At 43.3% G+C, this 288,358-nt stretch overlaps 4 protein-coding genes and 3 non-coding genes across 9 annotated transcripts in view; 6 read left to right on the plus strand and 1 right to left on the minus strand.

The window, feature by feature from the left end:
• The first annotated feature begins 25,159 nt into the window (after positions 1-25,159).
• Positions 25,160-194,233, plus strand: LOC144509159 (myosin-9-like). Of its 2 annotated transcripts, XM_078237578.1 has the most exons (42): positions 25,160-25,361; positions 67,532-67,882; positions 84,732-84,888; positions 107,659-107,686; positions 111,359-111,452; positions 111,781-111,801; positions 115,277-115,369; positions 116,007-116,070; positions 117,296-117,394; positions 120,172-120,315; positions 124,203-124,298; positions 129,581-129,699; positions 132,307-132,459; positions 135,773-135,946; positions 136,030-136,203; positions 136,461-136,575; positions 145,699-145,892; positions 148,727-148,848; positions 151,792-151,861; positions 153,521-153,681; positions 157,215-157,323; positions 160,157-160,288; positions 161,366-161,572; positions 164,022-164,159; positions 164,306-164,429; positions 166,560-166,731; positions 167,069-167,281; positions 170,945-171,089; positions 173,195-173,401; positions 175,104-175,208; positions 176,072-176,224; positions 178,768-179,016; positions 179,690-179,902; positions 180,929-181,141; positions 181,486-181,647; positions 182,261-182,389; positions 182,892-182,980; positions 184,625-184,748; positions 186,796-187,004; positions 188,253-188,361; positions 190,321-190,493; positions 191,948-194,233. In XM_078237578.1, the coding sequence occupies exons 2-42, from the start codon at positions 67,550-67,552 to the stop codon at positions 192,060-192,062; spliced, it is 5,901 nt and encodes a 1,966-aa protein (XP_078093704.1). In that variant the 5' UTR covers positions 25,160-25,361; positions 67,532-67,549; the 3' UTR covers positions 192,063-194,233. The 2 variants fall into 2 exon arrangements, with proteins under 2 accessions (XP_078093704.1, XP_078093705.1); XM_078237579.1 differs by lacking the exon at positions 111,781-111,801 and having other exon boundaries at positions 25,198-25,361.
• A 7,833-nt stretch (positions 194,234-202,066) lies between these two features.
• On the plus strand, positions 202,067-230,172 carry slc25a38b (solute carrier family 25 member 38b). Of its 2 annotated transcripts, XM_078237566.1 has the most exons (10): positions 202,067-202,938; positions 204,083-204,144; positions 211,521-211,708; positions 214,730-214,851; positions 216,174-216,258; positions 217,341-217,414; positions 221,334-221,439; positions 223,442-223,610; positions 224,673-224,839; positions 228,201-229,369. In XM_078237566.1, the coding sequence occupies exons 3-10, from the start codon at positions 211,706-211,708 to the stop codon at positions 228,321-228,323; spliced, it is 849 nt and encodes a 282-aa protein (XP_078093692.1). In that variant the 5' UTR covers positions 202,067-202,938; positions 204,083-204,144; positions 211,521-211,705; the 3' UTR covers positions 228,324-229,369. The 2 variants fall into 2 exon arrangements, with proteins under 2 accessions (XP_078093692.1, XP_078093691.1); XM_078237565.1 differs by lacking the exon at positions 211,521-211,708 and having other exon boundaries at positions 202,075-202,938; positions 228,201-230,172.
• Positions 230,173-254,040: 23,868 nt separating this feature from the next.
• On the plus strand, positions 254,041-266,672 carry rpsa (ribosomal protein SA). Its single transcript, XM_078237568.1, has 7 exons — positions 254,041-254,154; positions 257,413-257,581; positions 259,967-260,085; positions 260,937-261,182; positions 264,098-264,226; positions 264,783-265,026; positions 266,491-266,672. The coding sequence occupies exons 2-7, from the start codon at positions 257,449-257,451 to the stop codon at positions 266,583-266,585; spliced, it is 966 nt and encodes a 321-aa protein (XP_078093694.1). The 5' UTR covers positions 254,041-254,154; positions 257,413-257,448; the 3' UTR covers positions 266,586-266,672.
• Positions 259,330-259,485, plus strand: LOC144509557 (small nucleolar RNA SNORA62/SNORA6 family). Its single transcript, XR_013500483.1, has one exon. It is a non-coding gene; the product is annotated as a small nucleolar RNA SNORA62/SNORA6 family (small nucleolar RNA).
• On the plus strand, positions 260,179-260,339 carry LOC144509558 (small nucleolar RNA SNORA62/SNORA6 family). Its single transcript, XR_013500484.1, has one exon. It is a non-coding gene; the product is annotated as a small nucleolar RNA SNORA62/SNORA6 family (small nucleolar RNA).
• On the plus strand, positions 262,475-262,626 carry LOC144509559 (small nucleolar RNA SNORA62/SNORA6 family). The gene has a single exon (XR_013500485.1). It is a non-coding gene; the product is annotated as a small nucleolar RNA SNORA62/SNORA6 family (small nucleolar RNA).
• A 14,266-nt stretch (positions 266,673-280,938) lies between the features above and the next one.
• LOC144509517 (ubinuclein-2-like) overlaps positions 280,939-288,358 on the minus strand; it is a 56,883-nt gene continuing 49,463 nt past the window's right edge. Inside the window, exons 12-13 of the mRNA XM_078238424.1 lie at positions 288,304-288,358; positions 280,939-283,647 (exon numbers count right to left, since the gene is read on the minus strand). The exon at positions 288,304-288,358 is cut by the window's right edge and continues 26 nt beyond it. Of these exons, the coding sequence (XP_078094550.1) occupies positions 283,598-283,647; positions 288,304-288,358 (105 nt within the window). The 3' untranslated portion in view covers positions 280,939-283,597. The remainder of the gene's footprint in view (positions 283,648-288,303) is intronic.

Genomic DNA, 288,358 nt, shown 5'->3' on the forward strand with positions numbered 1-288,358 from the left:
CTCCACAGGTGAGGCCTACATGTGACTCCATACCCACAGCAATGTGGTCTGAAATGGTCCAGTAAGCCACTCAGTTCAAGGCAATTAGGGATGGGCAACAAATGCTGGCCCAGCCAGCGATGCCACGTCCTATGAATGAATTTTTAAAACGTTACAGCCCAAAAGGAACAAAAAAGACGCAGATTTGTTGCTGACATACAGTAGGTTGTAGAAGATAAATGTAATGTGATTCCAGCAAAACCCTACATATTCAATGCACAATCTCCAAGCCTGCCCATGTTTATGTGGCAAAAGCAGGAGACAAATCAAATAATGCTTTCACTCAAATAGCTGGTAAATTTTCTCAGGCTTCCGACACACTCTCATGAGGGATTCATATCCATTGCTGTCAGGTTCCCACCAAAAGTTAATATTGGCTCTCGTAGATCAAGCTGCTGCTACCACATGTTATTTAATTCAGACAGATGATGTGGGAGGGCTCCCTTGTAAGTTAGTAACCAGATAGGTACACAAGGGAGCAAGGAATAGAAGGATGAGCAGTTAGGGTTAGATAAAGTAGGGAGGGTGGACTTGTGTGAACCATAAGCCCCAGGGCCCAAAAGGTCTATTTATTTTTCCAAAATATACTTCATTCATAAAATTTGTAAAAGTACATTATAGTTGGACTTGAAAATCAAAATCAGGACGGCACTGCTGCCTCACAGTGCCAGGGACCCGGGTTTGATTCCTGGCTGGGTCACTGTCTGTGCGGAGTCTGCACATTCTCGCCCGTGTCTGTGTGGGTTTCCTCCAGGTGCTCCAGTTTCTTCCCACAGTCCGAAAGACGAGCTGGTTAGGTGCATTAGCCATGCTAAATTCTCCCTCAGTGTACCCGAACAGGCGCCAGAATGTGGTGACCAGGGGATTTTCACAGTAACTTCATTGCAGTGTTAATGTAAGCCTACTTGTGACACTAATAAATAAACTTTAAAAAACTTTATAAAAATTACAGGAAGTGTAATAAAATTCAACTTGTCTCCATACAATGTGTTCCAATCTGAGATGCCTCAATATAATTGTAATATTCTTGATATTTACCAAATTCATTCCATGTCGGGCATACAACCTCATTTCAGATTGAATTTACAGAAAGTGCAATAGAATTCAGCTTGTGGTCTTAAACGCAGCTCAACTAAATGGATGCTGGTCTGAACATTTCCGAGATATGGACTTTAGCAAGGCCTTTGATAAGGTACCGCATGGTAGGTTGTTGCACAAGGTTAAATCTCACGGGATCCAGGGTGAGGTAACTAAATGGATACAAAATTGGCTTGATCACAGAAGCAATCAGAAGTGGTTGTAGAAGGTTGTTTTTCAAACTGGAGACCTGTGACTAGCGATGTGCCTCAGGGATCGGTGCTGGGTCCACTGTTATTTGTCATTTATATTAATGAATTGGATGAGAATATTGGTGGCATGGTTAGCAAGTTTGCAGATGAAACCAAGATTGGTGGCATAGTGGATAGTGAATAAGGTTATCTCTGATTGCAACAGGATCTTGATCAATTGGGCCAGTGGGCTGACGAATGGCAGATGGAGTTTAATTTAGATAAATGCGAGGTGATGCATTTTGGTAGATTGAACCAGGGCAAGACTTACTCAGTTAATGGTAGGACATTGGGGACAGTTACAGAACAAAGAGATCTAGGGGTACATGTTCATAGATTCTTGAAAGTGGAGTCACAGGTGGACAGAGTAGTGAAGACAGCATTCGGCATGCTTGGTTTCATTGGTCAGAACATTGAATACAGGAGTTGAGATGTCTTGTTGAAGTTGTACAAAACATTGGTAAGGCCGCACTTGGAACACTGTGTACAGTTCAGCTTACCCTATTATAGAAAGAATATTATTAAACTAGAAAGAGTGCAGAAGAGATTTACTAGGATGCTACCAGGACTTGATGGTTTGAGTTATAAGGAGAGGCTGGATAAACTGGGACTTTTTTCCCTGGAGCGTAGAAGACTGAGGAGTGATCTTATATAGGTCTATTAAATAATGAGGGGCATAGATCAGCTAGAAAGTCAATATCTTTTCCCAAAGGTAGGGGAGTCTAAAACTAGAGGGCATAGGTTTAAGGTGAGAGGGGAGAGATACAAAAGGATCCAGAGGGGCAGTTTTTTCACACAGAGGGTGGTGTCTGGAACAAGCTGCCACAGGCAGTAGTAGAGGCGGGTACAATTTTGTCTTTTAAAAAGCGTTTAGACAGTTACATGGGTAAGATGATTGTAGAGGGATCTGGGCCAAATGCGGGCAATTGGGACTAGCTTAGGGGTTTAAAAAAGGGCAGCATGGACAGGTTGGGCCGAAGGGCCTGTTTCCATGCTGTAAACCTCTATGACTCTATATTTCCTGGATTAGTGGCCCTATCCCAATTTGGTTCATCCAGTGGATGCACTGTTTAAACAGCAATGCGTCTACTCAACCACAGGGTCCAGGAAGGGCCTATTTTTACTGAGCTAGCAGATCTCCAGTGGAAATTGGCTGGGGAACAATCTTGTTCACCTTCAGCCTCGAAAGAGGAAACAAGATGGCGCCCAATCCTGATTTCTATCCTGTGATCCTGGCTGCAAAAGTATTTCAATATCAGGTGATAACAAGTAAAAGTAAAGTAAAGTTTATTTATTAGTCACAAGTAGGCTTACATTAATACTGCAATGAAGTTACTGTGAAAATCCCCTATTTGCCACACTCTGGCACCTGTTCGGGTATACTGAGGAAGAATTTAGCACGGCCAATGCACCTAACCAGCACGTCTTTCGGACTGTGGGAGGAAACCGGAACACCCGAAGGGCACCCACGCAGACACGGGGAGAACATGCAGACTCCACACAGACAGTGACCAGAGCCAGGAATCAAACCTGGATCCCTGGTGCTGTGAGGCAGCAGTGCTAACCACTGTGCCACAGTGTGTGTACAGGATGCAGCTCAGGTAGTCCCCTTTTTCCTTCCAACATATGCAGAATATAGAATCATAGAATCCCTTCAGCCTGCATCGAGCCTGCACCGACAACAATCCAAACCAGGCCCGATCTCCGTAACCACACATATTTACCCTGCTAATCCCCCTGACACTAAGGGGCAATTTGGCATGGCCAATCAACCTAACCCGCACATCTTTGGAGTGTGGGAGGAAACGGAATCTCCTGGAGGAAACCCATGCAGACACAGGGAAAACATGCAAACTCCGCACAGACAGCTACCCAAGGCCAGAATTGAAACCGGGTCCCTGGCATCGTGAGGCAGCAGTGCTAACCACTGTGCCGCCATGTCACCCACTAATGTTGCATGAGAAGGATGCCAGGGCTCGTGACTCCATCTCCAGCGGGGCTAGGAAACAATTTGAGATGAGGGAAAAATAATTTGAAGAAGGTTTGAATACTATGGCAGTGGAATGTGAATAACGGACAGCTGCAGTCTCTGTGTCTCTTCCTGTAAACCAAGCCACAAAAACAGTTTCCAAATCATTAGATTCACGTATGAGTCACTCAGTGGAATTTACAATTTATCCTCCCAGGGCAAAGTGGGGGTAATTTACAATTGAGTTTAGTTTTCATTAGTGAGAGTGCTGCGGTAAAACGATAGGAGCGCCTGACAGGAAGGCAATATTGGTGCTTCTGTTTATATAGGCCAATCCTTGTTGGGATTAGGTGAATTCCATCAGTACAACTATAAGCATTAATTCAAGGAAAAATATAGTCTTTCCAAACTAAATATAGTATCGGGTAATTCAAAAGTCACCAAAGTAGATCAATAATTGGTTAATCCGTGCAGTATTGTTGTCAAGGGAAGCGTAAGGAGGGAGTTCTCTGAAAAGGCTGCTTCACTGGGCCAAAGTGTTAGTTTTATTTGTGAAAATCTGTTGCGAACACTGAGTCTGGGCAGACAGAACTAATAAGAAGCATCACGCATGTATTTTCCAGTCCTTACTCCTCTCTTGAACGTGCTGCCTCTTGTCAGGGAATGATTCCACAGGACATTTCAGAGTGTTCGCTCTTCTAGTATGAGTCTCAACTTAGAGGCCATTGAAGACGGAAAGTATCCCAGCTAACTCCTACCCTGTCCTTGACCAAAGCTCACACCTGCTTACCCTGTAGTGGAGGGCACGAGATGGTGATCAGGAATGGAAGAGTGGGAACCGAGCCTGATTTTTCTCTCTTTAGTTCAGAGTCCCTGAGGTTAATTGTAGTATTTTTGCTGCTCTTCTTGGTTCAGATTAGCAAAGCCGCTAGAGGCCTAAGGCCAAACCTTTAAAGTTAATTTATTAGTCACAGGTAAGGCTTACATTAACACTGCAATGAAGTTACTGTGAAATTCCCCTCGTCACCACAGTCCGGCGCCCGTTTGGGTCAATGCACCCTAACCAGCACGTCTTTCAGAATGTGGGAGGAAACCGGAGCCTCGGAGGAAACCCACACAGACACAGGGAGAACATACAGACTTCACACAGACAGTGACCCAAGGCTGGAATCAAACCCGGGTCCCTGGCACTGTGAGACAGCCGTGCTAATCACTGTGCTACCGTGCCACCCCAGGGAAACCTGGGAATTTCCCTGACCGTATGGGCTAGATTTTCATGTTGTGCTCAGGAAGCACAAGTTGGGCAATCTCCCAACTTTGGAAACTTGAGCCTCTGCCCGTACCCACCATATTTTAATCTGGAGACATGGCCAGACAGAGTTTGGCTTTTCTGACTCCCAAAGCAGTATCAAAGGAGTGAGGGTGCTGAGGCAGGCTGTTTGGAAGGCCCACTTCAGTTCACTGGGACAATGGCCATGCTCGCCAACATAATTCTTATGCCCCCTCATAACTCCATGCCCACCTCAGATTCCCCATGATCCCATACCCCATATAGCTACTCACCCAGCATCCTCTATGTACAGTCCTGAGGAGCCATGAAATAGCAATGGGAATCCTTTGAAATGGACATTACAAAATACACTTCTGGCAACCTAATAGCGATGCCACTGAAAAATGCAATCATTCGTATTGTTTAAAAGACTTTGACCCAATTTAAAAAAAAACAGTAATCCCCTCAAGTGTTATAGAGTCATAGAGGTTTACAGCATGGAAACAGGCCCTTCGGCCCAACTTGTCCATGCCGCCAATGTTCATTCCATAGTAAGAAAATAGAAACCTGTATTAAATAACCACTGCAAAGGCAGATAATTGATTAATAACCTCTTAAAATTGTCAAACTCTGAACACAACCTAATTTTGATATGTGATGGTAATGCTTCTGAAACACAGCCGGACGTTCATAATAGGTTCAGCTGCCAAAACAAACCTTTACAAATAATGAAGTCTACTGGAGCTACAAAAGCAGATGGCCCTAGTTTTTCTCTAAATTACACCTGTCAGTCAAGTGGTTTTTATTTCTCAAAGTGAAAGCTTCAGAATCTTTTTTTTCACATTTAAAGCACTGTGGACATTTACATTATTTTAGATCATGACACCTGAGTCATAAGCTCTGTTTTCTTCAGATTTGAATGCATAATAGTACTTTCCCCAATGGGAAAAGGACTTTAATGCATCTCAACACTTACACAATGATGGGCAATGAAATGGTAAACTTACCTTTGCAGGACAGAGCCCTATAATCAATCACTGCAGTAAAACACATCTAGCTTATAAGACAGCATCTAAAAATGACATTTGAAACTGTCAAATCATTTAGCATTTAGCTGTCAGAATGTTCCCAACTCATCAACAGGCTTCCCCCAAGTTTCATGAATTGTCAAACAAGGCAGGATTTCAGAAGCTTTCCAAAACCTGCTCAACCCTGATGAAAATACTGGGGGACAGGAAATACAAATTGGTCCTAGGGCTGTCAATGGCAACCCAGACGTCAAAGAATGTGCATGTGAGGTCACAACCCAAAGGAGTGCATCACCCACTTTTTAAAGTTTATTTATTTATTAGTGTCACCAGTAAGCTTACATTAACCCTGCAATGAAGTTACTGTGAAAATCCTCGAGTCACAACACTCCGGCGCCAGTTTGGGTACACTGAGGGAGAATTTAGCATGGCCAATGCAGCATGTCTTTCAGAGTATGGGAGGAAACCAGAGAACCCAGAGGAAACCCACGCAGACACGAGGAGAATGTGCAGACTCCATACAGACAGTGACCCAAGCCGAATCGAACCCGGGTCCCTGGCGCTGTGGGCCAGCAGTGCTATCCACTGTGCCACAATGCCGCACTATTTCCAACAGGAAATTCAAAATTGCAATTTTTCATACTTGTTTTTGTCAAACCCGCAACCATTCCTGACTTTTTTGGGACATGAAACTTCAACCATATGTCTCAGTACCTCTGTCATTAGGAGATCCTTTCAGTGGTCCTTAATAAAAGAAAGTCTCATAATTCGGGTTCTTTATCTAAAATTAAATAGTGAAAAATGAATTTGGATGTTCATTTCAGTTTTTTTTCAAATTATTGACAATGAGTTGTGAATTGTGGGGGTGGGTAGCTTTGTGATCTGGGTTTGGGAGCGAATGTAGGAGCAGGGTTGGGAATGCATAAACACCATTATCAGTAATCAGCAATGAAAAGCTGTCTGAGGCTTCCATCCCATCTGTCTGGGCTGCATTCCCAGAGTCTGGGGCTGAAAAAGCAAAATCCTCAAAACCACTTAGTACAAAATTCTGCTGAGATCTACTGACCAGACAGGGGCGGCACGATGGCACAGTGGTTAGCACTGTTGCCTCACAGTGGCAGGGACCCAGGTTCAATTCCGGCCTCGGGTCACTGTCTGCGTGGAGTTTGCACGTTCTCATCGTGAATGTGTAGGTTTCCTCCGGGTGCTCCGGTTTCCTCCCACAGTCCAAAGATGTGCAGGTTAGGTGGATTGGCCATGCTGAATTGCCCCTTAGTGTCAGGGGGACGAGCTAGGGTAAATAAGTGGGGTTATGGGGATAGGGCCTAGGTGGGATTGTGGTCGGTGCAGACCCAATGGGCCAAATGGCCTCCTTATGCACTGTAGGGATTCTATGATCTCAAATAAGATGTAAATTGTCAGGACACCTTGATGTAAATACAGCCTAATCAACGTTCAGTTTCACAGTAGCTGTGACACTGGGCTGGATTTTTTGGCAGACATCAGAACCCTGACATTGAGCCGATATGAGGATACTGAGCCCTCCCAACTAAGCAATGAACCCACAGGCTGTGCAACCCTCCAGGAGGCTGCCTCTTATTAAGGAGAGTAAGGAGTCTAACAACACCAGGTTAAAGTCCAACAGGTTTATTTGGTAGCAAATGCCACTAGCTTTCGGAGCACTGCTCCTTCGTCAGGTGAGTGGGAGTTCTGTTCACAAACAGGGCATATAAAGACACAAACTCAATTTACAGAATAATGAATGGAATGCGAGTCTTTACAGCTAATCAAGTCTTAAAGGTACAGACAATGTGAGTGGAGAGAGCATTAGCACAGGTTAAAGAGATGTGTATTGTCTCCAGACAGGACAGCCACTGAGACTTTGCAAGTCCAGGCAAGTTGTGGGAGTTACAGATAGTGTGACATGAACCCAAGATCCCGGTTGAGGCCGTCCCCATGTGTGCGGAACCTGGCTATCAGTCTCTGCTCAGCGACTCTGCGCTGTCGTGTGTTGTGAAGGCCGCCTTGGAGAATGCTTATCCAAATATCAGAGGCCGAATGCCCGTGACCGCTGAAGTGCTCCCCAACAGGAAGAGAACAGTCTTGCCTGGTGATTGTCGAGCGGTGTTCATTCATCCGTTGTGGTAGCGTCTGCATGGTTTCCCCAATGTACCATGCCTCGGGACATCCTTTCCTGCAGCGTATCAGGTAGACAATGTTGGCCGAGTTGCAAGAGTATGTACCGTGTACCTGGTGGATGGAGTTCTCACGTGAGATGATGGCATCCGTGTCGATGATCCGGCACGTCTTGCAGCGGTTGCTGTGGCAAGGTTGTGTGGTGTCGTGGTCACTGTTCTCCTGAAGGCTGGGTAGTTTGATCTTATTAAGGAGAGCAGGCCCACCCCAGAGGCTGCAGACCCAACCAGAAGGCTCATAGCAATGTCAGACCAGCAGCGCCACCATGAGATGTGGGTGATACCGAAGCAGAGAGATCAGCATCAGGCATCTCAACATGGAGGCATGAAATAAAGAGTCCCAAGGCTGGAAGGGACACCCCTTCACGGGTCTAGTCATAGATAGCGTGTGGCCTTTCATCCCTGTGGCCCTTTAACTTGGATGTGGAGTCTCCAGCTTCCTCTGGCCTGCCACTAAGAAGCTGTGTAGGCAGCTTTTTCTTTCATTCATTCGTGGGACTTGGATGTCGCTGGCTGGCCAGCATTTATTGCCCATCCCTAATCGCCCTTGAACTGAGTGGCTTGCTGGGTCATTTCAGAGAGCAGTTGAGAGTCAACCACATTCATAGAATCATAGAAACCCTACAGTGCAGGAAGAGGCCATTGGGCCCATCGAGCCTGCACCGACCACAATCCCACCCAGGCCCTACCCCCATATCCCTACATATTTACCCACTAATCCCTCCAAACTATGCACCTCAGGACACTAAGGGGCAATTTTACCATGGCCAATCAACCTAACCCACACATCTTTGGAATGTGGGAGGAAACCAGAGCACCCAGAGGAAACCCACGCAGACACGAGGAGAATGTGCAAACTCCACACAGACAGTGACCCAAGCTGGGAATTGAACCTAGGTCCCCGTGCAGTCACATGTAGGTCAGACCAGGTAAGGATGGCAGATTTCCTTCCCTGAAGGACATTAGTGAACCAGATGGGTTTTTCCAACAATTGACAATGGTCATCAGTAGATTCTTAATTCCAGATATTTTTTATTGAATTCAAATTCCATCATCTGCCGTGGCGGGATTTAAACCCGGGTCCCCAGAACATTAGCTGGGTTTCTGGATCAATAATCTAGTGATGATACCACTGGCCATCAGCTCTTGCCCTCTGCACAGAGCAGGGAACCTCACTGATGTCAATAAAATATTGAGGCTGGTGCAAAATGCAAAATTACGTGCCCAGTTCTGTGCAATGGATAGCAGACCCTGTTCCCAACCTACCCTGAGGAAGTCCCTCAGAGATGGGAATGTGTCAGGGGGTCATCCTGACAAGGCTTCCTGCTATTTTTTTGGCTCCCCCTGTTTCCTCAAAGACAGTCCCCACAGAGACAGGAAAATCCAGCCCAATGTGTCCATCAGTAACTATGGTTTGTTTTTCTCACTTTTTTCCCCTCTTTCTCTGAAGCTGCAGCTTTTCGCTGGAATGTCATTCCGCAGGGGAGAGCAGCATTCCGGTACCTCAGCCAACTGGCCAATTCTTCATAAGCAGGTCTGGACATTGTGTGGAGGACATCACCTGTCAGTGCAATGTTGTCCTCATGGAAGTGTACTTTCTAATATATGCCACAATCTGGAATGGCAAAACTGGCTGAATTTCCTCTCCTGGGTCAGGTGTTCTGAGGAAATTTGTAATGTCCCTACCAGGGGAGGCGATGGCCTAATAGTATTATCGTTAGACAATTAATCCAGAAACTCAACTAATGTTCTGGAGACCCAGGTTTGAATCCTGCCACAGCAGATGACAGAATTTGAATTCAATATTTTAAAAATCTGGAATTAAGAATCTACTGATGACCATGAAACCATTGTCGATTGTCGGAAAAACCCACGGTTCACTTTGGGCAAGGAAATCTTCCGTCCTCATCTGGTCTGGCCTACATGTAACTGCAGGACCACAGCAATGTGATTGACTTTCAACTGATCTCTGAAATGGCCCAGCAAGCCACTCAGTTCAAGGGCGACTAGGGATGGGCAATAAATGTTGGCCCAGCCAGCAACACCCGTGTCCCATGAATGAATGTAAAAAAAATACACCAACCTGATTGACATCAGCTAATTCATACAATCAAGAAATCAAACCTGGGACTCCTCTGGTCTCTGTGACTCAGTTACATCTTGGTTTGCCAACTGAGCCATCAAGGGACCTCGGTATTATTTTCTCTCATTTTCTGGTTGGTGTTCAGAGAGATTTTTGGGTGTCCTCATGCAAGAAACATAGAAAGGTAGCATGTGGGAACAGTAAGAAATTAGGCAAATGGCATGTTGGCTTTTATTGCAAGGGCATGGAGTACAAGAATAAAGAAGTCTTGCTGCAATTATACTGTAGGTGAGATCACACCTACAGTACTATGCACAGCTTTGGTCTCCATATCTAAAAACGAATATACTTGCCTGGATGCAGCAAAGGTTCACATAGACTGAATTCCTGGGATGAGAGGTTGTCATGTGGGGAGAGCAGAATGGACAGTATTCTCTGGCATTTAGAAGAATGAAAGGTGATCTCACTGAAACGTATAAAAGTCTAAGAGGGCTTGACAGGGTGGATGCTGAGCCTGTTTCCCCTGGCTGAAAAGACGAGAAGTAGAACACATAGTTTTGGCATTAGGGGCTGATAACCTAAGACTGAGATGAATGAATTTCTTCACTCAGAGTGTTGTGAATCTTTGAAATGATCTGCCAGACGACAGTAGCTGCATGATCATTGAGTATATTCAAGGCTGAGAATTAAGGGATTAGGGATCAGGTGAAAAGGGAAAATGAGATAAAAGTTCGGCATGATCTTACCAAATGGAGCAGGCTTGAGGGACCATATGGTCTATCCCTGTTCTCAGTACTCCCAGTTAGAATTGCACTTGTGTGTCAGCCTTGATTGTGTGCTAAAGTCTCAGCGGTAGGGTTGGAATCCAAATATGACTGGCTCAGAGATAAAAGTGCTACCAATGAAACCTGATTAGGAGCAAGAACACTAGCTGTTTTACCCTACTCTATATCCAGCAGAGACGCTGAACTGCTGCTCAGCTGAGAGCAGCTAAGACCATAGATTGAGGATCAGTGCTATTATAGGTGATCTGTTTACCCTACAAGCCCTTGCACAAGCTAATTTCAATGGTCATATAACAAGCAGGCTTTGAATTTTAAAAACATACAACATGTGAAAAGACCCAATAAAGAACTATATCTGTAATGTGAGTCACTTATCTGACCTACTGTTGTGCTACTGAGTACTAACATGCAACACCAAAGAGGAAGTTAATCCCTCAATCAGCAGTAACCAATCTGAAATGTGCTGGACGAGGAGGTGTGAGGAAGAAACTGCAATATCTTCCCTAGCAGCACAGAAAATAAAACAGCAATGTCCAATAACTGAACAGTGCCTCGTGTCAACTAGTAGTTAGACGAAGGAGACAGTGAATAGATCTGGGAGCAGACAGGGGTGGCACGGTGACATACTGACTGCCTCACAATGGCAGGGACCGGGTTCAATTCTGACCTTGAGTGACTATCTGTGTGGAGTTTGCACGTTCTCCTGTTTGCGTGGGTTTCCACTGGGGGCTCCAGTTTCCTCCCACAGTCCAAAGATGTGCAGATTAGGTTGTTTGGCCGTGCTAAATTGCTCCTTAGTATCCAAAGCTGTGTAGGTTGGGGGGATTAGCCATGGTAAATGCACAGTGTTACAGGTATAGAGTGGGGTGTGGTGGGGTGGGGATAGGTGTGGGTCTGCGTAAGATGCTCTTTTGGAGAACTGATGAAGGCCCAATAGATGAATGGCCTCCTTCTGCATTGTACGGATTCTATTGTTCTATCTGTTCACCAAGTTTTCAGAAGCAGAGATTTGTTCATCCAGGGCACGTAGCCAAGTCCATTATATTCATAGCTAATTTTAGCACATGTACACTTTCCAGTATTGATGGATGCACAATGCTTAGGAGCTGAAACACAGACTGTTTTTTTCCTTTTGCTGCCTCCCTGGCTAAGAATAGCTAACTTGACACTGATAAGAAATCAAACTATTCACCTGCTCTGTATGACTCAACTTTGCATTTGGGGAATTCCAGTGTACCAATTTAAATGAAAAGCTACTGGATGATCAGACATTTGTGCAATGTTCAATACTCGATTAACCCAGCTGAACTGAATATATCTCTTAAACGCCTTCTTGTGAAGTGGAACTGTCAAATTCTAGTACCAAAGTTCTAATGAACCAGTTGGAACAGACTACTCTGAATTGTCAAGGACAATGTCAGGGCAAACAATCCAAGAATCCAGGCATAAAGTGAGGCTGTGCATAAACCTGTGCAAAATGAATGGATTACCACTCCTGTTTAAATTCTGAACAAAGGAATTTCATACAACTAAAGCAATGTAATCAACAAGATGATGACAGCAGGGTAATTCTAAGGCTGTGACATTTACCAACATGAATTACACAGCTCACCCATGCGCTCTCTGGCCTACATTGGATTCTAGTCTAGCAATGTCTCGACCTTCAAATTCACATTTTTCTTTGCAGATCCATAAGAACATAAGAACATAAGAAATAGGAGCAGGAGTAGGCCATCTAGCCCCTCGAGCCTGCCCCGCCATTCAATAAGATCATGGCTGATCTGACGTGGATCAGTACCACTTACCCGCCTGATCCCCATAACCCTTAATTCCCTTACCGATCAGGAATCCATCCATCCGCGCTTTAAACATATTCAGCGAGGTAGCCTCCACCACCTCAGTGGGCAGAGAATTCCAGAGATTCACCACCCTCTGGGAGAAGAAGTTCCTCCTCAACTCTGTCTTAAACCGACCCCCCTTTATTTTGAGGCTGTGTCCTCTAGTTTTAACTTCCTTACTAAGTGGAAAGAATCTCTCCGCCTCCACCCTATCCAGCCCCCGCATTATCTTATAAGTCTCCATAAGATCCCCCCTCATCCTTCTAAACTCCAACGAGTACAAACCCAATCTCCTCAGCCTCTCCTCATAATCCAAACCCCTCATCTCCGGTATCAACCTGGTGAACCTTCTCTGCACTCCCTCCAATGCCAATATATCCTTCCTCATATAAGGGGACCAATACTGCACACAGTATTCCAGCTGCGGCCTCACCAATGCCCTGTACAGGTGCATCAAGACATCCCTGCTTTTATATTCTATCCCCCTCGCGATATAGGCCAACATCCCATTTGCCTTCTTGATCACCTGTTGTACCTGCAGACTGGGCTTTTGCGTCTCGTGCACAAGGACCCCCAGGTCCCTTTGCACGGTAGCATGTTTAAATTTGTTTCCATTGAGATAGTAATCCCATTTGTTATTATTTCCTCCAAAGTGTATAACCTCGCATTTATCAACGTTATACTCCATTTGCCATATCCTCGCCCACTCACTCAGCCTGTCCAAATCTCTCTGCAGATCTTCTCCGTCCTCCACACGATTCACTTTTCCACTTATCTTTGTGTCGTCTGCAAACTTCGTTACCCTACACTCCGTCCCCTCCTCCAGATCATCTATATAAATGGTAAATAGTTGCGGCCCGAGTACCGATCCCTGCGGCACGCCACTAGTTACCTTCCTCCAACCGGAAAAACACCCATTTATTCCGACTCTTTGCTTCCTGTCGGATAGCCAGTCCCCAATCCACTTTAACACACTACCCCCAACTCCGTGTGCCCTAATCTTCTTCAGCAGCCTTTTATGGGGCACCTTATCAAACGCCTTTTGGAAATCCAAAAACACCGCATCCACCGGTTCTCCTCCATCAACCGCCCTAGTCACATCTTCATAAAAATCCAACATGTTCGTCAAGCACGACTTTCCCCTCATGAATCCATGCTGCGTCTGATTGATCGAACCATTTCTATCCAGATGCCCTGCTATCTCCTCTTTAATAATGGATTCCAGCATTTTCCCTACTACAGACGTTAAGCTGACCGGCCTATAGTTACCCGCCTTTTGTCTCCTTCCTTTTTTAAACAGCGGCGTAACATTAGCCGTTTTCCAATCAACCGGCACTACCCCAGAATGCAACGAGTTTTGATAAATAATCACTAACGCATCCACTATTTCCTCTGACATTTCTTTCAATACCCTGGGATGCATTCCATCCGGACCCGGGGACTTGTCCACCTTCAGTCCCATTAGTCTACCCAGCACTGCCTCTCTGGTAACATTAATTGTATTAAGTATTTCTCCTGCTGCCAACCCTCTATTGTTAATATTTGGCAAACTATTTGTGTCCTCCACCGTGAAGACCGACACAAAAAACTTATTTAAAGACTCAGCCATATCCTCATTTCCCACTATTAACTCCCCCCTCTCGTCCTCCAAGGGTCCAACATTCACTCTAGCCACTCTATTCCTTTTTATATATTTATAAAAACTTTTACTATCATTTTTTATATTAATTGCTAGCCTAGCTTCATAGTCTATCCTTCCTTTCTTTATCGCTTTCTTAGTCTCTCTTTGTTGTTTCTTAAATTTTTCCCAATCACTTGTTTCTCCACTATTTTTGGCCACTCTGTACGCATCTGTTTTTATTTTAATACTCTCCTTTATTTCCTTCGTTATCCACGGCTGGTTCTCTCTTTTCTTACAATCCTTGTTTTTTGCTGGAATATATTTTTGCTGAGAACTGAAAAGGATCTCCTTAAAAATCCTCCACTGTTCCTCAGCTATCCTACCTGCCAGCCTGCTCTCCCAGTCTACCTTAGCCAATTCATCCCTCATCCTATCATATTTCCCTCTGTTCAAACAGAGGACACTGGTTTGGGACCAAACTTTCTCCTCCTCCATCTGAATCAGAAATTCGACCATATTGTGGTCACTAGACCCAAGAGGGTCCTTCACAATAAGATCCTTAATTCTACCTACCTCGTTACACAATACCAGATCCAAAATAGCTCGTTCCCTCGTCGGTTCCGTAACATGCTGTTCAAGGAAACTATCCCGACAGCATTCTAAGAACTCTTCCTCCATTCCACCCTTACCGACTTGAGTCTGCCAGTCAATGTGCATGTTGAAGTCCCCCATGATTATTGCCATTCCGTTTTTACACGCATCCCTTATCTGCTTGTTTATAGCCCTCCCTACCTCAACATTATTATTTGGGGGCCTATATACCACACCTACTAGTGTCTTTCTCCCTCTACTATTCCTCATCTCTACCCATAATGATTCCACGTTTTGTTCCTCAGAGCCAATGTCATCCCTCAGTACTACCCTGATATTATCTCTTATTAATAGCGCGACCCCACCACCTTTTCCTTCCTGTCTATTCTTCCTAAACGCCTGATACCCCTGGATATTCATCTCCCAGTCCTGGTCACCTTTCAGCCACGTTTCTGTAATGGCCCCTAGATCGTACCCACTTGTGCTGATTTGCACCATCAACTCATTTACCTTGTTCCGAATGCTTCGTGCGTTCAGGCAAAGTGTCCTTATTCCAGCTTTTATCTGGACCCGCTTTGATGAGTCGCGAACACCCTCTCCCTCTACTCCCTTATCTAAATTACCGCCTTCATTCACTTGCACCCTCTCCTCTACCATTAATTTTGTAATTCCCCTTACCCCTGCATCCTCCCCCCCATCAATTAGTTCCTTGATCCTAGTCAACTCTTCTAGCTCCCTCTTCTAGATCCCTTTGATAGCCTCTCCCATCCCCATCTCTCTACTCTCTTCCAGTCTGATAATCCTCCACTCCTCCAGTTGTGGCCTCTTGAGCATCTCTGATTTTAATCGCTCCACCTTTGGCAGCCCTGCTTTCAGCTTGTCCATGTATTTATCTCTGGAAAACTCTCCACCTTTCTACCCTCTCTCTCCGTTTAGACATTCCTTAAAACCTCTTTGACCTAGCTTTTGCACACATATTTGAATACTGCATTTCTTTTGATAACTTTCTTAGTTTAGTTTATTTATTAGTGTTACAAGTAGGCTTACATTAACACTGCAATGAAGTTACTGTGAAAATCCCCTAGTTGCCACACTCTGGCACCTGTTCGAGTACACTGAGGGAGATTTTAGCACGGCCAATGCACCTAACCAGCAGGCCGTCAATGTAGCCCAATCCATCACGCAAACCAGTCTCCCATCCATTGACTCTGTCTACATTTCCCGCTGCCTCGGAAAAACAGCCAGCATAATTGAGAACCTCATGCATCCCAGACATTCTCTCTTCCACCTTCTTCCGTCAGGAAAAAGATACAAAAGTCTGAGGTCGTACCAACTGACTCAAGAACAGCTTCTTCCCTGCTGCCATCAGACTTTAGAATGGACCTACCTTGCATTAAGTTGATCTTTCTCTACACCCTATCTATGACTGTAACACTACATTTTGCACTCTCTCGTTTCCTTCTCTATGAACGGTATGCTTTGTCTGTATAGCACGCAAGAAATAATACTTCTCACTGTATACTAAGACATGTGACAATAATAAATCAAATGTCTTTTGGGAGGAAACTGGAGCACCTGAAGGAAACCCACACAGACACGGGGGGAACATGCAGACTCCGCACAGACTCAAGCTGGGAATCGAACCCGCATCCCTGGCGCAGTGAGGCAGCAGTGCTAACCACTGTGTTCCGGGCTGCCAAATGGGCACATGGACAAAGTACTAAATGACAGAGATGCTCCATCAACACTTTTAATGTTGTATAATATCCAGATTTTGCAAGAGTGAAATTGAACAAAATTTGATACTGAGCTACAACTGTCATAACACTCCATTTTTGTCTGTCTGGACAGTTTTGATTGGTCAATTTAAGGGATGTTGGTGAGTTTATTTGGTGGGTAATGCTTGACACACATGGAGGTACATGAGGCACATGATGACTGGAACACATGACACGTGTGGTTGAGGTGGCGGCAGCAAGCTGGAAGGGGGGGCGGTGGTGGGGTGAAGAGTTTAGGTGGATAATATAAATGGACGCACAACTTCTTGTCCGCCCCACCATGAACCTTGATGTAAAATGCATAATTAATGAGGAGGGCAGTGCATGATTTGACATGCTCTCCTGCTCCGCTCTACAGAGGAAGTCACTCTGACTTCCCGCTCCCGCCATGGAACGTAGGCTCAGAGCGGAAGATTCTGCCCAGTGTGTTTATTTGTTTAATAATATTGAGCCTATCAAATGTAAACCTGCCTTTTCAACTCAGGAAGCAACAGTTTCCAATTAGATTTTCATATTCTTGCACTATAAACAAGTCACAAGGTCAGACTCTTGACAAAAGAAGCCTACTTTCACACATGGACAGCAAGGGTCACTCAGCTCCTGACCTCGTTACAGCATTAGTTTAAATATAGACAAAACAGCTGATTTCTAGGTGAGCTGAGAGCGACTGTCTTTGATATCAGGGCAGCATTTGACCGAGTGTGGCATCAAAGAATCCTTGCCAAACTGAAGAATAAGGGGAAAACTCTCTGCTGGTTGGAATCATGTCTAGCACAAAGGAAGGTTGTTGTGGTTGTTGGAAATCAGTCAGGTCAGTTCCAGAACATCACTGCAGGAGTTCCTCAGGGAAGTGTCCTAGGTCCAACCATCTTCAGCTGTCAATGACCTTCCTTCTATCATAAGGTCAGAAATGGGGATGTTCGCCAATGATTGCATAATGTTCAGCACCATTCGCAACTCCTCAGATGCTGAAGCAGTCCATGTTCAAATGCAGCAAGACCTGGACAATATCCAGGTTTGGGCTGACAAGTGGCAAGTAACATTCACACCACACAAGTGTCCGCAATGACCAGCTCCAACAAGAGAGAATCTAACCGTTGTCCCTTGACATTTAATGGTATTATCATCACTGAAACCCCCACTATCAACATCCTGGGGGTTACTATGGCCCAGAAACTGAACTAGACCAGCCATATAAATACCTACCAGAATAGGTCAAAGACTAGGAATACTGTGGCAAGTAATTCACCTTCTGGCTCCTCAAAACCTGTCAACCATCTACAAGGGACAAGTCAGGAGTGTGAGGGAATACTTTCCACTTGCCTGGATGAATGCAGCTCCAACAAAGCTCAAGAAGCTTGACACCATATAGGACAAAGCTGCCGCTTGATTGGCACCCCATCCAATCAAACATTCACTCCCTTCACCATCGATGCACAGTGGCAGCAATGTGTGCCATTGACAAGATGCACTGCAGGAACTCACCAAGGCTCCTTCGACTGCACCTTCCAAACCCACTACCATCTAGGAGGACAATGGCAACAGAAATGTGGGGATGCTACTACCTGGAATTCCCCTCCAAATCACTCACCATCCTGAATTGGAAATATATCACCATTCCTTCACTGCCGCTGGGTCAAAATCCTGAAACTCTCTCCCTAACAGCACTGTGCGTGTACCTACACCACATGGACTGCAGTGGTTCAAGAAGGCAGCTCACCACCACCTTCTCAAGGGTAATAAGGGATGGGCAATTAATGCTGGCCTAGCCAGCGATGACCAACAACCTTTCCATGTCCCCCCATGCTGACACTGCAGTTAAGAAAGCCCACCAATGCCTCTACTTTCTCAGAAGACTGAGGAAATATCAGCTACGACTCTCATCAACTTTTACAGATGCACAATAGAAAGCATTCTTTTTGGTTGTATCACAGCTTGGTATGGCTCCTGCTCTGCCCAAGACCGCAAGAAACTACAAAGGGTCGTGAATGAAGCCCAGTCCATCACTCAAACCAGCTTCCCACCCATTGACACTGTCTACACTTTCCGCTGCCTCAGAAAAGCAGCCAGCATAATTAAGGACCCCAAGCACCCTGGACACACTCTCTTCCACCTTCTTCCGTCGGGAAAAAGATACAAAAGTCAGAGGACATGTATCAACAGTCTCAAGAACAGCTTCTTCCTTGCTGCCATCAGACTTTTGAATGGACCTATCTCGCATTAAGTTGATCTTTCTCTACACCCTAGCTCTGACTGTAACTCTACATTCTGCACTCTCTCCTTTCCTTCTCTGCTTTGTCTGTATAGTGCGCAAGAAACAATACTTTTCACTGTATACTAATACATGTGACAATAATAAATCAAACCAAATCACGTCCCATGAATTAAAAAAAGCTCAATGTGCATAGCTTTTTTCAGAATGAGACATTTAAGTCTTTGGTGAAAAAATAACTAGAACTCCTGTAATAAATATTCTAATTTGATCGCAAATGTTTTGCTGGTCTCTGTAATAAGGATATATTGGGACAGGTGATGAAAAACCTGGTCAAAGAGGAAGGTTTTAAAAAGTACTTGAAAGAAAGAAAGGAAGAGTTGAAAAGATTTAGGGAGGTAGGCTTGGACAGATGGTCCCTCACCAATGTGAATTTAATCATTCAGGAGTCTCCAGGGGAAATTAAACAGGTCTACAATGAAGCATTGAAGGGTTATTATTGTTTTTTCCCTCTGGATTAAACTGCTCCTTCATAACCACACAAAATGTAAACATCCTTTATGCTGTTTCTGAGGTCTGTGTTCCCCAGAAGGGACTAAAGTTTTCAAACTGTAATTCTCAGGAGGGCTGCTTTTATATTTGCAGTAGTATGATATCATACTCCCAAAGCACCATCATAAGCCAAAGTAGCACATCAGTTTGCAAAGATTCTGATCCACAAAGCAAACTCTGCTGACCCTAGCTTTGATATAACTTAGGCATTTCAAAATGAAAATGAGGAATGCAGCAAGGAAGAAGAAATATACAGTTAAAGAAAATGGATGTGTGAATTTCTCTAATGAGTACAACTTATTTTGTCTGTGGCTGATCTGATCTTGTCTAACGCGATCCCTTGTAGTGCCTCACCTTACCCGAGGTCAGGTAATTCACCAGATAAGGATCAAACCAGCACACAGCTCCTGCAATGGCTCTATTGCTGAATGTGGAGATGCCGGCGTTGGACTGGGGTAAACACAGTAAGAAGTTTAACAACACCAGGTTAAAGTCCAACAGGTTTATTTGGTAGCAAATTAGGTTTGCTACCAAATAAACCTGTTGGACTTTAACCTGGTGTTGTTAGACTTTCTTACTCTGTTGCTGAAGGCAGTAAATAAGTGAGTCAAACAGACAAGCAAGGTCCCAGATATGTGTTGAATTTGCTGATCTCAGCTCAATGAGTTAGAGGCATAAATAGAGGTAAATGATTTAGATCTAATTGTCATTACAGAAGCATGGTTACAAGGTGATCAACGTTGGGAAATAAATATTCCACGGCGCACAATATTTCAGAAAGACATACGGAAGGCAAAGAAGGTAGGGTTGCCCTTATGACATAAGGATATTAGTGGGAAAGGATCTGACCTCTGAAGATCAGGAAGTAGATTCAGTATGGGTGGAAAATAGGAATAGCAAGAGTCAGAAAATACTGGTGGGAGTTGTTTATAGGCCCGTTAACAGTAATTATACTGTTGGGCAGAGCATTAAACAAGAAATCTTTGTAGCCTTTAACAAAGGAATTATAATAATTGTGGGACTTCAATCTTCATATGGACTGGGGCAATCAAATTGGCAAGAATGGTATAGAATATCAGTTAGTAGAGTGTTTTTGTCACAGTTTTTTTGAGCAGAACGTAATGGAACTGATTAGGAATAAAGCAGTCTTATATCTAGTTATGTGTAATGAAACACGCTTAATATATCTACTGGGAAATAGTGACTATTATACCATTCAATTCCACATTAAGTTTGAAAGTAACATATTCCAATTGCACACAAAAATCTTAAATTTAAACAAAGCCAAGTATATAGGTTTGAGGGGAGAATTAGCTAAGGCTAATTGGGTAACTGGATTAAAGGTGTGGATGTTAACAGTGGGAAACATTTAAAGAATCAATTCAAAATGTTCAAAATACATTCCATTGAAGAACAAAAGCTCTGTGAGAAAGACGTATCTGTGGCTCAGTTAGGTGTTAGATGAAAAGAAGGGGCTCACAATGTTGCAGAAAACACCAGCAAGAGGACTGGGAGTGTTTTAGAAACCAGCAAAGGGCTCCCAAAAAGTTGATTAAAAAGGGAAAAATAGAATGAGCGTAAACCAGCCAGGAATATAAAAACAGATTGTAAGAGCTTTTATAAATATATAAAAAGAGAATAGCTAAAGTAAACGTTGGCCCCATAGGAGCAGAGAACGAATAAATTATCATGGGAAACAAGGAAATGACAGAGGCAGCGAACAAATATTTTGAGTCTGTCTTCAAAGTAGAAAATACAAGTCCATGCCAGAAATAGACGATAACCTAGGGGCTAAAAAGAGTCAGGAAATTAGAGAATTCAATATCCACAGAGATAAAGTATTGGAGAAACCTAAAGGACTAAAATCTGACAAATCCCCAGGACCTGATGACCCACACCCTAGAGTTCTAAAAGATCAGCCATGGTGGAACAGGTTTGAAGGGCTCCTGCTCCTATTTCTTATGTTCATTTGAATGGCAGCAGGAGTTATTCTATTGGCCTCAGAGCCAATTTCCACTGGAGTAACTCATGCTGGAAGGTGCAAATTTAGGAATTTTGGTCTGTCCCAGCTGTGATGTTCTTCTCATTGGAGAACCCGCTGACATTGACTATCCCATTCGCGCATGAAGAAAGGTTAGTTAGTTGGATGATGTACTGGGAGATATCTCCCCAGTCGGAGTCTTCCCCTTCATGGTAAGAAGAGAGAAAATTGACAGGCAAAGGAGGAAAGGGAAGCAATTATTGTGCCGTCTTCTTTGAATGTTTCGGTACAGCAGCGGGGGTGAGCCATTAAGATACCTTATTGTCACACTTCTCCAGATAGATCTCAAGCCAGTCAGAATAAGTGATGGATCCCAGGTATCTCTATTGTGGTAAATAGTAAAGTGTAAATAATCACAATAAGAACAAGGGTTCCTTTTCCTTGATGTCAGTTGGCAGGATTTACATCTTTAAGTCTGATTTTTCAAGTTCAAGGCCTATTCCAGGGCTTGGGCATGCAATCTAGACTGACACTTCACACAGAACTGAGAGATTGCATTGGAGATATGACATCAGATCATGGAGATTGCATTGGAGATATGGGATCAGATGTTAAACAAAGGCCAGACTTAATTTTGAGATGTGTGGAAAAGATTCTACAGCATTATTTGAAGAAGCTTAAAGAGGCTGACCTTACAATCAACACCACCAGAAACAGTTTAATTGGTCAGCCAATTTGTTTGTAGTTTTTAGGGTCTTGCAGTGTGCAAATTCAGAATCACAGAATTGTTATGGTGTAGTAGATCATTTGGCCCATTATGTCTGCACCAGCTCTCCAAATGAACATCATGATTTAGTGTCAATCACCTGCCTTTTCCCCGTACTCCTGCACAATGTTTCTATTCAAGTGATCATCTAATGCCCTCTTGAATGCCTCATTGAACTTGCCTCCACCACATTTCCAGGGTGTATTCCAGACTTGAACCACTAGTTGTGTGAAAAAGTTTTTTCTTATATCACATTTGCTTCTTTTGTAAATCACTTTAAATCCGTGTCCTCTCGTTCTTGATCCTTTCACAAGTGTGAACAGTTTCTCCCTATCTACTCTGTCCAGTGGCAACATGATTTTGAACATCTCTATCAAATCTCCTCTTAGCCTTCTTCTCTCTAGGGAGAACAGCCCCAACTTCTCCAATCTATCCTCATAACTGAAGTTTCTCATCTCTGGAACCATTCTTGTAAACCTCTTTTGTACTCTCTCCAATGTGGTCACATCCTTCCTTTAGTGTGCCACCCAGAACTGTATTCCAGCTGAGGTCTAACTAGTGTCTTGTATAGGTTCAGCATAAAAGTCACTTGTGATAAAGCATTCCATGTAAATGTAAACAAATCTTCCTTCTATGTTCTTCTAATGATAATCCAGAGTTTGGGCTCCTCTTGTTGGTTCCCTTGGTAATGAAGATAATTTTGCTAATTACTCTCCAAATATTTCATCATTTCAAAATGCACTATTATATATCACTTTAATTTTCTCTATTCATAGAATCGCTTCAGTGCAGAAGGAAACCATTTGCCCCATTGAGTCTGCACCTATCACGCATTTACCATGGCTAATCCCCCTAACCTACACATTTTGGGACACTAAGGAGCAATTTAGCATGGCCAATCCACCTAGCCTGCACATCTTTGCACTATTCCAGTGAAAAGGTTCCCCTTCAAATGTTCTGGCGACTTTGGTGTACTCTTTTCACAGCTTGAATGCCTTTGTTACCATTGGATGCCCAGAGTTAGTTGCTGAGAACAGCAGGGAAAAGGTTAATGTAGAAAAAATAATTTTAATTAAATTGCAAAAGGAGGGCAAGAACTACAGGTTCGAACAAACAAAAGGCAAATTTAGGACTGTTAGCAAGAAGTATTTTTTCACAAAGAATGATCAATATGTCGAACAAACTCTTGGGTGGAGCAGATTCATTTCAGAATCAATGGGATTCTGCAATGGGAGGGGGAGGGGAAACCTTCGGATCATTCTCAGAAGGCCCAAATACCCTTTTGTTTCAGTATTATTTCTGTGATCCTGTGAAGAGTGACGTAACCAACTGGAACACTTGAGGGCAGAAATTCATCTTGGGCAGTGGCACATTGCTATCTGCTTATTATACAAGCAACACCTAATATGTAATTCCATTTACTGCTCTGGAACTGGAAAATCAGGCGATATTGCCTGTTCTGCGCCACACTGCCCAAGATGAATTTCTACCAGGTCTTTGAAATATTGAGTTCCCCAGAATTTCTTTGTTTTTTTTTCAATGTCCTCTTCCATTCAGTCTCATCTGTAAAGATCAGTTTATATGCCCTCCCAGATCTCTCTTGCCTCACTTTTAAGAAGAATCATACTATTCAAAATATATTTCTTTCTACTGTTATTTTTCCCCCAAAAACGCACTACTTCACATTTCTTTGCATCTATAACCAACCAATCTGTTGGCTCCACTAACTTTCGTCCTACAATCTACCTCATAGTTTTGACATGCCCCTTCATTTGCTATTAGCAAACTTTTTTTATTCATTTGTGGGACGTGGGCGTCACTGGCTGGCCAGCGTTTATTGCCCATCCCTAGTTGCCCGAAGCCAGTTGAGAGTCAACCATGTGGCTCTGGAGTCACAAGTAGGCCAGATCTGGTAAGGACAGGTTTCCTTCCCTAAATGATATTAGTGAACCAGGTGGGTTTTTCCAACAATCGACAATGTTTTAAAGTTTATTTATTAGTGTCACAAGTAGGCTTACATTAACACTGCAATGAAGTTATTGTGAAAATCCCCAAGTTGCCACACACTGGTGCCTGTTTGTACATTGAGGCAGAATTTAGCATAGCCAATGCACCTAACCAGTCTTTCGGACTGTGGGAGGAAACCCACGCAGACATGGGGAACGTGCAGACTCCACACAGACAGTGACCCAAGCCAGGGATCGAACCAGGGTCCTGGCGCTGTGACTCAGCAGTGCTAACCACTGTGTCGCCCACATTTTATGGTCATCAGTCGATTTTTAATTCCAGATATTTTTTATCAAATTCAAATTCCACCAGCTGCCATGGCGGGATTCAAACCTGGGTCCCCAGAACATTAGCTGAGTTTCTGGATTAATACTCAATAAGCGGCCCGAAGGCACAATGGTGAGCACAGCTGCCTCATGGTGCCAGGGACCCTGGCTTGGGTAACTGTTTGTCGCTGTTCTCACCAACTAACTCTGGGCATCCAATGGTAACAAAGGCATTCAAGCTGTGAAAAGAGTACACCAATTCCTGGCTTGGGTAACTGTTTGTGTTGCGTTTGCACCTTCTCCCCATGTCTGTGTGGGTTTCCTCCCACAGTCCAAAGATTTGCAGGTTAGGTGGATTGGCTATGGTAAATTGCCCCTTAGTTTCCCAAGATGGGGTCCAGGGGGATTCACAGGGTAAATACGTGGGGGAGGAGGGGGTGGAAGATGCTCTATCGCAGGCTCGATGGGCCAAATGGCCTCCTTCTGCACTGTAGGAATTCCATGGTTCTATGATAATACCATTACCTCCCCACATCTAAGGGGGGAACGGGTCTTGAGATCTTTCAATCCTTGGATCCTTCATTGCGAATTTAAATCTAATTCCTAGCAAAGCAAGTCAGGAGCTGCCAATCCCTTCATTTCGCTCGACATGGGCTGGACCAAGTTGCCCTTCGATCCGACTCAACGTCGACATGACTGCGGCATCACCCCCTATCCCAGCCCGCCTCGACCGGTGAGAGCGGCATCCTCCCGGATCGAGGCGGGTCCCTCGTGTCTATTGGCCGCGGCCGCTGCCACTCAACGACGCGCTGTGATCCTATTGGCCGTGCGTAGCGGCGTGCTGACGTCAGGGGGCGGGAGTTGGGAAGCTGCTCAAACGGCTGGTGCGCGAGCTGCAGTTCGGACGAGCTCGAGCGAGGCGGACAATCTGAAGGACGGAGCTGCTTTTAATTCCAATTATTAACCAAAAATATAGGTTCAAAATTTACTTATTTTCCACACATTCCAATCTCGAAAGGCGAGAGCGTTCGTAAAATACCTGAATCGCCGAGGTAAGAGGCAAAAAAAAATGGACTTAAATTTTTGGTCAATTTACTGGTGAAGCGGAAAAGGGAGAGAAACCAGGAAGAGAGTCAGACACCGGGCTGGGCCGCCGCCACAGGCATATTCTCATTCCAACCTCATCTAAGTGTGTTTCTCCTTTTAAAACGCAGAGGTTCCGAGAGTAGCCTAGTCGTCCTACTGAGGAAAAATTGATTTTATTCTTGATTTGATTGTGCCTTATCTGCAGACGAATTTAGTTCCCCCCCCCCTCCCAACTTGTGTGTCCAACATTGTCAATGCACATAATGCAAATATCTTCTATAATTTTTTAAACTTGTGAAAGTTGGCCGACAGATAACATTGAAACCGCCTTTTGCTGTTATAGCCCACACAGAAATGGGCTTGGCTTCCGCTTCTTCGGCTGCCCTGAGCTTCCTGCCTTATTTTCAAAAGAGATTCAAATGTGATTTCTTCCTCCACCAGTGTAAAATTTCCCTCTCCCCAAAATATCAACTTGGTACGATTGCAAATCTTCAAGTCTGATTGCATCCCTGGAATTTGGAGTGTTGCTCAAAAGGGCACCTACTTTCCATTGATGTAAAGCAAATTAATCCTTACTCAGGGCTGTCCTGTCAATTTTGGTGTCGTTTAACAATTGTGTTCTGTTCCAGTTCAGTGGTGAAAAGCTACTTTGGTGAAATAAAAAAACTTGAATTCTCCTCATTCTTTCTATTCAACCTTCTCTTCTCCTCCTCTCCCCCCCCCCCCCCCCCCCCGACACACACACACACACACTCATTTAAAAATGTTTAGTGTCCTAAAGATAGCTATTGAGTTCCTTAGCTAAATGAAAATTATGGCATAAAATGTTATGATATCTAGTATAGCTCATTCCTAAAGTAAATGCACTAGGAAGTTATGAAGGGGTACGTTATATAATTCCTGTTTTGGCAAATGACAAAGACTCCAGACTGGTGTAACTACAGCCTGGAAAGTGTGTACCATTTTTCGTGAGAACTAATATAATTTCCTTTAAACCTGTTAGATTTTTCTCTCAACTGTTCATTGTATATTTTCTGCAAGGATTTGAAAAAGAGGAAGCTTAAATAACATGCAACTTATTTTATTTAAAGTACTGCAGGTGTTTTTTTTTTACATTGCTTTGTTAAAGTTGTGTGATGGCTGCTTGCTGTGCTTTACCTTTTTGAAGATTCTTGTGGGCTTTACCGAATGCCCCACCCAGTTCGAAGTGTAAGACAGTGTAATGTAAGTAGAGAATGATTCATAGAGAAGTGTGCTGATAACTTACAAAAGCCTTCCTGTTAGCTGGCCAGTAAATGTTTCTGGAATTTGTAAACGTTACTGCTTAACATTTCTGGTAGCAGCTTACACTGTCTCCTGGTGATAAAATGCACTTTTACAGAGGCTTGGGATATCAAAAATAGTTTGACTGTTTCTAAAAGCATTACTATTTTATCTTGTACTGTGAAAAATACAGTAGGTAAATGCTTGTTAAAGATCAGTTGCTTCTTGCTTTATCATTTTTAAAGTGTGCTTATGGTATTGAAATGGAATAAAATACATCCATGAAAATGAACTTGTCCAAAATTCTGCTGCTCGTATCCTGTGCTTGTTGAACTACAATGGCTCCTGGTCTGGCAATGCTTTTATTTTTAAATTCTCCTCTTTATTTTCAAATTCCTCTGTGGCTGCAGCCCCTCTTCCAATCTCTTTTATCTCCTCCAGCCTCTCAATCCTCAGATTTCTGTACTGTTCCAATTCTGGCCTCCTCTGCATCGCTGATTTTACAACACTCTGCTATTGACAGCCATGCTTTCTGCTCCCTGAACTCTAACTCTGGAATTCCCTCCCTAAATCTCTGCTGAACTTTATCTCATCCTCCCCTTTCCTTTAATTGCTAATTAAAACCCTCTGTCTCATCTGTTTAATATCTTGCCTGGCTTGATGTTACATTGTCTGTAATATTCTTGTGAAGTACCTTGGAAATTTTCATCTGCATAATTTGTTAGACTGAGAATCATTGGCAGTGCATGTTGTCTTTCAAAATATTATGTGAAACTTCAAATATTGCTACTGGGGTGATTACCATGTTACACATTTGAGAATAGGCAATTTTAACCAGCTTGAATGCTGTATTTTTTTAAAAAAAGACTTGTTTTTTCAAATTTAGGAAGGAATATTTGACTTTTTGTTTGCCCTGTCAAAATACTGAAGTCATATATCTTGCAGTTTGGGCATTTTATTATTGTTGAGGTGCTGACGCAATGTTCTGTATTAATTGGCTCTCCATGAAATTATTTGGGAATAAATAAATTAACTATCCCATGTGAAATTCATAAGCGATTAAATTATTATTTAAACTGAAATAGCTTTTGCACAAGCTATAACTTTTTCCTGAACATATTGTATACTTGGAAGATAAACTTGGTAGTCAAAATATAATCAGTAAAATACTGTGTAAAAATAAAAACTGCACATCTTGCATGGAACAAGTTAGGGCTACAGTTAACAATATTGCCGTATTACATCAATATTCAAGTAATCCAAACTCCTTTTTTGATGTCTTATGTGACTTCCAAGTTCCTAAGGGCTTAAGGTGTGGCAGGGTGCTCAGGAATGTAGGGCAGTGTTTTGACTTGTTCTTGATACACATTCCATATCACGTGTGCTGTCTTGCTTTGTCTTTCATTCTGGAAAGCCATTTTTAAAGGGAGTAGAAGAAGATGGAGGGAAAATATAAGACTAGAGTTGGAAAGAATTTTAGTCTTATTGATTTGTATTGGATGGAGTATTCTGCTAAAGTTTGATGTCGGTGCGGTGCAACATTTTTGATAGTACTTTGAATTATAGCTCTGTTGAACCCAAGATGTTTAAAGTGGAATCTGTGTACAAGGGACTTGACTACAGAAACTTATATTAGAATAAATGAATAGAATGCAAATAGCTAATGGGGTAACATTTAAGTGAGCTGTTATCTTTTGGGAAAAAAAGCAAGGTGAACTAATTAAATTTTGTTCCCTCACTAAATGAAAGTGGCAAATTATGCTGGTGTGGTTCTTTGGTTGTTGAATATCCTGTTGGTACCTTCCTCCAAATGTCAAATGTTCCTGTAAGCCTAGATACGAGTTGTACTGACATTAGTGAGGATCTGGACATAAGTAACTAAATTTTAAGAAAAAGAGTTGTGCCGTTTGTATTCTTGAGATTGCTAACTGAGCTGCATGCTAATTGACACGGGGTTGGAGAGATCAGGAAAGTGAATGTGTAGCTAAAGAGTGGTGTAGAAAGGAGCGGTTCTATTAATGTGGCACTAGGACAAGCTGCAACTGAATTGCAATGGTACCAAGGAAGGAAGGATAGGGCTGTACATAAGACTTTAAACTAGCAAGATGTAGGCTGGGAGAGAGTCATCTGGTGAAAATAGCCTGAAGATAAAAGAAATGGTCAGGGAACAGATGAAAATTATACTGCAGAAGTATAATAAAACATGATGTTGAGTGAGTTAAAGTTTATTTATTAGTCACAAGTAGGCTTACATTAACACGGCAATGAAGTTACTGTGAAAACCCTTAATTGCCACACTCCGGCGCCTATTTGGGTACACCTGAGGGAGAATTTAGCATACCAATGCACCTAACCAGCATGTCTTTGGACTGTGGGAGGAAGCCCACGTGGGGACACGGGGAGAACGTGCAAACTCCACACAGTGATCCAAGCTGGGAATTGGACCTGGGTCCCTGGCGCTGAGGCAGCAGTGTTAACCACTGTGCCTTAATAGAAACAATTAAATAGTCTATGCAGCAATGTACACAGCATCTGAAACTAGATGCGGGATTGTGGGAAATAGTTGTTAGCGAGGAACTGGATGTAGTCGGAACAACTGGGACGGGTAGGCAAGAAGAACCATGTAGATTGAATGAATAGTAGGAAAGGAATAGAGTAGTTGTAGTAATTAGCAAAACAATGGCAGCAGAAAAAAGAACATAGCTATATAATGGAAGAAGTAGAAGAAATAATGTGGGAAAATCTATCAAATGAATAAAAAGGCCTTTTCATCCAGAGGGTGGTGGGAATCTGGAACTCACTGCCTAAGAGGGTGGTGGAGATGGGTACCCTCACAACATTTAATAAGTAATTAGGTGAGCATTTGAAATGCTGTAGCATTCAAGGCTTTGGGCCTAGTGCTGGAAAATGTGATAAGAATAGATAGGTACTTGATGGCCGGCATGGACACACTGGGCCGAAGGGCCTCTTTCTGTGCTGTAAAACTGTATGACTCTAAAAGACATTGAAGAATAATCATAAGAGATTTCAAGTAAACTAAATAAACTAATGGACCAAGCCAATAAGAAAAATAAACATAGAGGAGCATCAAAGTAATAGTGATCTAAGCATAAATTTTTAAAACATGTAAACAAACCCCAAAGTAATATATTGAAAAAGAAAATTTGAGGGATGATGTAACGGTGCTGAATTAGAAAATATTGATGATAATTAAAAGGGAAATATTTTAAGTGATCAGTAAAGTTTATTTATTCGTCACAAGTAAGGCTTGCATTAACACTGCAATGAAGTTACTATGAAATTCCCCTGTGATCAGAATTCAGGAGAAATATATTCCAGTTTTAAAAAAACACAAATTGCCCACTAATGGGCTACTGTGGATAAATAGAGAGAGAGATATACCATGAGGTGGAGCAAAATTGAACCTAAAGTGTACATGAAGTACTTGGAAAAAGGAGAGGATGGAAAAATATATATAGGTGTTTGGAAAGAAGTCAAAAAACAATTATGAATGGTTACTTATAAAATGAAATTATCAAAAATAAAGTGAAGGGTTATACAGTTAGATCAATAGCCAAAGGAACACTAAGATGGGATATTGCCATTAAGTGATAAGTCAAGTGGCAGAAATATTTAACCTTCCCTCAGCTTTATCAAGATGGATATGATGAGACGTTAGTGAACACTACATATTTTTCCATCTCTTTAAATAAAGGAGTAAATCCATGGAACTGTAGACCATTTGGCATAATGTTTGTGGTAAGTGTTGGAATATTGGGTGTAATAGAAAAGCATGTAGAATCTGAAAATATAAATAATCAAGAAAAATTTCACAATGGAAGGCCATACTTGACAAACCTTATTGAATTCTTTGGCAAAGTAACAAGGAATTGACAAGGGGTAATGTAACAGATGTAATGTAGTCGGACTTTCAAAAACCTGTGATAAAGTACTAAGTAGACTCGTGACTAAATTCAGAGTATATGGAGTCCTCATTGATCCACTGGAGCAAGCTGAGAGGGGTGATTGAAGGCAGCAGTGCTGGTGAGAGATTAATTGGATTAATTGAATTGTTTATTTATTTAATTAGTCAGCTAGTGTGTGTATTTTTTTGGCCTTTACTTTAACAGCAGTTTTTCAAGTTTAAAGTGAAAACTAGAAGTGGGCAGCAAAGGAGTCTGGGAAGGGTTTTTTAAGCGCGTGAAGTATAAAAGGTAGGCTGCAGTATACAGCGGGCAGCGTCGGGAGCGGGCAGCATAGTGTATGGGAAGCAGAGTGTGAGCTATAAGACTTTGGCTCACAGGGCTTAGGCTGAAAGGGTGAGCAGGGGTGAGTTGAATTCATTTTTGCACTTTCTACCTGGTACTGGCAAGGTATCTAGAGGGGATGGGTGTGCAGGCAGTGCAATGTTCCTCTTGCACTATGTTTGAGGTGAGGGACGACGACAGTGTCCCTACTGATTACACCTGTGGGAAGTGCACCCATCTGCAGCTCCTCCAAAACCGTGTTAGGGAACTGGAGCTGGAGTTGGATGAACTTAGGATCATCAGGGACGCAGAGATGGCCATAGACACAAGCTTTAGGAATACAGTTACTCCGAGGATTGAAAACAGATGGGTGACGGTGAGAGGGGCTGGGAGGAAGCAGTCCGTGCAGGGATCCCCGGTGGTCATTCCCCTTAGCAACAAGTATTCCGCTTTGGATACGGTTGAGGGGGATGACATACCAGTGGGGAGCCGCAGTGAGAGGATCTCCAGCACTGTGTCCGTCTCTGTGGCTCGGGAGGGAGAGAACAAAGAACAATACAGCACAGGAACAGGCCCTTCGGCCCTCCAAGCCCGCGCCGCTCCCCGGTCCAGGATTGAATCCAGAATCCAGGATCCCCGCCCAATTTTCCAGCCTATCTACATACCAATATCCTATCCACCGAGCTGTCCCTCACAGCTACGATGCTTTGTTCATTACAACCTATTAACTTACCCCCACCCCCCCATTCCAGACCATGTGATCTCCAGGGAGAGGCGAAAACCCAGAGTGAAAACCCCCAGGGCCAATATGGGGAAAAAAAATCTGGGAAATTCCTCTCCGACCCCCTGAGGCGATCGAAACGAGTCCAGGAGATCACAATGGCCCCGATCGGAAAATGCTTCCCAACCCTAGTCATTTCCACTTCCACGAACACCATATGAATTCCCTGCCCCCGAGACAGGTTCCCAACTATCCGCAGTCTCACTCTGTACTGGCACCAGCAAGATGATCATAGAATGAAGCCTTGAAACGAGAAACCAGGAACAATTAGCCCGCGCCGCTCCCTGGTCCAAACTAGACCACTCTTTTGTATCCCTCCATTCCCACTCCGTTCATATAGCTGTCGAGATAAGTCTTAAACGTTCCCAGTGTGTCCGCCTCCACCACCTTGCCCGGCAACACATTCCAGGCCCCCACGACCCTCTGTGTGAAATATGTCCTTCTGATATCTGTGTTAAACCTCCCCCCCTTCACCTTGAACCTATGACCCCCTGTGAACGTCACCACCGACCCGGGGAAAAGCTTCCCACCGTTCACCCTATCTATGCCTTTCATAATTTTATACACCTCTATTAAGTCTCCCCTCATCCTCCGTCTTTCCAAGGAGAACAACCCCAGTTTCCCCAATCTCTCCTCATAACCAAGCCCCTCCATACCAGGCAACATCCTGGTAAACCTCCTCTGTACTCTCTCCAAAGCCTCCACGTCCTTCTGGTAGTGTGGCGACCAGAACTGGACGCAGTATTCCAAATGCGGCCGAACCAACGTTCTATACATCTGCAACATCAGACCCCAACTTTTATACTCTATGCCCCGTCCTATAAAGGCAAGCATGCCATATGCCTTCTTCACCACCTTCTCCACCTGTGACGTCACCTTCAAAGATCTGTGGACTTGCACACCCAGGTCCCTCTGTGTCTCTACACCCTTTATGGTTCTTCCATTTATCGTGTAGCTCCTCCCTACATTATTCCCACCAAAATGCATCACTTCGCATTTATCAGGATTGAACTCCATCTGCCATTTCCTTGCCCAAATTTCCAGCCTATCTATATCCTTCTGTAGCCTCTGACAATGTTCCTCACTATCTGCAAGTCCTGCCAGTTTTGTGTCGTCCGCAAACTTACTGATCACCCCAGTTACTCCTTCTTCCAGATCATTTATATAAATCACAAACAGCAGAGGTCCCAATACAGAGCCCTGCGGTACACCACTAGTCACAGGCCTCCAGCCGGAAAAAGACCCTTCCACTACCACCCTCTGTCTTCTATGACCAAGCCAATTCTCCACCCATCTAGCCACCTCCCCCTTTATCCCATGGGATCCAACCTTTTTCACTAGCCTACCATGAGGGACTTTGTCAAATGCTTTACTAAAGTCCATATAGACAACATCCACGGCCCTTCCTTCGTCAACCATTTTGGTCACTTCTTCAAAAAACACCACCAGGTTCGTGAGGCATGACCTCCCTCTCACAAAACCATGTTGACTATCGTTAATGAGTTTATTCCTTTCTAAATGCGCATACATCCTATCTTTAAGAATCTTCTCCAACAACTTCCCCACCACGGACGTCAAGCTCACCGGCCTATAATTACCCGGGTTATCCTTCCTACCCTTCTTAAATAACGGGACCACATTGGCTATCCTCCAATCCTCTGGGACCTCACCTGTGTCCAGTGACGAGACAAAGATTTGCGTCAGAGGCCCAACGATTTCACCTCTCGTCTCCCTGAGCAGCCTTGGATAGATTCCATCAGGCCCTGGGGATTTGTCAGTCTTTATATTCTCTAACAAACCTAACACTTCCTCCTTTGTAATGGAGATTTTCTCCAACGGTTCAACACTCCCCTCCGAGACACTCCCAGTCAACACATCCCTCTCCTTAGTGAATACCGACGCAAAGTATTCATTTAGGATCTCCCCTACCTCTTTGGGCTCCAAGCATAAGTCCCCACTTTTGTCCCTGAGAGGTCCGATTTTTTTTCCCTAACAACCCTTTTGTTCCTAACGTATGAATAAAATGCCTTGGGATTCTCCTTAATCCTGTCTGCCAAGAACATTTCGTGACCCCTTTTTGCTCTTCTAATTCCCCGTTTGAGTATTTTCCTACTTTCATTATACTCCTCCAGAGCTCCCTCCGTTTTTAGCTGCTTGGACCTAACATACGCCTCTCTTTTCCTTTTGACCAGTCCCTCAATTTCCCTGGTTATCCACGGTTCTCTAATCCTACCCTTCCTATCCTTTTTTACAGGCACATGCTTGTCCTGTAGCCCTAACAACCGTTCCTTAAAAGACTGCCACATACCAGATGTGGATTTACCCTCAAACAGCCTCTCCCAATCAAGAGCTGCCAATTTCTGCCTGATCCCAATAAAGTTAGCCTTCCCCCAATCCAACACCTTACCCTTGGGACACCACTCATCCTTTTCCATCACTAGCCTAAAGCTAACAGAATTGTGGTCACTATTTGCCACATGTTCCCCAACCAAAACTTTGAAGACCTGACCGGGCTCATTCCCCAGCACCAGGTCCAGTATAGCCCCCTCTCTAGTTGGGCTGTCCACATATTGTTCCAACGAACCCTCCTGTACACATTTTACAAATGCCTCACCATCCAGAGTCCCTGCCCTCAGCGATTTCCAGTCTATACCAGGGAAATTGAAGTCTCCCACTACAACAACCCTATATTTCCTGCACCTATCCAGTATCTCCTGACATATCCATTCTTCCACTTCCCTTGGGCTGTTGGGGGGCCTGTAGTACACCCCCAACATAGTGACTGCGCCTTTCCTGTTTCTAAGCTCCACCCAGAGTGACTCGCTACACGACTCCTCCGAATTGTCCTCCCTCTGCACCGCTGTAATATGCTCTCCAACCAATACCGCTACTCCCCCACCTCTTTTGGCCCCTCCTCTGTCTCGCCTAAAACACTTGTACCCTGGAATATTCAGCTGCCAGTCCTGTCCCTCTTTCAACCAAGTCTCTGTCACCGCAACCACATCCAAATTCCTCGTGCGCATTAAGGCCCCAAGTTCGTCTGTTTTACCTGCTACGCTCCTTGCATTGAAGTATAAGCACTCCAGACCCCCAGGCTCAGTGAGGTCGTCCTCCCCCAGAGTGCTCTTCTTCTTTGCCAGCCTTGTCCCAGCCCCAAGCTCGTCCCCAGCCACCACACTTATAGACCTAATAGTTTGATCCCCACCCCCCTGCCATACTAGTTTAAACCCCCCCGAACTGCATTAGCAAAGCTCCCAGCCAGGATATTTGTGCCCTTCCAACTTAGTTGTGACCCCTCCCTCTTGTACAGGTGCCATCCTCTCCTGAAAACCTCCCATTGGTCTATGAAAATAAAGCCCTCCCTCCTGGACCAGTCCTTTAGCCAGGCATTCATTTGAACCAACTCCCTACTCTTATCCTCACTGGCACGAGGCATTGGGAGCAGCCCAGAGGTGGCCACCCTAGTGACCCTACTTTTTAACCTATTTCCCAACTCCCTGAATTGCTCTCTTAGGACTCCCCTACTCTTCCTATCTACGTCATTTCCACCAATGTGTATAATGACATCCGTTTCTTTATCTTCCCCTTTTAAAATGCCTCCTATCCGCTCGGAGACATCCGTGACCCCAGCACCAGGTAGGCAGACTACCATCCTGGAGTCCCGTTCGCCCCCACAGAATCGCCTGTCTGTCCCTCTAACTGACGCATCCCCCACCACTATCGCTCTCCTAACCCCTCTCTTCCCTTTCCGGGCCACAGAGCCTGACTGTGTGCCAGTGACCTGGTCACTGTGTCTTACCCCTGGAGAGGCACACTCCTCCACACTATCTAAAACAATGTACCTGTTTTGGAGTGGGACAACCACAGGTGACCCTTCTTCTAACTGTCCACTCCCCTCCCCTCTCACACCTGTCACCAAGCCCTTCCTATTTTGAGACACCTCTGGAGACCTCCCTTGTACTTTACCCTTCTGCCCTTTACTCCTCCTAACTGTGACCCACGTGTCATTCTCCCGATGCCCCGGTGTAACTAGTTGCCTATAACTGCTGTCAATTTTTCTCCCATTTTCCCTGACTAGGCTAAGGTCAGCGATCTGCAGCTCCAGTTCCCTAACACGGTCCCTCAAGAGCTGCAGTTCCACGCACCTGGCACATATGTGAACCTCTGGGAAGCTCGGTGTTTGCAGGAACTCCCACATCCCACATCGGAAGCACTGAACTGGCCGATCACTCATACCTGCCCTTATCCTTTATAGGGTTGGGTAAAAAATAACTAGCCTTGCCTTGCCCTTTTAGCCCAAAGGGGGAGAGCGGGAGGGCGATAGTTATTGGGGACTCGTTAGTTAGAGGGATAGATAGGAGGTTCTGTGGCAGCAAAAGAGACTCACGGATGGTATGTTGCCTACCGGATGCCAAGGTCCGTGATGTCTCAGACCGTGTTTTCCAGATTCTGAAGGGGGAGGGGAAACAGTCACAAGTCGTGGTGCAGATTGGTACCAATGACATAGGTAAGAGAAGGGACGGGGATTTAAAGCAGGAATTTCTGGAGCTGGGCTGGAAGCTGAGAGCCAAGACGAAACATGTGGTCATCTCTGGTACGTTGCCGGTACCACGTGATAGCGAGTTGAGGAACAGGGAGAGAGTGCAGTTAAATATGTGGTTGCAGGGATGGTGTAGGAGGGAGGGTTTCAGATACGTGGATAATTGGAACACGTTCTGGGGAAGGTGGGACCTGTACAGACAGGACGGGGTGCACCTGAACCAGAGGGGCACCAATATCCTCGGAGGGAAATTTGATACGGCTCTTCAGGGGGGTTTAAACTAATTTGTCAGGGGAGTGGGAAAGGGAGTTGTAGTCCAGAAGTCAGTGAGGGTGGTGAGGTATTGGGGAAGGTATCAGGGTCAAGGGTGGGTACTGGTAGACAGGAAGGTGGGTTGAAGTGTGTCTACTTCAATGCAAGGAGCATCCGAAACAAGGTAGATGAACTTGGGGCGTGGATTGGTACTTGGGACTACGATGTTGTGGCCATTACGGAGACGTGGGTAGAACAAGGATAGGAATGGTTGTTGGACGTTCCGGGGTATAGATGTTTCACTAAGTGTAGGGAAGCTGGTAAAAGAGGTGGAGGAGTGGCATTGTTAATCAAGGATAGTTTAACGGCTGCGGAAAGGCACTTCGTGGGGGATCTGCACACTGAGGTAATATGGGCTGAAGTTAGAAATAGGAAAGGAGCGGTCACGTTGCTAGGAGTTTACTATAGGCCCCCAAATAGTAATAGAGATGTGGAGGAAGAAATTGCTAAGCAGATTATGGATATGTGTGGGGGTCACAGGGTAGTTGTCATGGGGGACTTTAACTTTCCAAATATTGATTGGAACCTTTGTAGGTCAAATAGTTTGGATGGGGCAGTTTTTGTGCAGTGTGTGCGGGAGGGTTTCCTGACACAATATGTGGATGGGCCGACTAGAGGTGAGGCCACATTGGATTTGGTAGTGGGAAATGAACCGGGCCAAGTGTTAGATTTGGTTGTGGGAGAGCAATTTGGAGATAGTGACCACAATTCGGTGTCTTTTGTAATTGCAATGGAGAGGGATAGGGCCGTACGGCAGGGCAAGGTTTACAATTGGGGGAGGGGTAATTATGATGCGATTAGGCAAGAATTAGGGGGCATAAGTTGGGAACAGAAACTGTCAGAGAAAGGAACTAATGAAAAGTGGAACTTTTTCAAGGAACAAATACTGGATGTCCTTGATAGGTATGTTCCTGTCAGGCAGGGAGGAAATGGCCGAGTGAGGGAACCATGGTTCACAAAAGAGGTGGAATGTCTTGTGAAAAGGAAGAGGGAAGCTTATGTAGGGATGAGGAAACAAGGTTCAGATGGCTCGATTGAGGGTTACAAGTTAGCAAGGAATGAGCTGAAAAAGGGGCTTAGGAGAGCTAGGAGGGGACATGAGAAGTCCTTGGCGGGTCGGATCAAGGAAAACCCCAAGGCTTTTTACTCTTACGTGAGGAATAAAAGAATGACCAGGGTGAGGTTAGGGCCGGTCAAGGACAGTAGTGGGAACTTGTGTATGGAGTCAGTAGAGATAGGCGAGGTGATGAATGAATACTTTTCTTCAGTGTTCACCAAGGAGAGGGGCCATGTTTTTGAGGAAGAGAAGGTGTTACACGCTAATAGGCTGGAGGAAATAGATGTTCGGAGGGAGGATGTCTTGGCAGTTTTGAATAAACTGAAGGTCGATAAGTCCCCTGGGCCTGATGAAATGTATCCTAGGATTCTGTGGGAGGCAAGGGATGAGATTGCAGAGCCTTTGGCGTTGATCTTTGGGTCCTCGCTGTCCACGGGGATGGTGCCAGAGGACTGGAGAATGGCGAATGTTGTTCCTCTGTTTAAGAAAGGGAATAGAAATGACCCTGGTAATTATAGACCGGTTAGTCTTACTTCGGTGGTTGGTAAATTGATGGAAAGGGTCCTTAGGGATGGGATTTACGACCATTTAGAAAGATGCGGATTAATCCGAGATAGTCAGCACGGATTCGTGAAGGGCAAGTCGTGCCTCACAAATTTGATAGAATTTTTTGAGGAGGTAACTAAGTGTGTTGATGAAGGTAGGGCAGTTGATGTCATATACATGGATTTTAGTAAGGCGTTTGATAAGGTCCCCCATGGTCGGCTTATGATGAAAGTGAGGAGGTGTGGGATAGAGGGAAAGTTGGCCGATTGGATAGGTAACTGGCTGTCTGACCGAAGACAGAGGGTGGTGGTCGATGGAAAATTTTCGGATTGGAGGCAGGTTGCTAGCGGTGTGCCGCAGGGATCAGTGCTTGGTCCTCTGCTCTTTGTGATTTTTATTAATGACTTAGAGGAGGGGGCTGAAGGGTGGATCAGTAAATTTGCTGATGACACCAAGATTGGTGGAGTAGTGGATGAGGTGGAGGGCTGTTGTTGGCTGCAAAGAGACATAGATAGGATGCAAAGCTGGGCTGAAAAATGGCAAATGGAGTTTAACCCTGATAAATGTGAGGTGATTCATTTTGGTAGGACAAATTTAAATGTGGATTACAGGGTCAAAGGTAGGGTTCTGAAGACTGTGGAGGAACAGAGAGATCTTGGGGTCCATATCCACAGATCTCTAAAGGTTGCCAGTCAAGTGGATAGAGCTGTGAAGAAGGCCTATAGTGTGTTAGCTTTTATTAACAGGGGGTTGGAGTTTAAGAGCCGTGGGGTTATGCTGCAACTGTACAGGACCTTGGTGAGACCACATTTGGAATATTGTGTGCAGTTCTGGTCACCTCACTATAAGAAGGATGTGGAAGCGCTGGAAAGAGTGCAGAGGAGATTTACCAGGATGCTGCCTGGTTTGGAGGGTAGGTCATATGAGGAAAGGTTGAGGGAGCTAGGGCTGTTCTCTCTGGAGCGGAGGAGGCTGAGGGGAGACTTAATAGAGGTGTATAAAATGATGAAGGGGATAGATAGTGAACGTTCAAAGACTATTTCCTCGGGTGGATGGAGCTATTACAAGGGGGCATAACTATAGGGTTCGTGGTGGGAGATACAGGACGGATATCAGAGGTAGGTTCTTTACGCAGAGTGTGGTTGGGGTGTGGAATGGACTGCCTGCAGTGATAGTGGAGTCAGACACTTTAGAAACATTTAAGCGGTTATTGGATAGGCACATGGAGCACACCAGGATGATAGGGAGTGGGATAGCTTGATCTTGGTTTCAGATAAAGCTCGGCACAACATCGTGGGCCGAAGGGCCTGTTCTGTGCTGTACTGTTCTATGTTCTATGTTCTAAGAAACAAGTAGGAGACTACAGAATAAACTGGTTGCAAAACAGAAAACAGTGGAGGTTTATAGTACTCAGATTGGGACAGTGTTCCATAGGGACAGGTGCTGGATCACTGCCTATTTGCATAAATGATTTGGATTCTGAAATTGGAAGTACAAAATAAACATAGGTGATGCAAGATTGTAGGATGCTTAGATTAATTGAAATGATGAAGGAGGCATTCAGCCCATTTTGTCCATGCACAAAATATAAGATGTTAAACTTCCAGAATGCCTGTGTAAATGGCAAATCAATTTCAATATAAGTTAGAGAGAGATGTTGATGGGATGGATAAGAGGCTAGCTGCTTGAAAAATAAGCTGAACATGGTAGAGGTATAATGGAAACTCAAAGAACAGATTCCCAAATCTTTATTAGTAGTATTGCAGGTTATCAAAGGCATAAAAAGTACAAAGTCATTGGATTTGTTTCTTAAAACAGTATGTGAGAATTTATGCTAAACTTGTATACAGGCTGCACCTGGAGTACTGTGTACAGTCCTGCCCCTCCATATTACAAAATTAATATAGAAGCAACAGAGAAAGTGTAAAAAAATTTAAAGAAGGAAGAGGGTACAACTACCATGAATCACTGAACATAATGGGGCTCTCATTTCTGAGAAGGCAAGACGGTCACTAAGGAATTCAGAAGAAGCTTCTTTAGAATGATAGAATAGTTACAGCACAAAAGGAGACTATTAGTTCTGTCACGTGCGTGCTGGTTGCCTACAAAGGCAAATTAGCTGGTCCCACTCCCCAAGATAAGTATGTGGACGAGAAAGAAATGGAAAGATATAGAGCGAGGTAAGAGGCTTGTATGGAACATGAATGCTAATATAGTTGATTGGCTGAATAACCTATTTCTATGCTGCGAAATATAATCTATTTATCCATAAATGGTCATGACAACTTGTCTTAAAATCTATTGATGAACTAGAACAAAGTGGCTTTCCATTATCTCGATGCGAATTTGTTTCCTCTGAGTTAGCTCAATTGGTGGAGATAGTGTGTGATATATTTGTTTGAAAATAGGATTTGTGTACAGGGGCAGAGTTGTACTATTCCTGATCAGTACTTATTTTCAAAGTGACAGGTGCTTGCTTCACACAAATTTTGTCTTGAGTGGTATATTTGATAAATTAATCATATGATTTTAAAAGCCAGTACCTTGAGTTTTGTTGTAATATTGACATCAAGGCAGCATCTGAGTGTGGCATCAAGAAATACTAGCAAAATGTTGGTTAGTGGCGGAACATGGGGAAAACCCTTCAGTGACCCTGTACCAATGGAGAATGATTGTCATGGTTGTCAAAGAATGGTTCATAGCCACAGGATATCCCCATTGAGTGACCATTCCTCTGCCTTAAGGTTAGGAATTGGGCTGAGAGAGACCGTTGTACAGTTCACTGCACACCTCTTGAAGTAACGAGGTAGGCCATCTCAGTCTATAACAGAAGCTAGATAACATCCAGGTTTGAGTTGTCTATTTTTAATATCCTTTCATGGGCTATGAGCATCGCAGGCAAGGTCAGCATTTGTTGTCATAGAATCATAGAATCCCTACAGTGCAGAAGGAGGCCATTCGGCCCATCGAGTCTGCACCGACCACAATCCCACCCAGGCCCTACCCCCACATATTTACCTGCTAATCCCTCTAACCTACGCATCCCAGGACTCTAAGGGTCAATTTTTAACCTGGCCAATCAACCTAACCCGCACATTTTTGGACATTGTTGTCTTTCCTAACTGCTCTCAAAGGTGTTGGTGAACTACCTTCCGAACTGTAAGTCCATCTGAAGCACCCATACTGCTGTTAAGGAAGTTTCAGAATTTTAACCTAGTGACTGAGAACAAATGGCAATATGGTTCCACACAAGGATGATGTGTGGCTTGGGAGAGAACTTGCAGGTGGTGGTGTTCACAAGTATTATTCCCCTGTCCTAGGTGATTGAGGTCATGGGTTTGAAAGGTGCTGTCAAAGGATGCTTGGCATGTAACATTCGCAGCCAAATTGTGAACAACTTGAATAAAAGAGTGCCCATCCCACCACATCTTGGTCTTTAGCACCATCACTAAGTCACCAATCACCAACATCTTTCATGGATCTTTTGCAATTAATCAGCAGCTTAACTGGATCAGCCACATCAACACTGATATAGGACAAACTGTGCGCACTGATGAGTGGCTATACCTGACCCTTCTGAGCCAATCCAGCATGTGTAAAACAAAAATCAGGACTGTGATGGAATATCCATTCAAATGGCTGGGTGCAGCAGCAAAAATGTTCAGGAAGTTAAACACAGCAGGGGCAAAGTAGTTTGCTTGGTTGGTTCTCCAGCTCAGGATTCATTATTCACACTCTTAATTTGTGCATGTGGTTGTAGTACATATGATGTAGTGGGTGCAACAAGGGGATTCATGAAGGTTACTTCAACAACCCGACAGCTTCTATTACCTGGAGCAATTACCTCTTGGAAATGTCACAGCTCCAAATCAGGCACCACCTTGACTTGATGTGATGCTGTTCCTTCCACATCTGGTTCTGAAATTCCCCACCCAACAGCACCGTCTCTGCATGAAACAAGTAGAAGCTGGTCCTCCACTACCAGCACATCAAGACAACTAGAGATGGGCAGAAAATGTGGCCACATTATGATAGGAAATGTCATAATTATTTGTGACATAAAAGCAGATGCTAGAAATTAAACACAAACATAGCGTGCTTGCATCTGGAGAGAGAAGCAGTCAGTGTTTCAATTCTGTGACCTGTCAGGTTATTGAAGATTCATAATTCCTCATTCTATTACTGTAGTCTTGATCTTCATTACTCGTTTCCCCCACTGAAACAATAACAGAAGGATGTGAATGTTCTTGGGTCCATGGATAATCAAATGCTAACATGGCTACCTTGCACTTCATAGTTATGAAATGATGGTGCTGTTTCCTTGAATACTGGAGTCCAATGAAAGGTCACAGACTAGACATGTTAACTGTTTCTTTGTCCACAGATGCTGCCAAAACTTGCTGAGTATATCCAGCATTTTTTTGTTTTTATTTCAGATTTGCAGCATTTGCAATACTTTGGTTTTCCATTGTGTTTAATTTGCTACCACTTCTCTTCCATCAATGCCCACCTTGAAGTTCTGTTCTTCTCTCTGGGATTTCGGTTTGTTTCTTCTGCCGTGATCACATTCATTGCTTTCTATATCACTTGATCAGAAATCTAGGAAAACTCAATTTCACAGCCACAATTGCAAATGTCTCCTAATTATTTTTTGATCTGCCATTTGATTCTGACAGAGACCTTATACATCTGCTCAGGTGGATGCAAAAGTGCCAGGGCGTTACTTTAGGGAGTTCTCTAAGGGCTATTGTGACTTTTATTTTCATTGTGGATTTTTTCCTAGCTTAGAATGGAACAGAGGAGAGCGTGAACGAATTCTAGTTATTTTTCTTTTGATTGAATATACCACTTGCAGGCTACAGCCATCTTTATTAAAAAAAGAGTAACTTTCTTCTAGAAAAATCAATTTGGAAATGTTATAGTCAGTGCCAAATTTTAAAGGAGCATTCATGCTGTACTTGCTAATTGTTGAAGATTCATGCTTCCTAGTTTCCAGTCTTGACATTCATTACTCCCCCCTCCTGCTACACAGCAAAGGAATGTGAACACTTTGAAGGTCAACACTTTGAAGGTTAAGGTGAGATGATTAGATTCTGTCAGTGCAGAAGTCTTGCACCTAATTTATAATTATGTTGGTTAAAATTGGTGGAGTCCTAGTTTCTGCTGATGGTAGTGTTCTGTTGAATACTGAAGGCTACCATCTTGGGTCAGTGAAGAGTAAGTGAAGTACATCAAGATGCAATCGCAAAGTCGTCCATGCACAGCTCCTGCTGTCCCCTCACAATGCGCTTGAGACACTCAACTGTTTTATCTGCTGTTCTGATTGGAAGGCAAGTAGGTCATGAATGTTAGTGAAAAAAACATACAAATGATGATAACAAACATGACAGGCTTAGCCTGAAACTACTCTGTAGGCAATTATTAAACCTAAATAACATTAGTTCCCATGGAACAGATTTTGCTGGAGTGGAATGTTTTGCAATGTGCCATTTTAGTTACACTTAGAATTGCAAACTTGCGTCTTAAGTGTTGGATGCATGAGCTGATGTTCACGCTGTGTGTGGAAAAAGAACCTGGATGAAAAATAGGAAGACAGTGCAACTCAAGTAATTAGGTTAGAGGATTGAGGAATAGAGGTAGAACAGAGAAGGGTGAATTGGGGAATTCAATGTCAAATTAAGTACTGAGAAATAGACAAAAGTTAGATTTAAATGGTGACATTTTAAATGATTCACAATCTGCAGGAACGAGACTACTTATAATTAATTTTCTGGACAAGAATTATTTAACATTATTACATTAAAGATGTACTGATGCGGTTAGCTATTAAAAACGGTCTGTTTTAGCAGGTAAGTAATGAGTAAATGTGACATTTGTTCATAGAAACTTACAGTGCAAATGGTGGCCATTTGGCCCATGTTCACACTCTGACTCTTACCTCATTTTCCATCGCTTGTTCCATAGTCCTGGAGGTTATGGCAGTGGAAGTGAATATCTAAACACTTGGTAAATGTTAGAAGAGTTTCTGACTCAACCACCCTTTCACGAGTGTTCCAGACTCTCACTACCTTCTGGGTGAAAAAACTTCTCCCCAACTACCCTCTTAGCCTTCTACTTACCTTGAGTCTCTGCCCCCTGGCTGTTGACCCCTCGGTTAATGGAAAAAGTACCTTCCTACCTTGGGGCGGCATGCTGGCACAGTGGTTAGCACTGCTGCCTCACAGTGCCAGAGACCCAGGTTCAATTCTGGGTTTGGCTGACTGTCTACGTGGGTTTCCTCCGGGTACTCCTGTTTCTTCCCACAGTCCAAAGATGTGTGGGTTAGGTTGATTGGCTGTGGTAAATTGCCCCTTAGTGTCAAGGTCATTAGCAGGGTAACTACATTGGGTTAAGGAGGTAGGGCCTGGGTGAGAGACTGTTGTCGGTGCAGGCTCAATGGGCTGAATGGCCTCCTTTGCACTGTAGGGTTTCTATGATTCTATCCACCCTACTATCTTCCACCCTGCTATCTATGCCCCTCTCAATTGTTACGCGTCTCTTATCAGGTCCCCTCTCAATCTTGACTGTTCCAAGGAAAATAGCTCCGGCCTATCCAATCTTTCCTCATAGCTCAGACCCTCCAGCCCAGGTAGCATCCTGGTAAATCTTCTCTGCACCCCCTCCAGTGCAATCACATCCTTCCAATAATATGGTGACCAGAACTGCATGCAGTGCTCCACTTGTGACCCAACCAGCACTTTATATAGTTCCAACATGACCCTCTTGCACTTGCATTCTATGCCTCAGCTAATAAAGGCAAGTATCCTGTATGCTTTCTTAACTTCTTTACCTGCCCTGCCACCTTGAGGGATCTGTGGATATGTATTATTGAAGTCCCTCTGAACTTCAGTATTTTTCAGGGTCCTACCATTCATAGTGTAATTCTTTCTCTTGTTAGACACCATCACCCCTTCCCCAAGTGCATTACCTCTCTCTTTTCTGGGTTTAATTCCATTTGCAACTAGTCTGCCCACACAACCAGTGCATTGATTTCCTCCTGCAGTCTATAGTTATCCTCACTACTTACCACCCTACCAATTTGTCATCCGTGAACTTCTTGATCATTGTTCCACTGGAGCAAGCAGAGAGGGAGTGATTTTGAGGCAGGAGTACTGGTGAGAGATTGATTGAATTATTTATTTATTTAGTCAGTTGGTGTGGGTTTTTTTGGCCTTTACTTTTGTAGTAGTATTTTTCTTAAGTTTAAAGTGAAAACCGGAAGTGGGCTGCTAAGGAGTCTGGGAAGGGTTTTTTAAGCGCGCGAAGTATAAAAGGTAGGCTGCAGTATACAGCGGGCAGCATCGGGAGCGGGCAGTGGAGTGTGTGGGAAGCAGAGTGTGAGCTATAAGGGCTTTGGCTCACAGGGCTTAGGCAGAAAGGGCGAGCAGGGGTGAGTTTAATTCATTTTTGCTGTTTCTACCTGGTACTGGCAAGGTATCTAGAGGGGATGGGTGTGCAGGCAGTGCAATGTTCCTCTTGCACTATGTTTGAGGTGAGGGACTCCGTCAGTGTTCCTGCTGATTACACCTGTGGGAAGTGCACCCATCTGCAGCTCCTCCAAAACCGTGTTAGGGAACTGGAGTTAGAAATCATAGAAATCATAGAAATCATAGAACCCTACAGTACAGAAAGAGGCCATTCGGCCCATCGAGTCTGCACCGACCACAATCCCACCCAGGCCCTACCCCCATATATTTTACCCGCTAATCCCTCTAATCTACGCATCCCAGGACACTAAGGGGCAATTTTAACATGGCCAATCAACCTAACCCGCACATCTTTGGACTGTGGGAGGAAACCGGAGCACCCGGAGGAAACCCACGCAGACACGAGGAGAATGTGCAAACTCCACACAGACAGTGACCCAACCGGGAATCGAACCCAGGTCTCTGGAGCTGTGAAGCAGCAGTGCTAACCACTGTGCTACCGTGCCGCCCTAGTTGGATGAACTTGGGATCATTAGGGACACAGAGGTGGCCATAGACAGAAGCTTTAGGGATACAGTTACTCCGAGGAATGAAAATAGATGGGTGACGGTGAGAGGGACTGGGAGGAAGCAGTCCGTGCAGGGATCCCCTGTGGTCCTTCCCCTTAGCAACAAGTATTCCGCTTTGGATACGGTTGAGGGGGACGACATAACAGTGGTGAGCCGCAGTGAGAGGATCTCCAGCACTGTGTCTGTCTCTGTGGCTCGGGAGGGTAAGGGGGAGAGCGGAAGGGCAATAGTTATTGGGGACTCGTTAGTTAGAGGGATAGATAGGAGGTTCTGTGGCAGCAAAAGAGACTCGAGGATGGTATGTTGCCTACCAGATGCCAGGGTCCGTGACGTCTCGGACCGTGTTTTCCGGATTCTTAAGGGGGAGGGGAAACAGTCACAAGTCGTGGTACACATTGGTACCAACGACATAGGTAAGAGAAGGGACGGGGATTTAAAACAGGAATTTCGGGAGCTGGGCTGGAAGCTGAGAGTCAAGACAAAACATGTGGTCATCTCAGGTACGTTTCCGGTGCCACGTGATAGCGAGTTGAGGGAGAGAGTGCAGTTAAACATGTGGTTGCAGGGATGGTGTAGGAGGGAGGGTTTCAGATATGTGGATAATTGGAACACATTCTGGGGAAGGTGGGACCTGTACAAACAGGACGGGGTGCACCTGAACCAGAGGGGCACCAATATCCTGGGAGGGAAATTTGATACGGCTCTTCAGGGGGGTTTAAACTAATTTGTCAGGGGAGTAGGAAAAGGAGTTGTAGTCCAGAAGTCAGTGTTGAGGGTGGTGAGGTATTGGGAAGGTGTCAAGGGTGGGTACCGGTAGACAGGAAGGTGGGTTGAAGTGTGTCTACTTCAATGCAAGGAGCATCCGGAACAAGGTAGATGAACTTGGGGTGTGGATTGGTACTTGGGACTACGATGTTGTGGCCATTACGGAGACGTGGGTAGAATAAGGACAGGAATGGTTGTTGGACGTTCCGGGGTATAGATGTTTCAGTAAGTGTAGGGAAGCTGGTAAAAGAGGTGGAGTAGTAGCATTGTTAATCAAGGATAGTTTAATGGCTGCGGAAAGGCACTTCGAGGGGGATCTGCACACTGAGGTAATATGGGCTGAGGTTAGAAATAGGAAAGGAGCGGTCACGTTGTTAGGAGTTTACTATAGGCCCCCAAATAGTAATAGAGATGTGGAGGAAGAAATTGCTAAGCAGATTATGGATAGGTGTGGGGGTCACAGGGTAGTTGTCATGGGGGACTTTAACTTTCCAAATATTGATTGGAACCTTTGTAGGTCAAATAGTTCGGATGGGGCAGTTTTTGTGCAGTGTGTGCAGGAGGGTTTCCTGACACTATGTGGATAGGCCGACAAGAGGTGGGGCCACATTGGATTTGGTAGTGGGAAATGAACCGGGCCAAGTGTTAGATTTGGTTGTGGGAGAGCACTTTGGAGATAGTGACCACAATTCGATGTCTTTTGTTATTGCAATGGAGAGGGATAGAGCCGTACGGCAGGGCAAGGTTTACAATTGGGGGAGAGGTAATTATGATGCGATTAGGCAAGAATTAGGGGGCATAAGATGGGAACAGAAACTGTCAGGGAAAGGCACTAATGAAAAGTGGAACTTTTTCAAGGAACAAATACTGGGTGTCCTTGATAGATATGTCCCTGTCAGGCAGGGAGGAAATGGCCGAGTGTGGGAACCATGGTTCACGAAAGAGGTGGAATGTCTTGTGAAAAGGAAGAGGGAAGCTTATGTAGGGATGAGGAAACAAGGTTCAGATGGCTCGATTGAGGGTTACAAGTTAGCAAGGAATGAGCTGAAAAAGGGGCTTAGGAGAGCTAGGAGGGGACATGAGAAGTCCTTGGCGGGTCGGATCAAGGAAAACCCCAAGGCTTTTTACTCTTACGTGAGGAATAAAAGAATGACCAGGGTGAGGTTAGGGCCGGTCAAGGACAGTAGTGGGAACTTGTGTATGGAGTCAGTAGAGATAGGCGAGGTGATGAATGAATACTTTTCTTCAGTGTTCACCAAGGAGAGGGGCCATGTTTTTGAGGAAGAGAAGGTGTTACAGGCTAATAGGCTGGAGGAAATAGATGTTCGGAGGGAGGATGTCCTGGCAGTTTTTAATAAACTGAAGGTCGATAAGTCCCCTGGGCCTGATGAAATATATCCTAGGATTCTTTGGGAGGCAAGGGATGAGATTGCAGAGCCTTTGGCTTTGATCTTTGGGTCCTCACTGTCCACTGGGATAGTGCCAGAGGACTGGAGAGTGGCGAATGTTGTTCCTCTGTTTAAGAAAGGGAATAGAAATGACCCTGGTAATTATAGACCGGTTAGTCTTTCTTCGGTGGTTGGTAAATTGATGGAAAAGGTCCTTGGTGATGGGATTTACGACCATTTGGAAAGGTGCGGATTAATCCGGGATAGTCAGCACGGATTCGTGAAGGGCAAGTCGTGCCTCACAAATTTGATTGAATTTTTTGAGGAGGTAACTAAGTGTGTTGATGAAGGTAGGGCAGTTGATGTCATATACATGGATTTTAGTAAGGCGTTTGATAACGTCCCCCGTGGTCGGCTTATGATACTGAGGAGGTGTGGGATAGAGGGAAAGTTGGCCGATTGGATAGGTAGCTGGCTATCTGATCGAAGACAGAGGGTGGTGGTGGATGGAAAATTTTCGGACTGGAGGCAGGTTGCTAGCGGAGTGCCACAGGGATCAGTGCTTGGTCCTCGGCTCTTTGTGATTTTTATTAATGACTTGGAAGAGGGGGCTGAAGGGTGGATCAGTAAATTTGCTGATGACACCAAGATTGGTGGAGTAGTGGATGAGGTGGAGGGCTGTTGTAGGCTGCAAAGAGACATAGATAGGATGCAAAGCTGGGCTGAAAAATGGCAAATGGAGTTTAACCCTGATAAATGTGAGGTGATTCATTTTGGTAGGACAAATTTAAATGTGGATTACAGGGTCAAAGGTAGGGTTCTGAAGACTGTGGAGGAACAGAGAGATCTTGGGGTCCATATCCACAGATCTCTAAAGGTTGCCACTCAAGTGGATAGAGCTGTGAAGAAGGCCTATAGTGTTAGCTTTTATTAACAGGGGGTTGGAGTTTAAGAGCCGTGAGGTTATGCTGCAACTGTACAGGACCTTGGTGAGACCACATTTGGAATATTGTGTGCAGTTCTGGTCACCTCACATAAGAAGGATGTGGAAGCGTTGGAAAGAGTGCAGAGGAAATTTACCAGGATGCTGCCTGGTTTGGAGGGTAGGTCTTATGAGGAAAGGTTGAGGGAGCTAGGGCTGTTCTCTCTGGAGCGGAGGAGGTTGAGGGGAGACTTAATAGAGGTTTATAAAATGATGAAGGGGATAGATCGAGTGAACGTTCAAAGACTATTTCCTCGGGTGAATGGAGTGGTAACTAGGGGGCATAACTATAGGGTTCATGGTGGGAGATATAGGAAGGATATCAGAGGTAGGTTCTTTATGCAGAGAGTGGTTGGGGTGTGGAATGGACTGCCTGCAGTGATAGTGGAGTCAGACACTTTAGGAACATTTAAGCGGTTATTGGATAGGCACATGGAGCACACCAGGATGGTAGGGAGTGGGATAGCTTGATCTTGGTTTTGGATAAAGCTCGGCACAACATCGTGGGCTGAAGGGCCTGTTCTGTGCTGTACTGTTCTATGTTCTATTCCTTACATTTAAGTCCAAATCATTAATGTACACAACAAATAGCAAAGGCCCCAGCACTGAACCCTGCGGAATCCCACTGGAAGCAGACTTCCAGTCACAGGAACGTGCCTCTACCTCTGTTTCCTACCTCAGCCAACTTTGGATCCAATGTGCCATTTTGCCCTGGGTACAATGGACTCTTACTTTCTTGACCAGTCTGTCATGAGGGACCTCAATTTGTGCCACACATTGAGCAGTAACTTCTGTTTCTCAGTTCAAGGGTACCTTTCCCTTGCTGCACAATTCCTTTAGCCAGTTTGTGCATTAATAATGGCATATGTCATTCCTTGCCTTGAACAAAATCTAAAATCATAAATTTGAGCGTGCGTTGTCTTAGGGTAGGAGCAATGAACGGTAAGCAGAAAAATTTTCAACAGTTCATACATGGTACTTTGTTGAGTCTGTTTGATCTTTTGGAATAGGGAGGCAAATTTCCCCATTGTTGTGCAGACAGGGTTGTAATACTTATCTGTTCAAATATTTTTGTTTAAGGGGGAAAATTTCAGAGTTTACAGGATAATGGCGGACATTAGAATAATTGAGTAAGAAATGGTAGTCAATGGTTTGAAGTGGAGCATATAAAATATTTGTGAGCTATGTCACTTTTACATGTGGACTGTATCAACCTCTGGAATTTTGTTTTGTAGCAGCCAGAGCAGTTGAGCAGCACTTTGAGTTTAATACTTACAGAAATGGTTTTCTATTTGAACAAAAATGTTGCTGCTATATGAATGGGAAAACTACTGATCTTTTTTTCTGCTTTCCAGTTTACCAATGGCACTATATAGTACCCTTATCCTCTCTCAGATTAACTCACCAAGCATAAATTAGCAAATAGTTCAGGAAAATCCCAGATTAAAATCTTAGGCTGTGCAGATAAAAACAAATTATTGCAGATGCTGGAATCTGAAACCAAAAGAGAAAATGCTGGAAAATCTCAGCAGGTCTGGCAGTATCTGTAAGGAGAGGCGGCACGGTAGCACAGTGGTTAGCACAGCTGCTTCACAGTTCCAGGGACCTGGGTTCGATTCCTGGCTTGGGTCACTGTCTGTGTGGAGTTTGCACATTCTCCTCGTGTCTGCGTGGGTTTCCTCTGGGTGCTCCGGTTTCCTCCCACAGTCCAAAGATGTGCGGGTTAGGTTGATTGGCCAGGCTAAAATTGCCCCTTAGTGTCCTGAGATGCGTAGGTTAGAGGGATTAGTGGGTAGATATGTAGGGATATGGGGGTAGGGCCTGGGTTGGATTGTGGTCAGTGCAGACTCGATGGGCCGAATGGCCCCTCTCTGTGCTGTAGGGATTCTATGATAGAAAAGAGCTGACGTTTAGAGTCCAGATGACCCTTTGGGGGGTCATCATTGAGATTTTCTCTTTTGATTTTAAGCTGTGCATAGTTCAATGTCTGCCAGGGTAACGATAATACATTAAACCTGGAAAGTACGCTTACTCTGAGATTATCATCATTCCCAACAAGAATGAGCCTGTGTCCATCTCCATGATATTCTATGGGATTACTATCATTGAAAACCTGCAACCCCTCCAATAAACTTTGTAGGGGTAACCATTGACCAGAAACTTAGCTGAACCAGCCATGCAGTACTATAAGATATAGGAGCAGAATTAGGCCATTCAGCCCATCAAGTCTGCTCTGCAAGTGTGAAATGAGTGACTCGCCTCCTGATGCCTCAAAGCCATTTGATCACCTACAAGGACAAGTCAAGAATATGATAGAATACTCTCCATCTGGATGGGTGTATTCCCAAACAACATGAATCTTGACTCCATTCAGGACAAAAGAACATAAGAACATAAGAAATAGGAGCAGGAGTAGGCCATCTGGCCCTTCAAGCCTGCCCCGCCATTCAACAAGATCATGGCTGATCTGAAGTGAATCAGTTCCACTTACCCGCCTGCTCCCCATATCCCCTAATTCCCTTATCGATCAGAAAACCGCTTTCTTGATCTTAAACATTCACTCTGTCCAGCATTGGTGCAACTCGACTACAGTATGTACCATCTGTGCAAGATAACTGTATCCAAGGCTTCTTTGGCAGCACTTCCTAATCGCGGAACAGCTACTGCCTGAAAGGGCAAGTGCAGCAGTTACATGGGAATACCACCTGCAAGTCGTATATCATCCTGGTTGGAAATATGTCACTGTACCTTCACCATTAAGGTATCAAGAACCTCTTGCCTAGCAGTATTATAAGAGTACATTCATCACATGGACTGCAACAGTTCAAGAAGATGGCTAACCACCGTGTGGGCATTTAGAGGTGGGAGTAAATGCTGGCTTTACCAGTGGTACCCATATTCCCTGACTGAAGGAATAAAAAAAATCAGCGCAACCAAGGAACTGATACTTGGTAAAATATGATTCACTGCCATTGTTCCAATGTTTTTTTTGGAAGTGTTGTTGCAAATACCTTTTTAGCTTTTCTGGGCTAAAATGAAGGGAAAAAGATCAGTCCTCCTTGCCCTTCATGACTGAGTAGCAGTGCTTTTGTGTAATTCAAATGAGGATAGAATTTGATTTGTAGACCTCTGCTTACAATACATAGTTGAATATAGGCGCCTATGGGTTATTTTTAACTGCTACATTGCTAGACTGCAAATGCTTTATTTTGCAAAAAAACTTTGGAAATTTATTCTGACTCGTACTCTGGGAAATGTTTAATGAATGCAGATGTCAGCTGTAATTGCAGTCTGTAGATTGAGGAGCTCTAATTTCAATCCAGAATCTCCAGATTTTTCATCTCATTGGGTAGCTTAGTTCTGATGTGGAGATGCCGGCGTTGGACTGGGGTAAACACAGTAAGAAGTTTAACAACACCAGGTTAAAGTCCAACAGGTTTATTTGGTAGCAAAAGCCACACAAGCTTTCGGAGCTCTAAGCCCCTTCAGGTGAGTGGGAATTCTGTTCACAAACAGAGCTTATAAAGACACAGACTCAATTTACATGAATAATGGTTGGAATGCGAATACTTACAACTAATCAAGTCTTTAAGAAACAAAACAATGTGAGTGGAGAGAGCATCAAGTCAGGCTAAAAAGATGTGTATTGTCTCCAGACAAGACAGCCAGTGAAACTCTGCAGGTCCACGCAACTGTGGGAGTTACAAATAGTGGGACATGAACCCAATATCCCGGTTGAGGCCGTCCTCGTGTGTGCGGAACTTGGCTATCAGTTTCTGCTCAGCGACTCTGCGCTGTCGTGTGTCGCGAAGGCCGCCTTGGAGAACGCTTACCCGAATATCATTCGGCCTCTGATATTCGGGTAAGCGTTCTCCAAGGCGGCCTTCGTGACACACGACAGCGCAGAGTCGCTGAGCAGAAACTGATAGCCAAGTTCCGCGCACACGAGGACGGCCTCAACCGGGATATTGGGTTCATGTCACACTATTTGTAACTTCCACAGTTGCGTGGACTTGCAGAGTTTCACTGGCTGTCTTGTCTGGAGACAATACACATCTTTTTAGCCTGTCTTGATGCTCTCTCCACTCACATTGTTTTGTTTCTTAAAGACTTGATTAGTTGTAAGTATTCGCATTCCAACCATTATTCATGTAAATTGAGTTTGTGTCTTTATATGCTCTGTTTGTGAACAGAATTCCCACTCACCTGAAGAAGGGGCTTAGAGCTCCGAAAGCTTGTGTGGCTTTTGCTACCAAATAAACCTGTTGGACTTTAACCTGTGTTGTTAAACTTCTTACTAGCTTAGTTCGCCAGAGGATCTACTCTTTTATACAACTGCTTTGAAGATATTTGAGAACAAGAACATTTCAGTAACATTTTGGCATGTAATCTTGTACGAAGCTGCAATATGGTGGGCCTAATGTGGCATTCACACCGGCAAGGCGCTGTCTCTTCCCATCATGCTCCCTTTCAGCCATTTGGAAAGCTGATTTTTTTTTTTGTGTTTGTCTTGCTCTCACCTTTTAATCATCAGTGATTTAATTATTGACCAACGTGAATTGAAAACAATGCATCCATCTTTCACTCTACTAGAAATGCAATGCGTCACATTTGAAATCTCTTTTTTTAAGCAGTTCATGGGAGTCAGCAAAACAGATTTATTGAGGACAGGTGACTTCAATTATCCATGCATGCTCCAACTGTCTCTTTTGAGGTAGTGCGTAGCTGAATTGGTGTAGTCCAGGCAGTTAATAGATTTTTATCCTAATTTATGTTGATTTAACTCTGCTGCAGTGGTGCTAGGAGTGCAACAATCCCCTAATCATTCCCAGGCTAGAATTGAGAAAATTGACCAGTTCTCTCATTTTTGCATTTGTTGCTTGGATTAAAAGCACTTGCTTTTGGAATCCGTCGACTAGTTTTTGAGGACCCAAATGGATAGAATGAATCATTTGTAGGTCTTGTCAAATAAATTGAGCTGGTATTTATGGAAAAAACAAGACCATTGTGAAATCAAGATTTTTATATGTAACACAACCTGGCTGTCAAAGAACTTCTCCATACTATGATTGAAAGATTATTGATCAATGGAAAAGTTAGATTTTGCTTAAGCAAGCAAATGAATAAACTTCATGATCAAAGTAATTGGACTAGCAGTATATTAAATTTACTGTTTGAGATTGTAGTTATTAGTGGAATACGGCTACCAGTATTTGGTCTAAAAGAGGATTCTCCTGCCATTCACCGGAATCATGCTGCATTTGTATTGTAATCCAAGTATTTGCAATATTGCTTACAGATAATATTGCTGTACAATGCCTAAGTACAGCTGTTGTTTTGACCAGAGAAATGTTGTGCATTTCATTTTTGTAGAGCCCCCACCCCGGGGGCGTTAAGTATTTAGTGTAGCAAAAAGGAGGACTGAAAATTGGAAACTAGTCTTACTATATGAATATCTTCGAGTGCAGAAATTTGTATCTGAGATCCACCATTCTTTTCACTGTACTAAGAGAGTGAGTACATGGAAAGATTCCTAAGCTATGTCAAGTCAAATTTCCTAATACACAATGGCCATAACAGATTAATAGAGTAATTTAAAAACATTTAGAAACAACTGTTTCAAATTTATTCCTAGCTGAAATATGCATTTGAGCAAAAACTAGTTATTAGACTAGACTTGTGTAATCTTGTGATCAATTCACAGTAAGCTTAAAGTGGCAAATGAATGAGAGTAATCTAAATTTCTGTTGCTTTGCGTAATTGTTTGCTGCGCACCAGGTAAAATGTACTTTTGGCTGCACTGGTCACGCTTGCATGTTTATTAATATTGGAGAAAAAACACATTCATTTCAGGGCAAACAAAATCATGTTGCAACTTGAACCTAATTTTGATATTTACATTCAGTTTAAAGTTTTCGGGATATTTAGAGATCAGGATATTAATGTATTTTAAATGTGAAAGCTTTTGTTATAAGATTGTTGGTGAGTGTACATTAACCGAGATCACATTTCCATTTATAGTACTTAAAACTTTCTATTATGAGATTTTAAAGATCAGAACCGAAAATACATGTTGGCTGATAACGTTGAATTTATTTTGGTCTGTCAAGGCCATGGAAGCCATGATGTGGAGATGCCAGCGTTGGACTGGGGTAAACACAGTAAGAAGTCTCACAACACCAGGTTAAAGTCCAACAGGTTTATTTGGTAGCACAAGCCTAGCTTTTGGAACGCTGCCCCTTCAGGTAAATGGTAGTTCTGTTCACAAACAGGGCATATAAAGACACAAACTCAATTTCCAAAATAATGGTTGGAATGCGAGTCTTTACAGGTAATCAAGTCTTAAAGGTACAGACAATGAGTGGAGAGAGGGTTATGCACAGGTTAAAGAGATGTGTATTGTCTCCAGCCAGGATAATTAGTGAGATTTAAATCTCTCAAACACACCTCACAAATCACACAAACACAAGGGGTCACAAGTTCAAGGTAAGGGGGGCAAGGTTCAATACAGATATGTGGGGGACGTATTTTACAGAGGGTGATGGGAGCCTGGAATGCACTACCAAGCAAGGTGGTTGAGGCAGACACGATAGGATCATTTAAGACTTATCTAGATAGCCACATGAACAGACTGGGAATAGAGGGATACAAACGGATGGTCTAGTTAGGAACACATGATTGGTGTAGGCTTGGAGGGCTGAAGGGCCTGTTCCTGTGATGTATTCTTTATTCTTTGTTTGTTCTTTGTTAACTCTCTCCACTCACATTGTCTGTACCTTTAAGACTTGATTACCTGTAAAGACTCGCATTCCAACCATTATTTTGTAAATTGAGTTTGTCTTTATATGCCCTGTTTGTGAACAGAACTCCCACTCACTTGATGAAGGGGCAGCGCTTCGAAAACTAGTGGCTTGTGCTGCCAAATAAACCTGTTGGACTTTAACCTGGTGTTGTGGGACTTCTTACAAGGTCATGGAACCCATTGGAGTTTGAATCTCCCAAGTTATTGAAAGGAATGAATGTGGAGTTTCTGTTTGAGGATTGGGCACTTGATTTTACAATTAACTTGGTTCAGTTCTAGCTTCTGTTAGGTGGTGTGCTTGAGTTCACTCTAGGACTTGAGCACATAATCCAGACTTGAATCAGTTATGCCAGTTATGTCAATAGTTTATGGTTGCCCTGTAATAGACCTCCATTTTACCCACCTTTGTTGATCTATCCCCTGCAATACTCAAGTCTTAAAAAAAAAAGTGCCTGTCTCTTTTTAAATTTTTCAATTGACCAAGTGAGGGAGTGTTCCAGATTGCCATTACCCTTTGTCTCAGATTGTCATTGCCACTGATACCCACCTGAACTGCCTTGCTCAAATTGAATTACCCCTTGATTTGGACTCTCATTTGAAGGAAATAGTTTAGAATCATTAAAGAATTATAGCATTAAAAAGAACCCATTCAGCCCATCATCTTTACCAGCTGAGAAAAAGCCATCCAGCCTAATGCCATTTTCCAGCTCTTGTTCCATAGCCTTGTTATGGTTTCAAGTTCATATCCATAAATGTGATGAGAACTTCTGCCGCCACCATTTTTTTTTTCAAGCAGTGAGTTCCAGATCTCCATCTGGATGAAAACTTTCTCCTCAACTGCCCCCTAATTCCTCTCCCAACTCCTAGATTAAGGGAATTGTGTTCTTATTCACTAGCTAGGTCCCTCAGTTTTATATACAAATTAAAATTTTCACTCCGTCTTGACTACAAAAGTCAGTCCTGGTCTATCCAATCATTCCTCATAGCTAAAGTTCTCCATTCCTGGCAACATCCTTGTAAGTCTCTTGTGTACCCACCAGTGTGGTCATATCCTTCTCTTGATGTGACCAGAATATATGTAGTACGCTTGGCTGTGGCCTAACTGGTGTTTTATGTGGTTCCAACAAAAAACTCCCAGCTGTTATATTCTATGCTGTTTTAATCGCCCTAACTATCTGTCCTGCTACCTTCAGGGATTTATGGGCATGCACTCTATAAAATTCCTCTGCACTTCTCAATATCCTAGCAATTATTTCCCACTGCAAATGCGTTATTGTGCCCTCTTCTTGATTGAATTTCCGGTCTATAGATAACTTCCTGCAGTCAACAGCTCTTCTCATAGTTAATCATGCAACCAATTTTTGTATCATCTTCAAAGCTCTTGATCATGGCCCCTTTATTTTAAGTCTAAATAATTGATAAAATACCACACACAATATGGGACCCAGAATAAACCCTGCAGGAACTCCAATATAAACAGCTGTCCAGTCACAAAAGCATTTGACAGCTATTACCTTTTGTTTTCTACTCTTGACTCCATTTTGGATCCAACTTGTCACTTTGGATCCTCTGGGCTTTTACTGTTGTGACTCGTGTCATGTCGGACCATGTCCAAAGTCTTGGTAAAATCCAAAAAGACTACATGAAAGTGCAGTTGTTTAAGGAGATATTCAATTTCTCTCAACTAAAAAATATTCCAGAGAGGAAGAAAGATTGTAAGAGGGGACAAAACATCCATGGCTAAGCAAGGAAGTTAAAGACAACATAAAGACAAAAACTAAAGCAAAGAATATTGCAAAGGCCAGTGGCAGACTGGAAGATTGGAAGCTTTTAAAGATCATCAAAGGGTCGCTAAAGTAATAAAAAGATCAAAGGTAAATTGTGAAATAAAACTAGCACAAAATCTAAGAGTTTAAGTTTAATGTCACAAGTGGGCTTGCATTAATACTGCAATGAAGTTACTGGAAAATCCCAAGTCACCACATTCCGGTACCTGTTTGGGTACACCGAGGAAGAATTTATCATGGCCAGTGCACCTAATCAGCCCATCTTTCTGACTGGGAGAAAACTGGAGCACCCGGAGGAAACCCATGCGAACACGGGGAGAACGTGCAGACTGCGCACAGCCATTGACCCAAGCCAGCAATCGAGCCCGGGCCCCTGGCGCTGAGACAGCAGGGCTAACCACTGTCAGTGTGCTGCCCGAAGGACAGCAAAAGCTTCTAAAGTCTATAAAAGGGAAAAGAGTAGCTAAAGTGAATGTTGGTCCCTTGGAGGATGAAACTGGGAGTTGATAGTGGGGAACACAGAAATGGAGGTGATAAATCAATATTTTGCCTCAGTTTTCACAGTGGAGGACGCTAGTATCATCCCAATAGTAACAATAATAGAGGAAATAGAAAGGGAAGAACTTGGAGCAATCATCATCAATAGGGAAATAGCACTCAAAGTATTGGGACTGAAGGCAGACCTGATGGCCCACATCCTAGCATATTAAAGGAAATGGCAACAGAGATAGTGGATCCATCGGTTAAAGTATTCCCAAATTCCTTGGATGCACGAATGGTTCTAGTGGATTGGCAAAATGCTAATGTAACACCCTTATTCAAAAAGGGAGGGAGGTAGAAAGTAGGAAACTAAAGACTAGTTAGTTTAACATTTGTTGGGAAACTGTTAGAATCCATTATTAAGAAAGTAATAACAGGACACTTGGAAAGTCAAAATGCAATCCATCGGAGTCGTCATGGTTTTATGAAGGATAAATCATGTTTGACTAATTTGTCAGAGTTCTTAGAAGATGTAACCAGCCAAGTGGATAATGGGGTTTCGGTAGATGTAGTATATCTGGACTTCAGGGAGGTGTTTGATAAGGTGCTGCACAGCAAGTTAATACACAAGGTACGATCACATGGGATTAGGGGTAATTTATTAGATTGTCAGTTAGCCAGTCTTCTATCCAATGTGGAGATGCTGGCATTGGACTGGGGTAAACACAGTAAGAGTTTTAACAACAGGCTAAAGTCCAACAGATTTATTTGGTATCAAATGCCATTAGCTTTCGGAGCGCTGCTCCTTCGTCAGATGGAGTGGAAATCTGCTCTCGAACAGGGCACAGAGACACAAAATCAAGTTACAGAATACTGATTAGAATGCGAATCTCTACAACCAACCAGGTCTTAAAGATACAGACAATGTGAGTGGAGGGGGCATTAAGCACAGGTTAAAGAGATGTGTATTGTCTCCAGACAGGACAGCCATTGGCTATGCCCTGTTTGAGAACAGATTTCCACTCCATCTGACGAAGGAGTAACTGACAGAAGGCAGAGTGTCAGGATAAATGCATTTTTTTCTGGTTGGCAAGATGTAACTGGTGGGATGCCACAAGGTTTGATCCTTGGGGCCCCAACTATTAACAATCTAGATTCATGACTTGGATGCAGGGATAGAAGGTATTTTAGCCAATTTGAGATATATAAGATGATAAAAGGTATTGACAAAGTAGACGTAGAGTGGATACTTTCTCTTGTGGGGTAATCTAGAACAAGGAGTCATAGTTTCAGGATAAGGGGCAGTAGATCTAAAACAGAAATGAGGAGAAATTACTTCTCAAAGGGTCATGAATCTGTGAAATTCACTACCCCAGAGTGTGGTGGACGCCGGGACATTGAGTAAATTTGAGGAGATAAAACAGATGTTTAATTAGTAATGGGTTAAAGGGATATGGAGAACAGACAGGAAAGTGAACACAACAGCACAGGAACAGGCCCTTCGACCCACCAAGCCTGTGCCGATCACATGGTCCTATCTTGACCAACCGCCTGTATCCGACTATTTCCCACCTGTTCTTGTGTCTATCCAGATAAGTCTTAAATGTTGCTAACATGTTTGCCTCAACCACCTCACTTAGCAATACATTCCAGGCCCCCACCATCCTCTGTGTATAAAAAAAAAACCTTGCCCTGTACATCTCTACTGAACCTTTCCCTCCCTTACCTTGAACTCGTGCCCTTTGTAATTGTCATTTCTGCCCTGGGAAAAAGTGGAGTTGAAACCGAGACAAGATCAGCCATGATTCTATTGAATGGCGACGGAGCAGACCTGAGGGGCTGAATTGCTTACTCCTACTCCTAGTTCTTATGTTCTCATGATACCCTCATTGTTCCTGCTCGTCACCTGCTCATTACCTTTGCAAACATGTCTTCATAAAGTCTTGGTGTTTGATTAATGTGTGCTTTCCTAAGTGACAATTAATGCAGGCCTTCAAATTGTTTTCAATAATTTTACCCACCAACATGTTTAGCCTCACTTACCTGTATTTACATGGTCCGTTGGTTTCTGCCTTTTTTCTTTTCACTGATTAAATCTTATAAATCATCTTACACCAAGTAGGAACCTCTTATTTTTTTCATAAACTACATGGGATACAAGCCTAGATTATGCAACCCTTCCAGTATATCCTTCCTCTGATCCAGTGCCCAAAACTGAATTGTAGCTAACCAGAGCTTTACACAGTTGTATCATAACTTCCATCCCGATGTATTCCCACCCCTTGAAATAAAGGCTAAATTTCCACTAGCCCTATTCGTTATGTTATGTCTCCTAGGTATTTTTCTGTACATGGACCCTAAACCTCTGCTCTGCAGTTCCTAACTTGCCATTCAGAAAATACTCTCTAATTTAGATCAAACTGGATGGCCCCTCACTTTCCCAGATAGAACTTCACCGAGCACCGTTTTGTCTACTCAATCAAGCAGTGTCCTTTTGGGGAGATGGAGACATTGTGGTAATGTCACTGCTCTAATAATCCAAAGGCCCAAGCCGATGATCTGGAGCCATTGGTTCAAATTCACCATGGCAGGCTGGTGGAGTTTAAATTCAATTAATAAAATTGAAAGCTAGTCTCGGTAATGGTGACCATGAAACTATCATTGGTTCATTAATGTCCTTCAGGGAAGGAAATCTGCGATCCTTGCCTTTTTGGCTTACATCTCCTGTACATCTCAAGATGACACCAGAGCGAGGCAACTTCTTGCAAGCTGTGCCAGCATACCTTCTAATTCTATCTTTTACTCTTGTTCTATGCTTCTAAAACTTTATTCTAACACTCTCAAGCTCTGTCGCAATGCTCTAATTCAATCTCTTTCTTTCTCTACATCCTAGCTATGACTAATACTTTCCTTCCCTATGTACGGTATGCTTTGTATAACGCACAAAAAAACAATACTTTTCACTATTTCAATACATGTGACAATAATCAAATTGAACATGTGACCCTCAGTAATGTAGTTGACTCTTAACTGCCCTCTAAAATGGCCTAACCTGCCACTCAGTTCAAAGGCAATTGGAGATGGGCAATAACTGCTGATCTTGCCAGGAATATCCACATTTCATCAAAGAATGAAAGAATTCTTGTACTGCCATCTGCAAAAGTGACTGAACACTTGATGTTGTTTGGAAACTTGGATATATATGGTACGCCAATCCTTCATCAAAGTGATCAACAAAATGCAAAGCTCAGCCCCTAATACAGATCCTTGAGGGTCACTGTTAGATACATCCTACCCATTATCATTATTGTCTGTTCCCTACTACATAATCAATGTTAAAAGTGTTGCCTTAAATTTCATATGCTTTCAGTTTTGCTAAGTCACTTGTGTGAAAGCTTGGATGTCTTTTGGAAGTCAATATAAATGTCATTCTTAGAAACTCCTTTATATAGCACAATAGCGAAGATGTAAAAATAATACTATGTTGATTAGACATGTTAGACAAATTAGACATTTGTCCTTTACAAATCCATGCTGGCTGTCATTCATGTTTGTGCAAATGTTCAGTTGCTACCCAGTAATTTCTAGTAGGATCTTTATTTTCTTTCTTGCACCTGATGTAACTAAATTCAAAGTGCTTCAGTGCACTTGGCCTCAAACCAGATTTGGGAACTATTAAAGTATGCTGGAAGTTAAGTACCTGAAATTGTACAGCCTACCAGCAGAGTCCTGGTGAACTTATTGTTGCTTGTCTAGCTGGGACCATTTCCCCAGTGATTGCATTGGTTTATAAGGATATCTGGAGCAAATGAGAAGAACCCTGGTTCATAAATTGACTAAAACCTCAGTATAGTACTGAGGGAGTGCTGCATTAGTGGAGGTACCATGTTACTTCAGCCCGGAAAAGTTGACATGGCCTAGAATATAAACTAATGCTATGTGAAAACAGATGCAACAGGTGTTAGTTTGTAATTTGAGCTCTAAGCAAACAAAACATTGCTTTATTACTGGGGGAAATTAGCCATAAATAAACAAAGCTGGAAAGGAGATAATAAATGTTGAAGTGCTCCCTTAAAATATATAGAACATAGAACAGTACAGCACAGAACAGGCCCTTCAGCCCACTATGTTGTGCCGAGCTTTATCTGAAACCAAGATCAAGCTATCCCACTCCCTATCATCCTGGTGTGCTCCATGTGCCTATCCAATAACCGCTTAAATGTTCCTAAAGTGTCTGACTCCACTATCACTGCAGGCAGTCCATTCCACACCCCAACCACTCTCTGCATAAAGAACCTACCTCTGATATCCTTCCTATATCTCCCACCATGAACCCTATAGTTATGCCCCCTAGTTACCACTCCATTCACCCGAGGAAATAGTCTTTGAACGTTCACTCGATCTATCCCCTTCATCATTTTATAAACCTCTATTAAGTCTCCCCTCAACCTCCTCCGCTCCAGAGAGAACAGCCCTAGCTCCCTCAACCTTTCCTCATAAGACCTACCCTCCAAACCAGGCAGCATCCTGGTAAATCTCCTCTGCACTCTCTCCAATGCTTCCACATCCTTCTTATAGTGAGGTGACCAGAACTGCACACAATATTCCAAATGTGGTCTCACCAAGGTCCTGTACAGTTGCAGCATAACCCCACGGCTCTTAAACTCCAACCCCCTGTTAATAAAAGCTAACACACTATAGGCTTTCTTCACTGCTCTATCCACTTGAGTGGCAACCTTCAGAGATCTGTGGATATGAACCCCAAGATCTCTCTGTTCCTCCACATTCCTCAGAACCCTACCTTTGACCCTGTAATCCACATTTAAATTAGTCCTACCAAAATGAATCACCTCACATTTATCAGGGTTAAACTCCATCTGCCATTTTTCAGCCCAGCTTTGCATCCTATCTGTCTCTTTGCAGTCTACAACAGCCCTTCACCTCATCCACTACTCCACCAATCTTGGTGTCATCAGCAAATTTACTGATCCACCCTTCAGCCCCCTCCTCTAAGTCATTAATAAAAATCACAAATAGCAATATATTTGGTGCTTTTTGCAAATATCCTAACTATAAGCTTGCAAAGTTCTCCTTCTCAGACCTCTAAGAAAGTTGAGGGAGAAGCTAGGGAATTATAAATCTTTTGGCTTAATATCTGTGTTGGGAAATTGCTGGAGTTCATACTTAAAGATAGGGTGATTAAACATGTTTAAAAATTTCAGCTGAGAGAGAACCAGTGTGGACTTATCAAGGGTTAGGTCATGCCTGCCGAATCTGAATGTTTTTGAAGAGGTGATTAAAGTAGTGGACAGCAAAATGTATTGGATGGACTTCCAGAAAACATTTAAGAAAATCCCTCAAACAGCTAGCTAAATTTGAAGCTCATTGGATTGAAATGAGATTATTGACCTGCTTAGGGAACTGGTTGAGTGGAAGGAGATAATGAGCAGGTACTGTGATTAGCAGGATGTTAACAAGTGGTGTCCCACAAGGATTGGTGTTTAGGCCTCAACAATTTAGTATATTTATTAACAACTTAAATGTCAACCACATCCAAATTTGTCTAATACAAAGATGGGTGGTGGAAGCAGATTAGATGGGAAAGTAAAATTACAAAGTGATACTAATAAATTAAGTGAATGTTTAAAACTGTGGTAAATGAATTTCAATGGAGACCAATGCGAGGTTATTATGTTGGAGATAGGATAGAACGGGGTATTTTCTAAACGGTGAGAAGCAATGTACAGTATAGGTCCAATGAGACATGGTGCTTCAGGAATGCAGATCATTAAAATATTTTTAGAGGGTCAGAAATCAACCTTCACCTCTTTAGACCTCATTACAGCATTTGACCAAGTGTGGCATTAAATTCAAGTCAGTGGGAATTAAGGACTCCATTGGTTGAAGACATGCTTAGCACAAAGAAAAATGATTTTAGTAGTTGAAGGCCAATTATCTCGGCTCCAGGATGTTGCTGCAGGAGTCCCTCGAGGCACTGTCTTGGGCCCAACCACCTTCTACAACTTTTTCAATGACCTCCCCTCCACCTTGGGGTCAGAAGTGGGAATGCTGCTGATTGTTCAATGTTCAGTTCCATTCCCAAGTCCTCAGATAACCAAGTACTCTTGTCTGTATGCAGCAAGTCAGGAACAGCATTCAGGTCAGGTTGATAGGTGGCGAGCAATAATTGTGCCATGCAAGTACCAGGCAATGACTCTACCATGAGTGAATCTAATCTTGACGTTTAATAGCATCACCATTGCTAATTTCTCCCACCATTTAATAATCTGGGAGTTACCACTCACCAGAAACCTAATTGGACCAGTCTCTCTCTCTCTGGCTACAAGAGCAGATCATAGGCTGGGAATTTTGTGACAAATGATTCACCTGACTCCACAACCATTCTACCGTCTAGTACAAATCAGGAGTGCGATGGAATAATTCCCATTTGTCTGGATGAGTGCAATTTGAGATGTTTGACACCTTCTAGACACAGTGGATTGTTTGATTAACATTTGGTTGAGGCCTAAACACCAATCCTTGTGGGACACCACTAGTTACATCCTGCTTATTACAGTACCTGCTCATTATCTCCTTCCACTCAACCAATTCCCTAAGGTCAATAATCTCATTTCAATCCAATGAGCTTCAACTTTAGCTAGTGGTTTCTGAGGAGGGATTTTCTCAAATGTTTTCTGGAAGTCCATCCAAATACATTTCGTTGTCCACTACTTTAATCGCCTCTTAAAAACATTCAGATTCAGCAGGCATGACCCAACTCTTGACAAATCCATACTGATTCTCTCTCAGCTGAAAATTCTGAACATGTTTAATCACCCTATCTTTAAGGATGAACTCTAGCAATTTCCCAACACAAATATTAGGCCAAAGGATTTATAATTCCCTAGTTTCCCCCTCAACTTTCTTAAATAGAGGTGTGATAAGGAGAACTTTAAAAGCTTATTGTTAGTATATTTGCAAAGAAAAGCACCAAATATTTTACGGGTGCAGAAACCCAAATTTATTCCCTCTGCCACCTCACAGTAACAATTTATACCATTTACAAGAAATGCTGTAGTCGAGACTGTTTTGACAACACTTCCCAAACATGCAATCTCTGCTGCCTAGAGGGTTGGAGTGGCAGGTGATCATGAACTTCATACCAGTTATGCACCATCCTTGCTTGGAAATATCACCATTTCTTCATTGTCACCATATCAAAATCCTGCAACACTCTCCCTATGAGCACTCAAAATGCATTTACCACATTATAAACCCCATAGACACTGATAACTTTTAAAAGTCATGAATTTCTCAGTGACCTGTTGTGTGATCTTCTGAACAAGATTGTGTTTTAAGGCTTTCACCAAACACACTAAAATTAGTAGAGACCAAACGTTACTTGGGTAACTAATACCCTAACCTACAGATAAGGTATCTGTACTGACGCAACTGAAAACTCCACAACATGTTTATACGTTACGGCACATTCTCAGCAAATACATCGTCCTATTCTTAAAGTCCCAAATTGGGACACAATTTTTAAAAAAAAGTTAAGATGGAGGAGAAATGTCACAGTTTAAAGTTGTTGAACTCAGTGAGTCTTGAGGGCTATAAGGTTTCTAATCGGAAGATGAGGTGCTGCCCCTCCAGTTTTCTGGAGCATTGCAGCAGGCATGTGGACATGAGTGCAAGATGCTGAGTTGGAATAGCGAGCAACAAGAAGGTTGGGGTCATGCTTAAGGGATGGGTGAAGATGTTCCGCAAAGTGATTAACCAGTCTGCATTCAGTCTCCCCAAGGAGACCCCCTTGGGATCTTCTATGTTTCAATAAGATCACCCCTCATTTGTCTCAACTTCAATCGCATAGGCCCAACCTGTTCGACCTTTCTTTATAAACCCCTCATCCCAGGAATGAGTTGCATGAACCTTCTCTGAACTGCTAGTGCAATTATATCCTTTTTTGAATAAAGAGACCAAATCTTACACAGTATTCCACATTGTGATTCATGTACCAGGACACCCAGATCCCTCTGTACAATCAGGCACTGCAGTCTCTCCAAGTAAATAGTATACTGATTCTTCCTGCCAAAAGTTCACATTTTCCCACTTTATACTTCATCTACCAATTTTTTTGCCCACACACACAAAACTATCTAAATCCCTTTGCAGGCACTCTAATTCCTCTTGACAACATTGATAATTTTAACTACCAGACATTTGGTCCCTTCATCCAAGTCATTGATGTACATTGTAAATAGTTAAGGCCCTAACATTAATCCTAATGGCATTCCATGAATTACAACTTGCCAATGTGAAAAGACCCTTCTAACCCTACTTGCTGCTTCCTGTTAGCTAACCAATTCTTTATTGTGCTAATATGTTACCCCCTACACCGCATGCTCTTATCTTATGAAGTGATCTTTAATGTGGTACCTATCAAATGCCTTTTAGAAATCCAAGTACACCACATCTCTAGGTTCCCCTTTATCGGCTTTGCTTATTACTTCCTCAATCAATTAATAAATTAGTTCAACATGATTTCTCTTTTGCACAATCATATTTGCTCTGCTTGATTATGATTTTCTAAGTATCTTGCTATAGCCTCCTTAATCACAATTTCAGATGTTAGGCTAACTGGCCTATAGTTTCCTACTCCCTGTCTCCATAGAGCACCTACAGTTCAAAGAGGCCATCAGGCCCATCGAGTCTGCACTGACTCTCCAAAAGTGCATCTTGCCAGGCCCAATCCCAGTAACCCCACGCATTTGCCATGGCTAATCCACCTAACCTGCACATCTTTTGTGCGTGCGTCCGCGTGCGTCCGTCCGTCCAAGTACCTGGAGGGAAACCACGGAGAACTCCACACAGTCACCCAAGGCTGGAATCGAACCTGGGTCCCTGGTGCTGAGTTAGCAGTTCTAGCCACTGTGCCACCCTTTTTTGAAGAAAGATGCTACATTTGCTATTTTCTAATTTGCTTGGACACTTTCGTAATTGAAAGGAATTTTGCAAGATTATAACAATGCCTCAACTATCTCTTTAGCTCCTTTTTAGTCAGTTCAAGAAATTTTCATTTTTTGTCTTCCCATTAGCACACATTTGTCTCGTATTCTTCCATGAATAACCTGACCTTTTTTTAAAATTGCAGGTCTCTAGTTCAGTCATAATGGCTCAACGGGATGCAGAGCGATATCTCTATGTGGACAAAAATCTCATCAATAACCCATTGACACAGGCTGACTGGGCAGCAAAAAAACTGGTGTGGGTACCCTCAGATCGTCATGGGTTTGAGGCTGCCAGTCTCAAAGAGGAAATTGGCGATGAGGCAGTACTTGAGTTGGTGGAAAATGGCAAAAAAGTCAAAGTCAACAAGGATGACATCCAGAAGATGAACCCACCCAAGTTCTCCAAGGTGGAAGACATGGCAGAGCTGACTTGTTTGAATGAGGCTTCTGTACTGCACAATTTGAAAGAACGTTACTACTCAGGGCTAATCTATGTAAGTATTTTTACTGTAATATTAATTTTGTCAATTCTTATGACTTTTTGTTCATTGTGATTAACTTTGTCATCTGTATTTATTTTTCATTCTGTATTCTAAATGTATCTGATTTATGAGCATACAAGAAAGGAAAAAAGAACATTGATGTCAAGCTTATTTTATTCTCAGTGAAACAGTCGCCATCAAAGGACAAGGGAATTGGAACTCTTATGCTGAAAAATGTAAATTGAATGCCCATTTCTTCAAGTGATAAGATTCTGTCCAAATGGACTGCTTATTTGAGTTAGATTGGTAGATCATTGGTAGGTCATCAGTACAAGATTAGGGGGAAAAAACAGCCCAGTTTAGAAAAAAAACTTGGCTAATTTCTTTCCAACCCCCGAAAGCAATTAAGCAAGCTGCATGGTGATTGGTATCACGAGTCTCAGTTAACCCAGCTACCTTCTGTAACACAAGATGTCTTCCACTATCAGCAACTTGTTAAGCTCCCTTTTAAAGGAACACAGCAAATCCACATTTGCTCCACAAGCTAGCAACCCATTTGCAGGGTATTACAGATAGCAGTACTTCCCGGCACCTAATCCACCTCTGCTTTTATAACTTGTAAGAGCAGATGTAGACCATTCAACCCTTTGAGCTTGCTCCCCCAACCAATAAGACCATGGCTGATCTTTCACCTCAACTCCACCTTCTGGCACTGTGCCCATGCCCCTTCATTCCTGTTGATCTCTGCCTGGAATATACTCAGTAAGAAGTTTAACAACACCAGGTTAAAGTCCAACAGGTTTGTTTGGTAGCAAAAGCCACACAAGCTTTCGGAGCTGCAAGCCCCTTCAGGTGAGTGGGAATTCTGTTCACAAACAGAGCATATAAAGACACAAACTCAATTTACATGAATAATGGTTGGAATGCGAATACTTACAACTAATCAAGTCTTTAAGAAACAAAACAACATGAGTGGAGAGAGCATCAAGACAGGCTAAAAAGATGTGTATTGTCTCCAGACAAGACAGCCAGTGAAACTCTGTGGGGGTTACAAATAGTGGGACATGAACCCAATATCCTGGTTGAGGCCGTCCTCGTGTGTGCGGAACTTGGCTATCAGTTTCTGCTCAGCGACTCTGCGCCGTCGTGTGTCGCGAAGGCTGCCTTGGAGAACGGTCACGGGCATTCGGCCTCTGATATTCGGGTAAGCGTTCTCCAAGGCGGCCTTCGCGACACACGACGGCGCAGAGTCGCTGAGCAGAAACTGATAGCCAAGTTCCGCACACACGAGGACGGCCTCAACCAGGATATTGGGTTCATGTCCCACTATTTGTAACCCCCACAGAGTTTCACTGGCTGTCTTGTCTGGAGCCAATACACATCTTTTTAGCCTGTCTTGATGCTCTCTCCACTCATGTTGTTTTGTTTCTTAAAGACTTGATTAGTTGTAAGTATTCGCATTCCAACCATTATTCATGTAAATTGAGTTTGTGTCTTTATATGCTCTGTTTGTGAACAGAATTCCCACTCACCTGAAGAAGGGGCTTGCAGCTCCGAAAGCTTGTGTGGCTTTTGCTACCAAATAAACCTGTTGGACTTTAACCTGGTGTTGTTAAACCTCTTACTGTGCTTACCCCAGTCCAACGCCGGCATCTCCACATCTGGAATATACTCGACAACTGAGCATCCTCAGCATGCTCGGTAGAGAATTCCAAAGACACTCAATCCTTTAAGTGAAAAAAAATTCTCCTTGGTTCTAAATGGCTCACTGTTCTGAAACTGACCCCTAGTTCCAAACTTCCTGGCCAAGGAAATGTCCTTCCCCAACATCCTTCTTGTCAAGCCCCTTCGCAATTTCATATGTTTTGATGAAAAACTCTTCTCATTCTTAACTAATCTTGTACTGATGACCCTGGTCATCCTCTATCAATCTAAATCAAATAAGCTCTCCATTTGGGCTGCATCTTATTATTTTAAAGAAATTGGTTACAATCTTCAATCTACATTTTTGTTTTGGTGTAAACAACCCCAATTCCCTTGTCCTTTCATGATAAATGAGGGTTCCCAAACTGGGTATCGATCAAGTAGCTCTTCCTGTGTTTTGATATCCTTTGCCGTATAAGGGCGCCAAAACTTACTTTGTGTGGGTGAACCAAAGCCTTTTGAAAGATGTATTTAACTGTCCCATCAATAAACCCCAACAAAGATCATAAGAAATAGGGACTGAAGTAGGCCATTCAGCACATCAAGCCTGCCCTGCTGTTCAACAAGATGGCTGATTTGATTGTACCCGTACCCAGTTACTTGCCTGTCCCCATAACTCATAACTTCCTTGTCAATTAAAAATTTGTCTAACTTAGTCTTGAGTATATTCAATAACCCAATCTCCGCTGCTCTTTGGAAGAGAATTCTAAAAAGATGAACAACACTCGAGCGAAGAAATTGCTCTTCATCTGTCTTAAATTCGAGATCATTTTGTTAGTGTCCCCAGTTCTAGATTCCCCCACGAATCAGAACCGCCCTCCCCCAGCATACAGCCTTTCAAGCCTCTCAGAATCTTTTATGTTTCAATGAGATCACTTCGCATTCTTTTAAAACTCCAATGAATATAAGCCTATACTGCTCAGCCTTGCCTCATATAACAATCCCTTTACCCCAGGGATCAGCTTAGAGAACCTTCTCTAAATTGCTTCCAATGCAAGTATGTCTTTCCTTGGTTAAGGAGACCAAATTGTGTAGAGGCACTCTGGATGTGGCCTTACCAATGTCCTGTACATGCATAGCAAGATTTCCCTACTTTTATACTCCACCCCCTTTGCAATAAAAACAAGCATTCTATTTGCTGCCTTAATTACTTGCTGTACCTGCATGGTTTTTTTTGTGATGCATGCACAAGGGCATCAAGATCCCCCTCTACTGCAGCATTCTGCAATCTCTCCATTTTAAATGTTCTAGTTTTCTATTCTTGCCAAAAGTGAACAACCTCACGTTTTCCTACATTATACTTCCATCTGTGTACTACTTCTGTCAATTTCTGCCCACTTACTTAACCTATCAATATCCCTTTGCAGACTTATTGTATCCTCCTCACAACTTGCTTTCCTACCTATCATTTGTATCATCATCAAATCTGGCTGTACTAGCCTGTCCCTTCCAAGTCATTGGGGAGGTGGTGATGTAGTAGTATTGTCACTGGACTAGTTATTCAGAGACCCAAGGTAATGCTCCGGGGACCCGTGTTCAAATCCCAACGGGGCAGATGGTAAAAGTCTAATGAAACCATTGTTGATTGTCATTAAAAACCCATTTGGTTCACTTGAGGGAAGAAAATATACCATCCTTACATACCTAGTATGGCCTGTATGTGATTCCAGATCCATAGCAATATGGTTGACGCTTAAACATCCTCTGAAATGGCCTAGCAAGCCACCCTGATCAAGGGCAATTAGGGATGGGCAACAAATGCTGGCCCAGCAAGTGACTCCTACATTCCATGAATGAATTTTAAAACAAAAACACATTGTCAATTGTTGAGGCCTCAGCGTTGATCCTCATGATGTCCACTGGTTGGTTTGCCAGTCTGAAAATCCCAACTCTCACCCCGACATAATTTACATAGCAGCATTTAAGTAACCTTATGGAGCAATTTATCGAATACCTTTTGGAAATCTAAAATAGCCTGTTCCCTAGTAGTTTTCGATGTATTGTTTTAAGAAACAATCCTGATTGCATTCTATGAGCTCATCCTCCAGACTACTTTTATCAATTTGGTCCATCCAACCGTTATGAAAATTAAATTATTGCAGTACCTTTCTTACAAGCCGCCATTATTTCTTGATTCACACTCTATCGTGTAGCTATTGTTGGGTCCTATAAACGACCTCCCCCCAGTCACTTTGTTCATTTGCATTTTCTTATCTTTACCCAAACTGATTCTACTTTTAAGCCTCTGAACCAAGATAATTTCTCTCCACTGTAGATATCATCCTTTATTAACAGAACCAACACAGCTCCTTTCCCTTTCTTCCTGTCCTTCTGAAACGATACATGCCCTTGAATGTCAGGGTCCCAATCTTGGTCACTTTGCTATCATGTCTCTGTATTGGCTACCATATGATATTTATTTTTTGTGCTATCAATTCATTCATCTTGTTGTGAATGTTGTGTGCACTTGGATAAAGAGCCCTTAATTCTGTTGTTTTACCATTTTTCCCTACTTTGACCCTAACTGCTGGTGCACTCTGGTATTTGTACACTCTGTCCCTTCCTGTTACACTGGTTATCATTACCCACATTGCTGCACTGCTCTATTGCCTTGTTCTTTAACTCTAGATCTTCCCTCATGTGAAGCCTTCGACCCACTATTTACTTTTAAACCCTCTCTATAGTCCTAGTTATATGATTCACCAGTGTGTTGGTCCCAGTGCCGTTCAGGAGAATGCCGATCAATGGTGTGGCTCTCTTTCCCCAGTACTGGTGCCAGTGCCCAATGAATCAGAACCCATTTCTCCCACACCAATCTTTGAGCCATGCATTCAACTCTAATCTTGTTTACTTTATGTCAATTTGCTCATGGCTCAGATAATCTTGCATAGTATTCATTTTCACTACAACTTTGCAAGATGGTCATGGATCTTCATTATTTTGTAAACTGCAAGTAAAAGTCTGTCTCCCACTCAGCTTCTAGTGGGTAACCCTACTTGCTGTATGCATGCCTGGAATTATTTTGGCCCAAGTACAGCTTTTATCAGTCAAAAGATGCGCCTGGCGGTATACTTGGTGCATCAACTTGGGTGACAGACCTGATCACTCCAGACTCTAGAGTGGGACTTGAATCCACAACACAAAGTGCTACCCACTGCATCCAGCTCAAATATCAAGAAATTGACAGCTAGCACCCATTGGTGAAATACTACAGCCCTCCAAGATCGCAATGTGCCTCCAATTCTGGTCCCTTGCACAATCTCCTGATTTCCAGCACTCCTCCATTGGTGGCTGTGCCTTCAGTTGTCTGGGCATTAAGCTCTGGAATTCTCTCCCTAAACCTCTCTCTCTTTTCCTTTTAAGCCATTGCTTAAAGTTCCATAGCCTGTTCAGTCCCTCTGCTCCCATGCGCAGATTACCCCTCCATTCTCTACAACACCCTAGTTCTTTTCAAATCCAGTTGACCCCATGGCACTAGCTTTTTAAATCATGTGAGCAATCTCCATCCAGTCGTGTGTGTCCCCTCCCCCCAACTATCCCTTCTGGTGCAAAACCTTTCATATCGCTGCATCTGAATTTTTTTTTATTCCTCCACCACCTCCCCCACTGTTTGGTGAGGGTGTAAAAGGTATGGAACCATATTGATGGGTTGATGGATTTGAGATACAAGTCAGCCATGATTTGATTGAAAGGGAAAGGTCGAGGGGCTGAATGGCCTCCTGTTCCTGTGGAATCATTTTCGGTACAGCCAGTGGTGAAAATGTGATTGAAGCAAAGGGAATAAGATGTGTTTGTGAAGAAACTAGACAAACATCGGGGGATGATAGATTTAGATCAGGAAAGATGGGATGCAGCTAAGTGGAACATAAACACTGGCCTGGACTGGTTGGGGTGAATGTTCTGTTCCTGTGCTGCATATTCTGTGCAATCCTATGAAAGGCATTTGCGACACATGGGCCCATTCGCTAGCATGCCAAGGACTAACTAGCATTATATGGCAGTCAATGCTATATCAACAGTGCATCTTCAGTCTACTAATTTTCATTAATTATGAGTCAAGCAGATGTTCAGAATACGATGATTAAAAGATTTCAGATATGCAGTACAGTACACAGATGAACAGGTGTAGATCATTCAGTCCTTCAAACATGTTTTGCCATTTATTGAGGCCATGGTCGATCTGTATTCTGACTCCATCCATCCACCTTAGCTCCATATACATTAATACTCTTGGCTAACAAATTTCTCAATCACAGCTTTAAAATTATAAATTGAGATAGCATCTGTTGCTTTTTGGGGAGACAAGGTTCCACTTTATACCATTGTTTTGTGTGAAGAAGCTATTCTGACCTTTCTTGAATGACCTCCCTAACTTGAAGGTTATGTCCCCTAATCCTCCACCAGCAAAAAAGGTTTCTCTCTTTTCCTTATTTTCAAAATCCTAAAAATTTCAAGCAAATCGCCCGTTTCTTTCTATATTCCAGGGCATACAACTCCTTACTTTCTCATAGTTTAACCCCTGGAGCTCTGGTAATGCTCTGTTGAATCTGTGCTGCACTTTTTCCGTGGCCTATCTATTTCTTGGGTGTGGTGCCTAGACATGTAAACAGTACACCAGCTGTAGTCTAAACGCTACCCAAAGCTGTAATGTAACTTCCTCCTTTCTGTTTTGGCTCTTGAAAGATACTGATTTTTGTTTTGTACGCGATTGCTGCATTTTAATCTTTTGTGTATGTAGATCCCTTTGGATTGCCACTGTACTTGGCTTTTCATCTTTACACACTTGCTGAAATATCCTTTATTGGACCAAAATTGACCTCAAACTTGCACTTAGCTGATCTATCCTGAAATTTGATTATTGTATGATCCTATGCCTGAACAGGAAAGAAAAATCCATGATGATTACCTATTAAACCTTCAGACACTTCTGTAAAACTCTTAGGTTTTTGCATGGGCACTGTTGAAACATTTGCATTGCACTCAAGACTGAATGGTTTAACAGTAAGTTTCACATCTCATTTTCAGATTAGTTAGAATCATAGTTAGGACCACTCTGGCTGTGAGCAGGAGTTAATTGCTTATCCCTAGTTTATCAGATTCTGGATGATGGGTGCTCTGTTAATTTAAAAAATATGAACAGGAAGATGTGTGTTAGTAGGGAATAATAAACTGTTGGGCGGCTGTAAAGAAATAAGGAAAAAACATTTCATAAACATACTGATTGCAGAACAGCTCAGCTTGCATCCTGTTGACTCCAGCTGCTGGGGTACATTCTGGGGATCAAATAGTTTGTTGAACAAAATTGAGGGATAACTGCATTATGGATTTAGTTGAGTGGTTGCCAGAATTGCCAAGTGGTAAATTAAATGTCTTGCCATAGATGTTTACTGCTGCAGTAAGCACTTTGCAATTTCTTTTGTTATAAAGGCTACATTATTTTGAAATTTGAGGGAAGGAAATTTAGATGTCTTCTCTAGGCATCCATAGCAATTTTGAGACCTGGGACCAAGTCCTGTCTCCCATATTTCCTTTTGAATAATTCTGTGCCTTTCTGAAAACAGCAACTCGTGCGTGGTTTGCACAAGTAGCATAAACCTCATTCTCTAAGAGGAGAGACAAATGCATCAATTAAGCTATGCTTCCTGTTCTCGTCTGATGTCCAAAGTTTGGATTTTTGGACAAGGTTCAATGACTATTAATCAGGAGTTGAAAGTTTAGTGTTTTCCTGTTCAATGTTCTCAAATAGAGTTTAGTAAAAGTGTACCAAATTATCTGCCCTGTGTTTAGTCAAGTTAAATAGCAAATCTCAGAAAATTAATGGTGGTTTTAATTTTGAATTGATGAAAAGCTGAGTAAAATATTCTCCATTTGAAGATTTTAATCATTAAGTTTAATCTAAATGAGTCGCTGTGGATGGAGCTCAAACAGGAAACGTCCAATCACTGTGCTGGGGGTGTACTACAGGCCACCCAACAGCCCACGGGAAGTGGAGGAACAGATATGTCAGGAAATTCTGGATATGTGCAGAAAAAATAGGATTGTTGTAGTGGGAGACTTCAATTTCCCTGGTATAGACTGGAAGGTGCTTGGGGCTGGGGGTCTGGACAGGGAGGAATTTGTAAAATGTGTACTGGAAGGTTCTTTGGAACAGTATGTAGATAGCCCAACTAGAGAGGGGGCTATACTGGATCTAGTTCTGGGAAATGAGCCCGGTCAGGTCGTCAGAGTTTCGGTCGGGGAACATGTGGAAAATAGTGACCACAACTCTGTTAACTTTAGGATAGTAATGGACAAGGACGAGTGTTGTCCTAAGGGTAGGGTGCTAGAGTGGGGGAAGGTTAACTATAGCCGGATTAGGCAGGAATTGGTGGCCGTTGATTGGGAGAGGCTGTTCGGGGGGGTAAATCCACGTCTGGCATGTGGGAGTCTTTTAAGGAACAGTTGATAAGGCTGCAGGATAAGCATGTGCCTGTGAAAAGGAAGGATAGGAAAGGTAGGATTCGAGAGCCGTGGATAACCAGGGAAATTGAGGATCTGATCAAAAAGAAAAGAGGCGTACGTTAGGTCCAGAAAACAGATGGAGCTCTGGAGGAATACAGAGAGAGTAGGAAAGAACTCAAACGGGGAGTTAGAAGGGCAAAAAGAGGTCACGAAATGTTCTTGGCAGATAGGATTAAGGAGAATCCTAAGGCATTTTATTCATATGTTAGGAACAAAAGAGTTGTCAGGGAAAAAGTCGGACCTCTCGGGGACAATGGAGGGGAATTATGCTTGGAACCCAAGGGAATAGGGGAGATCCTAAATGAATACTTTGCATCGGTATTCATAAAGGAGAGGGACTTGTTGACTGGGAGTGTCTCGGAGGAAGGTGTTGACCCGTTAGAGAGAATCTCCATTGCAAGGAAGGAAGTGTTAGGTTTTTTAGGTAACATTAAAACTGACAAATCCCCAGGGCCTGATGGCATTTATCCTAGACTGCTCCGGGAGACAAGAGATGTAATTGCTGGGCCTCTGACGGAAATCTTTGTCTCTTCATTGGACACAGGTGAGGTCCCTGAGGATTGGAGGATAGCAAATGTGGTACTGTTATTTAAGAAGGGTAGCAGGGATAACCCGGGTAATTATAGGTCAGTGAGCTTGACGTCCGTGGTAGGGAAGTTGTTGGAGAGGATTCTTAGCGGCAGGATGTACGCGCATTTAGAACGGAACATTCTCATTAGTGACAGACAGCATGGTTTTGTAAGAGGGAGGTCGTGCCTTACAAATTTGGTGGAGTTTTTTGAGGAAGTGACAAAAACGGTTGATGAAGGAAGGGCCGTGGATGTCGTCTATATGGATTTCAGTAAGGCATTTGACAAAGTCCCTCATGGCAGGTTGGTTAAGAAGGTTAAGGCTCATGGGATACAAGGAGAGGTGGCTAGATGGGTAGAAAACTGGCTTGGCCACAGGAGACAGAGGGTAACAGTCGAAGGGTCTTTTTCCGGCTGGAGGTCTGTGAACAGTGGTGTTCCGCAGGGCTCTGTACTGGGACCTCTGCTATTTGTGATATATATAAATGGTTTGGAAGAAGGTGTAACTGGTGTTATCAGCAAGTTTGCGGATGACACTAAGATGGCTGGACTTGCGGATAGCGATGAACATTGTCGGACAATACAGCAGGATATAGATAGGCTGGAAAATTGGGCGGAGAAACGGCAGATGGAATTTAATCCAGATAAATGTGAAGTGATGCATTTTGGAAGAATAGTGTAGGGGGAAGTTAAACAATAAATGGCAGAGCCATCAAGAGTATAGAAACACAGGGACCTAGGTGTGCAAGTCCACAAATCCTTGAAGGTGGCAGCACAGGTGGTGAAGAAGGCATATGGTATGCTTGCCTTTATAGGATGGGGTATAGAGTATAAAAGCTGGAGTCTGATGTTGCAGCTGTATGGAACGCTGGTTAGGCCACATTTGGAGTACTACGTCCAGTTCTGGTCGCCGCATTACCAGAAGGACGTGGAGGCTTTAGAGAGAGAGTGCAGAGAAGGTTTACCAGGATGTTACCTGGTATGGAGGGTCTTAGCTATGAGGGGAGATTGGGTAAACTGGGTTTGTTCTCCCTGGAAAGACGGAGAATGAGGGGAGACCTAATAGAGGTGTACAAAATTATGAAGGGTATAGATAGGGTGAACAGTGGGAAGCTTTTTCCCAGGTCGGAGGTGACGATCATGAGGGGTCACGGGCTCAAGGTGAGAGGGGCGAGGTATAACTCAGATATCAGAGGGACGCTTTTTACACAGTGGTGGGGGCCTGGAATGCGTTGCCAAGTAGGGTGGTGGAGGCAGACACGCTGGCATCGTTTAAGACTTAACTGGATCGTCACATGAGCAGTCTGGGAATGGGAGGATACAAATGAATGGTCTAGTTGGACCAGTGAGCGGCACAGGCTTGGAGGGGCGAAGGGCCTGTTTCCTGTGCTGTACTGTTCTTTGTTCGAGAAATTGCTGATTTATGACTTGCCTGGAAGCTGAATCGATTAATCCAGAATTGTTATCACAATCTATATCCCCTCTTGCTGCCTCAGTGAACATTGAGACAGGTCAGAGTAATGTGGTTGCTGGCAAGTCTGTTAACAGAGGAGGGTTCAAAGCTATAACCTTCTGGGTCAACATGGCTTGCCCGTATGCTATGCTTGGCATTGAATCCTAGGGTAGTGTTTACTGTACTCTGGGTCAGAATAGAGTTATATCTGAAATGTAGACACTTGGTTTAAACTGGCAACTTTGTGTGCAAGCTCACTTTCCCATGTTAAGCATAAAAACAAATGTTGTAGTTTCCTTGCTATTTACTTATTATTTGCTTCAGTATTGTCTATTATTCATAGTGGAATTTGCATGAACTTGAAATAAATACAAATTGCTAGAAATGAAAGGCAATCCTTTTCACATAAAAAAAAAGTGACTGGGGGTGGGTCTTCACCCAAAATGTCACCTTTTTGCCAGATGGTATGTATTCCCAATTTTAAACATTTGCTTAGTTGCAGAAACATTCTGATCCCATTTGTTTGGAAAAACTGTGCCAAGTTCAGGACATTTGAAATTAATTTTGGACCATTGTTGTGCAATCCTTTTTTCAGATTATACCAAAACTACTCCTGGTGTTGGAAGAATGGTAAAACAAAAGCTTCAGCTTTTCAGTTTAGTTAGAAGCATTATTTGCTAAAAGATGGATAGCCCAGAGCCGCTACAAAGGAATGTGATAAAGTTGATGGGAAAGCTTGCTGTTGACTTTAAGAGATTTAATTTTGTTCCCTTCCATACAAGCAGGAGCAAAGACCAGCAATGGATAATTTATTTCATTGTGACATCAAGATTAGCAGAGATCTACACTGCATCTCTGGCTTACTTTTTCATTTTAATGGTTAGTTGAGAATTCCAGTTGATAATTGTTAAATCATCTAAGCAAAAGAAAAATATTCACTTTAATGTTCACCAAGGAGAGGGGCCATGTTTTTGAGAATGAGTGTGATACAGGCGGGAGGAGGTAGATGTTCTGAGGGAAGATGCATTGGCGAATGTTGTTCCTCTGTTCAAGAAAGGAAATAGGAATGACCCTGGTAATTATAGGCCGGTTAGTCTTTCTTCGGTGGTCGGTAAGTTAATGGAAAAGGTCCTGAGGGATAGGATTTACGACCATTTGGAAAGATGCAGCTTAATCTGGGATCGTCAACACTGATTCGTGAAGGGTAAGTCTTGCATCACAAATTTGATTGAATATTTTGAGGAGGTAACTAAGTGTGTCGATGAAGGTAGAGCAATGGATGTCATCTACATGGATTTTAGTAAGGCGTTTGATAAGGTCCCCCATGGTCGGCTCATGAAGAAAGTAAGGAGGTGTGGGATAGAGGGAAATTTGGCCGATTGGATAAGTAACTGGCTATCTCATAGAAAGGAGTGTGACAACACCAGGTTAAAGTCCAACAGGTTTATTTGGTAGCAAACGCCACTAGCTTTCGGAGCGCTGCTCCTTCGTCAGATGGAGTGGAAATCTGCTCTCAAACAGGGCACAGAGACACAAAATCAAGTTACAGAATACAGGTTAGAATGCGAATCTCTACAGCCAACCAGGTCTTAAAGATACAGACAATGCTGAGCAGAAACTGATAGCCAAGTTCCGCACACATGAGGATGGCCTAAACCGGGATGTTGGGTTTATGTCACACTATCAGTAACCCCCACAGCTTGCCTGCTGGACTTGCAGAATCTCACTGGCTTTCCTGTCCGGAGACAATACACATCTCTTTAACCTGTGCTTAATGCTCCCTCCACTCACATTGTCTGTATCTTTAAGACCTGGTTGGCTGTAGAGATTCGCATTCTAATCAGTATTCTGTAACTTGATTTTGTATCTCTGTGCCCTGTTTGAGAGCACATGTCCACTCCATCTGACGAAGGAGCAGCGCTCCGAAAGCTAGTGGCGTTTGCTACCAAATAAACCTGTTGGACTTTAACCTGGTGTTGTTACACTCCTTACTGTGTTTACCCCAGTCCAACGCCGGCATTTCCACATCATATCTCATAGAAGACAGAGGGTGGTGGTGGATGGAAAATTTTCAGACTGGAGACCAGTTACCAGTGCTGTACCACAAGGATCAGTGCTGGATCCTCTGCTATTTGTGATTTTTATAAATAAGTTGGAGGAGGGGCTGAGGGGTGGATCAGTAAATTTGCAGATGACGCCAAGATTGGTGGAGTAGTGGATGAGGTGGAGGGCTGTTGTAGGCTGCAAAGAGACATTGATAGGATGCAGAGCTGGGCCAAAAAATGACAGATGGAGTTTAACCCTGATAAGTGCGAGGTGATTCATTTTGGTAGGACAAATTTGAATGCGGATTACAGGGTCAAAGATCAGGTTCTGAGGAATGTGTAGGAACAGAGATCTTGGGGTTCATATCCACAGATCTCTGAAGGTTGCCACTCAAGTGGATAGAGCCGTGAAGAAGGCCTATAGTGTGTTAGCGTTTATTAACAGGAGGTTGGAGTTTGAGCCGTGGGGTTATGCTGCAACTGTACAGGACCTTGGTGAGACCACATTTGGAATATTGTGTGCAGTTCTGGTCACCTCACTATAACATGGATGTGGAAGCATTGGAGAGAGTGCAGAGGAGATTTACCGGGATGTTGCCTGGTTTGGAGCGTAGGTCTTATGAGGAAAGGTTGAGGGAGCTCGGGCTTTTCTCTTTAGAGCGGAGGAGGATGAGAGACGACTTAATAGAGGTTTATAAGATGATGAGGGGGATAGATAGAGTGGACATTCAGAGACTATTTCCGCGGGTGGATGTAGCTGTTACTAGGGGGCATAACTATAAGGTTCATGGTGGGAGATAGGTTCTTTACTCAGAGTGGTTGGGGTGTGGAATGGACTGCCTGCTGTGATAGTGGAGTTGGACACTTTAGGAACTTTCAAGCGGTTATTGGATAGGCACATGGAGCACACTAGAATGATAGGGAGTGGGATAGCTTGATCTCGGTTTTGAAAAGGTTCGGCACAACATCGTGGGCCGAAGGGCCTGTACTGTGCTGTACTGTTCTGTTGTAGGGAAAAATCCCTTGTACCAGTGCATTCAAGGAGGTCGAGTTGCAAGGCAAGATTCAAAGCGTTTTTCTTTATTGTACAATTACTGGGATCCCAGGGAGAACCGCGTAGCCAGCTCAGAAACAGTGGCTTGGCCACGTTGATCTCAATAGTTACACATTTGCTCTGGATATTTCTAGGAATCCAAATTCGAGCGGGAACATTTGCTCATACATTTTTACAATACCTAAAAAGTGGCCTGTCTGGTCAGGAAGTTCCCTGGGAGACTTGTCAATTTGCATCTGTATGGTGTGTGTCCGTGTTAATGGGACTGCCTGTTCTTGCCCCGGTGTTTTAATATGGTTCCCATTATCCTCTCGATGTGTCCCCTTATCTAAATCGACCTCTGATGTTTTGTGTCTGTATTCTATGCTTGCGAGATTAGGTGTTAATGTCATTTTGTCCTGTGTAGGGGGATTTAATCTAATCTTTTATTCTTTTTATCCTGGTTTATTAAGTTTCTTTGCCTGCCTTGGCCATTTTATTCCCGTAATATTTTATTGACAGTACGGTTATGCCATATATCCCACTGCCGGGTCTTGACTCGCAGATATCCCGATCTTCTGGCCAAGGGCCGGTTTAAAATGCAGCTTCGTGCTGTTGCTGGGCAGAATAAGGATCTTTTGTCAGCTGTGAAATTAAAGGTGTCTCAGCTGTGCAGAGGGGGATTTAAACAAATGTCCATTCGGGTGTTCCCCTCTGCATTGTGGGCACGTTATGAATGGTGCCAATCAGTCCAATAAATGAATATGTTTAATGAGGTGAATATTGATGAGATAATAAAAATATGGCTTTTGGAAAATGGCCTACTTCAGTTCTATGTTCTATGTTCTAATGTTGAGATCAACTGGATGAATACCTGTGACAAGAAACTATAGTTTACAAAGATCCACTCAGACATCTGATTAAACTTGCCATGAGCAGTGGGCTGAATTTGAAATAGTCTTTCCCTATTATTCCTCTGGTAGTGATCTTGCGAGTGTATATGTACATAATAAATTCCAAACTAATGATTTGGGAAAAGGATGCAATAATTGTGATTTCCTTGTTTTCATGTCATCTGACCTTGCATTACTGCGTCTTTATTATGTCCCTACAATAGAATGAAGATTATGACTACCTTTTTCATTCGCAGGAAGTTACACAAAACTGAGCACTAACACTGTATACTTTTTCCCCTCACCCTTTCTGCAGTCACTCATTCTTGCTTGGGAGTGTTCCTACTGATACAACCACTACTTCATCAAAATAACAATTTTCACTTGTAATCGAAGACAAATGCACATTACACCATGGGTCACTGGATTCTGATGAGGAAAAGGAAATGAGGGTTGTACCTTTTTCACTAACAAGCACTGATCAATTATATCATCTACTGCTTTACTTAATACCTGGAACACTGCTATTTGGGTGGCTCAGTAAATCTATTTTTGACTGAACCTTGGGGAACCAAGTAATGCTAATTTTACTTTTACATTTTTTCCACCATATGATGGCTTTAAAGTCATAGATCATGGTCTCCTAAATTTTCAACTCGGGTATTTGACTTGATATTCCATTCAAAATGACAAATCTTGGCTGCATTGCCAAATAAACTATAAATGCTTTGTAAGCTTCAACGTTTTGCTAGTTTTAGGACCATGTGTATTTGTCTATAAAATACCTCTAACTTGAGTAAAATTATTTTTGTAGTTTCCCTTCAGGGGGCTTAAAGGATAAACATGCTTTCAAGCATTGTTTTACAGTTCCTCAGATGCTGGGTATTCTCTAGTACCTGCCTTTAAGATAAAGTTGTGCATGTAGGAGTCTTGGTGTAATAATGGAATATTGAATGGGTTTATCATAGCCACACTCGCGTATGGCACTGGCTGTGGATCATGAAGAACTTGGTTTTTAACATCAGTGTCCTTCCTCTAGAGCGAACCAAAGTCTTCAATTAATTTCATTAGAGATTGTATTGTAGGAGAATTGAAAACAGCTGGTCTGGCGTTTGGATAATTGTTTTGAAACCAAACTTGGTTACTTTGAAATATTTTGGGCATGAAACCTTACCTGGTGAGTTTTGCAATGGGATGCAATTCTGTTGCACAGGATTGTTTACATTGTTTACCACAGTCCTGAAGGCATTTAAGTACATGTTGAGTCTTGACCACGTGATGTAGTGAAATGTTAACCTTGAGAGTGAGCAGGTATCTGAACTGGCTGAAGGCACTTATCCTAATAAAAGAAACAAGAACAAACTTGCATCTATGCAGCATCCTTTACAACCTAAGAATGTTCCAAAGTACTTTTGAAGTGTAGTTCTGTTTGTATTGTAGAATCACAAGTCTGGTTTCTTTAATTCAATGATAGACTCTAAACACAGCAGCCATGAATTCCCTTTCAACATTTGAGTGACTAAGCAAAGCTACAGATCAGTGTGAAAAGTTACAGAAGCAAATTACTATGGGTGCTGAAAATTCAGAATTGAGCAGAAATTGTTGGAACTACTCAGGTTCTGCAACATCTGCAGAGAGAGAAATGTTTCAGGTTAATGGTTAAACAGATTTTGGGTCCCAAGGGGGAAAAAAAAACTTCCTACCTCCATGGATCTTGTACAAAGTCCAAATTTGGAGGCAGTACAGGCCAGTTCCAACCATTGGCTGACCATAAGGGCCATGTTGGATTCTGAATTCCTGCTCATGTGAAATTGATCCATTTCCATTGCCTATTTAAAACAATTGTGAGCAGCATTATTAAAGTTTCAGACTGTTTTTACATGTAAATTGATTGAATTTAGGTCTGCATTTTACATTTTCTGTTGAACTTAGTTTGTCTGCATCCTTCTAGGCATTGAATTCTTGCTTAAGATACATGGGAACCAGTTTTTCTCCAATTACCATGTCCAAATAATCGTAAACAATGTATTATCATCACTGATGAATTTTAGTGAACTATACATTTGCAGGGATTGTTGCAATTGAGCCTAACCCTGCTTTACAGGAACAGAGGGGAAGCTGAAAAAATCCAGGTCTGCCAACATCTATCAGGAGAGAAACTAGCATTTACAGATGTAAACTTCTGGCGATGGTTGTTATATTTGGTGATAAGGAACAACAGCCCTTGTGATGACTACTGCAGTTGAGATTAATTTAACAAGAGGTTGAATGTGGGACATTTGTGGTTCAGGTGCTCATTGGATAAACCTAGAGACATTAAAAGAGACACGGATTTAACCTTATTCTCCAAGTTTAGCAGTTGCCTTTTAAGTACCTCTTTAAATTTAAAATATGCAAGTATGGTATAAGACTATAAGGTGTGGGAGCAGAAGGAGACAATTTGGCCCATTGAATCTCCTCTGTCATTCAATGAGATCATGACTGATCTGATATGATGATCCTCAACACTTTGCCACCTTATCGCCATAACCCTTGATTCCCTTACTGATTAATCTGTCTACTTCAACCTTGAATATACTTAACTACCCAGCCTCTACAGCCCTCATTATAAATAATATACAGTAATGGTAAAAGGTGTTTAACTTTGTCTTTATTGTTTTTAGACTTACTCAGGTCTTTTCTGTGTGGTGATCAATCCATACAAAAATCTGCCTATCTACACGGAGGAGATTGTTGAGATGTACAAGGGAAAAAAGCGACATGAGTTGCCACCTCACATTTATGCCATTACAGACACTGCCTACAGGAGCATGTTGCAAGGTGAGGATATTGCTGAAGTACTTTGGTAGCAAACAGTTAATTTATTATAGCTATGATTGCAGAGCATTCCTCTTGGTTCTGTTTGTGACAGTAATCTGTACTAATTTAGCACTATTTTTTGGTTTAATATTTTCTGGTTACGTTTTCTCTTAATTTCCGTTGAAAATGTATGATTCCATGCTAATGCAGGGTTCCAGGAAACCAGTCATCTGGTATTGGTTCCAGATGTTGCCAATTTATACACAAGTATCAACAATCAATGTCAGTAGGCTATTTGTCTCAAAACAAGTATTTTTGTCTTTATTGGTTCACCATTACTCTCATTGTGTCCATGCGTACACACTTCCAGTAGGAGTTGCCATTAGCAATCTGGAATGGACCCTGATCACTTTTTTCTGCTTTCAGTTTTTCAAATGTTAAAACTACAAAATGTGTGGAGAGACTGTGAAACTGGGTTTGTTCTCGAGCAGAGACGGTTAAGGGGAGGTTCTGTAGAGTTTTTCAAAATTAAGGGGTTTTGATCGAGTAGATGGGGAATAGTTGTTTGCAGCAGTGGGAAAGCCAGTAGCCAGAGGACCCAGATTTTAGCTAATTCACAAGAATCAGAGAGAGATATCTTTTAACACGAGATGCAGTGTACCCAAAAAGGTAACGGGAGCAGATTCAGTAGTACCTTTCGAAGGGGAATTTGATATATACTGACAAAGAAAATGTAGGGGTCTGGGGTAAGCGCAAGGGAGTGGTATCAATTGTTGATAACGTTCAATGAGTTGAGACAGGCATATTGATTCCGAGACGAGACAAAGTAGCTATCTGAATTTTGAGATTGAGTTGCTGCCTGCAGTTTAAAAAAAATCTCAGACAATGCTGCCACCATTTTAAAATCCATAGTTGGATGATATCTCAAAGCTGCTTATTCTGTGAGGTTCTACAGTAAATTTATTTTTATATTCACTATTCATATAACAATGGTTTGGAACCTAAAGTCAATTAGGCATTGAAGATATTTTATAAAATGTTGGAAACCGAGCAATTGAGGAAGTATTTGAGGAACCAATAGACAAGTGGAAGTTTCAGGTGTGGACCATTCTGTTGATGGCTCCACATCAGAAACAAACTCTATTTTCTTCACAGCATCTGACCTGAGTGTCTTTGGTATAATGTGTTTGTTACAGGTTTTGAAAGTCTGCAGGATATTCCATTTTGCACAGCGCATTGGAACACTGACAATGGTTAGGATGATCTCATCCCTTGTGTTTAGGCTTTTATTGGGTGTGGCAATGCAGCTTCCCTATTTGTGCCTTGAAGCGGCATAATGGATAATTAGAAGGAAGGGCAAACTTTTAAATCTAGAATGACTTTGTAGTAGTTAGTACTCTTAAAGGAGTGGCCAAAGTCAGTTCTCATTAGAAATAAAGCCAACCATAAAATTGTAGATTTACCTTTTGCAGTTTGTCATGATGGCTTTCAAAACAGATTTATCCTGTAATTAAGATAATTCAACCTGCTGGTACCTGAATGCACTTTTTTAGATTGTCTAGCATTTGTTACCAGGGACACTTGTATGTTTTAATTTTTCTGTCCTATATTTCACTTTGCAGAATTGAAATTTTAAGTGGTTATTGCCCCTGTCTTAATATCCTCCTCTAAAGAATCTCCTTTTAAACACCCTTCACACACCAGTAGATAGACTGACCAGAGGTCAGTATATAGTCAGGAAGTAATGTCCCTGAGAATTCTTAACATTGACTCTGGACCCCATGAAGCTTCAGAGCATCAGGTCAAACATGGGCAATGAAAATTCCTGCTGATAATCTCCTTCAGCAAATGAATCAGCATTTTTCCATAATGAACACTGCTTTGAAGAAACAGTGAGGATAGCAATAGCACAATGTACTCTGGGTGAGGACTTTAAAATATATCACTAAAAATGACTCGGTAGCACCACTGCTAATGGCCTGGTGGAGTACTGGAGGATATAGATGTCATACTAAGGTTGCAACAGGTGGTGAGAGAACCAACACAAGGGGAAAACCTACTTGACCACCTCCTCCTCAAATTTTCCAGCAGCAGGTGCACCTTCCCATGATGCCCTATTGGTAGAAGTGACCACTGCACTGTCCTTGTGGCGATAGTCACATCTTCACACTGAAAATGCACTCGCATTGTGTTGTGCCACAAACTCCTCCATGCTAAATGGGATATATTCAGAACAAACTTAACAGATCAAACTAAGCATCCATGAGGTGTAGTGATCATCGTTAACAACAAAATTGTATTCCACTGTGTAACCTCATGGCTTGGCATATCCCTCATTCTAGCCTTGCATTAAGCCAGGGGCCAACCTTAGTCCAGTGAGGAGTCTAGTAATACATGTAAGAATCCCAGCACTGAATGTAAATTAAAATGAGGTTTTAAGTTGATGAAGCTTCCACGTGGGATTTCATGCATGCTAAACAATGGAAGCAGCATTTAGAGACAGCAGTAGATCAAATTAGTAGGGTCTAGTACTGCTACATAAGTTTTGAAGGAGGACAATGATACAAGCAACAGAAGAAGATGGCTTCCCGAGCGTACCCATCCTCAGCAATAGGGGAGTCCAGCACAAGAAGGCAAAAATCAAGGCTGAAGCGTCTGCAGTCATTTTCAACCAGAGTGGGTGATCCATCTTGGCCTCTTCCTGAGGTCTCCCAATCATAGATGCCAGTCTTCAGCCAGTTCAGTTCATTCTAGGTGATGGCAAGAAACAGTTGTGTGCACTGAACACAGCCAAGGCCACAAGTCTTCACAGCATCCTTAAAAACATGCTCCAAAACTTGCACATCTAGTCAGCTGTTCCAGTACAATTGCAACAATGGGATATATTCAATAAAGTAGAAACTGCCTAGAATGCATTTTGCACTGAAAAATTCATTCTGGTTTTTATTGCCCCATTATCCTTTTCTCAATCAAGCATGGGCAAGGAAATGTCCCACTGATTGCTGTGTTCTGACCTTCCCCAGCTCACTCCTGAATCAGTTCTCCATGTTGAACACCATTGTGGATAACAAATGCACAGAGTGAATATCAGTTAGATTCAGTCCCATCAGACTATTCTCTGCAGCTACATTTCACAGTGCAGTGTGCAGTGCCATCAAGATAGATGTACTACAGCAACTTACCATGCCTTCAAAGCACTTTCCAAACCTCCAACCTTTACTACACATAAGGACAAGGGCAACAGGCACATGGAAACGACATCACATCCAAACTCTCCTCCAATTAGCGCACACCATGTTACTAGGCCTAAACCCTGGTATTTGCTCACCTACCAGCAGTGTTGCACTTTCACCACAGGCTGCAATAATTCAAGAATGCAATTCATCACCACCACCCCGGAACAATTAAGTGTGGACAATAAATGTAGACCCAACCAGTGATGAGCACATCTCGTGAATAAAATATTTTAGAGAGGTTTGCACAAGAGGCATTTTATGTATAATTTTGATTACTTTGGGCTGTTTATTTGCATTTACTGATGCAGTTGGCTGATAGTCATACTGATGTTTGCTTAGTAAGTGATGGGGAGCAAGACATATAGAGATAATCTCCCTTCGAACTAGTGTAATCCATGTTCATCGTTGCTCCCAGGCAGTGGCAAAGGTATACCTGAGCTACTGGACACTGGCTTCTTCTCTTCACTTCTCATGATAGAAGCATCATATAATTGTTCCAACATCATGCGTTGCTTCACACAACCTTTTGCTCAGTTGTTTTATTCAACAACACTGCTTGTTTTGTTTTAACTTCAATGTTTTTCATCAATGTTAAACTAATTCTATCATTGACTTGTGGCATGTGAATTCGCTTCAAGAGGGAAGAGGTGAAAGTTTGTAAGATGGGGATGACAGCTGGGGAGCTAAAGTGAAAAATGGAACATTGTTTGGAACCCATGTTAAGTGTCTTCAGTAGAGAAATTGTAGGATTCTGCTGCTTTGGGTTTTCATGCAGGCACATGTGGGAGTTAGCAGTTTGTCATGGGGTCTTGTTGAGGCATGAGAGTTGATCACAAAACATGCAGAATTTGATTGTATTTAAAATTGCAGGAATATCACTTTGCAATGCAAGAAATATAGCAGCTTGTTGTGACAAGTTGTCTTTTAACCCCAAAATAGTTGCTGCAGGATATTGAATTTGGGGTTGTACGAGCAGGCTGATGACTCAAGCATGCTGTTGTGTTTTTTCCTTATATGGTGAAGCTTGACAAATGCATCACATGCAAATATAGGTGAAGGATAAGGTTGGCAGTTGCGTGCAGGATGTGGTGAATCATGTGGGGGTGGGGTTGGGGAAGGCTGTCATGTAACTAAAATTGTACTGCCTTCAGCGTATATTGTGAAAATAATTTTGAGTATCTTAGCATTATTCTTTAACTTTCTGACCGACATAGAACTGAAACAGTCCTAACCAGTTGAAAATAACATTTTGCATGTAACTAGTGTACTTTTTTCTGATCTATCTTGATCTCATCTGCATCTTTGACAGAGTATCACCCCATCATCCTCCAGTGACCCGTCCCCACTGATTGATTGAAAAACAGAAATGTTGGAAATACTTTGCAGTTTGGGCAACATTTGTGGAGAGAAAAACAATTCGCGTTTTAGATTGTACTTCAAATTCTATAACATCTCAATAAAATTGGCCACTGCCAAAATTAATTTGCAATTTCCTCCAAATAAACATTAGAAATGTTAAATGCTTTATTTGGCTTTGTTGAAGTTTCTGTACCCATGTCCACTTGTTTTTAACCAGAAATTTAAAAATTCAACTGCAAGTATAGGATTATAGAATCCCTACAGTATAGAAGGAGGCCATTTGGCCCTTTGGATTTGCACCAACCACAATCCCACCAAGGCCCTATCCCTGTAACCCCACATATTCACCCTGTTAATTCCCCCGACACTAAGGGACAATTGAACATGGCCAATTCACCTAACTTACACATCTTTGGACTGTGGGAGGAAACTGGAGCTCCCAGAGGAAACTTATGCAGACATGGGGAGAACGTGCAAACTCCACACAGTGACCCAAACCTGGGTCCCTGGTGCTGTGAGGTAGCAATGCTAACCACTGTGCCAAGCAGGTCTAGCAGTAAGAAGGATGCTTCAATAATCTGTAACCCCTTTATTTAATTTGCCATTGGAGTGTATTAAATTGTAAGCACGCACTATCCTAAATGTTTTTTTAGCTACTGAGTGTTGGGTCAGATATTTGAGGTTTTTGAATAATTGGGAAAGATTTTGGAGAGCAAGAGCTTAACAAAAAATAATTTTGGTGGTGGCTGATTTTATTGAGATGTTGTAGAATTTGAAATGCAATCTTTTTGTAGATTCACGTGGATAAAATTTAACCTCTGGATAAAAACAGAAAATATTGGAAATACTCAGGTCTGGCAGTGTCTGTGAAGAAAGAAACATTTCCGGTCAATGATCTAATCTAGAGAGCTGGGTAAGAAATTCGGAATTGAAAATGATTAGACCAATCTTGACTTCCAAAATGGATCTGTGGTTAAACTATTGTCATGTGACAAATTCTGCAGTATTTTCCTGCAGTCAAATCTTTCGATATGCAGATTTGAAATTAGGTCACTTTGACCAGGCAACACTGAGGGAGTGTTACACTGTTGGAAATGCCATCTTTCAAATCACATCTTTCAAATCACATTATACACCGTCTCCCCTGTCAGATGTACTTAAAAGATCTCTTAGCTCTATTTGAAGAAGTGTAGAGGTGTTCTTTGTCCTGGCCAATATTAATTCTTTGAATCAACATCACAAATATATTATCTGTTCATGTATTTTGATGCTGTATGCGTGACCTTGCTTGTGTATTAAATGACAGCCATTAAAACAGTGACTGGACTTCAAAAATATTTCCTTGGCTATCAAGTGCTTTGAGACATCTTGAGGTCATAAAAGGCGTTACTTAAATACCAATTCTTTCCTTTATCTTTGTTTTTCCTCAAAAATGGCAAAGGTTAGTAATTAACTGCCCAAGACAATTCCCAAAAAACTCTCCTAATACAGTTCTTAAGTGTCCTTTTTGCTGTTGTCACTTATGGAGAAACAGCTAATGCTTGTAAATTGCAACTTTATAGATCTATCTTTTGTGCAAATGTATCTATTACAACTGAGATATTTGCTTTGCTCAGCTTGTAATTGGCCTTTTATTGGCAGTTTCCTTAAGTGGCTGTTGAAAAGTAAGTGACTTATGTGAGCATACACTTTGTTTTGTAAAGTCTGAGTAGCTACTTTGAGAAGGAAAGGCATTGGCATATGAATTAAAAAGAGAGAAGGAAATTACAAAATCTAGTAATGGAGCTAGCAGGTGAAAGACTATGCTCAAACCATGTGCACATCTTTTACATTGCAATGCTGCCAGAGTTTTGTCTAAAGTAATCCGTTTCATTCACATTGGCAACCAGTAAAAGCTGTTTTTTTTTTTTACTGGACTTCTGGATTTGTGGCACTTGTAAATCTGTGTTTATTTTGGAGTTGTCCCTCCCTGGACTAAAATTCTGTGCAGGAGATGATAACACAAGGGCATTAGAATATATTTTCAGATGCCAGTTAATCTGTAGTGCACTCCTAACACACTTTGTACTTACTCCAGATTCCTAAAATATTAGCCCAGCAGTGGAGGCAAAATCCTGAAATCATTCAGTACTTGAATGCATTAATACAGGCAAATGGTGGACTTGGATTGGAAGAGAGGGCTAAAAGTTTTTTGGCTGAATGAACTGACCTGGGCCTCTCGTGTTCCTATCTAATTTATCCCTTGTATTTGAAGTACTGACAATGTGATTATTTTGGGTTTGGGAAAAACCAAGACACTTCCTTTTGACCTCATGTTCACTATCTAACAGTGGCTCCCATGCCCCACTATTTCCAAACTGCCAATCATGCTCTTGAGATGCCCTTCAAGAGGGAAATGATTGATGCTAATTTGGTTATAAGGGTTCAGTGGAAGCTAGACTTCACTATATGGAAATTACAAGCAATACTTTATGTATTGCTAGTCTGCTGTTTGATAATTGTCTCTTTTTGTTGGTGCTGTCCCTTTTTTTTTTAGTTTGGGAGTGGGGGATACTACATAATGGATCACTGCATATACAGCTTGTTTTGTTTCCCATAATTATAAAAGCTTCTGATGGACAGTGCTGAATTGAAGAATATTAAAGCTCGATGCATTCAGTTAATGAAAGCATGATGCTTCATCTGTTCTTATTAAAGTTGGTAATGGAAGTCTGTCTGCAATGTTATAAAGAAAAGTCTTAGTTTCAGAAATCTTGTTCGCCATTGAAGCCCGGATCACTGGTGTTCCAATCTAGAATGGTGGAATGTAACTTTGGTAAGAAAGATATGAGGGAGCAGGCAAATCTTACACTGTTAAATAGCATGGTGTAGAGTTACCGACCACATTGTTTAACTGATTTGACTCCTTGAATAAGTTTGTTAATGTCCTGACAAGATCAATGAAGTAAGAAGTTTAATAACGCCAGGTTAAAGTCCAACAGGTTTATTTGGTAGTGAAAGCCACAAGCTTTCGGAGCCTTAAGCCCCTTCTTCAGGTGACTCGCCGGCATCTCCACATCAAGATCAATGAAACCATACTGTTATCAATAGCACAACAAACTGACCTGCCGCAACCAGTGGACCTACTTCTTCCCTGCTGCCGTCAGACTTTTGAATGGATTTACCTTGCATTAAGCTGATCTTTCTCTATACCCTAGCTATGACTGTAACACTACATTCTGCACTCTCTCCTTTCCTTCTCTATGAACGGTATGCTTTGTCTGTATAGCGCGCAAGAAACAATGCTTTCACTATGTCAATACATGTGACAATCAGATCATCCACATCAAGATGGTGGGAATTGGGTGAAGAGATGAAAATATTGACAATTGTTCAAAGGAATATTGTTGGACTAAATAACAGACTGCTTTCGAGTTACTAGTAAATCACTTGCGCAGAGCAAAAATATCTGGGTGGAATGGCCTGTCCGTCCCCCTGTTCTTAAAACCCTTACAGGCAGTTGGGAAGTGAGATTCTTAAAGCTTGAAACATACAGGAAAAAAGTACAAGAAATTCAGCAGAAACTTTACATGACAGTAATCATGGTAATGAAAGACATTTGGGGAATATGGCAAAATGAAAGTGTAAAAGATTATAATGAGTTGCTTAGTCACAATGTTTCAAGTTGGGTTCCTAGAAGCGGCTCAGGAGGATCAAAATGTGTGGTGGTTTGATCATGTAAAAACCATAAGAGGATAGATGATTGGCTAGCCTTTTGTGTAACTTTATGTATTTTGAGGTCCTAACAGGTCAATTTGCAGTCTGACTGCTGCCAATCAGCCAGAGGGAGATTTATCAAACCGGAGATGCATCTACAATCCTTGGTTCCAAGAGTTTCTGCACAGAACAATAAATGATGGGATAATACCTGAAATCTCATTCTCCAGTGCTGCAGTTGTAACAGAATGAGGCAGTGAATGAATATTTCATATCTTATTCCACAGTTTGGATAAATCAGAAACTAAAGCCAGCTGTAAGACATAACACTACAAAGTGCAAGGGATGTTGCAATATTCTTGTATTGCATCATAGTAAATGAATGATCTACTGAAAAATTACAATGCTGAGAACTTGGCTTAGTGGTAGCACCTTCACTTTGGAGGTTATGGATTCAAACTCTGTTTAAGCACATAATCTAAACACTTCACTGAATTGTGGAAGTATGCTGCATTTTTGGATGAGATGTTAAGCTGAGGCCCAGCCTACCTGTTCAGAGAGACAAGATTCTGTGGCACTATTTTGAAGATCATGGCAGTTCCACTGGTGTTTTGGCCAACATTCCTCCCTCAACCAATATTACCAAAGCAGACTAGGTGTTATAAACTCGTTTGTAGTTTGTCAAGTGATGCTGTGTGCAAATTGGCTGGTGGCTTTGCCTTCAGAAGAACTTCAGATCAATTTTAGTTTGTTGGCTGTGCAGCACTTTGGGGTGTCCTGATGACACGAAAGGTACAATTTTTAAAAACTGGGCATGCGCTAAGTGATACCACATTTAGTGTTGCTACAATCCTTTCATTGTGCCTTTTGTAAGGGGACCGATATCAATGTATGGGTAAACTGAACGCAATGAAATTCCAATATTCATGACATTTTTAGGTGTAAGCATTGTTATCATGGGTTCGAAGCCTTGAGTGGAGTCTGTCAGGATTGACTATATCAAGGCATCCATCAGCAATGGTTTTAGTGTCCATTAACTTGAGCATTGTGGCTGACTTTCTATTGGGATATTTGTGTTGGCAAATACATCAAGTTTTGAGACAATGCATGTCCTCATCCCAAGTTGAGATCTGATGGCACACAACTTGTATGCCACACTCATACTTTGGTAAAGTCTTGTTCTATTTCTGACAGAGAATTCTAGAAACATCAATTGCTGTACAGATGCCAAGTTTGCCAGCAGTAATCGGAGAGCCATGGTCAGGAAAGACGAGTTGGATTTTGACATAGATACTTAATTTCACTTAATTAAACAGCAGTAAACTGACTCCTTTCTATACACATTCTTTCTTCCATTCCCTCAAGTAAACCCTAGCAAAAATATTTATCTTGGGTATATCCAGGTGAACAGATTGGACAGGCTTAGGATTTGCACTTGACTTCATTTCCCAAGATTCAGTATTTAAGCAAGCCTCCAACCTGTTTTTGCATGCTTATGTATTCACACACTTGTTAGTGTAGGTAATGAAAACCCAGGCTTGGAGTTTCCCTTCAGTTGTACTGTGGATTTTTTGACACAAGTCCCTCTATATTGGAGTAATCAGAGCAAAAAAATTGAAAAATTTTGAGATATAGCTGTGTTTGCAACTTGCGTTTCCATCATCTTTTATGTTGGTTTTAAAGATACTGCGTTAGATACAAGCTCGCATCCACAAAACTGGCCACACGCACCCATGGTGAATTAATCACTATTGTGAACTTTTAGACGCTTGTAGACTTCAAAGAAACTATAAAATTAAGCTGGAGCTTTTTGATGCAAGGATACAAATAGGCTTGCTTTGAAGGGTTTTTAATGATTTTAAAAAATCACTAAGGAGCTTACTACTGCAATCTAACTAGAAAATAGTTCTGTATATTTAAATCATTTTCAGTAATTTAAAATTGGATTACTCACAGATGGTGGATTGACAGTAATTTACCGTTTTTGTGGTAACCTGATTTTCAGCTTTATTTTTGTTTTACCAAGTTACCCTCTTGCATAGATTGAGGGAATTTTGTTTTCGGAAATAATCATTTCAAAATGTTCCCTGATTCAGCTGGTTCATATCAGATTTTGCCCTTTTAAATACAGATAATTTTGAGAAGCTTGTATGAGCATGTACACATCGCTCAAAGTGTGCCAGGAAGACTTAATTACTCCATAGTAAGAGTAATGGAATCCTCCATGTACATGAATCGCATTCACGTGCATACTTTGCAGACTAGTTTATAAACCGATTTGGCCGTGCAGAAGATGCCATGATGGTTATATCTATTACTACAATGATTTATGTTACTTATTTACATAAACCCTAAGGTTTTTTTCCTGCACTTTATTCAATTTAGTTGACTTATACTTTTAGAAACTAGATTGGAGCGAAGTCTGAAGCTGATCTGATCTCCAAATAGAATAAAATTATACTGAAGTAACTTGGCAGAATTACTACTTTATTTCTGACTGAGTCACGTGAAGGTGAAAGTTTTAGGATAGTATGTTGTGCTATTCTTGGGCAAGTTGTCTGGACTTTGCAAGGCTGTGGGTATCCTTTATGAGAACTGAGGATGAAGTTCCTAAAGGCAGCTTACATAAACCAGATGGAAACTACTGGTTACTAAGTGAATATTTCTTACTGGAAAATTATCATTATTCTGTGAATTGCTTTAAACCCCACATTCAAATGGCACTAGTGCAGTTTTGCATCCTGTCAGTATAAATGGTTGGTATCTTTGAGCTAGTCACTGGTAAAGCAATACTTTTTGAATGGACATTCTATACATTGTTGTCAAATTTAAACCATTGCTGGAACAATTGAATTCTGTAACCACAACGGTTTATTTCAGTTCATAAACCTCTACATAAAAAAATGTCAATCTGGAATATTGATGCATGTATTAACTTTTATCTTTGGGCACACTCAGTTTTACCATTCCAGCAGCTCTTTTTATTATTGTTTCATGGGATATGGGCATCACAGGCTAGGCCAGCATTTATTGCCCATCCACAATTAACCTCGAAGGTGGTGGTGAGCTGCCACCCTGAACCACTGCACTCCATGTCACTTGTAAGACCAGCATTTATTGCTCATCTCTATTTTCCCTTGAACTGAGTGGCTTGCTGGGCCATTTCGGAGGGCAGCTGTAAGAATCATCCACATGGCTGTGGGCCTGGAATCACACGTAGGTCAGACCAGGTAATGGCAGATTTTGTTCCTTAAAGAGCAATAGTTTTAACAACAGTTGATTTTATCTTCCGTCATCAATACTGGGATAGTATTGTAACAGTTGTGCTTTTCAAAATGGATTTATTATATTTATAAAAACAAAAAAAGCAAAGGAAAAAGATTAATTCAGTGGTTTTCAAATACAGTCCAATGTTCAAGTACTGTGCTGTAGGATGAGACTTTGGTATTTAAGAATTGTGGTGCAGTGTAGGCAAGGGTACTTGTTACACTCCATGTTAAACAAAGTGTAAAGCATGCAAAATTGGCAGCTATAATTCAACACATTCTATACAGTTTGGCACTTGTCTAAATGCTAAAACTTGTTGACGTGTGACAGTGCTGAACTATTTATTTGAATGATTCCTCAGTTGCCAGCAAAAAAGCTTCATATCTACTTTTGAAATACCTCCTGTACAGAATGGCAGATGTCAGTTGGTTTGTGACCTTAATATTCTCCTCATAATCCAAAACCAAAATCTGTTAGTGGAAAGTTATTCATCCATTGACAGTTGGTCTCCAGGATTGTCACAACTGGCTCTATTTATCTACTCAGGGTATGATTATCTCTCGAATATATCTAAAGCAGATTTGGCATTGCTATTTGGAACATCTGAGAGACTTTTGGCTTGGAAGCTTGAGCACTCTTGCCCTGTGCACAGAGTGCTCCCAATCTCAAATGCTGTAGTGGTACATCATGACGTTATGCCAATATGTGATTGCTAGGTTTATCTGTAGTTGATCTTTGCGTTCAGTTTGGAGGAGTACGATTAAAGCAAGGACACATTTAAAGCAATGGCAAAGACAACGATCAACCTGCTTTGTTAGTCTAAGTTCATTTTGCTCAGAAACCCAGTAACTGCAGTGTTGTGAACCGAAAAAGTCATAAATGTAAGGTACACCCTTCTGTCAACTTTGTTTTATAAACTGCTTTCTTGATGTAGAAGTAAGTTTAACTTTGTTTTGATTATACTGACAGGCTAGTGATGTTTCAAAGACAAATGAGCCCTTTTCCATGGCTGCTGCAGTATGTTTTAAAAGCTGTCTTTAAGCTCAGACCTCTTTACATGAGTTTGTTTCAATCGTTTTTTCTTAAATTGTGATGGTGCTCAGTCTTGTTTTGGAACTTGCCTGGGTTTGATATTTTACTTTGCAGACATGCTGCTCTGTGCATTTGGGCCCACCTGGCCCAAATGTTGACCAGGCTGGGATTCCATGTTATTGTTCGTTCTTTTTGGAGAAATTTAATATCCCTTGAGTAAGTCTTTAGCAGGTTTCTAGGGAAAGGGATGAATTGTTTTTTGATAGTAGACTAACCATAGCTTTGACTCTACCTCCAGTGTGTGTGGTTATGGAATTAAAGGAATCTGGAACCTGTTTCTGCAAGTTTTGTTGCCACCTGTTGTCTTCGAATATCTCTACCAGTTGCTTTTTTCTACCCATTCCTGCACTTTTACCTCTGGAGTTACTAAGCTGGGTTCAATTCTGGCCTTGGGTGACTGTGTAGAGTTTGCACATTCTCCCCATGCCAGCATGGGTTTCCTCCATGTGCTATGGTTTCCTCCCACACTCTAAAGATGTGCGGGGTAGATTGGTAATAACTTGCTTTGTGTCAGGAGGATTAGTGGCGTAAATAAGTGGGTTTATGGGGATATGGCCTGGTGGAATTGTTGTTGGTGCAGGCTTGAAGGGCCAAATGGCCACCTCGTGCACTATAGGGATTCTATAATATAACTGAACGGGGAAATCCCAGAATGGAACCCTGGCTGAAAATATCAAACTTCTACTTTTTTAGGAAATGTGAAAGAACAGAGTCACAAGACTGCTAATTAGTTTTAGCAACAAGAAAAAACATGTATTAAACATGAAAAGTTTCATTATAATACAATGCTCCCTTACTCCTCCCTTAGCTTCACAAATGTCTACAGTTTTCAAAGATGACCCTCCACTCTGAAACCAGATGACCAGTGCCACTCAACTAATCTTTCAAAGTTTTCTTTTCTCAATCCCACTAGATGATCACAGTTTCCAAACCCCATTTTCAAAAAAAATCATGCTTTAAATCTTATTTCAAACAATGCTTTCCATCAGCTGTTTACACTAAGAAATCCATTCCAGGTCTTCCAACTTTACAAACAAAGCCACTTTTAACAAGAAACCCAGCTCTGTTTTCCACCCCTCCTTTCAGGTTTCTTTTGTCTTGAATGTTTTTACACAAACTCAGGTACTTGAATACTATTGCTTCAAACACTGAAAATAAGGACACCAAACCATACGATTGCTTCAGAAATGTGACTATCCTGTAGCCAACCTCCTCAGCTCTTCTCTTCCCAGGTCTGACTTTAACTCCCATAAACAATATCTGTTCCCAAAGGCAGTTCCTGTTTGTTCTTTTAACTTCAGACTTCGTGGAAACTTCTCTTCATTTCTCTAGTTTCCTTAACTAGCTGTTCTATAAGTTTCCTGCACTTGTTTTCGTGGCCATTATTCCATGGTATGGTGTTCCTTCTAGCAAAGCTGAGAGAGATGTTTCCTCTCTTGCCTTCTAAAGCCAACTGCCAAGCAATCAGCTAAAACCCCATTCAAAACTCTTCAGTCCTAAAGATGCCCCTGGTTACTATGCAGTGCCCATATATTTATCCCAGCTTGTTTACTTTTCACGTTGTAACCCCCTCTAATCGCAATAGGAACACAGTTTGCACTGAAACCAAAAAACTTCAGATGCAAACACTTTTGTCCAACATGAATCTACACAGCCACACACAATTAAACCCATTTAAAGCGATACCTGATTTCTAATATTTAACGATACAAATATAGCTAATCTAAAACCACCTCTGCTTTCCTGATCTTGTTTTGTTCATCATCTTGTCGGCTAACTGAAAAGCATACCAGCTTGAAATTCTTAATCCAATTTCTCGGACTCCTAACCAAATGTACTCTGTGATTAAATATTGTAGGAGTTAACTTGAGATTGTGTATAAGTGAAGTATGTTTCATCTCGCAATGAGATGTAATATTTGCTGCCTAGATATTAGAGCAAGAGTCAGATTATGGATCTTGCTTAATGACATTTATTTTCCGTTATTTTTTAAATTAATGATCAATGTTGCAAACTGCCAAACGTCTTCCAAACCTTACTAAACTGGCAGAACCTTACGATTAAGGTAGAATTTAAAAGAATGGAAATGTCTGCGCTAGGGAGCCTAATACATGTGTTAAAACCTGTCTACTCTACATTAAGAAGAATATGCTTGTCTGTGTGTCAGGTATTGTATTAAGTGAGCTTTGTTTACTAATGCAGGATCATTTTACAAGCTAATAACAAGCTTCTCTTGACTACTTGAGGATCATTTAAGTAATGTTTGTGTCCGAAGAGTGCAGCTAACAACAAACACGCGTTTCACCCTCTGGCTTCATTTTTCAGTGTTAATGTCCCAACTTATAGAGAACCAATGACATTCAAAATTTTGGATTTGTAAAGCTACCACTGGAGTTACGCCCCCCCGCCAAAAAAATGAACTGTATTGAAGTGTTCCGTTGTATAATTTAATAAGTTAACAATTTAAATGTACACATCTAAAATAATTGCATGGCCCTCAAATTGTAGAGTCTTTTTAATCTTGACCCACTCTACAAACAGTATTCCAGAATAGTCCAATCCAACTGAAGCCTACTTCTAACCCTTGCCTTGAAATGCCAGACTTTTTTGAAGGTTGGTAAACCTGTTAGAAAATCAATGTAAATGATTTGGGTTTTGTTAAATGTTTTATTTTAATGCTTTACAATGGGTGAAATTAAGTTGCAGCAAATGAGTTTTAGCCAACTAGTATGGGCGGCACGCTGGCACAGTGGTTAGCACTGCTGCCTCACAGCTCCAGGGACCCAGGTTCGATTCCTGACTTGGGTGACTGTCTGTGTGGAGTTTGCACATTCTCCCCGTGTCTGCGTGGGTTTCCTCCAGGTGCTCTGGTTTCCTCCCGCAGTCCAAAGATGTGCAGATTAGATGGATTGGCCATGTTAAATTGCCCCTTAGTGTCAGGAGGACTAGCTAGGGTAAAGGCATTGGGTTATGGGGATAGGACCTAGGTGGGATTGTGGTTGGTGCAGACTCGATGGGCCGAATGGCCTCCTCCTGAATGTAGGATTCTATGATTCCACCTGCCTTATGGATCAATCTGATTGCAACACTTTATTCTCTAAAGAGAAAGTAACTGCATCTTCATGGCAAGTGGCCAAGTTTTGGAATTTTACACATCCACAATGAAAGCTAACATTTTTAATTAGTAAAATGCTATGTCATTCATGCTTCCCTTTTGAAAGTAAGACGACAACTGTCCAATGCACTGATTCTATTGCTGCAGTGGAGAGAACTTTCTATAAAACTTGAGTAGAACTTTGAGCTCTTGATTTATGTTGTAGACAGGTGAAAAGTGATTTTTGTTGAACATGTTGACTGGTCACTCAGCTCTGGAAACAATTCCAAATCCGTGTTTGGAAAGAAGCAGCTGGCAACGTTGAGGTGGTTGGAGCTTGTGGGTTGGGTGAAAGAATAGTTGAGTTTGTTTTTGCTTGAAAATAGCTTCCTGGATGTGTCCTGTGGATTATTGACTCTTGGTTCAAGCAACTTTTATACTGGGCTTAACGCACTTAAATTCATTCTAACTAGCTGACTGCCACTGGGCAATAAGCCAAGAAGATATCTGTTTTCTACCAAATCTTCTTGATGATCTGTATTGGTGGATCCAGGAAGTTTACTTTGGATTTGGCGCTGACTGTGCATGGTATATTGAGAACTGTTACTCACTCCATTATAAAATTAAAGTTTTCATTTTATTAGTGCCACAAGTAGGCTTGCATTAATATTGCAATGAAGTTACTGTCTTGCACAAAGCTCAAGGATACTTCAACAAACCCTGATAATGCTGTGGTGAATTTGATCTAAAGTTGTCACTAACTCTTCGACTTACCTAAAATGACAAACAGGAAAATTTACAGGTTTGATTAGGGTTGGTTTAATCTGTATTTTACTTTCTTTGTGGCGCCAGAAAATCAAATGTTGTTGTTCCCTGAGTGCGTGAGTTTCTTGTTATAAAATGCAGAATGTGAATGGTGCCTGTTTTGAGCTGTGGTGTATGGCAGTGTAGTTAACAAAAAGGACACGTATTTGGATAAGAGTATTGGGGGAAATTAAGCAAAAACTATTTAAATTGAGTTGAAGTAGAGAATAACCATGATCTAATTGACTGATGGAATATACTTAAGGGTCTGAATAGATAACTTATGATCTTCGTTCCCTTTGGTGAGGTGGTCAGATTAAAATACTGCTATGCATATTCTGTATAAAGTGAAACCGTCTGCAGCTTGGTTAATTATAATGGATGTTTAGCATTTAAATTAACATTGATCAATTGAACTTGAATCTGAATGAGTCAGTCATCCCTGACTTAGCTTGCTTTTGGTATTTTTTCAAGTGATGTCACTAGTTTTCCACAGAAGTGATTTAATTACTATCGTCCCCCTTTTTAAGGAAATAAAAAGATGGACTTTGAGTTTTCTTTTGTTCTATAGTAAAACCAGATTAAATATTATTTTCCTATGCCCTTCATGATTGCTTTAGACTTACTAAAACTGCAGCACCTCTTCGCCTAAATCTTGGATCAGTTTCACTATTTTTCATACTGCTGTTAGTGGACAGCTTGATAACATTGTTTCAAGCAATGACTTTTTCTTATCGTAATTGATTTGGCGGGACACATCATTTTTTTGTTCCACTGTAACCCAGCCTAGTGAAAGTGCTTTTTTTTGCTAGCCTCAAGAAGTCTATGGCATTTTGTTTGCTATTCCTCTTCAATTCTTTGCCGTTTATTTTCCCAGGTACCCTTGGACGCATCAAACTTCTTGAAGAACTTGTCTTAGGGCATGTTTCTTTGCAGAGTACTCGCAATTGATATTTTGCCAACTGGTCATAATTTACCTGAAAGCATGTTGGCTGACTAATTTACCTGGTGCCAAACCAATCCTGTGTGCACTTGTAGCAAGGATTTTCAAGTAGCAATTGGAAGTAGGAACTTTGGCTTAGGTCAATTGTTATTGCCCTTCATCTTTCAGTTTTATAGACGCTTTCCCCCCTCAGCCTTCGATTTGCCTTTGAAATTGATTAAGCTCCTGATTCAAGCAAATGGCTGCTTTTAATTTTTGGTTACTTTTTTTGAACTCCAGATGGGTTGGGAAGACAATGCTCCACTTTAATACCTCTGACCCTGATAGAAAGCTTTGACTTGTGTTCAAGTTCAGGATTAGCAATCAAAGTTGAATATGCACTAGCAAAAGATTTGTCAGCTGAGCAGCAGGTATATTTGAAGTGGGCATACTGAAGCTGCATGTGCTGAAATATTCCCTTCTGGAGGTGAACAAAAGGAAAATGTTTTTTGCACTTGAAAATACTTCTTTCCTTCAGTGACTGGAAGTTTCCTATCAACGCATTTATTATTTTGATCCCCTGTTAAGCAGGCTACCTTCCTTGTTTCCATTACTGCTATTTATGACTTTGAAACAAGCTATTCTAATTGAAGATGATAAAAACAAAGTGCTATAAAAATGAGGTGCTGGAAAAACGCAGCAGATCTGGTAGCATCTGTAAAGAGAGAAACGTATCAAGTCCGATCTGACTCTGACTTTTGCTTTGATTTGGGGATGATCGTGGATGACTTCAGTTCTTTGTATTTCACATGGCCAGATTTGTGTTCTCCACCTAGCAACACATGAGTCCATCTAATATGATGTGATGTGGCTTTTATGCCATTGTTTTGTCTTTTGTCATGTGATTTGCACTGGCAACATTACAATTTTATCTAACTGTTTTAATATTGGGGAAGATGCAATCAAAATGAATTATCAGAGCCTAAATACAGATGTGCAGATTGCTTCAGAAATGCTGATAATTTGTCTTAACTGTGGTAATCATAGAGAATTCTAAATTTATTTCTGAGGTATTGAAAAAAGGTTCCGATGCTCTGACTGAATAGGATGTATTGAATAAAAATGAAACACAACTAGTTTGCAAACAAGCTTTGACCTATTAGGATGTTTAAAATTTATCAGTACTTCTAGCTAATTGCAACTGAAAACATTGCATCTGAATTTGCTTTTACCAAAAAGCTGATACTAAAAGTTACTATCTGATGCTCCGTTTTGAATTATGCACGTTTTGTGTCTGGCTGGGGATGAAAAGGGAAATTGTTTAAAATCTGCTCTTATCTCATATGAACTTGGAGTCAATTTCTACCACCTTGTGATAAACAATTTGCATACAAGTTTGCAAGTGGAGTTATGTTTTAAAAAGTATTGTGAGCTTCCATTATAAAGTTGGCTTAGTCTTAACCAATCTGGACTTGCCACCCTATTCCCATTCTGTTTGTGTGGTGGGGGGGGACAGAAGTTAGCCAGGGTACCTGAAGTAGAAAGGGGGATGCTGAATTGGATGTATGTTTTTATAAAAGTATGCATTACATCAGTTGCCTTCTAGTGTGCCAATGGCATCCATGATGAGGTCTCTGTGCTTTATACGTAACTGTAGGTTAATCTCCCAAGAGCTGACCTAAATGCGCTACAAGGTGATTTTCATAAATTATTCCTCGTGTAGTGTAATTGCATCATTACATCACTGCAAAATTCATATGGATAGCATTTTAGAAGTAATGCGTTCACGTTCACTCAGCACTGATGGTAAGATCTGTGAATTCATAGAATCATAGAATCCTTATAGTGCAGAAGGAGGCCTTTCGGTCCATCAACTCTGCACCGACCACAATCCCACCCGTGCCCTATTCCCATATATTTACCATGCTAATCCCCCTGACACAAGGGTCAATTTAGCATGAACACAACCCCCCCCCAAACTGACCATTTAAATATTGTATGGTCTATTCATGATATGTTTTTTGTGCAAAAATAGTCCAATAATTTAAATTTTTTTTATTCATTCGTGGGACATGGGCGTTGCTGCCTGGCCAGCATTTATTGTCCATCCTTAGTTGCCTTTGGAGGGCAATTGAATCAACCACTTTGCTGTAGTTCTGGAGTCACATGTAGACCAGACCACATAAGGACGGCAGATTTCCTTCCCTAAAGGACATTAGTGAACCAGATGGGTTTTTCCGACAATCGTTTCATGATCATCAGTAGATTCTTAATTCCAGATATTTTTTATTGAATTCAAATTCCACCATCTGCCGCGGCGGGATTCGAACTCTGGTCCCCAGAACATTAGCTGAGTTTCTGGATTAATAGTCCAATGCTAATACTGATAATTAAACAGTGTACATGCAGCATAATGGGAATTTAGTGCTGATAAATTTTGAATATTAAATAATACAAATTCCATGAGTTTAAAAGCAATATAGTTAACCATTTGCTGTATTTTTTTAATGAGTCATCAAGGCATGTACTATATTATTATATTCAAAATATTGAGATGTTTGGTAAACTTAATACCAGCATTTTAGGAGTGATGAGAACTTCATTAGTAATTAAAGGTGGTCTCTGGCACTCCAGCATAATTGTGAAGACTGAAGGTAACCTCATTCTTTGGGGCCATTATAAGATGAGCAACTGAATTGCCCATGTCATCCTGTAAACGCAGCAAAGAAGCTTCTGGTTCACTGTGTCTTTTGCAGCCAATGGGAAGGGCGGGAGAAATCGCAAATAATCTCAAGTGTCTTTATGAATTTTTATTTTTAATGTGCACCTGAGGAAGCTCATAATAAAAATTGGGCTAGTTTTTGCAGCAACTGAAGTTGGAATTGTGGAAGTTGTTTTACAATGTCAATGCAATTGAAGACGCATGCTCAAACTGCCACAAAATTGATGCTGTTGTGTTTTTGCTAATAATCGACAGAATCCAGATGCAATACGTTAGTTATTTACCTTAAAGGGAACACTGACACAAACATACGTTGTTCTGATCAAGGTGAAAAGTGTACTACTGCTAGGGAATGGAGCATTTTCATTTTCAGAACTCCAAAGTCAATTTCAGATATCAAGCACTTTGTTTTGGTCCAACTTGATGTAGTTAAAGCTCACCTTTTTATTCCCAGCTTTGTGGGAACACACTCCCGTTTCAGTATAGCCTTTTCCATTTGCCACACCAATCCTCCTTCAACCCACATTGCAATTGTCCAATTTAAAGCATTTTCTTTTGCCTGTAGGCTCATGTATTGAGAGGATCTTTGACAACAGAATTTCACCTCTGGGTTAACTATCGTAGAAATCATAGAAACCCTACAGTGCAGAAGGAGGCCATTCGGCCCATCGAGTCTGCACCGACCACAATCCCCCCACACGGAGTTGGGGGTAGTGTGTTAAAGTGGATTGGGGACTGGCTATCCGACAGGAAGCAAAGAGTCGGAATAAATGGGTGTTTTTCCGGTTGGAGGAAGGTAACTAGTGGCGTGCCGCAGGGATCGGTACTCGGGCCGCAACTGTTTACCATTTATATAGATGATCTGGAGGAGGGGACGGAGTGTAGGGTAACGAAGTTTGCAGACGACACAAAGATAAGTGGAAAAGTGAATCGTGTGGAGGACGGAGAAGATCTGCAGAGAGATTTGGACAGGCTGAGTGAGTGGGCGAGGATATGGCAAATGGAGTATAACGTTGAGAAATGCGAGGTTATACACTTTGGAGGAAATAATAACAAATGGGATTACTATCTCAATGGAAACAAACTAAAACATGCTACCGTGCAAAGGGACCTGGGGGTCCTTGTGCATGAGACGCAAAAGCCCAGTCTGCAGGTACAACAGGTGATCAAGAAGGCAAATGGGATGTTGGCCTATATTGCGAGGGGGATAGAATATAAAAGCAGGGATGTCTTGATGCACCTGTACAGGGCATTGGTGAGGCCGCAGCTGGAATACTGTGTGCAGTATTGGTCCCCTTATATGAGGAAGGATATATTGGCATTGGAGGGAGTGCAGAGAAGGTTCACCAGGTTGATACCGGAGATGAGGGGTTTGGATTATGAGGAGAGGCTGAGGAGATTGGGTTTGTACTCGTTGGAGTTTAGAAGGATGAGGGGGGATCTTATGGAGACTTATAAGATAATGCGGGGGCTGGATAGGGTGGAGGCGGAGAGATTCTTTCCACTTAGTAAGGAAGTTAAAACTAGAGGACACAGCCTCAAAATAAAGGGGGGTCGGTTTAAGACAGAGTTGAGGAGGAACTTCTCCCAGAGGGTGGTGAATCTCTGGAATTCTCTGCCCACTGAGGTGGTGGAGGCTACCTCGCTGAATATGTTTAAAGCGCGGATGGATGGATTCCTGATCGGTAAGGGAATTAAGGGTTATGGGGATCAGGTGGGTAAGTGGTACTGATCCACGTCAGATCAGCCATGATCTTATTGAATGGCGGGGCAGGCTCGAGGGGCTAGATGGCCTACTCCTGCTCCTATTTCTTATGTTCTTATGTTCTTATACCCACCCTACCCCCACATATTTACCCACTAATCCCTCTAACCTACGCATCTCAGGACTCTAAGGGGCAATTTTTTTTTTTAACCTGGCCAATCAACCTAACCCGCACATCTTTGGACTGTGGGAGGAAACCGGAGCACCCGGAGGAAACCCACGCAGACACTAGAAGAATGTGCAAACTCCACACAGACAGTGACCCAAGCCGGGAATCGAACCCAGGTCCCTGGAGCTGTGAAGCAGCAGTGCTAACCACTGTGCTACCGTGCCGCCCCACGCCTGGTCTGTGTTAAACTGTGCTACTTGCCTATTATGTTTCTCAATATCTGTGACAAAAATAATGGTGTAGCAAATTGGATACCGCAACTTATTTTCTGCCCAGATAATCACTGAAAAAAGCTACATTTAACATAACCACTGCAAAATCTGCAGGTTTTGGACCTTTTTAATATATACCCTTTTCACAGCAACTTTTTTAATGCATCTATGTTTGGAAGAGAATTTGAGTAGCAAATGGCAGTTTAAGATGAGAAACTAATACTGTTTTCTGATGAAAAGTACTTGTGGGCAATTGCTTGCAGAGCCAAGTTGAGAACTGCTCATTGAGTTTTAAACCATCTACATGGCTGCGCTAAACGATTCCACTTTAAGAATACTATAATTTTTGGCAGCAATATTGAGGTGAGTTGCCTCTGAAGGTAGAATGGGAGAACAATAGATTAAAAATGTGGAAATAATACAGTAATAACATGTTGGTTTGTTTCATTTCAGATCGTGAAGACCAGTCAATCCTGTGCACGTAAGTCATCTTTTGTTTAGCTTTTATCTCGATGCATGGTCATTATAAGACGCTTTCATTGCATTAAGTTTCCTAAGAAGCCTCTTCTAATCTTTCATCTTGGAAGGAGTGAAGTTAGGCTACAGATCTTTGCCAGCTAAAGATGCAATTTACACACACGCTACAATTTATAATACTGTATTACCTCTTGACACATTCCCACATAAATGCCTTATTCTAAACTTGCTTTTGTACACATTGTTCCAAACAATAGCAACTTTCGAAGAGTAATTCTTATATGCTTATATTAGCCATGCAGTGTTGTTGTGTTTGGTTGTTTTTGGATCCAAGGAGGAATCGTCAATGTAGATTTAAAGTTAAGGATTATGACATTTGGCAAGAATCTAAGGCACCACTGGGCAACTCTTTGATATTGTAGGACAAGACTTGCACTAAGGAACCTTTTGTTCTAGGTATGTACAGAAAGGCACTGTCATATCAACCTTTTTGTTTTGCTTGGAGCATGTTTGGGCATGTACTTGCAGGAGTTTAGGATGAGGGGATCTGATTGAGATATATAAAATCTTAAAAGGGATTGATAAATGTAAACCAAGTGTTTCCTCTTATGGGGGCAATCTAGAACTAAAGGTCACAGGTATAGATTGTGAGGCAGTAGATTTAAAAATGAGACGAGGAGCAACTACTACTCGCAGAGGGTGGCGAATTTGTGGAACTCGCTGCCCCATAGCGTGGTGGAGTCTGGATCATTGGTTTCAAGAGGGAGATGGACATATTTCTAAAAAGGGAAAGAAGGATATAGGGAACAGGCAGGGAGGTGGATTTGAGACCAGGGACAGATCAGGCATGATCTGATTGAATGGCGGAGCAGGCTCGAAGGGCTGAACTTCCCTACTTCTGCTCCTAATTCCTATGTTCCTATGAGAAGTAGTATAGAATCATAGAGGTTTATAGCATGGAAACAGGCCCTTCGGTCCAACTTGTCCATGCTGTCCTTTTTTTAAAAAAACCCTTAAGCTAGTCCCAATTGCCTGCATTTGGCCCATAGCCCATCTTACCCATGTAACTGTCTAAACGCCTTTAAAAAGACAAAATTGTACCCGCCTCTACTACTACCTCTGGCAACTTGTTCCAGACACTCGACACCCTCTGAAAAAACGACCCCTCTGGGCCCTTTTGTATCTCCCCCCTCTCACCTTAAATCTATGCCCTCTAGTTTTAGACTCTCCTACCTTTGGGAGAAGATACCGACTATCTAGCTGATCCATGCTGCTCATTTTATAAACCTCTATAAGATCACCCCTCAGCCTTCTATGCTCCAGTGAAAAAAAGCCCAGTCTATCCAGCCTCTCCTTATAACTCAAACCATCAAGTCCAGGTAGCATCCTAGTAAATCTTTTCTGCACTCTTTCTAGTTTAATATATTTTCTATAATAGGGTGACCAGAACTGTACACAGTATTCCAAGTGTGGCCTTACCAATGTCTTGTACAACTTCAACAAGACGTCCCAACTGTTCTGAGCAATGAAACCAAGCATGCTGAATGCTGCCTTCACCACTCTGTCCACCTGTGACTCCACTTTCAAGGAGCTATGAACATGTACCCCTAGATCTCTTTGTTCTGTAACTTATGTTTCTGATGGAGCCCAAGATAGCAAACAGAAGACCATCTGTAATTCATATTAGCTACTGCCTCTAAGCAAATTACTGCGGATGCTGGAATCTGAAATAAAAACAGAAAATGCGGGAAAATCTCAGCAGGTTTGACAGCATCTGTGGAGACGCAACAGAACTAACGTTTCGAGTCTGGATTACCAGCTCTGACACAAGTTCTATCGTATCAGACCTTGTATTAGATTTGAACTACTGATTAAATTTACATAGTGACACCCTTTGGTCTGGGGATATTGTGGCATAGTGGTAATATCACCTGACTAGTATTCCAGAGACCCAGGCTGGTTCTCTGGGGACAAGTTCAGATTCCACATTAGCTGGTGGAATTTAAATTCAATTAATAAAAATGTGGAACGGAAAGCTAATCCCAGTAAAACAACTGGATTATCTTAAAAATCCATCTGATTCACTAATGTCTTTTAGGTAAGGACATCTGCCATCCTTACCGGGTCTGGTCTACATGTGACTCCAGAACCACAGCAGTGAGATCAACTCTTTCTTGTCTTCTGAAATGGCCTAGCAAGTCACTCGGTTCAAAAGGAAATAAGGACGACAACAAATGCCTTGTCACTGACCCACATACCATGAAAGCATATTAAAAACAAGCCTTTGGTTCATCTATCAATATTCTCTCAGCACATTTCAAATTTACCCTGATTTTCATTTTATTGATGTGTTGCATACTAGATAGCTAGGTGGTGAAGGATAGAATTGGAGTCTAATCTTTACACACAGCTATTTATAGAGACACACATTACAAACACATACCTTCAAACTATATGAGCACAAGTGAATCTTCAGTGAATGTGCAGCACCTTATTATAATCAAGCAGCCAATTAATAAACAATTAAGAGTAGCAGTTGAGTTTGTTTTTGGAACCTATTAAGGTTTCTTGTTCCACCATCTGTAAGTAATTGGTTCCACGTACATGCTACTGTTTAACATTCCTCCTGCGTGTCCTTAATTTATAAGTCTTGATTGTGCAGTCACTGAACAAATGATGTAATGTAAATTTGCAATCAACATGCTAACCTGTATTTGAAGTTAATTTTTCAGACAGTCAAGAAGGCATATGGCATGCTCGCCTTCATTGGCTGGGGCATTGAGTTTAAAAATTGGCAAGTCATGTTGCAGCTTTATAGAACCTTAGTTAGGCCACACTTGGAATATAATGTTCAATTCTGTTCGCCACACTACCAGAAGGATGTGGAGGCTTTGGAGAGGATACAGAAAAGATTTACCAGGATGCTGCCTGGTATGATGGGTGTCCGCTATGAGGAGAGGATGAAGAAACTTGGCTTGTTCGTTCTGGTCTCTGTGGTGCAATGGTTAGCGCACTCGGCTTTGAAACCAGTGATCTGAGTTCAAAATTTCGGTATAGCCTTGCTTCCCTAAAAAGAGGTCACTGGAATACTGGAGGTTGAGAAGCGACCTGATAAAAGTCTACAAGATTGAGGGGCATGGACAGGGTGGAATAGTCAGTTACTAGGGGGCATAGATTTAAGGTGTGAGGGGCAAGGTTTAAAGGAGTTGTATGAGGCACACTTTTTACACGAGGTGATGGGTGCCTGGAACTCGCTGCCAGGGGACTAAGTGGAAGTAGACATGATGGTGACTTTTAAGGGGCATCTGGACAAATATAAGAATAGAGGGATATGGTCCCTGAAAGGGTAGGGGGTTTTAGTTCAGAGGGGCAGCATGGTTGGTGCAGGCTTGAAGGGCCGAAGGCCTTGTTCCTGTGCTTAATTTTCTTCTTTTGTTCTGCAATTTTGTCTTCAATTCCATGAAATGTTTATTTCTTTTGGATTATTTTGTATTTCTCAAAGATGAATTGATAGTACTGCCAAATATACCAAAAATATATTTTTAATTAAGGGGTTAGTCTGCATTATGGATAACTTAATTATTTTAATTCTGTTCCAAATTTCAAGATAGTATCTTTTCATTAGACAAGGTGAAGCACTTTGAAACTATTAAAATATAAATGTATTTCTTTACAGTGGAGAGTCTGGTGCTGGTAAGACAGAAAACACCAAGAAAGTGATTCAGTACTTAGCTCATGTTGCTTCATCGCATAAATCTAGAAAGGAACAAGTAAGTGCCCTTTGTCTTGGTATGCTACTCGATATTATTCATAAGAATCAGTCACTGGTCATTATTTATAACAAAGCCTTTTAATCTGTGTGGAATTCATTTGAAACATACAATACTAAACATTGCGATCTGTCTGTATAGTGAATATAGTTGCCCTGTTTCCTTTTAAAAAATTACCCTACTTAAATTGTAATTTTGAATCTATTGTAGCGTAACATTTCATACTGCCTTTCAGGCTGTTAAATCCCTTTAACAAAGTAAATGCTTGAAGAATTCTTACAGATTTTTGCATGCCATTGATAACACTTTCCCCCTTCAACATTTGCAGCAGTCTACGGTGTTAGCATACGTGAGTGGGTTATTATAATTTGATTCGCATATTCTGCACTTTTTATGCGTTTATATACAGATCTGATAGCTGTTTGGGGAGTGGTGAAGCTTTAATTGGTTTTTGAAATTATGATTTCTGGATTAACAAGATCTCTTTTCCAGGATGTGTAACTGCTCCCTGATCGAGCAAACTGTTGACATTGGAAAATGTGATAGTTTGTTCCTTTTAACATGCATTTTCTGCTGAAGCAGTGGAACTAGGTTAAATGATATTCAATGCAGGTTAAATTCTGCAGTGATTGTCCACCTATAAATTGTTTGGTCTGAACTGGTATCCAGTTCCTACAACGGTCTTATTGCCACCAGGAGATGAAAATGATTTGTAAAATTTTGTTTAGTCCAATTTTAAATCCTAGTCCTAATTGATATTGGCACTGTGATTGGTTCTGGAAGGCACTGCAACAATAAATGTCTACAAGCTTAGTCATTTTGCTGGGCAAAATGTCCAGGTATTTTAGATGGTTTTGGGGAGTAAGTTACAGCTCAGATCTGTATATTGTTTATGTTGCATGCTTTGGGTGTAAAGGTGGTGTAAATGTATCCTGAAACATTTGTTAGAATTTGAGATTGTTTATAACAGGGCATTTAATAAATCAAATGGAAAGCTGCCTATCCTGAGAGTATCTAACTCTTTCCAGTCCAGAAACTGACCGGGAGCTCTCTGGCACCCAGTTTTCAAAGCCATCATTCAACCATCAACCTTCCACAGTTTGAAATTATGGAAACCACTACCACATTGTGAAATTGTGAGGAAATCGAAGTGTATCTGTATAGAAATTAGGCATTTCCCGCCAAATGTAAATGTCATTCCTCAGCTTCATGACTTGTGGTTTTAACATTGACCTATTTGTTTAAATTGTAATTCCATGATATAGATACCTAAATTAGGTCGGTCAATTAATATAACTATGAACACCCAATGAAAAAGTTTTATTAGAAAACATCTTCCTTTTTTAAAAAAGAATAATCCAGTATATTGCTTTCTTAACTTCTGGTGCAACTGCAGTCAAATTGTCTATTTATCTTTAAAGGCAGTGGTGCCTTCTGGTCCGGAAAGGGTTATTTTTCCTCACTTTTTAGATGGGCAGTAAGATTGTGGGCACCTCCAGTGTAAATCCTTGAAATTATTTAGTTTATCAGTCCATTTAATAATCTAATTATGCTTGCTTAAGTTCAAATTTATGTTGACAAATTAATATCGACCAACTACTTTTCAATTGCTCCAAGACACAATTCTGTTCAATAATTAGCTCTCAATTGATCTATTTAAGCACCAGTAGTGCATATCACAATGTAGGACTACAGTATTTTAGTTTCTTCGAGAGGTTTCGTTGGTTCCCCATGGCCTTTTCAAAGTGGAAATTTGAATTTTTAAAAATTCCTTAACTGTCTAGCTCTTCAGCTTTTAAATCCTCCAAAGAAATGGAAGAAGTAAAGAATTTAGGTGTTAACTGAAATTTGAGTGCTCTGTATCAGGCTAGGTTTTTCATATAGTGAATACCCAGTCTTGCTACAAAGATATGTGCAACGATTTGTCCAAAATACAACTTTGTGGCACATCTAACCATGTGCTGTGTTAGTCATGTGCACATCTTTATGTAAAACTCAAGTCTCATTCAGCATTGTAGAGCTGCAAAGGTACTTGGGCCCTCAATTGATATACTTACCAATTCAGATGAAGTAATTTTGTTGTGGAAAATGATTTTGCATCTGAACCGTAATACTGCTAAGTAACAAAATATATGGCATTATTTGCTTCCAAACGTCAAAATTTCATTTGTGCAAATTTATTCCACTAGAAAAAAAAATGAATTGGCTTTTGGGCTTATTTAGACAAGGGTACTTTACAGCTCTATTAGATTGAGCAGTTTCCATGTCTTGCTTGTCACTTGCCTAACTTAGCACTAATGCTAAAGAAAGCTACTGACCTATTCTAACAGTGTTATAAAAGGTGAAATTGATCATTAGTCAGTGTTCTTCAGTGCGCATATCAGAAATATGTGAAAAATGGCATGGTTCAAATTAAGGAGCTATGTTGGTTTCTTACTATGGTAACCCATGTTGAAACCCTAGGTCATATTAATTTTCCATTTACCCACTAAGTCTTAAATGGCAATTGGTGCTGTATTTAAGGAAATCGAGTGAAGACAAGCATCTGAATCCCAGTGCTTCCATGTTGTGAGGAGGCTACCAATTTTTTCATTAAGAATATTTCTTGGCATGGATCAAGGCAGCTTTTTTAATATTCATCAAGCAAGTACATTAGTGCCCCAATTGAAGAAGCTTTTGTGTATCTCAATTTACCCCATTTTAAATGGGAGTTGAAAAACTTGTATGCACCTGATCTCATCACTCAATCTGTGGATATTCTTGAGAATATGCTGGATTATTGAGAACAAATATTCTCTGGAGCCAAGTTAAACTTGTATCAACATTTTGCCAGTTGCAAAAATCTGTGGTTACTTGTTTCCCTTGCTAAGATGAGTGAATAATAAATAACAGCGTGCTTAGTGAACACGTGGTGTCTTTAAATGTGATATTGGAGTGGTGTGTTAGGTGCCATTGTTTCTAGTTGTGACTAAGTGTAAATGGTATATGTATGCATGAATTGTCAAAGGGTGTTGGTAAGTGGAAGTCCTATAGGTGTTTCAAGTAATTGGACAGAGCTTTGGACCTTGATGTTACAAATATCTTCAAAAAATTGTGTAGATTTGTCATGAAGGACTGAACTTTTTGAACTCATTAAACAATGCAAAGTAACTCTTCCATTTTGTTTTGATATAGAAAATGTCTTGGTACATGCCTGTAGCGTGGTATAAGGCAGAACCTTGCTGCTCAACAATTAAGTCTGTTCACATTTTGTTCTGTCACTCACTTTTTAGGCCCCTGATCAACCTGCTTTAATCTTGGACATTGCTGTTGCAGAGCCATCTGCTGGAAGGGAGGAGATTTTTAAGGATATTTCTCATGGCAGGAAATTGACTAATGTCTATTTATGACCATCTAGTCTTTATTTTCTTTGTTACCCCTCCCCCCCAACCCATCCCTCTGTTCCCCAATAGCAGCAGAGCCACATTGGAATCTTTGCCTTGAAGAAATTATCGACTTGTTGTTTTCAAATTAAATGGTGCTTGTGCAACCTACAGTTTAGTTGGTGTTTATGAATAAGAAAAGTTCTTAACTTTTTCCAGATGGTCTGTCCGGGGAAAATACTCTATTACCAGATAAATATGTTTGCGTTACATTTCAGGGTGACCAAAAGCATACATTTGTACCCTCATGGCCACCAGCTGTTACTTGTAAAGTTTTTGATGTTGCATCAAAGTCTTCTGCTGATCTGTAAACAATACTTCAAAGTCCTCTCAATTCTCTATCGAGTTCTGTTTGCAAAGCACATATTCCAATAACTAATCTGAGTACTGCTGTGATTGCAGGGAGAGCTTGAGAAGCAACTGCTCCAAGCCAACCCTATCCTCGAAGCCTTCGGCAATGCAAAAACTGTGAAAAATGACAACTCTTCCCGATTTGTGAGTAAAAAAAGGAATTACAATGCCTGTTAAAACTGGTGAATTGCAACATGTCCCTGGATTTTTGAAAATTATTTTCTGGGATATGGGTGATGCTGGCACGGTCAGCATTTGTTGCCCATCCCTAATTGTCTATGAACAGTGTGTCTTGCTAAGCATTTCAGAGAGCTGTTAGAAGTTACTGACATTGGTCTGGAATCGCAGACTGGGTAGATGGCAGATTTTCTTCCCTAAAGAACATTAGTGAATCAGATGGGTCTTTACAACTATTATCATGATCACCATTACTGGGACTAACTTTCAATTCCAAATTTATTAATTGAATTTAAATTCCACCTGCTGCTGTGGTGGGATTTGAACTTAGTTCCCCAGAGCAATGAGACTTCGGATTACTCGTCCAGTGACATGATTATTAAGTCACCAGCTTCCTTACGTCGAGCTGTTAAATGATTTATAACTGGTTGTATAATTTTGTGTTTTTGGGTTTCAAAACATCCTTTGCTACAAATGTGTTTAATGAAAACCGAACTACTGTTGCTCCTTGAAGTTTAGAGCAACAAAGTAATTTCTAATCAATGTGTCTATTTCCTTACGAGTGTTTAACTTGTAATTTTGTTAACTTATTTTTAATGCACAGGGTAAATTTATTCGAATCAACTTTGATGTGAATGGCTACATTGTCGGAGCCAATATTGAAACTTGTATCCTTTACTACCATGAAAAGCCACAAAAGCATGCTTCACTACACAGGCTTGCCTTAACAGGGCTACTTGAAATGGAATGTGAACATGTTAATGCATTATATAACTTGATTTGGTGTTGTGAAATTTGACGTGCTTTTGCTTATCTAGGATTTGAAGTTTTATTCTCAGCCCCGATCAATGTAGAGACAACTGACATTTTGAAATGTTGGCATGGAATCTATTCCTGTCATTCTGTAGAGTTTTTTTGAGTTGCCTATTGATACCATCAGAGGAAAAAGGGGGGTTGGTGGTAGAAGCAGAAAAGAATCCTTTTTAGTAGCTAAATTGGTTATTATTTTACTCCATTTTAACTCATTGCTGGAAAATCTAATCTTAAAATCAGAAAATAGCTCTGGAATTAATTTTAAAAAAAAATAGTGCTAGCATTTAGCGAAGTAAAAGGCAAGAATTTGAGAAGACTAGCATTTTCCAATTATGGAGAAACAATCACTTGGATGGTGGAAGATTGGAATTAACTTAAATGGAAATGGGAATGCAAGGGAAGGAAATTAATCAGCGATTGTAAGTAACGACTGTGACCGATGAGAGAAAATTGATAGTTATTCAATGCATCAGGAAAAGAGTTAAGTAGTTACAGGAGATTTTAATTATGTAAAATTGAAGAATGGAATACAAGGGCAGGGTCAGTTCTTGAAACAGGCCCTATGAGATTTGATAAATGAAGCATGTCTTTTGTTCTGCAGTTCATTATCTTGTCTGTTCCACAAAACAATACAACATCTCCAAATGCGGTAAATACAGTGGTTTGAAGCCTTTGAAATGAAATGAGATTATTTCCTACCTCAAGACTTAAAGGGAAGTTTTAAGATTGGGAAAATTGTTCAGTCCAACTCTAGAATTGGGACCTAGATAACGGTTACATATCAAATGACTCATTTTTTTCAATAGTTTTGTCAGCCTAGATCTATTCCTGTCGATCTTGGAGAATAAATTGCTTGCCTTATTTTGAAACTTGATTTCCACACACCCCTCTCCTAAGAGGGTAGAATTTGTGCATATTAAAGTAATTAACTCTATGACGAAACTAAATTAAACTCCACTTTGCTACCATTTTTAACTTTTGTTGGTACTCATCTGCTGTGAGGAGTTGAAATATGGCTTTGCCGATCAGATCATTACGTACTATTCTTGCAGTGAAGTCTCTTTAACCACCAACTTCCAGATCTGTTGGAAAAGTCTCGTGCCATACGTCAAGCCAAAGATGAACGCACCTTCCATATATTTTACTACCTACTTTCTGGTGCTGGAGAACACTTGAAAAGTAAGTCTGCACACTGAATAATTTCACAGAAAAGATGCAGATGACGAGGAGGGTATCTGCCAAGCTCTGTTTGAATCAATTTGAAGTGCTTGCATCATGTCAAAATATTTCTTAAATAATTACATGGCTCTTGCATTTACTATCTCACCCATAAATTGATTCCATGTATTTATAATTTTTAGAATGAACAAAAGTTTCCTCATTGCAATCTTAATGTTTACAACCATTCTTGAGTTTAAATCAATTTCCTTCTGTAATGTTCCAGATCTGTGTTTTCGATACTGCTTCCTTATATATCTCAAGATCACCCCTTAATTGTTTTCTTTCAAGCTAATCTCTTCGCAGTCTCTCACCAGAGCACTATATAATTTGTGTAGAATCATGGAATGGTTATAATACAGAAGAAAGCCAATTGACCCATTGTGTCCGGCCTGGCTCTCTGCAAGAACAAAGCAGCTGGTCCAACTGCCTGCCTTTTCCCCATAGCCCTGCAAATCTTTACTTTTCAGATAATTATCGAATTCCTTTTTAAAAGCTACGATTGAATCTGCCACACTCACAGGCAGAGCGTTCCAGATCCTAACCACTTGGTTTAAGAAAAATAGTTTTTTCTCATGTCACAGTTGCTTCTTTTGCCCTCTGGTTCTCTCAGCCCTTATGCCAATGGGAAGAGTTTCTGCTATCTACTCTGTCCAGATCCCTCAAGATTTTGAGCATCTGTATCAAATCTCTAAATTTGCTCTTCAATCTATTCATGTAACTGAAATCCCTCATCCCTGTAACCATTCAATTAAATCTTCTCTATTGATTATAAAAACAGAAAATACTGGATTAACTCAGCATGTCTGGCAGCTTCTGTGGAAAGAGAAACACAGTTAATGTTTCAAGTCCATTGTCTCTTCTACGGAGTTGCCTAAATTTATTTTGGTCTGGCATTATAAACTTCAAACTATTCTCCAAGTCTTGGAGTACCATCTCTAGCAGACTTTCCTGGATTAAAATTCTCTGTGCCTAAGAGTTTTTAAACCCTTTAAGATTTCCCACCCACATCTCCCACCTTAAGAGGATAAAATCACGGTGGGTGATCTTTTCTCATAACTCAGTTTTAAGTTCAAGAATTTGACCTTGCAACTCTATTCTGGGCTCCCACCAATTGTTTTAAATCTTTCCTGGAATTTGGAGACCATGGTTCACACTGCTTCCAATTTTGTCATTCACAAATGTTGGAATTAGTCCTGCACACCCAAGTTTGGATTGTCAATGTAGATCAAGAAAAGCAGTGATCCTAATACCGACCCCTAGGTAACCCCACTATATTCCTTCATCCAGCTTGATAAATAATCATTCAGCACTACTGTTTCAGGTCACTCATCCAATTTTGTGTCCATGATGCCACTTTTCTCTTTTATTCAATGGCCTTCAACTTTGCTGACAAGCCTGTTACGTGGCACTTTATCAAACACCTTTTGGAAGTCCATGTGCACCGTCATCCAGCGAAGTTTTGGAAGGATTTGTCGGGAAAACTCCAACTGAATTTCACATCTCAATCTAACGGAGTTAGCAGTTTATCAAAACCTGAATATATATGGAAGGAAAAAGCACTGTTCGTGCTGGGGAGAAACTGTACAGTGTTGTGGGTGTGTGGACGAGGCTTCAGCCAATCATCTGGCCTGTTAAGACACACAAGCAATCACACTGGGGAGAAACTGTGGAAATGTGGGGACTGTGAGGATAATTATCATTATCAGTCCTCTCAGTTACCTCATCAGAAAAATCAACCAGTTAGTTAAACATCAGTTTCCTTTAGGAAATCCGTGCTGGCTTTCCTCAATTAATCCACGTTGGTTCAAGTGAATGTTACTTTTGTCCTGGATTGCCATTTCTAAAAGCATTTCCACCACAGAGGTTAAACTGATGGATCTGTAATTGCTAGGTTTATATTTTCACCCTTTTTGAACAAGCTGTATCATTTGCAATTCTCCAGTTCTTTGGCAGCACCACAGTATCTAAGAAACATTAGAAGATTACAGCCAGTGCCTCTGCAATCTCCACCCTTAGTTCCCACAATACCCAAGAATGCAACTGATCTAGTCCTGGTGATTTATTTTAAGTACAGTCAACCTTCCTCCAAGTCAATACTTAGTCCAACCAGTATCTCAACTCCCTTCTCTTTCGCCATGACTTTGGCAACATCTCCTTCCTAGGTAAGGACCGATGAAAAGTACCCAAATTAATATCTCGGCCATGTCATCTGTCTCCCTTAATTAGCCTCAATCTTCCTTTTCATACTTGTATGCCTGTAGAAAACCTTTGGAATTCCTATTGTTAGCTGCCAGTCTCTTCTCTCTTTTTGCTTCTGCTCTGAACTTTCTTTATTCTCATCTCTATTATTAACTTGGATTTGGGTTGCAACCAGAAAAGTACATTGAAACTTGGAGGAACACACTTCTGCCCCTTCCAGCTCCATGTCAGTTTAAAAAGTGTATTAAATTTAATTTGTCCTCTTAAGCATTTTGTCTAAATCATTTGACATTGTTGAGTTGCTTTCTTAGATTCTACTACCTCTTGTTTAGTTTAGTGTTTGCAAAATTGAGCAGTTTCCTTTGAGCCTCTCGAGATTCTCAACCTTCATTGTTTCACTCTATTAGTATACTGACTGTGCCTCAGTATTTCATTAGCTGTAGAGCATTATTTGATATCCTGAGCTCATGAAAGATTCTACATACAAGTTTGCCCATTTTCTCTAATGCTAACGTATGGAATGTCTTTGATTACAGCTGACCTGTTGTTAGAGGGTTACAATAACTACAAATTTGTCTCTAACGGTCACGTTACCATTCCTGGACAACAAGACAAGGATTTGTTTCAGGAAACAATGGAGGCTTTCCGAATCATGGGAATTTCTGATGACGAGCTAATTGGTACGCTTTGCTGAGTAATAACAAATTGTTGGATATTGCACGTATATATACACTTAAGATTCATATTGATAACGGCAATCCATTTAAACAACACTGCAACCTTCTGCCCAGTTCCCTAATTTACCAGTTTTTTTATTAACTAAGTCTTGAAGTTAATACAATTTATTTAAAATCGAGTGTATGTATTAGTTGACCTGTTTCATACTGAGGCTTCTGTGATAAATGATCTAAAAATTGTGATTACTTTGTTCAGCAGGAAATGGCTCCAGTACCTGTAGTTGCCAATGTAGAATGTTGAAAGGTTTTCAGTAACAGATGGTCAGTTTAAGCTTAAATTGCTAACTTCGCTTTCGAATATATGCTAAAATATTTGAAATAGCAAAATAAGTTCATGCAATAAAATATTTATTGTCACGTTACCACTGGGCACATATTGAGTTTAAATATTATCTATCACCAGTATTGGCACAAAAATTTTATTCCACTGATAAAATTGTGGGGAGAGCGGACCAAACTGAGGAACAGTCTTTACAAAGCAAACAGATCTGTTACTTCGTTTGAAATGGTTAGATCTGCTAATCTATAAAATGTTTTTGAGCATTAGTACAGCTCTGTTGGTGGTGGGTGGATATTTCATTGTTGTATACAATTGCAATGATGGTTTTAAAACAAATTCTTCCTGGGTCATGGGCAACATAGCGATGCTGGTATTTAAAATAAAAATCCCTTGTTGCTGTGGCTGAGAGCTTATTACCCTACATCAGAGTGTAGATGAGAGTTAAAACTTTCAGTGGAAATATGCTGAGTAAACTTATGCTGAAGCAACAGTTATTACATTTAATTGTTTCTTAGTAGCATTTTATTATTTTTGGCAAGGGAAGATAATTAAGACATTGTGCAAACCTCTCGTTATGTTCTCTATTTTGATTCTTGGAACTATAGTAGCCCATAATAAAAAATCTTTTGATTTTTGGTTCCATTTGCCCCCTTGTTTTGGCAATATGTTCCACAATTCAGTTGTGCTTTTCATTTTAAAATTGTCTAAAGTTATTTTGTTCTAGCATACTACACTTCAAACTATGCCCCCCCAAGTCCTTGAGTACCATCTCTGGCAGACTTTCCTGGATCCAAATTCTCCATGCCCAAGAAAGTTTTAAAGCAGTTTATATTTTCCCACTCTCATCTCCCACTTCAGAGGGTAAACTACCAGGGTGAATAACTCAGTTTTAAGTTCATGAATTTGGCCCTATAACTCTCTTCTGGATTCCCACCAATAATCAGAATGTCTTACCCAGAATATGGAAACCAAAACAAAGCACTGGACCCCAGATGTGGCCTCATCAAGAGCTGTGCCGCTTCTACTTTGCCTCCTTTATATATAGTCAGCATTTTTTTTTTCATTTTTGTTATTGAAATTCCAACTGCTCAGCCACCAAAACCCTCATTTGTTATTGCAAGCCCTTTACAATCTGACAAAGAAACCGCATTCTTGTTTCATCTGTTAAATGTTAAGATTTTTATCTGTTGTACTGCATCCAAGGATTGTAGGACTATAGTTGGACGGTTGTGAACCTTTGGAATTCTCTACCCCAGAGGGTGTTGAAAACTCAATCATTGAGCATGTTCAAGACAGAAATTGATAGATTTCTGGGTACTCACGACATGAAAAAATACAGTACAGGAAAGTGGCGCTGATTGTAGATGATCAGCCATGATCTAATTGAAAAGTCCTAACAGACTCCTCCTATGTTCCAATCTATGATCCCTGCAGTCCTTCCTTTAGATCACTACATGTTGGCTAGCATAATTGGCAAATGCACCTATTAGCAAAGATAAATTTATTTGGGTGATTCATCTTTTATCATTCACTCTCTTCCTGTATCTCTTTGTGACATTCCCCAACCAAGAGCAAACACGTAACCTATTTGAATCTCTCACTTTGCTACTTTTTAGCCAGCATTAAGTAGAAGCATCCAACAGGAACTGGGTGATTCTTCCTCCCCTCCTGGTTTGCACACTCACTAAATGGCCCAACTGGTGACACAGTAGTTAGCACTGTTGCCTCAGAGACCCAGATTCAATTCCAGCCTTGTGTCACTGTCTCTGGAGGATAGCTAATGTGGTCCCGTTATTTAAGAAGGGTAGTAAGGATAACCCGGGTAATTATAGGCCGATGAGTTTGACATCCGTGGTGGGGAAGTTGTTGGAGAAGATTCTTAGAGATAGGATGTATGCGCATTTAGAAAGGTATAAACTCATTAACGATAGTCAGCATGGTTTTGTGAGAGGGAGGTCATGCCTCACTAACCTGGTGGAGTTTTTTGAAGAAGTGACTAGAATGGTTGACGAGGGAAGGCCGTGGATGTCGTCTATATGGACTTTAGTAAAGCGTTTGACAAAGTCCCTCATGGTAGGCTGGTGCAAAAGGTTGGATCTCATGGGATAAAGGGGGAGGTGGCTAGATGGATGGAGAACTGGCTTGGTCACAGAAGACAGAGGGTGGTAGTGGAAGGATCTTTTTGCGGCTGGAGGCCTGTGACTAGTGGTGTTCCGCAGGGCTCTGTATTGGGACCTCTGCTGTTTGTGATTCATATAAACGATCTGGAAGAAGGTGTAACTGGGGTGATCAGTAAGTTTGCGGACGATACAAAATTGGCAGGACTTGCAGATAGTGAGGAGCATTGTCAGAGGCTACAGAAGGGTATAGATAGGCTGGAAATTTGGGCAAAGAAATGGCAGATGAAGTTCAATCCTGATAAATGCGAAGTGATGCATTTTGGTAGAACTAATGTAGGGAGGAGCTATACGATAAATGGCAGAACCATAAAGGGTGTAGATATGCAGAGGGACCTGGGTGTGCAAGTCCACAGATCCTTGAAGGTGACGTCACAAGTGGAGAAGGTGGTGAAGAAGGCATATGGCATGCTTGCCTTTATAGGACGGGGCATAGAGTATAAAAGTTGGGGTCTGATGTTGCAGATGTATAGAACGTTGGTTCGGCCGCATTTGGAATACTGCGTCCAGTTCTGGTCGCCACACTACCAGAAGGACGTGGAGGCTTTGGAGAGAGTACAGAGGAGGTTTACCAGGATGTTGCCTGGTATGGAGGGGCTTAGTTATGAGGAGAGATTGGGTAAACTGGGATTGTTCTCCCTGGAAAGACGGAGGATGAGGGGAGACTTAATAGAGGTGTATAAAATTATGAAAGGCATAGATAGGGTGAACAGTGGGAAGCTTTTCCCCAGGTCGGTGGTGACGTTCACGAGGGGTCATAGGTTCAAGGTGAAGGGGGGGAGGTTTAACACGGATATCAGAAGGACGTATTTTACACACAGGGTGGTGGGGGCCTGGAATGCGCTGCCAGGCAAGGTGGTGGAGGCGGACACACTGGGAATGTTTAAGACTTATCTTGATAGCCACATGAACGGAGTGGGAATGGAGGGATACAAAAGAATGGTCTAGTTTGGACCAGGGAGCGGCACAGGCTTGGAGGGCCGAAGGGCCTGTTCCTGTGCTGTATTGTTCTTTGTTCTGTGGAGTTTGCACATTCTCCCCATGATTGCATGGGTTTCTTCCGGGTGCTGTGGTTTCCTCCCACAACCTGAACATCTTTGGATTATGTGGATTGGCCATGGTAAATTAGTGTCCCAAGGTGTGTGGTTTAGGTGGATTAACGGGGTAAAAACGTGGGTTACAAGGGTAGGGCCTGGGTAAGATGCCCTGTCGGAGAGCTGTTGTAGACCTGATGGGCTGAATGGCCTCCTGCTGCACTGTAGTGATTTAGCAGTGTGTTGTTCTAGGGTGCAGTGCATCAACCCAATTGTGCTGGTCCATTTGTCATTTGCACATGTTAAAGTTATGCATTTAATTTTGCCTTCTCTTTCCAGCCATGCTGAAGGTTGTTTCTGCTGTACTTCAATTTGGCAATATAATGTTCAAGAAGGAGCGCAACACCGACCAGGCCTCCATGCCCGATAATACAGGTAAACAGAACTGAAACTTGGAGAATTGTATGAGAATTCAACTTCATGTCGTCTTGTTCTCGATGAGTAATCTTATTGCACTGTGTATTTCAAACTTCAAAGCATTTGGTTGAAATGTGTGTTCTTCTGAAATTGGTCTATTCTCCGCCATTTAGAATGCGGACGATACAAAATTGGCAGGACTTGCAGATGTGTGTTCTTCTGAAATTGGTCTATTCTCCGCCATGTTTTAAACAAGCAGTTGTTGAAGACGACCAAAAAGCCAAGCTGTCAATTACCCATTTGTATTATCAATTTCAAAGTTGCCGTGTATAGCGAATTAACAAGAGGCTTTTTCTTCTGGGCAGAATCAACTATTTAAGGTGCTCTAAGGTGCACCGAATGCAGAAACATTGATCAGTAAATGGCATCTCTTTAAGGTCTAATTATCATTTGTACACTTGCATCTATCTAATCTTTGAGTGGTGTGGATTTACAGATTGTACAGTTTAAGTAAGTTAGTTGCATTGTATACAGTCATGTTTGGTTTCTGCAATAGTGATCTACAGTGTATAGACAGGGTGCTGTCATTTGATACTTTCTTACACTGATATCACATTGTGATTGTTCAGAGACAGCGAGCTAGTCGCTAATTAACTATTCTAAACTGGCTGCTTTTAAAATTGAAGTTTTGTGTTTAACTATTGACAGAGTAGGGTACATTTTGTCTAAGTCAGTATGTAAAATAAAAACTGAACTTGAAATAATTGTATTCTTTTGAGTTTAGACCTAATTACTTCAGCTTGACCTTTCTACTATTCTACAGAGTTTCCTGTTTTAAAAATATAATTAGGCTCAAATGTAACAATGCTTGGTGGGTGTAAAGAATGCGAAAGTTCCATAAACAGGATGGCAGATTTGAGGAATAGAACATTTTGGAAGTGGCTTATTTGCCAGGTTACCCTAATAGAGCAAATTCCTTTTAAAGTTATTGTGTGGAACTCGCCTCATCATCCACTGTTGGAAAACCAGAGCTCATCCAAAACTGAGTCAAACCAAGCCCCATTCACCCAACACCTCTGTGCTTGGCTCATTGACCTTGACTTCTAGTTCAACAATGTTTCAAATTTGCATTTTCTTCCTAAAGACACTCACCATTCCCTATCTCTGGAACCTCTCCAGCCCTTCAACCCTTGAAGAACGCTTCTTTTAAATCTGGGCTCTTGTGTATACCTATTTTGTTCGCCTCCTCCATTGGTAGCTATGCCTTCAGCAGTCTACAGCAATTAGATTTATGCAGTGCCTTTAATGCAGTAAACCGGAGTGTTATCAAGCAAAATCTGACACCAAGCCAGATAAGGAGATATTAGGGCTGATGACCAGAAGCTTAGTCAAAGATCTAGCTTTTAGGCAGATTGGAAAACAGCTAATGTTACGCCGCTGTTTAAAAAAGGAAATAGACAAAAGGCGGATAACTACAGGCCGGTTAGCTTAACGTCTGTAGTTGGGAAAATGCTGGAATCCATCATTAAAGAAGAAATAGCAGGCCATCTGGATAAGAATGGTTCGATTAAGCAGACGCAGCATGGATTCATGAGGGGAAAGTCATGCTTGACGAACTTGTTGGATTTTTATGAAGATGTGACTAATGCGGTTGACGGAGGGGAACCGCTGGATGCGGTGTTTTTGGATTTCCAAAAGGCGTTTGATAAGGTGCCTCACGAAAGGTTGCTGAAGAAGATTGGGTCACACGGAGTTGGGGTAGGGTGTTAGCGTGGATTGGGGATTGGCTATCCGACAGGAAGTAGTGAGTCGGAATAAATGGGTGCTTTTCTGGTTGGCAGATGGTAACTCGTGGCGTGCCGCAGGGATCGGTACTGGGGCCTCAACTATTTACCATTTATATAGACGATCTGGAGGAGGGGACTGAGTGTAGGGTAACAAAGTTTGCAGACGACACAAAGATAAGTGGAAAAGTGAATCATGTGGAGGGCGTAGAAGGTCTGCAGAGAGATTTAGTCAGGCTGAGTGAGTGGGCGAGGATCTGGCAGATGGAGTATAACGTTGACAAATGCGAGGTTATTCACTTTGGAGGAAATAATAGCAAATTGGATTATTATCTAAATGGAAAAAAATTACAACATGCTACTGTGCAAAGGGACCTGTGCATGAGACGCAAAAACCCAGTCTGCTTGTGCAACAGGTGATCAAGAAGGCAAATGGGATGTTGGCCTATATCGCAAGGGGGATAGAATATAAAAGCAGAGATGTCTTGCTGCATCTGTACAGGGCATTGGTGAGGCCGCAGCTGGAATACTGTGTGCAGTATTGGTCCCCTTATTTGCGGAAGGATATATTGGCCTTGGAGGGAGTGCGGAGAAGGTTCACCAGGTTGATACCAGAGATGAGGGGTGTTGATTATGAGGAGAGACTGAGCAGGTTGGGTTTGTACTCGTTGGAATTTAGAAGGCTGAGGGGGGATCTTATAGAGACCTATAAGATAATGAAGGGGCTGGATAGGGTAGAGGTGGAGAGATTCTTTCCACTTAGAAAGGGAACTAGAGGGCACAGCCTCAAAATAAAGGGGGGTCAGTTTAGGACAGAGTTGAGGAGGAACTTCTTCTCTGAGGATGGTGAATCTCTGGAACTCTCTGCCCACTGAAGAGGTGGAGGCCACCTCGTTGAATATGTTTAAATCACTGATAGATGGATTCCTGATCGGTAAGGGAATTAGGGGTTATAGGGATCAGGCGGGTAAGTGGAACTGATCCACTTCAGATCAGCCATGATCTTATTGAATGGTGGGGCAGGCTTGGGGGGTTGATGGCCTACTCCTGCTCCTATTTCTTATGTTCTTAAGGAGTGACTTCATGCAGGGAAAAAAGGGAGCGAGGCGAAGAGGATTGGAGAGGGGATTCCAAAGCTTAGGACTTTGACAGCTGAGACCACGAATGCCAATGGTAGTGATTATGGTTAGGTGAACTTGTGGCCGCAACTGGAGGAGCACAGGTGGTAAAGTTGTAAGACCGGCAGAGATTAGAGATGGTGTGTTGGTGGTGAGCTCATGGAACGGTTTGAAAGCTAGGATGAGAATTTTTAAATTGAGGTCCTGCTTAACTGGGAGCTACTATTGGTACATGAGCACAGGCTTGATGGGTGGATGAGACGAGGCATGAATTAGGACGTAGGCATTTTGGATTATCTCATATTTTCGAAAGGTGGCGAGTAATGTCCCCTGCTAAGCTGTGTGCTTGCACACCTGTATAATCTAGAAGGTATCATGCAGGCTGCTCAAGTTGTTCCCTGTTTGGCGACTGCATAAATTTAAAGGTGCTCCAGTCAAAATAAACATCTCCCTGTATGGCTCAAAGTTGCATTTTATCTATCACTCCTGTGAAATGTCTTGATGTAATATGTTAAGGATCCTATATAAATGCGACTTGATTTTAAATTGCAGTGGTGCAATTGACTCTTTCAGCAGGCAGTTTACAAGGTTTGATTCCATCTGTCTTTAAATTGCAATTATGTCTTAATGTTGACAAACATAAATTGGGTGGTTGCTCCACACTCCAATTGGGTATCTTAATTACTAGCTTTAAATTAACTTTTTCTTTGAGAGACCGGCAGAGCATTCACAGGCTAAAATAATACAGATGAAGATTTACAAGTTACAGTCATGCCCTATTACACGAGGTAGGCAGAATGTGTTTGAATCTCTGAACACAAAGTGGTGAAATTTGTCCAGTATCTTTCTGCAAGTCATAAGGGTGGAAGGGGAAAGAAAAAAAATGGGAGGTTTCATATTTCTAGAAGAGTATTCATGAAGTAGGTCACATGCAACAATTAGAATTGCAACTGCTGGTTTTGAATAGTGAATACTTAATAAATATGCTGCTATTCTATTTGAGGTGTCTTCTTGGGCAAAAGACAAATGTAACATCTGGTATAGTGCATGTTCTAAGAACTAGGAAGAAGGTCTGTTTGCACCAATACGGGTATTTTTAGCATATCAAATCAGAATTGCTCTTGTAGCTTTTACACATTACATAAGTAATCAGCACGGTGGCACAGTGGTTAGCACTGAGGTCTCACAGCGCCAGGGACCCGGGTTCGATTCCTGGCTTGGGTCACTGTCTGTGTGGAGTTTGCACGTTCTCCCTGTGCCTGCGTGGGTTTCCTCTGGGTGCTCCGGTTTCCTCCCACAGTCTGAAAGACATGCCAGTTAGATGCATGGACCCGAACAGGCGCCAGAGTGTGGCGACTAGGGGAATCTCACTAACTTCATTGCAGTGTTAATGTAAGCCTTACATGTGATAGAATCGGGAATCATAAGTAGAATATTACACACTAATAATTAATTGATTGATATGGAGGAAGAGTGCGACAAAATACTAAAAGAAACTAACGAACTTACACAATGGGTATGTAAATAGTAAATTTATTTTGATATTGGTAAGTGTGAGGTGGTCTAGTTTGGTAAGAGGGCTGAGGAAGCCACCCACTCCTCAGAAGTATTTAAATGGGGCAGAAGAAGAAAGGGATCAAGGGTTCCAGTTTCACAAAGCCTGAAAACCAGCAACCCAGGCTAACAAAGCCAATAAATGTGCAAACAAAGCATTGGACTTAATTTGTAGAATAAAATTGAAAGCATAGAAGTTGTTAAACATGTGCAGACCTTTGTTAAATCACACTTGGAGACCAGACCAGAGCAAAGTACTATATTACTTAATAAAAAGAAATTATATTACGTAAAGATTTCCAAGGATCATGCCAGAACTGAGACTTTATAAGGGCCCACCTGCCCTAGAAAAGAGATGGCTAAGAGGTGACCCGATGGGATATTTGATTGGATAGATATAGACATGACCCCATTTGTCGGGGGAAGTCCAGAACTAGTCGTCATAAATCTAGTCACTAATAAATTTAGTAAGAATTCTGGAAAATACTCTTGCTCAAGAGTGTGGTTAAAACATAATACCTGCTCCCACATAGAGTAATTGCTGAAGATGTGGATGCAATTGAGGGCAAGCTTGATCATGTTGGTGAAAGGTATGGGAATAGAAGGATATGCTGATGGGGTGAAATGAAGAGGTGTGGGAGAAGACTCATGTGGAACATAGGTATTGGACCAAATAGCCAACTTCTGTGCTGTTAACTCCATATATTGCTATAATTTGATCCATGTACACACATATTGCTATACTATATTGTATTTCTGCTTGTTGAAGGTGCAGCTAACATTTTGTTTGTTAGCAAAGCATTAGATTCTCAATGGCAATCTTCAATGTGTTTTTGCTTCACAGCTGCCCAAAAGGTCTGCCATCTGCTGGGAATCAATGTAACTGACTTCAGCAGGGCAATCCTCACTCCTCGTATTAAAGTCGGGAGGGACTATGTTCAGAAAGCTCAGACCAAAGAACAAGTGAGTATTGGCTTAGTTTCCTTAGAAATAATTTTAAAAGCTAACTCTGAAGTTGATAAGTCCTTTAAAATTTTGGAATTTTAAAATTTGTTAAAACAGTTAACAGCCAGTAATTAATGCACTCGAGCCAAACTGTCTCAATATTTCTCTTTCAGTCTGTGTATCAAAGTAAAACAGTTGGAATAACAGTGTTTAAACGTAATTTGCATTTATTTGGAACAGTACTACTTCGTATCTGGAATCTTAACTGGTAGAATTCATGCACAGTATTTAAAATTGGGTATGCAAAGTTTTATAAGGGAATGGTATTAATCGGATCCAAACTGATTGATGAAGCCAAAATCAAGCCACAAACCTTTTCTTGAGTTTGTTGACTTGTTTGTACTCACAACTCTCTTCCCACTCGACCCAGTGTTCCAGTTATCTCTGTTCATATGCTCGTTGAAAAAAATTCAGATAAACAGGCCCCCCCCTGGCTGTTGGGGACTCTAGCCATTTTTTCTACGGCCCCATTGATACATTTAATAACCAGATTTCTGTTACAAGGCAAGAGCTTTCATACTTTTATGAACCCATGGGGGAGCCATAAACCAACATAACCTAATTTGCTGAATGACACCCAAAATGAAGAAATTGCTGACTTCATTACACTTTTTGTAGCTTTTATTTTAATATGAATAGGAATCAATGCGAATTAAAAATACTTGAAGATGAATTTCACTTTAAATAGCCATTACAAAAAGCAACCAGCTGTATTACTCCCAACAGAAGTGTGGCTTCATGTGCAATCGCATGGTCTTTCCAACTCAGTCTCTGGTATGCACGGGCTCTCATTTTTCCACTTAAATCAGTTCTGCCTTTAAATTGCATTCACTGGCAGAATGGAGTGTACCTGAGATCCCTGGATATAATTAATACTGACCAGGCACACGTCTACAAATTCTCACTTGTGCAGGTTACATCAATCCTGATGGCAAGTTCCCGACCCAGAAAACCTACCTTTTTGTACAGAACTTGGCTACTGCTAAACACACCATGAGGTTGATACCTGTGTCCTGCTGGAGCATTTCTTTGTGTCAGCATTTGTGTGCTGATTGCCTTCTGTTTCCAATTCTCCCCAGTGTCTGTCAACCACACAGCTTCTGTCTTAACTGTCTTCCTTTTGATACTGCTTCCATGTCAAGGATCACTGAGGCACACAGTATTTCTATTTTTTTAAGAAAATCACAATTGACCCTTTTACAATTGATGCAACTCTTGTCAAACGTTCTTAAAAATAATTACAGTTGCCACAGACACTTGAAAGTAATTGCAAATTTTCCTACTGTGGTGCTTCTGGATCCAAGGTTGCCACGATAGCTGAAAGCTTCACCAACTGCATTGGATAGTTGTTATGTGGGCTTAGGTTTTAATATCTGTGTTGCCAGTGTGGAGAGAGCCATCACAGAGAAATACAGAAGCATTCACCCACAGTGAGGGGCTAAGAAGGGATTTCTCTTTTTTTTTTTGAAAAAGTATGTTGTGTTTTGAAATTGCACTTTTTAAAATTGTACATGTTGTGAAGCCCAAGCTACATTTATGCTCCTACCAATAGAGCACAGTAAGAAGTCTCATAACACCAAAGTCCAACAGGTTTATTTGGAATCACAAGCTTTCGGAGCACTGCTCCTTCAGGTGAGTGGAGAGGTGGGAACACAAACACGGCATGTATAGACCGAGACACAATTGCAAGATAATGGTTCGAATGCAAGTCTTTACAGTTTGTGAACCCAACTCTCCACTCACCCAATGAAAGAGCAGCGGTCCGAAAGCTCGTGATTCCAAATAAACCTGTTGGACTTTAACCTGGTGTTGTGAGACTTCTTACTCTGCCCATCCCAGTCCAACGCCAGTATCTCCACATCATGGCTACCAATAGAGCAGCACTGACTGGGTAGAAGCCTGCTCCTGAGGTTCTGTTTTCTCAACCAAATTAATTCACAATGACTGAGAGAAAGATCACCTCTTGCTGCCTTTTGCTACTGCTTAGTTAGTACCGATATTTGTTTGGAATAATTGTGTGGCCAGTGAATCCGCTTCGCTGTACTTAATCAGAGGAGATGTGCAGAGAGTATCATGGACTGTTGACTAAATAACCAATTGTTAGGGTCTTGGAAATTGTTGGAATAGATCCAGCATGACCATCTATATTGTGAAATAACCATTGCCACTGTTCCAAGTAGTTTCCCTGTGCCAGATTCTCAGTGAATCTGCTAGGAGTGAGGAAATTGGAATAGATCTAACGAGAAGAAAAACCTGGCTGAAGTCAGCAGTTTGACGTTGATCCAAATAGACATATATTAACCTATTGAATTTTGTACTATTAACACATCTATAATGCTTTGATAGATATTAGCAAACCTCATAATCCGGCATATTCCTTATTCGGAGTACTTCCTATTTTGGGAGATCATGATTACACAATTCACTGCCCTGGCTTCATGTGAGATTTACTGCTTAAAATGATTTTACAGGTAATACATAGTTTTCCTAATAAAAATCCTGTGATGACTAATACTTGTACATTTTGATTTTTGGCTGACTTGGATTTATTTTTTCTACATTTAGGCTGACTTTGCTGTTGAGGCTTTGGCCAAAGCCACTTATGAGCGTCTCTTCCGTTGGCTGGTGATGCGCATCAACAAGGCTCTGGATAGAACCAAGAGACAGGGTGCCTCCTTTGTGGGCATTTTGGATATTGCTGGCTTTGAGATCTTTGAGGTACCTTGAAATTGCTTGGGTTGTTTGATTGGGGATGTTTCAAATTAGGAGTAGATTTCTGGTACGAAGACCAAGAACAGTAAGCCTTTTGTGGCAATCCTGGAATTACATCTCCACTGGTATTTTTGGAATATTTGCAGTGTTCTGTTTCCTGTACAGAGTAACAAAAGCCATTTTCCGTTCAGTTTAAATTGAAAGTGGGGGAATACTGAATGTAAAGTAGCTTTAGACTGGTTGGGATGTGCTTCAGGGACTTGACATTAAGATGCTAAATACCTGAGCTTTGGTTGTAACATGGATTGATTTCAGAACTCCATATTTCACCCTAAAGCCTGTTAAACTCAGAATATGATGCACCATTTGTCAATGAGCAACATGCTTTTTTTGGTGCATTTAGAACTGCAATACTTGAATTCATGTGATTGAGTTTCATATTCAAACTTCAGAACTCTTTACATTTGGAGAGCACTGACATTGTGAATAAGCATGTAAAGATGTGAGTTTTCTTTCCCTGCTTGCCCAAATGATAAATTTTAGTTGAGTAAAAGAGTACACCAAGTATGTTGATCAACCACACCCAGGTCTCTTATTATAATCTACCTTAATGTATCTCAGTCTCAATTCTATACCAGTGTGACAGATTTTTTTTCCCTTTTCCCCCACACTAACCATCACTACATCAGCCTGAGTGACATTGCCAATTTGCTTCATCGAATCCATGTGGGCTTGTTTCTAACCCACATTCCACAGGTGAAAACAAATGGAATTTAGTTAGCGTAAAAGTAGTGACGTGCTGTAAATAAACACTAACTCTAGATTAACCACAGAGGCTATAATGTTACAAAGATCAATAGTAATTCTGAGGATTGGTAGTATTTTAGAAACAGCAAAGGATCACCTCAGTAGTTGAAAGAAATGAAATAAATAGAATACAATTATAAACTAGCCAGAAATATAAAAACAGATCACAAGAACATTTTTACCATTTTGTAAAAGGAAATTAGTAGCTTAGTAAATGTTCCTTAGAAGGAGAGACAGGATGTGGGAGACACGGTGGCACAGTGGTTAGCACCACTGTCTGAGTGGCAGGGACCTGGGTTCGATTCCCGGCTTGGGTCACTTTGTGCAGAGTTTGCACATTCTCCTCCAGGTACTCTGCTTTCCTCCCACAGTCCAAGGATGTGCGGGTTAGGTGCATTGACCGTGCTAAATTCTCCCTCCGTGTACTCGAACAGGCACCAGAGTGTGGCGACTAAGGGATTTTCACAGTAACTTCATTGCAGTGTTAATGAAGTGTAAGCCTACTTGTGACACTAATAAATAATCTTTAAACTTTAAGGATAAATTATCATAAGATTGAGGCAATGACAGACGTTGAACAAATATTTTATTTGGCTTCACAGTAGGAGTTACAAGTTACATACCAGAAATAGAGGGTAACCTAGGGGCAAATAAGGGTGAAAAAATTGAGGCATCAGCAGAGAAAAATACTGGAGAAATTCAAGGGACTAAAATCTGACAAATCCCTAGGGCCCAATAGTCTACGTCCTAATGTTCTCAAAGAGATCGTGGATGTCCTGGCTGTGATTTTCCAAAATTTCCAAGAATCTGGAATGGTCCCAGCAGAATGTAAGTTAGCAATTGTAACTTGGCTATTAAACAAAGGGGAGAGAGAGTGCGAAATGGAGAACTTACTGGTCAGTTAACCCTACATGAGTAATTCAGGAAGTGCTGGAATGTATGGAAGACTTGACAAACATTTAGAAAAGCATAGTATGAGCAGACAGAGGGGCGGCACGGTGGCACAGTGGTTAGCACTGCTGCTTCACAGCTCCAGGGTCCCGGGTTCGATTCCCGGCTCGGGTCACTGTCTGTGTGGAGTTTGCACATTCTCCTCGTGTCTGCGTGGGTTTCCTCCGGGTGCTCCGGTTTCCTCCCACAGTCCAAAGATGTGCAGGTTAGGTTGATTGGCCATGCTAAAATTGCCCCTTGGTGTCCTGGGATGTGTAGGTTAGAGGGATTAGTGGGTAAATATGTGGGGGTAGGGCCTGGGTGGGATTGTGGTCGGTGCAGACTCGATGGGCCGAATGGCCTCCTTCTGAACTGTAGGGTTTCTATGTTTCTATGTTAACATGGTTCTACAAAAAAAAAATCCCAGTTAGTCAAATTTTAGTTTTTTGATGATGTAGCAAGTAGGGTAGATGAGGAGAACCAGTAGGTGAAGTATACTTGGATTTCCAAATGGCATTCAATAAGGTGCCATGCAAAAAGTTAATTCGTGCGAAGGGCTCATGGAGTTGGGGGTAATGTATTAGCATGGATGGAAGATTAGTTAATGGACATGAAACAGAGTAGGGAAACTCCTCCCCCCTGTAACCCCATCGCAACCCCATTTACTGTGGCCAATCCATCTAGCCTACACATCTTGGGACACTAAGGGGCAGCTTATCATGGCAAATCCACCTAACCATCTTTGGACTGTGGGAGGAAACCGGAGCAAGCCCAAGCAGACAAGGGGAGTTCCTGCAAACTCCACACAGTTACCCAAGGTTGGAATCGATCCAGGGTCCCTGGTGCTGAGGCAACAGTGCTAACCACTGTGTCACCCACTAAGTACGTTATAGCTCTCTGAACTGAATATTGAGTATAACTTTAGACTGCGACCTTTCTCCTCCAATTTACCTCTTTTTTTTGCCCCAAATATTTTCTTGTTCCGATGCATAAACATTACCTCCCCCACTGGGCCGTAGTTTTACCACATCTTTATTGCCATCTCTCCCAGCTCCCATTAACCACTGTTCCACCTCCTCGTATATAATCGCATTTTCCCCTCCTTAGTTCTGAATAAGGGTCATGCGGACTTGAAACATCTGTTTTCTCTCCCTACAGATGCTGCCAGACCTGCTGGGATTTTCCAGCTTTCTGTTTTTGTTGTATAAGAAATTAGCATGCAGGCGCAGCTAGCAACTAGGAACAGAATTGGCATGTTGGCCTTTATTGCAAAGGGATTGGAGTACAAGAATAAAGAAGTCTTGCTGCAATTATACAGGTCTTCAGTGAGAGCATACCTGGAATGTTTGAGATTTTGGTCTTCATGTTTAAAGAAGGATATGCTTACACTGGAGGCAGTAGAACGAAGGTTCGCTAAGCAGTTGAGTAAATCAGGTCTACATTTTCTGGAGTTTAGAAGAGCGAGAAGTGATTTCATTGAAACATTATGAAAGGGCTTTACAGGATAAATACTAAGACTGTTTATTTCACCTGGCTGGGGAATTTAGGTTGTCATGTGATGCTATTTTTTGTGCTTTTGCAGCTGAATTCCTTTGAACAGTTGTGCATTAATTACACAAATGAAAAGCTTCAACAACTCTTTAATCACACAATGTTCATTCTGGAGCAAGAAGAGTACCAGCGAGAAGGAATTGAATGGAACTTCATTGATTTTGGCCTTGACTTGCAGCCTTGCATTGACCTAATTGAAAAATCTGTGAGTAATGTTTCTCAATTTTGGCTAACTAGCTCTCCAGAAGTATATTGAGATTAATTTTTAAAAAATATTTCCTTAATCAGGCTAGTCCTCCTGGTATCCTGGCTCTGCTTGATGAAGAGTGTTGGTTCCCCAAAGCCACTGATAAAACATTTGTGGAGAAGGTGGTGCAGGAACAGGGAACCCACCCTAAGTTCCAGAAGCCTAAGCAGCTAAAAGATAAAGCGGACTTCTGCATTATTCACTATGCAGGCAAGGTAGGCTGATCCAAAGCTTGATGCAGTTATCATTTACATAATTTATTGAAAAGAATCGCCATAAATGTGTGAAATAATCCAGTCATTCAATTGCATCTTGTTGACCTGTTTTGCTCTCCTTGCCTGAACGTGTGCACTCCTACAAGGAACATGAAAGTGAAATATGCATATCAGACTTTGTAACCAGGACTCAACAGATTAAATAATTGATTGTTGATTAAGGTATTTATGTAAGGTATCTCCTGTTTGCAATATAGGTGGACTACAAAGCGAACGAATGGCTGATGAAGAACATGGATCCCCTGAATGACAACATCGCCACTTTACTGCACCAATCATCTGATAAGTTTATAGCTGATCTCTGGAGGGATGGTATGTTAAAATTAGAAACTTCAGCTTCTAAAATGCTTCTATTGCTTATTGTAGCTTTTGATTTGAAGAGTTTTTTTGGTAATACCGTAATCTGCTGCTTATGCTTTTTAGATTTAGGGAAATCATGAATTAAGTTCAGTGTTTCAGTCACTTGCTAAACTGAGTTCTGAAAATTTTTGCAGCATGTACCTGATAATGCTATGATTGCAAGAGTCCAGCACAGACACATTTGCAAGGATAGCTTAATAAATCTAGTGGAAATGTGGTAGCCAAAAGACCCCAACTTATCTTGGAAAAGGGACAATCCAATTCGCTTCGCTTTGCTTCAGGTGAATTTTACTTGTCTAGAAAAGGAAATTAAAAATTATTTTCAGCAACCCCATTCTAAGCAGCGGTTAGTGAATTGAACAGTGGAGTGTTTTCACCCCAAAATCCCAATTGCTGATTAGACTTCTGCTTTCAGTATTTCAGACAAACAACATGGAAAAATAGAGGTTTGGTAGAATGTAGGAAGGATCATTTTCCTGCTATGTGGAATATATCGATTTATGATTTGATGTGATTTCTTTGATTTGGAGACTTTGAGTAAGCACGTAAGAAATAGGAGCAAGAGTAGACCATTTGAGCCTGCTTTGCCATTCAATATTATGTCTGATCTTTGGCTTCAACTCCCACTTTCCCACCCACTCTCCATATCCCTCTGTTCCCTGAGACCAAAAATCTGTGTATTTCTGCCTTGGATATATTCTGTGATAGAGCTTCAAAAGCCCTCTAGGGGAGAGAATTCCAAAGATTCACGCCATTTTTGAGTAATGAAATTTTTCCCTCATGTCTGTCCTAAATGATTGGCCCACTATCCTGAGACTGTACTTTTGTGTTCTAAATTCCCCAGCCAGGAGGATCAACCTGTGTCTAGCATGTCAAGCTCCTTCATAATTTTGTATGTTTTAACGAGATGTTTCAATGGAGAATACAAACCCATTTACTCAACCTATCTTTGTAGGCTAACGTTCTCAATCCATGGGCCAATCTAGTGAACCTTTGCTATCCTTCATTTAAAGGTGGAGATCAAAACTGCGCACAGTATTCTCAGTGTGTTCTCAACCACAGTCCTGTACAATTGTAGGGGTCTTCCTTATTCTGTATTCTAGTTCCCTTGCACTAAAGGCCAGTGTGCCATTTGTCTTCCTAATTGCTTGCTATACCTGCATGCTAACATTTTGTGTTTCTTGTACAAGCACACCCAAGACTCTAAATTTCAGCATTTACAAGTTTTGCATCTTTTTTAAAAAAAGCTTTTCTATTCTTGCTACTAAAATGAATAACCTCACACTTCCCCATATTATACTCCATGTACCATCTTGTTTCCCACTCATTTAATTTGCCTATATCTCTCTGCAACCTCTTCGTGTGTTCTTCTCATGGGCTTGCATTCCCACTGTGTCGTCAGCAAACTTAGATGCATTGCTCTCTGTCTGTTTGTCTAAGTCATTAATATAGATTGTAAATAGTTGAGGCCCCAGCACTCATTCTTGCGGCACTCCACTAGTTACAGCCTGCCAAATTGGGCGGCACGGTAGCACAGTGGTTAGCACTGCTGCTTCACAGCTCCAGGGTCCCGGGTTCGATTCCTGGCTCGGGTCACTGTCTGTGTGGAGTTTGCACATTCTCCTTGTGTCTGCGTGGGTTTCCTCCGGGTGCTCCGGTTTCCTCCCACAGTCCAAAGATGTGCGGGTTAGGTTGATTGGCCAGGTTAAAAATTGCCCCTTAGAGTCCTGGGATGTGTAGGTTAGAGGGATTAGTGGGTAAATATGTGGGGGTAGGGCCTGGGTGGGATTGTGGTCGGTGCAGACTCGATGGGCCGAATGGCCTCCTTCTGCACTGTAGGGTTCTATGATTTCTATGAAAATGTACTGTTTATCCCTAAACCTTATTTCCTGTCTGTAACCCAATCCACTATCCATGAGCCTTTGTGTATTAATCTTTAATGTGGCAACTTGTTGGATGACTTTTGGATCACTGGTTAAATCCTCAAAAAAAAACTTAATAGATTTGTCAAACATTTTCATTTATTTAAAGCCAAGTGACTTTGTCTGATCACTGATTTTCTAAGCACATTCTTAATGCTTCCTTAATATAAACTGACTTTCGCAATGACTGATGTCAGGCTAGCAGAGAGCACAGTGAGAGATTTTCCTTGCATTTGAATTCAAGCAGGTGTTAAAACCACGTAATTGCATTTCTTGGTAGGATTCAATCTGTTTAATTTCACTCATTACTTTCTACCATAGGATGTTCTATCTTTAGCTCCACGTTCCCATTTCCAAATCCCCAGTAGCAAAAGATAGGCAGGTGATCTGCTCGCATTGCTCTGCTAGTGCTGTTACTGTTCAATAATTTGACATTTAAGTGATAAAAGTGACATTTCTGTTTTTGATATCTCCCACCCATAGAGGAATTCCTGGTCTGTGCACAGCACCAACTCCTGAAGGTGGAGATTATGCTGCAATTGCTAAATGATTCATTCAACAATTGACTAACTACCTAAAGAGACCAAATCTTGTGTATCCTGTAGTTCTCATTGTTAGTGGGATTTTTTTAAGGATTCATTTTTCTTATTTTTGTCTTGATGTCTCTGTGTCTGTTGCAGAGATAAAAAGCTTTCAGAGAGCCTATTTCTATACACGCTTTCCTATTCTACATCTAGAACCAGGTGACGTGAGAGGAGTCTGTGATAGTGCCGTAGATCGATGCTTCTGAGAATCGCCTGCTTTGAATGCTCATCTTTCCTCTCCATTCCTGCTTGTGCAGTGTTCTTTTCTGTTTTCCCTTCGCTTCAGGTTAATGCGGCCCAACCATTTCAACCGTGCCTCATCCTGAGCTGCAGTAGTGAAACATGTTCCACCAACTCGTAAGCAAAATGCACTTGTGTGGAAAAGTTGAAATTAGCTTTATCTTGAATATTGACTCATTTTTATTTGACTCTTTCCTGTACGAGGAATTTTCTTCATTCAATGATGAGACTGTAATTTCATAAATATAACCATTTGGTTTTTGTTGGGCCTAAATTTAGATGCACATGTTTTATCCCGGGGCTTTGTGTCCTTCTAGTTTCTTTAAGATAAGCGTGGGCCATTGCAAGCTAATTCTCAATTAGGCATTCTGTTTTAAAAAATATCCATTTCCACAATTCCCTCTTCTCCCAGCTCCACCTTAGCATCTCACATACTATCCTTTACTGAGAAAGGAGGAAGGCTGGCATCAAGTTGTCAGGCATTTATAGTGCCAGGCTTGAATGGGCTGGCAGAACAAGTATGTAAACAGCCCCAAGTAACATTACTACTATTCCTTCCTCCTTATTCCATGCTTCACTGTGTGGAACATCAGGCAGCCTGGGCTTTTGCAATCTTTGCAACTTAACCTATTCAGACATTTGAACTAACCATTTTTCTCTGTAAAATTATATGCGTGCTTCAAGTTCACTTCATGTCAACCGCCTCTACTGTATTCCACAGGTTATGGTTTATGAAATTGAGGTTCTGATTTGTCATTTAAGAATGTAGAAGGTTTTTTGAAAGGTACAGGCGTGTTTCCTTATTTGCGGTAAGAATATTGCATGAAATGAGTTTCCAAGAGCATGTCATGTTGTTGATTCACACAATTAATACTGACGCCTGCAGTGGTATATCGGCACAAATTTATATACTAACTTAGATTCATTCTAATTTTAAGGTGTACAGGCCTGTCACAAATACTCTAAAAGGTTCACTGTCTGTATCTACCCACTGCATAGTTCCAGCACTGTAAATACTATTGTGCTATAAATGTTTGAATTTTAAGCATTGCATTGAATTAACTACACTGACAAAAGTGCAGGAACTACCAGAAAAAAGAGCTTAGGAATCTATTCTACAGTGCCCTTTCAGATGGACAATATATATTTATATGTTTGCCAGTTAGTTTAAAACTGTGAATTTGGCAAGTAAAATGCAGTGGAATTGATGGTAGCAGAAGAGGAAGCTGGAGGCCACCAAGCTAGCCTCCATTGCTTTATGGACAATAGGTAGGTGACTATGAGGGGGGAAGAGGGAAAATCGCTTCCTCTAAACTTGCCTTCCATTTTTATCAGAACAAATCTATCAAAGGTTCAAAGGGGAATTGAAAGAAGAAGTAATTAAAAGGGGTGGTAAGGGAGGAGTGAGGCCAATTTGGGGTCAAACAGGAGATTTGTGTATGGAGGCAGGGGTCATAGCTGAGATATTATGTTAATATGTTGCAAGTGTCTTTACCAAGGAAGGTTCTGCTGTGCTGGTCATGGTGAAAGAGAAGATAATTCAGATAGTTGAATGGTTTAAAATTGATAAACTAGGTATTGCTGTGGCTAGCTGTATTTAAAATTAAATACTAGGTCTAGATGAGATGCATCCAAAAATTCTGAAGGAAGTGAGGTAATTGCAGGGGCACTTGTAATAATTTTCCAATCTTCTTTGGACTTGGGTGGTGCTGGAGGACTGGGGAATTGCAAAAAAGTATTCAAAGAAAGGGTGTAAAGGTAAACTCAGTAATTCAGACCAGTTGGTTTAACCAATGTGGTGAGGAAACTTTTAAAAACAATAATTTAGAACAAAATTCATAGCCACTTGGACAAATACAGGTTAATTAAGGAAAGCCAGAACAATTTGTTAGGGCAAATTGTGTTTAACCAACTTATTTGAGTTTTTTGATGAGTTAACAGTGAGGGTTTTAAGCATACGTAGACTTGATAAAATGCTTACAACAGAAATAATCAAAGTTAGAGCTCATGCAATAAAGGGCACTATAGCGATATGGATACAAAATTGGTTTGAAAAGATTCACAAATAATTTCAAGGATGAGGAGCTTCAGTTAATTGGTAAGATAGGAGAAGTTAGCACTTTGGTCCTTGGAGAAGAGATGGTTTAGAGGAAATTTGATGGCAGTATTCACAATCATGTTCCTGGATAGAGTAGATAGTTTCTGTTCCAGTTGATGGAATGATTGAGAGCCAGAGGGCACTGATTTAAAGTAATTGGTAATTAAGAAGCAATGGCAACATGAGCCAAAACTACTTCGCAGTGAGTGGTTAGGATCTGGAATTCACTGCCTGTGTGTGTGGGGGAGGAAGATGCAATTGAGGCATTCAATATTGAATTGGATCATTATTGGAAAAGGAAAAGTTTGCAGGTTTATGGAGAAGATGACAGGAGTGGCACTAGGTGGTTTCTTCAGAGGGCTGCACAGATGAGATGGGCTGAATGGCTGCCTCTGCTGTAATTATTCTATGATTTTTATAATGTTATGGAGCAGTTTAGGATTCCTTGAAGTGTGTAAATATTGATTTTTCTTTTTGCAAAAAAAATATAGAAATTGGTTCAGTTTCTAAATAACCTTTCAGTTTTCCACACCTTGCATTTGTGTTACATCAGCATTTGTCTGCATTACAACAGCCAAACTTAGTCAGTTTAACTTGATTGCAAAAGACTTCAGCTGTAATTTTTATGGTCCAAGTTAGGGATCCCACCCCACCCCAGATTTCCTTAAAGAAAGGCTTATTTAACACATCAATGTAACTCCCAAAGATTAACCCCTGTGTCTTTCTTGGAATGCTGGAGATATCAAATTAAGCAATTTTGGATGAATATCCGTGGCACAGTGTACATCATGATTTCTTCATGCAACAGAATATAATACAGAAACACCTAGAGGGTTTGAGAAGTTAGCACATTGTCATTAATTCGGGGCGTAGCTCACTGGTGGCTGATCTGCCAGAAGATTGCAGTTGTTAATCAAAGCTTATAAGATAAAAAGTAATAAAACTTCACATTGAGTTGGTTTGTCAGGAGTTTATTATTTATCAGATTTGATCTCTTCAACTTTGACCATTGTTTTGGAACTTCAGGCCACCGTTTTCTTAAACAAGAACGATTATAAGTGTATTCATCTATCATCTTGATAAATGCAAAACTATGATTGCAATGATAGAAAATTATATTTTGAAAAGTGTAGCAGATAAACAGTCAGAACTCTGTGCCCATATACACAATTCTTTAAAGGTTTAGAGCAAGTTGATAAGGTTTCAAAAAAGAGCAAGTGGGTTACTTGGGGTTATAAATAGAGGAATATAATAAAAACAAATACATCATACTAGAACTTCCTAAATCACTTATTAGACCTCAGCTGGTGTATTATAGACAATCCTGGGCACCACACTTATAAAGACGTAAGAAAGTGAACAGAGGAGGCTTACTAGGATGTCACCAGCAATGAAGGTCTTTAGTTATGGGGAGATGTTGGAAAAGTTCTCCTTGGATAGAATAGATAAAAACATTTTCCTGTGGTAAGTGGTATAGTAAGCAGAAATCATAGGTTCAAACTCATTGGCGATTTTAAATTCAACATTGTAGGGATCCGGAAGACTACTTGAAAAAGTGGTGGAAGCTGATTCTATGTGTAAAAGGGAGTTGGACAGGTACTTGAGAATGAGCAACTTGGCAGGGTTGCAGAGAAAAAGTGAGGATATGACATGAGCAAACTGCCCTTTCAAAGAGTCAGTAGAGGCACTATGGGCTGAATGGCCTCCTTTTATCCTGAGCTTCCTGGGTAATGCAGAAGAATTAGACCATGAATAGAAAGTTATTGCTAAAAACTAATTATTCTACTTTTCTCTCTAGAAGAGAGATGGTTATGGGGAAATGAACAAACTTTTAAAAATAAAAGGTTTTGGGGCTAAATAGTATAACATTATTTCCACAAGTAAGTAACTCATTTACTGAAGGCACAAATTTTGAGTTGGTACTATAAGAAAGAAGGGAAGTTGAACGAAATGTTTTGACACACAAGGAACACCTTCCCACAAAGCTAGGAACAATCTAATTTGAAAAGATATTATAAAAAGATACAAGAAAATTGTTTTTTTTATATGGCTGCAGTTGGACAGCTGGGTAAAGATTATAAAAGCGGAACGTTTTGAAACTGGGATGGATTTTTCAGAAGGAATTGAAGATGGGGTCGGTGTTGGTTTTAGTACTGTAATTTCTATGACTGTAGAAAACATGAAAGTAACTGCATAACTCCCTTTTAGATTAAAACCGTCTTAACGTTGTGACTTGCTGCTCTAACGTCCTTCATTGTCACTATCACCAATAGCTGCAATAATTGGGAAAAGTAGTGTTCCTTGGCCTCATTAATCTTGGTTTGCATTTATAGCCTTGCTCATTGCTGAGTATTTAGTTAATTAAGTTGCATGTCCCGAGGATGTTCAGTCTAAAGTTGCACTGGATGTATTGCGTAGAAATTACAGCTGAAGTTCAAAATTGTAGTGTAATTTGTTTATCCTACATAGGTGTTAAAAATTGATTTCCTGCATTTCAGTTAAAATTGATATGTTTTTACTGGTGTGGATACTGTAGTGCTATAGCCAGTAGAAATGCCTTTAGGATATCTGTTGCAGAAAATTCTCTTTTTTTTAGCTTAGGCATTTGGTGTTCTGCTGTGTTCACCATTTGGAGCTGATGCTGCTGACTCCTATTGGAAAGAAAAATCTCCCTTTGTCATCTTGCCCAGTTATGATTACATCATCTCTGGCTGTCAGTGCTTTGTTACTTGATGCATCTGTGACCTAGACTTTCTCACATTCCCAGCCAAACTTGCAAAGGAGAAAAATATTTAAAGGCAGCATAACGTAGGAAATGTATTTGATCCCACAAGGAGCTTTTGCAGGTCATGGTAGCAAAACAATTGAAAAGAACTTCTCCAGTTCCACAGTCTTGGCCAATATGTGGATATGCAAAGGGAATATTTTTTGCTCAATTTGGATCTTATTTGGGTGGTTATTGATGTGTGAGGGACATTGGTGCTGGGGAATGGCTTGCTTTGCCATTTTGGACACTGCTGTCTACATCAAAAACCCCAAAGTCTGTACCACGACTGGTTGTTGAATTAAGTTTCTACCCTAATCTAACTGCAGAACAAAAGCCCACACCACATCGATGTCCAATTTCCGCTCCCACACGAGCTATTTTCATTATCTGATTACAAAGAGAAAATTAAAGGCACTTTTCCCCTTTGCAAAGCATGTGTTGAGAATTAAGGTTGTGCCAATTCATTTTGTGTAGAACCAGCTAAAGAGTTGATTCCATTCTGGGCTAGACTGAGTTTGCTAACCCACTGTGCCAGTCAATCCTCAAGTATGTTCACACTTGTTTTATTTTCAGATACTTATCCAACACTTGCTGGAAAGGTGGTAGTTGGCATTTTATTCCATCTATCTATTTTGTTCCATGCAACCCTAACTTAGTCTCATTTGAGACTTGATAATGTTGATTTTTGTTTCTACCCTATGATCGTTCTAAGTTAAATAACACAATATGATTCACTAACCTGCTTACATTAATAATGCCTATTGGTATTTGTAATGCACTTGTTGAGTTCCTCCTAACTTAAGTCTCAAATTCCATCACTCTTCTGAACACTGCTTTATCTTTGAACTCTCAAATTTAGTAACTTTGGAAGTTATGCAGTTACCAGGTGGCTAATTACAATAAAACAGCCTGTTACTGGTAGTAATCATTTATTTTAATTTTTAGTTTGGGTAAAGGTTTTTCAATTTTTATGGTCATCAAGTCTTTTGCTGCATTTCCAATAATTCTCTGTTGTGGACTTGTTTTTTTTGCCAGTGTGCATTGCTGTATTTGCCCATATAAAATTCATTCTTTTAGTCAAAGGCATTCAACACCTTTGAATGTTGTCTGTTTCTCAGTATTTAAGTGGGATTTAAAAAAAAATTAAACCTAGGAAGTAGGTTTAAAAGGCATTAATCAGTGTACACTTTTTCCCCTTCCATTATATTTTTAATTTCTACTGAATATTGCACCATTTAATTTTTGAGCTTGTTTCAATGTTCACTCAACTATTGAAGAGAAATTTCGAAGACTTTGAAGTGGCACCTGTGTGGGTTAATCAAAATTGCTCCAGCTTTTCAGTGTTTATTACTGCTTGCTGTCACTTCTCACCATGCCCCTACTTTTCACCATAATTGGCACTCCTCTTCCCAGTTTTCGATATCCCTAGCACAGTTAATCAGCTTGTATCAATTGCTTTCTCAGTGGACCGCATCGTTGGACTGGATCAAGTTGTAGAGATGTCCCATACAACATTGCCTGGTGCATTCAAAACCAAAAGGGGCATGTTCCGCACAGTTAGTCAACTTTACAAGGAACAGCTCTCTAAATTGATGGCAACACTCAGGAACACCAATCCTAACTTTGTGCGCTGCATTATTCCTAATCATGAGAAGAAGGTGAGTGCATGATCCCAGTCAATTTTAAGATAAGACAGGGAGGAGGATCACAATGTTGATTAAAGAAACAATTATAAGCTATGTAATGTGGCAGAAGAATCATCAAATGAGGCCATGTGGATTGAGCTGGAGAAACAAAAGAGGGGGATCACACTACCGTTTGTGTACTTTGATTCCCGAACAGTCAAAGGGGCATAGAGTGAAGATGTGAATTTCTGAGAAGTGCAAAAGCTATATGGCAGTAATAAAGAAGGAAATTCAACTACTTTAATATTAATTGGAATAGAATTACTGTAAATGGCACAGAGGGAGCAGAATCCTTAAAATGTATTCAGGAAGAATTTTTTTAGTCTGCGCTCAATGAGAGGGGGTGGTTCTGGACTTGTTTTCGGAAATGAAGCTGGGCAGGTTGAAGGAGTGTCAGTTGGCTAGTGATCATAATTCAGTTAGATTAAGGGTAGTTCTCAGTTGGTGAAAAACGTATTTATTAAGTTGAGAGGTGATTTTATTTAAAGTGGTCGGGAAACAGCTTCTTGAAGGTCAAATCAGTGCCAGATCAGCGGAAGGCATTCAAGAAAGTGATGGTGGGTTCAAAGCAAGTAAGTTCCCTTAAAAATAAAGGATGGGGCCAACAAATCTAGAACATCTTGGATGTTGAGAGTCTTGAAGGAGCAATAACAAGGAGGGTTGATAAGGGTAGTGATTTTATATAGTCATTATGGATTTGGTAATGTGCTACATGGTAGACTAGTCATGGAAATAAAAGCCCGTTGGATCCAAGGCAAAGTGGCAAGTTGGATCCAAAATTGGGTGAGGCAGGAAGCAAAGGGTCAATGGGTGTTTTTTGAGAGTAGAAGGCTGTTTCCAATGGGATTCTGCAGGTTCAGGACTAGGTTCCTTGCTTTTTGTAGTGAACTTCAATGTAGGGGACGTGATTAAGAAGTTTGCAGTAATACAAAACTTGGCCTGATTTAACCTTTTTAAGGAGCCACCTTCTGACTGCTTTAAATAAAATCACACTTCAATTTAGTAAATTAGATTTTCACCAACTGAGAACTACCCGAAATTGAATTGAATTATGTGAATGAAGATGAGGAAGAAAGCTGTAGACTGCACAAAGATATTGATTGCGTAGTCAGGTAGGCGGAACAATGGCAGCTGCAGTTCAATCTGGAGAAGATTTAGAAGGCTAACAAGGCATGGAAATACACAATAAATGTTAGGATAATTAGAGGTGTAGTGGAACAACATACTTGAGTATATATCCATAGATTCCTGAAAGTGGCCGGACAGGTAAATAAGGTGATCAACAAGGCATACGGGATACTTGTATTTATTAGCTAAGACATAGAATACAAGAGTTGGGAGGGTTATGTTGGAACTGTTTAAAACATTGGTTTGTCCACAGCTAGAATACAACATGCAGTTCCTGTCATCACATAATAAAGATAAGATTGTACTGAAGAGGGTATAGAGAAGATTTACAAGGAGGTTGCCTGAACTGAAGAATTTTAGATACAAGGGGAGATTGGTTTGGCTTGGGTTGTTTTCTTTGTAACTGAGGAGGTTGATGGGAGACCCAATTGAAACGCATAAATCCCTATGCCCTTTGGTTGGTTGAATGGCCCACTGCCAGAGGGCACAAATTTCATTTCAGAGGTAGGTTTGGAGGGGATTCAAGGAAAGGTTTTTTTCACCCAGAGAGGAATGGGTAAGAAAGATGGACTGATGACTCCCTGACCCTATCCCCCAACGTTTACTGCTTGGGATAAGCTGCCTGAAAGAGCAATGGGAGCAGAAACCCTAAGGATATTTAAAAAGTACTTGGATATGCACTTGAAGGTGCCATAACTGACATGCTCATGGGCCAAGAGCTGGAAAGTGGGATTAGGCTAGATCACCAATTGTTGGCTGACAAAGATCCAATGAGCCAAACGGCCTCCGTCCATAGTATAAATTTCTATGATTCTGCAAGAAATATAATCAAACTGATCTATGCCTCGAAACAAAAACTTGTACATTATAAAATGAGAGGAAACCTTTATAGAGGTACATTAGGTACCCAACTAAAGTAGAAAATGTTCATCCTGGACTCTATTTTAACTTAAACCCTAATTTCAGGACAATGAGCTATGATAAAAGTCAAATTCAGGATTGATGTTAGGAAGTGACACATTAATAACTAGAATAATTGTTCGGGCGGAATAGTGGAGCTGTAATCTCAAGTAATTCAAGAGGCTGTTGGATACTACGAGGGGAGCAATTGTAAATTTTTATTTATGGGTAAGAAAGATGGACTAATGACTCCCTGACCCAATCCCCTAACTTTTACTGCTTGGGATAATCTGGGAACAAAATAAAGGAGGAAAAAGTGTCCCTTTTAACTGGTAAATCAAAATCATTGCCAACAATGTGCGGGTTTTCCTGCCCACAGTCCAGAGTTGTGGGTTAGGTTGATTAGCCATAGTAAAATGCCCCATAGTGTAAGGGGGAATAGCAGGGTAAGTACATGGGGTTATGGGGCTAGGGCCTTGGTGGGATTGTGGTCGGTGCAGACTTGATGGACCAAATGGCCTCCTTTTGCATTGTAGGGATTCTATGAAAATGGGTTTTGGCTACACTTGCATTGTTTCCCAACATTTAGTGGAGAAAAAAACTTGCATAGCTTTAAATAAAACCTTTTTATAAATAGAACTGAGGAAACAACCTATGAAAATTGGATTTGTGTATTTTAGGCTAGACACTTCAGTCTAATCTGAGCCCATCATCATGCTGCCACAAATTATGTTTAAATTTGCAGTATAAATGTATAATATCTCTCCTTGATTTAATAGTCTGGAAAACTGGAAGCTCATCTTGTTTTGGAGCAGCTGCGATGCAATGGTGTCCTTGAGGGTATTCGTATCTGCAGACAGGGATTCCCTAACCGGATTGTGTTCCAGGAATTCCGCCAAAGGTAATCTTCCTTAACCTTTTCGGTCTTGGATATTTGTTGATCTGTTGCACAATAATGTGCCTATATCTGGGTTAGGTTCTTTGAGATGGGTTCGCGTCTCTCAGTTCATGAAGCGAAACAGTTTGTCAAGAATAAAATACTTTCTGTTCCTTTCTTTCTGGTCTTGGGTGAGAGGGCAGGTAACCTTCCAATCTTGTACTACTCTGACTGGCCACTAAATCATGTGGAAAAGCTACTCAGGATTAACTTGTAAAGAACTACCAAGTTACTGATTTTCCCAATGACCTGGCCAGTTCTGTGGGCAGGAAAACCATAAACACGTGTGGATTAATTAAGGAAAGCCACTGATTTGTTAAAGGAAAATTGTATTTATTTGGATTAAGTTTTTTGATGAGGTAACGGAGGATTGACTGGTGGTAATGTTGATTTTGATTTGATTTATTATTGTCACATGTATTAGCAAACAGTGAAAAGTATTGTTTCTTGCGTGCTACACAGACAAAGCATACCATTCATAGAGAAAGAAATGAGAGTGCAGAATGTAATGTTACAGTCATAGCTAGGGTGGAGAGAAAGATTGTTAGAGAGTTTAAGAGTTAGAATGAAGTTTTACAAGTATAGAACGAGAGTAAAAGAATTAGAAGATATGCTGGGCACAGCTTGCAAGAAGATGCCTCGCTCTGGCGCTATCTTGGGGGGGGAAGTAGTATACATTGTCAAAGTCCTGATAACCTGAAGGATGAAGCCAGAGCCGGTCTTTAGAACAAAGAACAATACAGAACAGGAACAGGCCCTTCGGCCCTCCAAGCCTGCGCCGTTCATGTGCCCAACTAGACCATTCGTTTGTATCCCTCTATTCCCAGACTGTTCATGTGGCTATCTAGATAAGTCTTAAACGATCCCAGCGTGTCCGCCTCAATCACCTTGCTTGGGAGTGCATTCCAGGCCCCAACCACCCTCTGTGTAAAATACGTCAAAGAACAGTTACTCAGTTTACTCAGTTTAGATTTATTCAAAGTGAAAGATTATTATTTATATTATCAAGATTACATTCACATAACAGGCTTGTTAGAAAAGCTAAAAGTTTATGGAATAAAAGGGATAATGGCAGCATAGATACGAAGTTGGCTGATAAGAAATGGAGTATTCGTGAAATTTTATTTGGACTGGAGGAAGCAATGTGGAAGGGTTCCCCGGGTATTGGGTATTAGGGGGGTGCGGAGCACAATCTAAAAATTTGTGGATGGCTCAAAACGTGGAAATATTGTGAACTGTGAGGTGATAAAGGCTGGTGGGCTGGATAGGCACGGCGCAGATTAAATTTAATGCGAAGAAGTGTGAAGTGATGCATTTTAGCTATCCTTGTTCTTCCGAATAACAAAACAAAGGATACAATGATAAAGGGGGTGCAGGAGCAGAGACTTAGGTGACTGGCAGATTGAGAAAGTAGCTAATATGACATGATGGTTTTATAAATAGAGACAGAGTGCAAAAACAAGTTCGTTATGGTGAACATTCATACAACATTGCATTGGTCTCAACTGAAACATTATGTCCAATTCTGGGCATCCATTATGAGGGATGTGAAAGCATTGGAGAGGGCACAAAAAAATTGGGAATAACTCTAGGCGTGATGGACTGCAGTTATGTGGATAGATTGGAGAATCTGGGACTGTTCTGCTTTGGGAAGATTGACAAAAGATTTAATGGGAGTTTTCAAAGTCATGAGGGATCTGTACAGTATAATTGGGGAGGAACCTCCCATTGGTAGAAGGGTCAAGAACCAGAGGACTGTGATTTAAAGTGAATGACCAAAAAACCAAAGATAGCATGAGAAACTGCTGGCTAACCAGCATTTATTGCCTATCCCTAGTTACCCTTGGAGGGCAGTTGAGAGTCACCCAATTGCTGTGACTCGAGTTGCATGTAGGTCAGACCAGGTAAGCACAGCAGATTTCCTTCCTGAAAGGACATCAGTGAACCGGATGGGTTTTTCCGACAATTGACAATCGACAACCGCTTGAAAGTTCCTAAAGTGTCCGACTCCACTATCAAAGCAGGCAATCTATTCCACACCCCAACCACTCTGAGTAAAGAACCTACCTCGGACATCCTTCCCGTATCTCCCACCATGAACCTTATAGTTATGCCCCCTCGTAATAGCTACATCCACCCAAGGAAATAGTCTCTGAACCTCCACTCTCTCTATCCCCCCCATCATCTTATAAACCTCTATTAAGTCGCCTCTCATCCTCCTCCGCTCTAAAGAGAAAAGCCCGAGCTCCCTCAACCTTTCCTCATGAGACCTATCCTCCAAACCAGGCAGCATCCTGGTAAATCTCCTCTGCACTCTCTCCAATGCTTCCACATCCTTCTTATAGTGAGGTGACCAGAACTGCACACAATATTCCAAATGTGGTCTCACCGAGGTCCTGTACAGTTGCAGCATAACCCCACGGCTCTTAAACTCCAACCCCCTGTTAATAAAAGCTAACACACTATAGGCCGCCTTCACGGCTCTATCCACTTGAGTGGCAACCTTCAGAGATCTGTGGATATGAACCCCAAGATCTCTGTTCCTCCACATTTGTCAGAACCCTGCCGTTGACCCTGTAATCCACATTCAAATTTGTCCTACCAAAATGAATCACCTCGCACTTATCAGGGTTAAACTCCATCTGCCATTTTTCGGCCCAGCTCTGCATCCTATCAATGTCTCTTTGCAGCCTACAACAGCACTCCACCTCATCTACTCCACCAATGATGGCGGCAGTATTTTGTAGAAGGTCTCAAATCATTCAGCCTGTACTGACAAAGTTTTACTTTTTACGGTTTATGTAGGTAGCCAGTATCTAGTCAGTTTTTCTCTTTATTAGGCTTTAAAAGTAAGCTCTGCATCAATGGGATTCAGTTGGTTTTACTTTTGTTGTAATTCTCTTGCAGATATGAAATCCTTACTCCTAATTCCATCCCTAAAGGTTTCATGGATGGAAAGCAGGCCTGTGTACTCATGGTAAGTACTTCTAAAGCTGTTCTTGAATTTGGGGGCATTTTCTAACTTGCCTATAATATTTTAATTAATTCAGGGAATGTGTGGGTACCATTAAAGCCAGCAATTAATGCATGATGTGATCAGATTTAGTCACACCAATCTGTGTTTTAATATGAGGCATGGTTTATTTTTTAATGCAGCTGTGAGATTGGTATATAGTCCAATTTACTAATTTCCTTAGCTGCTTATAATGCTGGCTGATGGAACCTTGACAAATGCCATTTCTGTTCACTTGGAATCAGAGTTCACTCATAGAATGGTTGCACAACAGGAGCAGGCCACTTGGTTGATCTTGTTCCTGCTAGCTCTCTACAGGAACTGCAACTAGTCTTGCTCCCCTGTCTTTCTCTGATAACCCTGCCATTCCACAGGCCTGTCTGCCTTAAAGTCTATAACTATCCTGCTCACAATACTTCCAAGCTTTGTATCATTTGCTGATTTTTAAATTGTGCCCTGCACTTGCATGTCTGGGTCATTAATGTAAATTAGATATAGAAAAGCAGTGATCCTAAAACTGACCCGTGGGAAATTTGCTGTATACCCCAATTTTATATCCGTGCTGCCGCTGAATCTTTTATACCATGGGCTTCATCTTTGCTGGCGGGCCTGATATGTGGCACTTTGTCAAACAACTTTTGGAAATCCACATGCACCATGTTCACTCCATTAGCCTCATCAATCCTCTGTTACCTCTTCAAAACATTTCTGACAAGTTAGTGAAGCATGATTTGCTTTTAACAAATATGTACTGACTTTCCTTAATCCACATTTGTCCAAGTGACTATGCTCTTTAGCACATGGCAACAAAGGTCATCTGAAGATTGCTACCTTTCTAATCTTTATGCTTTCTAATCTCTTTCCTTGCTCCCTCGAATCTGCCTCTAGGGCTGCTTTCTCCTTTCTATCTATGTCAGTGGTACTGATATGGACCACAACTGCTGGCTGATTTATTCATCTACCTCAATTACTCTGCAGCTACTCGGTGACATCCTTGAACCTGGCACACGAGAGGCAACACATTCCAGCCTGGATTTAAGTCTGCAGCACAGAAAGCATGTCTGTTCCTCAAACTAGAAATCTCCAATCGCTATTGATTTCCAAATTCTCTTCCTGACCCTTGTATAGCTGAGTCACATATGGCGCCATGGACTTGGCTCCTGCTGCACACCCGAGAGGATCCATCACTTAGAACTCTAAACTGATGCTTATTTTGATCTGCATGCAATGTTCTAGATGTAAAGCAAAATATAACTACTATTGTCCAATTTAACTACTCTTTTCTGTTGGTATAATCTGATGCGGAGTATAGTTTCACAGGTGTCAACACCTACCTTTACTAAGAGGGCTTAGTATGTGAGCCAAGGCAATGCCTGTTTCCCAGCAGAGTGCTGTCTTGTCATCAGATGATGGCTATACATCCAGTAGGGGTCATTGGCTAACTACCAGGACTAAGAACTGTGACAACGCCCTGTGGCTATCCCAAATTATATTAGATACCTCAACCCATGCAAGGATCTGAGTTTCAAATTATGAACCCATCAGGAGAGATTTGTTATAGCTATTCCTTGAAAAATGTTAAATCTTTTGGAAATTCCACCCTGTATTTCTACATCATTGCAGATCAAAGCTCTAGAGTTGGATCCTAACCTGTACCGGATTGGACAGAGTAAGGTTTTCTTCCGTGCTGGTGTATTGGCTCATCTTGAGGAAGAGAGAGACTTGAAGATCACTGATGTCATCATTGAATTCCAAGCCTTGTGCAGAGGCTATCTAGCAAGAAAGTAAGAAATTGGGATGTGGGGGTGGAATTGAGGCAGATTTTTCAATGCATTTGTACACTCGTTTCTGACTGCACCCCATAGTTTTGATGAAATTCGATTTGTGGCCTGAGAGACTAGTATCCAAGCCAAGCCCCACATTTAGTTATTTCTAAATAGAAATTACGCTGAGTTTCAAAATCTTTCTTTGTTCTCCTGGCTTAGGTTGTAATTTGCTGACCAAGTGGAGGCAAACTATCTGTACTCAATTATCTAGCAGTCCGGATTTACAGTTTGTCTTGCACATCTTTGTTTTCTGTCTCTATGGACCATCAGTTAATGAGATGCTAAAATTAGGCACTTCTGTTGGTAATTACAGCCATAACACTGCATTGTAAAGTAGGTTGAACATGCTGATAGATGAACACTACCAAATACTGATGCTGCATTCCTAAACATTTATCGACTGATGACTATCATGTCGGATCTCTCAAACCCTTTCTAGGAATAGGATCCTGGGAATAGAAGCCACATGTCCACTAAATTATTTGATCCAAGTCCTTTCATAATTTGAAAGACCTATTGGGTCATCCCTCAGCCTTCCTTTTCAAGAGAGAAGAGACCCAGCCTGTAAATTATTTCATGGTTTTGTTTTTAAACTTTCAAATTTGAGAACAAAATCATCATCAAACTTACCTAAAAAGTTACTGTAATACTTGAAGCCAGTCATTGCTGAGAGAGCACATAAGATTACATAGACGATATGGCACAGAAACAGGCCATTCAACCCAGTCAGTCCATGCCAGTGTTTATGCTTCACTTGAGCCTCCTCCAATCTTATATTGATGACCGATGGTTATTCTCTTCCCCATAAGAGGAAACGTTCTCTCTTTATCCACTCTATCAAAACCTTTGATCATTTTAAAGGCGTCTATTAGGTCACCCCCTCAGCCTTTATTCAGAAGAGACCCAGCCCATCAATCCTCTTCTAATGTGTGTACTCATGCTTTTTTGGAATCACTCTTGTAAATTTTCTCTGCACCTTCTCCAGTGCCTCTATATAACCTTGTTATAATACAGTAACCTGAACTGCACATAATGCTGTGGTCTAAGCAAGGTTCAGAGCAGTTTAGCATAACTTCCATACTTTTAAATTTTATTCCTCTAGAATTAAAGGGGGGGGGGTGGTTGATTAGCTCAGTTCGCTGGATGGCTAATGTGTCATTCAGAATAATACCAACAGCGTGGGTTACATCCCACTAAAGTAGACTTGGGACTTACCTCCTTGCCCTGCCCTTGAGAGTGGAAAACAATAGCAAACCATCAATGACAAAAACTGCCAAGAAAATGGCTCCGGGTGAAACATCAGGCCATGAGCCAAGGACCTACCTCCAGATGGAACACAAAATGTATGAATGAGAAATAAAACTGAGTGTTTGGCTTGCTTTTTTAGTAGCTTAACTAACCTTTGGCGCATCTTATTATTGTGTGAGATCCCTTTGTTCCTCTATCCCACCTAGGCTTGCACCTTCCAAGTAATAAATTACTTTTCTGTTCTTTATACTGAAATGTACTACTCATTTATCTGTGTTGAACCTCATGCTGATTATTTGCCCATTCTCCAAGTTTATTGATATCATCTTGCAGTTTGTTGCAGTCCTCCTCCGTTTCGATTATCCCCCTCAATTTGTTATCATTTGCTATTAAAAATTGTGATTATTTGTTTGAAGTTTAAATACTTAATGTAAGTTGTGAAGCCAGCATTGTAGGCTTCAGTGCTAATCCTTGTGGAACATCACTTCCCACCTACTACCATTCTGATTAACCATCCTTAACTCCTAGTCTGTTTTCTGTCTTGAAACCAGCTAGTAATTCAGTCTGTCACTTGTCCACTGGCTTCTCTTATTCATTAGCCTATTACAGGGCACTTTTTCAAAGACCTTTTGAAAGTCAAGTTAAATCATACCTGCTGCATTACCAATGTCTACTTTCTCTGTTACCTCATTCAGTAAAGTTGGTCCAGTAAGACTTTGCCTTTTTGCAATCCTTGCCGACTTTTCATTATTGTATTTCTCATTTCGAGATGTTCTTGTATTCTTCCTTTTAGTAAGGATTGCATTATTTTTCCTATCACTGTGTTAAGCTTATTGGTTTATAATTCCCTGGACATGCTCTGTTTTCCCTTCTTAAAGATAGGAATCACGTTAGCTATTTGGCAATCCTCTAGCACTACATCTTTTATGGACTAGTTATTAAATGAGTAGTAATGCCTCTATCTCTTCCCTAGATTCTTTAAAATACTTGGATGTAATTCATCTGGGCCAGGTTTTTTGTCCTGAGTTTGTTTGTGTGTAATTTAAAAAAAATATACGCTTAATCTCATTACTCATCTCACCATTTAATGCATGCCGACCTGCTGTATCTCCCTTGTTAATACCAAAGCAAAATAATTATTTAACATTTCTGCCATCTTTCTATCATTACCGGTGGTAATATCCTGACTATCTCTTAATGGTCCTATTTCCATCACATCTTTTTTTAAATTTTGTTGATGTGCGTCTAAAATATTTTAATTTTCCTTTGTTCTTTAATAATTTATAGCACCTCTTTGCCTTCTTAATTGTTTTTTTAACCTCTTAATCTCTTAATATTCTCATGTAATCCTCTGTTTCTATACATTTTGCCTCTTTTGCTAAACCTCAATTGTTCCCTCATGTCTTCATTCATCCATGGAGCCCTGCTAGGTTTATTTTTCTTATAGTGGAGTATTTTCCCAAGTTGCATTCCTAGCCCTTCAAAGTCACGTTTTCTTCAATCTGTTAACTTGTTTTTTGCCATAATTATGACCTCCTTTATCATAAAGTGTATTATGGTCACTATTGCCCAGATGTTGGCTTACTTTCAGTTTTCTTATCTGCTGTGGTTCATTCCCATTGCTAGATCCAATAGCAACTTCCATTTTTACATATTGGGTTAGAAGATTCTTGTACGCATTGTAGGAAATCCATTCCCTTATCTGTTTTACCTACCTCTTCAGTCTAATTAATGTCAGGGTAGTTGAAATCCCCCATGATGATTCTTTTCTTCACTCAATTCCCTAACTTGTTGGCAAAATCTTTCTCTGCCTCCCTACCACTGAGATGGTCTATAGACTACACCAATCAACATGATTGATCCATTATTATATTTTATCCCTATCCAAATGGATTCTATTTTTGTCTTGCTACATCCTTTCTGTTTTCTATTGCATTATTTTATCCTGAATAAGTACAACTACTCCACCTCCCCATTTCCCCCTCTATTTTTTCTAAATGTATCTTGCTCTGCAATGTTTCATTAATTCCTGCTATGTCTGGTTCCCCCCACTTCATGATTGCCTTCAGTTTCCCCATTTTAATGAATACACTGTGCATTGTTCATCTTTAATGGCGTTTCCTCCTGCTTTATGTTTAATCATGCTTCTAGACTCGTGTCCTCTCACTGAATCCTCTAAGAGTTGGGGATATGTGGTGTGCTACTATTATGGGAACAGTATTCTAACAACTAGTGTATTACAGGGCTTTTGCCAGACGCCAGCAGCAGTTGAATGCCATGAAGGTGATACAGAGGAACTGTGCTGCTTACCTCAAATTGCGTAACTGGCAGTGGTGGAGACTGTTCACAAAGGCAAGTATGATGCCCATTCCTTAGAAAAACATGTGTGGCTTAAAAGGAGCTTGCAACTTTTTCTCAATCAGCGGGTACTCAAAGATGCATAGAAAATACTGGAAATACCTGCAAGTATGGCTGCATCTGGAGAAAAGCAAGGTCAATATTTCAGGTTGATAACCTTTGAGAAATGTAGAGAATTAACAATTTTTAGGCAGGTACAGAGGCAGAGAAAGTAGATGGGGAGGAAAGAAGAAAAAGAGTAGGCTTCTGATGGGGCGAAAGGCAAGATCGATTAAATGACTAAACGGATGAATGGTGAAGACAAAGGTATAGTAATGGGACAAGAAGCACAATGGGTCTATGGCAACAGCAGAATCATTATCAGCATCCACTGTCTGAAAATTGGGAGTGGTGTTTATGATGTGAAATTTTTTAATGAAATTTTTGATGTTGAGATGAAAGGTTGTAAGATTCCTAATTGAAAATGAGTTGCTGTTCCTCAAACTTCTATTGAGTTTCATTGGAACAGTGTAGTAGACCAAAGACATAAGTTGGGAATGGGACAAAGAATTAAAATGGCAAATGATGGAAAGTGTTTAGACTTCCAGACTGACTGGAGGTATTCAGCAAAGCAATCACTCAATCTGTGTTTGGTCTCCCCAGTGTAGAGGAGTCCACCTCCTGAGCAGCAAATGTGGTAAATTAAGTTGAAAGAGGTATAACTAAAGTGCTGCTTCACTTGGAAGGAGTGTTTGGCGTCCTGCATGGTGGAAAGGGAGGTGGCAAAAGAGCAGGTGTTGCATTTTCTGCACTTGAAGTTGGAGGGAAGCAAATGATGGAAAAGTGGACTAGGGTGCTGGAGAGGGAACAGGTGGAATGAAAAGTGAGAACAAGGGGAATTCTTCATAATTCTGGAAAGAGAAGAGGTGAGGGTACAATATTTAGTTAACAAGCAGGAAGACTATTGGAAAGAATTGTAAAAGTTACTGCAGGAGACGAATGGAAGTTGAGTGAAGATTAGCAGGCAACATTACAAAATGGGGGAGGCGATGGCCTATGATATTATCGCTAGACTATTAAACCAGAAACTCAGCTAACGCTCTGGGGGACCCGGCTTCGAATCCCGCCAAGCCAGATGGTGGAATTTGAATTCAATTTTAAAAATCAGGAATTAAGAATCTACTGATGAACATGAAACCATTGATTGTCAGAAAAACCCATCTGTCTCACTAATGTCCTTAAGGGAAGGAAATCTACTGTCCTTACCTGGTCTGGCCTGCATGTGACTCCAGAGCCACAACAATGTGACTCTCAACTGCCCTCCTAGGGCAACTAGGGATGGGCAATAAATGCTGGCCAGCCAGTGACACCCATGTCCCACAAATGAATAAAAAAAAGTTTGAGTTCAATTAAATATTATAAAGTGCAAGTGGTAAATTAGGGAAAGCACTAGGGTTATTAACACCCTGGGGGAATCTTTTTGTAGAAGCAGAAGATAAGGCTAAAATATCAGTACTTTATCTTCTCACAAAGTAAATAATGTGAAGTTTGCAGTAAAAGAGGTAGAAGTTAGGATAGGAAAATCAATAGGAAATATGTGCTAAAAGGATTAACATTACTAAATTTTGGTAAATCACCTAGTTGAGATGGAATGCATCCTAGGATGTTGAAAGAAACAGGTATTGTCGCAAATTTCAATCCCCATTGGATGCTGGAGTAGCGCAGATTGGGGAATTGATAATATGTCTCAAATCAAGAATGGAAGGTGTGTGTGTGTGTGGATAAACAGGAAACTAAAGGAAAATCAGCCCAACATTGGTGTTGGGAAGTTACTGGGAACTCTTATCAGGCAGTATAAACTTTCCTTTGATAAAGCATGAATTAATTTGAAAAAAAGACAGCTTGAATTGTTAAAGGAAAATCATGTCTTGTTAGTGAGCTAACAGGGGAGGTTGATTAAAGTAATGCAGTGAATGTTATGGACTTTTGGATGCACACTGGAGACACATTAAGAGGTTTATGGAATTAAGGGAATGTGGTTGTATGGATACATTAATTAGCTGAATGATGGGAAGTAACCGGTGGATACATTTCTTTCAGGCTGGCAAGTATTTTGAAATGTTCCTTCCCACTCCCCAGTGGGTCAGTTTTGGGACCATTACGCTTTTTGATTGTTATAAATGACCTCGACTCAGGTTTAGGGAGCAGCATTATAACATTTCTGGATGATTGAAATATAGCATTGCAGTGGATAAAGTTAGACAGGATGGTGAAATGGGCAGAAACATGTCAGTTGGCGTTCAGTGCAGAGAAGTGTGCAATGATGCATTTTCAGAGGATTTCCTTTGAAAGATAATATACTTTCAATGGCACCATTTTGAAAAATATAGATGAGCAGAGACCTTGGTGCCATGTATACAAATCTTTAAGAGGTGGCAGGGCATTGGATACAGTGGTTAAGTAAGCGTTTGGGCCATTTGAGTTTATAAGTAGAGCAATAGAATAATAAAAGCAAAGAATTCATGCCTGAACTTGTAAACCACTAGTTTCCTTAAACATTTAATTGAGCATTTCAATCCAGAAATCACATCAACTATGTCTGGAAAATGGCCAATGTCACTAACAGTGCTCCATTGAGGATTTTGAAAGGGTTATGTAGAGGGAAGGGTACTTGCAAAATTGCTGTCTTGCCATAACTGAACTAGATGTGCTTTGTGAAAAATCTGTGTTTTATTACCCTGCATTGTCACCCTTTAATGCCTGTGTACACGAGCATTTTTGCATTCATTTTCTGTGAAATTATCTGATTGGTTGTCTTTTCTGATAACTCTCCTATTAATGTACATAGGTGAAGCCTTTGCTACAAGTTAGTCGACAGGAGGAGGAAATGATTGCCAAGGAGGATGAATTGCTGAAGACCAAGGAGAGACAGTTGCAAGCAGAAAATAGATTGTCTGAACTAGAGGAGCAACAGACCCAGGTGAATGCCTTCACTTAAGAGCGTATTCATGTTTCTTTACGTCCTCTAATAGTTGCATCTTCTAACAGTGACACTACTTGTGAACGTTAACGGAAACAGAGGTAGATGAAGAGTGACAGCACCCTTTTGTTACATCACTTGGAGAGCACTGATTGATTTCACTGGAGGGAGATGGGGGCCATTTTTTGCCAGGGTTTAATTGTACCAGAAAAGGGAATGTTCAAGTTTGTAAAATACTTTCTATTAATAGGATGTCAAACATCACATCATCTGTTGTGATATATGTATCTTCTTCGCTTCTCGAGATTGAATCAATGATATGCTTTCCCTTGTTGAGCATTTTTTGACCGAGTCGCACGAGTTTCTTCAAATATTATTGTGCCCAATGCACTGGAAGTGTCTTGTGTTCAAAAATTATCCCTTATGATCTCCATTTGATAATCATTAGAATTTGAATGTTAAATGAATGTCCATTTTGCCTGCTGAACATGTGTGCAGTCCATTCATCCTATATGGGTTAAGATGATTAGAAATATCTGTTTTGGTGGTAAGTTATTGCTAATTGGGATAATTTTGAAGGGTTTGGAAAGTGTAAAAAGGGAGTGCATGTTCAAAACAGGGTCCTTGATAGCTCAGCAGCCCAGGTAACCTTTGTTCCACACTATCCATATACACTCCCAAAGTTTTTGAGAATTTGAGGAGGATTGGTCAAAACCAATCTGAGGGATGATCCAGAATTAGCTAACCCTGGAGAGTAAAAACAGTTAACACCAAATTTGCAAATGATCTCGATTGAGTAGCTCTTGGTGGGTTTGAAATTTCATCCCTACTGTTTTCGCTGGGGATACTTCTAGTTAATCTGACTGGAGAAATTTAAGAAGTCTGCATGCTGTCAAAAAAAGCTTGTTTTAATATGGGATAATTTGTCGAAGCATATTTCCAACTTCTTCCAAATACCTATTCATCCCCAAAAATTCCATTATTTAACCCCTCGTGGGAATAGGTTTCATTTAATTGGAGATGCTGGTCTGGGGTTTTAACTCCCCCACTGATGTCAATTTGCCAATTGTCTTGCAGTTGCTGGTTGAGAAGTCTGCTCTGCAGGAGCAGCTACAGGCTGAGACTGAGCTCTGTGCAGAAGCTGAGGAGATGAGGGCACGACTTGCAGCCAAGAAGCAGGAACTAGAGGAGATCTTGCATGATCTGGAAGCACGAGTGGAAGAGGAGGAAGAACGCTGTCAGCACCTAATGACAGACAAGAAGAAAATGCAGCAAAATATCCAGGTAAAGTTGGTGTATACTATTGTAGGATAAGCTGGGGTGGTAGAATTACTGCATTAAATTCCCTGCTCCTTCCAACCTTGGGAAAATTTATTAGGATGAAATGTCAGACTTTTTCCCTTGATCATCTTAGAAAATGGTGGATACCTTGGAGTGAGGGTTTGTGCAGTGCAGATGTTAAACCGCCCTATCTTGCGTTGTTTGCATGCTCATTTTTTTGGTTGGTAATGGGAGTTAACTAGGAGCTATTGTCAAAGCAAGCACTCAATTTGTTAGTCAGTTGTGAGGGTGGCATGGTGGCCTCACAGCATCAGGGACCCAGGTTTGATTCTCTGCTTGGGTCACTGTCCATGTGGAGTTTGCACGTTTTCCAAGTGTCTGGGTGAGTTTTCTGTCAGATGGAGTGGAAAGACGAAGGAGCAGCGCTCCGAAAGCTAATGGTATTTGCTACCAAATAAACCTGTTGGACTTTAACCTGGTGTTGTTAAAACTCTTACTGTGTTCACCCCAGTCCAACGCCGGCATCTCCACATCATGGGTTTTCTCCCGCAGTCGAAAAGACGTGCTGGTTAGGTGCATTGACCATTTTAAATTCTTCCTCCGTGTACCCGAACAGGCGCTGGAATGTGGCGACGAGGGATTTTTCACAGTAACTTCATTGCAGTGTTAATGTAAGCCTACTTGTGACTAATAAATAAAGGGGCTGCTAGGAACTTGATTGAATTATGAGCTTGTTGCAGAAGCTGACACTGCAATAGTTCTTGGTGTCCAATCTCTTTACTGATTGAATTGTAAATATGAACATACAAAAATTGAACAGGATAAAAATTTACTGGTTGATCAGGTTGTTTCATGTTAATGTGCATCATAATGCATTCACCCCACCAGGGAGCCATAATAATTTCCCAGGAAGTGCAAAATATCCAGGTCAGTTGGGGGGAAAAATTCTATGAAATTCATCTGATCACTTTGGGTAATGAAGACTAGTCCAGGACATTACTCTTTGATTTTTTTTTTTTACACAGTGCCTACCTTTAGTCAAAGGCGATTTCTGACCAAGCCGGAAGCTGGTCCAGTTCTCTCTTGAATAATGTCAGTGAATTGGTGTACACTACACAAGCTGGCAGCTGCTCCACAAGTCCACTATTCACTGGGAGAAGAGCCATCTTCTATTATGGAAATCGATTCTACCGTTACATAACTTTAAGAATGTGACAGTTTCCAGCTTTAGCTTAAATCATTTTTGCTTCCTAGCTTATGAGTAGTGAAAGTATAGATTCTCCCATTGTTTCAATGGATACGTATTCAGCAAATTTGAAGTGCTGATTGATGTTTGCGAAGCAACCTACACTTGAACATGTAAGTGGATGAGGTTTGTGCAGTCTCTCACACTCCAAGGCATAAAATGCTGCATTGATGCAATGTTTGCCGCAAGTGCAGCAGCTAAAAGGATGTAGGTTTTAATTTTGGAGTTATCCTTTTCCCAGGTGAGCTGCTAAACAAATTGGAGAGTCTCACCTGCCCTTTCTACATCACCCTCCCTGTCTGTGTTCTCCCACACTGTCAGCTGGCAAAGGCTTTACTATTTGGCCCATGGCTGGGGGTTTAAAAGCAGATTTCTTTTTCCTCGTGGGTACACTAACAACCAAGGCTGACAAGACCCACATGCCTAGAGCTATCTGGTTTTGAGGCACCAGACATGCTCCTTAACACCTTTGCTTGCAGTTCTAAATGGGGATCAGCACATGAAACCGGGCAGTAGGAGTTTGATTAAGAGAGGCTATAGACTGGAAAGGGCAAAGACTGTAGTCCTTTACTGTGTCACTTCTCATTCTGAAACCAATGCTTCAGTTGATGTTGCGAAAGTGTTTTTGAACTCCAAGTTAGCAACCTGAGAGCTGCTTGGTTGTAAGGAAATAAAATGCCTCACTGTTATACTGAGTAATGCCTTTAGGGGAAAGTATTGATCTGTAGGAGAGTTCATGACTAACTTATGAAATATTTCAATTTTGTTAGCTAAAATCTTTATAGCATGAAATTCTTTAAAAGCTAAACAAACGTGTGGTATTTAGGAGTGACCAGGGCAGGCTATGGCCTGACTGTTCTGATGCATCAATTGGTATTCACTTGAATATTAATGGGAACTAACAGTTGAATTTTAATACATCATTCTGCATGTAGAAACTGAAGAGCTTGGAGGAAGTTATGAAGCAGAGGAGAATGTCCTTATTAAACTGTAGCAGTGTTTTAATTGGCGACAAATGTTGGTATAAAAGGTTTGAGTTGGCACTTGGCATGTCTGGTGGGATGCATCTGTAACAGAGTTGCCCCAGTCTATTGTTCTTGCAATTGAATGGTGACGAAGAAAATATTTGAATGCCCCCAAGTTAAGGGAAGATGTTATTAAGGAATAAGCCATGCTGATGGTCCAATTTGACTTCTGCATTTTCAGGAACTGGAGGAACAGCTGGAAGAAGAAGAGGCAACTCGACAAAGGTTGCAACTGGAAAAGGGTACTGTTGATTCTAAGCTGAAGGCAATGAGTGATGAAATTTTTCTACTGGAAGATCAGAACAATAAATTCATCAAGGTTAACAATTGCTTTTAACAAGTCTTTATATGCAGCATATAGTTCATTCCAAATTTTGAAAAGAAGTTAAGAATTCCTAGCAATCACTTTCATTATTTCAGTATGCTAATCTGTTTTATATAACCTGTGTACATATGGATCCACAGGAAAAGAAAGTTATGGAGGAGAGAGTAGCAGAGTTTACGACTAACCTTGCAGAAGAAGAGGAGAAGTCCAAAAGTCTTTCCAAGCTAAAGACTAAACATGAGACCATGATTACAGATTTGGAAGGTAAGAAACTACCATTAGTAAAATGTTTACCTGCATCAAAATTGTATGTTGATGTATTAACTAATTTATAAACTTGCTTTTGCAGTCTTAATTGTTCAGTTTCATGAGTCATAATGCTCGTCATAGTTAACCTTGACCGCATTTAGGTGTGTTGCATTCAGTCCTCAGCTTAAAATGATACTTGAGCTCTGATACACTGCAAGAAAGAAAGAGTTTCACTGAGTTCCATCTAGAATATCAATTTTTTATTATATGTTTCTGAGGATGTGAGTAAGGATGCCATTTATTGGCTGTCCCTAGTTGTGTTGAGTGGCAGTTTGTTAGAACAAATAACTTACTTCAGCAATTTAGAGGCTATTTAAAAGTCAACCACATTGGTATGGAACTGGAGTTGCATATAGGCCAGACCTAATGAAGACAGGTATCCTTCTCGAAAAGGCATTTGTGAATCAGTTGAGCATTTTACGACAATCTGACAGCTTTGTTACGATCCCCGGTTGGATACCACTGGACGGGAACATCTCAGAATGGAACACTGGCTCAAAAGACCATAACATTTTACTTTTCTTTGGAAATGTGGATGAATAAATTCACAGGACTGCCAATTAGACTCTCCTATGAGGGAACCATCCTGTCAGCATTTCCCTGTCAAGCTCCTTAAGGATCCTATATGTTTCAATTAGATCCTCTCTCATTCTTCCAAATTCCAAGGAGTAAAGTCTGAGCCTGTTTAACCTTTGCTCATAAGACAGTCCCTCCATACTGGGGATCATCCTTGAGCTGCCTCCAATGAAATAATATCTTTCCTTTAATGAGGGGACCAAAACTGCTTACTCCAGATGTGGTCCCGCCACTATCTTGTATAGTTGCAGCAAGACTTCCCTACTCTTATACCCCAGCCCCCTTGAAATAAGGGTCAACATTCCATTAGCCTTCCTGATTTCCTGCTGCATCTGTATGCTAACTTTCTGTGTTTCATGCATAAGTACCTTCAAGTCCCTTTGTGTTGCTTACTACAATTTGTCTTGATTTAAATAATACTGTCTTTTGTTCTCCCTCCCAAAATGAACAACTTACTGAAGTACTGAGTCTCAAATACCTGGTGCTTTAAAGATGCACCTTTGTTTGGAAGTGAAACAGTCTAGGATAGGATTAGTGGAAAGTTTGGTGTTTTGTTGACTGTCAATTGTACATCCTGATTAAGGTGAGAAGCTGTTGAGCAATCTGTCTGTCAGAGTTTGCTGCAGTATTCACCACATAAAGATGTATTCAGGGTCAAAATCCTGGAACTCCCCCTGTAATAGCACTGTGGGTGTACCTACAGCTCAGGGACTGCAGAGGTCCAAGAAGGCAGCTCACCACCACCTTCTCAAACACGATTAGGGATGGGCAATAAATGCTGGCCTAACCAGTGATGCACACATTCTGTAATTAATTAATTTTAAACAAAGCATTTTCAGGAGTATTCACCTCTATGAAACATCTCTATGAAAATTGAAAGTTTGAGTCCCATGCTTTGAGGCAATATCAAGCGGCACGGTAGCACAGTGGTTAGCACTGCTGCTTCACAGCTCCAGGGTCCCGGGTTCGATTCCCGGCTTGGGTCACTGTCTGTGTGGAGTTTGCACATTCTCCTCGTATCTGTGTGGGTTTCCTCCGGGTGCTCCGGTTTCCTCCCACAGTCCAAAGATGTGCGGGTTAGGTTGATTGGCCCGGTTAAAAATTGCCCCTTGGAGTCCTGAGATGCGTAGGTTAGAGGGATTAGCGGGTAAAACTATGTGGGGGTAGGGCCTGGGTGGGATTGTGGTCGGTGCAGACTCGATGGGCCGAATGGCCTCCTTCTGCACTGTAGGGATTCTATGATTCTTACTAGTCATTCAAACTCCCCTCGGGCTGGGAATCTTCCTAGTTTTCAGCCTGCATGTGAAACAAAACTATTCTTCCTTTTTGAAGGGGTAGATTTGTAGCATGGCTTGTTGTATTGGGTTCATATATCCAATTTTGGTCCACAAGAAAATCACTTGTGTACTGTACCCTGTTTCTACCCTGATCAGGATCTCTGATTTGAAGTCTCTGATTTTGAGGCAATATCAAGCAAAACAATACATTTATATATTTGTTTTCCAACAGATCGTCTGAGGAGGGAGGAGAAACAACGACAAGAATTGGAGAAGAATCGCCGTAAATTAGAGGGAGACTCATCCGATTTACACGATCAGATTGCTGAACTACAGCAACAAATTGCAGAGCTCAAAGCACAGTTGGCTAAGAAGGAGGAGGAACTTCAGGCTGCGCTAGCCAGGTAAAAATTGCAGTGTGGTTGGAGAAGATAAGTTCCTTATCTGAGAATTTCTTGTCTGTTTAAAAAGCTTTTGTTGCCAATGTGGAAAAACAAGGGTTATATATGTTTTCCTCTACTCAGAATAAAAAAATATTTAACTTGGTAAGCAATCTTGCCCTTTGGTTGCTGCAGGCCTACCTATTTTGGATGAAGATGCAACATATAGTGTGCGTTTCACTTCAGCTTCCTACCTCTCAGCTTGTGCAACTGCCAGACACTGCTGACCAGTCCAGGATGCATCTGCAATGTTAAACCTAGTTTTTTTTTGTATTGAACTGGTTCTTTGTATCTTCTACAGAACAGACGAAGAATGTTCACAAAAGAATATTGCTGTGAAGAAAATCCGTGAACTGGAATCTCATATTAGTGAGCTGCAGGAGGATCTGGAATCTGAGAAAATGGCCAGAACTAAGGCTGATAAACAGAAACGAGACCTTGGTGAGGAGTTGGAGGCTTTGAAAACAGAACTGGAAGATACACTTGACTCAACAGCTGCCCAGCAAGAACTCCGGTAACATTGGAAATGCAATGGCTATATTTTTGTGTTTAAAAGTTCAACTTTAAATCACTGTCTCTACTGGTGGTATTTGAGTTTTTTTGGCAGAGCCTTCTCAGCAATTGTCCAAAAGTGATTCAGATGGCTCAACTAGTAGAGTGGTCTCAAAAAGAGGGAGAATAAACTAATGTAAAATGTGTGCCATCATACCAAAATATTTAAAGGGACTGTGTACTTAAAAGAAAGGGACTGCATCTGACAGCTAATCCCACCGATATTAATAAACAGTTAAATATATTTTTGCTGGTGTTCGCAGAGGGAGAAATATTGGCCAGGACACCAGGAACACTTGACTGCCCTTAACATTATGACTTGGGATCCATTATGTTCTTTGGAATAGATAGGCAGAACCATTTCACTTTGAAGACAGCCTCCAACAATGCACTACTCACTCATTGTTGCACTGGTTAAAATCGGTCTGAAATGATATACCTTGATTCCCCAGTGGGGCATCTGTTCCACCTAATGTCTTTGAAAAAAGACTTCAATCAGATCATCCATTAGCCTTCTAAATTCCAGGAAATGCAACCCTAGTTTGCTTAATCGTTCCCACAGCTTAACTGGTTGGAGTTGAGATAGTCTGGTTAACCTATGCTGAACTCTGTTCAAGGCCAATATACCCTCCTTAAGGAATGTTCAGAATTGCTCACAAGTGTGGTCTAACCAGGCCTTGTATAAGAACATAAGAAATAGGAGCAGGAGTAGGCCATCTAGCCCCTCGAGCCTGCCCCGCCATTCAATAAGATCATGGCTGATCTGACGTGGATCAGTACCACTTACCCGCCTGATCCCCATAACCCTTAATTCCCTTACCGATCAGGAATCCATCCATCCGCGCTTTAAACATATTCAGCGAGGTAGCCTCCACCACCTCAGTGGGCAGAGAATTCCAGAGATTCATCACCCTCTGGCAGAAGAAGTTCCTCCTCAACTCTGTCTTAAACCGACCCCCCTTTATTTTGAGGCTGTGTCCTCTAGTTTTAACTTCCTTACTAAGTGGAAAGAATCTCTCCGCCTCCACCCTATCCAGCCCCCGCATTATCTTATAAGTCTCCATAAGATCCCCCCTCATCCTTCTAAACTCCAACGAGTACAAACCCAATCTCCTCAGCCTCTCCTCATAATCCAAACCCCTCATCTCCGGTATCAACCTGGTGAACCTTCTCTGCACTCCCTCCAATGCCAATATATCCTTCCTCATATAAGGGGACCAATACTGCACACAGTATTCCAGCTGCGGCCTCACCAATGCCCTGTACAGGTGCATCAAGACATCCCTGCTTTTATATTCTATCCCCCTCGCAATATAGGCCAACATCCCATTTGCCTTCTTGATCACCTGTTGTACCTGCAGACTGGGCTTTTGCGCCTCATGCACAAGGACCCCCAGGTCCCTTTGCACGGTAGCATGTTTAAATTTGTTTCCATTGAGATAGTAATCCCATTTGTTATTATTTCCTCCAAAGTGTATAACCTCGCATTTATCAACGTTATACTCCATTTGCCATATCCTCGCCCACTCACTCAGCCTGTCCAAATCTCTCTGCAGATCTTCTCCGTCCTCCACACGATTCACTTTTCCACTTATCTTTGTGTCGTCTGCAAACTTCGTTACCCTACACTCCGTCCCCTCCTCCAGATCATCTATATAAATGGTAAACAGTTGCGGCCCGAGTACCGATCCCTGCGGCACGCCACTAGTTACCTTCCTCCAACCGGAAAAACACCCATTTATTCCGACTCTTTGCTTCCTGTCGGATAGCCAGTCCCCAATCCACTTTAACACACTACCCCCAACTCCGTGTGCCCTAATCTTCTTCAGCAGCCTTTTATGGGGCACCTTATCAAACGCCTTTTGGAAATCCAAAAACACCGCATCCACCGGTTCTCCTCCATCAACCGCTCTAGTCACATCTTCATAAAAATCCAACATGTTCGTCAAGCACGACTTTCCCCTCATGAATCCATGCTGCGTCTGATTGATCGAACCATTTCTATCCAGATGCCCTGCTATCTCCTCTTTAATAATGGATTCCAGCATTTTCCCTACTACAGACGTTAAGCTGACCGGCCTATAGTTACCCGCCTTTTGTCTCCTTCCTTTTTTAAACAGCGGCGTAACATTAGCCGTTTTCCAATCAACCGGCACTACCCCAGAATGCAACGAGTTTTGATAAATAATCACTAACGCATCCACTATTACCTCTGACATTTCTTTCAATACCCTGGGATGCATTCCATCCGGACCCGGGGACTTGTCCACCTTCAGTCCCATTAGTCTACCCAGCACTGCCTCTCTGGTAACATTAATTGTATTAAGTATTTCTCCTGCTGCCAACCCTCTATTGTTAATATTTGGCAAACTATTTGTGTCCTCCACCGTGAAGACCGACACAAAAAACTTATTTAAAGACTCAGCCATATCCTCATTTCCCACTATTAACTCCCCCCTCTCGTCCTCCAAGGGTCCAACATTCACTCTAGCCACTCTATTCCTTTTTATATATTTATAAAAACTTTTACTATCATTTTTTATATTAATTGCTAGCCTAGCTTCATAGTCTATCCTTCCTTTCTTTATCGCTTTCTTAGTCTCACTTTGTTGTTTCTTAAATTTTTCCCAATCACTTGTTTCTCCACTATTTTTGGCCACTCTGTACGCAGCTGTTTTTATTTTAATACTCTCCTTTATTTCCTTCGTTATCCACGGCTGGTTCTCCCTTTTCTTACAATCCTTGTTTTTTGCTGAAGCATGACTCCAACCGCTTGTATTCTGTTCTTCTAGACATAAAGGCCATCATCCAATTAGCCTTTTTGATTATTTTCTGTACCTACTCATGACAGTTCAATGAACTGTGTCTAAAACCCAAAGCCTCTTTGGATCTCCATTTTTTTCTAACACTTCACATTTCTGAAGTACTTTATTCTATTTTTAGGTCCAATGCAAATGACCTCACATTTGTCTACACTGCAATCCATTTGCTACAAATTTACCTTTCACTTAATCTATACTGTCTCTTTGGAATTCCATGCTTCCATCTACACTTATAACACTGCCTTTATATCTTTGCATCTTTAGCAAATTTAGATTATGGCTTTCTAACCCATCATCCAAGTCGACTGTTTATAGTTGAGGCCCCAACATACTTCGTTGGACGCCACTAATCACATTGGCCAAATTAGAACACTTACTCACTCTTTGTCCCTATTCTGCTCCTCCCAATTGACCATCTTCCTAATCAATAATTTGTCTTCAATTCCGTGGGCATCACAACAGCTTACAGTCACTTATGACGAGTTTTATCAAATGCCTGTGGAAGGCCATATAAATAACATCTGTAGGCATTCTCATGTCCACTACTTTAGTCACCTCGTCAAAAAATTCAAAGTGGGACTCTTTCCTTCACTTGAGGTAATTTGCATACTGGATTGCATTTGATATCTCTTTGATATTGTAAACTAGTTATCCTGGTGCAGATAAGATGGGCTAAATGGCCTAATTTTGCGCCATGACAATTCTGTGATTCTGTACAAATGGATTCATCTTTATTTTTCATTATGCGTGGCACTTGAACTTTCTTTGTCTGTTCTCCCTTTCCTCCATTGTAATCATTGAAGAGCAAAGCGTGAGCAAGAGGTGAACCAGATGAAGAGAGCTTTGGAAGAAGAGGCAAAAACCCATGAACTGCAGATCCAGGAAATGAGACAAAAACATTCCCAGATTGTAGAAGATCTGTCTGAGCAACTAGAACAGACAAAACGGGTATGTTGGCTTCTTCGTTGGTATAGGAAATGGAGCTTACAAAGGAGTAAAAAAATTGAATATATTGTTCTCGTGCAATATTGGAAAAATAAACATTAATGGCACACTGACATTCTGATCAGGAATATCTAGTGGACACTTGCCAGCCACTAATTGTGGAGTTGATTTAATGCTCCTTTATACTGTTGCAGTCTTGTGAAGGGTTTGGTAGAATTCCGTAAGGGCAGAACAACAAAAATGGTTAAGTATGATTAATAAATATGAACCATTCTGTTTGTATAATATTTTTACCAAAGATCATCCACAATACTGAAAATGTTTCTGGTAAATTGAGCTTTTAAAATTACTGTCGTTTTCTAAAATTAGAATAAAAGGCACATTTTGATTTGTACAAAGTAACATAGTATTTGCAAATGAGCTAGTGGTGTTGTATTTAAGTAATTATTTGCAGTTTGGTAATTCCCCCAGTTACCTGATGATCTAAGGGAATTACTTTCTGGTTGTTTGTCATACACAGTCCACCACTGGGAGTAGATCAGTGTACTTGGGGCAATTTTGATACCATGAATAAGTTTGAAATTTTTAAAAAATGCTTAATTGTGAAGTTCAGTAATTCTGCAGGCCGTTAATGGCTACTAGTTTTTAAAACAATCCCTCCATAATTACTGAACAGTTAATACAATTAAGACAGTCTTGTAGCCTGCACTGGTGAAAGGAAGATTAACACTGGAATCTTTCAAAAATCTTCCCAACTGCTTTGCAGATTTCAGGAATAGAATTATGTAGAATGGGTGGCAGAGTGGTTAGCACTACTGCTCCTCCGTGCCAGGGACCTGGGTTCAATTCCGGCCTTGGGAGTTTGCACATTCTCCCCATGTCTGCGTGGGTTTCTTCTGGGTGCTTCAGTTTCCTCCCACAGTCCAAAGATTAGGTGGATTGGCCATGGCAAATTGCCCCTTAGTGTCCCAAGATGTGTAGGTTAGATGGATTGGCCATAGTTAATTTGTGGGGTTATAGGGAAAGAGCAGTGAGAGGGCCTGCACAAGATACTTTGTCAGAGAGTCAGTGCAGACTCTGATCCGAATGGCCACCTCCTGCACTGCAGGGATTCTGAGTCTACAGTATAAAATGGAGGGTCCCCTCCAATTCCATTAGCCTCATCTCAGCCTTCCAGCGTATCTTTTTAGAATCATGGAATCCCTACAGTACAGAAGGAGGCCATTCGGCCCATCAAGCCTGTACTGACTACAATTCCACCCAGGCCCTATCCCTGTAACCCCACTTATTTACCGCACTAATCCTGCTCTCACTATGGGACAATTTAGCATGGCCGATCCACCTAACCTGCACATCTTTGGACTGTGGGAGGAAACTAGAAATCCACGCAGACACGGGGAGGGCGTACAAACTCCGCACAGACAGTGACCTGAGGCCAGAATCGAACCCCGTTCCCTGGCACTGTGAGGCAGCAGTGCTAACCACTGTGCCACCTTGCCGCCCATTTTTATTTTTTCTCATACGCATCCAATTTCTTTTTGAAAACATCTAAGCTGTTTGTCTGAACCACTTCTGGTAGCAAACTCTACATTTTAACCACTGAGTAAGGAAATTTCTACTTGTGCTTTTACTGATTTTATTACTAATTATCTTGTATTGGATTCTTCCACAAGTAGAAACATTGTCTACACATCTACCCTTTCCAACTTGTTCATAATTTTTAAAAGACCGTTAACAGGTCTCCTGAAGTCTTTTCAAATGCTTCAAACTATTGAGTCTTTCCCAATATCTGTAATCTCTTAGTTCTGATACCTTTCTTGTAAGTAATTTTTGTATCTTCTCCTCTGCTTCAATATGTTCTTTATAGAATGGTGACCAGAACTGTAGCCTGATAGATGAAAAATAGATGGTGAAGGATTTAACTTGCGTTGGTGTAGCTGATGTGGAATGATAATATTTGATGTATGTATAATCACATTGCTGAAAATCTGAATACTGACCCAATTAATATTTGTCTGTAGATGGAGGAAATGGGTGTTGTAACTTGGGACCTTGCGGTGATCTAGGTTCTGACAAACCTAAACTGACTAAACCTTTTCTCTCTGCAGTTCAAAGTTGGAGTAGAGAAGGCCAAACAAGCCCTGGAGAATGAACGCAATGAGGTTAGCACTGAGGTGAAGCGTCTGATGCAGGCTAAGGCCGAATCTGAGCACAAGCGGAAGAAGGTGGAGTCCCAATTGCAGGAGCTGCAGGTTAAAAGCACGGATGGAGATCGGTCCCGAAGTGAGCTGAATGAGAGAGTCAGCAAGCTTCAGGTAAACGCACAAGCTAACTGTTGCTGCTACCTTGGTGAAATGAGATCAATATGTCCTAGAAATATAATTAACCATTTGGTTGGGTGAGAGGACCAACAGTAGAATTAAATTATTTTGTAGTTCAGTTTCTCAGATACATTTTAAAAGTTTTTTCATATAAACATTTATGATGCTATCCATGCATTATGATCAATATTTGGGAAACCCCCATGCTTTTATGTCTCGACATTTGCACCATTTCATAAACAAGCAAACTAGACCCAGGATCTGCTAACACTACCACCAAATTGGCTAAAGAAAAGAATGTGGGGTATTGTGCCAGCTATTTCCATCTTTTTGCATAGGTGCCAAGTTTTCTGGTTCATGCCTTCCTCTGAGGGCAGGGATGAGATATGAACATAATTTATAGGACTGGCAGGAGCTAACTATATTGTGTGGATCAGTGTGTTCACTGCCATTGATCCTGCTTTATAGAATTTTTTGAAGCCATTATCTATTGTAATAATGTAGGAAACATGGTATGTTGTTTAGCCTGTGGAATTTTCTTTCCTGGAAAGCAGTAAAGACTGGGTCATTTGAATTTATTGGAGGCTGAGTTAGATTTTTGACAGACGAGAGTCGAGGGACATGGGAAGCAGGCGGGAAAGTGGTGTTGAGACTACAACTGATCAGCCCTAATGACAAATGGCCGAGCAGAATCGAAGGTCTGAGTGGCTTACTCTGCTCCCAGGTCCTGTGTTCCCAATGTTTACCATATTTTTCCATGCTTAAATTTCTGTGGCTCTCCCTGGGGGTGTGGTTTCAGCAGTAGTAATCCTATTTGAGCATGCCCGAATGTCTACTACTGTAAGATAAAAGGTTAAGTCGCCACAGTTCCAGATGGTGGTGATGCAACCTGAGGTTCACCACACCTCAAGCGAGGGGCAAGGTTGAGAAGGTGGGGCCTTGATGAATAACCTTAGCTGGTGTAGGAATTGAACCTGTGCTGTTGGAATCGCTCTGCATCTCAAAGCAGTCATCTAGCCAACTCCCTAACTATATGAACTCGGGCAATTACTGTGTTGGTAGGTAATTTGAGATTGGAGCAACAACTGAGATGGTAGTGAGGGGCAGCAGTTTTGACTGATTTTCTCCTAACTCAGGAATGTTGAAGGTGGTTGTTATACTCAAACCTTTTAGCATGGCCAGGTTTTGAGACTCATGTTGACAGGTCATGAGGCTCCCTGGGTTCATATGGTGTACATACCTACTGAGCCATCAGGATGCCATGTAGAAAAAGGCATTTAAAGAGGCACATTGCTCGTTGATTGCTTAAAATGAAAGTATTGTGATTATTCTTTTTCACTGTTCAGAGGATTTAGGATGGTTTTGATGTGGTATTTTTCAGTTTGCTTGTCTTCAGAGTCACAGTTTTAAAAAGTTGACTAATCAAATCACTATCAAATGTGCTTCACAATTGGGTAACAGGTGATGCTTTCTGGTTCAGTTGCTTACGTGTTGAGTTATCTTACCCCATATTCTTTGTTTTGAGTTTCGGGAACATTAGAAATCCGGGAGCAACCAAACCACACATCAAAGTGGAATTAAAGAAGGTTCCAAGTACCCTTGTTCTGTGATGGGGTTAATACTTGCTCATAGCTCTAACATGCTGTTAAGTGGACTACTTGGCACATGGTAACTGAAATATTTGCTTTATGTTCAGGGTGAATTGGACAACGTTACTGCCCTCATGAATCAAGCGGAAAGCAAGACCATTAAACTTACCAAGGACCACAGCACCCTGGAATCTCAGCTGCAGGACACACAGGTACGAGGGGAAGAACTGGTCTGAATGATTTTGTAAAAGGCCCTTTAGTATAGAAACTGAGTAAAAAGGTATTTCATCTTAAAGAGCTCCACAACCTAAACCGATCTATGATCCATGATAAATTGGGTAATATTTTGTTTATAGATATTAAGATTATAGAAACATAGAAAACTACAGCACAAAACAGGCCCTTCAGCCCCACAAGTTGTGCCGAACATATCCCTACCTTTTAGGCCTACCTATAACCCTCCATCCTATTAAGTCCCATGTACTCATCCAGGAGTCTCTTAAAAGACCCTATTGAGTTTGCCTCCACCACCATTGACGGTTATTATTAATTTGTTTTTTAGACAACCTGAAAATTGAGTTATTTTGAATTCATTTCAAAACTACCAGAATGCTAATAACCAAAGCATAAACTTCTGTCTAGATTTTAAACAAGAGAAGAAGGGATACACACTATGTTCATAATGGAAAAATGTGATGGTGGTTGTTTGACTGGAAGTTGCAGAATTGGTGGTGTAGAATTGGGTAGGAATGTAGACCCATTTAATGCAAGGAGAAGCTATATTGAAAGCTTTATGTTGAGCTGCACTGAATTTAATATAAATCAGCGAGAAGCCTGATTTTGAATTTTGTGACCAAGTGACATAAAACCCTGTTGAATTGAAATCTAACGGTGGTTTAAAAGTGACTGCAGTTTTTCTGAAGCGGATACCTGGGTGTTTTATGGATTCCACATCAGAAACGGCAAACCTCAGACTGCATATTTTCAATAGTATGACTTGCTAATCCATAAATTCTTGCTTTGTTTTGCCCCATTCACCCATGATGTGTTACTATTTTCTCATCCCTGTGTACAGGAGCTGCTTCAAGAAGAGACTCGACAGAAGTTGGCTTTCAGTACCAAGCTGAGGCATATGGAAGATGAAAACAATCGCCTCCATGAGCAGCTGGAAGAAGAAGAGGAAGGAAAAAGGAACTTGGAGAAGCAAATTTCCAATATCCAGACTCAGGTAACATGTCTCCAAACACTTTTGTGCTATTTTAGTTATACATAGGCTCCTGCTGGAAGCCCTTCAGTCCTCTTTGGCTGTCTATTTCCCTTGAATGTTAACAGCCTCATGGTTATCAATGCTGAGGCCATTGTGGCTCAGCATTATAATGCCTTCTCTAAGGGTTTCAAATTTCATCAACCATTACAAGTGTGATTATTTTAACCGTCCTACACACTAATCAATGTGATGCTTCAAATTGTTACTCCATCCCATGTCTTCAATATGGAAAATTTGGAGTGGGTAATTGGCCTAGATGCGCTGCATGTATTTCACCAGACAAACTCCAGTTTTTATCAGTGCAGTTGTTTATCTGTTTTCTCAGGGATAATACTTTTATGCATAGCCAAAAAAAATTGGGTTTCTTCAATTTGATAATGCTGTTCTACAGGATACTGAAGGTTTTTGAGATTACAGCTAGTATTATGTCATTCTGAAAAGACACGTTGAAACTTTTCATCTTGCATCCATTAGGACACTTTGCAAGAATACCAGTGTAAGGGGAGAACAACAACCTATACTGAGAAGAGAGTGCTGATTGGTTGGCAAATGGACCCTGGTAGAGGCATTGACATAGAGAATGCACCAGTTTACAAAGAACAATACAGCACAGGAACAGGTCCTTCGGCCCTCCAAACCCGTGCCGCTCCCTGGTCCAAACTAGACCATTCTTTTGTATCCCTCCATTCCACTCCGTTCATATGGCTGTCTAGATAAGTCTTAAACGTTCCCAGTGTGTCCGCCTCCACCACCTTGCCCGGCAGCGCATTCCAGGCCTCCACCACCCTCTGTGTAAAATATGTCCTTCTGATATCCGTGTTAAACCTCCCCCACTTCACCTTGAACCTATGACCCCTCGTGAACGTCACCACCGACCTGGGGAAAAGCTTCCCACTGTTCACCCTATCTATGCCTTTCATAATTTTATACACCTCTATTAAGTCTCCCCTCATCCTCCGTCTTTCCAGGGAGAACAATCCCAGTTTACCCAATCTCTCCTCATAACTAAGCCCCTCCATACCAGGCAACATCCTGGTAAACCTCCTCTGTACTCTCTCCAAAGCCTCCACGTCCTTCTGGTAGTGTGGCAACCAGAACTGGACGCAGTATTCCAAATGCGGCCGAACCAACGTTCTATACATCTGCAACACCAAACCCCAACTTTTATACTCTATGCCCCATCTTATAAAGGCAAGCATGCCATATGCCTTCTTCACCACCTTCTCCACCTGTGAGGTCACCTTCAAGGATCTGTGGACTTGCACACCCAGGTCCCTCTGCATATCTACACCATTTATGGTTCTGCCATTTATCGTATAGCTCCTCCCTACATTATTTCTACCAAAATGCATCACTTCGCATTTATCTGGATTGAACTCCATCTGCCATTTCTTTGCCCAAATTTCCAGTCTATCTATATCCTTCTGTAGCTTCTGACAATGCTCCTCACTATCTGCAAGTCCTGCCAATTTTGTGTCGTCCGCAAACTTACTGATCACCCCAGTTACACCACCTTCCAGATCGTTTATATAAATCACAAACAGCAGAGGTCCCAATACAGAGCCCTGCGGAACACCACTAGTCACAGGCCTCCAGCCGGAAAAAGACCCTTCCACTACCACCCTCTGTCTTCTGTGACCAAGCCAGTTCTCCACCCATCTAGCCACCTCCCCCTTTATCCCATGAGATCCAACCTTTTTCACCAGCCTACCATGCGGGACTTTGTCAAACGCTTTACCAAAGTCCATATAGACGATATCCACAGTCCTTCCCTCGTCAACCATTCTGGTCACAGTTGATGGTGACTGACAGATAACTGCCAAACATTATTTGAAATTTAAACCAGGCAACTTGACCCTGATTGCTCAAGGCATTGCCCTAAAGAATTAACCAACGAATGGCTGTTACTTATTTTGTTCATCTAAAATGGAAGGGACATATTCTTTCTATCTGCATTATTATGTATTAATATACGTAGCTTCCAGCGCGCGCACATGCTACACTGCAAGTCTGACTGACGATCTTAAATTGGTTGTCAGTGTAATTCTTAGCACACTGAGGATTATTTAGCAAATGTTGTCCAATCGCTGAATCATATCTCATGTTGGACACTGTTTTGAGTTTTTGCAAGCATGGACTGATTGGCTATGGTCTGTCCCTTGTCCATTGTGAACAGCGGCTGGGACATGCTATTTAATGTGATCTTTGGGATGTACAGCTTACATATCTAGTACTACACTGGCACTGAAAATCCATGTAGTATTCTCTCCTCCTTGCTGCAAAATTACAATCAATCAATACTATGTAATAATAATTCTACATTGAGTTCTGCTTTAAGATAGTTTCTCATTTTTTGGTCACCCAGTCCAATTTTAAGTATCATACTGTATACATTGGTGAAACATTTCCCTGCCATGTGTTAAACTGATCTTGCAGCTGAAATAATCTAAATACACAGAGTATACTGGAGTTTACTTTCAATTCACTCTTGGTTAATATTTCAGCTGGTTGAATTCAAAAAGCGCCAGGAAGACGGAAATGTTTCATTGGAATTTGTTGAGGAAGGCAAGAGGAAGCTGCAGAAAGACATGGAAGTCTTGACACAGCGTTATGAAGAGAAAACGGCAGCCTATGACAAGCTAGAGAAAACCAAGAACCGTCTGCAACAGGAACTGGATGATCTGATTGTGAGTCTGGACCACCAACGGCAGATTGTTTCCAATCTTGAGAAGAAACAAAAGAAATTTGACCAGGTGAGAGAGCGCGATTGATCAAGGCAAAGTCTATCACTTGATTTTTAAGCCATTCAATGTTCTAAAGGGATGTAAACGTTTAGTACATTAACAAAAATGGAAGATATAAAAAGTAAACTGTAATGCAAATCGAGACCAACTCCACATCCAGATTCTTAATTCTAGAGATTGCAATAAAATTTGTCCTGAACTTTTCCTATAACTTGCAATACTTTTGGTTTTAAAGTTGGAAGTTCATTCAAGTTGTAAAATCTGAACCAAAATTCTTAACGTTATTTATGCAGGCAGTTGCATTGTTCCAAGAATAAGCTATCCACTTAATTTATACATGGACAGTGAATAAACTTGACCTTTTAGTGGAAGCCTTTCTGTCAAAATTGATGGTTTCTAGTGCCAGAAAGAAGTCAGTGAATTATTTTTGATGGTGGATGAAGTTGTCCATCAAGATTAAATTATATTTTACCAAAATATGATTAAATGTAACTCAACAATTTGGAACCAATCAGCTTCAACTTTTATCTTGCCTAACCTTGAAACTTATTCATATTTGGGTTAGTCCAAGAATATTCTCCGAGGTGTTACATGATTAGTCTGAGCTCTGCACTTATCCTTTATTTTAAAAAAAATCATTTTAGTGCAATCCTGTTAATTGGGTCACGTTTTACTGTTTCAGATGCTGGCTGAAGAAAAGAACATCTCCTTAAAGTACTCAGAGGAACGGGATCGGGCACAGGCTGAGGCTCGCGAGAAAGAGACCAAGGCCCTGTCGCTGACCCGTGCCCTGGAAACAGCTATGGAACAGAAAGAGGAAATGGAGAAGATGAGCAAGCTGCTGCGCACAGAGATGGAAGATCTTGTTAGCTCCAAGGATGATGTAGGAAAGAGTGTAAGTAGATGCCCCTGTAGCAGGAGTTGGGGAACTGTCCTTTGCTTCCTTACTTGCCCAATACAGATCCACAGCACTCCAATAGTTCATCTAAGTAGCCATCCTTCATGTTAGGTTATTCAACTATCTATGGTTTCACAACAGCCTGATTTTTTTATTTTAAATTATGCTTTCATAGTAGGCTGTGGAAGGCCAGCAGTTGCTGCCCATCCCTAATTGCCTTTGAACTGAGTGGCTTGCTAGGCCATTGCAGAAGGCAGTTAAGGGTCAACCACATTACTATGGATCTGGAGTCATGTGTAGGCCATACTGGATAAGGATGGCAGATTTCCTTCCTTGAAGGGCGTTAGTGACCCAGATGGATTTTTACAGCAATCAATTGTAGTTTCATTTTCACCATTGATGAGACTAGCTTTCAATCCTGGATTTTTTAAATATTTAAATTCAACCAGCTGATGTGGATGGGATTTGAATCTGTCCCTAGAGCATTAGCCTGGACTTCTGGATTGCTAGTCCAGTGACACTACTATGCTAATGTCTTCCCAGATCGTTATCCCTCATAATGTCCACCCCACAGCACTTTCTACTCAAGATCACTGTACAATGGCCAAGGTTGACACCCTTGTCTTGACACTGAGGCCAACTGTTGCTGAAACCGGGGTTCACCAACTTAGTGAAAATCACAAATCAATCTCGAGACCTGGTCTGTAAAGCTTAGTATCACTTTCATTCACCAGGACACTGAGGGAGTTCTTGGAAACATCTTAGACATATAATAGACCACTTAGTATCTTTATGTGAAATGCATTTTTTGTTACCTGATACTTAGATTACTGTAGAAAAAGGTGCTATTTTTCCTTTCTCCTTCAATGGAATATAGATCACCTAAATGACCATACTTAGTGCGTTCTTAAATTTGTTGAATAGGATGTGTTTTATTGACAACCAACCTTCTGTTGCAGTGCAAAAAGACATTGCTGTTGTGAATTTACTGTGATTTACATTATTCCATCTATTTCTGTGAAGGTACATGAGCTGGAAAAGTCAAAACGTGCTCTGGAACAACAAGTGGAAGAGATGAAGACTCAGCTGGAAGAACTGGAGGATGAGCTCCAGGCCACTGAAGATGCTAAGTTACGTCTGGAAGTAAATCTGCAAGCCATGAAAGCCCAGTTTGACAGGGACCTGCTGAGTAAGGATGAACAGAGCGAGGAAAAGAGAAGACAGTTAATTAAGCAGGCAAGTATATCCTTGAGAGTATATGGAGGTGAACATCATGAATTTAAGTTCTGGGAAAAGTTGGTTCACACTGGGAAAAAGAATAGACTTTGGCCTAAATTGAAGTTTACAAGATTACCTAGAGAATTGATCAATGCAGGCAATTTTTTTCCACTCTTGTTCAATTATCACGGCTCCAATGGAAAATTCGCTTGTTAGGCCTAATGGCCTTATTCTGTGTTCTTGTGTCGAATGTCCAGCGGGTTTAGGAGGACTGAATCATTTTTATTTTCTCAGGTCTCTCTTGGTGATTTTTTTTTTTCTAAACAGTAATTATTTTATCTGCTGCTGATTTGCTGTTCCAGGTACGCGAGATGGAGAGTGAGCTGGAAGATGAGCGGAAGCAGCGTTCCATGGCTGTTACTTCCAAGAAGAAGCTGGAGATGGATTTGAAGGATTTGGAAGGACAAATCGAAGCATCAAACAAAGGTCGCGAGGAAGCCATTAAGCAGCTTCGCAAATTACAAGTAAGCTATAGCAGTTACCACAGAGATAGGATGGAGCACTCAGCACTGTCTCTGTGGCCACGTCACTGTCCTTTTTGCAGATGTCCTTATGAAGGATACTCAGCATCTCGCCTCAGTGGTGCATATAGAGTAAACGTTAATGCCTTTTTTCAGGCTGCTAATGCAAGTTGGGAGGTAAATGTGAGCATGCCCAAAATATAAAGCTGCCCTGGATTTATTTGGCTTAAAGAAAATCTTCATTGCCTCCATCAGTCCTAATCATTTGGATGGCAGGTATTGTCTGAATCTCTGCTAATTTACTGCCCCTATCTCCGTCCTAGAGTCCAGTGTGACAAGTGGTGGCAGTTTCCATGTCCCTCACAAATGCACAATCAAGGTAACGGTCAGCATCCAACTGGATTGTCATGGCCAAGCCTGCTGCTGCCCTTGTCTGATATCCAGACTTGAGCACTTCCAGCAGATGGCTCTGAAAAACTGTTCCTTGGGCTCCCCGTGGTGTTGAGGCTAATTGTCCTGTCCCAACTAATTTTCCTGCTTTGGGAGGAGGAATGTTGGGAGAGAACATGATGAGGTGCCTGGCTGTGATTTGTTACATTCTCTTTGTCTTCACCAGGCTCAGCTGAAAGACTACCAGCGTGAATTGGATGATGCTTGCAGCTCTCGAGAGGAAATCCTGACCCAATCCAAAGAAAATGAGAAGAAGCTGAAAGCACTTGAGGCAGAAATGATTCATATGCAGGAGGTGGGAGATCAAACAATGCTCGGAAATAAATACAGAAGGAATTCGATTAAATACTGGAAGATTTTGGATCAGTGGTTTAATGCTCTCAATAGATTTTGTTCCTGAATGGTGGTGTTCCATTGCTTGCAAACCATTGAGTGACTCAGCCATTCTGTAATTCTAATTTTGAATACTCTACATAGTACAGTGAGCTAATACCTTCCCTTTTCAATATCATGACTGGTGTGCATGTTTAAATGACACAGTTAAGTACAGCCCAGCCTAAGAATAGTGTAATTTGAGCAGAAATCTCAAAGTTGACCCTGAAGTTACTGTTACTGGGAAAATTTATGCCAGGTTCCACAAAACATTAATCTTGACAGGTGGAGAATGCCTGTAAGATGCCTATTTCAGCAACTGTTTAAATACAGTTTTATTTTGATGTATTTGTTGTGAGCTTTTAAGAACATGACCAGTTGAACAGCAGTGACTAACACTGAGCACAATTTTTTTTATTATCTAGGAGCTTGCTGCAGTGGAGCGTGCCAAGCGACTGATACAGCAGGAGAGAGATGAGCTGGCTGAGGAGATTGCCAGCAATAGTTCTGGAAAGTATGTACCCCTCTCATAAATGGGGCTTTATTTTTTTCTTCAACTTTTGTACTACTCATAGAATTGTTGTTCAATGACTCCTCCCTCTAATTGGAAAGAGTTAAGCAAGGGTCACCTGAGGAAGAGCTGAAAGATTAGAACATAGTTGATATTCTGTAGCAAACTCAGTAATCTGATCTTTAGGCCCAGTGGGTCAGTAGTACTTCAGGACACTAATTTAACTTGTTGATTAATCCTAGAGATAAACCTGTCACTGAAGGTTGGGTTTTGCTCCACTTGACTACAGATAACTCTTAATGCCAAGTTTCTATTGCATGGGATGGTCTTGATTGAAGAAACAGCAGAAAATTTGCTAGTGCTTTATCCTAGTAAGTTATATGGTTTTAGCTGGATACACACTAGCTGAACTTTCCTTTTGCCAAGTCTCTGAGCTTGGGAAAATGCGATTTGCCCACGTGCAGGAGTACTTTCCACATTGGGATGTAGATTCTCAGTTTGATTTGGAAATTCGAGCACAGTGAATGGTGGTGAGCACAAACCTATATAATCTCATCAAGAACAGAAACTTTTAAAATGGAAGTTTCAAAATCTTTGCTGGACTGAAGCCAGTTGTGATACCATTGGGGGTGTTAGAACTAGCCTAGGCCTCTGGTAGACATTCTCTTGAATACAGCGATGCACGTCACTTCTATTCATTTAAAAATCTCGTGTTTCAGGACATCTCCGTACTACCCAATCGCAACCTTAGGGATGAAATCACTTAGTTTGGACATCCTTGATCAATGAGGAGCCGACCATTCTGTATTTCTGGGGCTGTTAAAATTGTATCTCCTTGTGATTTGGAAGTGGAATACTTTCATGTATGCTTCTTTGATCTCGTCAGAAGCCAACAGTTGAGGTTTTGTTTTATACTATAGGAACATTTGTGATTATAATCATTGATTTCATTAAGTGCAACTTAGTCTTTCTGTAATACAAAATAATGAACCAGCTACACAGCTCCACAAAAGTGCTTCACCTTGTTTGACTTAAATGGAATACTTCCTTATTACCATCCACAAATGTAACTCTTGAAGCTTTTTGTTGAGATGATTATCACAGCTTCATTACAAACACTTGATTGACCGCCTGTGTTTTTTTTGTCTCGTGCTATTCGAGGTGCTCATTTCTCTCCCAGAAATGGATGAAAAATGTTCCAACACTGTGAAATGTTTTTTGATTGCTGGAACAGGCTAACGAACTATTTCACACGTCCTTACAATGGAGATAGATATACAAGTGCTTCAGTGAAATAAGTGATTTTGAAGGATTTTAAAGGAATACAATACTTTCTTTGGAATTGGCTAGATGGTCTTCAGTGTTTTTTTCTCTGGTTTCATGTCTCCTTATGTTTGTTCATGTGAGGCAGCAATAGGGTTAGTGCTGTCTGTGTTTGAAGAGACTATTTCTAACCTGCTGACCAGACTTGTGGCAGGGTTTGGAAGATTGCCTCCATGGGAGAAAGTGAATTTGGAATAGCCTCAATGGAACTTTAGCATCTTCTATATGGGGATTGGCTCTCATTGCAATAGTTATCCTTGCTAAGGCAGGGAAACTATTGCAACTAAAGGCCTTTTTTTCTCATGTCATTGATTCCTTCTGTAGGTCTTTGGCTCTGGATGAGAAGAGGCGCCTTGAGGCCAGGATTGCTCAGCTGGAGGAGGAGGTAGAGGAGGAGCAAACCAACGCTGAAATGGCCAATGATCGTCTCAGAAAAGCAAATCTCCAGGTAAATGCTCCCATTAGCTACCCCTTACAATGAGGACATCAAACATGCAGTTGAATATCTTGGGCTGTGGACAATTAAAGGAAGATTCCATAAAATATTCCAGTTTCCTGACCTAATAACTCAAGTTGACTTTTAAGGTTGAGCCAGAAAATGCTGAACATAATTTCACTGGACAAATGCTGATGTACAGCATCACGAAACATCAGCACAAGTTGAAAATAGGCTGTTTTTATTTGTGCCACAACATTAGGGGAGCACTTTCTGCACATGCTCAGTTAGTGTCAACTGGCAGCATTAAAACAAACAAGTTGACACAATAACAAAGTTCAAGATACCCATTTTTAGGTTTGTGCAGTACTTAACCAATTACGTTATCTTAGCAAATGTTTCTTTTATAAAACACACTTCTGGCAATTCAGTAAATGAAGATGTATCAGGAAATTCCAATAAATGAAATGGGAAGAATTGATTGTAACATTTAGTTTAAGGACACTTTTTTGGTTTAAAAAGGAATCAATTAATTGTCCAGTGTGCGACTCCAAATAATGACCCTGGGATTAAGAGTCCTATTATCTACTAATTGAGCTACCTACACTCTATAGAAACGCCTACACGTTGGATCCAGCCTTACTCAGAGCCTGACTCGTAAAATCTCATTGAGATAGCAAACCATCAGAGATTGGGATCTGGGATGAATTGTTGCCGGAAACTTGATTTCCTCTGTGCTACACTGAAATGGTACAATGGAATTCCTATTATAATGCCACTTAGTATTTTTAGCAACCTACAAACATGTATTGAATTTTAATATTGGAATTTCCATGGGGAATGCTGACATTGCAGATTCCAATGCCGTGTGAGACGACATAGCTTTTGATGTATCCAAACTGCTGCTGCTAACCAGAAAGACATCAGGAGCAGCGCACATGCACCACCAAACAGTGTGGGCCAAGTGCACGTGGGCAACTGTTCCTGATGCCCTTCAGACTGGCAGCAGGAGTTAGCATTGAAACTATGGCTCTAAAAATAGTATAACTCTGGTTCTTTGATGTGGAGGTATTGGCATTGAACTGGGGTGGGCACAGTAAGAAGCCTCAACACCAGGTTAAAGCCCAACAGGTTTATTTGGAATCACGAGCTTTCGGAGTGCTGCTCCTTCCTCGGGTGAGTGGACCTTCTGGTTCTTAAGCATGCACACTCTTGTAGCAGTGAGCCTTATGAATTTATCTTGCTGTGTATTTTTTTTATCGGTTGCCAACCAGTCAGTATCTTGGAATGCCTAAACTTCATTCTCATTGTAACCTGGGAGCAGTTCTTCAATAAATGTCAGAGTATGATTAGGAATATGTGTGTGTCACAGGGTCTATGCACTCAGGAGTTAACATGAAACTTGGGGGGTTTTTTTGTAATGGACAAGTTCAATTGAGTCTTGAGTTGCCTGTTGGATTTTTAAAAAACTTACAGCAATTGTTCTGAAGCCTTCACTGGGAATGAACTTTGGGGACTTTGAATTAATATAGCTGAAGTACCCCTGTAATCCACCACGCTGCACTTTGGTGGGAATAACTTCATAGAAACCCTACAGCACAGAAAGAGGCCACTCGGCCCATCGAGTCCGCACCGACCACAGGCCCCACCCCCATACCCCCACACATTTACCCACTAATCCCTCTAGCCTACGCATCTCAGGACACCAAGGGCAATTTTAGCACGGCCAATCAACCTAACCCGCACATCTTTGGACTGTGGGAGGAAACCGGAACCCCCGGAGGAAACCCACGCAGACACAAGGAGAATGTACAAACTCCACACAGACAGTGACCCAAGCCGGGAATCGAACCCAGGTCCCTGGAGCTGTGAAGCAGCAGTGCTAACCACTGTGCTACCGTGCCGCCCCAAACTTGGTAGGGAAGTTGGTTTGTAGAAATTGCAGTATGCTGCTATAGGCTAGGGCGCGGTTGGCCAAAAGATCTCGCTCCGCACACTCAGAAAATTGGGTGTGAGAACTAAAGCTGATGTTTTACGTCTCCTCATGATTGTTAAACAGGTTGACCAGATAAATGCTGACCTTTCTGCTGAACGCAGCAATGCCCAGAAGGCTGAAAATGCTCGCCAGCAACTAGATCGTCAGAACAAAGAGCTGAAAGCCAAGCTGCAGGAGATGGAGAATGCTGTCCGATCTAAATACAAGGCAAACATCACAGCACTGGAGGCCAAGATTGCTCAGTTGGAGGAACAGCTTGATGTGGAGACCCGGTGCGAATGATCACAGCTATAAATTAAATATGTCAGGAACAGATATTTTGGGAAGAAAGTGGGAGAACGACTTGGTTTTTTTAAAATGAGTGGTGGCATCCAAAAAAGGGATCCAGAATTTGACGCGGTGCAGTCTCAGTGAGACTGCAGAAATGCCGGATTTGGGAAATGTAAATGCAGCAGATTAGCACTGTTTCAAAGTTACGAATAGGATGTTTCTGGGCTGAGGTATTACACTAGATAGGGCATAGAACCCTTTTGTTCAGGTTGTGCTTTGGTATCAATACCTCTGTGTTCCACTTCACTGGTCAAAACAAAGTTTAAACACAAAAATCATACAATGGTTTCAGCACAGAAAGAGGCCATTCGGTCTGTTGTGTCTATGTTGCCTCTGTGCAGAGAATTCTCTTCTCTGCCTTCCCTGTACCCTTAAAATTTTTTCTCTTCAGGTGCTTTTGAAAGCCACCACTGAATCTGCTTCCACCACAGGCTTGGGCAGTGTATTCTAAATCCTCACCACTCATTTTAAGACAAAAAAGATTTCCTCAGTGGCTTTTTCTATCATTCACCTTAAGTCAGTTTCCTCTGGTCCTCAACCATTCTGCCAATAGAAGTAGTTTCTCTCTATCTGCTTTATCTAAGCCCCTCATAATTTTGAATACCTCTATCAAATCTCTTCTCAACCTTCTCTTTAAAGAGAACAATCCCAGCTGTCAATTTATCCACAAAACTGAGGTCCCTTGTCCCTGCACCATTCTTGGAATCTTTTCTGCACCTTCTCAAATGCCTTTGCATCCTTTCTAAAGTCCAGAATGGGACATAGTACTCCAGTTGAAGCTAAACCAGTGTTTTATAAAGATTCTTCAAAACTTCCTTATTTTTGTACTCTGTCTCTTCATAAATGCCAGGCTCCCCAATGCCTGTTTACATTTACAAGTTTTGTGTCATCTGCAAATTTAGAAATTGTGATTTGAACTACAAGTCGTGAATATCCAGAAGTTATGATATCCAGAAAAATATGGTCCAGGCAGGTTCCCTGGGGAGCGCCACTGTTTCCTTTCCTCTAGTCCACAAAACAACTGTTCACTCATAATTATGTTTCCTGTCACTTGGTCAACTTGGTATCCATGCTGCCACTGTCACTTTCAGGCTAACCTATTATATGGCACTTTGTCGAACACCTTTTGAAGTTCTGTGTACACCATACCAACCGTTTGCAAACTTATTTTACTGTCCTTGTCAAACTAGGGATAAACAAGCTGCCAGTAAGCTGGTGCGCCGCTCCGAAAAGAGGCTGAAGGAGGTGATGCTGCAGATGGAGGATGAAAGACGCAATTCTGATCAATACAAAGACCAGGTCAGTCGCAGTTTTTGATCATCTGTTGAATCATGTGCTTTGAAATGTGAAGCACACAAGTTCACTTGTTTTCGTTACCTATTTCTCCCAAACACTTCTCTTGGCAGGATCATCTGCCCAGGCCTGTAAGACCTGCCCCCAAGATGGGAAAGCCATAGGTCTGCCTTGCCTTTTCCTCCAAGATATCATAATTCATCAAGCATTTGCCTTGGGATTGATGTTGTTCAGTTTCATGCTGTGAAATATCAATTCAAACCAATTCCCTCTTACTGAGATACCTATCCACAAATCTGTAAATTGCAGAAAAGGTGTGTGAGCATATTTTAGTCTACGTCATAATAGGGGCAGCTGTTAAATCAGGAGCAGAAGCATTTATGTTTTTGTTATAGCCAACATTTTTCTGTACTCTTATGAATCTCCTAGTGGAACTTGTGACCACCTGCTAATCCTCTGCTGGTTCTACTTTCAAGCCAGCTGGTGGGAGAAGCAGTTTGAGGACCACAGGGAGAAGCTACCTGAATTCTGTTTAATACTTGCCGTAATAATGCCACCTGCATAATCTGATCATAGCATGTAGTGGGCATAAAACTTGACCCATTGGTCTTGAGTCTTTTTAATATCAACTTTTCAGTCACTGGCTCTGAAACAACAGCTTTCAATTTTCGACAGATGTCACAGTTCCTTAACACTGCTGTGTTTATGATGCATGTCATCCATGGCTCTGTCATCTCAGCTTCTTGCACACATGAAGCATGTTTCAGGCAAGACTACACCAAATTGACTGAGTCACTTCTGCGTGGACTTGGTGGGCCAACTAACCTCCTTTAGTGTCATTAGGACTGTCTTACTGGAAGTAAGCTCTAGTCTCCAGAATATCAATGTTCGACTTGGCCAGTGGAATGTTGAATATAATAGGCAAAGTAGTGGAATACAAGTCAGAGGAAGTCATAATTGAACTGCGTTGTGAGCAATGTGTGCTTTCCTAGTCACCAGAGACATTCGAACTGTAGAGGCAGTGCAGGGAAATGCCATTTGTCTAAATGATCTCTCTGCATCATTTCCCCTTTCGTTTAGTGTCCAGCTGATGAGATTGTTTCTTCTTGCAGAATTCAGCAACCTCAGCCCCTGAAATGGTGTCCCCTGTGACTCAGTTGGTCATGTTGTCACCTCTTCAGTCAGAAAGTCATGGGTTCAAGCCCCTTTCCAGAGATTTGAGCACGTGACTGATGGTTGACAATTCTGTGCAGTACTGAGGGAATGCAGCACTGTTGGGTGAGATGTTACACCCAAGACCTTGCGTGTTCTTTCAAGTAGAAGTAAAAGATATCTCAGTGCTGACTAAGAACATTGAAATTCTCTCTGGTGTCGTAGCCAACATTATTCCTTGACCAACAGCAGCAAAGCAGATTATCTGCTGCTCACCTCATTGCTGTTCAAGAGCTTGTAGTGCCTCATTTTCCCACGTTAAACAGTGACTACACCTCAAAAGTACTTAGTTGGCTGTAATGTTTTGTGTTGGAATGTTGCAATATAAATGCCATTCTTCCTCCTTTGTTTGCCATGTTTCAGTCAGAGTAACACTTACTGTCTTTAAAGTTTCAAAAAAATCCCAAGTTGCATCAGATGTGTAAACAAAAAAAAAGCTGTGCCAAAGAAAACATTAGGCATGTAGGTTAAAGGCTTAGACAAAGAGGTGAGTTTTAAGTAGTCTTAAAAGGGAGAGGGAGGTGGAGATGTCTAGGAAGGGAATCCAGAGCATAGACTACCGAGAGCTGCAAGAAATCATAACACTAACTTCAGCCACCAGTTGTATTTCATGTATTGTGCCCAGCACCGGATCATTAGGTTTACTTTAGCCTTGTTTGTCTCTAAAGAAAGCAAGGCCATGATAAAAACTGCTGCCAAGGAGGGATTGCCAATCTGGGGTAATGGGGATTATCCCTCCTGTCTCTCTTGCAGGTTGAGAAAGCCAATTCCCGTTTGAAGCAGTTGAAACGGCAGCTGGAGGAGGCAGAAGAGGAAGCTCAGCGTGCCAACGCTTCGCGCAGAAAGCTGCAGCGAGAACTGGAAGATACTTCCGAAACTGCAGATGCAATGACCCGTGAAGTCAGCGCACTCAAGAGCAAGCTTAGGTAAGAGGGTGACAAAGTGTCTAACACTGGAATAATCCTGCTTTGAGCACATTAAGAAGGCAATGTATTTGTACATTTAAATTAACTGGGCCTGTCCTGCTCTTGTTAATGTTCTAGTCACATTTTATGGTGCTGCTTTCACATTAACAATATCCTGGAAGGAGGAGAGGCACAGAATGTGTATGTTGCAGCCTCTGCCCAAGCAGTGAAACTGTGTTCAATTATGACATAGAAGCAAAAATGTATTTAATTTACCGAGACAAGTCCAAAGATGTGTTTTAAATCAGGATACACTGGGGAAAAGAGGAGTACAAAGGAAATCAGAAAGGGACAGCCAGGTGGTAAATTTGTAAAACTTAATAATGAATGGAATGGGGGAAACACGTTTCATTTGCCCAGGCAATTTAGGGTGACAAGGAAAATTAAGGACATGAGAAATAATGTTTTCAAGCTTTCAAGTCCTTTTTGTTTTTCAATTACAGCTTTCTAATGGGCTAGCTGTCCGTTTTTAGTTTACTAATCATTGGGAATGGTTTGTGCCATTTGAACAGACAGGCTTTGTGTTTTTGCTCTGTCAGTCAGCAAGTACGCTAAGCCACTTTGATGAAACTGCAGCAGGTTTCACAGTGGGAGAAATAAAGTCTCCACTGAGACTGCTTAAGTGCATGTCCTCTTTTTGAGTGTAGAGTCATGATGTGCTGTTTTGCTTGAATAAACCATTTGATTGAGTTTACTTTGAGAGGAGAGAATAAAGTGGTGGAGCTGTTTCATGGAGCACAAGTTTTCTGTTGTAATCTCTGGGCCTTCTAATCATTTGTCTGGATTTTGGGCAGGATAAAGCGCACTCAAAATGGTAGCAATTTCAATGTCCACTTGCAGAAATGGCCAGGAAAATATCTTAACATGAAAAGCTCTCAAGCTTGACATTTTGGTCAGGACTGAATCATTCCGATCCTTTTGAGAATGGTTTGCATCCCCTTGAATTTAGAAATTTAAGGGATGATCTAATTGAGATGCTTAAAACTACAATGAGATTTGACAAATCAGTGTTATGAGCCAAAGTATGGACTCGGGTCCGGATAATTCACAACTGCAAGGAAATGTGGGTACATGTGAATAGTGATCTGATGCTAGTCTATTTAAATAGGGTTATGAGCCAGTTAGTTAAAGCACCATCCTTTGGAATTGACTTTGACTTCAGTCTATGCTATCGGTAAGATTTGTCACCAGTTGTAAGGCTCCCAATTTGAGTTTGTTGAATGGTAAGCTAAATGCTGGTGGACACAACTTGATTTATAATCTGTCTGGAAAGCAGGTGGCCGGGGGTGGTAAGCTCTGACTCCTATCTGACCTGTCCTGTTATTGAGCTGCATGTTGAAAAACACTAATCTCCCATTCTCAAAATCACTTGACATTAAATTTGCAGAGTAATGTTTAAATGTATTTCTTTACAGGCGTGGGGATGTGGGATACACTGTGCGCCGTACCGCAGGCAGAAAACTGGATGAAATCTCAGATGATGATGTGGAAGGTCGTGGTGATGCAGGAGATTCCAAAGCTGCTGAATAAATGCCAAAATGCCAATCTACACTCACAGCATAAACACCATCATTGGGTCAATTGCTATTAAGATTTTTAAAAATGCATAGCTGTGTATTTTATGCTGCAGCAGGTAACATCAGGGCACTCTTCCCCCTCTTCTTTCCCCCTCAGCTTTATGTAACTTCTTCCTGAATAATGTAATGTACTAATTGCATAGTACAGTTATTGTGCATCAGGAAGAACAAGGCTCATATGTGCAGCAGCGCACCCAGCGAAGGAGCGTTAAGGTTTAACCCAACATAGAATTATATTTCTTCAAATAATCACAACTCTACAACTCTCAGCTTGTGACCCAGCTTGGTCTGGAATTGAGCTTGTGGAGCAGTTCTTCTCCCTTTCCTTTAAAGAGTTTTTGTTTTTATTTTACTTTGGGTTACGTTTTTAGTATTGCGATTCAGGAATGTAGCATTTTGTTGGGCAGGAGGCCCTTGGAACTAGTCTCTAGTTTTAGACGACAATTTCTCATGTTTTTTTGACAATCTTTAAAACCGTTTGGTGGGGCTCGCACAGTGTAAGTTGACAATTCAGTGGTTCAGAAACATCAATGGGTGTTGTAAATAAGGCACAATGCTTTCCTCTAATTCAGTTTATAAGATCATCATTGATGTGTGCTAACGGCAGTTCTGTCCCATGTGGAAATATCTCATTTCATATTTGAAGTCTTGCTGCTTGGAGTAAGTTCCTGGTTGGAGCAGGCTACCCAATCACTGCCTGAGAGATTTCAGTGGGTCTGAGAACAGAATTTTAAAATTTTCCTTTTCCGATTGATGTGAATTGACTCAGGTGGCAACAGAAAACATTAACTTCTAACTGGAAGCACTCTGTTCAGCCATCTTGCCTTTGTGTCTGTTGATGCTCAGCCAGCCAGTGTGCTCTCCCCAACACCCTTTTATTTTCTGTGAACTTAATTGTGACAATCCTTCTTTTCTAGCTTTAGTTATTGGGATTTACCTATTTCCATTTTCATGGGAAAGGAGAGAAGGGAATATACCATTTTTCTCCAGTCATTGTCGAATAATGTTTTCAGTTAATGACCTAGTCCGTTTCCAGAGCATGTTGTTAGCATGGGCGTTCCTCCTATTCTAAAAGCAAGGCTTCTAACCATTTCTCTGTGACACATCTTCCAAAATGCAAGCATTTCAGCTCACCCACCTAAGCCAGCTATTTATGAAGCATTCTGCATGGTTCAGAATGTCTGTTTTCAAATCCCTGTGCAAGAGGGCTACAGTACAGGTGCTGGAAGAGGAGATGCATGTTTATGTAATATTGCTCCAGTACTGGTGTGGCACGGGGCTACAGTATTGTCACTGGGAGAGGAGATACACGTTCATCTAACATCGCAGACAAAAACCAAACTCAGCCAGTTCCAAGATTTCTCTGAAAATGTTTTAATGTGCAATGACACCCAAGAAGACTGAAAGGAAACGCATAGATATATATATTCATTTTTATCCAAATGAGTATTGCTTCATAGTTGTATTGGAAACAGTTTTTGATAATCTGTTGGCTTTACTGGATTTGTAAAATGACTTCATTTCCTGTGATTCTTTTAAGGACCAAATATATATTTAAAACAGGAAAAATATAATCAAGAAAAATTTGTTAATGGATTCTCATTTTTATATATATAAATATATACATATAATGTAATCATTTGCTCTGGCCAATCATGACCTTTTTTTCTGAGCGCTGGCCTCCAATTTAAAAGAAGAATTAAACTGCAAAATGTGCTAAGACTTAAGCGACACAGTTTTAGGTTCAGTGGCCATGTTTGGCTGGGGATGCAGTGTGCACTGGGTGCATCAGGAAATTCCACATGTGTTTTCCCTTGTTCACTGAATTATTTGGGACCTTGGTTTAATGTGTTTGAAATGCACAACACACAAGTATTGGGCTAAGAGAGTAAAAAGTGTCTCACTTTCCTGTATGCTGCAACGTTTATGTTTCACAAAGAGAAGTTGCTCCATTTTTCTTCCTGTCAGGGTTGCTATAGAAACTGGTCGAAATCTCAACAGACACACACACGCACTCATATTTTTATAAAAGTGCCTTAAGCATGTGTCACACCAGTGCCGCTAAACTGAATTGTAACAGTGGTTTACAGATGTTACCACAAATGTGTTACAAATAAACTTTATTGAAAAAGTATGGTTGCTGTGGAATGGTTGTTGCTTTTTCCATTTTGTGATGTTCACAAGAATTAACTTTTTGATGTTGAGCCTTGCTCTGTGTTACCAGTGTACCTGTTCCGGCGCATTTGCTTTACAGCTTTGTGTGGTTTGAAGCTCCACATCTATCTCTCTTCCACATGTTTCAGTTCTGGACTGCAAGCCCTTAGAATACCAGTTCCCTGCCTGTACTTGGTGTCCTGATATTTGTTTGCCAGTGAGCCTCTTACTTCCCAAATTAAATTCAATTTAAGCAATAAAATTTACTTTTTTTCATACCAACTGCCACTTTAATATTAGATGATGCCAAATCCCATCCTCCAGGCACTAGTGGGTTACACTTTTTCTCTTCCACTTGCTGTAAATGTAAGTCTCTACTCACTCTCTACCTGCTGCATATGCTATTTTGACTGCTTCTGATGCTGCACTGATGAAACCTGTGCTTCTCCATGTCAGAAATGCTAGTAACCTGTCTCTTTGGGCCATTCATGTTTCTTGGGTTAGAGGTTCTTTGCTTTTAGACATTTTATTGACCCAAAATTTGAAACAATCTCCAGCTGCTATACAGGATCTTGTTGGAGCGAGTGCTTGGCCTGTCTAGGATTGGGGACTATCAAAGTAGATCCACAGCAGATGAACCTCTGAGAAGTAGAAAACTGTTTCCAGAATAGAACTGTTCTTTACTCCCTGGGAACCAAGAAAAACAAACATTAGCTGGGGAGTGTGTGCTGAGGCACAAACTAGAATTTTCCAATCCAAAGCCGAGTTTGTGGTCATACTTCAGCACTCGCCTAAATAGTTTACCTCGAATGTAGTGTCGCCTTGGTATAATTTGTTTCAAATGCCACAGTAGTCAACTCATCTTCCCCCATTATCCACAACAGGATAGATAACATCAGGAGATTTGATTTGTCACACGTGTTGGGTGGGATACAGTGAAAAGTATTGTTTCTTGCGAGCTATACAGACAAAGCATACCATTCATAGTGCATAGGGGAGAAGGAAAGGACAGGGTGCAGAATATAGTGTTACAGCCATAGCTAGGGTATAGAGAAAGATCAGCTTAATACAAGGTAGATCCATTCAAAAGTCTGATGGCAGCAGGGAAGAAGCTGTTGTTGAGTCGGTTGGTACTTGACCTCAGACTTTTGGATCTTTTTCCCAATGGAAGAAGTCTGGGATGCGTGGGTCCTTGATTATGCTAGCTGCTTTTCCGAGGCAGCGGGAAGTGTAGATGGATGGGAGGTTGGTTTGCAACATGGACTGGGCTACGTTCACACCCCTTTGTAGTTTCTTGCAGTCTTGGTCAGAGCAGGAACCATACCAAGCTGTGATGCATCCGGAAATGATGTTTTCTATGGTGCATCTATAAAATTGGAGAGAGTCGTAGCGGACATGCTGAATTTCTTTAGCCTCCTGAAAAAGAGGCATTGGTGGGCTTTTCTTACTATGACTTTGGCATGGAGGGACCATGACAGGTTGTTGATGATCTGAACACCTAAACGTGAAGCTGTTGACCATTTCCACTTCACCGTTGATGTAGATAGACAGGAGTATGTTCTCCATTACGCTTCCTGAAGTCAATGACTATCTCCTTTGTTTTACTGACATTGAGACTATCTCCTTCGGTCAAAGTGATCCAGCCCAGTGACAGCCTTAGTGCTTCAAGTACAGTCCTGCTGTGGAAAACTCACCTGTAAGTCCAAGTGAATTGACGAATGACCAACTAGAGTCTAAACCAGTTAGGGGTGGAATAGCCTCCTGCCAAGCAGTTGCAGCTCATTGGGGTACTAAATCAAATTGGAGCATTTTCTAAAGTCACTTTCTGCTCCAAATATGGATTGCCATTCTGTAACAGGAAGTAATAATAGATGCCCTGGAAGTAGGAGCAAAATCCATAGTTATGTTTAAGGTCAGAAACTTAAGTGTTTTATGAAGCCCGCCTGAATCGTAAGTTTTGCATCTTGAATTTGGCTAGGATAAGCATGAGATGCTCCACTTCAGGTGTGTTCAAATGACCCAGTAAGGAGCTTTTATCAAACAAGGTTTTTATTTAAGAATATAGTTAACATGTACAGTAAGAAAATTAGCAAGAACTTTTATCAATTACAAACAAAACAACCACTATAATAACTTTATCTCTAATGTGTTCCAAATAAAACTAAAATCCAATAAATAAAACCCTTTTCACAGGTTTATCACTACACAGGCTAAAGCTCACTTAATACTGGAATCCAGTTCCCTGGGTTGAATGCTGATTTCAAATGATCTTGAAAACTCAGCAGTTTGTAGTCTTCAAAACACCAAAACACATTATTTACTGCAGGATGGCAAACAAGATGTGCTTTCAACTAACTGGTAAAACCTTCAAAATATAAACAGAGACTTCTTTCACCTGTGCTTCTAACACTGCAGCCAAAATGAAACTTAAAAACAACCCTTGTCACATGACTGGCACAGTGTTTTCTATATCTCCTCCCACCAATAACATCACCTAAGACAGAGCGGCAGAGATCAGGAATTTTTTTTAAAATCTCTTAAAGGGACACTAATGTCACATTTGTCAGTATATATTGCTTTACACTTTGGTAGTTGTTCCTATGGAATTATAGAACATAGAAAAGCTACAGCACAAACAGGCCCTTTGGCCCACAAGTTGTGCCGAACATGTCCCTACCTACTAGGCTTACCTATAACCCTCTATCTTACTAACTTCCATGAACTTATCCAAAAGTCTCTTAAAAGACCCTATCGAATCTGCCTCCACCACCACTACCGGCAGCCGATTCCATGCACCCATCACCCTCTGAGTGAAAAACCTACCCCTAACATCTCCTCTGTACCGACTCCCCAACACCCTAAACCTGTGACCTCTTGTGGCCGCAGGGCGGCACGGTAGCACAGTGGTTAGCACTGCTGCTTCACAGCTCCAGGATCCCGGGTTCGATTCCCGGCTCGGGTCACTGTGTGGAGTTTGCACATTCTCCTCGTGTCTGCGTGGGTTTCCTCCGGGTGCTCCGGTTTCCTCCCACAGTCCAAAGATGTGCGGGTTAGGTTGATTGGCCAGGTTAGAAATTGTCCCTTAGAGTCCTGGGATGCGTAGGTTAGAGGGATTAGCGGGTAAAATATGTGGGGGTAGGGCCTGGGTGGGATTGTGGTCGGTGCAGACTCGATGGGCCGAATGGCCTCCTTCTGCACTGTAGGGTTTCTATGTAACTAATTTCAGCCCTGGGTAAAAGCCTCTGAGAATCCACTCTATCAATACCCTTCAACATCTTATACACCTCTATCAGGTCACCTCTCATCCTTCGCCTCTCCAAGGAGAAAAGACCTAGCTCTCTCAACCTATCCTCATAAGGCATACCACCTAATCCAGGCAACATCCTTGTAAATCTCCTCTGCAACCTTCCTATGGCTTCCACATCCTTTCTCTAATGAGGTGACCAGAACTGGGCACAGTACTCCAGGTGGGGTCTGACCAGGGTCCTATACAGCTGCAGCATTATCTCCTGATTTCTAAATTCAATTCCTCTATTGATGAAGGCCAGCATTCCATACGCCTTCTTAACCACAGCCTCTACCTGCGACGCTGCTTTGAGCGTCCTATGAACCCGGACTCCAAGATCCTTCTGATCTTCCACACTGCCAAGCGTCTTACCCTTGATATTCTTTCATCCTATTCGACCTGCCAAAATGAACCACCACACACTTATCTGGGTTGAAGTCCATCTGCCACTTCTCCGCGCAGTCTTGCATCTTATCTATGTCTCGTTGCAACTGCTGACATCCCTCTACACTATCCACAACACCACCAACCTTTGTGTCATCAGCAAACTTGCCAACCCATCCTTCCACTTCCTCATCCAGGTCATTTATAAAAATCACAAAGAGCAAGGGTCCCAGAACAGATCCCTGGGGCACTCCACTGGTGACCGACCTCCATGCTGAAAAAGACCCATCTACAACCACTCTTTGCCTTCTGTGGGCAAGCCAGTTCTGAATCCACAAGGCAATGTCCCCTTGTATCCCATGCCCCTTCACTTTCTCAATAAGCCTTGCATGGGGCACCTTATCAAACACCTTGCTGAAATCCATATAAACTACATCTACCGCTCTTGTCTATGTGTCTAGTTACATCTTCAAATAATTCAATTAGGCTCGTAAGGCATGATCTGCCTTGGACAAAGCCGTGCTGGCTATTTCTGATCATACTATTCCTCTCCAAATGTTCATAAATCCTGCCTCTCAGGATCTTCTCCATCAGCTTGCCAACCACTGAGGTTAGACTCACCAGTCTATAATTTCCCGGGCTATCTCTTCTCCCTTTCTTGAATAACGGAACCACATCCGCAATCCTCCGGAACCTCTCCCGTCTCCATTGATGATGCAAAGATCATCGCCAGAGGCTCAGCAATCTCTTCCCTCGCCTCCCACAGTAACCTGGGGTACATCCCATCCAGTCCCGGTGATTTATCTAACTTGATGCTTTTCAAAAGCTCCAACACATCCTCTTTCCTAATGTCCACATGCTCAATCTTCTCAGTCCACTGCAAGTCTGCACTGCAACTACCAAGATCCCTTTCCACTGTGAATACTGAAGTAAAGTATTCATTGAGTACCTCTGCTATTTCTACCGGTTCTATACAGACTTTCCCACCGTCACATTTGATAGGTCCTACTCCTTCACATCTTATCTTCTTGCTCTTAACATACTTGTAGAATGTCTTGGGGTTTTCCTTTATCCTGTCTGCCAAGGCCTTCTCATGACCCCCTTCTTGCTCTTCTAATTTCCCTCTTAAGTTCCTTCCTACTAGTCGTATACTCTTCTAGATTTCTAACATTACCTAGCTCCCTGAACCTTTTATCGTTGGCAATGATAAAACTATCCTGGCTCAGGAAAGTTTTGATGTGGAGTTAAACTTGGTGTTGTTAAACCTGGTGTTGTTAAACTTCTTACTCAGGAAAGTTTGGCAGGAAAGAACTTGAATTGTGTTGTGGTTTGAGAGTTGACTGTAAAGCGGACATCAGTCAGAGAGCAAACATTCAAGCACTAGTCAGGCAGCACCAGATATCTCAAGAGGATAACTATCATAAAGTTTCTCCAGTTCAATTTCAGTGGCAAGCTGTTAACTCAAGACACTCACTAAACGTTAGTATGAACAGGTACAAGAAAAGACTAGTGAAATGCTGGCTTTTATCTCAAGGTGACTGGATTGCAAAATGTGCAAATTATATTGCATAAGAAACAGAATCAGGAGTGGGTCATCTGGTAGCTCTGGCCTATTCTGCCAATTAATATTGTGGCATTTTCCTGCCAATTTACCATATCTTTGATAGATTTTGGACATTAAGAGAAGCAATTTGTCTCAAATATACTCTGAACGTCCACAGCCTTCTAGAGTAGAAACAAGATGTAACGACAAAAAGTAGTGGAATTCTGTAACTCTTCCCACCCGCCAAAGAAACTAGGCTGGGTCGATATAAAAAGCATAACAGCCAATTTACACACAGACATCCTATGTGTATACCCAACGAAGCAAATGGTTCTCCAGAAAAATGGCACCCAGGCCTGTGCTGCACTGAAGTGTCAGCCAGTATTAAGTGCTTAAGAGAATAATGCATCTGAGATGTAATTTCATTGTTGCTCTGATTATAGGATGACGTGAATGGAACTAACCTGCTTCCATGTGGGGTACGCATTCATAGAATCCATACAGTGCAAAAGGAGGCCATTTGGCCCATTGAATCGGCACCAACCACAATCCCACAGGCCCTATTCCCGTAACCCCTCATATTTACCTTGCTAATCTCCCTGACATGGGTTAATTTAGCATAACCAATCAACTAGCCTGCACATCTTTGGACTGTGGAAGGAAACTGGAGCACCCGGAGGAAACCACACAGACATGGGAGAACGTGCAAACTCTACACAGTGACCCAAGGCTGGGAATTGTACCCGGGTGCCTGGTGCTGTGCCACTCATCCTCATCTCAAAGCGTTTCCTCACAGTCACCATCAGCAAATGTCATTCCATCCTATCCATAGATTCCAATTCTCTCATTCATATTTCTCTGTTACTGCTCTCTTTGCGGATGAAAAGAGTACAGTTCCAGGGAGACCGGGGGAGGGCGGGGTGGGTGTGCTGAGGAGGAGGAAGTGGCCTTGGAGATGGCATAATTCTGGGCATATGTGATGGAGAGATCAGCGTCACCCACATTTCTGGTGACAGAATTAGATATCACACTGCCACTTGACACATAACAGTTGCAATCACAACTACAGCGTCAAGGCCTACACAATGAAGACTTAACCCTTTCCCCCATGTCAGTTCCAACTGAATTGAATCACATCAGCTGTTCTCCAGTGCTCTGCCACAATTCCTTTTTTTAATTAATCATATATAAGTATACAGAACTCTGCTTAGAGCTTACCGGGATTACTAATTCTAAGCATTGCACCTCAGAGAATTTATTGGCTTCTGAAGGGGGGGGAGCTTGGTGTGCAGATGTACTCGACTAACACATGGGTTCAATTATCATAGAATCCTTACAGTGCAGAAGAGGCCATTCAGCCCTCTCCTCCACCCTATCCCCGTAACCCCACACATTGGGTAGCACAATGGTTAGCACTGCTGCCACAAAGCGCCAGGGACCCGGGTTCGATTCCCGGCTTGGGTCACTGTCTGTGTGGAGTTTGCACATTCTCCCCGTGTCTGCGTGGGTTTCCTCCGGGTGCTTCGGTTTCTTCCCACAGTCCGAAAGATGTGCTGGTTAGGGTGCATTGGCCGTGCTAAATTCTCCCTCAGTGTACCCTAACAGGCGCCGGAGTGTGGCAACTAGGGGATTTTCACAGTAACTTCATTGCAGTGATAATGTAAGCCTACTTATCATTACTAACCACTGTGCCACCCCACCGCCCACATACATCGCCGTTCCTTCACTGTCACTGGGTCAAAATCCTGGAATGCAGCGATTCAAGAAGGTGCCTCACCACCACCTTCTGAAGGGGTAATTAAGGATGGGCAATAAATACTGGCCTAGCCAGCGACACCCACATTCCGTAAATGAATTGAAATATTAGATTAGGATTGTGGGGAGAATGGGACAATGGGATTAGTTTACTTTGATGCAGAGATACAGGAGAAAAAACATGTGTCCCGGTGCCTTGCTGTGTGCGCTTGGAGCCGACAGGTGGCGGTAGCGGCCCGTTTCCCGGTGCCTTGCTGTTTGCGCCTGGAGCCGGCAGGTAGCGGCCCCTGTTTCCCTGTGCGTTGCTGTGTGCGCCTGGAGCCGGCAGGTGGCGGTGGCGGCCCTTGTGTCCCGGTGCCTTGCTGTGTGCGCCTGGAGCCGGCAGGTGGCGGTGGCGGCCCCTATTTCCTTGTGCCTTGCTGTGTGCGCCTGGAGCCGGCAGGTGGCGGTGGCGGCTCCTGTGCCTTGTTGTGTGTACCTGGAGCCGGCAGGTGGCGGTGGCGGCCCTTGTGTCCCGGTGCCTTGCTGTGTGCGCCTGGAGCCGGCAGGTGGCGGTGGCGGACGCTGTGCCTTGCTGTGTGCGCCTGGAGCCGGCAGGTGGCGGTGGCAGACGCTGTGCCTTGCTGTGTGCGCCTGGAGCCGGCAGGTGGCGGCCCCTGTGTCCCGGCGCCTTGCTGTGTGTGCCTGGAGCCGGCAGGTGGCGGTGGCGGCCGCTGTGTCCCGGCGCCTTGCTGTGTGCGCCTGGAGCCGGCAGGTGGCGGTGGCGGCCGCTGTGTCTTGCTGTGTGCGCCTGGAGCCGGCAGGTGGCGGCGGCGGACGCTGTGCGACTGCAGGAGCAGAAGCAGCTGAAACCGGTTTGGATCCAGTGAGAACGTCCAGGAGCCGCGGGGAACCGGAGCGGATCGAGAGGATCTGGAGCGGATCGAGGGCTGAGACGAGAGGGAAAAGTGGAAGATGAAATGTTCTAGAGCAGAGAGTCAGCCTGTGAAGCCGGAATCTGGGATCAGCAACTGACTGGATCCAAAAATCTACCCGGATCCATTATTGATCCCAATTCAGGATCAGGGAATTGAATCAGTCCCAAACGGATCCTAGAGACAGGGAGCGACTCAGTGACTGGATCCCAGAAGGAGGGATCTACTCGATCTGAGCGGTGGAGGTTGATCCCAGGACTGGATCCAATTGACAGGAATTGATCCCAGGAAACTAATTCCAGAGGCAGGGATTGATCCCAGGAGAGTGGATCCCAGAGGGAGGATTGATCCCCAGAAGAGTGGATCCCAGAGGGAGGATTGATCCCCAGGAGAGTGGATCCCAGTGGCAGGGATTGATCCCCAGGAGAGTGGATCCCAGTGGCAGGGATTGATCCCCAGGAGAGTGGATCCCAGAGGGAGGATTGATCCCCAGGAGAGTGGATCCAGAGGGAGAAAGTGGATCCCAGAGTCAGGGATTGATCCCAGAACTGGATCCCAGAGGCAGGGATTGATCCCAGAACTGGATCTCAGAGACAGGGATTGATCCAGGGACCCACTTTATTCCAGAGACTGGATCCCAGCCCAGGGACTGAAGCCACCTATTGGATCTCAGCTTCTGATTCCAAACCTAGCGACTGATCCCAGGACCAGATCCCAAGATCAGGCACTGAATCCAGTGGAGGAGACCAGGAACTGATCCTAGGAACGGGCTGATCTCAGCCCAGGATACCAGGTAAGTGAACGCAGCCTTTGTGGATCCATCACCCTCCAGCTGTATCACTTAGAGCAACACTGCATGGAAACAGGCCCTTCGGCCCAACTGCACCATGCTGCCCTCCCAGCTAGTTCCAATTGCCTGCATTTGGCCCATATCCCTCTAATCCATTCCTATCCGTGTACTTATCCAAATGCTTTTCAAATATTGCTCTTTTTCTGGCAGCTCATTCCATGTACGCACCACCCTCTGTGTGAAGAAGTTGCCCCTTTTAAATCTTTTCCCTCTCACCTTCAACCTACGCCCTTCCAGTTTTCAATTCCCCTTCCCTGGGAAAAAGACTATGTGCATTCATCCTCTCTGTGCCCCTCATGATATTATACACCTCAGTAAGGTCATCCCTCATTCTCCTACATTCCAAGGATTAATGTCCTAGCCTGGCCAGCCGCTGCCTATAACTCAGGCCCCACTAGTCCTGGCAACATCCTCGTAAATCTTCTTTGCCCCCCTTCCAGTTTATCAATGTCTTTCCTATAACAGGGTGACCAGAACCATACACAATACTCCAAATGCAGCCTCACCAATGACTTATACAGCTGTAACATAACACCCCAACTCTGATACTCAGTGCCCTGACTGATGAAGGCCGGTGTGCTAAATGCCTTCTTCACCACCCTGTCTATCTGTGACGCCGCTTTCAAGGCACTATGTACCTGCACCCCTAGGTCCCTCTGTTCCTCAACACTCCCCAGGGCCCCACCGTTCACTGTATAAGTCCTACCCTGGTTTAACTTTCCAAGATGCAACACCTCACATAAGCTTAAGGTTTTTATTTTTTTTAAACACAGAAAACAAATTTCTTCTGTTCAGTTTTGGTCAAAGTCCCAGGAGTCTCTACCAGGAAGAGAATCAGTTTTATATTTTAAGGGGAGTCACTTTTCTGCACTCATTCTAATATTGGATTATATTTTAATTATATTTCCCTGATCCTCATGTGACAGTCTAACCGTCAAGGATCATTTCCTCTGGCAATTTGGAGAGGTTCCTGGAGGGTGACAGGTCTGGGCTTTCTGAGAGGAGGGAAAGGTGCGGTTTTTCTCTGCATATGTTGAAAGATTTTGTCATTCGTTATTTGCTTTTTGGTTTGTTTCCATGAATCAAGAGTTGAGGTCGTTAATCCAGGACACTGCCCTGAGGAAGAAAGAAATTATGGAAGTTTTCCTGGTAAGTGAATGTGTTTGGCTTATTTGGGGAAGGGGCGATTTTAGGAGTTAGGAACATTGGAGCAGGAGAAGGCCATTCGGCCCTTCAAGCCTGCTCCGCCATTCAGTAAGATCAGTATGTTTGGCACGGTGGCACAGTAGGTTAGCACTGCCGACTCACAGCTCTGGGTTCGATTCCCGGCTTGGGTCACTGTCTGTGCGGAGTTTGCACGTTCTCCCCGTGTCTGCGTGGGTTTCCTCCGGGTGCTCTGGTTTCCTCCCACAGTCCAAAGACGTGCTGGTTAGGGTGCATTGGCCATGCTAAATTCTCCCTCCGTGTACCCGAACAGGTGCTGGAGTGTGGCAACTAGGGGAATTTCGCAGTTACTTCATTGCAGTGTTAATGTAAGCCTACTTGTGACTAATAAATAAACTTTTAAAAAAAGACCATGGCTGATCTGGTTGGGGTCGATACTTTCCTGACTGCCTCCCCATGACCGTTGACTCCCATGACTATCGAAAATCTCTCTAACTCTGCCTTGAATAAATTCAATGACCTAGCCTCCATTAAAAGTTTAAAGTTACTGTGAAATTCCCTTAGTCATCACACTCCGGCGCCTGTTCAGGTCAATGCACCCTAACCAGCCCGTCTTTCAGAATGTGGGAGGAAACCGGAGCACCCGGAGGAAACCCACGCAGACACAGGGAGGGCGTGCAAACTCCACACAGACAGTGACCCAAGCCGGGAATCGAACCCGGGTTCCTGGTGCCGTGAGGCAGCAGTTGGATCTCATGGGATAAAGGGGGAGGTGGCTAGATGGGTGGAGAACTGGCTTGGTCACAGAAGACAGAGGGTGGTAGTGGAAGGGTCTTTTTCCGGCTGGATGCCTGTGACTAGTGGTGTTCCGCAGGGCTCTGTATTGGGACCTCTGCTGTTCGTGATTTATATAAACGATCTGGAAGAAGGTGTAACTGGGGTGATCCGTAAGTTTGCGGATGACACGAAAATGGCTGGACTTGCAGATAGTGAGGAACATTGTCAGAGGCTACAGAAGGATATAGATAGGCTGGAAATTTGGGCAAAGAAATGGCAGATGGAGTTCAATCCAGATAAATGCGAAGTGATGCATTTTGGTAGAACTAACGTAGGGGGAGCTATACGATAAATGGCAGAACCATAAAGGGTGTAGAAACGCAGAGGGACCTGGGTGTGCAAGTCCACAGATGCTTGAAGGTGACGTCACAGGTGGAGAAGGTAGTGAATAAGGCATATGGCATGCTTGCCTTTATAGGACGGGGCATAGAGTATAAAGGTTGGGGTCTGATGTTGCAGTTGTATAGAACGTTGGTTCGGCCGCATTTGGAATACTGCGCCCAGTTCTGGTCGCCACACTACCAGAAGGATGTGGAGGCTTTAGAGAGAGTGCACAGGAGGTTTACCAGGATGTTGCCTGGTATGGAAGGGCTTAGTTATGAGGAGAGATTGGGTAAACTGGGGTTGTTCTCACTGGAAAGACGGAGGATGGGGGGTGACCTAATAGAGGTGTATAAAATTATGAAAGGCATAGATAGGGTGAACGGTGGGAAGCTTTTTCCCAGGTTGGTGGTGACGTTCACGAGGGGTCATAGGTTCAAGGTGAAGGGGGGGAGGTTTAACACGGATATCAGAAGGACGTATTTTACACAGAGAGTGGTGGGGGCCTGGAATGCGCTGCCGGGCAAGGTGGTGGAGGCGGACACACTGGGAACGTTTAAGACTTATCTTGATAGCCACATGAACGGAGTGGGAATGGAGGGATACATAAGAATGGTCTAGTTTGGACCAGGGAGCGGCGCGGGCTTGGAGGGCCGAAGGGCCTGTACCTGTGCTGTATTGTTCTTTGTTCTTTGCTAACCACTGTGCCACCATGCCGACCCTAAGTGACCCTCTGGGAGAAAATATCACTCCTCATCCCTATCTTCGAAGGGAAATCTCTTATTTTTAAACTGTCTCCGTGAGTTCTCTTGGTATCCACCAGATCGAGTCCCGTCAAGATCTTCCGTGTCTCAGTCAGATTACCTCTGATTCTTCTAAGCTCCAATGGGTAAAGGCCCAACCAGCCCAACCTTTCCTCTTAGGATACATCCTTCACCCTAAGAATGAGTCGAATAAACCTTCTACATTTCCTCCGGGTGCTCCGGTTTCCTCCCACATATTCCTGCCTTCCCCCCATATCCTTTGATTCCCTTGGTCTCAAGTGCTATATCTAACTGCTTGAAAACATTCAAGGATGTGCCAGTTAGGTGGATTGGCCATGCTAAATTGCCCCTTAGTGTCCCAAGATATCTAGGTTAGATGGATTAGTAATGGTAAATGTGTGGGGTTACGGGGATAGGGCGGGGAGAGGGCCCAGGTAAGATACTCTATCAGAGATTCCATGCAGACTCGATGGGCTGAATGGCCTCTTCCGTACTGTGGGGATTTTACATACCAGGCCACCCAGATCCCTCTGTATCTCAGAGATTCTGCAAACTATTTAAGTAGTATACGCCCGGGAGTCACCAAAGATTAAGGGGTGCCTAACTGAGGTGTTGGCAAAGATTTAAGGGTTTGGTGGGGTTCGGGAGAGAGTAACAATTTCTTTTGGGGGTTGAGTCCATAACAAGGTGGGGCTGGAGAGCAGCCAGAGTGTTCAGGGGACAATGTCGGGGTAGAGATGTGGGACCCACACGCTCCGGGGGGCTGGGGGAGAATGGTGTAGGAACTAAGGCAGGAGAGAGTCTCCAAAAGGAGGAAAATCAGTTTTATTTTTGAAGGGAAGTCACTTTTCCATCCTTGGTTCTCCTCTGCTCCATCGTAAATGGGCAACCCCTTCTTTTTAAATGGTGTCCCCTAATTCTAGAGCTTCCCACAAGAGGAAACATCCTCTCTCCCCCCCCATCCCCCAACCCCCCTTTCAGATCCCCCAGGATCTGAAGTTTCAATCAGGTCACCTCTCATTCTTCAAACCTCCTGCCCTCATTTCTATTCAACACGCACGCTCGCACACACACACACACACACTTACACACATCCCCATAGATCATCTCCAACACCTTAGTTAGGCACCCCTGCATCTCCCATACCCAAGGGATGCAGTGAAAAGTATTGTTTCTTGCGTGCTATACAGACAAAGCATACCATTCATAGAGAAAGAAATGAGAGAGCGCAGAATGTAGTGTTACAGTCACAGCTAGGGTGTAGAGAAAGATCAACTTAGATGGCAGCAGGGAAGAAGCGGTTCTTGAGTCGGTTGGTACGTGACCTCAGACTGTTGTATTTTTTTCCAGAGAAGGTGGAAGAGAGATTGTCCGGGGTGCGTGGGGTCTTTAATTATGCTGGCTGCTTTGCCGAGGGAGTGGGAAGTGTAGACAGAGTCAATGGATGGGAGACTGGTCTGGGTGATGGATTGGGCTACACTCACGACACTCCGTAGTTCCTTGCAGTCTTGGGCAGAGCAGGAGCCATACCAAGCTGTGATACAACCAGAAAGAATGCTTTCTATGGTGTATCTGTAAAGGTTGGTGAGAGTCGTAGCTGACATGCCAAATTTCCTTAGCCTCCTGAGAAAGTAGAGGCATTGGTGGGCTTTCTTAACTATAGTGTCAGCTTGGGGAAACTTAGTCCAGGATTTAGGGAAGGGCAGGGTGTTGATATCCGGTTTGTTGCGTGGATTCTCTGCACCAATAACCCCTTCCTGGCATAAATTGCCCAGCTTGCTGGCACGCTGCGTACCCACAGTGAATTTCCCCTACTTTGAACCCCAGTAGATTCTGCAAACCCCCATCCCTGGCCGCCTCCTCCAGCCTTGGATTAGCACGGGGAACCTCAGAAAGGCTGCACGGTGGATGGTTCTGTGTCCCTCAGTCAAATAGCTGACACAGACTGGGGGGAGTGAGACGGCGACCATTACAGCCAATGACACGCTGTTCGCAGTGTAGTCACTGTTGTAGGAAAGGCAATGTGTGCCCAGCCAGATCCCACACATCCAGATGATTGATAACTATAGTGCAGAAGTGTACGCTGTACGAAATAGGACCATCCCCTGTCTGCTCCCCATTTCCCTCGCTGTCTCCCTTGCTGTATCTCTCTCTCTCTCTCAATGTCTCTCTGTCTCCCTCTTTGTCTCTCTGTCTCCCTCCCTCTCTCTGTCTCCCTCTCTTTGTCTCCCCCTCACTGTCTCCCTCTGTCTATTTCTTTCTCTCAGTTTCTCCCTCTCTCTGACTCTCTCTGTCTCTCTCTCTCTCTCTGTCTCTCTCTCTTTCGCTCTCTCTCTCTGTCTCTCTCTCTCTCTCTGTCTCTCTCTCTCTCTCTGTCTCTCTCTCTCTGTCACTCTTTCTCTCTGTCTCTCTTTCTCTCTGTCTCTCTCTGTCACTCTTTCTCTCTCTCTCGGTCTCTCTCTCTCTGTCTCTGTCTGTCTGTCTATCTCTGTCTCTCTGTCTGTCTCTCTCTCTCTCTGTCTCTCTCTCTCTGTCTCTCACTCTCTCTCTCTCTGTCTCTCACTGTCCCTCTCTGTCTCTCTCTCTGTCTCTCGCTGTCCCTCTCTATCTCTGTCTCTCTCTGTCTCTCACTGTCCCTCTCTGTCTCTCTCTCTCTGTCTCTCTCTCTCTCTCTGTCTCTGTCTTTCTCTCTCTCTCTCTCTGTCTCTCGCTGTCCCTCTCTATCTCTCTCTCTGTCTCTCGCTGTCCCTCTCTATCTCTGTATCTCTCTCTCTCTCTCTCTCTGTCTCTCGCTGTCCCTCTCTGTCTCTCTCTCTCTCTGTCTCTCTCTCTCTCTCTCTCTGTCTCTCGCTGTCCCTCTCTGTCTCTCTCTCTGTCTCTCGCTGTCCCTCTCTGTCTCTCTATCTCAGTCTCTCACTGTCCCTCTCTGTCTCTCTCTCTCTCTGTCTCTCTCTCTCTCTCTCTCTCTGTCTCTCGCTGTCCCTCTCTATCTCTCTCTCTCTCTGTCTCTCACTGTCCCTCTCTGTCTCTCTCTCTCTGTCTCTCTCTCTCTGTCTCTCGCTGTCCCTCTCTATCTCTCTCTCTCTCTGTCTCTCGCTGTCCCTCTCTATCTCTCTCTCTGTCTCTCGCTGTCCCTCTCTATCTCTCTCTCTCTCTGTCTCTCGCTGTCCCTCTCTGTCTCTCTCTCTCTGTCTCTCTCTCTCTCTCTCTCTGTCTCTCGCTGTCCCTCTCTATCTATGTCTCTCTCTCTGTCTCTCACTGTCCCTCTCTGTCTCTCTCTCTCTGTCTCTCTCTCTCTGTCTTTCTCTCTCTCTCTCTGTCTCTCTCTCTCTCTGTCTCTCGCTGTCCCTCTCTGTCTCTCTCTCTGTCTCTCGCTGTCCCTCTCTATCTCTGTCTCTCTCTCTATCTCTGTCTCTCTCTCTCTCTCTCTCTGTCTCTCTCTCTCTCTCTGTCTCTCGCTGTCCCTCTCTATCTCTGTCTCTCCCTCTCTCTCTCTCTGCCTCTCTCTCTCTCTGTCTCTCACTGTCCCTCTCTGTCTCTCTCTCTCTTTTTCACAGTTAACACGGTGCCAGACGCGCCCCCTCCACTCCCTCTGTTTCTCGCTGTGTGATTGGCTCCCTTTCCTGGCCCTGTGTGTGGTTCGGAAACATTGAGTCAGGTTTCCTGTTTCTGGGCCAGTGGCTGATGGATGAAGTCGGACAGCGTGAAGGTTCTGACTGAGCACATGACAACATCAATAAGTAGGAGAGACTCTGCAGTTTGCCAGTGCTGCCTGCGGGTGATTCCTGTAATGGTTACGGGTCTGAATTAGTAACCAGAGTCCGTACCTTCAGCGCTGAGCCCTTTGTCAAACCAAGTTCAATGGATTTGTCATTTTGTGAGATGTCGGTTATCAGAAAAAATTTAATAACTTCACCAATTACACCAGAGAAAAGAGGCTGACACCCTTTCTGCTCTGACCTATCATAGAATCCCTACAGTGCAGAGGGAGGCCATTCAGCCCATCAAGTCTGCACCTGTAGAGTGGCTTACCTAGGCCCACCACCCCACCCTATCCCACGGCCAATGCACCTAACCAGCATGTCTTTGGAGTGTGGGAGGAAACTGGAGCACCCGGAGGAAACCCACGCAGACATGGGGAGAACGTGCAAACTCCACACAGACAGTGACCCAAGGCCGGAATTGAACCAGGGCCCTGACGCTGTGAGGCAGCAGTGCTAACCACTGTGCTGCAGTGCCACCCCATCTAAAGTTAACCTATAATTAGATAGAAAGACAGTAGGTAAACATTGGGCATGTGTAGTAAATACAGCCTTGCCAGTGACGCACTGTATGAGTCCCAGTGCCGTGTGTTCCACTTGCTTGAGTTTCGATGACAGGTTTCATCCCAATGCCCAGGGTGATGATGGGTTAAACAGACAAGGAAGCTTGCCGGGTCAGAGTTTGTGGGTCAGGGAGTGGTGGTGAAGAATGAAGCTCTTCCCTGGTTACAACTGGTTGTCGGGTGAGAATAGGGATAGGCTCAGCTGTGATGGCCCCAAGAGGCGAATAGCTGGTGGCTGACTGTTCGTGCAAGGAAGCAGCCACCTGGCAGAGGAGCCCATAGCATTTCAGGGAACAGCGTCAGGGACCCGGGTTCGATTCCAGCTTTGGGTCACTGTCTGTGTGGAGTCTGCACGTTCTCCCCGTGTCTGCATGGGTTTCCTCCGGGTGCTCCGGTTTCTCCCCACACTCCAAAGATGTGCAGGTTAGGTGCATTGGCCATGGTAAAATGTGCGGGGTTATGGGGATAGGGCGCAGGGGTAGGTGGCTAGGCAAGATGCTATTTTGGAGAGTCGGTGCAGACTCGATGGGCCAAATGGCCTCCTTCTGCACTATAGGGATTCTATGGTTCTCTGGAACTGTGATCAGATGTGGGATATGATGTGTTTCAATGGGTCAGCCAATTGGAGTGAGTTCCAAAATCTGCCATCCTTGTCTTGAATCTCCCCCTGTGGTGCACTGCATGCTGGGAGGACAAGTCGCAAGCTGCTGCCCTTTGACCCTTTGGCCAGGAGCCCTGATGCAGCATCTCTGGGTTAGTTGCTGCTGGAATCAAGCTCCCCAAGTTAAGGCAACTTCCCACTGTGTTAACTTGCATCTAGTGGGGACAGCACCTCTATTCCACTGCTGTCAGGAATTCCTGCTCCCCCATCCCAATTCTTGGTTTGTGTGTCACATGTTATTGAACTGTGGAAGCCCTCACACAAAACCCGTACTAATTCTGAATGCCTGTACGTGTGCATTTGTTTCCATTAGGGATGGTGAGACAACATTGAAGATTGAATGAACCTGTCCCTGCTGATTTTCCCTCAGTTGTTACCCTTGGACCCATCGTTTGTCCCTCAGATCAGATCAGCCAACAGACTGGCTATTGAGCTGTTTTTTATTCTTTCACAGGATGTGGGTGTCGCTGGCTAGAGCAGCATTTATTTGCCCATCCCTAAGGAGGTGGTGGTGAGCTGTTTTCTTGAACCGCTGCAGTCCCTGTGGTGTAGGTACACCCACAGGACTGTTTAGGGAGGGAGCTCCAGGATTTTGACCCAGCGACAGTGAAGGAACGGCCGATATATTCCCCGGTCAGGATGGTGAGTGGCTCGGAGGGGAACTTACAGGCGGTGGTGTTCGCAGGTATCTGCTGCCTTTGTCCTTCTAGATGCTGGAGGTCACAGGTTTGGAAGGTGCTGTCTAAGGAGCCTTGGTGAGTTCCTGCAGTGCATCTTGTAGATGGTACACACGGCTGATACTGTGCGTCGGTGGTGGAGGGAGTGAATGTGGTGGATGGGGTGCCAATCAAGCTTAGTGTTGAATGGTGTTGAGCTTCTTGAGTATTGTTGGAACTGCACTCATCCAGGTAAGTGGAATGTATTCCATCAGATGTCTGACTTATGTAGGTGGTGGACAGGCTTTGGGAGCCAGGAGGTGAGTTAGCTATCGCTGAATTCCCACCTTTGACCTGCTCTGGTAATCACAGTGTTTATATGGCAGGTCCAGTTCCGTTTCTGGTCAGTGGTAACCCTCAGGATGTTGATAATGGGGGATTCAGTGAATATCATGGAGTGATAGTTAGATTCTCTCTTGCTGGAGATGATCATTGCCTGGCGCTTGTGTGGTGCAAATGTTACCTGCCATTTTTCAGTTCAAGCCTGAATATCATCCAGGTCTTGCAGCGTATGGACACAGATGGCTTCAGTATCTGAGGAGTTGCGAATGGTGCTGAACATTGTGCAATCATCGGCGAACATCCCCTCTTCTGACCTTATGATGGAGGGAAGGTCATTGATGAAGCAGCTGAAGATGGTTGGGCCGAGGACACTGCCCTGAGGGACTCCTGTAGAGATGTCCTGGAACCGAGATGATTGGCCTCCAACCACCACAACCATCTTCCTTTGTGCCGGGTGTAACTCTAACCAGCGGAGAGATTTTCCCCTGATTCCCAGTTTGACTAGAGCTCCTTGATGCCACACTCGGCCAAATGCGGCCTTGATGTCACTCTCACCTCACCTCTTAGTTTTGTTTTGCCCATATTTGGACAAAGGCTGTGATGAGGCTGGGGGTTGAGTGGCCCTGGTGGAACCCAAACTGAGAGTCAGTAAGCAGGTTATTGCTGAGTAAGTGTCACTCGATAGCACTGTTGATGACCCCGTCCATCACTTTGCTGATGATCGAGAGTAGACTGACAGGCGATAAATTAGTCCTGCTATTTTGTGCACAGGACATACCTGGGCAATTTTCCACATTGCCGGCTAGGTGCCAATGTTCTCGCTGTACTGGAACAGCTTGGCTAGGGACATGGCAAGTTCTGGAGCACAAGCCCTCAGTACTATTGCTGGAATAATGTCAGGGCCTTTGCAGATATCCAGTGCCTTCAACCGTTGTCACATGGAGTGAATCGTATTGGCTGAAGACTGACATCTAGAGATGCTGGGAACCTCCAGAGGAGGCCGAGATGGATCATCCACTCGGCACTTCCAGCTGAAGATTGTTGCAAATGCTTCAGTCTTGCACTGATGTGCTGGGCTTCCCTATCATTGAGAATGAGGATAATTGTGGAGCCTCCTCCTCCAGTGAGTGGTTTAATTGTCCACCACCATTCATGACTGGATTTGGAGGGACTGCAGAGCTTGGATCTGATCAGTTGGTTGTGGGATCGCTTAGCTCTGTCTATCACACGCTGCTTCCATTGTTAGGCGCGAGTAATCCTGTAGCTTCACCAGATTGTCACCTGGTTTTTAGATATGCTTGGGGACAGCAGCATCTAAATGGCAAATGAATTTCACCTGCAGGTCATTGTGAGAGGTAAATAAGAGGTTGAATGGGGCGCTGACAAAGGGAAACAGCTTCACAAATCTTTAAAACATAGCAGCACAGTTTTAAAAAATTCATCAAAATGCAATCAAAGCACGGGCTGATTTCTAGCATTTTTTATATTCGTCCATGGGATATGGGTGTCGCTGACATTTATTGCCCATCTCTAATGGCCCTTCAGCTGAGGGCGTTTAAGAGTCAGAACCACATTGCCTGGGCTCTGGAGTCACATGTAGGCCAGACCAGGTAAGGACGGCAGATTTCCTTCCTTAAAGGACATTGGTGAACCAGATGGGTTTTTATGACAATCAGCAATTGTTTCATGGTTATCCTTAGACTTTTAATTCCAGATTGTTATTGAATTCAAATTTCACCATCTGCCATAGTGAGATTCGAACCCAGGTCCCCAGAGCAGTATCCTAGGTCTCTGGCTTACTAGTCCAATACCACTCTGCCACTGCCTCCCCGGTCTTAAATTTGTAGAGAAAAAGATGTAGATGGAGAAGGCGCAAGAAGGATTTACTATCACGCCACCTGAGAGATTGGCTCAGAATGAACAGATTGGCCTTTTAAACCCCTAATATGGAGGCCATCTGGTCCTGGGTGATTGTCGCTCTTTTGTGACATTATTTTCTTCATTATTGTTATTTTGCTCAGATTAAATTCTGTGAATCCTTATTCAGTAATAATTAACCTCGGATGTCCGTCATGATGTCTTGTTGGTCTGCTGTAAATACTCCCACAAACATTTATTTAATGCATCTTCCATTCCTTTATTTTCATTTACAGTATCACTGTTATCAGTTTAAGGGACCCAGACTAATCCCCTTTCTTTGTGTAATTGTAAAAGATTTTTGTGTTGATTTTGATAGCTCTTGCAAGTTTCATCTCATTCTCCTTTTTTGTCCCATCTGTTTTGTTACTTCTTGTAACCATTTGCCAGGATGTGTTATTTTTGTATTTTTATATTTTTATTTTTGTTTTCTGTTGCCCCGTTCAGTCGTTCGTGGCTGCTTTCTTTGCCAAGTAGAACTCTTCCCCTGTTAAGAGGGATAAACTGGTTCTGTATCACTTTAAAGGGAGTTCTTGTGTCTCAGTTGGTAGTGTCCCAGCCAGAACCTCTGGGAGTCCACTTGTTGGCCAAGGAAGGTGCATTCGTAATAAGGCCTAATTGCAGGGGGTAATAGCAGGAGAGAGAGTCATCTGGTCATCCGTGGCTGATGTGGAGTGGCTATAGCCTCACGTTTTTCCCCTCTGCCAAGTCAGTCCGTGTTTAATGTTTTCCTTTCTCTGCCTCCCAGTGTCACCCTGTGCTGAAAGCTTTCATGTGCGGCTCTCTGAGTGGGACCTGTTCGACGCTGCTCTTCCAGCCTCTCGACCTGGTGAAGACTCGTCTCCAGACTGTGCAGAGTTCCGTCAATGGGTACGTGTTTTCACGGTGGCGCGGTGTCCCGAGGACTGTGGGAGTGAGCAGTCTCAGAGGGTGTGTGGCTCCGGGTATGGGGGAATAGGTGGTCTCGGAGGAGGGGTCACAGGTCAGTAATAAAGCTATCACATGTTGCTGAACTCACTCCCTGTCTGACACTGTTGTGAGGGCGCAGACCATCAAGCTCACTGCTTGCATCCCTCACATAGCTATACCCCGCTTCAGACATGAAGCTCCAGGACTTGATCCCCACTGGTCTCTACGGTCAGAGTCAGACTTTGTTTCTATGTTCTTGGAGTTGTGCAAACCTTGCACTTGGATGGTGTGTGGGCGTCTGTGGCTCTATAACCCCAGCAGGGACGTGGAGATAGTTGGGAGCAGGAGGGACAGAGAGTATCACACCATCCAGGCCACCACCTAACCCATTGTTGAAGACGCACAGCAGAGCTTGGGTGGTAGACGTCACAAATCAGCCCTCCTCCTCGCTCCGATAGCTGTCTTGGCCAATAGATTTACATTCAAATGGGGCAAAGGGGACAATGCGACGGGATAGAGTATGCTTTTCAAATGTGTTTTAGGAATTTTCACATTTGTATATCGCCTTTCTCGTTCCCAATGTCACAAAATGGTTTACAGCTGCCAGGTAGTTTTTGATGTGTGGCCGCCATTTTGTAGCGGACGCTGGTGGCCATTTTACACACAGCAAGATCCCACAACTGTGGCGTTGAGCAGACAATCTCTTTTGATGGTGTCAATTGAAGGGTAAATGTTGGTCAGTATCTCCATGGGGTCGCAGGCATCCAACAGAGAGGGGCAGACGGGGCTGTGTGTTTAACGTCTCATTCACAAGATGACATTGATGACAGTGCAGCCCCCCACCCCCTGCCCCAAGCTAGATTAGGGACCCCTGGCGTGGGACTTCAACCCAAAAGCTCCAGCAACTGCAAGTTACAGAACACGGTGGCACAGTGGTTAGCACTGCTGCCTCACAGCGCCAGGGACCCGGATTCGATTCCCGCCTTGGGTCACTGTCTGTGTGGAGTCTGCACATTCTCCCCGTGTCTGCGTGGGTTTCCTCCGGGTGCTCCGGTTTCCTCCCACAGTCCGAAAGACGTGCTGGTCAGGGTGTGCATTGGCCGTGCTAAATTCTCCCTCAGTGTTACCCAAACAGGCGCCAGAGTGTGGCGACTAGGGGATTTTCACAATACCTTAGTTGCAGTGTTAATGTAAGCCTACTTGTGACTAATAAATAAACTTTTACAGCGACTTAACCCTTTGTAGCCCAGGAGATTTGATTTGGGGATGTTTTTGTGTTTTAGATCTGGCCGGGTTGGAATGATTGCCATCTTGTTGAATGTCATTCGCACTGAGCGAATAATCGGACTGTGGAAAGGAGTCTCTCCGGTACGTGAGTGATGGACGCGGTGTCCATGTGCACTTACCCCGTGTTTTACCCTCTTTGTGGAAAACGTGGTTTCAATGCTTAGGCAGCAGTGGGAATGCTTCACTTAACCCTGGGGGTCCCTGCCGAAACTTGTGTGTGCAGAGCGGGGCGCCACTAGAACCATTCAGTGGAAAATAGGTTGAGGGGGGAGCGGAGATGAACGAGGGGTGCAGAGGGAAATGGAGCAAAGGCGGGGAATGGAATTAAGATAAGGATCAGCCACAACCATTGAATAGTAGAACGGCCGTAAGTGCTGAATGGCCTCCTCCTGTGCAATCAAACAGGACCCTGGTAAGCTGGTCCGGGATGCTTCAGTGGATTGAGACAAAGAATCTGAATCAGCAAAGGAAGCCATTTGGCCCATTGAGCCTCTGCTGGTGCTAGCTGTCCAAGTGCTGTCCTATTCACCCCTCCTTTCTCTGTCCCTAGAACACAGGTCCCTGCATTCGCCACCCATTTCCCTCCTCCAGCCTATCTGTTCCTTCCTCCATAGCCAAGGGTAGTTGGGACCAGCGCAGACAGGGGATTGAACCTGGAATCTTCCGGGTCTGTGCGATGTTGGGAGTAAACTGGACAGTGGTAGCAGCAGCTGTACCCATTGCCCATCAGGGAGCGTGACCTGCCAAGTATCCCTTTCCCACCTCATCCCTCATGGCACAGTGGTTAGCGCCGCTGCCTCACAGCGCCAGGGAACAGGGTTCGATTCCCGGCTTGGGTCACTGCCTGTGCGGAGTCTACACATTCTCCCCGTGTGTGCGTGGGTTTCCTACGGGTGCTCCGGTTTCCTCCCACAGTCTGCCGGTTAGGTGCGTTGGCCGTGCTAAATTCTCCCTCAGTGTTACCCGAACAGGAGTGTGGCAACTAGGGGATTTTCACAGTAACTTCATTGCGGTGTTAATGTAAGCCTACTTGTGACACTAATAAATAAACCAGAGCTGCCTTTTCCTTTTAGCATGTGTTACAAGCTGTGTTGTGACTGTATAAACTGACCCTGAGCCTCACAGCCGATTCCTCTTTTTATCTCCCATCTCCCTGGGTCCAGTCGTTTGTCCGATGCATTCCCGGAGTTGGGATTTACTTCAGCATGCTCTACTCCATGAAGCAACAGTTCTTCAGGTGAGAAGGAGATACCTTTGGATCTTTGGATATTTCGTCACACTGTTTAACTTCAAACCTGGCTTTGGAACCCACCCCGAGGAAGTTGCCTGTCTCTCTCTGCTGGATGTGAAATTGTGGCAGGTTCCTGGCTGGCGTGAAGCTGTAACAGTCGGTTCAGCACCGAACCGCGGGGAGGGGAGAGGCTCTCTTTCAGAGTTGGGGCAGAGTAGAGGAAGTACTCTTGTACCTCATGCTTTACCTCCCTCGGGAGTGTTTGTTGGGGACGGTACAGACGGAGAAGCCCCCTCCACGCGCCCCCTGCAGCCGGTTTGGACGGTCAAACAGGTAAGTTTGTTCCGGGGGAAGCTCCTCCAATCACAGGCTGATTCCCCCACCCTCCGCCCCCACGGTTGACAGGCTCATTGCTGAGCCTATCAGCAGCAAATGTGGGACAGAAACATTCTGTGATTGGAGGAGTGTGATCATGAGATGCGGGGAGTTGAGGAAAGGCGTACCGGCGTTATGGTGTACCGGGAAACGGGGCCGGTGTTACGGTATGCCGGGAAACGGGGCCGGTGTTACGGTGTGCCGGGAAACGGGGCCGGTGTTACGGTATGCCGGGAAACGGGGCAGGTGTTATGGTGTACCGGGAAACGGGGCCGGTGTTACAGTGTGCCAGGAAACGGGGCCGGTGTTACGGTATGCCGGGAAACTGGGGCCAGTGTTACAGTGTGCCGGGAAACGGGGCCGGTGTTACGGTATGCCGGGAAACGGGGCCAGTGTTACGGTGTGCCGGGAAATGGGGCCGGTGGGACAGTGTGCCGGGAAACGGGGCCAGTGTTACAGTGTGCCGGGAAACGGGGCGGTGGAACAATGTGCCGCAGAGTGGGGCGGAGAAACCGTGTGCCGGGAAACGGGGCGGAGAAACAGTGTTCCGGGAAACGGGGCGTTGGAACAGTGTGCCGGGAAATGGGACGGTGTAACAGTGTGCCGGGAAACAGGGTGTTGGAACAGTGTGTCGAGAAACAGGGCGGAAAAACAGCGTGTCGGGAAAGGGAGCGGTGTAACAGTGTGCCGGGAAACGGGGAGGTGAAACAGTGTGCCGGAGGGTGGGGCAGGGAACAGTGTGCCGGAGGGCGGCGTAGAGAAACAGTGCGCCGGAGGGCGGGGTGGAGAAACAGTGTGCCGGAGGACAGTGCGGAGAAACAGTGTGCCGGAGGACAGTGCGGAGAAACAGTGTGCCGGAGGGCGAGGCGAAGAAACAGTGTGCCAGGAAACAGGGTGGTGAAACAGTGTGCCGGGAAATGGGGCGGTGGAACAGTGTGCCTGGAAACAGGGCCGGTGAAACAGTGCCGGGAAACTGGGTGGTGAAATAGTGTGCCGGAAAACGGGGCGGTGAAACTGTGCCGGGAAACTGGGCGGTTAAACAGTGTGTCGAGAAACATGGCGGTGAAAGTGTGTGCCGGGTAACGGGTCGGAGAAACAGTGTGCAGGGAAACGGAGCGGTAAAACAGTGTGCCGGGAAACGGGGCATTGGTACAGTGTGCCTTGAAACAGGGCCGGTGAAACAGAGCCGGGAAACTGGGTGGTGAAATAGTGTGCTGGGAAACGGGGCAGTCAAACAGTGTGTCGAGAAACAGGGCCGTGAAAGTTTGGGCCGGGAAACGGGGCGGAGAAACAGTGTGCCGGGGAATGGGGCGGAGAAACAGTGTGCCGGAGGGCGGTCCGTAGAAACAATGTTCTGGGAAAGGGGGCGGTGAAACTGTGTGCCGGGAAACGGGGCAGTGAAACAGTGTGCCAGGGAATGGGCTGGGGCGGGGGGGGGCGGTTAACTGTGTGCCGGGGAACGGGCTGGGTCGGGGGGAGGGGGGGGGGCGGTTAACTGTGTGTCAGGGAACGGGGTGGGTGGATAACAGTGTGTCAGGGAACGGGGTGGGGGGTAACAGTGTGTCAGGGAACAGGGTGGGGGGTAACAGTGTGTCAGGGAACGGGGTGGGGGGTAACAGTGTGTCAGGGAACGGGGTGGGTGGATAACTGTGTTGGGGGAACGGGGTGGGGGGTAACAGTGTGTTGGGGGAACGGGGTGGGGGGTAACAGTGTGTTGGGGGAACGGGGTGGGGGGTAACAGTGTGTTGGGGGAACGGGCTGGGGGGTAACAGTGTGTTGGGGGAACGGGGTGGGGGGTAACAGTGTGTTGGGGGAACGGGCTGGGGGGTAACAGTGTGTTGGGGGAACGGGCTGGGGGGTAACTGTGTTGGGGGAATGGGCTGGGGGGTAACAGTGTGTTGGGGGAACAGGCTGGGGGGTAACAGTGTGTCAGGGCCACTTTGAGGAGACGCTGGCTTTGAGGCCTTTGTGATGTTGTGGAGCCCCAAGTCAGTGGAAATGGTGGTGATTTTTCCTGTGGTGAGTGGGAGATCGAGCGTGTGTGTGAGAGAGAGAGAGTATGAGTGTGTTGGGGGGGGGAATGAGAGAGAGTGAGTGAGTGTGGAGGGGTGAGAGTGAGAGATTGAGTTAGTGTGTTGGGGAAAGTACCCCAAATATCAGGTTTCTCTCTCACTCTCAACCCTACACACCAAGACACACAAACACACTCACACTCCCCCAACCACACACAATAACCCCTCATACGCTGCACATTTTTATCACTCTTTTAAATTTAACAGTCTATTACACTTGCGTTCCTTTACTTTTGCTCAGAAATCATTTCTTAAATATGCTCCACCCCACTTTTGTTTTGAAATGTAGTTTATTGTGCCACACCTTACCGTTCCAAAATATTCAAATTGGCCCCTTGAGTGAAGGTAATATGCAAAAAAGTTGGACAACCCTGGTGTAAAGGGAGCTTTACTCTGTATCTAACCCCGTGCTGTCCCTGTCCTGGGAGTGTTTGATGGGGACAGTGTAGAGGGAGCTTTACTCTGTATCTAACCCCGTGCTGTACCTGTCCTGGGAGTGTTTGATGGGGACAGTGTAGAGGGAGCTTTACTCTGTATCTAACCCCGTGCTGTACCTGTCCTGGGAGTGTTTGATGGGGACAGTGTGAGAGGGAGCTTTACTCTGTCTCTAACCCCGTGCTGTCCCTGTTCTGGGAGTGTTTGATGGGGACAGTGTGAGAGGGAGCTTTACTCTGTATCTAACTCCGTGCTGTCCCTGTCCTGGGAGTGTTTGATGGGGACAGTGTGAGAGGGAGCTTTACTCTGTATCTAACTCCGTGCTGTCCCTGTCCTGGGAGTGTTTGATGGGGAGAGTGTAGAGGGAGCTTTACTCTGTATCTAACTCCGTGCTGTCCCTGTCCTGGGAGTGTTTGATGGGGACAGTGTGAGAGGGAGCTTTACTCTGTATCTAACCCCGTGTTATATTTGCTGTTGGCGTGTTTGGAGCATTTACAGGGAGCTCTATAGGTGTGGTGGGGGGGACAGTTTCTCCAGACTTTTTGGGGGAGTGGGTCTCCAGGTCTTTCGTTTCTTCAGAAGTACAGAGGGACAGTTAGAAAATTGGAAGCTCCCACAAAGTCTGGGGTGACACCAGGACACTTGCGATAAATCTCGGCAGGTCCAGCTCCCGCTTTTCATTGGTGTGTGATTTGGGATGTGAGGTGTGCAGCTGCTGTGACTGTGAGAGTGAATGTAAAGAGGTGTACTCCCAAGAAATGTGGTGGGAGGTGGGGGGTTATACGACGCTGAAACCTGTGTTTGACCCCAGTACAGCAGCAGTAAGGCTGTACAGTCCGTCCAGGATAAATGACAAGTGGAAGGGAGGTCAGTCGGCTGTGCTGGGGTTGGGGGCAGGGGAGGGAGAGAGGTGTTCTGGATGATATCAGGGTGGAAGCCTTTGCTTTCCCCACAGTTCCTGAGATGCCGTGTCCGAGCTCCCCGCCACCCGGCCTGACCCTCCGCCCAGTGATGATGTCTTAAAAACTGTTTTTCCTCTCCAGCGAGAGAAACCCAACGGCGCTGGAGTCGGTGGGTCTGGGTGCAAGCGCTCGCACAGTGGCGGGCATCTGCATGTTACCCGTGACCGTGGTGAAGACTCGATACGAGGTGAGTTTTGACGCCACGTCCTGACTGCAGGGATTTTCAAAGCTGTTTGGTGGATGTGTGGCAGGCACTGGCAGGACGGAGCAGCGGGTATTTAACTGGAATATATATCCCACTCACGCAGCCCGCACATCGACATGGCGTTAAACAGAAAGCAGAATAATTAAAAGACAGGAACGGGACTTTTTAAAGACGGTTTTGGAAGTCCAGGCTGAAGGGAGGGAACAAACCCCTCCTGTCTGAAAATACGTGGCCTCCAGTTCCAGTGGGCCTTGCTTGTAAAACCACCAAACCAGCTCTGATTAGGCTCTGCAGCCCATTGTAGGAATTGGAACGGCTCACTCTACCTTCCGAGATGGGGCTGGAATTCATTCCTTTCATAGACCAATCCCTGGCTTGTTTAATTCTGCTTTCAGCCTCTACAGCCTGCTTGGATCCCTCTTCCAAATAGTTTATATCCCTGATTTCCCCTCCCGCCCACTCTTTCTAAAGCCTCTGTAAACACAGCTCCTTGGTTATGTCGTCTGCCTCACACACACACATCCTCTGCCTAAGATGTTCCCCTTTCTGCTCACGTCCCCCTGAGCTGTGTTGCACACGAGAACAGGTTGCGAAGAGAGCCCCAGTCTAGAGATTGCAAGCAGGAGTGCCGCTTGCATGTGTTTGCTGGAGCTGGCCCATTGCTAACAGTAGCAGGGAGCCAGAGAAAGGCACAAAGAAGACCTCCCCACCCTCCCCCCAATTACTGCCCCCTTCCCCAAGTAACCACCAATGTTCCAAAGCCAAGCGGGCTGTAACTGGGACACTCAGAGTTTCAGCTGTGCCTAGGTTCCCTTGTTGCACGAGTGATTACCTTAACCAGGGTTATGCATTCGAGCCAGTGTTGAAGATTATTGTTACTGTTTGAGGAAGAGCAGGATGTGTCCTCGCTTGTCCCTGGACATTGTTGTTCCTTTGGCCCAAACCAACTTGACCGCTTGCTTGACAAAATGGCTGCCATCTCTGCTGGGCATTTGAACACCTGTGCGTGAAATTCCTGGAGATGTTGGAAAAAAAGACTTTAGGTCTGTAATAAAGTCTTTGATATCCTCTGGATCTCCCAAAGCGTTTGACAGCCAATGAATTTGCAGCCTGATGAGCTGGGAGGTGGGCAAATATGGCAGCCAGGAAGTGCAAAGCAAGATCCCACTAACCACAATATGATGCTAACTGGATAATCTGTTATTACATGTTGTTACAATGAATTCACAGCCTGGTGAGTTCGGAGGTGGGCAAATGTGACAGCCAGGAAGTGCAAAGCAAGATCCCACTAACAACAGTACGGTGATAACCGGATAATCTGTTATTACATGTTGGTTGGTTGAGGGATAAAGGCCGGGACACCAGGAAACTCCTCTGCTCCCTGAATAGTGACTGGAATATTTAATATCTATCTGAGCGGACAAGGAAGCTCAGTCTAATGTCTGCCAAAGGATGCTGCCTACGACAGTGGGTGACAGAAGGATTAGAGGGGACATGAGGAAAAAACCTTTTATGCATAGGGTGGTGGGTGTCTGGAATTCGCTGCCTGAGTTGGTGGTGGAGGCAGAGACCCTAAACGCCTTTAAAAAGTACCTGGATCTGCACCTTAAGTGCTGTAAGCTACAAAGCTACGGACCGTGTGCAGGAAGATGGGATTAGAAAGGACACATGGGTCTCTTTGGGTCAGCATGGGCAAGATGGGCCGAGTGGGCCCCTTCAGTATCATTTCTATGGTTCTATAATGATGCAGCACTGGTGGGTCAGCCTGGCTTACATGCTGAAGCGGGGTCTGAAGTCGGCTGCTGCACTGACCTCTCAGAACCCCCTCGCGGTGACTGAAGGACGCCGGCGTCCCAAGAGCAAGGAAACAGCAGAGGAACATTCATCGCTTCTTTAACTAGATGTGTGTGTGGGTGGGTGCTCGGGGAGATGGGAAATCAGGAAATGAGAAGAGAGAATGAATCGTGTGTGTCTATGTCCACAGAGTGGGAAGTATCGGTACGAGAGTGTATTTGGTGCTTTGAGAAATATCTACAAGACGGAGGGCACACGGGCACTGTTCAGTGGACTGACAGCTACACTCCTGCGTGATGCCCCCTTCTCTGGGGTTTACCTGATGTTTTACACACAGACCAAGAAAGCAATGCCTGAAGGTGGGTGTGGGCTTGATGTTGCCTCAATGAAAGTACTTTATTGGGAGTGGTTTTTGGTACAGATAGTTCTTACAGTGCATCATGTTTTTCAAAAATTATTTCACACTACTGATATCTCCCCTCTGACAACTGGTCTGATCTAGCTGACCATTCAGGCTAAAGTCTACCTGTTACAAACCCTGTCAGATGATAGATATCATTTTTTCCATGTGCAAGATGATAGTGTTTCAAGAGACTCTGATACTTAGAATTCACTATTTGAAAAGGCAGTAGAATCAGTGGTGGATTCAGTATTAACTTTGAGAAAGGAATTGCTGAAAATATGTTACAAATAGAACAATTGCAAGGCTGTGGAACAAAGGGAGGGGTGGGTCTAACCCTGACAGTTCTTTCAAATAGTCTCTGTGCTCCAATGGTCTGTGACCTGCTGCATAGTGGAATCCAGTGGTTGTGATTGCAACTAAATTGTGAGAATTGACAGAATGCAATGGGAAATGTTGACATAGCAGAATCGAATGGGAAAAGTTAACCAAAACCCATGACCACTAGTCACGTTTGTCAATAGTAAATGGTTGCACAAAACGATTCATAGAGTTTATTTATTATTGTCACGAGTAGGCTTACATTAACACTGCAATGAGGTTACTGTGAAAATCCCCTAGTTGCCACACCGGCACCTGTTCGGGGACAGAATCACAGAATACTACAATGCGGAAGGGGTCCTTTGGTCCATCGAGTCTGCACTGACGCATGAAAGGTACACTGAGGGAGAATTTAGCACCTAACCAGCACGTCTTTCGGATTGTGGGAGGAAACCGGAGCACCCGGAGGAAACCCACGCAGACACAGGGAGAACGTGCAGACTCCGCACAGACAGTGACCCAAGCTGGGAATTGAACCCGGGTCCCTGGCGCTGTGAGGCAGCGGTGCTAACCACTGTGCCACCGTGCCGCTCCAGAGAGACAAGCAAACATGTTAATTGACAGGGTGGTTGGGATCACAAAAGGGGATGACTGGGTTGCTTTATATGGCCGGAGCTGATTTTTGCCTCTTGTCTTTCAGAGCGGTTTGATGCACCAATTGTCCCTTTGATCAACTTCAGCTGTGGCATCTTTGCTGGCATTTTGGCATCTTTGGCGACACAGCCAGCTGATGTCATAAAAACACATATGCAGCTCTCTCCCCAGAAGTACCGACGGGTCAGACACACCATCATCTTCATCTTTGAGGTGCGGCCATTTGGCAACATTCATTTCCCGCTGTGTTCTCCAACTGCTGCCTTATCTTCAACCAGCCCTTCCTCTTCAAACGTCCTCCTTTCTGCTCGCTCCATTCTGCCTTCCACTGTGTACTTGGTCCTGTACAGGCCTCGGGTGAAACCTCTCAACACATTCCTCGAGAGATGCTCCTGTCACTACCTAGCCCTCGTCACCTTTACCACTTGTCTTTAACCTCCAATCCCTGACCAATTCCTCTGTTAACTCCCTTCTATATCCCTGTGGCCCTGTTCCTACCTGTCTCCAGTAATCACCACTACTTACCTCTACCTTGGCCCCTCTGTTCTTCCTCATTTACATGTTATCCCTCAGCAACAACATCTAGAAGCCTGGGGCTGGCTTCCCTGGGTACTCTGCCACCCTGTATTCCAAGCTCCTGTGGCTGTGGCCCTAACACAAATTAAGCGTTTATTTTGACTGTCATAAGAACATAATCACCAATGCGTCCACTATCTCAACAGCCACTCTGCAATGTAAATCATCTGGTTCAGGCAATTTATCAACCTTCGATCAATTTTTTGAGTCATACTTCTTCTTTAATACAGTGCGGCCCCGTTATAACGCAATGGTTGAGGTCCATAAAATGTTATCGCGCAAAAAGTGCAGTCGCGCTAAATCGGGGTCGCGCTAAATTTGCCAATTTTTTGCGGGGAAAAAAAGGGTCCAATGTATTCATCGTGTTATATCCGAATTCGTGCTAAATCGGGGTGGGTTAAATCGGGGTTCCACTGTATTAATTTCTTTCAGTTCCTTATTTTCACAAATCCTTTGGTTTGTTAGTATTTCTGGGAGATTTTGTGTGCCTTTCTCCGTGAAGACAGAAACAAAGTAATTGTTTCGTTTCTCTGCCGTTTCCCTATTCTCCACTATCAATTCTCCTGTCTCTACCTGTAATGGAGCAACACTTCTCCTTGCTGATCTTTTCCTTTTCACATACCAAAAGAAGTTTTTATGTTTCTCGCTAACTTGTATTCATATTCTCCCTTTCTGTATCAGTTTCTTGGCTCTCCTTTGCTGAATTCTAAAACGTTCTCAATCCTCGGGCTGATCACTGTTTGTGGCAACATTATAATTCACTTCCTGTAATTTAGTACAGTTGTTAACTCCTTTAGTTAGCCATGGTTAATTCACCTTTCCGGTTGGGTTTTTGTATCTTAGAGGAATGTACATTTGTTGAAGACCATGTAATACTTTTTTAAATATTAGCCATTGCCTGTCCATCGTTAAATCTTTTGTTTTGCCAATCACCATAGTCCACTCCATTTCGATCTGTGCTCCTACACCACACACTTTTCCCATTGAGGACATTGCTAACCTGCTCTGACCCAACCCCACAGAAGCTCAACCTGTCTTCCCAACATCTTGAGGTTTGACTTTTCCAATCTTCCCAGCTCTACCCTTCCAACTCATAGAATCATAGAATCTACAGTGCAGATGGAGGCCATTCGGCCCATCGAGCCTGCACCGACAACAATCCCACCCAGGCCGAATCCCCATAACCCCAAATATTACCCTCCTAATCCCCCTGACACTAAGGGGCAATTAGCATGGCCAATCCACCTAAGCTGCACATCTTTGGACTGTGGGAGGAAACTGGAGCACCCGGAGGATTCCTTTTCACGCCAAGTCTCATGTGGCCATTCTTCCCATCCATGCCAAGCTCTGCTGGCCCTCTGTACCCCTCACAAATCCAATTCAAAATTCTCACGTACTCTCCCTGGTCAGCACCCTGTTAGTGATCTTCAGCCAGAGGCCTTTGCTTAATCTCTCTTCCCAACCTCCAATAAGTACTTTGCTTCACTCCCTCTCTCCACTGTTAAAAGTCTCTCAGCCCCCCGCCATTTCCGATTATCTCTTTCTTTGTGTCCACCTAATCCCGAGAGATATCTGAACTGGAAGAGAAAGAGAAAGTGCAATGGGAGCTGGTTGGGGGAGGAGACAAGTGTAAGAAGCATTGACGTAGCTCGGGCAGTCACTGCATTAAATGAGATCTTAGTTGCTGCTAGATGGGTGGGAAAAAGGGTGAAGGGAGCAAGAGGGAGGAGGATAATGGAGATAGATCAGGAGATGAAGAAACCAATTTGGAGTCCTCTAGTGACCAGTGTTGGTGTTTCTAGTGGACTGAGAGCCAGTTATCTGCAAACAACAGCTGACACTTTTATGGTGTCTTTAACAGTAAAATGACCCAAGCTGCTTCATTGAAGTGTTACTGTGGAAATTAAAATGTTCAGATTGAAGTTTCATAGTTTGGAAATTAAATTGTGCAGAAGTTAAAGAGTTCAAATTAAAATGTCCTGCCTTCTCTGTGCAATAGTGGAAGATGTTTATCAGCTTACTGACCTTCAAAAGGAGTCAATCTCTGCTATTTCTTCACAGGCCCCCATAACATTTTTCTTTTTCGGCCTTCATCAGAGGCTGAGCAAGACCAGATTTTTTTTCCATAACAAATACCAAAGGCAAGATATGGGGATATGCTATGCAAATGAAGGATTAGCAGAAGTCAATTTTTCATCAAATGAGAAAGGGCGCAAGGCTGGGATTTAATTGGCAAATATATATGTCAATGAAAGATGTGAAAAATCTCTTATTCCTGATTTGCTGTAATTGACTATAACTGCTGAGCTGTTTCTCTGTGAACTCAGACCTGCTCCGGCCATCCCCTGGACGGAAGGGGTTCTCCTTGTGCACAAATAATTAAAGACCTTGCATTGGATGCATGGTGTCCAGTGCTGTTTGTGTTAAGAGTTGACTGAGTGCCTTTAGATTGCTGTGTGACACTATCAAACAGAAGACCAACATTGAGCCACGTCTCGCGATATTAGGGCAGGTGGCCAAAAGCTTGGTGAAAGAGGGTGGTTTTAAGTAGGGTCTTCAAGGGGAAAGAGATAGGTGGAGAGTTTAGGGAGGAAATCCAGAGCTTAGGGCCCAGGCAGCTGAAGGCAGGGCTGCCACTGGTGGGATGGAGGGAGGGGGAGAATGGATGGAGAAGAGGGCAGAGTTAAAAGAATGTAGGGATCTTGGACGTTTGGAGGTTTGGATGAGGTTGGAGTGATAAAGAGAAGGGAAATGCCACGGAGGGATTTTAGCAGGGGGATGAGAATTTGAAAATGGAAGCCTTTGTGGAACAGGAGGTCAGCAAGAACAGAGCTGCTGAGCTTATGGAGGGTGCAAAGTGGGACGACAACCCATGAGAGCAGTGGAACAGTCCTCGAACTTGGCAAAAGGGAAGAATTAAACTGAGCTCTTTCTCAATGGAGTCTTGATTGGATTTATTAGCAACAATAACATTGTTCCTCTCCCTTTCCCTCCTCAGAACCATGGCATGGTGGGCTTTTTCCGGGGTGCTGTTCCGCGGTCGTTGCGTCGATCACTAATGGCAGCCATGGCCTGGACAGTTTACGAACAAATGATGACCAAGTTGGGTCTCAAGTCATGAAAAGCCAGGCAGTTAAATGAAGGACTGTTGGATAATGGAGGGCAGAGGGTGAAGGTTTTGTTTGTCAAGACTTCAGTAGGGGCTGGAGCCTTTGAAAGTGAACAATGGTACTTTTTATTTTGGTTTAAAGAATTTGCTTCATAGCAGAGTGGAGCTTACACTGTTTGAATCTGTGCCAGAGAGTTCCTGGTAAATGTACGCACATATCTACAGATGCCAAGTGTTTTGTAACCTCGTAAACTCTTTGCTGTTCCCCGGGGTTATGTAACAGGCAAAGGCCACCTGTTTGTAACTCTGGACCCAAACCTGACCTTTTCCCGATTAGTTGGCGCTTTTCAGAGTTTCTGGGCCCGTGCCAGTGGAAACTGAGCAGTGAGGCAGAGGTTATTAAAATACTCCACTCGTAGCCACTTGATAGGAGCTGCACGCAACTCCTGCTCATGCTGTATCGGGGGGATAAAGTCTGGTTAAATAACAGACTGGGGAAAGTTTACTGTCAGCGCCCTTAGCATGAGGTGCAAGAACCCAGAGCTGCGCGTGTCTGGAGAACTATTGCGATCTTCACAATCTCGGCCGCATTTAGCACCTGTTGGTTACTCCTGAAAGGAAAGTGGCTGAACGCACCACCCTTTACCCTAGTGCACTGGGAAGGGAGCCCCTTGTCTGAGTTGGGTCAGCAGTAGGGTTTCTGCAATTGGCTTCAGCATCTTTTGAGTTGTGTGAAAGGGGAGTCACCTCTTCATTAACCCTGTCCAGTCACGTGGGCGACAACAGAGGACAGGAGAGGCTGTGATGCCCCTTGAGGTTGAATAGCCTGTCAGTACTCAGCAATGAAGAATGGCCTCTTAGGTGTCCAATAACACAAGGACGAGGCAGTATCTTTAATGACCAACCAGGGAGACCAGTTAGCGCAGAAACTGTCTGCCCAGTTAGTCTTCTGTACGTCGGACAAGAGATACCAGAGCTTCGATCAGCATCCGACTGTCCCAGTCGCAGTCTGAGGACATTCATACTGATTCATTTCATTAAATTGTGGAGCCCATTTCATTTCCCAGGTGTGTTGTGTTGGTATTTTAGGGATCGGAGTTTAGTGTGAGCTGCAAAGAAGTAACTGCTGTGCTTGGGCGAGGCTGTGTATGTTTGTCATTGTGTGGCAGCCAGTCAGATCCTTTGCCCCTCCACTCCCAGAGCACACCGCACAGCAGCCTCATGTGTTGAGCTTTCTGCGTTTCCGAGGTCCCTGTGCACCCAGTTCGCCGAAGGTGAGCCCTGTCTTTCCCCCCCTTCCTTTCACGCACACCTCCCCCCAAGCCCGGGCAGGAGTTAAACATTTGTAGCAGTGTGCCAATTTAACTCGCCAAACCCTGCAGCCTCCTCCCCGTCCTTCTGCCTCACACCATCCTGCAGCTTGGTCTTCAGTGAAGGACCCGCTCACTGAAATCTCACATCCCACTCTTTACCCACATATCCTCGTTCCCCCTTTACAGCTGCAAGCAGAGGCTGGTTGTGCCACTGTGGGGAGGAGCCCCAGGTGAGTCCTTTGCCTGGAGATTGGGAGTGGAGAGGAAATTGTTTAGAATTGAGCAGCTTTGTTAGCTTGGGGCAAGAGCAGGGCAGAGCGTGCAGGCAGACAGGATGCAGATGAAAAGGAGAGTTTCATTGGAAATTGGATCATATACTTTTCAACAGCGCATCAGAGTTTATCTTAATATCACAGTTGCTGAATTATAAGAAGGTACTTTTATCTCCGTAATGTCCAGTCTGTCTAAGTTACCTTTGTGTCTGGACGATAGCTGTGTGCACTGCTGTCTGAGGATTAAAATAAGTTACAACTTTTCAGAGAGAAAGGACAAACAACAATTGTTTCTTTGAGTGCGAGTCGCACAGAGCAGTGAATGAACTTTGGAATATTCTGAAGTCCGGTGGTCAAATTGTGTAAGGCTTCCAGTTTGACGCAGAATGGAAATTTCTGCTAACTCAGAATGTGCTTCACGTGGGCGTCGTACCCACAGAGGGGGAGCGGGTTTGGTGCCAGGGCTGCGGCATCTCTCTGATGGGTGCGCCGGTGTCAAAAGCAGTCCGGTTGAGACGAAACAGGGGCCCATTAAAGCTGAAATCTCCCAGCCAACAGCCACGTTATCCCAGCCAGTCCCGTCCACAGAAGTGCTTCCCCCTTCCCCTCCCCCCCCCCGCCTTCACCTGCCCTCTGTGAATCCACGAGCCTGAATATTTGGAGAGTTATCTCAGGGCTGATGCCTTGGGTGGGTAAATCCAAAATCAGAACATCCAGTTTGTGGAAGCTGGAAGTTAGTGGGAAAATGGGATTTCACCTTTGCTTTCTATGTGGCTGTGAAGCTCAGGGACGTCCCTTGAAGACAAATATTTGGACAGTCTAAGCTTTGGTGTGGCAACAGCGCAGACCCATAGGTTTTGATGCCTTGGATCCTTCACATATGGTGCCTGTGAAATGGTTCCATCGTCACCTTCCGAGAGTCGGAATGTTTGGTTTATTCTGGGGCAGTTTTGAATTTTTAAATCTCTTTTTAAAAAATTAACCCCCCCCCCCCCCCCCCCATACTCACTCTGCTCACACATGCATTGTGTGGATGCTGTGGGGCCAGTTAATGCATAACCCTCCCCGCTGATGTCCTGAAGTTGCGGCAGAGATTAACATACTCGCACGATTCTCCGTACAGACGCTCCCCAAACACACCTCTCGCTCTGATTTTTAAAATGAATTAATTCTAGTATTTGATGCTAATGTTTGAATAACACAACACGGTAATTGTTGGTTTGTAAGTATTGAATGCAAATTAAATGTGCAATAAGTGTCTGGGCCAATGTAGAGAGCTGTATGAATTATTTAGTGCTAATTGATATAAGTTAAGCGACACCGTGCCATTTTTATACTATTGGGTTTTAGAAAGCAAACTTGCTTTTTATAAACCCCCTGGCAGTTGTGTTCACCTCCTGCCTATTTAGATGGAGCCCAAACCCCAGGATCCCTGTCATCTTGCCTCGAACATTCCATCAGTGAAACTCACCTGCATCAGACTCGACTGCAGCAGGGCATCGAGTGTCCTGGGTGCAGGGAGGGAAATGGAACAATGTTTGCAATGTTTCTTTATTGCCCCCCCCTCGCCCGCATGAAGACAATGGAATGATGTTGACTTTGTCAAACTATCCCTATTTAAAGTTGGTCCGTAGCCTGGTGAAAGGTCTGTGCCGGGTTGGGTGGGAGAGGTAAGAGATCAGAATGGCTGGCGGCAGTTTAGTGCAACTCCCCAGCCTCTGCCTTGCTGTGTAAGCACATTAGGTTGCACAAGGCACGGTGTTCCAAGGTTAATTCCCTCAGCTGAGTCAATGAAGGGTCAGAAGTAAGCCAGAGGTCTGTACTGATCACCAGTCAGATAAATATTGCCGGAAAGTTGCAGCTCTGTGAGCGTCAGATTGGAAATTATTTGTGCTGACTTAAGAATGCCAGCACTCACTCACCAGGCTGACTCTTGAAGAATGGACACTTGGATATGGAATTTGAGGGCTTTCAGAGATCAGTTGGAGGGTCAGTAAGAGACTCTCAGTTGGTGAAGTGAGTGAAAGGTGAGCCAGTCCAATGGCTGTATACATGCCCCGGGTGAGTGTGAGCAGGCTCATTAGCTCCCCTGTGCTTCTTTCAAAAGAAAATAATTTGGATTGAGTGAGGTGAAACACAAGCTTGATTTCTTTTTTAATCTGTTGAAAGTCTGACTGGGAGGCTAAGCACTGACCCCCTTTCAGAATCTGCCAGAGCTGCCCTTTCACCAGCTAGTACAAGGTGGCATGAAGTGACCTCATTATTATTTTCTTCCCCTCCTCTATGGAAAAGTGCCCCTACGGTAATCTGGCACCACACACATGGAGATTTTGAACTGTTGCTGCTTTCTGCCAGAGAGTTTGGAATGAGTTTGTACAAGGACAGGTCATCTCAGTGTAGTCAGTTGGCACATTAGTGTGATTCAGTGCAGGGATAGAGGGATGGCAACAGGTAAAGCTGAAATGTTTTGAGAACCTCTTTTTAGTGTGGCGGATGCCTGACTCTCCGACCACCAAACCCTGGGATTGTCCCTGCTCTGACAACTCTTCAAGAATGTAGCCATCTCACAGGTCACGTGTCATTCTGATGGGGGCTCTACTGATATCCAGAGGGAAAAGCAATCTGTATTGTATAGGCTGAGTGATCATAAGCTGAATAATATGCACTTTTAAATAACTCTAACAGTGTAAAAATGGAACATTACATTGAAACTGATTAACACTGAATATGGAATGGTGCTGTACAATGCTCACATTCTTGCTATTGACCCAACTACAACTTATAACTAAAATTTATTTAATAGGGATCAATAAAGATTGATTTGTTTTGAAATTGGATTTGGTTTTGAAGTGGAATATCTGAAATAATTATTTAATTTACTTTTAGCATTCATCAGGTCATGGAATGGAATACTTTCCATTAGTTATTTCAAAAAAGTTCATCCTTGGGAATTGGATATGGCTGACAAGGCTGATATTTATTGTCCATTACGAGTTGCTCTGACAAAATGGTGGAGGTCGATCTTCTTGAGCCACTGAAAGCAGTGCTGGGTCAATTGGGAGGGCTGTTAAGAGTCAAAAATATTAGTCTGACACTAGAGATAGACTAAGGATGTCAGAAGGACAGGTCTGTTTATTACTCAGTGGATCGAATTTGTGCCTCACTGAAGTAGCAGCACTGAGGGAGTGCTGGACTGTTGGAGGTGCCATCTTTTGCTTAAGACTTCAAACTGAGGTCCTGCTTGCTCCGTCGGTGCAGCGAAAGAATCTCTGCATTATTTCAAAGAAGACCCAGTTTTTTTAGCCAATATTTATTAGCAGCACTGGTGCCTCACAGCTCCAGGAACCTTGGTTCAATTCCGGCCTCAGGTCACTGCCTGTGTGGAGTTTGCACATTCTCCCTGTGTCTGTGTGGGTTTCCTCTGGGTGCTCCGGTTTCTTCCCACATTCTAAAGATGTGCAGGTTAGGTTGATTGGCCGTGGTAAATTGCCCCTTAGTGTCCCAAGATGTGTACGTTAGTTGGATTAGCCATGATAAATGTGTGGGGTTATGGGGATAAGGCAGGGGAGAGGGCCTGGGTAAGATTCTCTGTCAGAGAGTCAGTGCGGATTCAATGGGCCAAATGCCCTCTTCTGCAATGTAGGGATTCTACCAATAATACTAAAGTAACTAGTCCACATTACTGTCTGTGGGAGCTTGCTTTGCGCAAGTGGGCTGAGGGATTTCCTACTTTATAAAAACAAACACATTTTGAAAATATTTCATGAGCTGTATAACATTTTTATCAATCCTGAGGTCTTGAACGGAGCTATGGCTATAGAAGTCCAAAGACATGCAGGTTAGGTTGATTGGCTATGACAAATTGACCCTTGAGGTCAGAGGATTAGCAGGGTAAATATGTGGGGTTATGGGAATAGGGCCTTCGTGGGAATGTTGTCGGTGCAGGCTCGATGGGCCGAATGGCCTCCTTCTGTACTGTTGGGATTCTAAGTCTTTTCCGATCTAGAAGCAAGATATTTCATTGCTGACATGTAACAATTGCATAAATCAAGACTTTTGAAAAAAGAACTCTAAAAGCCTCTTCCTCCGGACTTGCGAGAAGACAATAAACTCGTGCTTTAACAACGTGCAGCGCCAATTTGCAACTGGTCAGCAAGTTTGTTGTTGTGATTCAGTCTGAGCTGTGATCAGTTCCTGCTGACCTACAGCTCCTTGAACTTAACAGCATGATGCCATGGAAGCTGGCCAAGAACATGTTTACTATGCTAATTCTTTCAGGATCACTGAGGCAAGGAGGAACGCACACTTTGGAGCTGAACAAGCATTGAACCACAGCAATTTTGTTTTTTTGTTCCCTCTACCCCCTCGCCGCACTGACTCACGCTGGTGTTTGGTTTGCTGGATGTTGACCCGAGTGCCCACTTTTCATCTATGAGAGACTGTGATTGTGAAGCGTTGGCCATGACTCAGTGCGTAGCAACAGAAGGTCGTGGGTTCAGCTCCCATTCCAGAGACATTACAACAAGATCTAGGCTGATGCACCTAGTGCAGTAGTAAGGGAGCCTGCTTTCGGGGGAGATGTTAAAGCAAGGTCCTGTCTCTACCCGCCCCCCCCCCCCCCCTCAGGTGGATGTAAAAAAACAAAGTCCCACCAGCCCTATTGGAGGAACCTTAGAACCCCTACAGCGCAGCTCATCGAGTCTGCACCAAGCCTCCAAAAGAGCGTTCCACCCAGCTCCTTCCCTCTTCCCCATACATTTACCATGGCTAATCCACCTAAACTACACATTCCTGGACTCCAAGGAGCAATTTAACACGGCAATCCACCTAACCTGGGGTGGCACTGTGGTTAGCACTGCTGCCTCACAGTGCCAGGGAGCTGGGTTCGATTCCCGGCTTGGGTCACTGTGTGGAGTTTGCACGTCCTCCCCGTGTCTGCGTGGGTGTCCTCCGGGTGCTCCAGTTTGAAGGACGTGCTGGTTAGGTGCATTGACCTGAACAGGCGCCGGAATGTGGTGACTGGGGGAATGTCACGGTAACTTCATTGCAGTGTTAATGTAAGCCTTACTTGTGACACCAATAAATAAACTTTACTAAAAAACTTCAAACTAACCTGCACATTTTTGCTCTGAGCAAGGGAGTTCACCCTGATGTGCTCCAATATTTATCCCTAAACCAACAGCACTAAAACCAAATTATCACGTTATTTTTTGTTGGGAGCTTGCTGTGTTCAAATTGGCTGCCATGTTTCTTACATTACAACAGTGACTATACTTCTAAAGTACTTAATTGCCTGTAATACTCATTGTGGCATACTGAGGTTGTGCAGGGCACTACATAAATACAAGCTCTTCCCTCTTTTGAGATCCAATACTGCCTTCACCACCTGTAAACTTTCCAGCAGTGGGCTCATAGAATCAAATCAAGAGAGAGAACTGGGCCTGTCTTTCATCCCCATACGCACACACACACACGCCCTCAGTCCCGGAGCACTCAGCCCACATATAATGCCTCACTACTGCCCTGCCAGTATTTTCTTACTCAGCAGTGAGGAGGCGTGATTTTTGGAGCCTTTGCGAATTAACTGGTTCAGAACTACACATCAGGATGCTGTCTCTCTCTCTCTTACCACTCAGTTAGTGAGGTCCTCGGAAGAAAGGTTTACAAAAACAAATGCTTTGAGAGTCAGGACTAACGATTCGAAGATCAAACTTCTGTTGCTGGGCCTGCAGGAATAAACAGAGTAAGAGTTTTAACAACACCAGGTTAAAGTCCAACAGGTTTACTTGGTAGCAAATACCATTAGCTTTCGGAGCACTGCTCCTTCATCAGATGGAGTGGAAATCCACTCCATGGATTTCCACTCCATCTGACGAAGGAGCAGCGCTCCGAAAGCTAATGGTATTTGCTACCAAGTAAACCTGTTGGACTTTAACCTGGTGTTGTTAAAACTCTTACTGTGTTCACCCCAGTCCAACGCCGGCATCTCCACTGTTTCTGAAGGAAGTTTGTGTGGTTCGGCTTTTAAAAGATGTCTTTTTAAAAAATGTCTCTGTCTGTTCAGACCTAAATCGGGACTGATGGAATGAAAGTTTCCTCCCTGATGGTATTTTGATTTGATTTGATTTATTCTTGTCACATGTATTAACATACAGTGAAAAGTATTGTTTCTTGCGCACTATACAAAACATACTGTTCATAGAGAAGAAAAGGAGAGAGTGCAGAATGTAGTGTTACAGTCATAGCTAGGGTGTAGAGAAAGATCAACTTAATGCAACGTAAGTCTATTCAAAAGTCTGATAGCAGCAGAGAAGAAGCTGTTCTTTTGTCGCTTGTGTCGCTTGGTACGTGACCCCTTTTTGCTGACGGAAGAAGGTGGAAGAGAGAATGTCCGGGGTGCGTGGAGTCCTTAATTATGCTGGCTGCTTTGCCAAGGCAGCAGTTCGGTTTTGGGGTTTTGAAATAAATGATCAATGTTGACGCATTCTGAGCTTGTGTACATGCCAATGACTCAGAATGTCACATGATGAGGAGCAAATTTTGAAATCCAGCTCGGAAGGACAATGATACTACTATCAGAGACAGAACACCCATGGGCAGGCAAACAAATCACTGCTGCAGGAAGGGAAGAGCAAGTCAGGATGACGATAAGAAATTGCAGAAATATATCAAAAGGAACAAAGATACGCCACAAACATAAAACACAACAGGAAGAAATTACTTAAATGTGAGGGCATGAGACTAGAGGTGAGAAGCATGTGGCCTTGTTGGAACGCATTAAATGCACTGTGCACGGTTCTGGTCTCCATATTCAAAAATGGTATAAACTCTGAAAAAGGTGGGCAGCACGGTGGCACAGTGGTTAACACTGCTGCCTCACAGCGCCAGGGACCCAGGTTCAATTCCAGCCTCGAATCACTGTCTGTGTGGAGTTTGCACGTTCTCCCCGTGTCTGCATGGGTTTCCTCCGGGTGCTCCGGTTTCCTCCCACAGTACAAAGATGTGCGGGTTAGGTTGATTGGCCATGCTAAATTGCCCCTTAGTGTCAAGAGGATTAGCGGGGTGAATGTGTGGGGTTATAGGAATAGGGTCTGGATTGGATTGTCAGTGCAGGCTCGATGGGCTGAATGGCCTCTTTCTGCACTGTAGGGATTCTATGATTTACAAGGATAATGCCAGAATTGAGCAGGAATATCAGGAAAGATTGAACAGGCTGGGGCTATATCTTCTAGAAAAGAGATGGCTGGAAGTGGAGAAAATCGACAGAACTTGTGGCGAATGCAAAACCACAGGACATAAAAATGAGATAGTCACTTCTAAGAGTGATGTGTATGTGGAATCCGGTACCATGAGGAAGAAGGTTTACGGGGGATACAAAGCCAAGTTTAGAATGCATGTATGTATTTTTTTATTCACTCGTGGGTCATAGGTGTCATTGGCTGTCCTGTGATGTTATGACTTTTGGGTGTGAGGGGAGAAGATGGCGGGAATGTAAAGACTTCAACAAAAGAAACAGTTTTGAGATTAAACTTGGGGGGGGGGTGAGAGGGAAGGTCGAGTAACGGGTTATTGGTTATGTTTGTGGGACTATGGATGATACTAATGATGTTACTGTGACATCAGAGGACCAAGAGTTTCCAGGAGATCAGATATCCCTGAAACCATGTCCTCACTGTAACACCATGTAAATGGTGTCAATATATAGCTCTGAGTAAAACTATACCACCTATCTCAAATCACTTACAGACTAAGTCAAACCTCCCCGAGACAATGAGGACAGGTTGCATAAACTAGATTTGTATCCTCTGGAGTTGAGATTTGAGGGACGAGCTAATCAAGGTGTTTCAAATGATCAAAGATTTGATAAGACAGTTAGAGGGAAATTATTTCCTCTGGTGAGGGATTACAGAACGAGGGGTACGTTCTTAAACATAAAGTTAGGCCGTACATAAGCAAAATCAGGAAACATTTCTCACACAAAGAATGCCAGAACTGGCTTGATGGGCAGAATGGCCTCCTCCTGTGCCTATGTAAACATAAAGTATGATAATGCAGTCAAAATCGAGAATGAAGGTAAGACTTTTGATTTACTAAATTATATATCCTCCTGAATATAGATAAACCAAATGAAATCTACAACTTTGAAATGGAATTCCTCAATACACTCGGTCCCATTGAATTAATAACAGGATAACTTACTGTCTGTTTTCAAAAGCAATCGGATTTGGGAACAGGAGTAGGCCACTTGGTCCTCATGCCTGTTCTGCCATTCAATAAGATCATGGCTGATCTGATTGTGCTTTCAAGTCCACTTTCCTATCTGCCCCCCATAACTCTTTACTGTCTTGTCCAACAAAAATCTATCTAAGGCAGCTTTGAATAAATAAAGACCCAGACTCTGTCACCCTCTGGGGAAGGGAGCTCCATACTCTAACAACCCAGTGACATAAACAAAATCCTCATCTCTGTCTTAAAAGGGACGCGTCTTATTCTTAAACTGTACCCAAGTTCTAGTCTCCACAAGAGAAAACTTCCTCCCCTTATCCACCTTATAAAGTCCCCTCAAGATCTTACATTTTTCAATAAGATCACCTCTCATCTTTCTAAAGTCCAATATGTATAGTTGAACCTGTTCAACTCTTCATGCCGCGAATGAGTCGAGTGAACTTGACAAAAAGAATGACAGGGCAGTAACCATGTAAAATAATGGAATTTATTAGCAGGAATGACCTTGAGATTATTTAACTGACAATAACTCATTGTACAGCGATTCAGTTGAGCAATAACCTGCTTGACTGTTTTGCGTAACATCTCCAGTGAATGGAACAGCCTGATGACGGGGTGTTGCCTGACTTCCAAGAAAGGCGGCTACTTAAGCTTAAAGCTGTGGGGAGATTGTGAAAGATTGTTTTTGGATCCTCGCTGCTTGTAGCTGACATTAGCCACTTGACTCAACACAAACTCATCAAATTTGTAGACAACAGCAGAAGGGGAAAGCTAATCTGTCACGAGCTAGCGAGAGTAGGAATAGGAAGAGAGGGAGGATGGATGTCTGGCTGGAAGCGTGGCATAGGAAAGAGGGCTTCCGATTCTTTGGACATTGGGACCAGTCCTGGGGCAGGGGGCACCAAATTAAGAGATGTTTTGCATCGCCACAGCACTGAGACCAATGTCCTCGTGGAGTGATACACTGATGTGGTTGGGGAGGGTTTAAATTAAATTGGCAGGCGTGTGGGCACCAGCAGAAAGAAGAGTAATATGATGCAGAATGAGAGTGGTGGATAGTATTAGAAAAGAAAGCAGTACTATAGTAGATAGGAGCAGACTAAGAAGCTTTTTAGGGAATACAAAGCCAGGTTTAGAATGCATGTATGTATTTTTTTCTATTCATTCGTGGGACATGGGCGTCACTGGCTGGCCAGCATTTATTGCCCATCCCTAGTTGCCCTTGGAGGGCAGTTGAGAGTCAACCACATTGCTGTGGCTCTGGATTCACATATAGGCCAGACCAGGTAAAGACGGCAGATTTCCTTTCCTAAAGGACATTAGTGAACCAGATGGGTTTTTCCAACAACTGACAATGGTTTCAATGTCATCAGTAGATTCTTAATTCCAGATATTTTTTATTGAATTCAAATTCCACCATCTGCCGTGGCAGGATTCAAACCCAGGTCCCCAGAACATTAGCTGAGTTTCTGGATTAATAGTCTAGCGATAATACCACTAGGCCATCGCCTTCCCTATGCACAGACAAAGTCTGGTAAGAAGCTACAAGCACAAGTAGTAGTGTAGGGATATGATGCAAGGTAAACATGGTTTAAAAATACTGAGCATTGGGCACATAATATTCAAGCTTATAAAATGTCCAGAAAAAATAGGGAAGGTAAAAAAAGAGGTAGGATGGCGGTATTGATTAGGTAAAACATTGTAGTTCTAGAAAGATACTTGAGGGGGCAAAGATACAATCTATGCGGTCAGAGTTGAGAAATAAAAAGGGAATGAACATGCTACTGTGGGTATTCTATAGGCCCCAAATAGTAAGAGACAGAGAAAATTGGCGGGGAAATCACAGAGACACACAAGAACTAAACAGTGGTGATATTGGGAGACATCGATTGGGATAATGTTGGACTAAAGGGTAAAAAGGAGAAATTTCTGAAATGTGTTCAGGAGAATTTCTTTGACCAATATGTTCTCGGTTAACTAGGAAACATTGTTGGATCTGGTGCTGGGGAATGAGTCTGTGGGAAAATACTTGGGTTAGACTGATTGTCAGCTCATGAGTTTAGATTATTAATGGAGATGTAGAGGAAAGGATTGCAAAGATGATTCTGGATAGGAGCGAAAGTAACAGGGTAGTTGTTATGGGGGACTTTAACTTTACAAATATTGACTGGAAAAACTATAGTTCGAGTACTTTAGATGGGTCAGTTTTTGTCCAATGTGTGCAGGAGGGTTTCCTGACACAGTATGTAGATAGGCCAACAAGAGGCGAGGCCACATTGGATTTGGTACTGGGTAATGAACCAGGCCAGGTGTTAGATTTGGAGGTAGGTGAACACTTTGGTGATAGTGACCACAATTCGGTTACGTTTACTTTAGCAATGGGAAAGGTATATGCCGCAGGGCAAGAGTTATAGCTGAGGGAAAGGAAATTATGATGCGATTAGGCAAGATTTAGGATGCATAGGATGTGGAAGGAAACTGCAGGGGATGGGCACAACTGAAATGTGGAACTTGTTCAAGGAACAGCTACTGCATGACTTTGATAAGTATGTACCTGTAAGGCAGGGAGGAAGTGGTCGAGCGAGGAAACCGTGGTTTACTAAAGAAGTTGAATCTCTTGTGAAGAGGAAGAAGGGGACTTATGTAAAGATGAGACGTGAAGGCTCAGTTAGGGCACTTGAGAGTTACAAATTAGCCAGGAAGGACCTAAAGAGAGAGCTAAGAAGAGCCAGCAGGGGACATGAGAAGTCTTTGGCAGGTAGAACATAGAACATAGAACATAGAAAGCCACAGCACAAACAGGCCCTTCGGCCCACAAGTTGCGCCGATCACATCCCCACCTCTAGGCCTATCTATAGCCCTCAATCCCATTAAATCCCATGTACTCATCCAGAAGTCTCTTAAAAGACCCCAACGAGTTTGCCTCCACCACCACCGACGTCAGCCGATTCCACTCACCCACCACCCTCTGAGTGAAAAACTTACCCCTGACATCTCCTCTGTACCTACCCCCCAGCACCTTAAACCTGTGTCCTCTCGTAGCAACCATTTCAGCCCTTGGAAATAGCCTCTGAGAGTCTACCCTATCCAGACCTCTCAACATCTTGTAAACCTCTATCAGGTCACCTCTCATCCTTCGTCTCTCCAGGGAGAAGAGACCAAGCTCCCTCAACCTATCCTCATAAGGCATGCCCCCCAATCCAGGCAACATCCTTGTAAATCTCCTCTGCACCCTTTCAATGGCTTCAACATCTTTCCTGTAATGAGGTGACCAGAACTGCGCGCAGTACTCCAAGTGGGGTCTAATCAGGGTCCTATAAAGCTGCAGCAGGTAGGATCAAGGAAAACCCTAAAGCTTTCTATAGGTATGTCAGGAATAAAAGAATGACTCGGGTAAGATTAGGGCCAGTCAAGGACAGTAGTGGGAAGTTGTGCGTGGAGTCTGAAGAGATAGGAGAGGCGCTAAATGAATATTTTTCGTCAGTATTCACACAGGAAAAAGACAATGTTGTCGAGGAGAATACTGAGATACAGGCTATTAGACTAGACGAGATTGAGGTTCATGAGGAGGAGGTGTTAGCAATTCTGAAAAGTGTGAAAATAGATAAGTCCCCGGGGCCGGATGGGATTTATCCTAGGATTCTCTGGGAGGCTAGGGAGGAGATTGCAGAGCCTTTGGCTTTGATCTTTATGTCGTCATTGTCTACAGGAATAGTGCCAGAAGACTGGAGGATAGCAAATGTTGTCCCCTTGTTCAAGAAGGGGAGTAGAGACAACCCTGGTAATTATAGACCAGTGAGCCTTACTTCTGTTGTGGGCAAAGTTTTGGAAAGGATTATAAGAGATAGGATTTATAATCATCTAGAAAGGAATAATTTGATTAGGGATAGTCAACACGGTTTTGTGAAGGGTAGGTCGTGCCTCACAAACCTTATTGAGTTCTTTGAGAAGGTGACCAAAGAGGTGGATGAGGGTAAAGCAGTTGATATGGTGTATATGGATTTCAGTAAAGCGTTTGATAAGGTTCCCCGCGGTAAGCTATCGCAGAAAATACGGAGGCATGGGATTGAGGGTGATTTAGCGGTTTGGATCAGAAATTGGCTAGCTGTAAGAAGACAGAGGGTGGTGGTTGATGGGAAATGTTCATCCTGGAGTTCAGTCATTAGTGGTGTACCGCAAGGATCTGTTCTGGGGCCACTGCTGTTTGTCATTTTTATAAATGACCTGGATGAGGGCGTAGAAGGATGGGTTAGTAAATTTGCGGATGACACTAAAGTCGGTGGAGTTGTGGACAGTGCGGAAGGATGTTGCAGGTTACAGAGGGACATAGATAAGCTGCAGAGCTGGGCTGAGAGGTGGCAAATGGCATTCAATGCGGAAAAGTGTGAGGTGATTCACTTTGGAAAGTGTAACAGGAATACAGAGTACTGGGCTAATGGTAAGATACTTGGTAGTGTGGATGAACAGAGAGATCTCGGTGTCCATGTGCATAGATCCCTGAAAGTTGGCACCCAGATTGATAGGGTTGTTAAGAAGGCGTACGGTGTGTTAGCTTTTATTGGTAGAGGGATTGAGTTTCGGAGCCATGAGGTCATGTTGCAGCTGTACAAAACTCTGGTGTGGCCGCACTGGAGTATTGCGTACAGTTCTGGTCGCCGCATTATAGGAAGGATGTGGAAACATTAGAAAGGGTGCAGAGGAGATTTACCAGGATGTTGCCTGGTATGGTGGGAAGGTCTTATGAGGAAAGGCTGAGGGACTTGAGGCTGTTTTCGTTAGAGAGAAGAAGGTTAAGAGGTGACTTAATAGAGGCATTCAAGATGATCAGAGGATTAGATAGGGTGGACAGTAAGAGCCTTTTTCCTCGGATGGTGATGGCTAGCACGAGGGGACATAGCTTTAAATTGAGGGGTGATAGATATAGGACAGATGTTAGAGGTAGGTTCTTTACTCAGAGAGTGGTAAGGGCGTGGAATGCCCTGCCTGCAGCAGTAGTGGACTCGCCAACATTAAGGGCATTTAAATGGTCATTGGATAAACATATGGATGATACTGGAATAGTGTAGGTTAGATGGGCTTTGGATTGGTTTCACAGGTTGGCACAACATCGAGGGCCGAAGGGCCTGTACTGCGCTGTAATGTTCTATGTTCTATGAAATAGCCTAATGTAGAACTTCTAAATTGGAAGAGGGCTAATTATAATTATAATGGAATGAAAGAGTATCTCACCAGGATCAATGGAACCATCGGTTAACAGGGATTCCTACATAGATATTTATACCACCCTATGGCAACTTGTCAGAAGAAAAGACTTTTATATAGCAACTTTGATATCCCAGGACACCACAAAGGTTTAGAGTTACTGAAATACTTCAAAACAGCAGTCAGTATTAGCAGGTGGATAACTGCAGCAACCAAGTTCTGCACAGCTAAGTCCCATGAATCATAATGAAATAAAAGACCAGTTCTGATGATGTTGGCTGATGATTAAATGTTGGTCAGAACACCTGGAAGATGCTGCTCTCTGAATCTGTCACATCTACCTATACAGACTGAACTAGCTTAATATCCATTCTAAAGACCGCACCTCAGACAATGTAGCACTCCCTTAGTATTACGCTGGCCTCATCTGCAAGCGCTTTCCTGCCTGTTCCCCAAGACCCTTGATTCCCATGCAGTTTAAAAATCTATCTAATTCAGCTCTAAATATATCCAATGACCCAGCCTCCACTTCTCTCTGGGGAAGAGAATTTCAAAAATTCCCCAAAAGGAGAAATTATTCCACATAGAATCCCTACAGTGCAGAAGGAGGCCATTTGGCCCTTCGAGCCTGCATCAATAACAATCCCACCCAGGCCCTATCCCCATAACCGCACCTATGTATCCCCCTGATGGGATAGGGCAGCACGGTAGCACAGTGGTTAGCACTGCTGCTTCACAGCTCCAGGCACCTGGGTTCGATTCCCGGCTTGGGCCACTGTCTGTGTGGAGTTTGCACATTCTCCTCGTGTCTGCGTGGGTTTCCTCCAGGTGCTCCGGTTTCCTCCCACAGTCCAAAGATGTGCGGGTTAGGTTGATTGGCCATGCTAAAATTGCCCCTTGGTGTCCTGGGATGCGTAGATTAGAGGGATTAGCGGGTAAAATATGTAGGGATATGGGGGTAGGGCCTGGGTGGGATTGTGGTCGGTGCAGACTCGATGGGCCGAATGGCCTCTTTCTGTACTGTAGGGTTTCTATGATTTCTATGACACTAAGGGACAATTTAGAATGGCCAATCAACCTAGCCCACACGTCTTTGGAGTAGACGAGAAAACCGGAGCACCCAGAGGAAATCCACACAGCCACAGGGAGAACGTGCAGACTCTGCACAGACAGTGACCCAAGGCTGGAATTGAACCCAGATCCTTGCGTTGTAAGGCAGCAGTGCTAATTATGGTGTCACACAGAGATTAAATCCTGAGTCAGAAATGAAGTGGTTGCCTTATGAGGAAAGGTTGAGCTGGTTGGGCTACCATCCCGGGCCTGCTAATCAGATGGAAATGTCAATTTCCATGACAATCAGCTCCATGCCAACTTCCCGCGCGGAGCACGATTGTACCTAAAGACCTTGTGAAGGGCACTGTCATCTCCCGGCACACTGCTTGAGCAGTGCAGCGGGCAGGGGTGCTTCCTCTACCCTGGGTGTAACAGTGAAAGTGGCGGCTGTGGGTGGGGGACAAAGAATAGGTATAACTTAGAGACACCACTTGTTTCATATGATCATCCTGAGGGTACTGACAGGGTGGATGTAGAAAGATTCTCTTGTTGGAGAATCTAGAACTAGGAGTCACTGTTTAAAAATAAAGGGTCCCTGATTTAAGACAGAGATGGTGAGAAATTCTTTCTCTCTGAGGGTCATGAGTCTCTGGAATTCCCCTCCTCAAAAGGCAGTGCAAGCAGAACGTTTAATATTTTTAAGGCATAGCTAGATAGATTCTTGATTGACATGGGGATGAAAGGTTGTCGGGGGTAGGCAGGAATGTGAGGTTGAGGTTACAAGCAGATCAGCCATGATCTTATTGAATGGTGGAGCAGGCTTGAGTGGTCCAATCCTGCCCCTAATCTGTATGTTCATAAACAAGAATGAGCACCTCCCAATCAAGTTAGCTGTCTGCTTACAATAAAAGCAACTTTTCTGCCGCTGGGTAAGGACTCGTAACGTGTAGCTGTTCAAAGGCAGATGATGCACAGCACGAGTGTAGCTAGTCGATTAGATTATCGACTAGTCCCGAGGCACAGGCGTGGGATCCTTGTCAAAGAACCACATTTATAATCTTGAAACAGTCTCTGCTTAGTCCAGTGACTGCTGCACAAGTTAAAGGGAGGAATGAGAGAAGAAGAGTTCAATTCAGAGCTTATCTTTAATTGCTTATTCTAAAAATGGAACGTACTGACAAGGTTCAGGGGTATATTTTAACCGGTCTGGTGTAGCTTTTACTGTGAAGTTTTCACAGTAACTTCATTGCAGTGTTAATGTAAGCCTACTTGTGACACAAATAAATAAACTTTAAACTTTAGGTAGTGGGATAAGTATAGCAAGATTATTATTTAGTGGTTCCCATCGAAATGCCCCACCTGCTTTGCAGTCAATGAAGTACTTTTGAAGTGTGGCAATATCGGAAAAGCAGCAGCCAATTTGTGCATAGCAAGCTCCCATAAACAAAAAAGTGGTGATGACCAGATAATCTATTTTTCTGATGTGGATTTGAGGGATAAATATTGTCATAGAATCCCTACAGTACAGAAGAGGCCATTCGGCCCATTGAGTCTGCACCAACCTCAATCCCACCCAGGCCCCTATCCTCGTAACCCCACATATTTTGCCTGCGAAACTAGGGTCAATTTTAGCATGGCCAATTAACCTAACCCGCACATATATGAGCTGTGGGAGGAAACCGGAGCACCCAGAGGAAACCCACGCAGACACGGGGAGAAAGTGCAAACTCCACACAGACAGTGACTGAAGCCGGAATCGAACCTGATTCCCTGGCGCTGTGAGGCAGCAGTGCTAACCACTGTGCCACCGTGCCGCCCCAGGACAAATTCCCTGTTCTTCTCTGAAATAGGGTTACACAATCTCTTACATCACTTGATAGGGTCTTGGTTTTGTATCTCAACTGAAAGATGGTACCTCCGACAGTGCAGCACTCCCCGAGTATCTGCACTGGAGTATCGGCCTTAATTTCCATACCCGAGACGGAGCTTGCTCATTTTTTGATCTGGGTTTCAAGGGATGTGGAGAAAAGGCAGGTATTTGGAGTTGTGGTACAGGCCAGCTGTGGTCTAACTGAATGATAGAACATAAAGTCCCCCATGGTCGGCTTATGAAGAAAGTAAGGACGTGTGGGATAGAGGGAAGTTTGGCCGATTGGATAGGTAACTGGCTATCTAACAGAAGACAGAGGGTGGTGGTGGATGGAAAATTTTCAGACTGGAAACCGGTTACCAGCGGAGTGCCACAGGGATCAGTGCTTGGTCCTCTGCTATTTGTCATTTTTATAAATGACTTGGAGGAGGGGGCTGAAGGGTGGATCAGTAAATTTGCTGATGACACCAAGATTGGTGGAGTAGTGGATGAGGTGGAGGGCTGTTGTAGGATGCAAAGAGATATAGATAGGATGCAGAGCTGGGCTGAAAAATGGCAAATGGAGTTTAACCCTGACAAATGCGAGGTGATTCATTTTGGTAGGACAAATTTAAATGTGGATTACAGGGTCAAAGGTAGGGTTCTGAAGAATGTGGAGGAACAGAGAGATCTTGGGGTTCATATCCATAGATCTCTGAAGGTTGCCACTCAAGTGGATAGAGCCGTGAAGAAGGCCTATAGTGTGTTGGCGTTCATTAACAGGGGGTTTGAGTTTAAGAGCCGTGGGGTTATGCTGCAACTGTACAGGACCTTGGTGAGACCACATTTGGAATATTGTGTGCAATTCTGGTCACCTCACTATAAGAAGGATGTGGAGACACTGGAAAGAGTGCAAAGGAGATTTACCAGGACGCTGCCTGGTTTGGAGGGTAGGTCTTATAAGGAAAGGTTGAGGGAACTTGGGCTTTTCTCTTTGGAGCAGAGGAGGTTGAGAGGAGACTTGATAGAGGTTTATAAGATGATGAGGGGGATAGATAGAGTGAACGTTCAAAGACTATTTCCTCGGGTGAATGGAGTGGTAACTAGGGGGCATAACTATAGGGTTCATGGTGGGAGATATAGGAAGGATGTCCGAGGTAGGTTTTTTACTCAGAGAGTGGTTGGGGTGTGGAATGGACTGCCTGCAGTGATAGTGGAGTCAGAAACTTTAGGAACATTTAAGAAGCTATTGGATAGGCACATGGAGTACTTTGGGATGATAGGGAGGAAATAGCTTGATCTGGGTTTCAGACAAAGCTCGGCACAACAACGTGGGCCGAAGGGCCTGTTCTGTGCTGTACTGTTCTATGTTCTATGTTCTTAACAGGCTCGAGTGGCTGAATGACTTACTCTTGTTCCTATATTCCGACTTAAAATGCTCTACCAGTTGTACAGTTGTTCTTCATCAAGTAGAATATGGGAGGCATTCACAAATAAAGTAGGACATTTAAAAGTTAACTACATCAGTAATTCAATAAGTCATAAATTAATTAACAGAAAGACACTTATTCAGCAAAGCAGCTTCTAATATCTGAAAGATATCAATGTTCCTCACAATCAAAAGGTTCACAGTACCATGTTGAGATTTGAACTAATGCCCCCAGAGCCTGAGCCTCTGGATTATCAGTCCAGTCACAACACCATTATGCCACCAATGCCCCTGGTTCACAGTACCTTAGCTATCAAGGAATGTCAGTTTGTTTAACAGATTCTTTACGTTGTTGATAGGCTGTTCTCCAATAATGCTTGCAACACCAGGTTAAAGTACAACAGATTTATTTGGAATCCTAAGCCTTCGGAGCGCTCAGGTGAATGGAGAGGTGGGTTCACAAACATGGCATATATAGACAGAGACGCAAATTGCAAGATAATAATTGGAATGTGCGTCTTTACAGGTAATCAAATCTTTACAGGTACAGACAATGCGAGTGGAGAGAGAGATAATCACAGGTTAAAGAGGTGTGAATTGTCTCAAGTCAGGACAGTTAGTAGGATTTTGCAAGTCCAGGCCAAATGGTGGGCGTTACATGTAGTGCAACATGATCCCGGTTGAGGCCGTCCTCATGCATGCCGAACTTGGCAATCAGTTTCTGCTCGGCGATTCTGCGTTGTCATGTGTCTTGAAGGCCGCCTTGGAGAATGCTTACCTGAAGATCGGAGGCTGAATGGCCTTGACTGCTGAAGTGTTCCCCGACAGGATGGGAACATTCCTGCCTGGCGATTGTCGTGCGGTGTCCGTTCATCCACCCACCCCAGTCCAACGCTGGCATCTCCACATCATAATCATGCTTGATTCTCAGATTCCCAGGGTCAGTGAAAATGTCACAAGCTAAGTACAGCCTAGGAAGGCTATTCTGTCCATCTTGGCTCATCCTACTCCATTGTAAATGACCCTCAGAGTTTTGCCTCTGCTGTTAGCATAAGTTCTATGGAAAAGGTTGATCATTTTCTTTATGGAAAGGACTTTCTGTTATCATGGCTAAAAGGTCAAATTATGAGGGCAGGTTGCATATCAAGTATTCCGTTGGTTTTAATTTTTACTCCATTCAAAGCCAATGCTGAGTGGACGGGGCAGACCTGAATCCATCTCCTTGCTTACTCCAAAGACCAAATTCAAATTGAATCCAATTCATGGTCCCCACAAGAGACATACAAGATCCAAGCTGACAAAAAAAGGCATTGCACCCCATCTTGAGCTTTATCTGGTTTCACCCCTAATTTTAGAAGATTAATAAGTGATCTAATTGAGGTGTTGAAGGTAATTAAAGGACTTAATAAGGTAGATAAAGAGATGGTCGGCAGATCTCCACTGCCTCGCCCGCCACGGAATTGGAGAGGGCAAGGGGTGGACAACAGGAAATGTCCGTTGACCTCAGGCGAGAATTTATGGTCTCGCTCGAGTGAGGCTGTAAACTCCCGCCCACTATTTCTACCAATGGGGGAGCCCAGAACAAGGGGGGAGATGGTGGTAATGTCGCTGGACTAGTAATCCGGTGGCCTCGGTTAATGTTCTGGGGACACAGGTTCAAATCCCACCATAGCAGTTGGTGGAATATAAATTCAATTAATAAATCTGGAATATAAAGCCAGTCTCAGTAATGGTGACCATGAAACTATCATCAATTATTGAGAAAAACCCATCTGATTCACTAATGTCCCTTTAGGGAAGGAAATCTGCCGTCTGGCATACATGTGACGGTAAGAAGTCTCACAACACCAGGTTAAAGTCCAACAGGTTTATTTGGTAGCAAATACCATAAGCTTTCGGAGCACAGCTCCTTCGTCAGATGGAGTGGAAATCTGTTCTCCAACAGTGCACAGACACAGAAATCAAGTTACAGAATACTAATTAGAATGCAAATCTCTACAGCCAGCCAGGTCTTAAAGGTACAGATAATGTGGGTGGAGGGAGCATTCAACACAGGTTAAAGAGATGTGTATTGTCTCCAGACAGAACAGCTAGTGAGATTCTACAAGCCCAGGAGGCAAGCTGCGGGGGTTACTGATAATGTGACATAAATCCAACATCCCGGTTTAGGCCGTCCTCATGTGTGCGGAACTTGGCTATCAGTTTCTGCTCAGCGACTCTGCGCTGTCGTGTGTCGTGAAGGCCACCTTGGAGAACGCTTACCTGAAGATCCAAGGCTGAATGCCCGTGACTGCTGAAGTGCTCCCCCACAGGAAGAGAACAGTTTTGCCTGGTGATTGTCGAGCGGTGTTCATTCATCCGTTGTCGTAGCGTCTGCATGGTTTCCCCAATGTACCATGCCTCGGGTGTTGGAAGAACCTGGTGTTGTGAGACTTCTTACTGTGCTTACCCCAGTCCAACGCCGGCATCTCCACATCATACATGTGACTCCAGGCCCACAGCAATATGGTTGACTCTTAGCTGCCCTCCGAAATGGTCAAAGGAGACACTCAGTTCAAGAGGCAATTAAGAATGGGCAACAAGTGTTGGTCTCGTCATCGGTCCCATGAAAGAACAATGAAACCTATGCCACTTAAGGGTGATCACAGTAAGAAGTCTCACACGGTAGCACAGTGGTTAGCACTGCTGCTTCACAGCTCCAGGGACCTGGGTTCAATTCCCGGCTTGGGTCACTGTCTGTGTGGAGTTTGCACATTCTCCTTGTGTCTGCGTGGGTTTCCTCCGGGTGCTCCGGTTTCCACCCACAGTCCAAAGATGTGCGGGTTAGGTTGATTGGCCATGCTAAAATTGCCCCTTAGTGTCCTGGGATGCGTAGATTAGAGGGATTAGTGGGTAAAATATGTAGGGATATGGGGGTAGGGCCTGGGTGGGATTGTGGTCGGTGCAGACTCGATGGGCCGAATGGCCTCTTTCTGTACTGTAGGGTTTCTATGATTTCTATGATGAACTCCAGGCTAAAGTGGTAGCACAAGCTTTCGGAGTGTTGCTCCTCAGGGTGATACCAGGGAGCACTTCTTCACACAAAGGTAGTGGAAATGTGGAACTTTCTCCCCCAAAAAGCTATTGAGCATGGGAACTAACTAAAAATGACAAATCTAAGATTGATAGACTGTTACGACTCGCTACGTCTCTCAGCTACGTTTACAGATGCACCTTAGAAAGCATTCTCTCCGGTTGTATCACAGCTTGGTATGGCTCCTGCTCTGTCCAAGACTGCAAGAAACTACAAAGAGTCATGAACAAAGCCCAGTCCATCACACAAACCAGCCTCCCATCCATTGACTCTGTCTACACTTCCTGCTTTCTCGGAAAAGCAGCCAGCCTAATCAACGGCCCCCCGGACATACTCTCTACCACGTTCTTCCATCGGGAAAAAGATACAAAAGTCGGAGGTCACGTACCAACTGACTCAAGAACAGCTTCTTTCCTGCTATCATCAGACTTTTGAATGGACTTACCTTGCATTAAGTTGATCTTTCTCTACGCCCTAGCTATGACTGTAACACTACATTCTGCACCCTCTCCTTCTCTATGTAAAGTAAGCTTTGTCTGTATAGCACACAAGGAACAATACTTTGCATTGTATATTAATGCACGTAACCATAATATATCAAATCAAATCAAATGTTGGACAAAGGTGTTAGGAGTTATGATCTTGCCCGTGCATGTCCATTTTCTGGCAGATGGTCATTGAACTGTGGTGGCCAAATTCCTGCTCCGCAATAACCAGGTGTGGATACTGGAAGGGTGGTGCTGCACCGGAATGACCACAAAGGAGGCTGCAAAAGAGAATTTCTTAGGCAGTCTCTCGGGATTGAGGATGACTAGAACAGCACGGTGGCACAGTGGTTTGTGTTGCTGCCTCACAGCGCCAGGGACCCATATTCGATTTCGACTTTGGGTGACTGTGTGGAGTTTCCTCCCACAGTCCAGAAATATGCGGGTTAGGTGGATTGGCTATGCTAAATTTCCTTTAGTGTCCCAAAATAGATTAGCCATGGGTAAATGTGTGGGGTTACGGGGATAGGGTGGGGGAAGAGGGCCTTTGTAAGATACTCTGTTGCAGCGTCAGTGCAGACTTGATGGGCTGAATGGCCTCCTTCTGCACCGTAAGGATTCTATGGGCAGGATTTTATGGCCTCGCTTGGGCAAGACTGGAAATTCCCGCCCGAAGTCAATGGAGATTTCCGTTGTTGGACCCTCGCCCGTGGTGATTCTGTGGTGGGCGAGATGGTAGAGTTCTGGCCTATGACTTGCTTCCACATCAAGTATTTAGATTCTCTACAGTGCAGAAGGAGGCCATTCGGCCCATCGAGTCTGCACTGACCACAATCCCACCCAAGCCCTAGCCCCATAACCCCATGCATTTGCCTTAGCTAGTCCCCCTAACACTAAGGGGCAATTTAGCATGGCCAATCCACCTAACCCGCACATTTTCGGATTGTGGGAGGAAACCGGAGCACCCGGAGGAAACCCACGCAGACACAGGGAGAACATGCAAACTCCACACAGACAGTGACTCAAGCCGGGAATCAAACCCAAGTCCCTGGCGTTTTGAGGCAGCAGTGCTAACCACTGTGCCACCATGCCGCTCCAAAGTCGATGGATTCTGAAGTCGCCTCCTCCTAATTCATATCTATGGCAAGAGGTTAGTGGCTGGAAAGGCTGTATGATTGGGCAAGAGGGGCAGTGATTAAAACCTCCAGGGATGTATCACTGTAGAAGCAGGGAGCTCAAATCAAATCAAAAAACTAATCAGAATTGGCAACCCGAGCGCACGTTGGAAAGAGGAAGGTTCATTCAAGAGAGAATTGGATTATTATCTAATTGGAATGGTAGATTAACTACTTTATATTAAGTTGATCTTTCTCTAGATGTAGCTGGTCTGATTAGTAAGTTTGCGGACGACACAAAGACTGCTGGAGTTGCGGATAATCATAGAAACCCTACAGTGTAGAAGGAGGCCATTCGGCCCATCGAGTCTGCACCGACCACATGATGAACATTGTCAGAGAATACTGCAGGATATAGATAGACTGGAAAATTGGGCAGAGAAATGGCAGATGGAATTTAATCCAGATAAATGTGAAGTGATGCATTTTGGTAGATCTAATGCAGGGGGGAGCTATACAATAAATGGCAGAACCATCAGGAGTATAGACACACAGAGGGATCTGGGTGTGCAAGTCCACAGATCCTTAAAGGTGGCAGCACAGGTGGAAAAGGTGGTGAAGAAGGCATATGGCATGCTTGCCTTTATTGGACGGGGCATAGAGTATAAAAGTTGGCATATGATGTTGCAGTTATATAGAACGTTGGTTAGGCCACATTTAGAATACTGCGTCCAGTTCTGTTCGCCACACTACCAGGAGAGAGTGCAGAAAAGGTTTACCAGGATGTTGCCTGGTATGGAGGGTATTAGTTATGAGGTGAGATTGAGTAAACTAGGGTTGTTCTCCCCGGAAAGACGGAGGTTGAGGGGCGACCTAATAGAAGTTTATAAAATTATGAAGGGCATAGATAGGGTGAACAGTTGGAAGCTTTTTCCCAGGTCAGAAATGACAAACACAAGGGGTCACAAGTTCAAGGTAAGGGGGGGCAAGGTTCAATACGGATATGCGGGGGACGTATTTTACACAGAGGGTGGTGGGGGCCTGGAATGCACTGCCAAGTGAGGCGGTTGAGGCAGACACGCTGGGATCATTTAAGACTTATCTAGATAGCTACAAGAACAGACTGGGAATAGAGGGATACAAACGGATGGTCTTGTTAGGAACACATGATCGGTGCAGGCTTGGAGGACCGAAGGGCCTGTTCCTGTGCTGTATTGTTCTTTGTTCTTGTTCTACACTCGCTATGACCGTAACACTACATTCTGCACCCTCTCCTTCTCTATGAACGGTATGCTTTGTCTGCATAATGTTTATGATGTGGAGATGCCGGCGTTGGACTAGGGTGAACACAGTAAGAGTTTTAACAACACCAGGTTAAAGTCCAACAGGTTTATTTGGTAGCAAATGTTTAAGAAACAATACTTTTCAGGTATTTATTTTCATACCAAGTAAACTAACTCAAATTAACTTAGGGACAAATTAAAAGGAGCAGCTCCTCAAAAGGAAGGGGAATATTTTTCACTGTATACTAATACATGTGACAATAATAAATCAAGAGGATAAAAAGAAATTGGAGTGAGTGGGAGCCCGGGGAGCCGCTAACAGGACAAGTCCCCCCCCCAAGGCTGCCCTCTGCCGCCACTCGCCGGGCCTACCTCTCCACCAGAAGCCTGACCCGCAGCCCGTCACCCCTGGCAACGACCCCGGAAATGGATGTCGGGGCGGGGTCGCCAGCCGGAGGGCGGGGTCGGGATTCGCCTATAAAATGGCGTCACTTCCTGCGCGCGGCCTCTTTGACGCCGAGCTTCCACACGGCTTTGTACCAAGTGAGTGGGGGGGAGAAGCGGGGGGGGGGGGAGAGCAGAGCGAAGCCCGGCCGCGCACACACACCGGGCATTGTGACTACAGCTCACCGACTGCTAGAAACGAACGGCGGGGGCGGAGATTGAAGCGCTTTTCACTCGGTTCCCCCGGCTGGGCCTCAGGCTTTGGGGCCTCGGGCTCTGATCGCTGGCCAGGCAGGCGGCCATTAACACGTGGATGGTTTTCCTGATGTCTATCGGGGGTGGGGGGATTCTTAGAATCCCTACGGTGCAGGAGGCTATTCGGCCCATCGAGTCTGTACCGACCACAATCCCACCCAGCCCCATGCCCATAACCCCATGCATTTACCCTACAATAGACTGAATAGAATCCGACAGTACAGAAAGAGGCCATTCGACCCATCGAGTCTGCACCAACCACAATCCAACCCAGGCCCTACCCCCGTATCCCTACATATTTACCCCCTAATCCCTCTAACCTATGCATCCCGGGGCAATTTAGCATAGCCAATCAGCCTAATCCACACATCTTTGGACTGTGGGAGGAAACCGGAGCACCCGGAGGAAACCCACGCAGACACAGGGAGAATGTGCAGACTCCACACAGACAGTGACCCGAGCCGGGAATCGAACCCAGGTCCCTGGAGCTGTGAAGCAGCAGTGCTAACCACTGTGCTACCGTGCCGCCCCTAGCTAGTCCCCCTGGCACTAAAGGGCAATTTATCATGGTCAATCCACCTAACCTGCACATCTTTGGAGTGTGGGAGGAAACTGGAGCACCCGGAGGAAACCCACGCAGACACGGGGAGAACGTGCAAACTCTACACAGTGACCCGAGGCTGGAATTGAACCCGGCTCCCTGGGGCTGTGAGGTGGCATTTCTTACCCTTTGAATGCGCCAGCAGTTCTTACCCTTTGAATGCGCCAAACTCTCTGATACCAAGACCAACTATTTTTTGATGATGGGATACCCTTGTAATGGAATGTTTTGTTTAGCTGATCGTTCCACGGCCTCTTGGAATGCTGATTGGAAATAAAGAGGTGCCTCCTGCAAGCAGCTTTAGTTGGGCAGGTGATGTGTCCCAGGATCTGGAACCCATGGTTACAATCGCAGGGTTGTCCCCTCTTCCACTTATGGGAGGGAGTGTGTGTGGATTCAGTTCCCAGTTTGGGCGGCACGGTAGCACAGTGGTTAGCACTGCTGCTTCACAGCTCCAGGGACCCGAGTTCGATTCCCGGCTTGGGTCACTGTCTGTGTGGAGTTTGCACATTCTCCCCGTGTCTGCGTGGGTTTCCTCCGGGTGCTCCGGTTTCCTCCCACAGTCCAAAGATGTGCGGGTTAGGTTGATTGGCCATGTTAAAATTGCCCCTTAGTGTCCTGAGATGCGTAGGTTAGAGGGATTAGTGGGTAAAATATGTAGGGATATGGGAGTAGGGTCTGGGTGGGATTGTGGTCGGTGCAGACTCGATGGGCCGAATGGCCTCTTTCTGTACTGTAGGGATTCTATGATTTCTATGAGTTTGAGCGCATTCCGCTGTCCTCGAGAGAGTTGGAAGGCAGGGATTGCTGCTGGGGCATTGATGAGGTGTCCTTCCCGTGCCCCCCCCCCCCCCCCAGTCCATCTATATAATGGGTTGGCACCAGCAGCATGAGTATTGATTTGAAGGTTATTTATTAGTGTCACAAGTAGGCTTACATTAACACTGCAATGAAGTTATTGTGAAAATCCCCTAGTCACCACATTCTGGGGCCTGTTCGGGTACACCAAGGGAGAATTTAGCATAGCCAATGCACCTAACCAGCACGTCTTTCTGACTGGGAGGAAACTGGAGCACCTGGAGGAAACCCATGCAGACACGGGGAGAATGTGCAGACTCCTCCTTCCCCCCCCCCCCCCCCCCCCCCCCCCCAGACAGTGACCCAAACTGGGAATTGAACCTGGGTCCCTGGCACTGAGGCAGCAGTGCTAACCACTAATTCGATTGAAGTCTTGGCCCTAGACTGCGATCAGGTGTCAGAGGGTCCGCCAAATGTGACACTAAAGGGGGGCACCACAAGTGGTGGTCCTGAGGTCAATTACTCCCAAATCGTGTCAGTGAGGGGCACAACTGCAGCTACCAACTTGCAAGATGGTGTTCATTGCCCATCCCATATTACCCCTGGAGAAAGTGGTGGTGAGCTGCCACTTTGGACCCCTGCAGTCCGTGTAGAATCATGGAATCCCCACAGTGCAAAAGGGGGCCATTTGGCCCATTGAGCCTGCACTGACAACAATCCCACCAGGCCTTATCTTATCCCTGTGACCCCACATATTTACCCTGCTGACCCCTGCTAACACTGAGGGGCAATTTAGCATAGCCAATCCACCTAACCCGCACATGTTTGTGGTGCAGGTACATCCATAATGCTGTTGGTGAGGGAGTTCCAGGATTTTTACCTAGCGATAGTGAAGGAACAGTCACTATGTTTTCAAATCAGGATGGTGAGAGGTTTAGAAAGGTTCCAAGTGGCAGTGTTCCCAGGTGTCTGCTGCCATTGTCCTTTGAAGTGGCATAGGTTAACATCAGCAGCGCCTTGTCAAGAAGCCTTGATGATTTAGGGTACTGCTTCTTGTCGATTATCCACATAGTAGCCCCGGTAGACATTATTTCCATGCTGTGTCAAGCCATCAAAGTCACCGACCAAGAAACAAAGATGCTGGAAAAACTCAGCAGGTCTGGCAGACTCTGGAGAGAAAGATGTTAATGTTTTGGGTCCATTTGGCTCTTCAGATTCCGACGTGCAGTAATCTTTCCCAATTCCTTTGCTTTTTTTATTATTCATTCGAAGGATGTGGGTATTGAATGTTATTATCAACCTTCTTGGCAGGTGCGAGTCACACAGACTTGATGTAATTGCTGCTCTGTGCTGATGTGTTTGATTTGAGCTGGGACAACAGTGAAAATATGATACAAAAGCCAAGTACTGCAGATGCTAGAATCTTGAAATAATAACTGGAATTTCTCAGCAGCTTTTGGCAGCAGCTGTTGAGTGAGAAAGCGTTCATGTTTCTGGTCAGGGACTTTTCATCAGAAGCTCCTGATGAGAGAAGCCTCTGATGAGAAGTTCTGAAGTTTGTACCTGTGGTGTGCAGTACGTTTGTGTGTCCATGTTCGGGATCTGTTTAATGTGTCGCGCTTTTGTCCCTCAGGTTACCCATCGAGTACGTTTGTGTGTCCATGTTCGGGATCTGTTTAATGTGTCGCGCTTTTGTCCCTCAGGTTACCCATCGTTGCTTATAAAGGGAAACGTTCACAATGTCCGGAGGTCTCGACGTGCTGCAGATGAAGGAGGAGGATGTCCTCAAGTTCCTTGCTGCTTCTACCCACCTGGGCAGCACCAACCTGGACTTCCAGATGGAGCAGTATGTCTACAAGAGGAAAAGTGATGGTAGGCACCTGACAGCTGAGTCAAGGGGGTGAAGTTTAAAGTTCCCCTGGAAAGGTTTCTTGGCATCATGTGGAGTTAGAGTCCAAACCAATGCTGAAGGCCTCAGAATAACCCAGTGTAATCAGCTCCAATAGGACAAAACCCCTATTGGATGCATCTCCCGTGATAGGAATTCTTCCACAATTTTATATTTGGGCTGAAGTTAAGGGATGTCACTGTGGGAAGGGAACTCTTCCCCTGTTCTGGCACCTGGTGTCTGTGTACAGCTGTGCATCAGGATACCAAAGCTCTGATCATGATATTCCATACCTCTAGCTCTCCTTAAAATGTACCTCTTTATTGGAATTTTTAGGTATTGCTGTATTTATTTTGTCAGATTACACTCCTGTGAAGCATAATGATGCATATTAGTGACACCCACAGGTGTACACATAATTTCCCACCTGGCTTCACTTGCAGTTGCAGCTGGCAGGCTGAGGAGACTTTCTTCTGACAGTCTGGCCTCAGTTTGAACTCTGGTCCATTAAATCCACCTGGTTTTCCCAATTCCTTTGCTTTTTTTATTATTCATTGGAAGGATGTGGGTATTGTTGGTGAGACCAGGATTATTGCCCATTACTACCAACTTGCCAGGCCATTTCAGAGCCGTGAAGCACACATGGGCCAGACCGGTTAAGGACGGCAGATTTCCTTCCTTAAAGGGCATTACTGAACCATAGAATCATAGAAACCCTACAGTGCAGAAGGAGGCCATTCGGCCCATCGAGTCTGCACCGACCACAATCCCACCCAGGCCCTACCCCCACATATTTTCCTGCTAAGCCCTTTAACCTACGCATCTCAGGACTCTAAGGGGCAATTTTTTTTTAACCTGGTCAATCAACCTAACCCGCACATCTTTGGACTGTGGGAGGAAACCGGAGCACCCGGAGGAAACCCACGCAGACACGAGGAGAATGTGCAAACTCCACACAGACAGTGACCCGAGCCGGGAATCGAACCCAGGACCCTGGAGCTGTGAAGCAGCAGTGCTAACCACTGTGCTACCGTACCGTTTTTATATAAAAACCAGATGGGTTTTTATATAAATCCAGCAATTCCATGGTCGTCATTGCTGAGCCTGGCTTTTTATTCCAGATAATGAACTGAATTTAAACTCTCCAGTTGTAGCCATTGCATTTAAAGTTAAAGTTTATTTATTAGTCACAAGTAAGGCTTACATTAACACTGCAATGAAGTTACTGTGAAATTCCCCTAGTCGCCACACTCCGGCGCCTGTTTGGGTCAATGCACCCTAACCAGCACGTCTTTCAGAATGTGGGAGGAAACCGGAGCACCCGGAGGCATTTGGATTTGTGCCTTTGGATCTTTAGTCAAGACCTCTGGATTGCTAGTATCCTGTTTTACCATACCCTAAAAATTCTGCTTTCCTGCAATGACATTAATAGTTTTGAGTTTACTGTGTGTTATATCCAAGCAATGCTCAAGGTGACCTGTCTGCAGGGCGCCACTTGGCTGGTAAGATGTTCCGGGGGAGGGTTGAAATTTCAGTACATCGATTAGTTCAATGAGCTGAGAAAGACAACTATATTGTTATCTCAGACTATGTTAGTCACATTATGTCCCAAGAGGAGGATTCAGGTTCTGGAGAAGGGCTGAGAAACTGATGTGTACCTTTAGGGAATTGACAAGCTTGGTATCAGCCTCCGAGGAACCTGGGGGTGATTGATTTTTATTAAAAAAATAGTTCTGCACATTCTTAAAACTTGGTGCTGAGGTCAGTTTCTGGCCAGTGAACTCTGAGTGTCGGAGATGTGCTACAGTAAATTGGCAGGTGTTTCGCTAACACCACTTAAAGTCACCGACTTAATGAGTGGAGTTTGATAGTAGTTCCTGCCACAATAGACCTGTATAATACGTAGCATACCCGGGGAAGGTAAACTTGGGCTCTGAAGTGCTCTTCCTAAAGCCCTCTACCACACACTCTTTAACATCATCCCTGTGACCACTTGTCTTAATAACACTATGTGTGGGTTCAGTGTCAAACTCTCTGATAGGTTTGTTGACGTGTATTGCGGCACTTCACTGTTAGAGTTGCAATATAAATGCAGGCTGTTTGTAGAGTGTCTCACCTCTCCTGGAAGCACTTGAGGCTATTTGGCCCATTGTGTCTGTGCTGGGCTGTTTGAGATGTTGACTGAATTCCACTCGTGTTCTTTTTCCTGTCGCCCCACAAGTACCTAGTTCCAGTTTGTGGTTCTGGGGACGGAATCAGGAACGGTTGGGAGACAGGAGGGGGTTTTATACAACACTGGATGCTAATCCCAGGATTAATTCTGATTTGTATTTAATTTTTTAATATTTGTATGTTTTGTTTATTGACAGGTATCTATATCATCAACCTGAAAAAGACCTGGGAGAAATTGCTGCTTGCTGCCCGTGCCATTGTCTCGATTGAGAACCCAGCTGATGTTTGCGTCATCTCCTCCAGACCGTTTGGACAGGTGCGTATCGAAGTGGCCCCCCTGTTGCCGGGGTGGCGGTGGCCCCTCTGTCCTGTAATCACCACCAACCACTGTTTACCATTGTGCCGCGAAAATGCACATTATTAAAACTTGGGGATTTGGGCCAGTGTCTTGGCCAGTGATCTCTCAAGTGTCGGAAATGTGCAACAGTAAATCTGACAGTTTTTTCGCTAACACCACAAGGGTCCAAGTGACTCGATGAGTGGGGTTTGATAGTAACTCTTGTCACAATTTATATCAAATCGGACTCGGAGAATGCGTCGGTGTTACTGCGGAATGCTGCTTAACTTTAGATGCAAGTTTTTGAAAGCTGATAATAGAAACATGTAAGAGGGAGATTAATACTGAAGGGGGATATGAGAGATTGGCCTTGTTTTAATTCCCTGCAGTGATATGTTGAAGCCATTTTTTAAATTTCAAAATTTGTTTATTAGTGTCACGAGTAGGCTTACATTAGCAGTGTGATGAAGTTACTGTGAAAATCCCCTAGCCACTGCGGTGCCTGTTCGGGTACACGAAGGGAGAATTTAGCACGGCCAATGCACCCTAACCAGCACGTCTTTTGGAATGTGGGAGGAAACCGGAGCACCCGGAGGAACCCCCACGCAGACACGGGGAGAACGTGCAGACACCGCACAGACAGTGACCCAAGCCGGGAATCGAACCCGGTCCCTGGTGCTGAGAGGCAGGCAGAGTTAACCACTGTGCTGCCTGCATGTGTATGTTGTGTCTCCTGGTCAGCTGTAGCAGAGCTGTGTGTGAGGGCTCAGCCAGGTTAGCAGCAAGCTCTTCCCATGTTCCTCATGATGACTGCCTATCCTCTCTCTCAGCGTGCTGTCCTCAAGTTTGCCGCTGCCACTGGTGCCACCCCCATTGCTGGAAGATTCACCCCAGGTACGTTCACCAATCAGATCCAGGCTGCTTTCAGGGAGCCCCGTCTCTTGGTGGTGACGGACCCTCGACAGGATCATCAGCCTTTAACTGAAGCATCGTACGTTAACATCCCCACCATTGCCATGTGCAACACTGACTCGCCCCTGCGTTATGTGGATATTGCTGTCCCATGCAACAACAAGGTACAGCCGGTTATTACTGTGAATTCATTTAATTGCTGTAATTAGAACTTTATTCTGAAGTTTCTATTTTATTTTCCTCATAATTAAGGTTCCTATCCTCTAAGTATTTGATTTATTCTGGTCACGTGTATTTGGACAGTGAAAAGTATTGTTGTGTGCTATACAGACAAAGCATACCGTTCATAGAGTACATAGGGAAGAAGGAGAGGATGGGGTGCAGAATGTAGAGTCAGTCATAGCTAGGATGTAGTGAAAGATCAACTTAATGCAAAGTAGGTCCATTCAAAAGTCTGATGGCAGCAGGGAAGAAGCTGTTCTTGAGTCGGTTGGTACGTGACCTCAGACTTTTGTATCTTTTTCCTGACAGAAGAAGGTGGAAGAGAGAATGTCCGGGGTGCGTGGGGTCCTTGATTATGCTGGCTGCTTTGCCGAGGCAGCGGGAAGTGTAGACAGCCAATGGATGGGAGGCTGGTTTGCATGATGGATTGGGCTACATTCACTCTGTAAAAGTTGATGAGCATAAGTTTCTTGTTCTTGGGCGTGTGTTAGAACCATCCACTTTTCTTATTCAATTAATGGAGTGGCCAGGATGGGGAGTTAAGAGAAATGCAGGAGAATCCCTCGTTCTGCTGGTGGTATTGCTCCAGGATTGTCAGGTGCTTTGTTCCAGTGCAAGGAACTAAATCCTGAATTTATTCAAAATGAGGTAGAGGAGGTAATAAACGGGAGCAAAATGGAGATGAAAGCGAGATTGAAAGAGCTGGGGGTGCGACCAGTTTAATAGGGACTTGCAGACTCGTTTCATATCAGTGGCTTGAATTCTGAAATGACCAAAATGTTTAGTTGTAATGAAATTGAATTGGAAAGAGGTTTCAGAAAGGCAAATCATGCAGAAGTCTGAGGTCACGTTCCAACCGACTCAAGAACAGCTTCTTCCCTGCTGCCGTCAGACTTTTGAATGGACCTACCTCACATTAAGCTGATCTTTCTCTACACCCTAGCTATGACTGTAACACTACATTCTGCACTCTCTCCTTTCCTTCTCTATGAACGGGATGCTTTGTCTGTATAGCGCGCAAGAAACAATACTTTTCACTGTATACTAATACATGTGACAATAATAAATCAAATCAAACCTGATACATTCTTTGAGCAGATGAAATGTGTGGTGGGTGGGGAAACGCGGTGGATGTTGTGTATATGGACTTTTGTCAAGACGCCACCCGGGGCCTGTAAAAGGGGAATTACGAGTGGAACCTGGTTTCTTGGTTGTGGTGGGGGTGCAATGCACGAGTGCACATTGCTAGAACTTGGAGCTGAGGCCACTCAGTGGCCGATGAACTCTGAGAGTAGGAAATGTGCGACATTATTCTGCAGGAATCTCTAACACTGCTCGAGTCTCTGGCTCAGTGAGTAAGATCTGGTAGTAATCCCTGCTACATTGCCAGCATAATGCTTATAGGTTCAGTACCAGGTAACTGACTGAGACACCCTGACTGTTCAGGAGTGCTCTGAACAGTCACAATAAATCAATGCATGTAATCATTTGGAGTAGGCATTGTTTAAATTGGGTAATTCAAACAAAACTTTTAAAATTATAATAATGTCTTTTAGATGAGTCAGATAGGTATACTTCAATAGAAAATCTAACTGGGGGCTGGGGAGTGGAGGTTAAACAGGAATTTGTATGTAATGTGTTTTGGGGTATTCCAAGGTTGTATCTAATTTCTTGGTGATATGAGGGTATTGGGGTGGCTCAGTGCTGCCTTCCTTCCAGGATCTAGATGGCTGTGGGACGGTACTGGCCGCAGTGAGTTGCTGTCTTCAGGTAACATTGGTACTCCGTGATGGCAGTGACCTCCCCCCTCATGGTGCGCAGCATTTGGCCAGACCCAGTGAGTTGCTGTTACTGAGCACCGCTGCCAGAAGAGAAACAGTCAGGGTGGAATTTAACCCTGAAAAAGGGTGCATTTTGGGAGGACTAATAAGGCGAGGGAATTGACAATGGACAAGCACAGAGGGACCTTGGGGTGTAAGATCCCTGAAGGCAGCAGGAGAGGTCGATAAGGTGGTTAAGAAGGCAGATGGGATAGGATATTTCCTTTTATTAGCCGAGGCTTAGAACACAAGAGCCGGGAGGTTGTGATGGAGCTGTATAAAATGCTCGTTAGGCCACAACTAGAGTACTGTTGGCCGCCACATTATAGGAACGATGTGACTGCACTACAGAAAGTGTAGGGAAAATTCACCAGGATGTTGCCTGGAGTGAAGCGTTTCAGCTAAGAAGAGAGGCTGGTTAGACTGGGGTTGTTTTCCTTAGAGCAGAAAAGACTGAGGGGGACTTGATGTACAAAATTGAGGGACATTGATAGAGAACATAGAACATTACAGCGCAGTACAGGCCCTTTGGCCCTCGATGTTGCGCCGACCAGTGGAACCAATCTAAAGCCCCTCTAATCTACACTATTCCAATATCATCCATATGTTTATCCAATAACCATTTGAATGTTCTTAATGTTGACAGAGTAGGTAGGAAGAAACTTTTCCCCGTAGAGGAGTTGATTACCGGGGGGGGCAGAGATTCAAGGTAAGGAGCAGGAGATTTAAAGGGAATTTCAGGGAAAGCTTTTTCACCTAGAGTGGTGGGAATCTGGAACTCGCTGCCAGAGAGGGTGGGAGAGGCAGAAACCCTCACAGCATTTAGATGAGCACTTGAAATGCCACAGCATACAAGGCTACAGACCAAGTGCTGGAAAAAGGGATTAGAAAAGATAGGCACCTAATGGCCAGCGCAGACATGATGGGCCGAAGGACCTCTTTCCGTGCTATAAAACTCGGATTTCAAATCCACTTTGTTTGATGAGTTAGGTTTTGCAGCAGGCACTTCAGGCATAACTGTTTGTCTTTTCCGATAGGGCGCCCACTCCATTGGTCTGATGTGGTGGATGCTTGCCCGGGAGGTTCTGCGCATGCGTGGCACCATTAGCCGCGAACATCCTTGGGAAGTGATGCCTGATCTGTACTTCTACAGGGATCCCGATGAGGTGCGTTTGACAAGTTAACTTGCTATTGAAAGTTTTCGCCGGGTTCCCCAAGCCTTCAGGATAAACTTGAGACTTTCTTGTTCCTGGGGATCTTTGTCCCGGTTTTAAATGTTTTTTCATTTCAGAATTGAGGCTTGACGGAATAATTCCTCCAGTCCTGTGGTTATTTTTCAAGCAGGTGGCAGTAGTCACCAGTGGCAATATCTTCCTCTGCTGCTATGATCACCGTTGTGTCTGACGCCTTTATGTTCAAAGTCTCCCCACAAAGTACCTTGCTTCTGAGCTGTTGGATAGTGTGCCAGTGTGTGTCTCCTTACTTGTGTGGACATAACATTGTCTCTCAGTGACTGGTTAAGACTGCGGGAACTCTGCTGCCATCGGATATAGATGTGAACATTTTAGGAGCTCCAAATTTATCCGTCACTGATGCACCACTCCGGCACCCAGCTGAGTTTGCGTCTTTCTTGACGTAGTCATCTTTCAGCTGGATTGATGAATGACTTTGTGCTTTTGTCGCTTGTCCTGTAATGTTTTTTTTAAACAAATCCTGTTGCAGATCGAGAAGGAGGAACAAGCTGCTGCAGAGAAGGCCGCTGGCAAGGAGGAGTACCAGGGAGAATGGACCGCCCCCGTTGCAGAGTTTGTCCAGCCCGAGGTCACCGACTGGTCTGAGGGGGTGCAGGTCCCGTCTGTGCCCATCCAGCAGTTTGCAGCTGCCACTGGCAAAAATCTGGCCGAGACGCTGGAGGCGGCAGGTCCATACGTGAAGCCGGCAACATTCACCGCTGAGCCAGCCACAAGTGAGTTTAGGGATGAACAGTGTCTTCTGAATGATTTGCAGTTAGCGATGGGAGATTGGGTGGGGAAGAGGTGACCTTTAAAGAGCTTTCAATTTTTCGGTATCGGCTCACCCTTTCGGTTAATGTTTTTTTTCTGGCGTATGGTTCCACCAACTGTGCAACATTCAAGAGCCCAATCTTCTACTCCCATGATATCTGTTCATGTCCTGTGATCGTCAGAAGGGTTTAGATCTTCACTTCTAACCAACGCAAGAGATTATTGTTGGAAAATGTTGCCTGATAACTGACTTTCCAAAGCATTAATCTGTGCTATGATTATCCCCCTTCGAACTGGTCAGCTGGCCACCTTGTATTTACGAGGAATTGTTTTCGGATTCAGGTGGGTGTGCGATATTGTGCCCTATCACAAAGTTCAGAATTCATCGTAGCTTGTAGATCTTGTGGCTTGCAAAATAAAATGGGTCCAGCATTTGTGCCAGGACAGAATTCAGCTGCCAGAGACAGTTCAGCACAGGATCCTGTAACTCTTGATAGCCCAGGACAGACTCCTGTAGCCCAGTGAGGACTGTGTTTTTTGACAAAAATGAAAGTGACTGAATGCAGTATTTGGTGTGAGGGTTTATACGGTTCAAGGTCTGCAGTTCCTGAAGTATCTGGGAAACATCCAGGTGTAGCTACCTGGGGAGTTGAGAGGAAATAAGGGTATTGACTAACTTGGTTAGGCAGCATTTGGAGTATTGCGTGCAGTTCTGGTCGCCACACTGCCAGAAGAACGTGGAAGCTTTGGAGAGAATGCAAAGAAGGTTCACCAGGAGGTTGCCTGGTCTCGAGGGCGTTGGCTATGAGGAGAGGTTGAATAAACTAGGATTGTTTTCACTGGAAAGACTGAGGAGGAGACCTGATAGAGGTTGACAAAATCGAGAGAGAGAGGGTGGATAGTCAGCGGCTTTTTCCCAGGGTGGAAGTGTCAATTACAAAGAGGCACAGGTGAGAGGGGGAAAGTTTAAGGGAGATGTGCGCGGAAGTTTTTCATGCAGAGAGTGGTGGGTGCCTGGAACATCTGCCAGAGGAGGTGGTGGAAGCAGGCACATTGGCAACATTTAAGAGGCATCTGGTTGGGTCCATGAATAGGGAGGGAATAGAGGGATACAGACCGAGTAAGAGCAGGTTTTTTTTAGTTTAGTTAGAGCATCATGATCGGCATGGGCTTGGAGGGCCGAAGGGCCTGTTCCTGGGGTGTACTGTTCTCTATTCTAACATCAACTTAGCAACCAAGTGGAGCTGGTGTAGGGGCTATCCCACTGTCAATTCTGAAATGTGTACAGAGTAAAATGTGCAATGATGCTCATTGACTCTGCTGATTGTAGCAGCACTATAGGATCCACTGTTGGCTCTCCTGGTGACAAAGGATCTTCAGAGTGCAAGATTTCTCTAATGGTTTTTCCCCTCTGCTTCTTGTAACAGAGGACTGGAGTGCCCAGCCTGCTGCTGAAGACTGGTCTGCTGCTCCCACTGCACAGGCTCCAGAATGGGGTGGTGCCACCGCTGACTGGTCCTAAGACTGAGGTTGGAATCGACCAGGAGCTGACCTGTCCCCATCTGCATTTGTTTGAAAAGAAGGAAATAAAAGCGATGTGTTTTTAAGACATGTTTGTTTGGTGTTGTCTCTCTAAAGGGTTTCACATAGCACTCTGCTGCCATCATGTCAAGCTAATTATATCTGTAATTGAGTCTAAACTTTGTGTGTGCACTGAATGAATTTGACCTTTTCTTTGATCCCAGCATTAAAAAACAAATGGAACTCTCTGTTCCAGTTTTTACCTGATCAGATGTTGAGGCTGTTTTTTTCCTGGGCACCTGATGCCCTTTTCTCAAATGCCCCAAACTGACTGGTGTGGAGTCTTGTTTTTGAATTCTTCCATGGGATGTGGGCGTCTCTGGCTAGTCCAGCATTTATTGCCCATCCTGAATTGCCCTTCAACTAAGTGGTTTTCTAAACCATTTCAGAGGTCATTTGAGTCATTTGTTGTGGATCAGGAGTCACATGTAGGCCAGACCGGGTAAGGATGGCAGATTTCCTTCCCTAAAGGACATTAGTGAACCAGATGGGGTTTTTCCGACGATGCACAATGGTTTTGTGGTCATTGTTAAACTTTTAATTCCAGATTTTTATTGGACTCACACTTCACCATCTGCCGTGGTGGGATTTGAACCCAAGTCCCCAGAGCATTACCCTGGGTCTTTGGATTACCAGTACAGTGACAATACATCTGTCACCGCCTCCCCAAATTGCTGTACTTGGTGCTCTTGACCTTTTGAGTATGGGCCTGCCAGGGTGATAGCTGTAGCTTTGTGGGAATTAGTTTCTGCCTTGTGAGAGCAGCCTTGGGTGGCATGGTGGCACAGTGGTTAGCACTGCTGCCTCACAGCGCCAGGGACCCAGGTTCGATTCCCAGCTTGGATCACTGTCTGTGTGGAGTCTGCACATTCTCCCCGTGTCTGCATGGGTTTCCTTCAGGTGCTCCGGTTTCCTCCCACAGTCTGAAAGACGTGCTGGTTGAGTGCATTAGCCATGCTAAATTCTCCCTCAGTGTACCCGAACAGGCGCCAGAATGTGGCAACTGGGGGATTTTCACAGTAACTTCATTGTGGTGTTAATGTAAGCCTACTTGTGACATTAATAAATCAATAAAAACTTTGCTCTCCCTGAACTTTTATTAAGTAGGAAAATTGGTTGATATTGGTAACCACATGAGTTCCGGCACAGACATAATGGGCCAAATGGCCACCTGCACCGTAACAATTATATGACTAATTTTAAGATTCTGCTTCTTTTGAACGTCAAAGAAAATCTCCCACAATAAATCATTTAAACATCTCCTCATCCTCAAACTCCTAATAGTTCATCCATGCAACCTGTGTCAACAATTGAACTCCGGGGTCTGTACAACTGCAGCACCAATCCTTCCCCAGGCCAACATTCCCTTAGCCTCGTACCTGTCCTCTACCCTTTAGTGATCTGTGTCCATGGACACCCTCCCGTGCTCCTCAGCTTATAGTCTTGTAGAAAATTCCACAGTGAAATACTTCAGGGACTTTTCCCACTTTGAAATTCTTCTGCCACAATTCTGACAACCCAATACGTTTGTGTCCCTTTGCAAGATCATACTCATTACACAATTTACTGTTTCTCCTGGCTTAGTTTTGTCTACAGACGTGGATTCTTCATCTGCATTCATGATATAACTGGAGAGCTGTGGGCACAGCACAGATCCCTGATGGGCGTCACTAGCCACAGCCTGCCACTCCCTTATCCTGCACTCTAACCATACAAGAAACCCTGGCCCTGCCACATCATTATCTTCTTGCTAATAATCTCGTGTACTACCTTATCAAATGCCACCTGGAAATCCATGTAGACAACAGTATTGACGTTCTCTTTTCTGTCATGTTAGAACCCTCAGATTAACTAGACTAATTCACCTATCACAAATCCATACTGGCTCTTGAATCTGCTCAAACTAGTCCTTTGCTTTCCCTTTCCAGTCTCTGCTTTCGATTTATTCCTTATCCTGGCTATACACCCTGCTGTGGACTGCCATGATTTGTGACCTGCAGAGGAGAAATATCCTCAATTATTGAATTCCCTGTAACTTTCTTATTCCGTTGTGGGACATGGGTGTCGCTGGCTAGGCCAGCATTCATTGCCCTTCCCTAGTTGACCTTGAGAAGGTGGTGGTGAGCTGCTGTCTTGATACAACTGAGTGTCTCAGTCAGCCATTTCAGAGGGCGGTTGAGAGTCCACCACATTGCTGTGGGTCTGGAGTACATATAGGCCAGACCAGGTAAGGACAGCAGATTTTCTTCCCTTAAGGACATTTAAGTTAAAGTTTACTTATTAGTTACAAGTAGGCTTACATTAACACTGCAATGAAGTTACTGTGAAAATCCCCTAGTTGCAACACTCCAGCACCTGTTTGGGTAACACTGAGGGAGAATTTAGCACGGAAAATGCACCTAACCAGCACATTTTTGGACTGGGAGGAAACCAGAGCACCCGGAGGAAACCCACGCAGACACAGGGAGCTGTGAGGCAGCAGTGCTAACCACTGTGCTACCGTGCTGCCCCTTACATTAGTGAACCAAGTGAGTTTTTTTGACAATGGTTTCATGGTCATCAATAGATTCTTAATTCCAGTTATTTTCTTTATTGAACCCGGGTCCCCAGAACATTAGTTGAGTTTCTGGATTAATAGTCCAGCAATAATCCCACTAGGCCATCACCTTCTCTGAACAGCTCTGCCTTTGGCATTTGGCCATTCTCCCCACAGCCTTCTCAACCCAACTGATTGCAAATATATCTCTTGTTTTTTGTCCATAATGCCCGAAGTTCCTGATCCTTAAGTAGCTGTCAGTTTATGGAGTGGAGTTGACGGCGTTGGATTGGGGTAGGCACAGTAAGTAGTCTCATAACACCAAGTTAAAGTCCAACAGGTTTATTTGGTAGCACGAGCTTTCGGAGCGTTGCTGCTTCATCAGGTGAGTGATGAAGGGGCAACGCTCTGAAAGCTCGTGCTACCAAATAAACCTGTTGGACTTTAACTTGGTGTTGTGAGACTACTTACTCAGTTTATGGAATCAACTTCCACCACCTTTCCAGAGTTCAAAATCCCAACAACAACAATGGCCGTAGTGATCTTTTGCCAATGATTTTAAATCTACAAGCGGCCTCACGCTGATATCGCCCCAAATACAAGACCTACATCTCTTATACTTGCATGGGATGTGGGTGTTGCTGGTTAGGCCAGTATTTATCGCCCATCCCTAATTGCCCTTGAGAAGGTGGTAATGAGCCACTTTCGTGAACTACTGCAGTCCATGTGATGTAGGTACACCCACGATGCTGTTAGGGAGAGAGTTCCAGGATTTTGACCCAGCGACTAAAGGAACGGTGATAAATTTCCAAGTCAAGATGGTGAGTGACTTGGAGGGGAACTTGCAGGCTGTGATGTTCCTGTGTATCTCCTGCCCTTCTAGGTGCTAGAGGTCATAGTTTTGGAAGGTATTGAATGAGCCTTGGTGAATTGCTGCAGTGTATCTTGTAGATGGCACACACGGCTACCACTGTGTGTCTTTGGTGGAGGGAGTGAATGTTTAAGGTGATGAGTGGCATGCTGATCAAATGGGCTGCTTTGTCCTGGATGATGTTGAGCTTTCGGAATGCTGTTGGAGCTGCGTCCATTCAGGAAAGTGAAAATTTCATCACACGGGGGAGCTGATGGCCTGGTGGTATTATCGCTAGAATATTAATCCAGAAACTCAGCTAACGTCTGGGGACCCGGGTTCGAATCCTGCCACGGCAGATGGTGGAATTTGAATTCAATAAAAAATATCTGGAATTAAGAATCTACTGATGACCGTGAAACCATTGTTGATTGTCGGAAAATCCCATCCGGTTTACTGATATCCTTTAGGGAAGGAAATCTGCCATCCTTACCTGGTCTGGCCTACGTGTAACTCCAGAGCCACAGCAATGTGGTTGACTCTCAACTGCCCTCTGAAATGTCCAAGCGAGACACTCAGTTGAAGGGCAACTAGGGATGAGCAATAATGCTGGCCAGACAGCGACACCCATATCCCATGAATGAATAAAAAACACTTCCATCACCTGAGCCTCGTACTTTGAGGCATTGGAGAGACAGGAGGTGAATTACTTGCTGTAGTATTCTCCGCTTCTGACATATTCCTGTAGCCACAGTAATTATATGGCTGGTCTCGTTTGATTTCTGGCCAATGATAACCCCCAGGGTGTCGATTAAAGGAAATTCTTAGTGCTTTCAAGTACTGTACAGCTATAGGGCATTAGGGCAGGCAGTGATGTAGAGGCATTAGCACTGGTCAGTAATTAGAAGACCCAATGAAACAATTGTTGTAAAAACTCAAATAAAAGCAAGATACTGTGGATGCTAAAAGTAGAGGAGCACCTAATGTTGAGAATTCACCAAAATCAGATTGAGTGTCAAATCCCTACAGTGCAGAAGGAGGCCATTCACCCATTGAATCTGCACCAACCCTCTGGCAGAGCATCTTTCCCAGGTCCACCCCACTGCCCCATCCCCGTAGCCCCTTGCATTTACTATGGCTAATCCCCCTTAACCTATACATCTTTTGGACACTAAAGGGCAATTTAGCATAGCCAATCCACCTACTCTGCGTATCCTAGGACACTAAAGGGCAATTTACCATGGCTAATCCCCCAAACCTGCACATCCTTTTGACACTAAGGGGTAATTTAGTATGGCCAATCCACCTAACCTGCACATCTTTGCACTGTGGGAGGAAACCGGAGCACCTGGAGGAAACCCACGCAGACACGAGGAGAACATGCAAACTCCACACAGACAATGACCCGAGGCCAGAATCGAACCCGGGTTCCTGGTGCTGTGAGGCAGCAGTGCAAACCACCATGCCCCTACATTGCCCTCATCCCTCATGTTTATCTCTAGGCTGGGTTATTCCGACACATTCCTGGCCAGTCTCCCACATTCTCCAGAAACTTGAGCTCATCCATTATTCATGTCCCAACACAAACATGATGGGTTGAGTGACTTCCTTCTGTGCTGTAACAATTCTGTGATTCCATGAACTTGCACAGTGTCCCATTTACCCATCATTAACCTACCTTCGAACCTGGTCAAGCCACCTCTCAATTTTAAAATTCTCATCCTTGTTTTCAAAATGCTGGTTCTTTGAAAAGGTTAATCCTGCTTTTCTCCCCTGCAAATTTTTCCTCTTTGGTTATTTGTCCAATTCCATTTAGAAATTTCTGGTTAAAATGATCTCCAGCTGACTGTCAGACAGCAATGTCCAGATCACTGCAATCATAGAATCTTGCAAAGAATATCTCAACCCCAGAATCCTGCGAGGAATATCCCAACTCTGGAATTGTAAGGAATATCCCAATTCTGGAATCCTGCGAGGAATATCCCAACTCTGGAATTCTGTGAGGAATATCCCAACCCTAGAATCCTGCAAGGACTATCTCAACTCTGGAATTCTGTGAGGAATATCTCAACTCTGGAATCCTGCAAAAAATATCCCAACCCTGGATTCCTGCAAGGAATGTTCTTGCGACTTTCTATCGATCCAGAATTTCTAAATTACTCAGGGATTAGGATGGGGGAAAAGTGTGTGAAGGTCGCAAGTATGGAAAGCACTCAGCTTGGTCAGTGTAGATTCTGTGCTTCTGCTCTGGGAGATATGGCCAGGTGGAAGCCACATTCCAAAAATCAGAGAACATGTCCACGGCCTCATAACTCCCCAACTAGTCATACGTGAAGGGGAGGCGCCATCAGTAATATCATTACTCCCAGTGAATCCTGAAGGTTTACTGCGTTTAGGAACTGGAGCAGAATCTCACTGTGAACCAGCTGAGATCTTGCCCAGTAGCAGCCACAGCAGAACCCCCTCCCTTACACTCCACTTCCCTAATAGAAGGGACTCAGGCAACAAAACACTCTGAGCTAGAATGAGCAGAAAGATGGTAACCTCCTTCCTTATCTCTTCTCCATCGTCGATAGTTTGGCCATTACTGAGCTGGGGGTGGTCCCATCCTCTGGAACCATAAGCTAGTTTGAGAAGAAACTGGCTCCCACCACAGGAGAGGAGTCTGATGCCAGTCCAGGGAGTCAGAGTCGTGGGTCGCTCAGGAATGTCTCGAGACTTCAGCAAGTCAGTGCTTGAATTGCGCTAGATCGGGTTGCAGTGGGATCTGCTGGAAGTGTGGATCTGTAGATAGTCCCACGATAGTCCCCCACCCATTGCCCCGTTAATTGATGGGGTGGAAGCTTATTCTAAAAAAAGCACCATAGCTTGACCTGCACAAGAGTTCGTTGTGTTGAGGTCATACATTACCATGGATAGAGGATTGGCTAAAAAGCAGGAAAATGGTCATTGTCAGTTTGGCAAACTAATTACTGGAGAACCATAGCAATCTGTGTTAGAGCTTTAACTATTTACAATCTATAAGCAATGACTTGGATGAAGGGACAGACTTTATTGTAGCCAAAACTTGATGATATAAAGATAGGTAGGAAAGCAAGTTGTGAAGATGATACAAAGAATTTACAAAGGGATACAGATATGTTAAGTGGGTGGGGTTGGTCTACAGGCACCCTAACAGTACTCACAATGTAGAACAAAGTAAACAAGAGGAAATTTTGGGTCGCACAGTAGTTAGCACTGCTGCCTCACAATGCCAGGAACCCGGGTTCAATTCCCGGCCTTGCGTCACTGTGTGGAGTTTGCACGTTCTCCTCGTGTCTGCGTTTCCTCCAGGTGCTCCAGTTTCCTCCCACATTCCAAGATGTGTGGGTTAGGTGGATTGGCTATGCTAAATTGCCCTTTAGTATCAGGGATACTCGCAGGGTAAATGCATGGGGTTATGGGATAGGGCCTGGGCAGGATTGTTGTTGGTGCAGACTCGATGGCCTCCTTCTGCACTGTAGGGATTCTATGATTCCATGACTGCGATAAAGGGATGGCAATAATGATGGGAGATTTCAGTCTACATATAAACTGGAAAAATCAGATTGGCAGTAGTAGCCTGGATGAGTTCTCCAAATGCTTGAGATAGTTTCTTAGAACAGCATGCTTTAGAACCAACCACAGAGTATCTTATATCAGACTTGGTATTGTGTAACGTGACAGGATTAATGAATGACCTCAGAATAAAGACACCTCTAGATAGCAGCAACCACAATACGATTGAATTTTACATCTAGTTTGAAAGGGAGAAGACTGGGTCTGAGTGTGATGATACTGTGCCTTTAAGAAATGTATTTTAATCATGTTGCTTTGCAGGATTTTTGTCGGCACCGTGTTGTCTGCAGCCAGTGTCCTCTAATTGTTACTGAAGCAATATAATGGACATCATGCTGATTTTAATCTGGCCTAATGCAGTGTCCTGTGGTTTAATGGTCCTTTGGGGATTGCTGAGTGGAGCTTGAGATTGGTTGACAGTTTATGTCATGTGGCTAGGGACAGCTGTGCTTCAGAGAAACGTCCAGTTTTAGTTTCATTTCTCAGAAGTTGATGGAAGGAGGCAATGTCTCTGTCTCTCTCTCCAGAGGCATGCTGAAAGTTCCAGGACTAGGAAGCCTCAGAGATTCAATCCAACATTCAAAGGACAAATCACACAACGGTTAAAAGCTGCAAATCCAGAATCATGTGAGCATACTTATTTCTATGCCAAGTGTGTGTCTGTGGGATGGTGTTTAACTTGGAACAGCAGAAATAGCTAGCTGTTAGGAGTTATAGTGTGTCATGTTTAAGCTTTGATGTGGAGATGCATTGGACTGGGGTAGGCACACTAAGAAGTCTCACAACACCGGGTTAAAATCCAACAAGTTTATTTGGAATCACAAGCTTTCAGAGTGCTGCTCCTTCATCAGATGAGTGGAGGTAGATTCACAAACATGGCATATATAGACAGAGCCACAACTGCAAGATAATTACAAATTGGAATGTGAAGAATGGTTGCAATGTGAGTCTTTACAGGTACAAACAGTATGCGTGGAGAGAGGGATAATCACAGGTTAAAGAGGTGTGAATTGTCTCAAGCCAGGGCAGTTAGTAGGATTTCACAAGCCCAGGCCAAATGGTGGGGGTTACATTTCGTGTGACATGAACCCAAAATCCCGGTTGAGGCCGTCCTCATGTGTGTGGAACTTGGCAATCAGTTTCTGCTTGGCAATTCTGCGTTGTCGTGTGTCTTGAAGGCTGCCTTGGAGGACGCTTACCCGAAGATCAGAGGTTGCATACACTGCAAGAAAGGATGTCCCGAGGCATTGGGGAAACCATGCAGATGTTATGACAACAGATGAATGGACAACGCTCGACAATTGCCAGGCTGGAGTGTTCCCTTCCAGTCGGGGAACACTTCAGCAGTCACGGGCATTCAGCCTCTGACCTTCAGGTAAGCGTTCTCCAAGGCGGCATTCAAAACACACAACAACACAGAATCGCTGAGCAGAAACTGATAGCCAAGTTCTGGACGCATGAGGATGGCCTCAACCGGGATCTTGGGTTCATGTCACACTGCATGTAATGCCCTCCATTTGGCCTGGGCTTGTGAAATCCTACTAACTGTCCTGGCTTGAAACAATCTGCACCTCTTTAACCTGTGCTTATCCCCCTCTCCACTCACATTGTCTGTACCTGTAAAGACTTGATTACCTGTAAAGACTCACATTCCAACCATTCTTCACATTCCAATCTGGAATTATCTTGCAATTGTGTCTTTGCCTATATATGCTGTGTTTGTGAATCTACCTCTCCACTCACCTGATGAAGGAGCAGCACTCCGAAAATTCGTGATTCCAAATAAACCTGTTGGACTTTAACCTGGTGTCGTGAGACTTCTATGTTTAAGCTTTGTAATTGGTAAAAGTTATGCTAATTCTTTTTGTTATATTTTAACTGTGTTCTTAAATAAACTTTGCTTGATAAAAGCTTCCTAGTGGGTCACTTGAATCATACCAGGAGTGAAACATCTTATGCTCACCAATGCCAAAATCAAATGTAAAACTTGGGATCTAGACTAACTTCATAAAACACCTTGGAGTTTCTGGCCTGGGTCTTAACACTAAGACTAGTATTTGAAAATTAAATAAGGGCCTATGCACTGTCAGGGTGCAGAAAGATTGAGAAAAATTCTAAGGAGAGGACTTACCATCCGTGGTTAATGAAAGAAAAGCATCAAATATAAGGAAAAGACATATCACTGCATGGAGGTGAGTGGTAGGACAGATAATTGATCAAAGTATAAAGAATGGTGGAGAATGACTAACAAATTAATTAGGACAAAGAAATTAGATTTTGAGGGGAAGCTGGCTGGAAACATAAAAATGGATAGCAAGAGTTTATACAGGTATTTGAAAAGGAAAAGAGTAAGTGGAGGTCCACTACAGAGTGAGAATGGGGAGTTAATAGAATAAGGAAAAGGCAGATGAAATGAACAGATATTTTGCTTGTGTTACAAAGAACAAAGGAAATTACAGCACAGGAACAGGCCCTTCGGCCCTCCAAACCTGCACTGACCATACTGCCTGATTGAACTAAAACCCCCTACCCTTCCAGGGACCACATCCCCCTATTCCCATCCCATTCATGTATTTGTCAAGACACCCCTTAAAAGTCACTATCGTATCTGCTTCCACTTCCTCCTCTGGCAGCGAGTTCCAGGCACCCACCACCCTGTGTTAAAAACTTGCCTCGTACATCTCCTTTAAACCTTGCCCCTTGCACCTTAAACCTATGCCCCCGGTAATTGACTCTTCTACCCAAGGAAAAAGCTTCTAACTGTCCACTCTGTCCATGCCCCTCATAATCTTGTAGACTTCTATCAGGTCGCCCCTCAACCTCCATTGTTCCAGTCAGAACAAACCAAGTTTCTCCAACCTCTCCTTATAGCGAATGCCCTCCATACCAGGCAACATCCTGGTAAATCTTTTCTGTGCCCTCTCCAAAGTCTCCACATCCTTCTGGTAGTGTGGTGACCAGAATTGAACACTATATTCCAAGTGCGGCCTAACTAAGGTTCTATAAAGCTGCAACATGACTTGCCAATTTTTAAACTCAGTGCCTCAGCCGATGAAGGCAAGCATGCCGTATGCTTTCTTGACTCCCTTCTCCACCTGGGTTGCCACTTTCAATGACCTGTGTACCTGTACTTTCCTTTGCCTATCAATACTCTTTTTTTGGCTCTGCCATTTACTGTATATATCTGTATTAGACCTTCCAAAATGCATTACCTCACATTTGTTCAGATTAAACTCCATCTGCCATCTCTCTGCCCAAGTCTCCAACTGATCTATATCCTGCTGTATCCTCTGATGGTCCTCATCGCTATCCACAAATCCACCAACCTTTGTATCGTCCGCAAACTTACTAATCAAATCAGTTAATTTTCCTCCAAATCATTTATATATATTACAAACAGCAAAGGCTCCAGCACTGATCCCTAAGGAATGACACTAGTCACAGCCCTCGATTCAGAAACACACCCTTCCACTGCTACCCTCTGTCTTCTATGACTGTGCCAGTTCTGTATCCATCCTGCCAGCTCACTTCTGATCCCATGTGACTTCACCTTCTGCACCAGTTTGCCCTGAGGGACCTTGTCAAAGGCCTTACTGAAGTCCATGTAGACAACATCCACTGCCCTACCCTCATCAATCATTGTCGTCACTTCCTCGAAAACCTTGATCTAGTGAGACATGACCTCCCCTTCACAAAATCATATTGCCTCTCGCTAATACAGCCACTTATTTCCAAGTGGGAGTAAATCCTGTCTCAAAGAATCCTCTCCAATAATTTCCCTACCACTAATGTAAGGCTCACCGGCCTGTAATTACCTGGATTATTCTTGCTACCCTTCTTAAACAAAGAAACAACATTGGCTATTCTCCAATCCTCTGGGACATCCCAGGTAGCCAGTGAAAATACAAAGATTTCTCTCAAGGCCCCAGCAATTTCCTCCCTTGCCTCTCTCAGTATTCTGGGGTATATCCCATCAGATCCTGGGAACATCTTCTCAAAACCTCCAATAACACCTCCTTTTTGATCTCAACATGACCCAAACTATCTACACACCCGTCCCCAGATTCATCATCCACCAAGTTCTTCTCTTTGGTGAATACTGACGCAAAGTACTCATTTAATACCTCGACCATTTCCTCTGGCTCCACACATAGATACCCTCCCCTGTCCCTGAGTGGGCCAAGCCTCTCCCTGGCTACCCTCTTGCTCTTCATATATGTATAAAAAGCCTTAGGATTTTCCTTAATCCTGTTGGCCAATGACTTTTTGTTACCCCTTTTAGCCCTCGTGACTCCTTGCTTAAGTTTCTTTCTACTTTCCTTGTATTCCACTCTTGCTTCGTGTGTTCCCAACCTCCAAGTTTTGACAAATGCTTCCTTTTTCTTTTTGACTAGGCTGACAATGTCTCTCGTTATCCAAGGTTCCCGAAACTTGCCATACTTATCCTTCATCCTTATAGGAATATGCTAGTCCTGAGTTCCTATCAACTTACTATGAAAGCCTCCCACATGCCTAATGTTGATTTGCCCTCAAACATCTGCCCCTAATCTACATTCTTCAGTTCCTGCCTAATATTGTTATTAGCCTTCCCCCAATTTAGTACCTTCATCTGAGGACTACACTTATCTTTATCCATCAGTACCTTAAAGCTTACTGAATTGTGGCCACTATTCCCAAACTGCTCCCCTACTGAAATGTCGATCACCTGGCTGGGCTCATTCCCCAATACCAGGTCCAGTATGGCCCCTTCCCTAGTTGGACTACCTACATACTGTTTCAAGAAGCCCTCCTGGATGCTCCTTACAAACTTTGCTCCATCCACGCTCCCGGCACTAAGTGAGTCCCAGTCAATATTAGGGAAAAATCACCCACCGCAACAATGCTGTTACTTTAACACCTTGTTAAAATCTGCCTACATTTCGATTATGGAGGATACAGAAAACATTCCAGTAATAGCTGTAAATCAGAAGGTGGAAGGGAAAGAGGAACTTGGTGAAATTGCAATCACTAGGGAAGTGGTATTGAGCAAATTGATGTAGATGTGGGACTGACAAGTCTCAGGATCCCGATGGACTCCATCCTAGAGTCTTGACAGAGGTGGCTGATCAAGTAGTTGATGCGCTGGTGTTAATTTTCCAAAATTCGCTAGATTCTAGAAAGATTCCAACAGACTGGAAAGTAGCTAATATAACCCCTCTATTCGAGAAAGGAGGGTGGCAGAAAACTATAGTCCAGTTCACTTGATGACAAGCGTGGGGAAGATGTTAGAATTGATCATTAAGGATGTCATAACTGGACACTCAACGTAATTGAGAAGAGACAGCATGGTTTTGTGAAAGGGAAATCAAGTTTAACTAATTTATTGGCGTTTTTTGAAGGAGTCATTGGTATTGTGGATAAAGGGGAGCCTGTAGATGTATTGTACTTAGATTTCCAGAAGGCCTTTGGTAAGGTGCCACATCAAAGGTTAACTAAAAGCTAAAGGTGTAGGAGGTAACATATTAGCCTGGATAGAAGATTGGCTGGCTGGCAGTAAACAGAGTATGCATAAATGGGTCTTTGTCTGATTGGCACGATATGACACGAGGTACCATGGGGATGATGTAATGTTGGGGCCTCAACATTATACAATTCACCTCAACGACTTAAATGAGGGGAGCGAAGGCACAGTGGCTAAATTTGTGGATGGCACAAAGATAGGTAGGTGAGCATGTTGCAAAGACAAAGAGTTTGCAGATGGGGAAATAGATTGAGTGGGCAGAAATCTGGCAGATGGAGTAGAATGGAAAATGTGAAGTCGCTGACTTTGGCAGGAAGGATATAAAAATAGAGTAAACGGAGAATGACTGCAGAACTCCGAAGTGCTTTGGAATCTTGGGGTTTTCATTCATGACTCACAAAAAGTTAGTGTGCAGGTACAGCATGGAATCAAGGAGGCCAATGCAATGCTATCCTTCATTACGAGAGGAATTGGACAGAAAAGGATGTTATGCTTCAGATTTACAGGGCATTGGTGAGACCACACCTTGATTACTGTGTGCAGTTTTGGTCTTCTTACCTAAGGAAGGCTGTAAATGCATTAGAGGCAGTTTAGAGGAAGTTTACTACACTGATGCCTAGAATGAACGATTTCTCTTATGAGGAAAGGTTAGACAGATTGGGCTTGTTACCACTGGAGTTTAGAAGTCTATAAGATCTGAATGGTCTTGGACAAGGTATACGTATTTGGTCCAGAAATAGTGGGAACGGTTTTAAAATTAGGAGTTGCTCTTATAGGACAGAGATAAGAACCTTTTTTCATTCATTTGTAGGACATCGGCGTTGCTGGCTGGCCAGCATTTATTGCCCATGCTCAGTTGCCCGAGGGCAGGTGAGTGTGAACCACATTGCTGTGGCTCTGGAGTCACATGTAGGCCAGACCAGATAAGGAGGGCAGATTTCCTTCCCTAAAGGACATTAGTAAATCAGATGGGTTTTTCCAACAACCGTCAATGGTTTTGTAGACTCTTTAATTCCAGATTTTTCAAAAATTGAATTCAAATTATGGGGATAGGGTCTGGGTGGGGCTGTGGTCGGTGCAGACTCGATGAGCCAAATGGCCTCCTCCTGCACTGTAGGATTCTATAATTCCACCATCTGCCATGGCAGGATTCAAACCCGGGTCCCCAGAATATTAGTTGAGTTTCTGGATAAATAGTCCAGCGATAATAACACTAGGCCACCACCCACTCCTTTTTACTGAGAGTTGTGCAACTTTGGAACACACTGCCTCAGAGGCAGTGGAATTGGGGTCAATGAATATTTTTCCCTTGGTTATTGGGGGTAGATGGGAATGTGGAACTCGAAACACAGATCAGCATGATCTTGCTGGAAGACACAGCAAGGTGGAGGAGTCAAATGGTTTACTCCTGCTCCTATTTCTTATGATCCAACAGATGAATAAAGGTCTTTAAATATCAAGCCATTTTTAATGCTTTAATCTGTAAAAAAAATGTTGCGCCCAGTCAGAAATCATCGGCCAAGGCCAAACTACAACAGATTTGGGCTATTTACGAATCAGCCACTTCCCCACACACAGAGGACAGAGTCTCTCTCCACTGAAAGTGACTGAAGTTGCCAGTCTGATGTTTGCAGGTCAGTCCCAGAGTAAGTGCCCCAAACCCAGGGTATGTACCATAGCATAGCCACCAGAAATTCCAGGTTCAGCAAGTCTGCAGAAATGAACGCTGATATTTCAGAAATTGGCTGCTTTAAGACGACAAACACCACATTTACCCGCCCCTCAAAAAGAAAGACAAGTTGCGAGTTCAATTCATGTTTGCATGTTTATATATTTTAGAAGTTCTCTGCTTGTTCCTGACAGATGCTCACTCGGGCTGGGCTCACTCTGGGCTCCCATAGCTTCGGTAGGAGAGAGTGCTTTGTTTCACCAGAGAAGGTTTGCAAGCTATTGGAGCTGGTGGGGCATTGTGATCCAGCACTGCCTGGTCTTCAGCGTAGTGGCTGCGGTTTCGCTCTCCATGTCACCTCCCTCAGGCCACAAAGGCATGTCGTCAACTCCGAGCGCTGGAATATCCCAAAGCTCAGAAAGTAGAAATTTTGAAAACTAAAACGGAACCAGCAGAGCCGGTGTGTGAGAGTTGGTGCTCAGATTGCTGCTCCCTGCGGTGTCTACTTCAATCCACCATATTTACGGTGAGGGGTTAATGCAACAGTCTGGGGAATATCTCAACATTCGTTTCTCGGAGATGATGCAAGATCTGGTTTAAAGAACCCCACCACCTCCTTTAGTCAGACAATGATAAAGGACATCACCCACCTCCTTGCTGGTGCCCGATGGGATCTGGAATGCACCAATCCTCACCATCTTCCTCATGGCCTCAATTCAGTGATGTGACATTCAACAATGCCAGCGTTTCCAACACCAAGACTCCAGGGGGAAGGCTTATCCCACTCCAATTTGAAACAACATTATTGTAAAAAAAAAAGGATGAACCAAACGAGTTCTTGAACCCCGCAGGCTGGAGTTTAAAAAAATGGGGATAGCGAGCTTGTGGGCTCCTCCTACCACCCCAGCATCTCCTCCCCTCCCTTGAAGGTACCAACATTTACGGGTGGACTGTGTTCCAGGTGACATTCAGTCTCTGGTATCTCACCCAACTGTGGGGAGGGGGAGCTCAAAGTAATTTGTACAGTTCTTGGGACAAACCAATTTCTTCTCTCTGCACCTGCCCCCTCCGCCAATCAATAACCTGCCTGACCTGCAGCATTGTTCAACCACAGAGTGCATCACAGACCAGACCAATGCTGCCCTTGCCTTTCCTATACATAATTCAATCTGTCTGAGTCCAAGGACATAAACCCGAGTTTATTTTTCCACTCTTTATTGTGGAGGGCACAGAATTGACAGCTGTATGGCCCCCCCGGCTGAGATGACAGAGACACACCGAAAACCAATCTGGCTCAACCTGGTTTGAAAACCCAAGGCAGAGCTTCAATCAACGTGGGACAAGCCCTGAGCTGGAACTCCAATCTCAGAGAAGGGCAGCAGATGCTTAAAGCTGGCAGGAACATTGTTTTTAATGCTTTGCCTCTCGGAGAGGAGGGGGGAAGAATGTTAATTACTGCACTGTACAATCTCAGAACTTTCACCAAGAAATGTAGCTGATTTGAGTGCGAGTTAATAAAAGGTTCTCAATCAGATTACAACAGGAATTGCAAACATTGCAGGTGTATATCACAATATGAATTATAAATCCCCCTGACACCCGCCATGTGATCCTTCCGTCCCTGAAGTTTGGTTGGAGTTGCTGAAGGAATCAGTGCAGTCACTGCTGGCTGCCCTGCCAGCACTGGCTAACATGGCAGACTGCCACAGAATAGACAAGATCAAATTACATTAAAAGTTGATCCTGGGCTGCCCAAAGGTCTTCTCAAAGTAATTTTTACAGTTCTTGGGGGCATTTTCTTCTCTCCCCCCCGGCCAATCAATAGCCTGCCTGGTCTGCAGCATTGTTCATTATGTGATAACAGTCAGGTCCTGTGTTGAGGGCATTCCAGTCAAAGACTGACCTGCCTAAAGATGGGTCAGAAGATCGTGACCTTGCCAGACTGATTTACTGCTCTCTTCAGCACCTCAAATTTTACCCACTAGGTTAAGGTACCTCCCCACTTCCTCAAAACCACCACCCCCCACCCTCCTTGTCCTTCATTCCAATGTCTCACCACCTTCTGTACATAAGGCCGACTGGGTATTGGATAAATAGAACATTTAAAAAACAGTCATTAGTCCTGAACTCTGAGCAGATCTTCAGCTTTACTCCTTACACAGCCCTGGGCCCCACTGGCCTCAGGCTTTGCTCAGCCTTGCCTCCTTGGCCCCAGGCCCATCTCCCCTAGGACCCAGGCCTACCTGCCCCATGCCTATCTCCCTCAGGACCCAGGCCCACCTCCCCCAGGCTCCAGGCCTACTTTCCCCAGGCCTACCTCCCCCAGGCCCCATTCCCTGGCCTCACTCCCAGTAGCTCCGGGCTTCCTCTCTGCTCGGTTCCACTCCCACGGGAACCCAAGGCTGCTCTACACACCCTTGTGAAAAAAAAGCTGTGCTTTTTGAATGACCCCCTTTGCTTTGGAATCCTACTTCAGCATTTCAGTTCACCTTTTAAACCATTGAACTGTTCCTCAGGCATGGCTGAAGTCCTCCCAGTTAGCAGATCAGCTAACGGACCTCTCAGACTCGGGTTCAATAAGGTCCCGTTTGTAAATCAACTCAACTTGGTAAATTTTTCCCATTTCCACAGTGTTCTGGGTCAGAAGTGTTATAAACGTAACAAAAGGAAAACACCCTCAGTCATGTACCCAGCAAGAGACCTCCTAATCGGTGGAGGCAACTAGACCAATTGGGAAACTTCAATGCAACATATCCCATGTGATGCTGTCCATTGCCACCTTGCAGAGGGTTCAGAAGCCATTATGATTTCCGTTGGACCTTCGAAGAATCTCCCTGGCTTTGGTTGCCATCTGGGGGAAGAGGAGAAAGTGGGAATATTAACAGTGGGCAGAGTGTTTATGGTTAAGTACAGAATCATAGATTCATACATAGGAGAGCATATGACCCAGTGTGCTTCTGCCAGGTTCCAGAAAGAGTCATCTGATTAGTTGCGTCTCCTGCTCTTTTCCCATACTCCTCCTATTTTCTTCCCTTTTTATGACCCGTTGAGCCTGCTCTGCCATTCAATAACATGGAAGATGATCAATGTCAGCACTTCCCAGCCCTATCCCTGAAAATACTCAGTGCCCAAAAATGCATCGATCTGAGTCTTCAGTGTGACCAACGTCTGAGGATCCACAGCAATCTAGGGATAGAGAATTCCAAAGATTCACAACCCCGAGTGAAGAAATCGTGGTCCGAAATGTGAGATTGTGATCCCTAATTCTAGACTGCCCCAGCCAAGGGAAACAAACCTCGTGTCTCCACCATTTAACAGTCTCAGAATCTAGTAGGTTACAATGATATATTATCCGATTTGTATAAACTGTGGAGAATTCAGGCCCGGTCTATCCAATCTCTCATAAGAAAACCTATTAATTTCAGCAATCAGGGACAGCACGATGGTTAGCGCTGCTGCCTCATCACCAGGGACCCGGGTTTGATTCCCGGTTTGGGTCACTGTCTGTGCAAAGATTGCATGTTCTCCCCCTGTCTGTGTGGGTTTCCTCATGGTGCTCCAGTTTCTTCCCACAGTCTGAAAGACGTGCTGGTTAGGGTGCATTGGCCATGCTAAATTCTCCCTCAGTGTTACCTGAACAGGCGCCGGAGTGTGGCGACTAGGGATTTTTCACAGTAACTTCATTGCACTGTTAATGTAAGCCTACTTGTGACACTAATAAAATAAAAATTTATATAACTCAACCTAGTGAACCCTATTTAAGTACATCTTTCCATAGACATGGAGCCCAAAACTCCTCATAAATTGGTTTCACCAAAGCCCAACATGACTGCTAGACGACTTGTTTATTCTTAAATGCCAACCCCCTTGTAATAAAGACCAACATATCATTTGCCTTCCCAACTGCTTGATGTACCTTCTTGTTAATTTTAAAATATTTATCCAATTCCCTTACTATTGAATCTACCTCGTTCACCCTTGACAGCACTTTCCAGAACTCATTGTGCCAACAATTACTCATCTTCCAATGTTTTTTCTACCAATTATCTTACATCCGTGTCCTCTGGTTATCAATTGTTCTGTTACTGGAAACAGTTTCTTCCTGTAAAATCCGTCAATTTTGAACACCTCTACTAAATTTCTCCTTCACTGTTTCTGCTAGGGAGAACAATCCCAGTTTCTTCAGTCTTTCCACATGAACTGAAGTCCCTCTTCCCTGGTCCCACGGTGGCACAGCGGTTAGCATTACTGCCTCACAACAACAGGGACCAAGGTTTGATTTTGGCCTTGGGTGGCTATCTGTGCGGAGTCTGTGTGGGTTCCCTCCCACAGTCCAAAGATGTGCCGGTTAGGTGGATTGGCCATGGTAAATGTGCAGAGTTACTGGGATAGGGCCTGGGTAAGACGTTCCCCGGGTCGGTGGTGACGTTCACGAGGGGTCATAGGTTCAAGGTGAAGGGGGGGAGGTTTAACACAGATATCAGAAGGACATATTTTACACAGAGGGTCGTGGGGGCCTGGAATGTGTTGCCGGGCAAGGTGGTGGAGGCGGACACACTGGGAACGTTTAAGACTTATCTAGACAGCTATATGAACGGAGTGGGAATGGAGGGATACAAAAGAGTGGTCTAGTTTGGACCAGGGAGCGGCGCGGGCTAATTGTTCTTTGTTTCTCATTTCAAGGCTTCATTCTATGATCATCTTGCTGGTGCCAGTACAGAGCGAGACTGCGGATAGTTGGGAACCTGTCTCGGGGGCAGGGAATTCAGATGGTGTTCGTAAAGCAGAAGTGGAAATGAATAGGGTTGGGAAGCATTTTCTGATCAGGGCCAGTGTGATCTCCTGGACTCGTTTCGATCGCCACAGGGGGTCGGAGAGGAATTTCCCAGATTTTTTTTCCCCCATATTGGCCCTGGGGTTTTCACTCTGGGTTTTCGCCTCTCCCTGGAGATCACATGGTCTGGAATGGGGGGGGTGGGGGTGAGTTAATAGGTTGTGATGAACAAAGCATCGTAGCTGTGAGGGACAGCTCGGTGTATAGGATATTAGGATGTAGATAGGCTGGAAAATTGGGCGGGGATCCTGGATTCAGGATTCAATCCTGGACCGGGGAGCGGCGCGGGCTTGGAGGGCCGAAGGGCCTGTTCCTGTGCTGTATTGTTCTTTGTTCTTTCAGAGAGCTGGTGCAGACTTAATGGGCTGAATGGCCTCCTTCTGCACTGGAGGAATTCTATTCTGATAAAGCTCCTCTACAAGACCCGTCATCCTGCCTCAAGTGTGGTGCTTAGAATTGGACACAATACTCCAGCAGAGGTCTAACCCATATCTTATAAAGACTTGGCAAAGCTTCCTTGCTTTTGTACTCTATGCCTCTATTTAGGAAGCCCAGGGTCCCACTTAAAAAGAAAGATGCCTCAACTTTTCCTGTCCCCTTCAAAGATTTGTTTGAAAACCCCAGGTCTCACTGTTCTTGCACCACTTTAAAATCTCGTTTATATTACCTTGTCTCATGTTGCTGTCCTAACTGCCTTGTTTCACAAAATGCAGCCCATTTCAGAACATTGAGTCTATACTGTGACCATAAACCCTTTCTCTGAAATATCTCATACACTTAATAGTCTGAATGCAACAATCCTCCCTCCCCACTCACATGGCCATCTGAATATTGTTTTTAAGGTCTATCTTGCTGCAATCTCTCTCAGCTACAGGTTAATATCCAACACATTTCTCTCCCTATTTAGTTCTGAAGAGTCAAACAGACTCGAAGTCCTGTTTCTCTCTTCCCTACGGATGCTGCCAGACCTGCTGAGTTTTTCCAGCATTCTCTGCTTCATTTCAGAACAGTTTGCTCAAAGCCAGTTTCACAGCTTAATGACTGATGATGGGACTTGAGCAGCCTCAGAGGCGGCCACGGCAGGGGAGGGTGATGCGAGTGACTTCACTGGATTTGATGAGCCAGAGGCACTGGGTTCAAACTTCACTCTGGCAATTTGTGAAACTAATTTCAATAACCCATTTTAATTTCAGTTTAATATCTTTTCTGGTGTTTCTGCATCCCACATTATAAGGATGACTCTCCAAAGCCCTCTGAAATGCGCAGCACATCAGCCAATTCTAGGGAGGGTGATAAATGCGGTCTTGCCAGCAACTCCCATATCCTGAGAGAGCAAATAGAAAGCTTGCATTATCAGATGGGAGTGGGGGATTTGCAAGGTTTTGGTATCTGGCTGTTGGTGGAGGGCTGTTTCTGTCGCTGAGCATCCATGGATGCCTGACTCTGTCCTTTGGAAGGGGTGTTGTTGAGCCCTGGGGCTGTATCAATACTTGCTGCGAGTCTCCAGACACTTTATGGGGCAGCACGGTGGCACACTGGTTAGCACTGCCGCCTCACAGCGCCAGTTTTGATTCCGGCTTCGGATCATCGTCTGTGCAGAGTTTGCATGTTCTCCTTGTGTCTGCGTGGGTTCCTTTGGGTGCTCTGGTTTCCTCCCACAGTCCAAAAGACATGATGGTTCGGTGCATTGTCCATGCTAAATTCTCCCTCAGTGTATCCGAACAGGCGCCAGAGTGTGGCGACTAGGGGATTTTCACAGTAACTTCATTGCAGTTTTAAGTTTAAAAGTTTATATATTAGTGTCACATTACATTAGCACTGTAATGAAGTTACTGTGAAAATCCCCGAGTCGCCACACTCCGGCGCCTGTTCGGGTACACTGAGGGAGAATTTAGCATGGCCAATGCGCCCTAACCAGCACGTCTTTCGGACTGTGGGAGGAAACCGGAGCACCCGGAGGAAACCCACGTAGACAGGGAGAGAACGTGCAGACTCCACAGTGACCTAAGCTGGGAATCGAACCTGGGTCCCTGGCACTGAGACAGCAGTGGCTAACCACTGTGCTACCCCCTGTTAATGTAAGCCTACTTGTCGCACTAATAAATAAACTTAAACTGTGGTGCAGCAGCTCAGAGAGCAGTCTTTGGGTGAAATTATAGAATCGCTACAGTGCAGGAGGCCATTCGGCCCATCGAGTCTGTCCGACAACAATCCCAGATGAAGGTTATCCCCTATCCCCGTAACCCCACATATTTACAATGCTAATCCCTCTAACCCACGCATCCTGGGACACTAAGAGGCAATTTAGCATGGCCAATCAACCTTACCCGCATATCTTTGAGCTGTGGAAGAAACCGGAGCACCCGCAGGAAACCCACGCAGACATGGGGAGAAAGTGCAAACTCCACACAGACAGTGACCCAAGCTGGGAATCCAACCCGGGCCCCTGGCGCTGTGAGGCAGCAGTGCTAACCACTGTGCCACCCCAAATGCGGATTCTAACACAGCTCATGGTACAGTGGTTTGAGAGCAGTGGTGTCACTAACTGGCACCCTCGCTGGGAGAAGCTTTGATCCGGAGCTGACTCAGCAAGCCATGATTCACCACCACCCTCACTGCAGTGAAACCCAAAATGTCGACTGTAAGGAACACTGTGTACAAACAGAATGGTACCTGTGTAGGCCTGTTGTAAATGGGCTGGCACACTTGATCGGGAAAGCTGTGCAGA

Source organism: Mustelus asterias, chromosome 21, assembly GCF_964213995.1.
Source record: "Mustelus asterias chromosome 21, sMusAst1.hap1.1, whole genome shotgun sequence".
Taxonomy (NCBI): Eukaryota; Metazoa; Chordata; class Chondrichthyes; order Carcharhiniformes; family Triakidae; genus Mustelus; species Mustelus asterias.

What these genes read in the sequence shown, in the direction of transcription:
- LOC144509159 (XM_078237578.1), top strand. Translation starts at nt 67,550, where the DNA reads ATGGCTCAACGGGATGCAGAGCGATATCTCTATGTGGACAAAAATCTC. An exon ending in TTATTCACTATGCAGGCAAG is followed by an intron (nt 136,204 to 136,460) that starts GTAGGCTGATCC and finishes TTTGCAATATAG; the next exon opens with GTGGACTACAAAGCGAACGA. An exon ending in GCCAGCAATAGTTCTGGAAA is followed by an intron (nt 182,981 to 184,624) that starts GTATGTACCCCT and finishes TTCCTTCTGTAG; the next exon opens with GTCTTTGGCTCTGGATGAGA.
- slc25a38b (XM_078237565.1), top strand. An exon ending in ATGAAGCAACAGTTCTTCAG is followed by an intron (nt 217,415 to 221,333) that starts GTGAGAAGGAGA and finishes TTTCCTCTCCAG; the next exon opens with CGAGAGAAACCCAACGGCGC. An exon ending in CCATCATCTTCATCTTTGAG is followed by an intron (nt 224,840 to 228,200) that starts GTGCGGCCATTT and finishes TTCCCTCCTCAG; the next exon opens with AACCATGGCATGGTGGGCTT.
- rpsa (XM_078237568.1), top strand. Translation starts at nt 257,449, where the DNA reads ATGTCCGGAGGTCTCGACGTGCTGCAGATGAAGGAGGAGGATGTCCTC. An exon ending in CCTCCAGACCGTTTGGACAG is followed by an intron (nt 260,086 to 260,936) that starts GTGCGTATCGAA and finishes CCTCTCTCTCAG; the next exon opens with CGTGCTGTCCTCAAGTTTGC. An exon ending in CACCGCTGAGCCAGCCACAA is followed by an intron (nt 265,027 to 266,490) that starts GTGAGTTTAGGG and finishes TTCTTGTAACAG; the next exon opens with AGGACTGGAGTGCCCAGCCT.